Consider the following 288,358-nt stretch of genomic DNA (forward strand, 5'->3'; position numbering starts at 1 on the left):
GGAGGGAGAAGGTGACCAACCATTGCCTTATAAGCTCATGGATTACTTGATTGGTCCTATTGGTTAGAATTTTATCTTTAGGAATTACAATAAAGTATTTTGAACATTTAAATTGAGTGAAGAGCAAATGTAAATGATCAGAATCCTCAAACCAGATTTATTTTCATTTATCTCTAGGGAAAACCTAACACAATACAGATTTGTTTGGCTATTCACCTTAAGTTTTAGAGTGAAAGTTTCAATTTGCCACCTACCCTATTACAAAATGCAGATGCTGAATCTCTGTTTTACTTTTGTCTCCATTCCCTCTGCAATGATGCCTTTTGTCCTGAATAGAAGACACCAAGATGTATTCCTGACTCAGCGACGGTTTACCGACATTTTTAGACAAGCGCTTGTTTTGTATCACAGGAAGCTCCTTAGAAACTACCTGGAAGAGAGATGAGTCACTGTTTTGTCCTCTGTATCTTTTCCAAACAGCATATTTTAAAATAACAGCTTTATTGAGATATAATCCATATACTTTACAATTCACCCATTTAAAATCTATACTTTTGGACACTGAGTGATAGTGATGTGTCATGTAGGCTCATCAACTGTAACAAACATCCCACTCTGCTGGGGGATGTTGATAGTGGGGGATCTGGGCATGTGGGGGGAGGGTTATACGGGGTACTGAAGCGGGTACCTTCTGTGCAATTTGCTAGGAACCTAAAACTGCTTTTAAAAATAGGGTTAGTTAAAAAATAAATTAAATGTACACTTTAAAGACCTTTAGTCTACTGGCCAAGTGGGGCAACCGTCATCACAATGATTTTAGAACCTTATCATCACCCCCAAAAGAAACAGCATTCCTATTAGCAGTCACTCCCCACTGCTGGCAACCACTAACGTACTTCCTGTCTCTATGGATTTGCCTATTCTGGACATTTTGTTCAATGGAATCGTGCACTATGTGGTCTTTTGTGACGGGCTTATTTCACTTAGCATACTGCTCTCCAGGTTCAACCATACTGTAGCGTGTACCAGTACTTCCTTCCTTCCTATAGCCAAATAATATTGATTACATGCATACATATACCATATTTGATTTATCCTTTCATTGGTTCATGGACGGTTGGCTTGTTTCCACCTTTGGTTATTGTGTATAATGCTGCTCTGAACATTTGTATCCAAGTGTTTGTGTGGACATATGTCTTCATTTCTCTTGGGTTCACATATAAATTTTGACTTGATATAGACTGGACTTGCTTTTGAATTACCTGGGTAGATACTCTGAGTAGGTGAGCGGATGGGTGCCTGAGAAACGTGAGGAGAGGGAATCAAAGAAGAACATTAAAGAGTAAGTGGATGGGACTTAGTTCACTGATTTCCCAATTTCCAAATCCCTCTAAAATAATACCGCCTAATATCATAGCATCTTAGAATCATAACATTATGTGGGAAACGGAGAGCCCAGGAAAGTTAAATAACTTGCTCAATGATTGTTAAAGACCAAGCAGGACCCAGGGCCTATGGTTTACAGTTCTTCGGACACTGCTTTTTGTGTCACCTGCATCATGTCAGCATACTCCATGATCCAGGAGGTGTCTAATTCAAAAAATTTACCAAGGACCCTATTGAAAAAAAAATTTAGAATTGACTAAGATTGTCTTCATTTTACTGAGAAGAGACATTCAATCTCTCTGTTAATCAAAGATAATGCTCATGGAGGGCTTACCATGCACCAACTTAAGTGCTATGCCCGAGCTACCATATTATATTTGGAAAACAGCCCCATTTTACACATGAGGGAACTGAAGCTTAAAGATAAGAATTTAAACAATGTGATACATGATGAATAAGAAAGTTGAAGCCAGAAGCATCTCTCTCTACAAGACTTGGTTCTTAAGTGCACTGCTGTGCTGATAGAAATCAGGAAAACACACTCTGCCTCCTTTCCGAGTCCTCCCACTCCCAGCTGCTGTTTCATAGGTTATGAGTCTTAAACAACCTACGAACGGAACCTTTGTAAATTGGGAACGTCTTGTCCATAAATTTATAACTGCACTTAAGCAAAAATATGAAATCATTCCATTTCTAAATAAAATCACATATATGCTTCTCCAAAATTATCAACAGACGTGAAATGTTCTTCATCTAAAGCCAGATAGGCAAATGCTTTTTGAACTCAAGTGCAAACTTCAGTTAAATGTTAGTGACTTCTGGAATATTGTGTTCAGTATTCCCCAGATTATTGTGAAGCCTTGACCAGATTCGGGAGAAGATTGTAGCGATCTGTTTACAAACTTCTACTGGTGTGGGAATGGGGCACAAAAGACATGTTTTTGCCTTTCCTGAGTGTTTAAAAACTTCTCACATCAAATTACAGACAGCGGAACGTGTTTGTATGAGTTCATTCTAAATGTTAGTTTTCCATAGGTATGCCAACTTGTTTGTTTTTTCACTTTAAAAAATAAGAGTCTATTCGTGTTTTATTTAGGGTATGTTGTAGTTAAATAAAGAACAACAAGGAAATCAAGGGTAAATAAATATTATTGTAAGGGTAAATGTTATACTAAATTAAAATGCCTTCATAGAATAGTTGGATAACTTCTGTGATGATAAGAGTAACAACATCACTTTAGAGGAACATCTCTTTGGGCAAGTTGGGTAGCCAAAGAGAGTCTATGAACTAGTATAGTGACCATATTTTCTAAACCTAAATCAGAACAAACAATCCCATACTGTTGTTTTAAATGAATGACTACATTTAATGGTATAAAGATATTTTGCAAAGACATTAAAATTAAATAACATTTAAGGATGTATTCAATAAATCACATTTATATTAAAAGTGATATTTAAAAGATATACAAATATGTTATATTTGGGAACGGTCTTGGAAAGTGCAGGACTGTTGATTTAAATAGCAGGGAAAAAAATTCTGGAGCTGCTGCTCTCTGATGGCTTCAAAGAAAAGTCCTTCCACCTTGGCAGACACATCACCTCCCTGAAATTCATTCACCTCCTTTAGCTTCTGTCTGAAATCCATAAGTAGGAGATCAACTCTTCTGGTCAGCTAGAAACATACATTTCTCTCCAGAATGAGCTAATATTCTTAACAGCAAACTCAGGTTCTGAGAGTTCAGTTTCTAGAGATATAAGGATGCCACCTCCTATATTAGTTGTAATTTCAGGGTCATTCACATCAAAGTTCAAGGTTCTCACCCTTTCATACTCCTGAAATCTCCCCCTTCTAATCATTTGCTCACTCTCTAGGGGTGGCTTTCTTTTAGCTCTGGTTTTCATTTTCATTTTCGTTTTTCCTGGTGACCAGGCAATCTGTTACTTTCATGAATGGTCTAGGAATTCTCCAGTAGAGTATGAATTCCTCCAAATCCCAGCTCTATTGTCCTTGCTCATGACCTTTAGCCCCAGTTGAAGACTTTTTCCGTAGTCATCTGCGTTTAGCTTCAGGACACTGTGCCAAACGCAACAGGTCAAAGTCTTTTAACTTCGGCATCACTTGTCAGACCTACCCTGAATGACCATCTTTCTTTTTTTCCCACAATAAATATAAAAAGTGGGTGCCAGTACATTAACTAAGGTAAACCTCAAGGTAAACCAACCACCCTATTTAATGCTCACGAATAATGTTTCATTTTATCATGTTTTCTTGCCTCTTCCTACCCTGTTAGATGTTTGTGCTGAAAGGTTAAATCAAGCTTCTCCACTCCTGGATTTTTTTTCCTCCTATTCTTTGATCCTACATTGAAATCATAATGCTCGATTTGTGACGTCACTCTCAATCATTTCCAGATGGTTTCTCAGGCCGATCGGAAACAACGTGAGCCCAACGTACGTTCGTAAAAAAAGTAGACCTTCAAACAGGGAGATGGGTCAGAAAAAAAATAAAGAGTATAATAATAATGTTGAGGTTGCAAAACAACTATAGGTAAATTGCCTTTTATCTATATCTTAAAGTCTCTGATCAATTGTGCCAATGTATGAAAATTTGAACTCTGAAGAAGCTGGGCAGCTTTTTAAACCCAAACATCAAAAGCTTTGCTTTCGTTAGAAAATTTTACATCCATGATACTCTGAATGGATTTGAAATTCTCTAAAATGAGCTCTAATAATAACCTTTACAAGCAGAAAGGAAAAGAACAGTAGGTTATGTGGCTTCATGCTACCATTTTCTCTGGTACATTAGTTTTCCAAAGATGGCATTTTGGCTTGTACCAAATAAAAGGACAAAGGTTACCAAAGGCAAGCCTGGGGAAGCCGGAAGAGAGAACAGCTATTACAATGGAGGGGGAAATCCAAGCTGTCAGCTCGGAATGGATAGAAATAGCATGTGTGAAATTGACAAGCGGCAACAGCATGGCGCCTTATGAAGGGCCAGGAAATGAATTCTACCAGCATTCCTATTTACTGTATTAGAGCTGCAGTTCTGTGGTGGTTTATTTAAGATTCATAAAGAGAAATGTCTGGGTCTTTGATAGCTTTGGTAATATTTGGTTGTTGTTTAGAAAGGAATTTAAACAAATAAATACCAGGGTGAGAATGGTAGAAAAATGATACAGAAGAAAAAATAAAGAACAAAAATCATCCATCATCCAACCTCTCAAGAGGCATTGTTTTTGTTTTTTTATCTTTAAAGTCCAGTGTTGATTTTTGTCTTACTGCAGCTCCATGGGTTTTTTTTTTTTATATAACATCTTTATTGGAGTATAATTGCTTTACAGTGATGTGTTAGTATCGGCTTATAACAAAGTGAATCAGCTATACATATATATGTATCCCCATACCCCCTCCCTCTTGCGTCTCCCTCCAACTCTCCCTACCCCACCCCTGTAGGGGGACACAAAGCACGGAGCTGATCTCCCGGTGTTATGTCGCTGCTTCCCACTGCTATTTTACATTTGGTAGTGTGTTTATGTCACTGCTGCTCTCTCACTTCGCACCAGCTTACCCTTACCCGTCCCTGTGTCCTCAAGTCCATTCTCTGCATCTGTGTCTTCATTCCTGTCCTGCCCCTAGGTTCTTCAGAAACTTTTTCTTTTTTCTTTACGATTCCATATATCTGTGTTAGCATACGGTACTTGTATTTCTCTTTCTGACTTACTTTCACTCTGTATGACAGTCTCTAGGTCCATCCACCTCACTACAAATAACTCAATTTCATTTCTTTTTATGGCTGAGTAATATTCCATTGTATATATGTGCCACATCTTCTTTATCCACTCATCTATCGATGGACACCTAGGTTGCTTCTGTGTCCTGGCTATTGTAAATAGAGCTGCAATGAACATTGGGGTGCATGTGTCTTTTTGAATTATGGTTTTCTCAGGGTATATGCCCCGTAGTGGGATTGCTGGGTCATATGGTAGTTCTATTTTTAGTTTTTAAAGGAACCTCCATAATGTTCTCCGTAGTGGCTGTATCAATTTACATTCCCACCAACAGTGCAAGAGGGTTCCCTTTTCTCCACACCCTCTCCAGCATTTGTTGTTCGTAGATTTTCTGATGATGCCCATTCTAACAAGTGTGAGGTGATACCTCATTGTAGTTTTGATTTGCATTTCTCTACTGATTAGTGATATGGAGCATCCTTTCATGTGTTTGTTGGCAATCTGTATATCTTCTTTGGAGAAATGGCTATTTAGGTCTTCTGCCCATTTTTGGATTGGGTTGTTTGTTTTTTGATATTGAGCTGCATGAGCTGCTTGTATATTTTGGAGATTAATCCTTTGTCAGTTGCTTCGTTGGCAAATATTTTCTCCCATTTTGAGGGTTGTCTTTTCGTCTTGTAATGGTTTCCTTTGCTGTGCAAAAGCTTTTAAGTTTCATTAGGTCCCATTTGCTTGTTTTTGCTTTTATTTCCATTTCTCTAGGAGGTGGGTCCAAAAGGATCTTGCTGTGATTTATGTCATAGAGTGTTCTGCCTATGTTTTCCTCTGAGAGTTTTACAGTGTCTTGCCTTACATTTAGGTCTTTAATCCATTTTCAGTTTATTTTTGCCTATAGTGTTAGGGAGTGTTGTAATTTCATTTTTTCACATGTAGCTGTCCAGTTTTCCTAGCACCACTTATTGAAGAGGCTGTCTTTTCTCCATTGTATATTCTTGCCTCCTTTATCAAAGATAAAGTGACCATGTGTGTGTGGGTTTATCTCTGGGCTTTCTATCCTGTTCCATTGATCTATATTTCTGTTTTTGTGCCAGTACCATACTGTCTTGATTATTATAGCTTTGTAGTATAGTCTGAAATCAGGGTGCCTGATTCTTCCAGCTCTGTTTTTCTTTTTCAAGATTGCTTTGGCTATTCGGGGTCTTTTGTGTTTCCATACAAAGTGTGAAATTTTTTGTTCTAGTTCTGTGAAAAATGCCATTCGTAGTTTGATAGGGATTGCATTGAATCTGTAGATTGCTTTGGGTAGTATAGTTATTTTCACAATGTTGATTCTTCCAATCCAAGAACATGGTATATCTCTCCATCCGTTTGTATCATCTTTAATTTCTTTCATCAGTGTCTTATAGTTTTCTGCATACAGGTCATTTGTCTCCTTAGGTAGGTTAATTCCTAGGCATTTTATTCTTTTTGTTGCAATGGTAAATGGGAGTGTTTCCTTAATTTCTCTTTCAGATTTCTCATCATTAGTGTATAGGAATGCAAGAGATTTCTGTGCATTAATTTTGTATCCTGCTACTTTACCAGATTCATTGATTAGCTCCAGTAGTTTTCTGGTGGCATCTTTAGGATTCTCTATGTATAGTATCATGCCATCTGCAGACAGTGACAGTTTTACTTCTTCTTTCCTGATTTGGATTCCTTTTATTTCTGTTTTCTTCTCTGATTGCTGTGGCTAAAATTTCCAACACTGTGTTGAATAATAGTGGTGAGAGTGGGCAACCTTGTCTTATTCCTGATCTTAGTGGAAATGGTTTCAGTTTTTCACCTCTGAGAACGATGTTGGCTGTGGGTTCATCATATATGGCCTTTATTATGTTGAGGTAAGTTCCCTGCATGCCTACTTTCTGGAGAGTTTTTATCATAAATGGGTGTTGAATTTTGTCAAAAGCTTTTTCTGCATCTATTGAGATGATCACATGGTTTTTATTCTTCAGTTTGTTAATATGGTGTATCATATTGATTGATTTGCATATATTGAAGAAGCCTTGCATCCCTGGGATAAATCCCACTTGATCATGGTGTATGATCCTTTTAATGTGGTATTGGATTCTGTTTGCTAGTATTTTGTTGAGGATTTTTGCATCTATATTAATCAGTGATATTGGCCTGCAGTTTTCTTTTTTTGTGACATCTTTGTCTGGTTTTGGTATCAGGGTGGTGGTGGCCTCGTAGAATGAGTTTCGGAGTGTTCCTCCCTCTACTATATTTTGGAAGAGTTTGAGAAGGATAGGTGTTCGCTCTTCTCTAAATGTTTGTTAGAATTTGCCTGTGAATCCATCTGGTCCTGGGCTTTTGTTTGTTGGAAGATTTTTAATCACAGTTTCAATTTCAGTGCTTGTGATTGGTCTGTTCATATTTTCTATTTCTTCCTGGTTCAGTCTCAGAAGGTTGTGCTTTTCTAAGAATTTGTCCATTTCTTCCAGGTTGTCCATTTTATTGGCATAGAGTTGCTTGTAGTAGTCTCTTATGTTGCTTTGTATTTCTGTGGTGTCCACTGTAATTCTCCTTTTTCATTTCTAATTCTGTTGATTTGAGTCTTCTCCCTTTTTTTCTGAATGAGTCTGGCTAATGGTTTATCGGTTTTGTTTATCTTCTCAAAGAACCAGCTTTTAGTTTTATTGATATTTGCTATCGTTTCCTTCATTCTTTTTCATTTATTTCTGATCTGATCTTTACGATTTCTTTCCTTCTGCTAACTTTGGGGTTTTTTGGTTCTTCTTTCTCTGATTGCTTTAGGTGTAAGGTTAGGTTGTTTATTTGAGATTTTTCTTGTTTTCAAGAGTCATTGTTAACAACTGGGTATGTTTGCATCCTCTTACACACATTGTTTTACAAAGTTGAAGCCAACTTGTATATATAATTTTGATTTCTGCCTTTTTAGTTAAGATTATATCCTAAGTATTTTTCTATGTTATGAAAACGTCTTTATAACCACTGCTGTTAATGCTTATAGAACATTCTGTTGTACGAATACACAGTCCTTAATTTACTTAACTTGATTAATTCAACAACTCTTTCTCCGTTCCTTTCTCCTATTCCAATATATTTTCCACTGGACAACTAAGAATGAGCATTTAAAAAGTCAAACTTGATCTTGTTACTCTCCTTTTTAAATCATTCAACAACTTATCATTGCTCATAGAGAAGATCACTATCCTTAGCAGGCTCTTGGGGGTACGTTCTTGCCTCTACATCACTCTCACCTGGGGACTTCAAAATGTAGAATCTCTACCTCTTCCCAGAACTACTGAATCAGAATCTGCATTTTTACAAGATCTTGAGTGATTCCTATGCATATTAGGATTGGGAAGGGTTGGTCTTCATGATCTTGCTCTCCTGTCACTGTACTAGTCTCAGTGGGACCAGCCTCCCCAGGGCTCCCAGTGATCCAGCAGCAGAGATGTACCCTCAGTGCCTAACTCACTATGCCCTTTCCCCCATAGAGCCTTTGTGGGTGATACAGACTGAAGGTTTGTGTGCCCCAAGATTCATATGTTGAAGCCCTAAACCCCCCACCTCCGTGTGATGATATTTGGAGATGGGGCCTTTGGGAGATAATTAGGTGTAGATGAAGTCTTAAGGTTGGAACCCTCATGATTGGATTAGTGCTTTTATAAGAAGAGATAACAGAGAGCGTTCTCTCTCTCTCTCTCTCTCTCTCTCTCTCTCTCTCTCTCTCTCTCTCTCTCCCTCTCTCAGAAAACACAAAGAGAAGGAGGCCTTCTGGAAGCTAGGAAGAGAGCTCTCACCAGCACTTGACCATGCTGGCACTCTGATCTCAAACTTCCAGCCCTCCAACACTATAAGAAAATATATTTCTGTTGTTTAAACCACCCAGTCTATGGTATTGGTCTGTGGCAGCCTGAGCAGACTAAGACAACAGGTATACACTGTGCTCTCTGTCCAGAAACATCTTCTCATGACTCTTTACTAAAATAACTCCTTTCAGAGCCCAGTTAAAAGGTGAGGGGGTGAGGGGCAGGTCTAATATCCTGAACATATAAAGAACTCTTATAAATCAACAAAAAATGAAACAAATCAATTTTAAAATGAGCAAAGGACATGAACAGACATTTCTCCAAAGAAGATATACAGATGTCCAACAAATATATGGAAAGATGCTCAATGTCATAGTTATCGAGAAAATGCAAATCAAAACCACAATGACACACCACTTCACACCCACTAGGGTGGCTAGGATGGATAGATAGATAGATAGATAGATGTCAATATATAAATAGATAGATAGATAGATAGATAGATAGATAGATAGATAGATAGATAGATGCCAAGCATTGGTGAGAAATTGGAATGCTCATACATTGCTGACAAGAATATAAAATGGCGCAGCCACAGCAGAAAACCAGTTTGGTGGTTCCTCAATAAATTAAACACTGAATTGCCATACAACCCACTCCCCATTTCCACTCCCGAGAGACATAAAGACTTATGTCCACACAAAAACCTGTACACAAAAATTCAGGGCAGCATGAAGCATAATAACCAGAAGGTGGAAACAATACAAAGGTCCACCAATATATGAATAGATAAATGTGGTATATCCATACAATGCAATACCAATTGGCCATAAAAAGGAATATAGTACTGATACAGACTACAAAAGGATGAATCGTGAGAACATTATGTTAAGTAAAATAAGCCAAATATGAGAGACTGCTTACTTTATGATTCCATTTATGTGAAATATCCAGGGTAAGTAAATCCTTAGAGATAAGAAAGCAGATTGGTGATTGCTAGGGGCTGTGGAGAGGGGGCCATGGAGAGTGACTGCTTCATGGTATTTTGCTTCATGGGTGTGGGGTTACCATTTGGGGCGATAAGAATGTTCCAGACCTAGATGGTGATGCTGGTTGCAGAACATTATGAATGTAGTTAATGTCACTGTCGTGTACAATTTAAGATGGCTAAAATGAATTTTGTTATGAAGAGTATATACCAAAATAAATTTTTAAAGAAGAAAATAGGGAGAGGAAGAAGGAAAAGAAAAGAAACAAGCTGGGAGATAAATAAAAACAAAGAGTATAAAAACAAAGAGTTCAAGAAAAAGAGACCTAGATAAAAGAGGATTCCTTTAAAAATATTGCTTATTTTCCTGTGAAACCCAACCATCCTCGTTTTGTGGATGATATGTAACATTTGATTCTATTGGTAATCGGGTCTTCTTAAAATTTTCCTGGATTCTCCCATGTCAAACAGAAGTGCTTCTTCCAAACTTAGCCGCTGGGCACAGATCTGCTGTTTATATCCTTTCTCCCTCCCAAGCTTCAACTTTCCAGATGCGATGACCCAGCTGGTATTTTTAGTCCTCACTTCTCTCCTGAGCTCAGGGACGGGTATTTCCAGCTCTCAAACCATCATCTTATACTTAACATATTCATAATTCCACCCTGAATACATCCCCCGTCTCCTGCTTTTCTCTTGTACCCTTCTGTACACTTTTCTCCCGTACCCAATCCTCTGAATTTATAGAATCCAAAACCAAAGAGAAGTGAGCGAGTCACGACTCTGAAAGGTTACAGTCTTCTCTCACTCCGAATTTTCCTTCATCCGGGATCTCCCATTAGTCACGAAGTTGTGTTGACCTTTCCTTCAAATGGTCTTTGTATCCACCTGCACCTTCCATCCCCACTGCCAACCCCCAGATTCAGCTTTTCAGTACCTCTCGCCTCAATCCTGTGGCGACCTCCCGGCAGGTCTCTGCAAACCCATCCTGCACAGCAACTTAGGGAGCATGCCAGAATCCACAGAAAGTTTGCACAGAAAGGTTTTGGGAGATCATCAAATCTGTTGCACTAAGCAGGGAGAATGTGTGAGCTAGTCTGAACCTCCAGATCTGGTCTAGGTCCACGAAGAAAGCAATAGAGGATGAACTTTAAGATAATCATGGCCCCCCAGCCCCCGCCAGACTGTCAGCAGGGCCAGTCTTGTGCATGAAGGGACCAAACAGGGGTAGATGCTCTCACACGCTCTCCACGGGGATAGCAGAAGCACAACACTGTGTGGGGTTTGAAGAAATGCACAGCCCAGGTGCTGTCCTTCCTCCTCAGACCCGCTAGGTCTGCAACATCAGAACAGAGGAAATATGGGATTTGGCCAAAAGTGAAGGGTCCCAGGAATCTTTTTTTAAAAAATATATTTTTATCTATTTATTTTTTGGCTGCGTTGGGTCTTCCTTGCTGCGCGCGGGCTTTCTCTAGTTGCAGCGAGTGGGGGCTACTCTTCGTTGTGGTGCGTGGGCTTCTCATTGCGGTGGCTTCTCCTGTTGCGGAGCACGGGCTCTAGGCGTGCAGGCTTCAGTAGTTGTGGCACGTGGGCTCAGTAGTTGTGGCGCACAGGCTTAGTTGCTCCGTGGCATGTGGGATCTTCCCGGACTAGGGCTCGAACCCATGTCCCCTGCATTAGCAGGTGGATTCTTAACCACTGCGTCACCAGGGAAGTCCCGGGTCCCAGGATTATTTTGAGGGAACTTGGGAGCCACATTTTGATGGTATGTGGCTGCCTGGAGCAGGGTCCTGGAGGGCCACAGGGGTAACGGAAGACTTTAAGGTGGACCTTGGAGCCTTCCAACATCCCCATTTCACGGATGGCAGAACCGAACCCAAGAGCACACAGCAACCCATCCATGATGCTCAAACAATGGGTAGCAGAGCCAACATGGAACTAAGATGATCTGCCTCCCAAATTAGCATCACTTTCTTTCCTTTATGCCCAACAACAACCTCCCCTAAACAGGGTAGTACTCCTAATAGGGTAACGTGTGAAACCTATCACAGCAGCAACATTATTCACAGTTTTCTGCCTTCCACAAGCTCCACTCCTGCCAACCCCAAGGGTGAGACAGCTGGGGGCTGCCACACTTTTAATCTTATGATCCTCAGCGGGTGGGTACCATGGGCATCAACTGCCAACCGCACCGAAATGCCCGGACATGTAAGATCCATCCTGAGCTCGCTGTCTTAGCAAAGGAGACCACGATGTCCGGAGATCATTACATTAGTGCCTCCTTAAGTACGATCACAGAGGTACAAATGAAGTGGGAAAGCAGGAAAAAGAAAGGCATGATTGTCTCTGTCTGTGAGGGTAGAGAATATTTGCAGAAGTGACACCTGAGCAGGACTTTCCAGGATAAATAGAAGTGGTGCAGATAGATGGCAGGAAAGCGTGCGTGTTCTGGATACACAGCGGCGTTTTGACTTTGGACCTCGCTCCCAGCTGTTGGAGGCGGGCTTACTGGAGAACAGTGTTTGTTACTCTCATCGCAAGATCCTGTCCAGGAACCTGCTTCAGTCTGTACAAAGATCTCCAGTCATCTTCGTCCTGATCTGCTCTTTCTGGGTGAGTGTTTAAAATCAGGGAAGAGAGAAGAAAGCCTCTGGCTTGGCAACTACCACATATTAATTAGGCAAATGTCCACAGCTCTTCCAGATTCTGCAATGGTTTTCTGTTCTCCTGGCCTGAAACTTTTTTCTATCCATCGTCATGAACTGCTAAATCCAATCCAAGCCTCTGCACTATGACTGCATTCCCTCTACCTAGCTCAGACCTCTCTTTTGCCGTGATGCCTGACCTCTTGCCAATCCACCTGAATTCTGAACCTTCTCCAATCAGTGGTACTTCAAACTCTGATCGCTCTCTCTCCCCTTCCCTTTCCCTTCCTGTTTCTGCGTCATGACCCCACTCGCTAAGCCTCCCTCCCCATCTTGACTCTTCCCATACATCCTTTTCCTTGACTGCACGTGGCCTTGGTCTGCACTGAGCATCCACAAAGAGACCCCAAGTCAGACTATTGACAGTATCTCCAAATTTGATTACATTTATAGACCCGGAAGTACTCTAAAAGGATTGAAGAAAGATGTTTGTCGTTCAGCTTAAATGCGTGTCCTATTTCCAGCCTGTGCTCTCTGTTGTGTACTAAGAATTACTATTTTTGATATATCTTATAATCACAGTATGAAGGGCACAATTATATTGCATTATATATTTGTGGGTTACAAGCATAAAGTTTCAAATGTAAATGTATACCACACTTAATATATACCACAAGGCTGTATTAAGTTATAGCAGAATCACTTTTTAAAAAAATATGCTAGAAACTTCCCTCCAGCCTTATATTCTCCTAGACAACATTATCTCTAGCAAGGGTCTGCAGAACTTGGTCCCCCGAAGCCACTGCAGAGGTGAGGGTGAAAGAAGGGAGATGGGAGGGTACATTAATTTCCAAAGGTATATAGGAATTTGGGGGCTGCCTGGATGCTTACAAAATAAGTTTATTGCTAACACCAGCTTTAGATTAATTTGCATCTCTAAACTTCCTATAAATAATACAGAAAATACAGTGGGCAACTCACTTTGGATTCCTGGTGTCTGGAAACCCAAGAAAACATTTTTCCTGATGACACGATGCTATAAATGTGGTTATCTTTGAGGCAAGGAGCAGAGCCTAATTGATCTGCAGCTCGACTAAATCATGCAGTAGGGAGGAATCTCACTCCCTAGCTTAGTGAGAGGTCAATTCTAGGCACAGATTTTATTTGATGTCTTCCCAGCCCTCTTTCTGTCTTCTCTGCCATCCTTCCCACATCACCCTCCCATGCAAAGTCCAATATCCTCATCATGAGTTGGCAAATTTCTTCTCTGAAGAATTAAGGGCAGATGGGTTTTGTTTTTAAAACTACACCTATTGAACCAGATAAATCTCCATCAGAGGAATTTCAGATATGAGAGAAGTCAACAGGGTTAAGAGTTTTCTGTGAGGATCAGTTTCCCTAAACTTCCACTTTGTAGCTCTCAGGATACGTATAATTCCAAGGTTTTTGCAGTGATTCTCATGGCTATGTGAGTTGGGAGACTTTCAGGGCTAGAAGAAGCATCGGCTCCATTTTAGACCCCCAGTGTTCCTATGTTAAAGATTGTATAAGCCAATCCTCCCAGAAGACTGGGTTTCTGTGTTGAGTTTTATATTATACTGAGTTCATTTTAATGAGGCTCAAAACAGCTGAGATAGAGCCCTGATGAGTTTCCTTCCTTCCTCCCTTCCTTTCTTCCTTCCTTCCTTCTTTTCTTTCTTTCCTTTCTTTCTTTTTTCTTCCCTCCCTCGCTCCCTCCCCCTTCTCTTTTTCTCTTTCTTTCTTTCTTTCCTTTCTTTCCCTTGCAACCATGAGGAAAGTATCCTTACAATTTAGACTTGGTGTCTAATACTCATGATCACATAACACCATGCATAGCAGACAATGGTAGCCTTTAAGGCAATAATAAAACACTTTAAATTGTCCCTTTTAAAGGCTTCACTTTCCAGGGTAACAAAATACAAATACTTGATTGCCACCTCTGTTCTGAAAGATAATCAGAAGACCGGGCTTTGGTACCCTTCCCTCTGTTACCCTCCATCGCTGTGACATATGGAATGTTCTGCCAGTTGATGCCCTAGAGGGGCATTTCTCTAAAAACAAATTTCCTTTGAATTCAGGTCTTCCCATTTATTTAACTTTAAATCACCTCCTCAAAAACATGCCTTAAATTCATTCATGTGACTCTTCCCAGAAAATGTCTTATTAATGACTTTATCACCAAAGGTTAAAAAGTACCTTCCTAAACCTATTGACATACTTTGAAAATCAAGGCCCTGATATATTTTCTCTAGGAAGAACGTATTTTCTTATTTAGTCAATAAAGGAGCCTGAGATACATGAAGTATTTTACTCAGGAGATCTTTATAACCAATAAGAAGTCAATTTCCTAGGCAACTTAGCCAGCAAGGTAAGAAAAGTAGAAGATACCATATGATACCAAATTTTCTTTTTTAACATATTTTGACAAACCATTTAAAAAATATCTCTGGGGGGATTAAAAGCCATAGTTTTTTTTTTTTTTTTTTTTTTTTTTTTTTTTTTTTTTTTTTTAATGCTAGAACTCTTTACGTTTACCCCTTGGCTACTTCAAAATCTAATTTCTAATCCCATAATTGAGCTCACAGTGGTTTAAACTGTTATCAAACATCTTTAGGGGATTAGGACTCACTTCTGGTCCAAATGAAGCATTAGAAAAACATGCATGGGGTTGTCCTGAGAGAGTAATGCCTGTCAATTAAAATTCCCCTGGGATTAATTAAAAGAATTGGAAATGATGGATTAAGAATGGTATTTAATGACTGCCCTGGGGAAGTCATATTTTTTTTAAAAAATCAAATGCATGTGGCTATTAAGCCCTGCAAAAGATGTAGAGGCTTACAAAAATGAAAGACGGCCAAGGATCTGATATAGAGAATGCAGGTGTAAGTAGGTGCATGTACCTGCCTCACCGCTACTTAATATCATCTCCAATAGCACCTTCTGGGTCCTAAGTGCTCTGGTGTCCTTGCATTGGCTAGGTGCGGGAATGAGATCCTGCCAATCAAATGCCACACACAGATCATGCATTGTAGGAAAACCCTTCCTTAGGTGTTAAAAAACAAAATGCAACTGAGTACATTTTTAAGATCTTATTGGCTCTATTCAAGAATTCATGATTGGGCAGCACCCCATCTAGCAGATAAAAAGGAGCTCCAAGGAGCTGTACAAAATGAAGACTGATAGGAAGAAGGCAGCAGGAACAAGGAAGTTATATTAGACAGGAAAAGAAGGCTGGCTATTGCAAAGTCACTTTCCTTTAGGGCATGGCAGGGCTCTGTCAGGCAAAGCACCTCACTAGTGCTAATCAGGCGATTCCTGATTGGTTTAAGATTCCATTTCTGGGAGAGTCGAAACTAATTATGTCTTGGTTTGGTGATGTGGGGCTTAGCATAAGTGACTCCATTTTGGGCCTGTTGTCTGGTTTCTAACAGGGTTCACTTGTGTCTCTCATTTCAGAGCAAAAGTGGGGAGTTATTTCTCCAATTTGTTGAAAGCTTTCCTTCTGGAAGGTATTCTTATACTTCCTAAACACATATATAAACCTGAGTACAACTGGGCTTTAGCCAAGTGATAGACACTTTTGAAGAATGACCCTACCACCTTAAAAGTCTCAGAAATAGAAGTTAGAGAGTTGAAACAAGAACAAATTCGTTAGTGACATACACCCTGAAGGTCGGAGTTCAAATCCAGGATTTGCTTCTTACTGGATGTTTGACCTCAAGTAGAGCACTTTCTATTCCTAAACTTCAATACTCTTGTCTGTAAAATACAGATAATAATAGGATCTTCCTCAGCGGAGTATTGCGATGGTTAATTAAACTAGCCTGGGTGAATATATTAAAAAGCCTCGCTGATAGTGAGTGTTCCAAGACTATTAGGTATTATACGATTATGATGATAGAATTTAGAAGAAGCAACAGTCCTTTTCATGGGATAGGTCAGGGGGAGAAAAGGCCAGACTAAAGAGTAATATCTTTAAATAAAGAGGTTTATCAATGCTGGGAAAGTTCACTTTAGCAGGAGAAAATTTTTTTAATTTTTAAAATAAAATACAGAAAAAGTCCTTTCAGAGAATAGACTTTTTAAAAATTAATTATGTTTGTTTTAAAAATAAATTAAGAATCATGGTAATGAACCTCTAAAAGTGTACTATTTTATAGCTTCTGACTTGAATGTTGTCATTGATGACATTAGAGGCAACTAAACCATTAATTAGAAATCTTCACCAATGCAAAGCATAGAGGAAATAAACGACTTCATCTTTAGCATCTGACATATTCACACTTGAAATCAAAGCTTTTGTTAAATTAGACCAGAAAGAGCTATTTCGCATAAGGAAGAGTTAACACTGGCTTAGGGATGTCCTATTTTTAAAAAAGAGGTCTGTTGGAAAATACTTGATAAACCTGCCTTTAAAATCAGCAAAAATATTGTGACTGCACTTCTGACAGCCTTCCTAGGAAGCAACTGATGCGAAAGAAATTGTGATTGTCAAAATAATAAGCAAACGACAACTAGCAAGAGAAAAAGAAGCAGAGTTTTCTGTTTTATACAGTTGTGGTTTTTTGCGTATCCTGGTGTGTGATGACTAAGAAAAGACCAGCAAAAGGACAGGATAATAATGTCAATCTGTCAAATATCTTTCTAAAAGAATCTAACAAAATCCAAGCTTTTATTCAGCTTGCAGAAATTCCATTGGCCTATTAAGTAAGCAACCGAAGATGGCTGCTCATTTAACAAACTATATTTTATGGAAATGAACTTTTTTAAATCAACATCTGTTAGCTTCGGTTTCTTGACAAAGACTGTAACAGTAACAAGTGAGAGTCTGCAGCTGTTCTGCATCAATTACTCAGAAACTTTTACACAGGTACTTACTTCCCAGTAGCGTTGAGTACTAGAACCATATTACCTTCCTGAAAATGAGAAAGAAAAATATGTCAAGGGACTATATTCTGCTTCTGAACAGCTATGTATTCAGCAGGTTGGCTATAGACTCAGAAGTAAGGGCCTTCAAACTAACTACTTAATCTCCCCCCAAAAACTGAACTACGTCATTCAAGAAGCAGCATTTGTAAGTTCAACCAAGACAAGGAACCCCCAGCACTGGAAACTTATACTGAAAATCTGTTTTGTAAATGCACCGTACTAAATTCTAAAGAGAAGAGATGCAAAGATAAGACAGTTTTTGCTCTTGAAGAGTTTGTAATTTTAAAATGGATTGGCTTGTGAGCCCAAGAGAAGGAAACTCTCCCTCTTTTTTCTGTTTACTGACGAGTTATTTATTTATTTTATGGAATACTTGTGCCGTATGTATCCATTCTTCTGTGGTGTCCTGTTGTGGCATTCAGTGATTATTGTGGCATTTATTCCACCTGCTACCAAATCCCATGGCTTTAAGCACCCTAATGACTTAGAGAAGAAATACTGCAGAACTAAAGGCATTTTGTGCATCTGAATTCCCAGTAATTTCTCAAATTATCTAACGCCAATAATCATACTTACTCCAGTTGAAGAGAATTTTGGCAGCTTTGAATTTTCTTTCTCATAAAAGTGCATGACGCTGTTGAGAGCAAAAGAGGTGAGCTAATAGATTGAACCCTCGGGTTATTCCTTGCCCCACCAATGACTTAGGTGGTTGGCCTCACTTTCCTTATCTCTAAAATACAGGGATTCAATTTTATCTACTATTTCTTCCGAAAGCAAAATTCTGGTCTAGTCTCTGGACATGAGTGATGCCCATTCCTGCATCCAGTTTTCTTCCTTCATTCACACGATTTACCTTAACTGGGAAATAAACAATACACATGAAAGACAGTCGTGTGGCTCTTTAGGTCTCGGATATACACCCCATCTCAAATCTCCCAATCCTACCTCCAAGTGAGTCCAAGAAAACCTCAAGTTCCTCCAGCCAAAATTCATATTTTTCTCTTACCTGATATCTATACTTTCTAATATAATGTCTCATAAATTTAACTATCTGCTCAGATGAGGACCACTACCCAATGCCTGAAACACTGATTTCCACAAATATGGATTTCAAATAGGTTTTGACATTTTTTATTAGCCTATTTGCCCTGTTCTACTGAATCCAGTGTCTTTTATTAACTTACCCCATTTGTGGGTCACTGTTTTGTCCTCAGTGGTTCAGCACCCTCCCCTTTATCCTCCCCAAAGTATTTACAGTGCACAGCTACCTACCCCTTTTCAGCAAACGTAGGCTTGTGCTTCCTGGAGGAAACTCAACTTCAGTGATAAAACCATCCATCTGACATGAAAGTCATCACTGGCTCCAGTGTCACCTCCCCTATAGCTCTGCAGTCATTGACAACACGAACAAGCCTAATGCTTGTTGCGTACCATGTGACTTCATTTAACTGGCGATAATTTCCCCTCTCTTTCTGAGAATGATTTGGTTCAATGCGAATAAAGACAGTAAAGTGTAACTGAAGGAGAATAAGTGAATGTCCGTGTAGCCCTGAGTAATTTAGAAGTGCAGGATGTTCCAAATTATAAGACATATTGGGCATATACAGACACTTTACATGTTATGAATAGCAATGGGCTAATTATTACACATATTTCTAGCTTCAGGGTATTTAGAAGACATTTGCCGTTTGTTTTAAAAGAAAAAACCTACAGGGATGTTACCATGAAAGAAAAAAATTCATCTGGATAAGGAGCGCCCCAGATTCCCATATCCTATCAGATAAAACACTGGTGATCAGAACTTTTTTCTTTTCTAATACGTAGATTAAGATGACCTCAGAGCCAACCTCAGAAACTTATTTTAAGAGTAAAACATTTCAGCAGCAGAATTGGGGGAATCTGGATCTTAGTTATGTCAGAACAGGTGTTGGAAAAGCAGTGGTAGCCGAGGTTATACGAAGAGGAGAAATCTAAGGCTACCATTTTGACTTAACTCTTACCAAGATTAAACACAGCCCTAATGAAAGAATTGGCTTCCAAGCTGTCGGCATCATCTCAATTCTTATAGGGAATGGTTTACCTCTAAATAACACGAATTTAAAATTGAGTTGTGGGACTTCCCTGGCGGACCAGTGGTAAGACCCTGTGCTTCCACTGGATGGGGCAGGGGTTCGATCCCCGGCCAGGGAACTAACATCCCACATGCCGCGCAGCGTGGCCAAAAAAGTAACCATCAAATAGAGTTGTGTCCAAAGAAGCAAAGTCAGCACAAATTATGAGAGCCCTTGTCTTGCTAAGTTCTCACAGTTTCAAGCTTTTGCTGACGGCCCTCCCCCACTTTCCATGGGATTCTTCTGTAGTCACACTAACATTCGGGCACCCCAGCAGCATCACCTGCCCGTGGCCCTGGGGCACAGCGCCGCCTGTGACAGCCCGGATGCTGCAGATCCTGATTCCCTCCCTCCCCGCCAGGAGTCTGGAGCAGCAGGCTCACTCACCCTCCCTGAGTATTTGTTTACTGAGCCCAAGTTGGGATTCTTGGCCAACTGGCAGCACAAAAGGCAAAGAACCATGGTGTCTTAAGTGCATTAAATCTTTATATTAGCTCCCTGGCTTGGTAAACCTTTCTGCTGGCTTTGTTCTCTTTTTCCCAAGCATGACAAACAAGTGGTTTTTCTTTTTCACGTTAATGATTCTTTAGACAAAAAGGAGTTGTTCAGGGCTTTCTCCGAGGCTGATAGGTGTTTCTGTTTAATGAGGTTTTTATTATACTGTATTGGCTTCCCTGAAAAGAAATTACAAGCAGCAAAAAGCTGATAATAGAACAAGGCTGGAAGAAACAATAACCAAGAGGGGGGAAAAATTAGTGTGGCAGCAGATGCACGCGTTGTAGCTCAGAGATTAAACGCCACTTCCATTCTCCCTTGGCCACCATTGTACTAGTAATAATGTGGATGTGGGCACTTATGTGCCTGTTACATGTGTGCGAAAGATATGGGTATAGACATAGACCCAGCTAAACTGCCATCTGTGAAGGAAGAAGGGTGGTGAGCTCAGTCTAGACAAAGATGAGGGAAGCTCAGAGTAGGGGTTTACAAGGGCTGGTCGGTTACCATGGAAACTAATTGGCGCTAATAAGTAAAGGGACATTTTAACTGTGGGAACAGAATAGGAAGGGCTATTTTTCAATATCACCGTTACCTACAATTAATCTTTCATTTTAGGAGTGTCCCTAACTTAATTCCTGTGATGAAGCTATACCCTCTGCACACAGCCTCGCCCTGATCAACATGACATTCAAAAGCTGAATAGCATCTTTTAGAACGTGTCATATTTTAGGTTTCGATCTTTCAAGATAGAATCAATTTCACGTTTTTTTTTTTTCTTAAAAAATAAACTGTTTGCAGATGGCAAGGGGAAGGGAAGAGAGGTAATGGAAAATTCTTAACTTCTAAACTGACACTGCTGAGCACTGGAGCTGGTTACAGAGAGAAAGGGAGCCCGGATCTTATCCTGCAGCACCAGCTTCAGGTCTTTGTTTGAGTTGATTTTCCTTAACAAAAGCATGGCAGAACATCAACCCCAAAATGTGTCATTGTGGACTCATTTTAGAATACTTGTGAAAGGTAATGTTTACAGGCACCGCACAGGACAAGAATTAAGATCAAAGCGAACAGGCAAGATCTGTTGCTCCACTTGTATTTTTAATTTTCGAGCAAGTTTTAGGTAGCATAATAACTGAAGTTATCAGTAAAAGAGAAGTAGTGACTGAGATTTTAGGAAAAGATTGACAATTGAGAAGAGAAGAGAAATGTTTCTGTTAAAAAGCTCTTTCCACAATAGTGTGGATCAGAGCCAGGATCACTGGGGAAATGTCTCACAGAAGGTGTATTACCAGCACAGGGTTGGTAAAACGTGATTCAACACCTTTACAGTTTCTTAGGTTTTACTTTTGTTACTCAATTTACAGTTTAAGAAAAGGCAAACTACCTTAATAACGTCTCCAGGGTCTTCAAAATCTATGCAGTTGAGGTAATCCAGATTTCCAGACGTGGGTCTGGTTGGATTAACCAAAAGAAAAAAAAATTTTTTTAATGAAAAAATTGCTTTGCAATAATTGGCACTATTAAAAATTTTACCGTGCCCAAGGGAAATTTTAGCCCCATGGGGCCACTTGCCATTGTTGAATGTTCCAGTGTTGATTATGTATCTGGATTTCGCTGATTAGGAGGAATGGTTTAGTGAATCTACTGCATATTGTGAAACGGACACCTCATAATCACTTCTGGGAAGAAACTGAGCAAATGAATCAGGACTCCAACTTCCAATACTGTTTTTTTTTCCTTCTTCCCTACAGCCCAGTTATAGGAAAAATTAATTGTCTGAAAATAATGGTTCTCTAATCCTGTGCTTCAGAAAATTGTACCAGAAGTCATTTTTAAGTGTCTTAATACAATATCACACAAAAATTCCTGAAAAAAAAGTTAGTCAATTTTGCTAGATATTGAAATAATTCTCTTTGTGATATGGGCATTCTGAGTATTAGATATCTATTTGTAGTCTAGATTTTCATGCTTTAGGCAAGTTTAAAGGGTTTTTTCCCCCAGTGACCCCCCTCCCAGTCCAAAGAAATTCAAAAAGTGCAATATTTAAAATGTTGGCTTCCCACAGACGGTCAGGGAGTTGTTAATATTTCAAATTCCTGTTTTCTATTTCAGATTATCAAAATTCCTTAGAAGTCTGATGGCATTTTTTAAGTGGTAAGGTTTGAGGCAATTAATTTATTTCCAGATAGGTCTTTAAAAGTACAGTAACAAGTATAGCCATTTTCTCATTCAAATTGCTATCAAAGTCATTACTTCTATAAAACAGTTCAGACAACTCAAAAAAAAAAAAAAAAGTAAGTAAGAAATGCACAGAAGAAGGAGGTATTGAAATGGCCCCAAATTGAAAACATTTCAAAGCAAAATTGTTAACGAGCTGTGTGAGCTATATGGACATTATAAGTGCAATTAACTAGAAGCCAATAAAAATAATCAATGGCGAAGTGCAGCCCTCTGGTACCCAGCGCTTTTTGCAAAGAGATGTCTGTGAAGGCAGCGAGTGATTCAAAACGCCGCCTTTATCTATGGGAGCGCGTGCTCTATTACACGAGTAGAAACGAAAATGATTTTCATTGACTGTTTCTGAAGTTCAGCCCCTGACAAACCGTGAAGAGCTAGCTGTCTGTGGGGAGAGAGAAGTTTCTGCTCTTAGCTGTACTCCCCACCCGCTTCCTCCCAGGAATGCTGGAGACAGCCGCAATCTCATCACAGGAAGGTAGGAGTGTAGATTTCAAAATGTAGATGTCACATTTCAGTGCAAACAACTCCCACATGAACACTTTATCAGTATGTCAAGATGAATTTTGTATCTCCTGGGCGGGGCGTGGGGGGGGGATGGGCGCTCGCTGAGTAGACTGCGCTCCCTAGATTGGCAGGAAAAGATTTTTAGTGTTTCTTTGCCTCCTACGGAGGGTCCCCACGGGCCCCCGGGGGCGCACAAGGAGTTGTGAAAAGTACCGCACAACTGGCCACCGGCATAATTAATTCCCTCCACCTTCTCTCTAGCACCTCCCACGTCTTCTCTTTTTATAGCAGTTCTTTCTCTCGGAAAAATCTCAGGTTACTTCACTGGGAGTTCTCAGACCTCCAGTTTCAGCCCTGCCCTCAGCCTCCAGTCAGTGAGAGACACCCAGCCCCAGCAAATGGATTGGGCAGCCCGTCTTGACACACCACTGTGCTGAGTGCTTGAGGACGTGTTTCACCAGATGGCTGGGGTTAGCGTGTGTCATCACATTTGAGTGGGGATTAGGAGCAGGAAGGCTGCCTCGCCGGCGCTGTGTGGTCTCCTCCAAGCGAGAGTTGCAGGCACGAGAACTACTTGCTTGGAGAAGAAGAGGAGGAATTCGTTGTCTGCAGCCACAAGAAAAGCAGTTTTTTCAGGTAAAGTAAAAAACATTGAATGCGCCTCTCTCTCTCTCTCTCTCTCAACATACTTTTGAATGGAATGCTAGCACAGCACACTTGTCAAATCCAGTTGTTACTCTCCTGTCAATGCTGCTATTGTACCGCTGACAGATAACAGGGAACATAGCTTGGTGCTTGGCTGTCTTTGTAGAACTAACACTCCTCGAGCCTTGCTACGGAAGGTGTAGCTCAGAAAATGTCTTTGGAAGCCGTGTTGGTCCCCACCCTTTCATATCCTCGTTGCATACTCAAAACAGGAGCTCTAAATTGTTCCTAAAGGATGGGTAAGTCCAAGAATGCGTGTATCTTAGCTTTCAAAAATTAAAAGTCACTTTCAAACTGTTGCATTTTACTACCCAATTGATCAAGATTCTTTGAAGAGTCTATATTACTGAGTTGCTGGCAGAGACGGAAAAGCTTTCTTCCCGGATTTTTGCAATGTGGATCCTGTCTGATTTGTGATGGACCAAAGAAAGTGTTTCGAGAACAATTTGGAGATGGACTCTAAAGTTGGAAACTCCTTAAGAGAAGGGGCTGCCTTCGGAGCAGCTGAGGGAGCGTCTTGAAAACAAAAATGCTTAGAAATAGAAGGAAAGTGGAAAAGGAAGAAGTAGGAAAATGCTTTTGAACACGGCCCTTCTGCAGCTGCAGGGGAGCAGACGGAGGTAATTCATTTGCAGATCTCTTTGTGAAAGTTTTACAAGTCACTGAAAAGTAAAGGAGCATCTCTGCAATGGATCCTTAAAGTCCCTACATTTATGGGTTTTTAAACAGGCTCTCTGAAGTGTTAATTAAATGTAAATAGATTTTCTGGCTTGGTTCTAAACAAACGTTAAAAAAAAAAAAAAAAGTTTTAATGACAAATTAGTCCCTGGAAATGAATGGTCATCCGGTAACACAAAATGAGTTGTCATGTATCTGTGAGTAGCCATTCATTTAACCACTCTGACAAAAGCACCATGAAAATTAGATTGAACTGAACGTAGCAATGGGGTTTATATCTGATGCTTAATTTGTGGTATAACAAAGGCCTTTCAAGTTGATGCCCTATTTTTACAGGGATCAAAGACATAACATTTTCATTTTTCAAGTTTGTGATCCAGCAAGGTGAGTCCATGAGTTAACTTCTTTTGCACCCTGACAGACTTGCGCTCTCACGTCAGTGCTCACATACCTGTGGTGCTTAAAAATTCCTCTCCTGTTGGACTTCCACGTTGCATAGAGAAACCCAATGCTGTCCTCACCCTTGGCAGGTGAGAGAGTCTATGAATAATGCTGTACATAAGCTATTCTGAAAGAGGAGCTGTTTTGTAGGTTGAATAACAGGAATTGATGGCTAATGCTCTGTGATTTTTGTATTCAGCTGCAAAAAGATGCTTGAAAAATTACGTTTCAAGTTGCATTACGTACACTTTTGGCAACAAGAGAGTTGATTTTTTTAATCCTGTTTAAAAAAATTTTCTTTTTCATTATTGTTTATTAATCCTCTTTTTTAAAAATTAAGATTGCAAGAATTTATTATCGTATCTAGTTGTTATTCGGCGTGTTCTCTGAAATAGTCTCAGAAATCTTCTTCAATGAGAAAATATCCTCATAAATAACCAGGCAGTTATTACAACTGAGTAAGATCCGATTCCCAACATTACATAACCCAAACAGGACTAAGTTCATAAGCTGCAGTCTTCTGGAATTCCAGTCATTCCATTTTAGCTTTACAATGGAACCGGGGTTTAAAAAAATAAAGACAGAAAGGCAAACTAATATCTGGCACTGTGTCAGGATTAGGATTATAGGCACAGTCTGAAGCAGGTACAGTGCTGGCTACCAATGCCATTTTTCACGATAGCAGAGATATTTCAGGAGAAAGTAAAGTCCCTCCTCACCAAGGGGCTCTTCCTCCAGATCTGGCGTGATGGCATCTAACAAAGGCAAGTTCCTGTTTAGCCATGGGAGCCCCAACCCCCCTCCCCTGCCGCAAGCATATGTTGCTGATGTTGCAGACCGACCCCCAGGCTGCCTGCCCAGGATTTTGGCAATATGGGAGGACCCCCTCCACCGCTTCGAAAAGTCAACTGTCCGCAGGATTTAGGCAGGGTGAAAACAAGAAAGGAAGTGTTGAGAAATAATAAATTCACACCTTGAGAAGGCAACGTTGTGTGTTACTCCCCCTAACAAGGCTTAGGTAACCTGAAGTTACTTAACGAACCCGAAGGGTCTGTTTCAAGACACTGCCCGCAGGGCAATCCCAGTTTCTTGTCAAAGTCTAAATCCACTGTTCCAGATGCTAAACATTCAGAGGCATATTTATGGTGACTTCTACATACCTCAGTTTGACATTTGGTTTCGTCCTGACAGCACTTGTGCTGGTAACACATATGAAGTTCCCATCAGTATTCTAACAGCTGTGAAAGTGTTTGAGCGCCCTGGGTATCCCTCCCAGCGAGGTGAAAAATCACTGGGGGGTGGGGCTGAGGGAGCTCTGGACTCGCCCTGTGGCTGCATCCTGTGATCTAGGCACGCAGTAAGGTGACAAATCGCAGAGGCGAAAAGCAAATCTGAAAGCCTGAGCCATTAACTTACAAAACCCATTTGACAGTGGCGTGGAAAACTAAAATACATGAATGCAGATAATCACTGAACTCGTGGTATGTGATAAGCGGGAACCTTCATCAAAGAATTAAAAGGGCTCTACTCTTCTAAGGAAATTTATGTGGCTTCAGGCAGATTGCCGTGGTCATTTCCATTGTGATAGCAGAGACGAGTGGCACGTGTGACACTTTGCATCTACTGTCTTAATTATATACCCGTGTGGGGAAGGATAGGGGCTTGGTTCTTTTGTGTTTTCGATTTTAAATGGTTTATCCTTTAGGAATCCAGAAAGCAGGATTTCTAATACTGAGCACTGAGATCTCACCAACCGTTGCCAGGTGGATGAGGCCAGCCAATGGGTCAGGTCAGGACATCTGGTTCTTTTTTCCCTCTGCAGTATTTTTTGTGGGGAGAGCATGGAGTAAATTTAAGGGGATTAAAATGTTTAAGGAGCTGACTCTAAATAGATTTTTATTTTTAATCATCATTATTGACTTTAAAGAAAAAGGAGGCTCACGTACGAAATTAAGTCTATGGTCATATGGTGAATTTACCTTTCCTTTATGTTAGATCCATGGGCGGAAAAAGATATTTGAAAGAAGATATTTTATGGGAAAAGTTTGTCCTGAAATATGTTTCCTATTTAAAATATTTTCAATTCAATCTCAATATGCTGGGGAGGAGGGGTATTAGCCTGTTAGCTTTTTTTTCTCCCTAATATTCCCCTCACTCCCATAGCCAATCTGTCATCAGATTCTGTGAGTTCTCCCTTTAAAGCATCACCCACATCTGGCCCACAGCTACCGCTCCAGTGCAATGATCCAATCACATGGGGGTCATTACAGCAACCTCATAACGGGTCCTCTCGCCTCCACTTCCCTCCTGTCCACCAGTTGTGGGCTGAGCTTCCTAAAACACGGCTTCCATCAAAGCATTTCTCAGCTGAGAATTACCACATGGACCCTCACTGTCCACAGGATAAAGTTTGAATTTCTCAGTCCCACATGTTGGCCCTCTATTATTCAGCCCCAACTTGCCAACTGTATCTCCCACCAAATCCCTACAGCAGCAGAAGTCTACCCTTCCCTGTGGCTCAAGTGGCCAGCTCAATGTCCCCCACTTCCTGGTCTCTTCTCTTTTACCCCTAATTACTCTAGTTTTCTATCTTGTTGTCTGCAAAATGAGAGTTTATCATCATGTGAGATATTCCTTCTAGTTCTACGTTTATAAGCCTGTGTGTAGGACATCCTCATCACCTCTGTGTACTCATTCTTCAAAGCTTCCGCTTAAGTTCCACCTCCTCCAGGAAGCCTCCCCTGACTACATCTCCCAGTGATGTTTTCTTTCCATTGAGGCTATTGGCTATCTGTGGGTTGCATTGCAACACAATTACTTTGGTTTTTTTAGCCCTACTTTCTACTTTGCCTTTTTATCACTTGACTCCTCAGGTATGGTGAAGACTCCTAAGACAGGAACTGTCTTGGTCCACTTTTATGCCTTACTAGTAAATGGGTGTTGGCTAGCTCCCAGGGACATTCAAACATCCAAGGCACTTTCCTCTCTAGTTACCCCACTTTAGAGCCATTTACTGGCTCTAATAGTCTCCTCTTCATTCATAAGAGAAACGGAAAAAAAGAAACGATAAAACTTGATTGGTTGTATTAGGGGGCAGCTTAGGAAAAATGCCACTTGGGCAGAATGTGTGAAATGATTATCCAAAATTAAGCTTGAGTATTTTCTGAAAAATCCCCTCCCATTTCAGCTTTCTATAACCGTGGTAGGAATTACATCTATTAGCTGCCCCGCTATGGTGTGAAATTTCAAACATGATTTTGGAAGCAGGAGAATACAGTTTTGGGGTTCAGACAGACCTGTGTTCTAATCCAGGTACCCCCTCTGACGAGCTGCATGGCCTTGGACAGGTGACTTAACGGTTCAGCTCCCTCCCCTGTAAAATGAAGATAGGAATACTTACTTTGAGGATGTTAATGGAGAGAGAGAAAAACACAAAGCACCTAGCTCAGCACATGTGCAGTAAATGCGGGAGAGAGAAGGTGGGTCGATGCATATGCAGATACAGATCTAGGATGCATGACTGACGTTGATCATTCATTCTATCTGTTTATTTAAAGTGTGTCTTCTTTTAGCTTTTTTCTCTGCCACCAACGGCAGGGGGTGGAGGAGGGAGCAGGGGTAGAGAGATCGCCAGAGGAGCTGCTTTTGGCATTTAGGGACTTGGAGAGACTGAGTTAATGGACCTGTAGGGACAATGATGACAGTTGAATACCCTTTGCAGGGAGGAGGGAGTCCTGGGTCCTGCGTTAAAGGATAATAAAGAGCAGGCGCTGGGCCACAGGGCTAGGGGAACAAAGGGCCCGAACAGTGGACCCCAGCAGGGAGCTGAATTCACCAAAGGGTCATGTGCCCCTCTTCCTTCCTCCTGGCCCACTGTTCAGAAAGAAATAATAACGTGGCAAAACGTTGGAGAGAGTCAGGTCAAACTTCCAGAAGTAATTGGTAAAGCAAGATACCATTTAGACAAAACAAGGGGCTTGGACCTTTGCTGTCCTTCACCCTTAAACCAAAGTGAACAAAAAGCTGAAAGCAATCGTCTTGAGCTCCGGCCTGTTCCCCAACTCTGCACCCACCGTCAAACACTGAGCTGTCTGTCTGTACCCTGTCCCCAGAAGGGCAGCTGACCGAGAAATGATCTCACAAAGCATTAAGTGCCACCTAGCAAATAACATCCTTGGACACTGGTCATTCAGCTTCAGTTTTTCAGGATCTTGGGACAGATCAAAGGATATCCTTTCCAATCCTGATCATCTGGTCTGCACCTGCCCCAGACCAGGGAGAGGAAAGAGGCTGGAACTCCTCTAAATGAAGGGCAAGGCAATATATCTGGAGATGCCTCTCTCTTCCTAGCAAACATGACTATAGAACTTTCAAAGCGAAGCATTAACAGACGCGTGGCTTGACCTCATCTTTAGCTGTAGCAGATAAACTAGCTGCTCAAATATGGGATCCACGTACTACTGCACAATAGTGTGTTAAACCTTTGTTAATTAAAAAAAAAAAAATGTAGCTCTCCTCTTGACCTTCAAAGAGGTAAAACCTTTTCTTATATGCTCATCTCCTTTTTTACTACACAGCTAGAAATCTGTAGGAAACTGTTCCTGCATATTTGAAACTGTGAATCTAAGAAACTCGGCCATGCCTCTGTTCATTCACTGTAGTGGGTGAGGCTGATATTGAATGGCTATGCTGAATAAATGAGCAGACGCGTGTTTCTTGGTGCAAAGGTAGAGGCTCCCCAAATGAATCTACCAATTTCAGAAAATAATAAACAAATTCTCACACAAGAGAGTTAGAGGGCTGACAGTGGGGGCAGCGTTTGGGAACAGGTAAGAGCCCAGATGGCTCTGGTTGAACGTCAAATAAAGATTCGAAAGTTTACACGGATGATAAACTCATGAGCGAGACGGGACACTTGTGTAAGAGAAGAACCATAGTAAGCAGGGGACTTGTTTTATCCCATATCCAATCATGTTATAAAACTACAATAATTGAATTTTCTGTTTCAAAGCGATTGACTCTGAAATAGATGTTCATCTACCTTCACGTATTTTGGATTTTGTGTTATTCTCCTCGGTTTTGTTTTTGTTTTTTTTTTAAATTCTCCTCAGTTTTCATCTCTATTCTGTTGTTGGTTTTGTCCAAATCTTCAGCTCAGCTACAAAGTGTGGTTGCTAGAAAGAAGGTCTATTGCTACAATTAACTGAAACCCTGAACTAGGTTTTTTTTTATTACTTTGTTCTATGGTTTTTTCCCATCTGCAAATAGAGCTACTAATATATGCAGCTTTTCCACTTCATGGAATACGTAATAGGCCTGAAACAAGTTTATTTCAAGAACTCAGGAAAATCCTCCTGTATTCATTCACTTGATGGAGGCCCCAAATACACCAATCTAAGCATTTTCCCATTTTTCTGAGCAATAAGAGCACGTTCTTAATAAACAAAATGGAAATCTGATTACAGGGGTTTCTGTCTATTGTCCAGTTTTGTGGCATGGTGTTATAACTCACAGGCAACACCTGCTGTATTAACTTAAAATAAAACTGAAGGTTAGCCTATTTTGAGATAATAGCTATACCAGCGTCATGGGGGGAACAGATGAAATACATACAGAGTGGGCATTTATTGATAAGTTAATTTAGAAGTGTGCACCTGTGGATATTAGCCTCAAACCTCCTATCACTAATATGGCTTAGCATCAAAATCACCTTTCTATAACACATCCTCTGAATAGACTTCCTGCCAGTTTAAAGCCTCCCCCTTAACCTTCACCTGCCAATAATCAATCTTCCCCTGAGTAGAAGGTCCTAGTACACAGATGTGCTTGGCGTTGCATCCAGAAATGCTAGAAACTTCAGCTTTTAACTTTCATCTATAATAAGTGCATCCCCCGCAAAAAGAGGCCCCTACAAATCACATGTTCCTTTTTTTTTTTTTCCCCTTGAGAGCTTCACGCTGGCAAGAAAAAAGAAAATGTTCTGGATATAGCAAACGAATAAAAGCATGGGGTATGTAATATTTTTTATTTGAGACACCTAGAGGATTCACATGTGTTATCCCATTCTTTTCATATATGACATCTAAATTTCGTAAAAGAGATTTGAGGCATAGGATAGATAGGCTCAATATCGAACAGTTTAAATTACTTTTTGGCCGTTGATCTGATGTCTAAGGAAGAGCCATAGGTGCCTTCTAAATGGAGTCAAAAGGAAGAGGCTTAAGAAAGCTGCGTCAATGTGCTAATTCATTTAGTCCGTGTGTACTAAAGAACTGCCTGTGTATGTATTTCTATGCTAGTGCCGAGAGGAGTACAAAATAATATAGGACACCATCCTTGCCCTGAAGGAATCTCTAGTTTAGCTGTGAGCCGAAAATGCGCCCCCTACAAAAAAAATCATTCTAGTAGCAATGGAAGGAATTTTGTGGTTAAGTGTCAATTATTAATACTAATTAAAAGGGATGTCCACAGAGACCCCTACTGGGGGAGCTGGAACCAGAGCCGGGCAAGACTTTTCTCCACATCGTTAAGCAAATGAATCAGAGCTGTGATTCATCTCCATTCTTTACAAACTCCATGGGGACAATTCATTTACCCTCTTTTACTCAGTTTCCTTCGCTATAAAATGGGGATATGGTGATCACAGAGTGTGGTTTTCAAGGTCCAATGAGATAATAAAATTAAGCGCCCAGAAGTTAGGATTCAAACCGCTGTATCCTTTTTCCAAGATGGCAGAAAGAACCACTTGAGTTAAGGCTTGGAGTTAAACTGTGTATGTCATTTTCAAGCCAAGACATAGTATTTTTGAGTCAGAGGCTTCGTGTAGATACAGTGAAGAGAGGAATTTGGGAATACAGTGAAGAGAAGCACTCGGCAGAGGAGAGGGTGGAAAGGAAGGGCAAGAGGGAGGGAAGAGGGGTGATGGAGGAAGAGAGAGAAGATGAGAAAGGAGGAGGAGGAAGAGTATGGTTCTTGGTTGCCTCTCCTCTGTACTCGTTTCTATTTTAAGCATGTCATGTGAGCTAAATTAGGCCAGACTCTGGAGTGTGGTGACACATCAGGACATCAGGTAGACAGGTTGGATCTCATAGTTGAAATAGATGCCTTAGGAAGTTTAAGCAGTAGATTTTTCAGGAATGGGGAGAGAGGTAGAGAGAGAGAGAGAGAGAGAGAGAACACACAATTGGGAGAGTACCAGGAGTCCAAAAAAAGAAAAAAAGCGTTCCCCATTCTCATCAGTGACATTGGGAATGGGGAAAGGATGGGTGTAAGAAACATTGTGAAGAACCAAACGACCATATCAACAACTCGGTAATCGGTCAAACAGAGGACAAAGGAAAGACAAGTGACAGAGAAGACACTGAGGCTTCAAGCCCAGGTAGCCAGGGAATGGTGACACCACCTAAGGAAAACGGGGATGCTGGAAGTGGAATTTCATTCTGCAACACCATAAATACCCCAAGCTATGGTTGGGATACCTTTATAATGCAAACACAGGTATATATATGTGCATATAAATGTTTAGTGATATAATTTTAAACAGATAAAATCTAACTTGCTGATCATCAGTGGACATAAGACGTACACAACTGATGTTTTTTATGACATATTCCTCCTTAGATAAGAAGAATCTGTTCTCAGATTAAGAAAAGAGTTGACCCAGTAACTATTCTAGTGTTTTTAAACTTTAGGGTAGTGAGGGATTTTCGAGTCAAGAACAACAAACTACTTCTGCAAAATACTATAATTCTCTTCTTTCAACTAAGAAAATGTTGCTGAAGAGGGACATACAATCTAAAGAGTCTCGAGGCAAGAAGAGATGAAATACTTAAGTCCCTTCTGCTCAGAACTTTCAGCTTCTACCTTGGTTGACATCCTTTTGCAGAATGTATGAATGACAATTTACAAGTGATATTGACACTCCCTTTTTCACTAACTACAAAGACAAATCTTTCTCTTTTTTTTTTTTTTTTGCTGTACGCAGGCCTCTCACTGTCGTGGCCTCTGCTGTTGAGGAGCACAGGCTCCGGACGCGCAGGCTCAGCGGCCATGGCTCACGGGCCCAGCCGCTCCACGGCACGTGGGATCTTCCCGGACCGGGGCACGAACCCGTGTCCCCTGCATCGGCAGGCAGACTCTCAACCACTGCGCCACCAGGGAAGCCCTCTTCTTTAATATTGCTCCCTCTCTTTACTATTAGAAACAATAAGGTAGAAGTTGAGTTTTAAACCTCTGCATCTATGAAGCATAGCTTCAAGATGGTATATCTGATATATAGGTCTTCATTATATAGTCATAGCCAGAATAGTCAAGGATAATTGGAATAGAAAATTGCATTTTAGTCACTGAGAAATGTTAGGAAACTAGTCGAAAGTAAATTCACAGCTATACCAGGCAATTCTTTTGACAATGTGGAAAGCACTGTCTCATGCACCAGTTTTCTGGCTTAATTTTTTTCCTTCTTCTGCCCACATCACTGTCCCAGGGCTACATTTGAGCCAGCTGGATTCCATCCAGAAACAGATTCAAATAGACAATAGGCCAACTAGAATTCCCATCTTCCTTGATTAGATGCAAAATTGTAGAGCTGGGTGTCACTCTCACGCCAGCCACTCAGGAGTCTATGCTATCAATTAATTTCTCTTGAGAGCTGAACTGAGGTGATCGTGACAATTCCATTTTTAAGGACATGTAAAACTACAGCGAGACCAGAATTTTAAGGACAGTGCTAGATAGACCCGTCCCATCTGAATGAAAGTATCCACTATCTGCTGCATATCATAAATTAAAATGCCCTGTAAACTCCACAGTAAATCATACTGTTTTGGGGGGGGGGGCTGTTGTTTGTTTGTTGTCATGGGATTTGACTGTAAAAATTCATTGGCTCAAAATCACATTCTCATTTGTAGGACAATTTGCCAGTAAGATGAGAGGCTTTTTAAATCACTTAGAAGAAAGGGGAAATTATCACACATTCTGTCAAAGCTACCAGATATAATGTCGTGTAGTTTTCTTAAGTAATTAGAATTAAGGCTAGATTTCCCAGGAAAGGCACAGAAAATATCATAGAAGCACAGAATATTAGAGGTATACCTTAGAGATCATCTACGTAAAATCCCTCATTTTACATCTGAGGAAACTGAAGCCTGCCTAAGAATCCTAAAACTCATTCTTACCAGAGATAGTTCTATAGGCCAGGCTTTATCAAAAAGTACAAGGCAGGGCTTCCCTGGTGGCGCAGTGGTTGAGAGTCCGCCTGCCGATGCAGGGGACGCGGGTTCGTGCCCCGGTCCGGGAGGATCCCACGTGCCGCGGAGCGGCTGGGCCCGTGAGCCATGGCCGCTGGGCCTGCGCGTCCGGAGCCTGTGCTCCGCAGCGGGAGAGGCCACAGCAGTGAGAGGCCCGCATACCGCAAAAAAAAAAAAAAGTACAAGGCAGTAAAATTCTACCAGGATTAACCAGAGTTCACGCGTCAGTTGTACACTAGAACTAAGGAGAACATGGAGCTATGAACCCAGCTCTCCCACGGCCCATCCTGCTAGTGCCATGATGAAAAATCAGGGACTGCAGAGAATTCTTGGGCCTGGTACAAATACCAGCAAAAGCACTTACTGTTTAGATGTATTCTTTGCGGGAAAATCCATTCTACCAGAAATACCCAAGCACTGATTCGACAGTTTGTAGCTTTGTTATCGAGAGGCTTGTCTGTAAAGGCACTTTTTAACCTTTGCCAAAAGCATGTTACCCAGGCAATGATGACATATTTAACATCACTCCCTCAAAACATTTTCCCTTGGGCTTCCCTGGTGGCGCAGTGGTTGAGAATCCGCCTGCCGATGCAGGAGACACGGGTTCGTGCCCCGGTCCGGGAAGATCCCACGTGCCGCGGAGCGACTGGGCCCGTGAGCCGTGGCCGCTGAGCCTGCGCGTCCGGAGCCTGTGCTCCGCAACGGGAGAGGCCACGACTTTTCCCTTGAGTTAAATCATTGGAACTTGCAATCTTTGGGTAGGCAAAGCAAATATGTCATTTCTGCACACCAGAAAACTGAATCTGAGAGAGGATTCTAGAGAGCTAGTGAGTGATCAGTGTTAGAACTCATGGCTTCTAGCTCCTACTTCACTGCTTCACGCTTCAAGTGACTACAAATATATTACATTAGGGAAACCTGTTGCCTTACATCAGTTGGGCTGTCCCTCAGTGATGTCACCTCATTGAGAAAGAAACATTTAAATACGTCCCCGGGTACTGGACTTTTCCCAAGAGAAGTATAAGAGCCATATTCTTCACAGCTTTATAAATTATGTGAGTGTATATACCATTATATACCTACATAATTTATGTCTAAAACTGATCTATTTGTAAAGGAAGTAAAATTAATCATTGTTGGATTATGAATGTCTTTCATAACCATTAACTTAACATTTTTCATCTTGCACTATTGAGAATAACAATTTAATGATTCAAAATAAAAGATTAACTTAGAATCCTTAAGTGTGGCTTTGATTTTTTTGAAAGAACAGTTTTGTTTTCAAAACATGCCCTAGATTTCTTTTTGTTGTTATAAGTACCTAAAGAAAGCCATTATAATTTTCAGAGCAGTGAAAGAAATATGCCACAGGAAAAAAGAGTATTTGCATTCAGATTGTTAAGTTATTGGCTATATTTCAGTTCACTGGAGGGTGTGACTGGAGACCTGGTTATTATTATAAAGAAATCAGGCTTTACCAGTATTACATCTGCTGATGAAAGGGAGAATTCCATTGTCAATGTAGAGGTTATTTGGCGGAATAACTATCTGTTTTTCATATAGCTAAACGTTAATCACAGCGAGTGCTGGAAACGGATTCTATGAAAAATTATGTCTTTGGTCCTTAAGAATACTTTGTTCATACTATTTTCAACTAAGCCTATACATTGACCCCCTTCTATAAAACATGCCTTCCTATTTCTTATTTGTATCTCAACTGTTGTTTATAATGAAAATAAAGCAGGTCATTTTCACTACTCAGAGGGGGAAGGACCAGAAGAAAGAGAGCTGCACTCTTCCCAAACTCCTTACAGCTCTTTTGTCCTGCCTCTGAGCAGCAACTGCCCTTGAGTTTCTATGATTTTTTTTTCTCAAACACGCTCACAATCTCCACCAAAGAGACCACATAAAATGGCAAACTGTTAAAAATAAAAAAACAACACACAAGAAGAGGCAGGTCCTTCCAGAAGTAATATAACTCGAGAGCATCTTTCTCGTTTCCCTCGCTCATCACAGAGACTCCTAAGTTAGCTCAATCTTTAGCTTCTTACACATATTGAAAATGGACTTCCTTAGTTTGGCCTTCCTTAGTAATTCCTCTGATGTTTTATGAAATTTTATTTTTCCCAATTTATGAAACTTTTAATTTTATATAACAATGTATACTTTCCAAAGTGCTTTCCAACATTTCATTTGATTTTTACCACCCTGTGGAGCATGTCACCCAACTAAGTCCCTGTGTCATTGAAAGATATTTAGGGTTATAAGACCACGAGGTATGCAACTTTCATTGAATTCAAGGAAGAACAAACAAAATATATACAGGCAAACATACAGAAATACACAGAAAGAGAAAGTGAGTGACCAATTGATAAAAAGATTGGGGCAAACTATTAGCAATATATGGATCGGAGTAAATGGTCTGCAAGTGTCTTTTCTATTATTTGTGCAACTTTTCTGTAAGTTAGATGAATTCTCCAAACCTCAGATTTTTTCTTTGTAATTATTTTCAAATACAAACTTTTTTATCAAAGATAGAGAGACACGGGAGTTAAATAATTTGCATACGCTAATAGAGCTGATTAGAATCCAGGTCTTCTAGTTCTCCACACTTCCTCCAAACCTATAACCTATTCCTGTATAAACTGAAAAGTAATTTCCACTTAAAATATTTATAAACCACAATTACAATTTTTGCCAGTCATCAGTAATCAGTACCATAGCTCAGGGAAAACCCATAATTATTATTTAGCTATAACTTTTATTTATATATCATATTACCCATTTCAAATCATTTTTACAATCCTATTTTATGTGATCCTCATAACTCTTTGGATGAAGTAGATAGCACAGGCATTATTGGACCCATTTTACAGATTACGAAACAGGCTGTGGAGGTTACTTGTATCATTATTGTTCATAGCTATTAACTGGCAGTCATTTTCTGCAGCGAGACACTCAGGTACTAAAATTCCAGAACCGATACTCTTTCCAATTTATGCCCTTGACATTCCAATGCCTTTTATACTCTTAATGACCATGTCTAAAAATTCTAGGGCTCATGCTTTATTTAGTAATAGAAAAAAATAACATTCTCTTAAAGAACAAAACTAAATGACTGAAAAAGATGCCTGTGTTTTATTTACTAATATTATACATAATAACAGCTAAGGTTTATTGACTACCTACCTGCTGTGTGCAAGTAGGTGCTTTATATACATTATCTAATTTAATTTGTTCAACATCTCTATGACATGCAGTTCTCATGGTCCCCGTCATGCAAACAAGGAAACATGTCTGAGAGTCTGACTGACTTGACTGATGTGTAGAACTATAGGGGATAAGGCAGGACCTGGACCACTCTGAACTTCTACCATTAATTAAAGTGTCCTATTCCACATTTTCCCTTTTTTTCTTTAAGCTCAGTTGATATTTTAGCCAATTTCTTTTCCATATATTCAGTGATCTTTCAATTCTGCAATTGAGAGAATTCTTTCCAGGAACACAGTTTCTGTGGAAAAGCATATGTTTGAAAAAGCAAGTACCACATCCTATTTGTATCAGCAGCGACCCCTGGCACACATTAAGCATTCAGTAAATGTTTGTTAAGTGAATAAATGATGTTTGGAGTTCTCTAATAGAAAGCTTCTAAGATGTCATGATCTAAATACTTAAATACAAGACCTAAAAATTGAGTTGGTTCAATTTGCCAAACCTCGGCTTTACAGCAAAACACACAGTTTCAGGGCTTCCCTGGTGGCGCAGTGGTTGAGAATCTTCCTGCTAATGCAAGGGACACGGGTTCGAGCCTAGTCTGGGAAGATCCCACGTGCCGCGGAGCAACTAGGCCGGTGCGCCACAGCTACAGAGCCTGCGCGTCTGGAGCCTGTGCTCCGCAACAAGAGAGGCCGCGATAGTGAGAGGCCCGCACGATGCGATGAAGTGGCCCCCGATTGCCACAACTAGAGAAAGCCCTGGCACAGAAACGAAGACCCGATGCAGCCAAAAATAAAAATAAATAAATACATAAATTTAAAACATAGTTTCATAGCCAGGGGAAAAAAAAAATGTGAAGAAGAAACCAAATTTCACTTAAAAATTTTTTTAAGCCAGCTCTTGCAAACTTGAACTGCTCTGTCAATAATCTGACAGATTTCGACTGTCCGGATAATGTTTTCTGGATAATCTCCTGTCTCTATGACAACAGTCATACTCAGTCTTACTGCTGGGAGTCCATGATTTTTCCCTTTGATATAACCAGTCAGGATAAAAGGTGAACACAGCTGACTTACTATGTAAGGTGCCCTAGCAGGTGCCGGCTGACGGTGCAGGAAGGGGCCAGTCAGGGAAAACGTGAGGTCAAGGTAAGTGGCAGGATATACGGGATATACTTTTCCACCTCCTTTCTTCCAACCCACGATTCCAGCTGTCCCTCTTGTGGTTTCTTCCCACGCCAAAGTTTCCAATAATATTCACGTGTATCCATTTTTCCTCAAACAGGAATAGTTAGGTGAGCCAAGAGGACAACATTCTCCTACCTCTTTCCTGCTTTAGTAATATGACCTTGGTCCTACCCCGTGCATCGCCCCCGCAGCACACAGACACCTTGTTAAGTGCACAGCTTAACTTGACTGCAATGTCAGGGAATTTCAGGGTAAAAAGTGCATTCGTGGAAGTCAGTCACACGTCGGGTCTCAGGTTTCTCCGCTTGGCACCGGTTTATAGCATTAAAGCAATTCTTTTCAGGCCTTGCCCATGATCACCCCTCCTGCTGTTGCTCACCCTTGCCTCAGGCTTGGGCTCTTAATCTCTGGTTCTTCTTACTAATGCACTTGCCAGCCCCACACACGGGTACTTGCAGAATCTGCAGAACGAGGCTTTTTCCTGTCTTGGGCTCAGCACATCCTCTATCAGCATCCCTCCGAGACTTCAGCCCCTGCGGTCAGCTCTGTCCCCCACGCCTCTGCTTTCTCCTATCTTCTCTGCCCGGTCTGTGCTCCTAGGCTTTGCCCAGCCCCTCCTCTCTAGCATATATGTTTTGGTTTTGGGGGGTTTTTTTTTGCGGTACGCGGGCCTCTCACCATTGTGGCTTCTCCCTTTGCGGAGCACAGGCTCTGGACGTTCAGGCTCAGTGGCCATGGCTCACGGGCCCAGCCGCTCCGCGGCATGTGGGATCTTCCCGGACCGGGGCACGAACCCGTGTCCCCTGCATGGGTAGGCGGACTCTCAACCACTGCGCCACCAGGGAAGCCCTAGCATATATGTTTTTGCATTCGCCAGTTTTTCCTCCACCTGCTCACAAAAAGACTGGAGGGGGCAAACTGGATTCAGCATCACTAAATATCTCGGATGATATTCCCTCGGTTCATTTTTTTTCTATGTCTCTCTAATCCACTGTTTTCTAGCAAAAGCTTTCTTTGGATTTCTGACACCAACCCTAACAGCTTGAGTTGACCTGATGCCTGAAGTCACAACAATACCATTCAGGTTATTATTAATAATTATCAATCATTGTCTTTTTAAAGAGACCCTTACTGTTATATCTTTAAATCATTTAATATTTATATTTAAATACAGAAACCTAAGCAGCTGTTGCCAGGGTCACCGCTTAGTTCGTGCTCACTGAAGAAAGGAATGTTTTTTACTGACTCAGGGCAAGTAATACTGAACTAGTGATTAGGACACGAACACCCTAAAAGAGCCAGAAGAGGAGGGAGAAACTGAATGATACTGAGTACCGACCACATGCTAGACACTGCTATTCACTTTCTGACTTCATTATTCCTGTACTAGTCATTCTAGTTAGAAGAGAAGGACCTAGACTAAAAATTAAAAAAAAAAAAAAAAAACCACACCTGTAGAGCTAGGGTTTGGACCCAAGTCAGTCTGTCTTCAGAAATCAATGCTGATTTTTTTTTTTTCTCAAAAGAAAGTTCTACATAAATGCTAAACAGTAAAACCTCATCATTAATTACCTGAGGGAGTTTACATTTGCCTGCACTTTTACACCCTTTTTTTTTTTTTCTTTTTTTTTTGTTTTTGTTTTGTGGTACGCAGGCCTCTCACTGTTGTGGCCTCTCCCATTGCAGAGCACAGGCTCTGGACGCGCAGGCCCAGCAGCCATGGCTCACGGGCCCAGCCGCTGTGCGACATGTGGGATCTTCCCGGACCGGGGCACGAACCCGCGTTCCCTGCATCGGCAGGTGGATTCTCAACCACTGCGCCACCAGGGAAGCCCTACACCCTTTTTTTTCCAGACTAATTAAACTGCCAATGCCAGTAAAGTGCTTCTTCCCACAATTTACTAGGCTTTTTGGTAAAGGGCTAAATGAAGGTTTGCTATCAAGCTAGCCAGGCAGAGAAGACTGAGATTCCAATAAAAACTTGCTAACTGGTGTGCAACACCACGCCCATTAAGAGGGGAGCAACTCCTGCAGAATACAGACTGGTCTCTACATCGTTCATTAGGGGCTGGCTTAGACTTGTTCTGTTGGGTTGATGCCCAAGCCGGCCCTGAGAGGGTTCAACAAACCCCCCCTGGAAAACACTATGGTTATTTAGAATCTAGGGCATCAGGATGAACACGCTGTGTGGTGTTTTCCATGAGGCATTATTACTGTTGTTCCAAATTAGCGAGACATACGTGTGCTTACTTAATGCGTTTTCTTAAACGCGTGATGTACATGCCCTTGCTTCTTAAAGCATTTCCAGAAATCCTTAGGAAATATGAAAGGAATTTATCAAACGGACGTGTTATCTTTACCTTCAGCAGAATGTCAGACCACTTCTTGAAAGATCCTCTCCAAATTCTTCAGCTCAAACCAATTTTAACAAACTTGAATATACACACCATAATTAGGAAGCCAATTTATTCAGTTCATTTGCATTCGTCTAAATAATTTTTCCTGACAGATGACTTCCGTTCTAAGTACCAAGTACTTTTTAATCCTCGGCAGGTTATTGCTGAGGATAAATGATTTCACATTTCTCATAAAGATGCCAGTCATTAAGAATATTAACACGAATTCCTTCCCCTTGAGTAGAAAGGAGATGTCATTTTAGCAATGTTGCTGTGTCAGCCTTTCTATTGTCAAACACAACAAATGATGAGAAAATCAATTTACTCTTTAGAATTAGTCAAGTGAGGAATTCTTTGAAGTGGCCGTGCAGGGCTTTGCCTGGGCCCCGTAATCACATAAAAGCGAGTACTGTATATATGTTGGTAAAATGTTGTGAAATTGAATGAGGACTGTTTGCTGCCATAGACCTTCCAGACATAATCTATCTCTGAAAAAGAATTCCCCACTCCTAAAATAGAGGTTTGATGAGCACCAGATGTGGTTCAAATGAACCCTTGTCCAACTGAACTAAGAATATATTTTGATCTGTATGAGGCACAGTCCAGAGACAGGGGAAGTGATTCTAGCACAGCCTGTGTTGAGGTTGGTGGTGGAGTTTGAATGTATTTATTTACTCCATGAAGCTTCTCTCATAAGGCAAAATGCAAATGAGCTTTTAATGAATCCTTTCTAATAATTGGAGGATGTCATACTTGCTACTGATGAGACAGTTTACAGTTTTATTTTGTAATCTAAGATGTGTGGAAGAAAGCATTTCCACGGGTAGCCACACACTTTAGAAGGATCTGTGTCCTGGCAATGATTTGCAAGTTCCACAACTCAGTTTCTCCACCCATAAAGGTTAGATTAGATCATTGTTCAAAAATGACAAGCATTTAATATTTGGAAATGACTAAATAATGAAGTGCATGGATTCTATAGAAATGCTGAGGAGAAGAGAAGATTAATTTCAAGCCAAAATCTAGTACAAACACGACCTTCCTATTGTAAATCTCATGAACAGGGAAAGAAATTACATCGAAGGCTTTGTTTCTAGGGCTGAGAATATTGTACATTCGTATTGGGACGTTTCAGATGGAGAAAAACATCTGCTTATTATAATCTCTTGTCTGTGGAGATGCGAAAAATTCTTTCTGCTACATTGTTCTGAAAGAATGCTGTTAGTAAAGATTTAAATGACAGGCATGGCAGGGTCATCTTTTGATTCCTTTGCCTTTGGGCAGGACTACAGTTAAGCCATCTCAGGAAAGAGAATGATGCTGTCGCTCGCAAAAAAATCTCCAGGTGAGAATGGTAAAAATTAAAAAGAGCAGATGGGAAAGCTCAGGGGCCTTGAAATTAATAAAGGTCAGTTTATTAGGTCAGTTCCGGCTAATTTCAGTTAAAAGTCACTTCTATTTGCCAATAGCCTAATGCTTAGCAAAACTCCAAAGGATGTGATATTTGGCACTAGTTCTCTGAAAATTCCATTTCGTATTAGCATTAATGTCTGGTCATTGTTTTGTTCGCCTCCTCTTCACCCCGTGGGGGAGGGAGGGAGTCCTGCCTTAGAGTTCTGGGATGACCAAACACAGGACATCTGACTTGGGACACAGGGGGTCAAGAGCAGTTTACTAGTCACATACACTAATGAGGGAACAAGAAGGGGCTGGGGAGACACTATTTACAATGGCCAGGACATGGAAGCAACTTAAATGTCCATCTACAGAGGAACGGATAAAGAAGATGTGGCACATAGATACAATGGAATACTACTCAGCCATAAAAGGGAACGAAATAGTGCCATTTGCAGAAATGTGGATGGACCTAGAGATTGTCATACAGAGTCAAGTAAGCCTAAAAGAGAAAAACAAATATCGTATAATATCGCCTATATGTGGAATCTGGAAAAATGGTAGAGATGAACTTATCTGCAAAACAGAAATAGAGTCACAGATGTAGAGAACAAACTTATGGTTACCAAGGGCGGGGGTGGGTTGAACTGGGAGATTGGGGCTGACCTATACACACTACTATGTATAAAACAGATAACTAATGAGAACCTACTACGTAGCACAGGGAACTCTACTCAATGATCTGTGATGACCTACATGGGAAGGACATACAAAAAAGAGGGGGTACACGTATATGTCTGACGGATTCACTTTGCTGTTCAGCGAGAAACTAACACAACATTGTAAAGCAACTCCACTCCAATAAAAATTAGTTTAAAAAAAAAGAAGGAGCTGTGGGGAGCAGGCTCTGTAGTTCACAAGATGGTAAGTGGTACCCTGGTTCCCAGGGACGATGTGATTGGCCTCTTGCAATGACTGTGTGGGCTGGCAGGGAAGTGAAACCTATCAAGACGAGGACCAGGTGGAGTGATGATGCCCAGCTATCAGGGACCTAACCGGTGGGGGAGGCTTTCCCACTTCGGTGGGAGCATTGCAGGTAAAAGTAGGGGAACTCACAGCCCTTTGGGGCCCCGTGAGGCTCAAAGATGTCACAGGAGCATGTGAAATCCTAGACTTTACAAGCCATGCAAGCTATGAGGACTTATGGGAGACGGACTTCCCCTTGGCTATACTGACCCTTTAAGAGTAATGTCTTCGCCACACCTACACGTGTCTCCTGTGAAAAGAGTCACTTTTGATTGGACTGATAACCACGGGGGCATAAGCAGTTTTCTAGCAAGATTACGCTCAGGCCAAGGCTATATAATCATCTAGATGATTCATGCGGAAGTATCCTCTGCTACTTGCTTTGATTTGAATGAAAAGACGATGAGAGCCCTAAGTCATCCAGACAAATTACATATTTACTCCTCACTTGATCTTCATGTGCCACGAGGTGAATGTCCACTAATTTAGACTCCGGGCCAAAGAGACGATAAATGGTCTGTCGAGCCAAAATCAAGAGTATGCCTGCCTTCAGTTTTCAAGAAGAATACTGTCAGGAAACACAATCAGGTCAGACTTTCTCTCACTTTCCCTGCAATTTAACCACTGGGGAGATAAAGGACTCAGGGAGACCTGGGGTTCCAGGCAGAGCTTGGACATCTGAAGTTAATGCTGGGCCTGTTATAAAATCTTGGGCAAGGCATTTAATCTCTCTGAACCTCAAGCTGTATACCTTTTTTTTTTTTTTGCGGTACGCGGGCCTCTCACTGTTGTGGCCTCTCCCGTTGCGGAACACAGGCTCCGGACGCGCAGGCGCAGCGGCCATGGCTCACGGGCCCAGCCGCTCCGCGGCACGTGGGATCTTCCCGGACCGGGGCATGAACCCGCGTCCCCTGCATCGGCAGGCGGATTCTCAACCACTGCGCCACCAGGGAAGCCCTGTATACCTTTTTAATGAAGAATTTAAACTAGTTCTAGAGTTTCAAACTAATTTTTTCTTAGTAGCAAAACCCTTGTTTTCAACAAAGTCTAAAGTCACTCTATAAAACAGACGGAAATGAAGCTTCTTTGTTTGAATCCAGTGAATGGCCCCCAAGCCCAGCTGACTTGGTCTCCTCACATTTGCTCCTTCCCTATCCCCCCCCCCAACCCAAAATTCCTGAAGCACTTCCTTGGAAGTCTAGTGCTCCTTGGAACCCAGTCTGAAAAGTAGCAGATACGATTCTAAGGTTTCTTCCAGCTTTCAGCAGAATGGAAAAATCACAGGCAGACTTAGATTCAAATACTAGTTCTGTCACTTCCTAAGCTGTATGACCAGTTTTCCCCATCTGTAAAATGAAGATTTTTTTTTTTTTAATAGCTCTATTTTAGGACAATCGCTATGTTAAGAATGCATGTAGGGCTTCCTTGGTGGCGCAGTGGTTAAGAGTCCGCCTGCCGATGCAGGGGACGCGGGTTCGTGCCCCGGTCCGGGAGGATCCCACATGCCGCGGAGCAGCTGGGCCCGTGAGCCATGGCCGCTGAGCCTGCGCGTCCGGAGCCTGTGCTCCGCAACGGGAGAGGCCACAACAGTGAGAGGCCCGCGTACCACAAAAAAAAAAAAAAAAAAAGAATGCATGTAAAGCATCTAGCCAGTGCCTGACACCTAGCCCGGACTCACACGTGGTAGCGATAACAATGGTTACGGCCCTGACGTGAGCAGACAGAGAGATCTTACATGTGAACAACTGAATTGCAGTGAGACCACTGTCCTTCCTGAAGCCCGAACCTCAAGAACCGGAGGCCAAAATTCCTCTTTAGAACCTGAATCAGTTTTCATTGTTCCAAATTAGTGGAAGCAGGAAAATTCTTATTCACTGAACATTCTGTGTGCACGGGAGAGCATGTCGACACACCCCCAAGTCTCTTAAATGACATCACGGTCCATCCGACCACCACAGATGGCATTGACAGCACACTGCTTGCACCAGAGACTAACCGGGGAACGTCCTGAAGAGCGCTTGAACGCTTCGCCACAGAAACTCAACACCTGACAGCTCACGTTCTGTACTTCACCCCATATCATAAATCACCAGAGAGCTACTGTTCTCATGGCGAGCTGCTGTTGTGATAGTCTGCATGCTTTCCACAGTGGAGAAGTTCTCTCATAAAACACATCCCGAGGGCTTCCCTGGTGGCGCAGTGGTTGAGAATCCGCCTGCCGATGCAGGAGACGCGGGTTCGTGCCCCAGTCCGGGAGGATCCCACATGCCGCGGAGCAGCTAAGCCCGTGAGCCATGGCCGCAGAGCCTGTGCGTCCGGAGCCTGTGCTCCGCAACGGGAGAGGCCACAACAGTGAGAGGCCCGCATACCGCAAAAAAAAAAAAAAAAAAAAAAAAAAAAAAAAAAAAAAAACACATCCCGGAAGTCTGTGATTTCTAAAAATCTCACCTTTCGGGAACTTTTCTGGCCTTCTAGGAAGTAAGTTCCACTTCAGAGGTCTCCAATGTGCAGCCGCAGGAACTCAGTAGAGGCCAGAGTTCCTGGTACCCTCGTGAACACGTGTCCTAAAGGAATGTGACTCCAGGTTAGACATTCCTCTCCACTTTTTATAAAGCTTGCTTTCTTTTTTTTTTTTTTTTTTTACTTTATGAAAATTTCCAATACCCCAAAGTAGAGCCTATCACAAACCCTCCCGGGCCCACTGCACAGCTTCAAGAGCCCATCAACATGGGCTTTCACCTAAGCCCACGGAGGTTACATGGGGCCCCTCCACTCTAAGACTGATGGCCCAGGTGACATCACGTCAGCTGTCAGCTGAATTTTCGTCAACACTCAAGAAGTGCCTGTCCTAGGCCACCCCGGAGAACCACACAAGACCCCAGACTTACGAAACCAGACGCACATGAAGAATTACGGGCGGGGTCAGTGGGGAGAAAAGAAGGGAAATTGGGGAAATCTTGTGGGGAAGATGGGACTGAACTGTGCTTTGCAGGAAGTGGGAGTGAGGACATTCCAGGCTGAGGGGGGAGGATGTGAGGAAGGGTGGTAGGGGAAGGAACGGAAAGGCCTTCTTTAGACAATGATTCATCTTCTCATGAGCTGCAGTAGGTGAGGGGCTGTAGAATGGGAAGCGGGTAATTAGTGGGGTGACACGTGGAAGCCACAAATGCCAGGAGGCTGAAGCTCCTCACATGCTGGGCAGCAGGGCCAGGAACAGGGCAGGACAATAATAACCTAAGAAAACTGGAGGTGGCAGGATGGGGGAGGGAGGCTCGCAGGGAGGATGGGTGTTCAGAGTGAACCAGAACTTCCTCAGACCCAAGCTCTGGCCTAAAGAACAGTCTGGCTGGGTGTCTTGCTCCCACAGAGGGAAAAAAAAGCAGGGGCCCACGGAGATTGAAAATAGAGGTTGCACGTAGAGGGTTCGGCCCTGGCCCAGGCAACTCCCCGCAAAGAAACATCCGTGTTTACTAAGCACTTGGTCTCTGGAACGTCTGCCTCTCCAAATACCACATCTTCCTCATCCACTCCATCCCGCCACGGGCTGGCTACTGTGCCGGGTGCCGGGGAAGGGGGAGCCGGGACCGCAGCCTGGAAGCCCTGCCTCCCCCCCCCTTCCCCCCCACTCCCCCTCCCTCCGAGGAGCCTCCCCGCGTGGCCGGCCAGCTGCAGCTCAGTTTGTTTGCCGAGGTTTGCAGGCACATATGGAGTTGCCTTTTTTTTCCAGCCAGTTCAGCAGTGTCCCGAAATTCACCCCCAGTGTAACTTCTGCCTCTGCTCCTCCCCTTCTTGGAACTGCCTTTTGTTTGTCTGGCAGCCTTGGTTCTATGGTGGGGGCGTGGGGGGCGGTGTGATGATAATAATACGCGGGCTTATATAACCTTCTGCATCTCGCAAGCACTTCGCAGACTGGCCTTGTTGCATCCCCGGGCCCGTGTCAGGCTGGGCGGCTGGAGCGGCTAATAGGAAACCCCGAGCCGAGGCACCGAGACGGGGAGGGAGGGGAGAGGGGGTCAGAAGCCGGGCCTTCCCGGCCCTTTGCGCCCGGAGGTCAAGGGAGATAAGGAACAATGACTCTCGCCCCCAGGCGGAGGAAGGAAGCCCCGCTCCCACCTTATCTCTGCTCCTCCTCGAGCTCTCAGTTCCCAGAGCTTGTTCTCCAGAGAAGATTTTGAAGGCGACTTCTGTAAGTATGATGCTCTGCTTTTTCTTTCAAGAGGGAAACAAAGTTTTCTTACTGCTCTTGTCCATTTCGTGGTATTTTTTTTTTCGCGAGAATGGGTTCCCGCACTCAGACGCTGCCGTGATGGGAAGTGTGTTTCTGGCTAAAGTCCTCCACCCAGATTGGGCCCCTCCTCAAAGTAATAGGAGGGGAAAGAGGTTTCTGTTGATAATTCACTTATTAACAAAACAGCACCAAGAGGAAGTGCTGAAATTGCCCCTTTCCGCGTGTCCTGGTCCTGGTGGTGGCTGACTGTGTACTCCACTCACACACACATCTTGCCCTACAAAGGAGCCTTGGTTATTCACCTGGCTTGTTAGGCATCCAGAAAGGATGAACTTCCAGCTTCAATTTCTCTGCTTTCAGTGCTCACAATTTCAGGCAAATGTAGTTGTTGGAATTTTCTTTTCACACTATGAAATAAATCCCATTTTTTGGCGTAGGCTTAAAACTTGCGCTGGCTTGTGTAAACCCTGCAAAACACTGTAACTAGAGTGGACGTGTGAATTCTTACTAAGTTTTTCACTGCATAGCTGAAGGGTCTAAATATTAAAGGAACATGGGCAAAAACTTCTCAAGCACTGGCAAAACCCAAAGGTCTGTTATTGAACTATGTGTCTGTAAGGGATGCTGAATTAAGAGTATTTTTCTCAGGGGTGATGCTCATGGCTTTGAGAAATTGTCTTTCAACAAAAGATGAATTTAAAACTCTAGGATAAAACTAAGAGAGATACAATTTCTGAACATTTAGAAAGTATGATTTACTAAATGAATAAGCCAAGAAAATAAAGTTCTATTTTGGGTAGTTGTTCAATTTGCATTTATAAAACCATGATTGTAAGTTGGTGTACTATGAGATATAGAAAATTAGTCTTTGTTTCAGGGAGGAAAACTAAGAAATATAAATTGACAGTAATGTAGAAAAGCAAGGCCTCTCACTTTTAGTGCCGTTAAGTGCTATGATGAATCCATTGAGTTCGATTGCCTTTATGTTTAGATGGACATCTACGAAAACCACACATAATGTGTGTATACCTGTGTGTGTATGTGTGTATAAAAGAGCTCAGGATACCCAAATGTATGTATATATTTAATTAAATATACATATATGTATTTAATCATCCTGAACTCATATTTGTTGTAACTCTCCAGTGTTCAGTATCTTACATGATAGTGTAATACCCAAAATAGACCAAGTGGAAAGATTTCATATCGAATTTCAGAATGCAATAGAGCTATTTATTATTTATTCAACAAACATGGGAAACATTATAAAAGTAGGTCTATTTTTAAGATTCCCTTTAAATGACATTTCCACTTCAAATTCTCTGTGCCTTCCAAGAAAATCGAAGGCATAATTAAAGTTGAAAATAAGACTGGATTCTACTTGGTTTTCCCCCTTAATTTAAAAGTGAGCTGTCAATACTAAAATTCTATACTCTAGCTAATTTTGTTACAAAGATCAGCCACATAATCTCAACGTTAGCCTCAAAAGCATACTCAGTCATGGCAGAAAGAACACAAACTGTGATGGAATCTGGATTGGAGGCTTGGTTTTGCCATCACATGGTTATGTGACCAAGAGCAAGATCTTTCAGATTTTCAACCTCAGGTTTCACCTCTATAAAAGGAGACCAATACTACTTACCCCAAGGAGAGAACTATTGAAAGGACCAAAAGGAAATAATATATGTAAAGTATCTAGCACAGTGTCTGAAAATAGCAGTTTCATTCCATTTTAGGGCTTTTCCATTTACTCTCTTTTTTCATCTTTGATTCAGTGCCTTGGTTTTTTGAGCATTTACTGTGTATTGCATGCTGTGCTGAACACTAGTGATACCAAAATGGAGAAGGTTAATAATATCCTGCCCTGGAAGAGTTCCTAATCCAAGGAAACAGACCAAAACAACAGATTAATTTTCTTAACAGTATAACACCTGCAAAAAACAGAAGTGTGTTGTGATTAAGTGACAGAATTGAGGCCCGAGTAATGTTCCCCAGTGAAAGTCAAAGGAACTTTTACAAAGATGATATTGATTGGTGTGACTTTTAAAGGAACAGCAGGAGGTGCGGAGGGACATTTCAGAAGGGAAGAGCATTGGAGAGCAGACTATGGGAGAGAGCCAGGGGACGGGAACTGGTGTCAGTTGGTGCTGGAATGTTGAATCCAGGCAATCTGGAGATTTCGTCGGGGGTCCGATCATGGGTATTGTGGCACTTCACGCTGAGATGTTTGGACCCATTACTCTAGTAAAACTCAAACTCATGCTCATGGGTCTTTTTGGACCAGCTCGTGATCCAAAAAAAGTTTGTTTTATAGGTTCACATCCATATAAAAAGCTTGGGCTGAAATATGTCACCTACATCACTAAAACATTACTTGGTTCGATAGACTGTTTTGTTTATTTGGTTGATTTTGTTTGTAGCAAACCCATCTCAATGATGGAAGCGTTGCAGCACAAGCTCCTTACCTCCCCAGATCTGGCACTTTCAAGGTTACTCTTTTTTTTTTTTTTTTTTTTTCTTTTTTTGCAGTACGCGGGCCTCTCTCACTGTTGTGGCCTCTCCCACTGCAGAGCACAGGCTCTGGACGCGCAGGCTCAACGGCCATGGCTCACGGGCCCAGCGGCTCCGCGGCACGTGGGATCCTCCCGGACCGGGGCACGAACCCGCGTCCCCTGCATTGGCAGGCGGACTCTCAACCACTGCGCCACCAGGGAAGCCCTCAAGATTACTCTTGAGCCAATGGAGAGACAAGGAAGGACTTTGCTTGGGGTTGAGAAGGCGGAGACTAGATGTGATTTATGTTTTAGGAAGATTTTATGTAGATCATCTACTCTCCAGTGTGGAATGTAGGTTAGGCAAAGGCCTAGGGGGTGAAAATGCTATAAAACTAGGAGACCGATTAAAAGACTACTGTCGTAAACAAGTGAGAAGTGCTCAGGGTCTGAGCAGTGTAGGTGAACAACAGGGCACAGATTCCAGAGAGATTTAGAAGGTGGAACATTCTCAACTTGAGGACTGCATGAAGGAATGAAGTCAAAGGAAATGTCTATAATATTAGTTTTAAGCTTGGTCACCTGGGTTCCTATAATAGAATACCATAAAACAAGAAGAGGTACAGGTTCATAGAAAGAAATGGAGTTAGCTGGGGTAATGTTGGCTTGAGAGGTTAAACTACAACATTAAGTAAAATAAAAAGTCGGTTTGGGGGACTTCCCTGGCAGTCCAGTGGTTAAGACTCTGGGCTTCCAATGCAGGGGGCGTGGGTTCCGATCCCTGGTTGGGTAACTAAGATCCCACGTGCCGCATGGCGCAACCAGAAAATAAAAAAAAAAAAAGTTGGTTTTTGTTGAATCTTTTTTTTACATAGGTGGCATTGTTTTTGTTTGTTTGCCTGTTTTACAATGTTGTGTTAGTTTCAGGTGCACAGCAAAGTGATTCATATATATATATATATATATATATATATATATATATTCTTTTTCAGATTCTTTTCCATTATAGGTTATTACAAGATGCTGAGTATAGTTTCCTGCGCTAGTAGGTGCCTGTTGGTTACCTATTTTGTAGATAGTAGTGTGTATATGTTAATCCTAAACTCCTAATTTATCCCTCATCCACCCCTTTCCCCTTTGGTAACCATAAATTTGTTTTCTATGTCTGTGAGTCTGCTTCTGTTTCATAAATAATTTCATTTGTATCGTTGTTTTTAGAGTCCACATGATTTCGCTTATATGTGGCATCTAAAAAAAGATACAAATGATATTGCTTATATGTAAAAAGTGGCTTGTAAAAAGTATAAAATTGCCAGATTTATCTTAGAAGTTTAGAGAAGAAACATAAAAACCGGACTCTCCCCATTATGCTCAGTTCCCCCAAGAAATGTCAGTCTCTGGGCTCATGGGGCTCTGAGCTTTCACCTGGTATCCCCGCTGTTGAGTGGATTGTTTCCCATTCACTTTTCAACAGGAAGGCCATGTCCAGAGCAGTCTTGCCAATAACTTTGTATACCCTCAAAAAGAGAAATATGTATATCCTCTGAGCCTTCAGAAATGAGCGGAGACTGGGAAAAAGATCCGTGGGCAAGTAGAATACTTATTCATAAAGAACACATACTGGGCTTCCCTGGTGGCGCAGTGGTTGAGAATCCGCCTGCCGATGCAGGGGACACGGGTTCGTGCCCCGGTCTGGGAAGATCCCACATGCCGCGGAGCGGCTGGGCCCGTGAGCCATGGCCGCTGGGCCTGCGCGTCCGGAGCCTGTGCTCCGCAGGGGAGAGGCCACAACAGTGAGGCCCGCGTACCACACAAAAATTAAAAAAAAAAAAAAAAAAAAAAAAAAAAAAAAAAAAAAAAAGAACACATACTCATGAAGAGTTTATACTTATTCATCAAGAAGCAGCTCTTTCTTTAGCAGGGTTTTTTCACTTCCCTTGAAATGGGGGCCCACTCAGAGACTAGGGTAAAAGAGGAAACTTCTAAGACTAAAGCAAAGGAGATGATTTCTTACCTGGGCATGACATACCCCATAAACATTTCCTTCTTCTTCAGGCTGAGCAGGAAATTCTTCCCATTGACTTGAGTGGTGGGTAACTGGAAAGGAGAGGTATGTCACGTTTGTGAGTTTTTTGAAAGATACCAACGGGAAGAATTTTAACATTTAAAATGAATAGAAAACAATCTAATTAGCAGACAGGAAGCTGAGGTCTGATTACTTGATAACCTTAGTTTTCTTATACCCTTTCACATCTTCTATGGCAAAGCCTCTATCAGATTTCCTGGATTTCAGAGCTCTCAACCCCACCTGAACACTTCAGAGCAAATACCATTTATTACGAAAGGGGCTGAGCCCCAGCCTTCATGGCTGGTCTCACAAAGTCGTATAATATTTCCTCCTGGTAGGTAAACTGTATCAACACATTTAAAAGCAGATTTAAGAAACTCTTGTCACCTCTAAATATAGAGTTTTATCACTCATCAGAAAGATAGTATTTGATTATAATCTGAATTCCATTTGGCTTCTGATAGCTCACTTCAAATTCCCCAAACTTCAGAGATTTATCTTTGGTTTTTGAGATGATGAAGAGGTTTCTATTTTTGCTAAAAACGCTTCCACAATTAAAAAAAAAAAAAAAAAGAAAGAAAGAAGAGACCCAGAAAAGAACTGTTACTATCTCAGTTATACAAAATAATCACCAAATATATACTTTAGAATAGGATGAGCTTGTATCATGGGAAAGTTTATTCTTTAAAGAAGGAGTAAGATATATTGGAGGGAATTTCCATTAGCATGATTGAAAGGATGAGGAATATACTGAACTTCCGTATATGGTGCTGGCCATTCTACTTTTAGGTTACTCAAGCCATTTAAAGTCTTGGCATCCTAAGCAAGGGCTACAACTTCACGATCGTTTTGGGTTTGCTGGCATAATGACTGAGTCCAGGCTGGGTGCCGCCTGAGCCACTGTACTCTCCTATGCAGTGTTTGAAGAGAGCTGGGTGCAGCTTTTCTGTCCCCTAGACACCTGAGTCCAGAATATTGCTGAATGTTGCTTCGTTTCTGTGCTCTATGGAAAGCTGGAAGCTCCCCAACTTTCTCGGGTTTGGCTTCCTGTTCATATGTTTTCTGGTCTCACGTCACTGTGCGTGAAGTAATAGTCCCACATGCGTGCACCATCCACGAGGGCAAGATTTGTGTGGCTCGGTGTAAGCTTTCTAATGAGGACATTTTGGACCTTCCAGCAACTCCTTAGGGAAAGCAGTTTGGAACCGGTTATTACTTTCCACGGTAAAGGGAGCAGAGACAGAATGCATTTCTGCAACAGGACCAAAGCCACTTTTAGGAGACAATTAAAGGACAACTGCTTAAGAAAAAAACATTTCTTTTACACATCTATCTAAACGCATGTATGTGTTCAGTATAAAGAAATGCCTCCAATCCATAGTTTTAAAAGATCAGTTACTGTTTCAGCATTTCACTAACGATGAATGGTGCTAGTGTTTTCCACCGGGGACTGTTATTTTAATGACATTTCTCTGCAGCAAAATCTGATGAGTTCACAAAGTTTGAGAGCCAGGAAATGCAGCTCCGTTTCTGAACAACTGAGAAAGCCAGGAGAGCTCAGTTCAATCATCTACTTGCTTTCCAGCATGGATTCCTAAGTGCTAAGAGCAATAACACACTAATACAGAGAGAGAAGCCAAACCAAACTTTTAAAAGTGCAGCTCTTAAACCATCAGACTTAACTTCCCGACATATTATCAGCAGGTGAAATTCTGGCGCACCCCCACGCTTATTTGTGGCTTGTTGATGTGAAATTAATGGGCACATGTGCCAACATTTTATAGAATTTTAGAGCAGGAAGTGATTTTGGAGGTCTTCCAATCTTACCTTTTATTTTACGAACAGAGAAATTGAGACTCATGTGAGTTCACTCCAGACACACACACATATATACATCTGAGTCTTAGGCCGAGTCATTGCTTGCAGAAAATATGATAGGTCTGACTGAAAAAGGAAGGACAAAATGACCCAAAGCTGGGCCAGTGGTTTCCTGTTTCATTCAAGTTTCTGTGGCCCAGCTTTAGGGCTGTGGGCCGCTCATTTATTCTTGCTTCAGGGGTCGTTCAGGGTCTCAGATTACATACACTTGACCAAAACTTGAATAAACTCCCAGACAACCCACGTGTCAATTTTAGTGACTCAGATCCTGCCTACACTGCGATGCTCAACCAGTGCCAGGTGTTCTGGGGCCACATTGTGATTAGAGCACAAAATGTAGACAGAGCCCCAAGTGCATCTCTCACACTTCGGAATCTGAAAACCTGACCAGAGAGACGAGACCTTCCCCCGTCTAGGCAGCAGTGGAGACCCTCTCACTAAATGCTACATCGTGTAGCACAGATTTTAAGTGTTGTAAGTGTTCTAGAGAGAGAGAGAAATGAAAATTGAGGTGGTCAGCTGATCCCACAGGGGTGCTTAGAATTTTCATATGTGGAAGGGAATAAAGGTAAACTCTTTTAGCAGAAATGAAAGCGTGGAGAGGGTCTCGTGGCTCGGACGCCAAGGAAGCCAGGCCGATGGGTGCTCTCCAGCAGCACTTGTCAACCTGAGCAATGGACTTGAGCCCTGGTACTGATTTCCATCATTACCTACTAAGCCATTACTGAAATAAGCACCCCCCGCCAAAATTAGGTATAAATTACTTTAATTATATTTATATAACTATAAATCCACAATAATATAATTACACTTACATCATTGAAAATCCAAAACAGATTGCTAATTAAATATAAACAAAACCATAAACCAATGATATTCTGTTGGTTGGAATCAGATTAATTGGTTAAAATTAGTAATATTGGGGGTTTTTTGCCAAATGATGCTGTTTTGCTGAAACTAAAGAATAAATTTGTTTTAACCAGTGTTCACTAATGAAATTGTAAAAAAAAAAAAAAGAGAGAGAAATATTTTAATTAAAATTTTCCATTGCACATTTCATACTCTGACTATTTATAGTGAATTATTACAAGTTGGCACATATAAAGGCAGAAAGATCCAGGCAATCCATCTGCTGGTGTCGAGATTATGGAACTAAAAACCGTGGTGGTTCCGTCACCCTATCGCCGTACTCTCTCTTGGCAAATAAAACTTCATTCAGCACAGCAGGAGTATTTGACTCTCACAAGCGTACACTTATCAAGCAGGTATAAATACCTGCCTCTGTTCTTTCTTTAATAGCCTATAGCTCTAAATTATTGTGCTACTCTCCTGCACGTTATCATTTTAATGATGACAAAGCAAAGTCTCCATTTATAAAATGGATGAAAACCCTGGTCTCATTCCATGAAAATGTCTTTTGATTGCAAATTACTACTGCAAGGGAAGTTGTATCTTTATTACTGGCTTTAAAAAAAATTCAGTGCCAGTAATAATGATCACCCGTGTTTCTTGGCCACTTATGCTTCTAAATTTCTTACGTGGATGTTTGCATGTAATCCTCACGTCAACCCTATGGAATAGATAACGATTTTGAATCCTCATTTTTCAGAGGAGGATACTGAGGCATAGAGAAATGAAGTAACTCGGTCAAGGTCAAAATAGCCAATGGCTGCATGAGCTGCTTGTAAATCTTGGAGATTAATCCTTTTTCAGTTGCTTCATTTGCAACTATTTTCTCCCATTCTGAGGGTCGTCTTTTGGTCTTGTTTATGGTATCCTTTGCTGTGCAAAAGCTTTTAAGTTTCATTAGGTCCCGTTTGTTTATTTTTGTTTTTATTTCCATTTCTCTAGGAGGTGGGTCAAAAAGGATCTTGCTGTGATTTATGTTGTAGAGTGTTCTGCCTATGTTTTCCTCTAAGAGTTTGATAGTGTCTGGCCTTACATTTAGGTCTTTAATCCATTTTGAGTTTATTTTTGTGTATGGTGTTAGGGAGTGTTCTAATTTCATACTTTTACATGTAGCTGTCCAGTTTTCCCAGCACCACTTATTGAAGAGGCTGTCTTTTCTCCATTGTATATTCTTGCCTCCTTTATCAAACATAAGGTGACCATATGTGTGTGGGTTTATCTCTGGGCTTTCTATCCTGTTCCATTGATCTATATTTCTGTTTTTGTGCCAGTACCATACTGTCTTGATTACTGTGGCCTTGTAGTATAGTCTGAAGTCAGGGAGCCTGATTCCTCCAGCTCCATTTTTCGTTCTCAAGATTGCTTTGGCTATTCAGGGTCTTTTGTGTTTCCATACAAATTAGGAAATTTTTTGTTCTAGTTCTGTGAAAAAATGCCATTGGTAGTTTGATAGGGATTGCATTGAATCTGTCATACAGAGTGAAGTAAGTCAGAAAGAGAAAAACAAATACCGTATGCTAACGCATATATATGGAATCTAAGAAAAAAAAAAAAGGTCTTACCTAGGGGTAAGACAGGAATAAAGACACAGACCTACTAGAGAATGGACTTGAGGATATGGGGAGGGGGAAGGGTAAGCTGGGACAAAGTGAGAGAGTGGCATGGACATATATACACTACCAAACATAAAATAGATAGCTAGTGGGAAGCAGCCACATAGCACAGGGAGACGAGCTCGGTGCTTTGTGACCACCTAGAGGGGTGGGATAGGGAGGGTGGGAGGGCAGGAGATCCAAGAGGGAGGAGATATGGGGATATATGTATATGTATAGCTGATTCACTTTGTTATAAAGCAGAAACTAACACACCATTGTAAAGCAATTATACTCCAATAAAGATGTTAAAAATAAAATAGCCAATGGATTCTGTAGCCTGGAATTCCTGCTGCTCCCAGTAGTAGATTCCGAATAACAGAGAAAGGATGCTGTTGTTTGACAATAGGCTATAATCCAGCATGACCACAGCCAGATACTTGTAGCCTCACATTCAAATGTAAACTTTTACTCTGGAAGATCACAGGGTGCCGTGCATAATTGTAAACGTAAACATTTATATGTCTTCCCGTAACATATATAAAAAGTGGAGATCTGCATGATGCTTATAATGTTATCAGAGAATAGAAAAGTTCTTCTAGAACTCACCAACTTCCAGGATGAGAAGCACAGGGGCACGGTCAAAAGCTGACTGGGTTGGGTGTGTCAGATGACAGGGGGTGGCGGAAACGGGCAGAAGAGTTGATCTGCCAGGAACAGAAAGAGACGTGATAAGGGTAAGGGTGGCATGGGAAGAGTCCTGCAGCAGGCAGCCAGCTGCAGGGAGGTTCTACCACAACAGTCTCCCTAAGAGTGAAGCTTCCAGAACAGAGCAGAGGACCTGGGACTGTCCACATTTAACCTGAATCACCAGGGCCAATTCAGAACAAGAAGAGATTCCAGGTCTATTGTATTGAAATAATCTACACCCATTTACCTCTGAGAATATTCACTAGTGAAGAGGTAAGAGGGCTCCACATGAAATGTCTTAGTATGACACAGGCAAGAGAAATATTTTTTAATTGGGGTTGTGAAATTGTTTTCCTATTTTTCTAGCTTATGTCATATAGCTTGTATATCCTTATAAGATATAGCTACTATATGTCTTTCCTCTTCTAATTTATATATCATATCTGCATTTATATATAGCATGTATATGTTAAATGTGCTCTTCATGTCAGCAAGATTGCTTCATCAGATACTTAATGCATTAAAATGGGTGTTTCCTCTTATTCAAAGTATCGAAGTTGATTTTAGTCACTTACATATTTCAACTGTCATAACTGCAGAATAGAAACAAATTTAACCACTTGAAAATGCTTACTTTGCTACTTATCAAATAGTAGCTTGCAGTCACTTTAGAAGATTTCATGATTCTGCATGTTTTCCTTTAAAATAGGTTTTAGAACCTGAAATTAGACGTCATTCAACTTTCAAACTTGGAACATTTTGTAAACCTTTAAAAAGAAACTCTTCTTTATTGGCTTTACAAAATCCAGTTAGAGAATAATATGAAATGAATCTAATGGAAAGTCTCTCCCTTGATGAAGAGAAAGTCAAATGGAAATTTCTAGAAAAGGATTGAATGACCCACAGTACTTCAGAGTCTCTTGGAGTGATTTTAAGAATCACCCTCAGTCTGGGGGCTTCCCTGGCGGTGCAGGGGTTAAGACTTCGCCTTCCAATGCAGGGGGTGCAGGTTCAATCCCTGGTCAGGGAGCTAAGGTCCCACATGCTTCACGGCCAAAAAACCAAAACATAAAACAGAAGCAACATTGTAACAAATTCAATAAAGACATTAAAAATGGTCCACATTAAAAAAAAAAAAAAAACCTTAAAAAATAAGAGAAACTCAGTCTGGATGAAATTTGAAGAATGCTATTCCTAATGATGTCCTCCTTTGAAGGTGTGAAAGGGCAACATCTGAAAGATAAATCACTGATGAAATGCAACTGATGACACTTTTGCTTTCTTCCATCATAGGTGCTGACAGCCAACCACCATCATCTGAGGAAGGTGAATTTGGCAAATGACATGCAGATTCTCCAAGACAGAATAATTGCAGAAAATCTTCAAAGGTACTCATATCAAATATTGGTCTCGATTAATGAAACCAAGGCACTGATTAAACCCGGGTATTCCATGTCACTTGAAGAGGGGAATGTGTCACAGGTGGGGAATTATCAGAAACTCAGGAGTCAATAGCCCCACCCCTTCCTGTAGCGTTCGCCTCCTTCTTGGCTGAGAGAGCTGAAAGGCAGAGCCATTTCTTGAAATTCGTCTCCAGGAATGGCAAAAGAAGCATCTGAAGAATCATGTAACTTTATTAACATGTCACGAGATACTCAGGAAGCTCAGGGGAATTAGAGGGGTTGTTAATGGTAGGCCAGCTATGTGCGGTCATCCAAAGTTTCAGGCATGAAAACTACAGATGTCACCTGTCTTGTTCACAACTTGACCTCACAGTTTCTTGCCTTGGCCACATACACTGGTGCCGAGAGTGTCGTGGGACCCAGGGCAGGCCACGGAGACCCATCTCAGCAACACAACCTTGGCTGCAAAAACATCCCTAGGGGTGTTGGTTCATACGAGTTTATACCCCACACCATGAGTCTTTGCTCAGATGTCAACTTTGCAAGTTGTTTCCACCCTCATTGAAAACTAGCACCGTGGAAACTGTTGAGTTCCTCTTGGTTTTTGCAGCCCTTCAAAATCGTTGCCCTTTGCTTGACTTTCATTCTAAGTCTCGTGTTAGCCCAGGCTGACTTGGAATAAGTCCTTTAATCACCAAAAAGCTCATGAACCTCACACAAACAGAACAGAACAAAACAAAATCTTCACGTCTGACCTGAATTTCAGGTTTGTCTTTTGAGGGTGGATTTCTCCAGCTTCTCTTTCTAATACTTATGGAATTAAACATTTTGTCCTCATACTACAAATGGCAAGTGAAGAAAGGAAACGGCTGGAAACGGCTGGGAGCTTGGGGTTCATTCCTTGACACAAAATCATGAGCGCTGGCAGTTTTTCTCTAATTCTCAGAGCTTTGTTGGTAGGTGGTCTGGGATCTCACTAGTAAGGTATTGGATGCTGGTTATTCCCAAGCTAAATCAACACTAAGAGAAGACAAGTTGAAGTTTAGGTCTCCTTACTTCGAAACTCCAAACGGGAGAGAAAAATATCCCAAAACAAACTGAAAAAGATATCTGCTTAGGAATAAGTTCAATAAACAGTAGAACTGTGACTTCTTAAGACTGCTTCACCGTCTTGAGTCAGTTTGCCAGAACTTTTCCTTGTGACCTTCTAGTCCAGTGCATCAAGTTTTCTGTAAGAAAGAAACAGGTTGTCCTTGGGTATCATGTCATTCAAAATTAACTATAGAAGAGGCTGGAAACCCTTACTACTGGAGGACACCCTATATCTTCCCAAGAGGTCACTGAAGACCTGATTTCTTAAAGCATCTGTCTTAGTTTCTCTTGTGCTATGAAGAGGCCACTTTTCTGGGATGCCATGTTGTTTATTATCTGGTTACTAATCTTTCATGTCACACTTTTCTCCCTCTAATGAGTCATTTCACCACTTTAAGTATCGATATTATATCCTTTCGATTCTCAGCCTATCCTTATTATGAGAAAATAAAAATGTGTTTACTCTAATACTGGATGAAATCAGAATCACTTGCTCAAATTTAACATACAGGACACTTATTTCCTAAAAATCTGCGGGACCCCTGTTAGAGCTGGCTCCGGTCTGCTTTTTTTGTCTTTGGACTGGAAAATTCAGTGTCTGACCAGCTGCCAGTTTCAGAGATCTCTGCCCTTGCTCATCCATCATTTGAGCTGGACTAGATGGCTGGCTGAGCCCCTTCCCAGCGCTACAGCCGTATTCACATAGCCACAGTCCTCCCAGCTGGCAAACTTTGTAGAAAGAAATGAGTCCTTTCTGTGTGTGCTCAGACTGGCAGGTTTAGAAAATAGGACCAGGCTTCCCTGGTGGCGCGGTGGTTGAGAGTCCGCCTGCCAATGCAGGGGACGCGGGTTCGTGCCCCGGTCCGGGAAGATCCCACATGCCGCGGAGCGGCTGGGCCCGTGAGCCATGGCCGCTGAGCCTGCGCGTCCGGAGCCTATGCTCCGCAACGGGAGAGGCCACAACAGTGAGAGGCCCGCGTACCACAAAAAAAAAAAAAAGAAAATAGGACCATTTTAATGAGTCTTAGGGTTTCAAAATGCTGCCCTGTGCATTTTTGATTGCCTCTCTGCTCGTGTCATTGGGGTATAAAGTCCTTTCATTTAATATTTTTCCAGCTTTAAGAACTGCTTACCTGCAGTTCAGTGAACTTGGCATCACCTCCAAAATACATAACTCAAGAAACAGAACCAGGAGATGTTATATGCAAATCTCAGAAGCTGCCCAAGCGTCTCCTGGCTGTTCGATTGCCAGAAGATTCTCTCTTGTTCCAAGGAGAGATAGGTTGTATTCACGTATAATGACACCAAAAGGACAGTTAAACTTCACAGTTTGGGGGAGATTTTGAGAGCTCTTGTCAAAAATGTTCACACCTGTGGAACAGACCGTTATGTTTTGTGGAGCTTGGTTTTCAGCTTGAAATACACCTGCCAAAATCTGAATGGCCGCTATTGTAGCTCTGGACTCAAAAACCGCGCACTGTCAGACAAGGTTTGGTGCACGCAGATGGGATAACTTAGAACAGCGACTATGCTGTTTGTAAGGCAATTAAGACCTTTCCTAGCCCTGTTGATGCCTTTTGGAGATGGAAAATGTTATAAGCACGCCTTAACTGTGCCTCCCTGGGACTTTATTTTTATTACTTTAATTATTTAAGTTATACTCAATACCTTAATTTGAATTTAAATTTTTTTTTTAATTGTCCACAGACTGTAATAGTAAGCAACGTCTTTTCAAAGAATCAATTTCAGATGTGGACCCTAAAAACCACTAACATTATCCTCGTCTTGGTATCCAAGGACATGTAAAACTTAGTGCAGAGTATAAAGAGCTGAATTGGGGTGTGCTAAGAAGCAGACTCTTGTGACCTCTCTTAACATTTCTCATCAAAGAAGGCAATTTATTACACAGAATCCCAACGTCTGTTAAAATCATGTATTTGTTGTGAAAACAATATAATCGCTACCTAATAGGAACTTCTTTTAAAGTTAAAAAAACACACACCCTTAACCCAAGCCCATAAATCTTTTCTATTTGAAAACCTGCCAGGTGGAATCTTAGAAAATTCCTCCTATTTGACTATTTTTGACCTACAAAGGCAGTAATTTTATATGGTACTACCTAATAGTTTACATATTTGGAACCTTGGAGAACAGACAATTTTATTGGGATGTTTTTTCTCCTACCTTTCTATCAAAACGGTTTCCAGTTTCTGTCTTCATCGTTCATAGTTTGAATTCGTGTAGCATCTTCCGTTCCATGGATGTGGGATAGAAGTTGATTTTGCTTTTTCCTTATAAAAGCAGATACTCAAAACACCACAGTCAGTGCCTTTCTTCACCCAGCGATTCGATTTGGTTGCATTCTCCTGCTGGTTTTTAAACTAGGGTCTTCTCCTGCCATCTTTCCATCCGTCTGAAATGAAATACTTTCACATGTGAGTCTCACAGTATGAACCTAAGGGATAAAGCAAGTGTTGGTTCATACGAGTATACAAATGTGCACACATGTTATGTACATGGTTAAATGGATCTGTTTAGACAATACCTCCTCCAAGCCAGTGAGTTTGTGTTTAAAGAAAACCCAGCTCCAGTGGGACGAGAAACATTGTGCCTGTCAGGCGGGCCGTCTTCAACTGGCTGCTCTCCATTCCCAGCTGACTGAGACCCATCCCAGCAGATGACCCTCTCCGTCGCTCTGGCTGCCATCAGAACAACGCTTTGTCTCATGTAGCCAAGAAGCAAACTCCAGCAGTGCTGACGGACCAGAGGAAAAGCCTTTGCTCTTGCCCTAAGGAAACATTCAGGCAGGAAGTTCAGAAGAAAATAGCAATGCCCTTGGGCGATGAGGAATAGGGAATGGGAGGGGAGAAGCAGTTTAATTATGATGGGGGGGGGGACAGTCACAAGTGGAGATGGAGAAAAAGAATGGGGTTGATGTCATTCTTTACTGGGACATTCACTGAAATGAAATCAGGGCACACACAATGGTCTTGTTCTCTGCCCAGACCCGTGTGTTACAAGGGATTACTTTGTGGTCATGCTTCTTAGGAGGGGTCTAAGGACCCTGCTTACATTAAGATATCCCCCAAGACATCTTGAAGACAGATAGGAAGGGCAGAATCATTTCATCCCGTGCTGAAAAATGGCCCACGCTAGGTTCACAACATTTTTTAAGATCACTGAGCCACAGTTGAGGACAGAGTGTTCGGATTCTTACAACACAGTGAATTTTAAGAAGCAGAGTGTAAGTACACAACTTGGTGTCAGGCCAGATATCTTAAACTGGTGCCTCTTTGGTAGGGTAATTTTGAAGGGTGTTCTGAAGCTAAGACAGAATCTATTTCTCCGTAGAAAGTTGGCACTTCCTGAAAAGAAATACTGCCTTGTACCACGTTAAGACATTTATAGGACTGATTCATTCTGCTTACAGAGGAAGCATTTGATCTGTGTCGATCTCAAGTGCCTAGTGCCACTGGTGGCAGGGAGATACATTCAATTTTAGATTCCTTCTCTCACTAGTGTCCTGATTTAACCTCGTTCATCTGCTTAGATTTCACAAGAGGGCGTCACAATTACAAATGAAGGTTAGATTTTCTAAGAAGTTATCCCTGGAATAATTACGTGGTAGAGTCAGATCCTGTTATTAAGATTCTGTTGTATTGCATTAATAGGTCTTAAAACAAATAAGTCATTGACTGAGGTCTTTTTTGGGGGGATATTTTTGCTGCATATTTGTAGTAGAACTGAAACATTGCAGCCTTTTTACACTGGCATCTGTGGTTTAGAGAATTTGTAAAACTAAATGACCAATTTTGGTAAACCAACCACCGGTCTTCGGGTGCACATATGTATTTAGGGACAAGGTCTTTCTCTCTCTTGTAGAATATACAAAGATGTAAAAGTAAAATTGGATTACAGTGGGAATTCATATTTGTCTTATGATTTTGCTCTGGTGACTAGAGAATCTTGTGTGGTGAGCGTGTAAGGAGGTGGTGATGTATATGCCACAAAAGTGTTTTGAAGCTGCTGTGGACTGTGGCTATCAACATGGAAAGAGGCACCTTTTGAAGGAGTCCTAATTTGGGCAGATTCTAACGTGAACTGCAGTGATTTCTGCTTCCCCGCTTTTTAAGTGGAAGGTAGTTAGTCTATAGGACCTTTGAGAATAATTATTTTAAAATAATCAAAATATTTCCAAACAAATGGTCAGCACCATCAGAAGTTCCCAAGTTTTCAGGACAGTGTTTAATTTTCTTTTCTGTTTATTTTCTAGTCGTCTTTAAAAGAACTCTTGAGTCCATTATTGATAGCCAGTTGCCAATGGCAGCTAAAATACAAGTGTTTAAGCAAATCCACTATTTACTAAGCAAGTAGATCAGGCATGGCTTCTTACAGTGGATTTACCATAAAAGTAATTTTAAAATTATTTGCTTTTACAGTTTTCCCAAGAAAAGGTTGGGTGCATTTTCTACATTAAAATGTATTTGGTTATTATGTGAAGTAAGAATGCTCCAGCACGTTAAATGCATCCTACAATATTCATAGGAGTCTGGTCCGGCCAGACATGATGATACTCAGCAATGGACAGTGGTCATGAGAGAACTCACAGCCTTTCAGCGCATCAGTGCTGTGCTGCACGGGTTATAGATATTCAGAATACCTCTCCCGATGATAAGTATATCAAAATATCACTAGTCACAAAATTCTGCTGTCCAAAGAACCCTGCATTGAGAGTTGATTCTAATTATAGGTATTTTGTTTACTATGTAATTTTCTACACAATTAGCATATATTCATCCCCCATCGCTCACTGGGCTGTTACAAATAGAAGATAAAGGATGTAAAAGTACCTTTGGAGGGAGCAGGTGTTTAGAGCCGCTCAAACACAACCTATTGTTATTATACTATGAAAAGGCTAAGGGGGCTTCCCTGGTGGCGCAGTGGTTGAGAATCCGCCTGCCGATGCAGGGGACACGGGTTCGTGCCCTGGTCCGGGAGGATCCCACATGCCGCGGAGCAACTAAGTCCGTGAGCCATGGCCACCAGGCCTGCGCGTCCGGAGCCTGTGCTCCGCAACGGGAGAGGCCACAACAGTGAGAGGCCCGCATACCGCAAAAAAAAAAAAAAAAAAAAAAAAAAAGAAAAGGCTAAGGTATTGCGTGGTAATCATTAGTTCCCATCAGACTGTGCTATTCCCAGCACCTTATTTCTCCCTCATTATTCTTTTAGTTTTATTTCTCTGCCAGTAAACTAATCGCAATGTGTATTTTTGATAGCTGGCAAAAATTCAAAAATGCTTGGCAGAGATGGAAGGCTGTAGAATCACTTGGATTATAACTATGTAGTCAGTGCATTTTTTAAGAAAAGCTTCAAAATGAAATACCTTTACTGGTTGAAGCATTAAAAATAAGAGTGGAAAAAAAATAGCTCCTGCTGTATTATACGCTCGTAGTTGTTGGAATTCAGGTTAATGATTGATTCCAAGTAATCTTTATGATTAGAAAAAAGATGTGTACGATCAACTCACCGGGGAGAGGGGCTCTTGCTTTCAAGATCTTGTTGATTGGCTCCTCTTTGCACTCACATGGATCAAGAAATTGCCATCACCTGCATATCCCCCAGACAGAGGCCAGAGAGGAAAAATGACACCCTTCTGCCCTCTGTCAGTGCTTGTCACAAGACTGCCTTTCTCTTAGGGAAATATTTAATTGTCTGGTTGTTTCTTCCACCCCTAAGCATCGATTTATTATAGAGGAATTTCTTTCAAATGTCAGATACAGTAGCAGCTTCGTAGTTTGTAAGGGCTGAAACGTTGCTTCTGGGTGAAAGGAGAGGAATGTAATTTACATTTCTGGTTTGGAAGTCCATCTTAGTGTAAAGAACTTTCTCTCTAGCTATGGAAATATTAAGACAGAGTTTGTGTGGTATGACTGGGTATATATGTATGTATGAATAACTGTTCCAGTGACAATCAACTCCTAAATGTGACACAATAATTTGAACTATCGAAACATTGATTTTTTTTTCTTCCGGGCTCCTGTTGAGACAGTAAGACCATGCATCACCTACCTGGTAATCACTAGGCTGAGCTATCGGCCTTTACGGGTGTCTGAAAATGTACACAGTGATGTGTGTTAGAGTCACGTGAAAAGAGCCTTTGGGAGAAGTTTGAGCGTTATCACCAGCAAAGGTGATCTTCTCTTCTTAAAATAGAAAACTCTCTTTTTCTAGTTTATAGTGGTGCAAGAGAGAAGTGTAGAGTCGTGGTTAGAAGCACAGATTTGGGAGCCAGACTTTTGGGTTTGAGTCTCTGCTATGCCGTTGTTTAACTGTGTAGCTTAATTTCTTTGTGTCTCAGTGTCCTAATCTGAAAAATGGGGGCCAGTAATAATACTGACTCTGTTTCGCTGTTTAGAGAATTAGATGACTCCATATGCATAAAGGGCTTCGAACAATGCCTCACACTCAGTGAAGTACCTTGTGCGAGTGAACTATTACTATTATTTGTGAAAATTTTTTAAATCCAGAAATGCACAAAGTAGATGAGTTCCCATAACGTGAGTCAAATCATAACTCCATACACTTAAATACACCACACACACACACACAGGCACTATATAGAAACCAGTCACGGGCCACAGAGCCCACCTTGTGGAAATCGGTGCTTATCAGAAGTAGCACATGTACTTATGCCTCACAAATAATACCAAAAATAATACCTTATGCTTACACACCTAAAATCTACATTGGTTCACTTGTAACAGTTGTTGAGAAAGTCAAATGACACGGTGAATGGCAAAGTGCTTTGGGAGTATATTATGAGCATCCATATGGAAAACTTGTTTTAAACCAGTGTTTAATATTTTAATTTCTGATTTCCCTTTCGACTTGCTTGGCCTTAGCCTCAGCTTTTTCCCCCAGCCAACCATGATTTGGCATATATTAACAAATAAAAACTAATTATTACTAAAATCCCATACACAGATTCTCCATTTGGAGGCTCTAATGATTCAGTGGGCTGGGATTCTGATCCTCAAATAGGCTGGATACTTCTCTGATGTAGACCCTGCCTCAGTGCAGCTCCACAGGGCTGGACGCAGAGAGCCACAAAAGTGTAAGATGGATTTGCCTCAGGAAAACTTTCTCAATCCTCTGTAAATTATACAGTTGATGATTTTTTTTATAACTATCACCATTTAAATGTCAAAGCTTTAGGTTGACAACTGTACTGTATCCTGCTTTTCTGTTTGTGCCATTAATAATATTCCCTTGTTGAAAGGAGAGAAAAAAAAAAAATCCTTAGAGAATGACAAAGAGCGGTTTCCTCAATATTTGGGAGAGTTTTCACACAATGGAGAGCACTCATTCTGCCTGTATTTTATACTTCAGAAAAAAATTTTTATATAAAATTCAAAATTCTAACTGCATATTGAATGTTGCTGCAGGATCTTAAAATAATAAACTTGACATTTGGTTTTTCCACTTCTTCTCCACCATTAAGTATATAGGGGTGCCAAGAGTGGGCAAGTCCCCGCAACACCGAAGAAGGAGTAGAAAAGTGCTTTGTGAGCGAGTATTGTTCGTGCCATCTTCACTGTCTCCCAAGTGAAAATTAAAGGTGATCATTATCATGGCATCAACAGCAGTGCAGTGGCTGCCCATGGTGTGCAGAACCAAGTCTGAACCTTTTTAAGGCCCCCCCCCCCCGAGGACCACTGGTGTGAGGGAAGATATGTCCATGGAGATAGTCCACCATTTCCGACCTCGTGGGCATAGCTTTTTGATCCTCTTGGTGCCTTTCAGTAAAGTGTGGAAAAGAGCATTTAGCTCATAACGTTATTGTGAGGGACTCAGAGAGAAGGTGTGTGGAAAGCACCAGCCCCAGGGCCACGCAAATAGCATGAATCTGAGAAGCCTGGGGACTTCATACTTTAATTATCGTTCATATTATTGAAATTTTGTTTGTACTGTACTGTCATTTACCTGTCTCTGCCTCACATTGGAGTGTGTGCTTTTTGAGACTGGAATACTATCATCTTTCCATTTCTTATGCATTTAGCACAGCACTTTGCATACAGTTGAGTGTATAATAAATGCTCATTTTTTAATATAAAAAACAAAGTTGCAAACTTCTGGTTATATTGAGCTTTGTGAATTACCCAAAAGAGGCAGCCGTGCTTTGGCCTGGGCCAGTTCCTAGTAGTAAATTTTTAAATTCATTTTTCAATTTTACTTCTATTTGCTTAAGTATTTGAATATTTAAAAGACTCCTATGCAAGTAGACCCAGAATTAAATATCAAGGAGGAGCCTGTGACCTAAATCTGTAGAGTTCAGTGAGAGATACCAGGCACATACAGAGTTGTAATGAAAGGCAGGGACCCCGTGCAATAATGAATGAATAATCCCCAAAGCTCTTCGCCATACATCAATGTCTTTTAAAAGTAGCTTGTTACAAGGGATCACTCTGAAGGACCATAACCCTTTGGACACAGGAACAGAGACAGATGCAAGCCTCATGGTCCAGCCATTCATGGCTGAAAAATAACAAGATGGAGACAGCAGGAAAACCACATTGGTGGTCAGATGCCTGAAACAAGGTGATTTTATGTGAACAAAGCCCCGTGACTCCCATGAGGCAAAAAGGCAGAGCCCCGACACCACGTGGTGTTTGATCAGCAGCGGTCGCTGGGCCAGGGGACGGCCCACCCGTGCACTAGTTACAGTCAAGTCTTCCTGTCCGACTGCCCTCATTTCAGCCATATTCCTACAAAGAGACGGAAAGGATTCCAGCAAACACTAACATTTGAGAAACAAATAGTAACACACACTCTTGATAAGTTTTCTAGGAAGGGGTTCTAAAATGTATTTTTGTTGTTGTCTATAAAGATATTGAAAGGGTGACAGTATAAGGGGAAGTTTCAGGAGGCCTGGACTTTGTCCCAGCTGCATATCTAACTGGCTGTGTGATCTCGGGCAAGGCACTTAATCTTTCTGGGCCTCTGTTTCCTCATCTGTGATATGATATAGGTGTTCACTTCCAGTTCTGAGATTACATGACCAGATTCTACAAGATTATGCCTTTACTGTATCCTATCAAGGATTGGATCACTACTCAGATGAGAATTGTACCTCTTATCTGAGGTTTGTCAGGAAAATGGTGCAATAAGAATACAGGATGAAAACATAAGTGACTTTGACTTTTTTCCTTTACTCAGGCTGACCCTAGATTTTCTCAAGCACTGAGATGGAACGTTCGTTGATATGGTTGTTTGTAAATACAGGCAGATCCCTGGTTACAAAGAGACAATAGTAAATAAAGATGATCATTTATAAACCAGCCTACCGGTGGTTTGGTCTATATTATACTATTATCCAGTAACATTATTATTGATGCCATATTTTTTACAGATCTATTAAAGGACAAAGGCCTTAGCAGGCCTGCTTAGAAATCTAAGCAAGAAGTTTAAAATTTTGGTAGGAAAAAGGCATTTCATGTGACAGGCTGTAATGCTAGAAATCCATCTTTCATTTATGCTTATCATCCCCTAACTGCTTCCCCAGCCCTTGCAAAAAGAGTAAAGATTCCTCCTTCTCTTGTGAACCAACGCTGATGAAATAAATATTCAGGCCTGAAATTCTAATGATACATAAATTTCAGAACCAGGAAGCAAAGGATTTAGAAGAGATGAAAAGGCTTGAGGGAGGGAAAGAAGATGGGGTTTCACCATGAGGCACTTAAAAGGTAGGTCTATGGATGGGGCAAAATGAACATAAGGGCCATTGATGGAAGAAGCCTAGTGAGAGAGTTGAGGATTTGAGAGCCTGGGGGGCTTTAAACAGTAAGTACTGGTGTAAAATTAATTGTAAGGCATGAATAGAAAATAAGAGAAGAAAATATTTAGTGAATAAGAAGCCAGTGGACAACAAAGAGGGAATAGAAAAGAACTTCTCTATATTTTCATTCTACGCTTTCATTGTCTACTTCTGCTTCCACGCCTTCTCATCACCACATATTCCAATCATCTTGACACTTGATGAGAGGATAGTGGGGTTGATGAATACTCCGAGTGGATGTGCAGAAGGAAGGAGAAAAATATATGCAGAAATTGATCAAGGAAAATTACGTATTTGAAATTTATCATAGGCTTACATTTGTGTATTTCTGTTATGGCGTTTATCATGCTTTTGATGAGTTGAGCTTTTTGGATCTGTGGGTTTACATTTTTTAACACATTTGGAAATTTTTCAAGTATTTCTTCATGTACAGAGGTCCCCCTCTTTGTACCATAGTCCAGAAAAGCGTCTCTAGTGGGACATACTTCACTTGTGTCCCTTCTCTCACAGATCACCGCCTGTTGTCCAGTGTTTGAGATGGTTGCTTCATAGACTTGGTTTTCTGGCTGTTTACAGCAGCAGGATTAGTGTGATACCAGTTGCTCCATCTTGCCTGGAAATAGGAGTCCCAACATATTTGTATTCAGACTTTGGTTTTTGTGTTTTTTCTTTTCTCCTTACTAGTCAATAAGACCTTTCAAGGCAGTAAGAGGGCTAACATAGAGTTAGCCCATAGCAGGCGCAGTAAATACTACTGAATGAAAGAATGAATGGCTATTGTTAAACTGATCCACAATATTTAGGGTCTCTGTATTTAGTTGAGACATTGATGTAAATATATAAGTGCTTCTGTAACATGTGCTTTTTTAAACAATAGAGAAAGATCTATCAAACTGAGTTCATATAAGCGAGAGATCCATGCTAGGGTAAACTAGTCTTACATTAAGATTACTTAAGGTTCCTTATAGCTGTGACATGCCAGTATCCAGAAATAGGAATCACACGTTTTCAGGTACCTATAGGACACTCATGACAAGTTATTCTAGAATTAGAATTAGTGGTGGCTGTTTTTAACATTTATGAAGTTGGCAAATGCAGTTATGTACCTTCAGGGATTTCTGCCTCTAAGTATATACCAGGATTATAAATATCCAGACTATAGTTTCATTTACCTTAGTCTCTGATGGCCATGGACTGTGATGGCTTTTCATTTACATAGCAAGATACATTGAGTTGCTCTTTCAGATGTCTATCTAGCTTTCTTTCTGTGATCAAAAATAGACTTATAAATTAAGAATTACAGTCAACTGCACAAATTGTGCAGAAAAGAAGTCCTGCATTTTCTTGTTAAAGATTTCTCTCTGAAACCTTAATACAACACCTGTACAAGCGGTTGTATATAAGAAATACCTGTATCTGGAAGAATATAGGATTTGTGGAAGTCTTTTAAAAATCTATGATGCTTAAAATCTCTGGACATGGGAAATTTCCTATAATTAGAATACTTTTACCTACCTATTTAAAGGGTCCCTAAAATTCAGAATTATTCCAGTCCTAAACACACACACACACACACACACACACACACACACACTCATGTGTACAAACCACATTACTGATAAATTATTCCTACTCTATAGGTCAACTCAGTGTTCATACAATATTGCTGTTATCAAAACCATAGCCTTTTAATACTTAATCACATTTGATCCACGGGATTCTTAAAATTTCCTTTTGTTTCTTTTTGACTATATCTCTGGTTCCTTTCAATGACAGGCAGCAGCTTTGTAGGCCCAGGAACTCAGTTGTGAATGCAACGTTGGTTCATTCTTCCAGTTACCTTTGGCAACTCACCTTTTCATCTTGATGCTTTTATTATACAACCTACCAGATGGAAATAATAATTTGATCTCCACATGAGTGTGAAGGAGCCCTGAAATTCTAATATAAGATAACAAAAGCTGGTTCATTGTTGAGGGAATTTGTTTCAAAATAACGATCGTACTTGTTTAAAGCCTGAGTGAGATGACGTTTACAGAGCAGTGATTTACGTTTGTGGTTGCAGAACTGTTCAGAACTGAAGGTTTTCTTTCAGTTTGTTTTTCTCCAACATTCCCTCCCCCCTTGATTTACATTCCCCAGTTAAGAATTTAAAGTGAACCTTTGCCAAAGCCTCAGGTTCCACCTGGTTTGGGGTTGAAACCACATAAAGCCACTGAATTTTGCATAGTTTCCATTTGAAATGATGTATCAGCTTAGTTTCTCTTTCCCTGTGAGCCAGGCTTACAGGAAACTTGGCCAGGCTTTCGATGAACCTGCTCTGAGTTTTGATTTTATGTCAGACCCTAAAATGCGGCCACTCACCTAGTTCCGTCTTCCAAAAAGCTCTTATTATAATGTCCCCAGAGTGTGTCCTAGCAGCTGAGGCACAGTTATACCTTGTTTTAGTATAAGGTGAGGGAGAATTTCTCAGCTACTTGGAACCCATTCGACCTGGGAAACCAGTCAGACTCCATAACAGAGGCTCTTACTGTCAGGCATAACACTTTAGGGAAAGAATTTCTTTTGAAGTCTCAGAAAAAGGGTTTTCAAATAAATAGCTCAGTGAGACCAGGTTAATTCACTTTTTCTTTTGTTCCTTCCTTCACTTATGCATCATTTAATTCTCGGTGAGCGAAGTATTGAGAGCCTGACATTTGTGGATCTTACGTTTTAGTGGCAGAAGACAGAAAATAAAACAAAACATAATACATAGGTCAAATATATATAGTGTATTAGAAAGCAGTGAGTACTATGAAATAAAAGAGAAGTCGAGAAAAAATTAGAAATCAGTGTAGGTTGCAATGTTAAGGAGGGTTCAAAAGGAAAGTGTCATTGAGATGTAAGATTGGAACAAGACTTGAAAGTAGTGAGGAAGTAGCAACCGGATATCTTGAGGAAGAGAATTCCAGACAGAGAGAAGAGCTACAGCAAAGTCCCAAGATCCGTACACATTAGAGGAACCACAGTGAGACCATGATGATGAAAATAGAATGAGGAGACGGAACAGTGGTAGAAAATGAGGTCAAATCGGTCACAATAGACCAGCACCTCACCTGTGAACCATGAGAAGGCTTTCGGCTATTTCCCTGGATGAGAGGGAAGCCATTGCAGGATTTTGTACAAAAGGATAGTACATTCTCATTTCTATTTTAAAAGCCTCTCTGTATCTGTCATGTTGAAGTAGACTACAGATGGCAAAGGTAAGGAGAGACTGATTACAAGGCTACTGAAAGAGAGAAGAGTGCTTCCGATTTGGTGATAGTGGAAGTAGTAGAAAGTAGTCAGATGCTAGCTATCTTGGAAGCCAGAGTTAACAGTATTGCCTGACTCACTGAATGTGGTATTGGGAGGGGTGGGGAAGAAAAGAATCAAGGATGCTTCAAAAGTTTTGGCCAAAGCCACCGAAAGGATAGAGTTGTCATTAATTGAAATCAGAAAGGCTACAGTTGGAAGGGTTCTGGGGAGGAAGATCAGGAGTTCAGTTTTGGAAATCAAGTTCAAAGTGTCTGTTAGACCTCCACGTGGAGGTATCATTGAGTCAGCAGGTGGTTGGGTTTATGAGTCTGTATTTGGGGATAGAGGTTTGCATTTGGAAGTCATTCGCGTCATATCAGCAGAGATGTGAGTACAGACAGAGGAAAGAAGAAAAGACTAGCCTCTGCCTCTGTGGTACTCCAACATTAAGAGGTCAAAGAGAAGAGGACAGATTAACAGAAGATAACGAGGAGGACCCCAGTGAAATGGGAAAAGAAGAAGGGTAGAGGAGTTTCTGGTTTCCTAGAAACTGAATGAAGACAGTGTTTCAGGGAGGAGAGTCGATAATTATGCATGGCAGGTCCAGCACGATGAGGATTGAGAACTGATCGTTGGATTGATCTCTTTGGCGGTCCTTGGTGCCAAGTCTGAGAGCAACTTTGGTGAAGTAGAGGGAGAGAAAGCCTGATTGTAGTAGGCGTAAGAGAGAATGGGAGAAGCAAAACTAAGACAGAAATGTGGCAACACTCCCAAGGACTTTGCTGCAAGCGGAGCAAAGGAATGTGGGGCAGCAGTCGATGAGAGACAAGAAGGTTTTTAAAAGATGGAAGAAATCACAGCATGTTTTTATGCTTATGGGAAAGATGTAATTTGGGGAGGAAGAGTGATGGATCCGAACAAAAGAGGGTAGCGTTGCTGGCGCTAAGATTTTTTGAAGAGGAGAGAAGAAGTAGAAGCTAAGTACGCAGGTGTAGAACTGGCTTCAGACAGTGAGAGCACAGATGATTCATCGACTCGAATAGATGAGAAAGCAGGATATTGGGGTGCAGAGGCTGGTAGGTGAGCAACTCGGGGACTGGGGCGGGGGGAAGCCTGTGCAAGTTCTCTTCCAGTTGCTCCCATTTCTTGAGTGAAGTTCGAACTGAGGTGATCTGCTCAAGTGAAGGAGGAGGAGTGCTGAGGGTGTGAGGAGCGGGGAGGTGACGGGAAGGGCATCTCAGAGAATGGAAGAGCACCTGGACAAGGGAGAGCAAGTGTGGTTGCCTGGCTGCACTTGGGACTGTTCAGGGCGACACGTTCTTTTTCTAGGCATGTTTATTTGCACAGGTACAAATGAGGACTAGGCAGGGAGCTGGATTTCACCAGGGTTCTGGTGCGCCAAGCAAGGACGGTGAAGTGATGGAGAAGGAAGTGGGAGGAGAGTATTTGCAAAGTCTCATGATAATGACTGTGTAAAATGACCTTGACCTAGTTAGGAGGGGTTGAGGATGTCAAGGGAGGAAGGGCTGGTCAAAGAGTGGTTGGATCAAAGGACTGAAAAACCCCTCTGGGTCGAGAATTGCTGGGGTTGGCATCGTGGAAAGACAGGACACGTCCGAGGGCAGGAGGCATGAAACTGAGGTGACAGGAAGGTGACAGTACTAGCCCGGTACTGCTAAGGGCTGGGGATTGACTAGATCGGCCCCGGGAGTAGCTGGGGTAGAGGAGAGGTGGTCCAGAAAGGTAGAGGCTATGGAGCTGGTAAGCTCCCATCACGATCTTTGAAATTTCCAAGAATTCAGACAGTGTCATAGTGGGAGGGTGAGAGTGGAGCAGAAGCTAAAATCACTTGGAAATGAGGAGGAATGTCCTGGGGTCAATCTATGGAAGTAGTAGGCTATGTAATCTAATACCACGAGCTGAAACTTTTCATGTGATGAGAAATAAGAAAGCACACAAACTTAAGGAGGAAGAGGGGGAGAGAGGTGCGGGCAAGCTGGCAGGTGAGCTGGCCGACTTTAAGGAAGATTTTAACATAACAGTCAGAAGATACACCCAAATTTGCATTCAGTTCTCCAGAATTATATTATTCAGAGAAAGCATAGTTACCCGTGAACCTGGATAAATTATTACATTTCATAAAAAGTGACATCTTGCCACAATGAAGTTTTTCCCTTTCCCCTGCCAGAAACCATCAAGATGGCCCATAACGTGCTGCTTCTTGATTTACAGTGAAATAAACAAGGAAGTCCTTAGAAAGGTGTCAAACAATAGAAACACAGAAGAAGGAATCCAATTTAAGCATAGATGGCCTAGGCTTGCTTTCTGGCAATAATAAACCAAGTATCTTTGCTGGGAGAAAGAGCTGAAATCTCTGAAGGGCGGTGAATAGTGGTTTATATGTACAGCGGTGGCTTTATTACCCCTTTTTATGGTTTTGCATCTTCTCCTTACTTTAACAGAAGATCATTCAGATGTGAATTTATTTTGATAACATCTATACGATTTTATACCTGTAAAAGTAATAGTGTTTATCCTGGTGATGGCTCAGGGGAGATGATCAAATTTTTATATTTTCATCATTGAGCCATATTCCATTCTCGAAGCCATAGGCATATTTGAAAAAAATTTCCTGGAAGTCAGGAAAGGCACCTTGGTCAGATTCTGTACAAATCTGAGCCCACAGATACTCAGAAAGTGCTCAGTGGGACGAAGTCACTTGACTGTTAATCCCGTTGTACATCCCATCTTGTAGTGGAAACAAATCCTGGGTTTTTTTGGAGCGGAATCAAGAAAGATGGCCAGGTAGAAGTTCCCTGGAGTAATTTTCCTTTTTGTATTTATGAGTCATGTCTTTGCCTGTGGTGAGTCAGGGCAAGGATGACACCAGGTGACTTGTCTTAAAAATCAGTAAAGTAGAAGAAACCTTCCTTGCACTCTTCTAGGAAATCAGGTAGGGAGAAAGAAATATTCATATGGGGAAAGAACGTTAAGTAGAGGGTTTTTAATAAATTAGGATCTGGCTTATACTTTACTGTAAATAGCAATTATAAATTGCAGTGAGTTTCCCAGGCGGCTGATACTATGTGAAGAGGATTTTGTGGACTTCCCTTGAAATGGCAGATCTCAATTATTCATTCATTTGATAAATGTCAATGCATACCTTACATGTGCAGGATATTGTGAGGATGTGATGCTGGGTGTGAGCCGTGGGCTCTGTTCTCAGAAGCTTACATTCTAAGATGACCCTAAGACTGCCTGGTGTGAGCTGAAGCTCCCTGCCAGTTGTGATTGCGAGAAACTGCATCTTTACAGGGGTAATGAGTGGTCTTTAGCTCTTGGTACATATATCTTAAAACTCGTCAGTGGCTGATAACTCCAGCTCTATTGTTTGTTAGAATACAGTTCAGAAAAATGATTAGAAGTTAATAATGTAAGCAGCAAGGTTGAACTGTAGAGAACAGGGAACTACATTCAATATCCTGTGATAAACCATAATGGGAAAAAATATGAAAAAGAATATATGTATATAAAGCTGAATCACTTTGCTGTACAGCAGAAATTAATACGATGTAAATTATCTATACTTCAATAAAATAAATTTTCAAAAAGGAAGTTAATAATGAAGATTGGCCAGATCCTCCCAAGAACTGGAAAGTCTGAAGTACAAATTGCTAACACAGCCAAATGCCAGACTTCTGTCCACACTCGCCAGCTCAAGCATGGTCGGGACCGTGGCACGAAATATTTCCGTCACTTTTTCATCAACTAGGTGTTCTGAGTGCAACGGAATCCCTTTCCTCGTATTCCAAGTGCAGACAACATCCAGAGAGAGAACTCTCCTTCGATAGCCTTTAAACAGAAAGGGCTTCTTCCTCCCTGAGCTGTTGGCCGTGTTTTCATGCAAAGAAGAATTTAAACTTATGGACTTTTGTTCCCAAGGATCAACCTGTCTTTTCTTAAATTTTATTTTATTAGTCAGTCTGTTAAAATGATGTTTTTATTAGTCAATATTTTTAAATGCTTGTGTTTCAAAATACTTGTTTGCTGAAGCTTATAGAGCGAGGTTATGTGAGTTCCACTCAAGTTATGGGATATGCTTCATGAGAAAGATAGAAAAAAAAAATCAAAATAACCATCTCTTGTAAGTGTCTGAAAGATAGGAATAATCCAAAAGTACTTTAAACACTCTAGAGATACAAACAATAAAATGTCGGTGCGAATGGTTCTTGTTTGGCTTCAGCTGGCAGCTTGAGTGAGGATGGTCTTGAGAGCTCTCGTCGCAGCGTGCAAACAGGGGAAACAACCCGCTAGCCAGCAGATTGTTCTATAGAAGGGCTTGCAGTAGGAACCAAAATACTACAAAAACCTTACAATAGCCATGTCACTGGGGGCAAGTGAAAAGACGAGGCGAATGACCAGCAGAGCAAGAGAAAAGAACCGCAGGTCAGAAGGACAAAGGGCTCTGCGGAAAGGGCCAAAGGTGTCATTCCAGATGCCCCAGCCAGAGGATGGCCGGTGTCAGCAGGAGATTCCCGGGCAGCTTAGGGATTAGGCAGGCACAGCGTTTGGGTTTACTTAAAACACCAGTTACGCAGAAACCAGAATTGCAGGTGTCTCCAAAGGATGTATTTTTCCACATGTCCCTAAGTAAATAGAGGATAGACAGAAAGCTGGATAGATAGATTAAATGAAAAATAAACAACCATTGTCCATACAGATTTAAAGGCTTAAAAATGAATGAGATTCTCATCGTGTGGTGCCTATCCATATAGTGCGGACACGTGTGTGTGCGCGCGCGCGCGTGTGTGTGTGTGTATTTTTCTTTCTCTAGAATTGCAGGAAAAATGCATGATGAAAATGATGCTTGGATAACAAAATCCGTATCTGTTTCACTGGGGTGGAGCAGAGAGAGAGACAAAGATGAGGGAGATGAGAAAGAGGGAATGTGTAAGTAGTTTGATTCCCTACGCCGTCCACACCCCCAAGATAATGCAGTACACTACAAGAAGGCTAGGTTTGCTCAATAATTTAAGCCAAACAATAAAATGTGATCTATCCACCAGTTTCTTGCTTTCCCAGTAACTCTTTTGATGTCCAAGCCCACAGTCTCTATCTTCTTCTAATCCCTTTCAGTCTTCTTGCCCTTTGCCCCACGTGACCTTTGGCACGTTGCCTCCTAACCTTAAAAAGGAGGAGTTCAGAGTTTCCGGGAGATTTTGATGAAACCACCTGCTGTCTTCCTCTACTCTTTCCCCCACCACTGAATTCAAATAGAATTGGCAGACTGTATAAATATGCTAATTTTCTGAGCCACCCTAAATCCCCAAATCAACAATCCCTGTGAGATGGGACAGTTGTCATGATTGGTTGGATTTGATTTCCTAATTCTCCCACCACTACTCAAATAGGAAAAAGAATGAAAAATCTTATAGACAGGAGCAAATTCTAATTTCTTCCCTCATACAGAAAAAATCAGTGAAAAAGTTAGATCTGATTCTCAAAAGATGGGTCAGTTTAGGATTGTGCTTTGAGATTGAGGCAACTCTTGATGTTATTTCCTTGCAGTACTTGGTTTTCTTTAATTATATACTGGTAAACCCTGCCTAGAAAACTGGAATATTTGGTTACCTAAAATTTTCTTTGACGAATCCAACGTTCAGATATACAACTCTTAGAAGACAGAGTCATATCAATGTCACCTGAGGTAGGGTGTCATTTAGGTCTGGGGGTAGGGATGAGATGAGATCACCACGCATTTTAAGTTGCGAAAAGAAACTGGTAACAAAAATGGTAACTTAAAGGGAGCTTACTGTATACTAGCTGTTGTCCTAAGAACGTCACATATATTAGGTTATTTAACCCTCAAAATATCCATCAGGTGGGTACTATTACATCATCTTTATTGAGGAGGAAGCTTCAGTCCAGAAAGTTTTAACTTGTGCAAGTTCTCTTAGCTAGCACACGGCAGAGCCCAAATCAAAACCCAGCTTAGGGCTTCCCTGTGGTTGGGAGTCCGCCTGCCGATGCAGGGGACACGGGTTCGTGCCCTGGTCCGGGAGGATCCCACGTGCTGCGGAGCGGCTGGGCCCGTGAGCCATGGCCGCTGAGCCTGCGCGTCCGGAGCCTGTGCTCCGCAACGGGAGAGGCCACAGCGGTGAGAGGCCCGCGTACCGCAAAAAGAAAAAAAGAAAAAAATGTTCACTGCCATGGCGAGTATCACTCCTACCACCACTACTAAAAGTACATGGGATTTTTGATACTTTAGCTTGGTACTTGTACTTACAAAGTAGACACTCAAGAATAGTTGTTGAGGGGCTTCCCTGGTGGCACAGTGGTTGGGAGTCCGCTCGCGCCCCGGTCCGGGAGGATCCCGCGTGCCACGGAGCGGCTGGGCCCGTGAGCCGTGGCCGCTGCGCCTGCGCGTCGGGTGGGCCCCGTGAGCCATGGCCGCTGCGCCTGCGCGTCCGGAGCCTGTGCTCCGCAGCGGGAGAGGCCACAACAGTAAGAGGCCCGCGTACCGAAAACAAACAAACAAACAAAAAAACCCAGCTTGTCAGTCCGCAAACTCATGCTTGTTATAAACCACTGTGATCGATCAGAAAAGAGTGCTCGTACATAAGAAAGGGAAAAAGAAGTAAGGATCTTATGAAAAAGCCATTAGAAAATCCCTTTGAACCATCACTGATAGAGCTGCTAAACTTTCAGGACACCTGTACTCCTTATTCTCATGAATTATGAACAGTTAACACTCTCACTACGAAACTGAAAGGTGACTTCAGTCACTCATGAAATCAATCTTCTTTAGAATCCTATTATATTAGTTATCTATTGTTGCATTTAATATGACCCTGAATGTTTGTCGCTTAACACAACAATCACCATTTATTATCTCATGTAATTTCTGGGGGTTAGGAACTTGTGGGAAGTTCTGGTTCAGAGTCATTCGTGACATTGCAGTCCAAGACCTTACCCAGGCCTGCAGTCACCTGAGGGATTGACTGGGGTCAGAGGGGCCTCTTCTAAGCTGGCGCACTTACATGGCTGGCACATGGGTGCTGGCCGTTAACAGGAGGTTTCAGTTCCTTGCCAAGTGGACCTCTCTCCATGGAGCTGCTTGAGTGTCCTCACAACATCGCGGCCTGCTTTCCCCAGAGCACGTGATCTAAGACAACGAAGCAGAGCAGCGATGATTTCCATGACCTGGAGGTCATGCTCCATCATATCTGCAATATGCTGTTAGTTACCTGGGTCAGCCCTACTAAGTTATGCAAAGGTGGCAACCAGGGGCTGAGAATCATGGCGGAGTGTGTTGGAGGCTGGCTGCCACCCATTATCAGGTTATTAATGATACCATTTGGTGTTCATTTATTCGGCTTCAGTGCAAGACCAACAGAGAGATGAAATAAAAGCAGTAAATACATTCAAAGAGTTATGAATGCAGCAGGCAATCTGCCCTCCGTCTGTCCCAGGAAAACTGGAGTTTGAGGAATCTTGCTGGACTAGCAACTGGTCATCCTTTTGCCCTACTGCTGACATCAAGTGTAGGACTGTGTCAGAATATAAGGCTCATCAAGACACTCAGCCATCAAGCACCTTGAGCAGACAGGAAGAGTAGGCATGTTCAGGTCTACTCTCCATATTCATTCATTTATTTGACAAATATTTATTGGATACCTATCCATGGCCAGAACTACAGTCTATGCAGAATCTGAGACATAGTGAACCACTGGGAAGGCTCAGTCTGTTATTCTTAGAGATTCTTTGCTAAAATAAGCCTTAGAGATCATTCAATATCTCCACCACCCCTTTTTACAAATGAGAAAATTGAAGTCTCCAGAAAACCAAAACTTGCTTATTAACACATGGTTATGCTATTCTGCCCTGACTTCTCATTCATGAAATCACAGTCAAAACAACCATGATTCATCTGGTTACTTGAGTGGAGGAAAAACTATGAAATCCATGGAGAACCTCTCAAAACAACTGCCCAAATTGTTTTTCATTTTTTATTTCATCATTTAGGAAATCTCTCTGTTGGTCTTGCCCTGAAGCAGAAAAACAAACCCCAGTCACCCAACAGTACCATTAATAAACGGATAGTGTGCAGCAGCCAGTCTTCAGCAGAGACCTGAAACTGTCTGTACCTCTGTCTAGGGTTCAGTCAAGGGTCATAGGTTGTTTATGGACATGTAGTCTGGTTGCTTTATATTAGAAAGAGGAAGATCTAACTAACCCTCAATACTGGCATTGACCCACACCTAAATTAACACTTTCTATGCCTTTGGACCACATATCAAATCAGACAACTGTCCTTTCCAAAGTGCTTGGAGCTATTGGTATCCTGCATAAGGAAGTTTTGAGAAGGGGTGGAGTGAGAAAAAGGGAAAGGACATGCTGAGGGCCTCCTGTGTGCCAGGAGGATGCTAGCATTTCTGTGCTCTTGCCAGCTCTTTCATCCCCACAAGAACGGTAGGAGGTAACAGGTGTGATTCTTATTTCACTTTACAAAAGAAAAAACTAAGAAAAGGTAAGTAATTTGCCCATGGAAGCTCAGGGAGCAAGAAGCAGATTTGGGACTTAAATTCAGATCTCCCTGAGCCTGGGTTCTTACTCACCACGCTGTCCAAGTACCACTTGAAGCTAACTTCTCGACGACCAGGCCTAGCTCACTTCCATGCTCTCCTTAGACTGTCCATGTTGCTTTATAAGTGTTGATCTTTAAAAGGCTATTTTATCTTCAGGTTTGCATATATGTATGAATGAAGAGCTTCCAGAAAGATAGGTATCTCCTTAATAATCGTATTCCTTTTTCATTTCCCTTTTCCCCACCAGCAGGGCACTGTGCCCACAGTAAACTCCCAAGGTAGTTTTTGTTCTCACTGCAGATTTTCAGCCAAGCCGCCACCAGCCTCCTCTGTCTCCATCCCAGCCCACTGAGTGTTCCCTTCTACTGGTGGAGAAAAAAGTGATTTCTCATTTTTTAAGATCATGTTATTTTCCCCCCAAACTTGTGTAGATTATAACCCCTGAAAAAGTCTTTCTTAGTCAATACATTTGGCTGCTTTGGAGTTGTGATTACAGTAATTAATAGGGAAGCTGAAAAGGCAATTGTATTGTGACTGAGAGGTCCCTACTGGGACTCTAGTAAGAGTAACATCATCTTAGAAGTATTTTCTATCCTGGAATCATTTTTTAAATGTAGACACTTTATAATACTTTTTATTTCTTTTTCTCTTTCTTTGTAATTCCCAAGAAGGCTTTTTTCTTTGTTTCTGCTTATGTGTTGCCTCCACAGCTTAGGGCCACCATAGGCAAGAGAGGCAAATAAGCTGATTAAATACACCACCACCCTCTTTGGAGGGAATGCTTTGCTACCAAGTTCAGGAATTCCCATCCTTAATGGCAGTCTCAGCTGAAGACCTGAGACTCATTTGGCCCCTGATGACGTACAGTAGGATAAGTTTTAGCTTTACTGATACTCCAAGAGGAACACAAGTTAGGGGATAGGAAGCAAGAGTATTTTAAATGCAGTCACCACTCTCCAGAATAAGAACATTGAGACACAAGCCCTTAGATGAAGCAACGTAGCCATTTAGATGATGAAATTGTTCTCCACGTCATCATAGAACCTCAAACTTTATACCTTTTATTTAAAAGTCTTTTTTTTTTTTTTTGCCCAAGGGTCTTGCAAGGAAACGAGTCATTCTATGTCTTAAACTAAGTGTTTCAAAACAGACCCATGAGAAAGCTTTAAGCTTCATTGAACCTTAATGGAATTTTCAATTTTTAGGGAGAAAAAAATATTCAATTCTTAAAGAACAAAACAAAACCAAAACACTGGACAGCAATATGAATAGAATAGATGCATTAGCATTGTGGAAAACAGGTCACTAGCTCCTTTTTTTCCAAAACAGCAGATACTTCCCTGCTACTATTAACTGTTAGAAAAGTCAGCTCATACACAGAAAGGAACTAGTGCTTTCACTACCCTCTGAAAGAAGAGAATGCATTGTATGGTCTTTAAATGCATTCTACAGTAAGAAAATGGAAAAAGAATGCAATAGGAGAGTGGGCGATTACCCGCTTGACCCTTAGATATCATAGATTTATTGCTAATTAGAATAATTGTGAATACAAATAAAATTTCGATGTGAATATTGATTAATCTGAATGTACTAATATAGGAAAATCACAGATTAGAACTTTGACTGACCAAGTGATTAAGAACAATTATTTGACTCTTACTGTTTCTAATAGTCTTCTGTGTGCTTGCTTTTATGCAAAAGCTGTTAAAAAACCTTATCACAGATACCTACAATCCCAGTGAGGCCAGGGTCGTATTGGGCTGTGGAGAGTGGTAAAACCTAACTCTAAAAACCCGTGGGCCATTTGTTCCAAAACCAAACAAGTTGGAAAGAATGTGGTTATTTTTACCCCTAATCTGGCACTATTGTGATATTAAAGTCAAAGGCTGGTTGTGAATAGCTGCAAACTCCATAAACAAAGTTGAAAGGCAAACAACGGACCAAGAGAAATATTTGCAAGTTTCACTTGTAAAGTCGACAATTTTTCCCAGCTTAAGGGAGTTTTATTCTTAGTGGTAATGATAATGACAAAAGCCATGACATGGAATGGAAATGATAAGGAAGCTATCCAGTGGTTTAGGAAGATCTTCTGTTAATGACTTTAGTGAGAGCTACATGATCCAAGTTCACCTTGAGACTGAATATACTTGATAAGGTACGTTTCACATTATTGACCGCTTAGGTTCACTTACTTTGCAGTTCATGCAGGAAGTAGCTACTAATTAAATAGGCAATCTCCAAGGGCCAAATGCAAATGGAAAAATTCAGGAAGCATTAACACATGCTTTGTTTAAATGTCTGTAATATCATATTACATCTTTAGAGGCAAACGGATCTTTGAGAAACTCCTAAATTAAGAGATACACAATGGCTTTTCGCTGAATCGTACATGGTCAGTTTTCGTGCTAAATCGTGCGTGGTCAGCAGTAAGTAACATGGGTGACTTACTGTTAACTCAGTTTTTAAGGGAATTCTTTGTATGCCATAAGAAATAAGAATCTAGTGCACTTGGAGATACCAGCTGTGAAGAATAGGGATATATTTCTAGAAGCATCACCAGTCATTTGAGGTTTTGTAATACATAAGAACAATTGCCAGAAAAGCAGGAATATTACATTCCTTTTACTTATATCTGTTTTATTACCAGTTCAACCTTCAACTTTGATGAAATCAGCTTGATCTTCCATATGTCATGGACTGCATTTCCTTGACAAATGAATGGATTCTATTTGAGACTTCAGACTTCAGAGAAATGAGACAAGATAGTAGTACTCACAGGCAATTTGAGGAGGTTGGCGAGATTACAAATTTCCCAGTCCTGTGAAATGAATGGTACATTGATACAATCAATGTCATACATATTTAACAAGAACTGTATCTTTAAATTGTCCTAAACACAAAAGTCACCATTCATAATTAATTCTTAAGCGAAAAAATTTTAAATAATTCAGATAGGAATGTGCTGATTGGAAGTGAAATAATAGTAGGATTCATAAGGGTGGTTTGAATCATAAAAGCAAGCTGTTTTTTAAGTCACAGTTTTACATTTTGTGTGTGTGTGTGTATGTAATTTAGAATACTTTGGGTTGAAATAGAAAAAGAATCAGCTCAAATTGGTTTAGGCAACAAGAGTGTTTTGGCTTATAAATGATAATTCCAGGGACCACTGCTCATTGCAGCTGGAGCTGTACTGGAGCTCAGTTAAAGTCTCCTACTCTTTTTCCTTCCATTCCTCTCTTGGCTCTGCCTGCTGCAGAAAGCTCTGTGTTTAGACATGTGTATGCCCTCATGTTTACAATGTGGCTGCTGCCACTCCAACCTTTCATCCTCACAGTCTTAAGTCAGTGGATGACAGTGCTCAGCTCAAACAACATGGCTTCTGAAGTGAGTCTCACCACCTCTGAATGACTTGGCTTTGGCCAACGCTTAGTCTTTGAAGCAATCACTCTTGCTGAGGAGAGGGAAAAAGAATGCATTCCATAATGGGGGAGGGGCGGGAGGTGTGAATATTCCTAAAAGTCCATGGGATACTAAAGGGGGAGAAATGATTCCCCCAAAGCCAAAAATCAGAGCCATTTACAAAAATAGAGGGCAGTTGCTGGATGCGAAAAAGGCAAATAGCCCCTCTGGCGCCATGACATAGGAAGTAAAGCTCTAGCCTTATATACTTCTAATATAAAATCCGTGAAACTGGCTTAGATAAGATGAAGGTTCCAATTGGTAAACCACATGCCAACCGTCAGAGAACAACGCAACCACCCTTGTGCAAGGCGAACCCACGAGAGCCCTGTCTGCCATCACTAGCACCCCACACTTGATGGTGAAAATCACCTAGATGCTGGAAACCTCCATCGATGGGACTTGACAATGATTTTTTATACTATTTATGCCCAGGTGTTTTGCACACATCATCTCTCCTCCGTCTGATCCTTCTGGTTTTGTTTGGTGTTGAGCACAAGCAGCTTGTTTGTGGGAGCCACGAAGCCCCACGCCTGTGCTTTCGTGCATACATTCATCTTGCAGCTCATAAGAAGGCATCGTCTAGTTCCGATTCAAACGGTGTTTAGAGGATCAGAAAGTGAGTGTTGTTCCCTTTCATCAGATGTGCTACAGAAATTCATTTTTTCCATACTTTGTATAAACTCCATGATCCCGAGTGTCACTTGCAACTTAAATTAAAAGTAGTGGATGTCTGGAAACAACCTAAATGCCCATTTACAGGTAAGTTGATAAAGAAGACGTGATACATGTATAAATGGAATATTATTCAGCCATGAAAAAAGAATAAAATAATGCCATTTGCAGCAACATGGATGGACCTAGAGATTATCATACTAAGTGAAGTAAGTCAGACAGAGAAAGACAAATATATGATACCACTTACATGTAGGAATCTAAAATATGACACAAGTGAACTTATCTATGAAACAGAAACAGACTGACAGACGTAGAGAACAGACTTGTGGTTGCCAAGGAGAGGAGAGTGGGGGAGGGAAGGACTGGGAGTTTGGGATTAGCAGATGCAAACTAGTATACATGGGATGGATAAACAACAAGGTCCTACTGCATAGCAGAGGGAAATATACTCAATGTCCTGTGATAAACCATAATGGAAAAGAATATGAAAAAGAATGTATATACATGTATAACTGAATGACTTTGCTGTACAGCAGAAGTTAACACATTATAAATCAACTATACTTCAATAAAGTAAATTTTGTAAAAAACAGCTGATGTCCTGCCATTACTACGACATATCAGAGGACATTCAGACTCTCTTTGCAGCCTGTTGTTTATGTTTAAAAATGTCTGTGGTAAGCAGGACACCCCACTACTCAGCACATCTGGCTGGGGACGGTGGCAGACGGGAACCCGTCAGCCACATTCTCCAGGCTAAAGTGGGTTGCATTTTAAGATAATCATTTGGCAAACAAAATTACTAAGGATGGAGCCCCAGATCCCAGACACTGGAAGATATTTCCTTCTCCTAGGGGTGCTTGGTTTGTTGATTCACTAGATAAGAGCCTATTCATTTAGAGCAGTGTGGCGGATGTATTGTCCAATTTTTATGCCAGTATTTCAGAAGAAAAAGCTACAGAAACACAGGGTGGAAAGCGCCAGGAAGTCTGGTGAGATGGTAGAAAACCGTGTTCCTGCCCAACGTGGCTCTCCGGACTAGCCGTGTAACGTTGGAAAATCTGTTTAACCTGTCTGTACCTCAGTTCCTTCAGCTGAAATGGAGAAAATAGTCCTGCCTCCTGGGCTGCTACTGCACTGTTCTTGGCACCTACTGTGGGCTCAATCAATGTGAGCTTTTATTCTTAGCATCTCTGACTCACATTGGGCACATCTGTAAGAGCACCTGTGCCCTTGGGAGAGAGCGAAGCTGAGCTGGAACTTTCAGAGCATCCTCTCCTTTTCCCTCTGCAGGTGGAAGGAGATTAGCTCATGAACCAGGTGCAAATACCCAGACTTCTGGGCATGCCCGACAGCACATGGTACGCAGGGTGGTGCTTTGGAGGTTTGTTGAATGAATGCTGGCACTCTGGCTGCAAATTCCTTCTCAGCCCCTGAGGTTATCAATCACTTGGTAGTTTCATACATCTCTTCTTAATAACCTCAACCCATGTCCTATTTATGGATTTGTGTTGCCAGAAACTATGATTAAATATATATGATTCTGTTAAGAGATTTTCTTGATACAGCTTCTGGTCTCCAAGAGTATACCATATTATATAGATATAAAAATTCTGGGCTTCCCTGGTGGCGCAGTGGTTGAGAGTCCACCTGCCGATGCAGGGGACGCGGGTTCGTGCCCCGGTCTGGGAGGATCCCACGTGCCATGGAGCTGCTGGGCCCATGAGCCATGGCCGCTGAGCCTGTGTGTCCGGAGCCTGTGCTCCACAACGGGAGAGGCCACAACAGTGAGAGGACCGCGTACCACAAAAAAAAAAAAAAAAAAAAAAATTCTTAGCTCTGCTCTCAGCATGGGTGTGGGCATCTTAGGGGTACCTCAGAAATGTGACTCATTCAAGAAGAGTCTTCCTCATACTAAGCTGCTCCATGACAGTCAAATCATGTGCTTCCCATTTTTCCCATAAAGAGCAAAGCAGCTTCCAGAAATGCTTCATGTCTGCCATCATGTCTATGCTTTTTCTCTGACTTCACTTAGTATGATAATCTCTGAGTCCATCCATGTTGCTGCAAATGGCATTATTTCATTCTTTTTTATGGCTGAGTAATATTCCATTGTATATATGGACCACATCTTCTTTATCCACTCCTCTGTCAATGGACATTAGGTTGCTTCCATGTCTTGGCTGTTGCAAATAGTGCTGCTGTGAACATTGGGGTGCATGTATCTTTTCGAATTAGAGTTTTTGTCTTTTCTGAATATAAGCTGGGGGCTGTCCAGTGTGATATCTGTCCAACCTTTAGAAAGTTGACAGTCGCCAACACGTTCTGGATCTGTATTATACCCAGCATTGGATATAACTCTCCATTTGAGAGCAGGGCTCTTCTCTCATTCACCCGTCATCTCCAATCATGCTTTATCCAGGAGCTCTCCAAGACTACTGAATTAAGTATGCGTGGTGATTAAAGTAAACAGCAGTGAGCAAGAAATGACTGGTAGTTTTAGTGCTTAGTCAACTATCTAGGAAAGAATATGGAAAATGGCAAAGCAGGGGTGCTCCTGTGGAACTCAACTCCAAACCCAGTCTTCCCTGACTTTGCTTATCTGATACCCTCAATCAGCCCGACACACAAGAACAAGAAGGAATCTAATAAGCCTATGAAGTGCCCATACCCAGACGTTTGTCTGTGCGTCAAACCCACCCACGTACTGCGCTTGAGAGAGACTCCCATGTCTTCACTCTTACTTTAAACGCACATATAAAAATCCATCTCTTCAGCATCTCCCTAGTGTGTTAGCAGAGGGCAGGTGGAGTTGTGAGAGGTAAATACCCTTATAATAACTAGAAGTGATAATGGATAGTGACGGAGGTAAAACAACGCCGTGAAAAATATTCATAAGGAATTCCAAACGGTATCAGTCCCGTGTCTGTGTTATGTGTTACTCAGACAGCTTTCCATATCCCAGTATCCCACGGAAAAGGTCTGAATTATAGCTGAAAGCAGCATTTACGTTAACGATGATGGCCCAGAGCCATAAAACAAAACAAAACAGTGACATCATTCCCAGTATTTTTTGAAGACTAGGAAATATGTGATTAATATTTTTTTTTTAGTATTCCTATTTTTTTAAATCTATTTATTTTATTTATTTATTTTTGGCTGCGTTGGGTCTTCGTTGATGCGCACGGGCTTTCTCTAGTTGCGGCGAGCGGCGGCTACTCTTTGCTGCGGTGCGCGCGCTTCTCATTGCGGTGGCTTCTCTTGTTGCACAGCACGGGCTCTAGGCGCCCGGGCTTCAGGAGTTGTGGTTCGCGGGCTCTAGTGCGCAGGCTCAGTAGTTGTGGCGCAGGGGCTTAGTTGCTCCGCGGCATGTGGGATCTTCCCGGACCAGGGCTCGAACCCGCGTCCCCTGCATCGGCAGGCGGAGTCTTAACCGCTGCGCCACCAGGGAAGCCCCCCGGAAGCCCCCCGGAAGCCCCCCGGAAGCCCCCCGGTGATTAATTTCTGAAAGTGCACGCCATAGAGTAAGTTGTGACCCCAGGCATTGCCTTCCCTCCCCCACCGGAAATGTGACCAGAGTTCAGCGTCCCCGCCCACTGCCCGGGACTTGTAGAGCCTCCCAGGGAGCAAAACCTACTCCCACCCCACCCTGGGCTCCACTGCATGTATTGCTTTGGCCAAAGGCAGGTAAGCAGGTGCGCCAGATGCCGTGTGGAAGCAGATGACTTTGAGTGGCATTCCTGAGTTCCAGCAGCTCTCCCGCCCCTGGTGTCTGTCATGAGAATGGCGTGTCTTGCATCAGGGCTGCTGCCTCGGCCTGAGGGCTGGAGTGGGAAAACTCAGAGAGCCACCACCACGGCAGCCTCCATGTGACACAGGGAAACATACCCCATCCTTTGTTGTTACAAGCCTCTGAGTTTTGGGAGTTTTTTTGCAAACTCAGTGTGCTTTAAAATGGTTCCTGTTTGTTTGTTTGTTTCTTTGTTTGAAGCTCCTGCCCTTAAATAATCAAAGTAAGGTTTCATGGAAATTTACATATTTGGAGACCCTTCCCCGCACTGCGATAGATAACTGAGGTATTACTATGAATAACCTCAGTTAAAATTGCACTTGAGGAGATGGTGGAAAAACAGCCACAAGCAGCCATGTGCAATATATGAACGACATTGTCCCCTCCTCCACCTGGCAGGTCGGGGACGGCTTCTGCGGGCCGGGGAACAAGGCCCGCTGAGGAGAGGGTGGTCTCAGTGGATGGAGTCTCCATGGACTGGTGATCCTGAGGATGATGTCATGAGGGTGTGGGTTAAGGACAGCTGGCAGCCACCTGCCTTCCTTTTAGAAAATTTCAGGGCTTGGGGGTGTGGATCTCTGGGATCACAGGCACAAAGCAGAAAGTCAAGTCCGATCTTCTTTCCATCTCGGGAAAGTAAAGCCCTCCGGCGCTAACTCAGAGCCTGAGAATGACCAGCTTCATGACTATGCACAAATTATTTCACCTTCTGCCTCAGCACCCAAGATTAATTAGTCATTGCAAGTTGTCTCGCAACTACACAATGCTAAATACAAATGGAGGACACCCCCGAATTCATGGAGCTGTGACTCGTGGTCTTGAATATTCATGTTCAACCACGCCAGTCCACTCTCTCGCCCAGCAACAACCCTTTGTTTTACTGAGCTCTGAGGGGTCCCCTTCTGTTTGGAAGGTGAAAGGGGACCTGAACGTGGTGTGTGGCTACAATATCAATGCCCTGTCGCGTGCTCCTGGGGGAGATGCTCTAAGGCGCGTTGACAGCTGCCTGGAAACATCAGCAACAACTGACACCCATTTTTGCCCCCAGATTCTCCCTGTTGATTTGGCAGGTTCAGAATTCACTAGGCCTCCAAGATCTTTTCAAGTGAAAATGCACTTCAGGAGAAAATACTACAAAAACAGAACAGTTGGGAACAAAGTTTCTGGTGGGAGGTAGCCCCAGTTCTACGCCTTGCTGTGTAATCTTGGACAGATTCCTTAACTTCTCTGAATCTCAGTTTCCTCATTAAAAAAAAAAAAAAAAAGCAATAGTAGTGCCTGCTTCATTGGTACATGGTGGGGCTAAAGGGAGCTGATGACGAGTTTGGTACATGGGACGTGTTCAATGCATATTAGCAAAAATTGTTACTTCTGGATAAAAGGTAAAGTCTGATCCACATGCTGGAAATCGTAGAAGGTTGGAGACTCAGGAAAGCAAAAGGAAAGAGGGAGTGGTGAAGAACTTTAGGTGGTCAAGGAGCATATGGGGGTAGTAGAAGAATGTCAGGAATGAAGGAGAAATCAACAGTAAAATGAAGGGGTGAGGGGGAAGGCCACAAATTCAAGACATGCCACTTCTGAGAAGTGCCTGGGTCCGCGCAGCCATCACATGGTGCTGGACTGTAGGTCCTGAAGTTGGGCAACTGGAAAACCCGGACTCCAGAATTCCTGCCCCTTCTCGACCAGGACGACTCAGTCTTCTGAGAAGTGTCTGCTTCAGGAATTAAAGATGCGCACAGTAGGTTGGAAGGTTGCAAACTTGACCTTTGCTCTGTTTACACCCAGTGTTCTAGTTCTGGGAAGTTCAGTCCTACTTTTCCAGGTTACTTTTGTGCTTCCTCTTGCTCAGTGGGAGAAGGAGAATTCAGCTCAGGGTTTCCCAGAGCACCTAACGTGTCACGCATCGTGGTGGGTTGAGATCTTCTGCGATCATACTGTGTCATTTAGTCAGTTTGTTGTTTTACTGCATCTGTATTTGTCTGCCAGTGTCTCAAAGAGGAGGCGATGGATGAGGGTAAAAGACCCAGAGTGGGCGATTGGCAGAGACAGCTGGACGGAATTAGCAAACTGAGGATTGGCTTCCTCAAAACAAAAGCAGTAACTCACTGTGGTGCCTTCATCTCTAGTAATAATTTACCTAAAGGTGGAAAACAAATTTTGGTGCTGGCAAACCTACCTTACTACATGAGAGATGTTTAATAAATGTAACAAATTTTGGCATTGCACAGGGCCACTGTCAGACTTTGCTAGTTCATGTATTCAAGGATTTGTGGAAGCTAGTTTCTTCACACATGGAAAGAGAATATATAGAAAGGGATATTAGAGAGAGTCATTTGAAAGCTGCTCTGAAGAACACTTCTGGATGTTTGCTCTCCAGCAGAAAACTCTTTCAGTTCCTAGTGAGTATGTTGGAATGCTTGCCTTCTCGGCAACTCTGCAAAAGATGATCTCACAGGACGGTCCTATCAGCTATGAAATAATTGGCAATCTCAAGTGTCCCATTTTGTGAATTATCAGCTGTCTCTGCCAGTGCAAAGGCCTGAGAGATCAACCCTCGTGAAAAGACTTGAAGCACCTGCCCCAGGCTTGGTTCCATCTACCTTTCCTTTTGCCAAAGCTAGTCGGTTGATAGCTCTACCCTGGACCAGTACTAAAAGCAGCAGCATCTCCTAGGAATTTGTTAGAACTGCAATTTCTTAGGCCCTACCCCTGAATCAGGAACTCTGGAATAATTAACAAGACCTCCAGTGATTATAATGAACCACTGCTCTACCTTAGGATTTAAGTACTTGAGCTTTTGGGGCCTTTGTTTAATAGCAAAATGGTTGTTCTTCTCTTGCATGACTCTTTTAAAGTATCCAGGGACTTCCCTGGTGGTCCAGTGGTTAAGAATCCATCTTGCAGTGCAGGGGATGCTGGTTTGATCCCTGGTCAGGGAACTAAGATGCCACATGCCCCAGGGCAAATAAGCCCACACGCCGCAACTACTGAACCTGTGCACTCTGGATCCCACGCGCCACATCTAGAGAGAAGCCTGCATGCTGCAAAGAAGAGACCGCACACCACAACTAAAGATCCTGTGTGCCACAACGAAGACCTGATGCAGCCCCCCCAAATAAATATTTTAAAAATAATAATAAAATTTAAAAATTAAGTATCCAGTATGCTGCAACTGGGAGCTAAATGTGTTAAAGAAAATGTTTCTTCTTAGAAGGAAAGCTTCCTCAAAATCTAGAGAGAAATCAATGACTAAATTGTAAAGGAATGAAAAATATCTAGTCCTTGGATTAGGACTCTTAGCCTGGTTCTTCATCTTCTTGTCTGGCTTTATTCTCCAATAAAACTGATTAACAAGTTACTTATGCATATTTTGGGAGATATTTGAGTTGAATTTAGTCCAAACAGGAAAGTAGTGTTACATAAGGAAATTTTTCTTAGTGAACTTGGAAAGCATTGATTAGTAGCCTAGTAGTCAGAATTCCTTTGAGCCAGATGGACATTAAATATACTGGCTTCCTATCTGTGTAACTACAGCTTTGAGGGATCTATTGATCCACTACTTAACAAGCCAGTGGCCCAATTCAAAATAACCGCTTCCGCTGCTCTCCCACAATGTACCACATCAGTATATTTTTTAAGAGGAAAAGATTCAGGAGTTAGATGGAAACAATCTTCAAATATTTAAATCATTTGTTATTGAGAAGAAAATAGAATTATTTTGTGTGGCTCAGTAGAATAGAGCATGATTAAACACTTAGAAGAGAAGAGGACAGATTTTTGTTCAATAAAGTGGAGAATTTTTTCACCTGTTTAGCTACCCAAAACTAAACAGGTTTCCTAACGAGGTCTGTGTTACCTAGACAGGGGCATTTTTCATTGATGGTCTAGAGAAGTTTTCTTCATTAGTTAAAAGTTAATCTAGTTGAACTTTAAGATCCCTCATCTTAGTGCATTCAGGCTGCTATAACAGAAACACCACAGACTGGGCGGCTTAAATAGCAAACATTTATTTCTCATTGTTCTGAAAGCTGGAAGTCCAAGATTAAGGTGCTAGTGGATTGGGTATCTGGCAAGAGCCCACTACCTGGTTCATAGATGACCATCTTCTCAGCGTCTTCATATGGTAGAAGGTGGGTGGGAGAGCTCTCGATGGCCCCTTTTATCAGGGTACTAATCCCATTCATGAGGGCTCCACCCTCATGACCTAATCACCTCCCAAAGACCCCACCTCCTAATACCATCACACTGGGGGTTAGGATTTCAACATATGAATGGGGAAGGAGGGGGACATAAACATTTACTCCGTAACACCTTCAAACTCAAAGATGCTGTAACATATTTTCAAGACTGCCTCCTTCACATTAGCTCTCTAGAGTGGAGGTTGCTTCTCTCCTTTGTCATATATGATCTGTTCTGCGAAGCCACGTTCCAATGAGGAACAGCAGACTTTCTGTGGCAGGGTGTTGCCGTTGGCTCATTTCGCAAACCTGTTCACGATCATGTACATGTTTCCCTTGTTTGCGTTTCAAGGATGCAAAGCTGTAGGTAGGAGATCCTGAAATGGAGGGACCAGAAGCATATCAAATCTAATCCTTTGTATTTTCATCCACAATTGAAACTAAATACAATCAAGACATAGAAAAAGGATCAGGAAAACTAAACACATCCTCCAGAGATCCGCCAGGACTGGAAGTCTTGGTAAGCTTCAGAGGCAGCCAGATTTACCTAATAATCCAGTTCTACTAATGATGACAACTAGTATTTTGAAGCTGTCACGCTGCTATATGACACATCTTGATCCTGTTTCACCAGAGCGAGCCAGAAGAATGATATCCTGGAGATTCACAACTTTATAAGGAATTGTCTAAACAATCTAAGCTCCTCACTCTTTAGAGTTATAAATACATGCTGTGCTTTGCTAATCTATCCAGCAGTGAAAACTGTTTTAGCTTCTCCTCCACTTTTATTTGCAAAGTTTGTACATTGATACAAGCCCAATTCATATAACAGGGGAGCGTTCTTTATTTTTTTCCTTAATTAAGTAAACATCATGTACCTTTGTATGGATAATGTTTTAGTAAGCTTACAAATAAAATCGAAAATTGCTTTCTTCTTGAAGACTCAAGTATTAAAACCAGCCCCACTGTGTTGTATTATCATCTCTAATATCGCATCCGACTTTAATAAGCCTCTTTTTTGCGGCACACATGTGCTTAAGACTTCATGGAAACCAAATCGGTGGAGAGAAGGGATTACTTTAGATTACTTTGAAATATGCATTGTTTGAAATGGCCTCTGGTGACCAGCTTTCATGAATGGCTGATTTTACTTGTGGGACACATCATCTGGTTTAATTATATTAGCTCCTTTGTGTGACAAGTGCTGGTCTTGTGTGTGCTGAGAAATGAAGGTTTCAAACAAAGTCGAGTAGTTAGAAAATAAATTCTGGAAATGGAGCACCATTGGGTGTTTGTAGTATAGATGGTTAGATGAGATTTAAGGACTTGGCCAGCTGTAAACATCTATTTATAAAGATACTCTAGTGACAGTAAACATACATTTGCCCCAAATGTCCATAGACATAGATTATAATCTGAGCCTTTTCAGGAAGATTATTTTACAGATATGACAGATAATTGTTTATGGTGATAATATAGCTCTTAAAATTTTCCCTCTATAAATTCTTCTACTTAAAACTTCATAAAGTTCACTCTTTTGTAACTAGAGTAAAATGTGAGTTTTCATTAGCTAAAATATTTCCCAGCTTCTGTCCAGACAAAAAGCTAAGACAGAAGGCATATTTTAAGTTTCAAGTTACTACAGGCCTTTTATACAAGTACTGTGATTTGAATCAGTGGTAGTGAATTTATGGTTTTAAAAATGTCCTACTGTGTCTCTTCAGGTGCTATTCACCTGAAGACTGTGATAAATACTCCTATGTCCAAATACTGTTTTGAGGGTAAGCTGATGAATTTGATTGGACAAGAATGTCATAAATCAGATGGATGTCAATAAAAATGGGAGACAGTTTATCTTTGTTGTATGCATTGTGTGCTTTGTGGCTAAAATTAATACATTAATTTTCCTAGAGAGCCCTGCTAGCTACTCAGTTTGTTCTACTATAATGATATTTTCCACAATTGCAGGCCTGAATTTCACTTGAAAGTTAAGTAGCGTTGCTTTTTTTTACTTGATAAAGGTACAGCTATGCTTGGTAATCACTGGGAGGTAAGTATACAGCTGAAGGAAAGGTGACAATCTGAAGATAATACAGGGATTTAGGTACATATAAAGCACATGTTGAAGATGATTTTGTCATTAAAAGGCTTGGAATGATATATTTAGCCAATAACACAAAAAACCTCAAACCAGCATTTCCCAGTACAACTTGTGAAGGAAGTATTTTTGAAATAATACATGAACGAATCTGAATTTTAGGGTTTCCTTAAAAATGGGTCTCTGAGCAAAGGAGTTGACTTAAATATGGATGTTTGATTTTCTTTAAAGGTTCTCCTGTAAATAATACATTTTGGAAGAAAAAATTTAAAAACAGAGCTATTCCCCATAATTTGTCCCTAAATCTTGAGCTAAGAACTAGAATTTGTTGTCCTTTGAAATGGACATTTGTTTTTCACACTGTGTTCCCAGACCTTCCTTTCTTGGTCATGACTCCGTGTGAGGCCAGCAGGATCCCTCAGAAGGAACTCGCGTCTCCATTCTTCTGTATTTAAACCCTTAGAAAATGTTTAAGAGCATTATATTGGTAGCGAGCTTTATAGCAAAGAAAGTAAGCCAGTGGGAACTCTCTTTGTGGCTTAATTTTTAAAGCTAAGTCAGGTGTTCTTTTTTCCTGGCGTAGATGTTATCTACAAGAAAATATTTTGAGAAGTGCTTTTGAAATCTAAATGTAGCACCTACCTGTATTTTTAAAAATATTTTCTTCAACTTAAATGTATCACAAGAACTGTGGAACTTTTTTTTTTTTTTTTTTGGTTTATACATGATTTTTATTTTATTTTTATTTATTTATTTTTTTTAAACATCTTTATTGGAGTATAACTGTTTTACAATAGTGTGTTAGTTTTTCCTTTACAACAAAGTGAATCAGTTATACCTATACATATGTTCCCATATCTCTTCCCTCTTGCGTCACCCTCTCTCCCACTGTGGAACTTTAAAATAAATTCATACTGTGCCAGATTATGTATATCAGGGAAACAAACTAAAATGAAACATGTCCCCCAAATTCCCAAAGCTGTTAAAAGGTGCACTTTTTGTACCTAGGAATGGTAGAACTTTAAGCTACGAAGATTATGTTTCTTCATTACTTAAACATGTATCTGCATGTGTGAATATATTTATACATGTATCTTAAGTATGTGCATGTACATGCATGCACGTGTGCGTGTGCAGGCATCTAGTGAGAAAAAAAGATAAATAAATAGGGTACTGATGAAACTTGATGTTTGTGGTAGACAGCAGTGTTCAGCACATTTCAGCTGTGCCATCAATTTCCAGCCCTCTTGCAGTGGGATGGGGTCATGTGACTAGTTACAGCCAATGAAATATTAGAAGTGATCTGAGTCACTTCCAGGTTGAAGCCATGAAAAGCTCTCCTTCAAGATTCTCCTGTTTTTTTCTTCCTCGGCTTCTTGGTCCAGCTATTGCAGCAACACAACAACTGTGCCCCCATCAGCCCGCATCCATGCATGACCGGGCAGAGCAAAGCTCCCGTCACTCTGTGTGTGACTTGTAGTGTGTGTTAAGTCATTGATATTTGGGGTTTTTTTCTTGTTGTTATTGCAACGAACTATTTCTGCTGACTTATGCAATACCTCCAGATACTTCAATACAGATAAGCTATAAATATATGAAACCAAAGGCAAATTTAATGTAATAAATCATATACCATAAGGAGTAGCTAAGATGCCTAAGACCACATTTGGGGTTCTTTTTATCAATATGCTCTTCTTGCACTAGACCCAAACTGAAGTTTCCAATGCCCCACTTTTTAAAGTTCAGCAGTCTTTTTGTTCCATTATCTTGGAGCTCATTGCCACGATCAAAACTTGTGACCATTATCAGACCCTTTGGACACTCTGTAGCATCTGCTTCAGGAATATCAGGTCCTTCTGGGGTTTTTTTCATAATTCTTAGGTCATTTTGGTTTACTTTGTTTTGCTCATTTCGATTTGAAAGAAGCTGGACACATCTCAGTCTTGGACCCTTTGCATTCTCCAAAATGCTCTTGGTGAGCTTGTTGTTATGTGGTTTTAGTTCCTACCTTTGTGGGGTAGCTCTCAAAAGTACATTTCTTGCTGTAACCCCTCACTTCGTTCTTATCACTGCTTACCTCTTTCTGTCTATTCTGTTCCTCCAGGAGAAGACAGAGGGAAAGCCTGGGAAATTTACTTATTTCTATTTTTGTCATGCAACAGATCATGGGAAAAAAATCCAACTTAAACATAAATAAAATAAAAAATAAAATCTGTCCCTCTCCCTCACCGTACCCCAGGGATAACCAATGCTAACAATTTTGTGAATAGATGACTTTTCAAGGTTCCTTCCAATGTCAGGATTTACAGTGTTGGGGGGAGAAAACGGAAAGGGAAAAAAGGGAAGAAAAGCAAACATTGTTCAAGGAGGATCTCATCATTTAGCCAAGGATTTCCCCAAAGGTGCTCCAGGTCAGAGATGCACACTTTTCAGCTGTCGTTGGTGACTGGAAGAGATTTATTTTTCGAGGGGTATAAAAATGTTACCGCACCAGAAGGAGACTGTTGTCTATCTTCTTTGCTTGGAGTTGTAATAAATTAGGTCGGGAAACAGGCTTTCTTGGGATTAACAGTAGATGAACTTTGCCAGCTATGGGATTTTTAAAAGAAGCAATTAGCTCCTTCATGGTTTCACATATATCATAAAGAAGCTAGCACATCCTGAAGGCTTCCTCTAAAGAAAAAAAGTGATATATGCGAAACTTGAAAGTCAAAATTAAAGGAAAAGGGCCATGTAAACTGACCCTAGGAAATGTGAGAAGTATGTCGATTGGCGTTGGGGGGGTGGGACGGGGGAGGGTAGATACCACCTTCTTGCCGGTATAATCCTATTTTGCTTCACTCTAACGATAAACTAAGTGTGTTCTGGCTAAATTCAGCTTTGAATAATTGCATGCTGCTGGCCTAATCTCCCCCACTGCTGTGATTGGTTATGGTGTCCTTTTCTTTTTCTCTGTCTTCACTCTGGAGTGGCATTGCTTTGTACTAGAAACAATTCCATTGCCCCATCCCTGAGAGGTTGATTTCTGTGCTGAGTGGTTTGTTGTGAACCTGTCTCTCACATACTTTAGACTTGTGGGCATTTATTTATAAAGTTCTGTGTTATCCTCAGATTAAAACACACACACACACACACACACACACAGAATGTCATCACTCATTAGATTTGCAGGCATTTAGAACTTAGGACAGTTTCAAGGCTTTAAGGGGAAAAAAAATGAATTAAGTTTGTGACTAGGGCCAAATCTGTAGCCTTAGAGGTGAAAGGCCGGGCTTCACTACGGAACCAAATATACTCTAGGCCGGTAATTCTCAAGTTCTTTGGGCTTGGAATCCCTTTATATTATTGAAATTGTGCTTTTATCCTTTTATATTATTAAGCTTGTGTTTATGGGGATTTTAGCTATTGATACTTAGAAATTCAAGCTGAGAATTTTTTAAAGTGTTAATTAAAAACAATAAATCTATATGTTAAATGATATATAATATTTTATGAAAAATAACTATATTTTCCAAACCAAAAAAATATTGGTGGCTAAAGTGGCATGTTTTACATTTTTGCAAATCTAATATTTATCTGAATAAAAGAGAACTGGATTCTTATATCTGCTTCTGCATTCCATCTGTTGAAATATATTGTTTTGGTTGAGGTATAGGAATAAAGTTCAGCCTCACATGGATAAATAGTTGGAAAAGAAGTATTTCAAGAGCTTTCTTCAGATACTTGTAGATCTTCTTTGATACTATACCAAAACTTGACAAGTGGTGATTCCTAAAGGTTAGTTGTAGTAAGAAATCTGAAACCATATCAATGAACTTTTCCTACTCTGTTACATTAAAATACAATGGTCATCTTGCACTCTGAATGAATGAATTTTTTTTACACATGTATGATTTTGTAACATTGTATTTGGTCATTTGGGAAACATTGGTTCATTGAATTATGCAAATAGTCTAAGTGTTGACACATTTCATTTTACAGTACCATAAAATAACATTCATTAATATCAACGTCAGTGTCATCAGAAAGGTTTTACATATTGGAAAGATGCCAAGCTCACAGTGGCAGATACAAGTTTTCCAAATTTCTGCTTTTGACTTGAAAGTTAGATTTCTGTCATTGGCAACAAACACGACAAATACCATCGGTTGCTTTCCTTGAAATGACAGTCTTATTTCATTCACGACTTGAGAAAACGTCTGCCAAAAATCCAAGTCCAAGCAATTCTTTCAACTAAAAATAGCATTTGAGCAAAAACAGCGAAAAAAGATGTGTCTAGTTCACCTGGCAGCTCAGTCCCACGAGTGCTTTCCCTCAACAAGCATCACACCTCCACAGGCTGCGAAGGGTTTTATGTGTCCCTTCTCTCTCATAAAACAGAAAACTTAAAAGAAAAGATGTGCACTCAAGGGTCAAGGTTTAATCAAGTTAATCATTTTACTGCTTCATCTTGAGTGAAACTGTTTTTTTTTTAACTATATGTGATGCTCCCTTCATTCATACAAAAGCAGCATTACCCACCATTGCTCTTAGATCATCAGTGCAAATGTCAACGAAGTGAAAAAGGGAAATAAAGTGTCAGTATTCTTCAAAATAGTTCTGGTCTTGTGGACTCCACCCACAAGGATCTCAGGGTCCCCCCCAAAGTCCCAGATTACACCTTGACAACCACAGTGGTGGACAAGCATATGGCCTCCATCCCCTTTACCTCGGCACCAGCTGCTCAGACAAAGGGAGGCTTATTGAAGACAGAGACCCCCCCCACACTTAAACCTACTGGAGCAGCGAGGGCTTTGATTTACTGTGGGGTTTTGCTGAACAAGCATATGTGAACTAGACTTTCTGTCCAGTTGGCTTGAAGGCTTCCCAGCCTTTTCTTTCTTTTACATGTGACTTGAAACTTTTAATGTCACATTTATAGTTGGCTTGACTGCCCCAAACAAAGTGCTGTAAACTTTCCCCACCAATTGGCCATAGCTACAATTGGTGTTTTCACTTTAGAGCTTGAAGAATAGGCATTTTGTGTTCTGGTCCTGATTCGTGAATACAGCAACCGTTCCTCAAGCTCACTTTCCATGTGTGAGAAAAACCTCTTTTGCCATTTCTCCCATTTTCAACTGTTTCTCAAGACAAGTTGTTAGTCTCTAAGGACACTTGTCGTCTGACACAAAGTATCCAATTCAAACATTGCATCCTTGTCTCCTTTGTTGAGGTCTGTATTTTGTCTGTCAGGTTTTTTTTTCTTCTTTTCCTTCTGGAGCTGGAAACCAGGCAGTGAGAGGATGACAGGTTCTAAAAGGTCATTTTTGAATAAAGAATTGTCTGTGTGCACTTTTCTTCAGAGTTGTGTGTTTTAGTAAAGGGAGCAGTCCTTCTGGCCAGACCTGTATGAAAGTTTCATTTTCTTTACCACTCAATTTCTCGGCTTTTACATATGAATCCCCTGAATCGATAATAAATTGTGGCAGAAAAAATAAATGTAGGTCTCTTCTGCACCTTTAACCTTCCAGAAAGAAAAGTTACTTTATAGGTAAAACGTGTATCTTCTCTGCTGTCCCTTTTCTTTATTAGGAAATGATTTTCAATGTAGTTTATACAAGGTACCATTAAGGCTAATTCTCTTTTTCCTAAAGGAAGAAGTAAAGTAAATACGGTAAAGAAAAGAATAACCCAGAACACTGATTGGGTTCCAGGGAATGTTATCAGCATCTCAATAGTCAAGAATTTTCAGTTGCATGTGTGATTGATTATTTAATCCAAGCGCTGCTGTTCACTCCATACAGTGAGTCTGACTGTTTTCTGGGTCACCATTGTCAGCAGAGGTTAGTTTAAACCGTAGCGGATGCAAGAAACCCTTCTGACTCTCTCTTCACACAACGTTGCCAGCTTTGAGAGGTGGGCAAAGTTTTGCTACGTCAAAGACCAACCCCCTAAGAAATTTCTGTATTTAACTCTTAGGTTAATGCACGCTCTGTGGGAGAAGGCCATTGTTTCACTCGTTTCTTTTGCTTTCCCATCCTTTCATGCTTGTATCAGTTTTCTCATGATTTAAAACAAATGCCCAGAAACCCAACAGTCAGGGCAGAACAATTGCGGGCTTTCAGTGTTCAGCAGGCACTGCCATCACTGAAATAACCCCGAGTTATTACCAAACAAAAAACAAAACCACACGCCAAACCGTACGTATTGACTTTCTCATGCCACAGGATCAATTGGAGGTGGCTTGCTTTTTGCTCTGCAGATCATGTGGTCAGGACTGCCTCGCTGCAGACACTGGATTTTTGTTTTAAAACCTAGTTCTTACTGAGTCCTTCTCTCTCTCCCTCCTTTCTTCCCCCTCCCAAAGAATAATTACAGGCTGCAAAGTGAAAAGCATTAGAACTGTTTACAAAACAGCTCATAAAGTTTAAAATAATAGGGGCGTGTGTGTTTGTGTAAAACACAATAATGTGTATGGCAGGGGGGAACGGTCCACCGTCTTTCTTCATTCTTCTTTCGCTGCCCCGTGTCACCCTTCAGAATTTAAGGCGCGGAAGGGAACGATGGAGTCCCTTTCCTTCTGCTTTGCAGCCATCACACTTCATTCGTGATGCTTACTTATCTGATACCCGTTTATTGTTGAGCATCAAAATACAGACCCTCAGGTGTGTGGGGACAGAGTGGCTGCTGCAGCGGGCTGCTATCTAATTAATTTTAGGGCAGTCGAAATTCCCATACAGATGCTGCCTCATGACATTCAAGAGAAAGATGGTGTTTTTTTGTTTTTTTTTTTTTAACGAGCCTTTTGCTATCTTTCGGAAGTCCAAGAGAACAGCTTTCAGCAGGTTAGCGTTCTAAAGTGAAAGGCGCATTTTTCCAGCCCTTTCCAAAGTCTCCTCCTGTGCAGATTTGCAAAGATTTCACGGTGCTCCCCTCCAGATTTGATTTGATTTGATTTTTTTTAAGGTGGAAGGGTCTCCTCTAACCTCCAGCCTCAGAGCCCCATCAGTCATGTTGCTTTGCAGGTTGAGATCTGCTGCGGCAAAGCCAAACCTCGGTGCTAGCGGCGCTGCACCGACTCTGGACTGTAGTGAAGCTGGTGCCGACAGGGCTCTGTCCCCTTAGGCGCCGATGCGCTGGGGACCAGCCCAGGCGGGAGGAAGCATCCCTTCCCCCCCGGTGATTGATGGAGGACAGTTAGGAGTTTTTCGGAGGCTGGGAAAGATTGCCCTCCCAGCCACTTACTATGAAGTCTTTGTCAGCAGAAAGAACTCTCCTGGGCCGTGAGTGACATCATGCAGATGACAAATGACAGCTTTGCATTTCATTCTGCTTGATAAGTACTCAATGTCGTGCGCAGGTGACTTAACGCTGCCCAGACGCAAGCACTCCAGTGCACTGTGGTTTCACAGGCCCTGCTGGCTCTTCCTTATCAGTCATTTGTTTTCCTGGGGATGTTTAAAGTACTGTTAAAGTGTGAGCAGGGATGATACCCAGATCACCGTATTTATGGTTATGAAATGAAGGTGTTATTCATGTCATTTGTTAGCAGTTCTGAATGCTGTTTCCTTCTGTTTCTCCCTTTTGGAGTACAGATTTTAAAAATTATATCAATATATATATGTATAGATATGATTTATATGTTACATTTATATTTATTATACCTATATATAAATGTAACATATAAATCATATCTATACGTATATATTCATGCTGTTTCAAGAGACTATTTCAGACCACAAATCTGTGTCAAAAATCCTTGACTGACGTTTCCTTTTGTATTTTTTCTCCCCCTTCCAGGACCCCATCTGCAGATGTCCTGAATACCTCCGAGTATCGCAATTGAGTATTCAACCAGGATACCTAATTCAAGGTATTAGCTCTTGTCAGAAAGCTTTTCACATCTGAGCTCTGCGTTGGAAATTCTATTTTGGCAATGAATTTTGAAATGGGCAAAGTTGGAATGAGAATAAAGGACAAAAGTGAATTTGCAAAATAATCCAGCGCTTCAAAAAGCGACCTGACGCCTGGTCGAGTTTGCTGCTCCTGACTGATGGGCAGCCCTTTCTCTGCGGGTTTATGTTCCAATTCTCACTGAGGCGTAGTCCTTTTTCCGCAACTATGTTTGGGGTTTGGATTTCATTTTCGTCTCTCCCTCTCCCTTTCTCTCTGACTGCCCAGATCTGCGGGAACCAGGAGACAGACGTTTTGTCCGTTTAGCGACATTGGAGCAAAGCACAATGAAGCGTTCTTGCTGTGCTCTGGTTTTGGCTGTCCTGGGCACACAGCTGCTGGGGAGCCTCGGTTCAACCATCAGATCCCCGAGGTTCAGAGGCCGGATACAGCAGGAGCGAAAAAACATCCGAGCCAACATCATTCTTGTCCTCACGGATGACCAGGACGTGGAGTTGGGTGAGACACGGGGTCTTTGCACTTGTTGGTCTCGTTCGCTCAAAGGATTGGCTGGCTTGCGTGATCAGTAACAGTCAGTTAACTTTGGGGGGGTGGGCACATAATGGTAGTGTCTGAACCAACAACCTAGGTTATAAAATGTACTCGTATTAACGATAAAGCCCTTGGTTTGTGTTTCACCTTGACTCTTCTGATCTTAAGGTTTTTGAAGCTGGGGGTGGGGTGGGAGGACGGGAGGACGGCAGGCGAGAGCAAACACGAAACTGTAGAAGTCAACGGTTGGACTGTGCGCCTTGGAAAACTCTTGGTCCAGAACGTTTCAAAATATGTGGGCAAATTTGTTTCAAAGAGTATGAGATTATGACTGTAATTCTCTGCAATGCATGTGAACATAGGTGGACACAAAAAGAACTTGTCGATGGTCGTTATTATTAAGGCGATTCCTTTATTCACCGCTTGTGATTGTTGGGGAATTGAAAGTTCCAATATTCTGCACATCCTCCTGGTAGTAATTCACTGCTACCACCTTAGACAGGAGGCTTTTCTGAAGATTTCGCTCACCTGGGTCAATTCTAGAGCACTTAGAAAGCCTGCCAACATCTGGTGTTTCAGCTTAGCTTCCGTATCACCTGATTTGGTTTCTCACCTTCTCACTTTCTTTAATGGCCCAGCCCTATGGTCTTGCTCATAAGCTTAGGGTCTTCTTCTAGGGTACCTAGGACAAATGAAAAGCTTGCCCTTACAAGGTGTCACCACCACTCATTTCCATTCCTTGCTCTCGGGAATCGCTCAGCAAGGCTTATCCATCGCGCTGAACTTGACCATCTCTAGTAGCTTTTAGACTTCCTGCTGTGCTAACAGCACCCTGGGCTTCTTTCCAGAGCTCCTCTGGCTAGGGTCTTTGAGGATAAACCCCTCCAGGCTGGAATTTGATCCACAGGGGTAGGGACTTTGATTTCCAATTGGAAACCAAACCCTGGAATCCCAAAAAGTTAACTCTTTGGGTTCAGCTGGAAACAAAGGCACTGAAAGCCAGCAGAGGTGATGACTGTTGGAGGTGACTTGCAGAGTCTGTTGTCTCTCGCTTAATTGCTTATTTTTAAATTTTTATTATTTGGTTGCGCCGGTTCTTAGTTGCGGCTGGCGGGCTCCTTAGTTGTGGCACGCGAACTCTTAGTTGCGGCACGCATGTGGGATCTAGTTCCCTGAGCGGGGATTGAACCCGGGGCCCCTGCATTGGGAGCGTAGAGTCTCAACCACTGCGCCACCAGGGAAGTCCCTCTCACTTAATTGCTTAAGCAAGACCATGGATTTCCAGGCGTCGCGTCAAAATGAAAAGTCTTGCAGGTATGACTTTAGTATGTATGTGGCTGGTGGTTTAAGTTTTCATTCACCTACAGGGCAAGTAAAGTGAAGACCTTTGAATTCACCTCCCTTAACATCTCTCACATCCATCCTTTTCAATGAAGCCATTCTCTTCTCTCCCAGTTTTTCCCTAACTGGTTGCTCACGTGACCCACCTGTGCCCTCTAGTCTTGGCCCCTCCTACCTATTCTTCATTTCCTGCAAGTATCTGATCAGGTCTCTGCTGCTTAAAACCCTCCACCGGGTTCCTTTACCAAGAGGATTCAGCCCCTCCCCTCTGCAGGCTGATGAGCGCTGGGCGACTGTCCCTACCTATTTCTGTAAGGCTATTTTCCTTTCCCTCACCTTTGCTCTGTGCTTCATGGAAACAACTTACACTTCCCTGAAGGTATCTGGTGGTTTCATCTCCCTCACCGATATTTCATGCCTTTGTACATCTCATCCCCTCTGCCCTTTCCCCATTTTTCCACCTGGCGAAGCCCTACCTATTCTTCGTGACCCAGTCCAGATGCCTTCCCCTCGGGGGGTCTTCGTTTACCAAAAAAAAGATCCTGCTGTCCAGCAGGGTGGAGGGAACTTTCCTTTGCACCACCTTGGACCTGCCTCCAGCATATGACCCTTAATCCACCATGTGCTTCCATACCTGTCTCTTCCAGTTAACCGAGAGCAACTAGAGGACAGGGCAGTGTTTTATCTATGTTGCAGTCCTGATGCTGGGGCTGTGCTGGGAATCTAGTAGGTGCTCAGTAAACTGGAAATGGACCCACAGGGGCCTGAAAAGGCTAACACGATTCCCAGAAATGAATGCAAGTATCCGTCATGATCTACTTCTTCAATATACAACCCTTGTCTTTAAAATAAATTAAGGCATTGTTTGATCAGTGTATTTTTAAGAGTTCACAATTTCATCCTTATCCTATAGTTCATTAATTCATTCGGTAAATATTTATTAACAGTTGTTACACACTGGCTTCTGGTGGAAGCACATGGATATAATGGTGAAGAGCCGTAGGCCAGGTTCAATCAACCCAGCTCTTTCCTACATGTTTGCCTTGCCTTTACTTCCTTCCTTGATCTCCTACCCAGATACCAGGTTAAGTATTCACTCATTTAATCATGACAGTCGCTCTATGAAGTGGTTACTATTACTCTCTTCAGTTTATACTTAAGATAAATGAGGCTTAGAGAAGTCGCATAGGCTGTGATGAGCTAGGAAATGGTAAACTCGGGACCTGTATTAGGGCTGGGTCTCCACAGCTACACATTTAACCATGATTCCTTCCCTCAATCCGTCCTTCAACAAATATTTATTGAGCCCTTCCTAAAACAACCTGTAAATCCATGGTCACGCCCTAGGTTCTGAGATCACAGCTAAGATGGGTCTTGTTATCCCACTGGCAGAACAAGTTGATGATGAAATCACTGTGAACCACGGATAAAAATTTAGAGAAGACTTCTTTTCTCAGCAGAAAAATTATGCTCTTGGTAGTGGGTACAGTTTGATGGAGACTTTTGCCTGGTCTATTGTAATGCTCTCATAATCTTTCTTGACACTTAACTACTCTAGACTTTAGTTGACTTTTGTGTTTTTTTGACCATCTTAACCAATTTTTTTTTTTTTTTTTTTTTTTTGGCTACGTTCCGTCTTCGTTGCTACGCGCAGGCTTCCTGTAGTTGCGGCAAGTGGGGGCTACTCTTCGTTATGGTGCGCAGGCTTCTCATTGCAGTGGCTTCTCTCGTTGCGGAGCACAGGTTCTAGGCGCACAGGCTTCAGTAGTTGCAGCATGCGGGCTCAGTAGTTGTGGCGCACGGGCTTAGTTGTTCCACGGCATGTGGGGTCTTCATGGACCAGGGGTCGAACTCATTTCCTCTGCATTGGCAGGCGGATTCTCAACCACTGCACCACCAGGGAAGTCCTCATCTTAACCATTTTTAAGTGTATAATTCAATAGTGTTAAGTACATTCACATTGTTGTGCAACCAACCTCCAAAACTCTTTTCATTCTGTAAAATTAAAACTCTATACCTATTAAACAGTAACTCCCTAAACCCCCAGCCCTTGGCAACCACCATTCTACTTTCTGTCTCTATGAACTTGACTGCTCTGCGTACTTCATATAAGTGGAATCATACAGTATTTGTCTTTTTGTGACTGGCTTATTTCACTTAGCATAATGTCCTTCCTCACTGTTCATCTGTGTTGTAGCATATCTCAGAATTTCCTTCCTTTTGAAGGTTAAATAATATTCCATTATATGTATATCCACCCTATGTTTATCCATTGATCTCTTGTTAGACATTAGTGTTGCTTCTGCTTTTTGATTATTGTGAATAATGCTACTGTGAACATAGGTGTATAAATGTCTCTTTGAGACGCTGCTTTCAATTCTTTGGGGGTATATACCCAGAAATGGAGTTGCTAGATCATTCGATAATTCTATTTTTAATTTTTTGAGGAACTGCAATACTGTTTTCACAGCAACTGCACCCTTGTCCATTGCCACCAATAGTACATAAGGGTTGCAGTTTCTCCACACTTTTGACAATATTTGCTGTTTGCTGGTTTTTTGATAATAGCCATCCTAATGGGTGTGAGATGTTCTCTAATTGTGGTTTTGACATGGTTTGTCTTGGTCTGATTTTTTTACTTACATGTGATTATGTTTGCCAAATATTGAATAAATCTTCACCTAAGCAAAACTTTTGCACCTGTAACACCGCAGGCATTTTTGGCGTCTGTGCCTCCAGAAGGATATAACAGACTTAGAAAAGGCTTAGGAAAACAACTGCAAAAATTGTAATAGAATACTTTTCTTCTGGGGAAAGAATAAAACAATTGTATCTCTTTGTCGGGAAAGACAAAGGCTAAGAAGGATTGTGATCCAAGTTTATGAAACAAGCTGGGAAGGAAAGCTCTTATGAGGTAGGACTGGGGCCCCTCCCTCAACTTTGAGGACAAATAAAGTAAACTAGTCCTTTGTGAAAGGAGTGAAACACATGAGGAATTTACTAATAAAAGTGCTAGGACCTTATATGTGAATAACACTTTATCTTTTTCCGAAGAACATTTATTCTCATTATTGTATTTTCTTGTCACTCCACCCAAGTTGGGTGGGTAGGACAAAGATCATTATCCCAGGAGAACACTTGACCCATGGAAAGATTAAGTAATTTAACCAATGGTCCCTGTACTTCTGGATTTGCTTTTTCCACAACTTGAGAAGTGGTTCAGTTATGCCTCTACCTGTAAATAGTTCAGGTTTTTAGGCAAAGTTAATTGGTGGAGATTTACACCTTTTTCAAAAAAATTGAAGTATAGTTAATTTACAATATTCTGTTAGTTTCAGCTGTATAGCAGAGTGATTCCGTTATACATAGGCATATATCTATTATTTTCAGAATCTTTTCCCTTATAGGTTATTACAAAATATTGAGTATAGTTCCCTGTGCTATACAGTAGGTCCTTGTTGGTTATCTATTTTATATATAGTAGTGTGCATATGTTAATCCCAAACTCCTAATTTATCCCTCTGCTTCCTTTCCTCTTTGGTAACCATGTTTGTTTTCTATGTCTGTGAGTCCATTTCTGTTTTGTAAGTAAGATCATTTGTATCATATTTGAGATTACACATATAAATGATACCATGATATTTGTCTTTCTCTGTCTGATTTACTTCACTTAGTATGATAATCTCTAGGTCCATCCATGTTGCTGCAAATGGCATTGTTTCATTCTTTTTTATGACTGAGTATATTCCATTGTATATATATGTACCACATCTTCTTTTTTAAAAATAATGTATGATTGATTTTATTTTATTTATTTTTTGTTTTTGGCCTCGCCACACGGCTCGTGGGATCTTAGTTCCCCAACCAGAGACTGAACCTGCGCCCTTCACAGTGAAAGCGTGGAGTCCTAACCACTGGACTGCCAGGGAATTCCCAGTACCACATCTTTTTTTTTTTTTTTTTTTCGGTATGTGGGCCTCTCCCTGTTATGGACTCTCCCGTTGCGGAGCACAGGCTCCGGACACGCAGGCTCAGCGGCCATGGCTCATGGGCCCAGCCGCTCCGCGGCACGCGGGATCCTCCCGGACCGGGGCACGAACCCGCGTCTCCTGCATCGGCAGGTGGACCCTCAACCACTGCGCCACCAGGGAAGCCCTACCACATCTTCTTAATTCAGTTGTCTGTTGATGGGCACTTAGGTTGCTTCCACGTCCCGGCTATTGTAAATAAAGCTGCTATGAACATTGGGGTACATGTATATTTTCGAATTATGGGGTTTTTTTAAACTAGAAAAACACAAATGGACATGATTAACGTGAAGTTTGGGGTGATGGTTACCATCTGGGGAAAGAGTGGTAACCAAGAACAGCAGCAGTATCCATATTTCATTTTAAAATTTAAAATATATATATATCTGAAGCAACTATGATCAAATGTTAAGCTTTGACAAAGCTAGGAGACATGTTATTTATTCTACTTTTCCCTGAACTTGAAATAGTTTACACATCAGAAAGAAGAAAATCAGAAATGCTGTGGGACTCCCCTAACTTTCTGAGACTAGAGTCAAAGAGATTAGGCTCTAAATCTTTTCCCAATGGTCCCTGGGTGCCACTCTGAGAAACAAATAATGAGCGGATCAGACCATTGATTGATCTGGCTCAATGTGGCACTTCTTAAATTCTTAGGAAATTGGACTGGTGCTAACAGCTCAGTAACGCTGACCCAAAGGAGAATTAAGAAATCTTAAATACATGGAAACACCTTGTCTAAAGCAGAGGTCACAAATGGGATCTACAGTCCAGAGCTAGCCCACAGATGTGTTTTGCTTGACCGGCACGCTTCTTAAAATCAAGGCAACATTTTTAAAAAATCAGGTGATTTTACATAAAAAGGAAAAAAAATCCAGATTCCGACTTTCCTTGAAAGTTCAGAAGAATGAGGGCTTACATTCGCACGAGGCAGCCATCAGTTAAATGCTTGAAGGGGAGTCAAAGCTGCCCCCATCAGGTGGGCGTGTCCTCCTGAGACCCTCACGGTCCGCATCACTCTCCACTGCTCCCCAACACTTAGGCCAAAAGGAGCACTTGCTATTTGCCATCATGCCCATCCTGCTGATTTTCTTACCGTCAGGGGGAAGTTCTGTACACCCACATCTCTATCAAATGTAGAAAACTGGAAAGACGAAAGCTCTGTGATTTTTCTTGTACCTGCCTACCTTCTCTGTCTAGCCTGTAGGCATTTTTACTTCCATTCCCCCAAAAAACTAGTCTCCACTTTTAATGGCCTTTAGCTCTTTAGGGGAAAATATAATGAGTCCTAGTGACCTAGAAACATGCCAGACAGATTTATTATCTGCTTCTTGGTCCCTTCTTCCCCCAACTTGTTTTCCCTCCTCTGGTTTAGCTGAAACATGTTTTTTTCTTTCCTACCAATTTCATAGTGTGGGTAGAAAAAGGTATACTGTGTGATCATGTTATCTTTTTAACGCTTTCAGAATTAAAAATTTCAATAGACCAATAAAGTCTTTTTTTCTTTTTTTGCGGTACGCGGGCCTCTCACTGTTGTGGCCTCTCCCGTTGCGGAGCACAGGCTCCGGACGCGCAGGCTCAGCGGCCATGGCTCACGGACCCAGCCGCTCTGCGGCACGTGGGATCTTCCCGGACCGGGGCACGAACCCGTGTCCCCCGCATCGGCAGGCGGACTCTCAACCAGTGCGCCACCCGGGAAGCCCTAAAGCCATTTTTAATATGGGAAATATCACTGTTTAAGGTTCCATACTTAACTGTTGGCATCGGAAAATAGCAGGGATGTGCTTTAGCACAGGCCATTTATATATTTCAATCATTAACCTTACCCCATCATAAAACAATGGCATCTAGAAACAATCCTGCACATTTAATGAGTTCTGTTTGCTTGTCATTATCACTCATCAAACCATGAATTGTTGCAGTTCGCACGGAGGTGTGTCGCTCTATGAAGCCAGGTGTGTATGAATGCCACATATCTGGGACTTCCATAAAGGATGATGACGACAAAATTTATTATTGAATTTCTGGTTTTGTGAGTTTTTCTGGACATGATGAAGAGCCTCGATGAAAATGTTAATGTTTGATAGTATGAAATATTGAATAATCAAATGCTAAGGTATTTGAATCAAGAAAGGCAAAGCTTTGTTGTAAAATTTAACATGTACGTGAAGTAATCCAGGCTCTCTGTGTGATTTTGGTAAAGTCATTCCGATTAGGGGGACATTTTCTCCCTCCTGACCTTTTTTCACGCATGTGATTTGGGAATAAATGAGTTGAAGCCTGTAGAATGATTTAAATTCCTGGCTATGGCTCTGTCTAGTCCCAGTAACCTAGCACACACCCCCTCAAAGGACCATTTGTGGAGCCTTGTTTTTTGTTTTTTGTTTTTTTTGCGGTACGCGGGCCTCTCACCGCTGCGGCCCTTCCCGCCGCGGAGCGCAGGCTCCGGACGCGCAGGCCCAGCGGCCATGGCTCACGGGCCCAGCCGCTCCGCGGCACGTGGGATCCTCCCGGACCGGGGCACGAACCCGTGTCCCCCCGCATCGGCAGGCAGGCTCCCAACCACTGCGCCACCAGGGAAGCCCTGGAGCCTTGATTTTTAACTCCACCAGAATTGCAAACCTGGCGGATCTTGCAGGATTCCCAAAGACTGCCACTTCTCCTGTCTCAGTCGCCGCTGAGCTAGCAGCATCCTGGTCCGCAGCCGGTTGCTGTCCGAGCATCCCCAACCCTGCAAGAGCGAATAGCAGATGTCCCCAGTCCCAACCTGGATCTCTGGTGTTGGGACAGCTTTTCTTGGCAGCCCCAAGATTCAGCTGTGGCCCGGACCTTCCCTGTCCTCAAGCCGGCCCAGTCAGCAGTGACCCCGTGCCAGCTACTGGACTTAATTATGGTCACTTCATAACATCCCTGGCAGGCTTCCACCTCACAGGACAATTTTAAATGATAATGAAGTCAGCCTTCTTGCTTAAGGGGGGCGTGGGGAACTGTGTGATGGGTGGAGGGGGAACTGATGTCTCTAAGCCAGCATTCACATTTTATGTCTCGAAGCCTAGACAAAGCAGTTGACCTCTGTCTTAGTCCGTGAGGACTGCTCTGACCAAATACCATAGACTGGGTGGCTTAGTGACTTATAAACAACAGATGTTTATCAGGTAATTATTTCTCACAGCTCTGGAGGCTGAAAAGTCCAAGATCAAGGCTCCAGGAGATTCGGTGTGTGGTGAGGACCCACTTCCTGGTGCATAGGTGGCTGGTTTGTCACTGTGTCCTCACAAGGAGAAAGGGCCAAGGGAACCCTCGGTGGCCCCTTTTATGAGGGGCTGATCCCATTCATGAGGGCTCCACCCTCATGATCGAATCGCCTCCCAAAGCCCCACCTCCTAATACCATCACCTTGGGTGTTAGGTTTCAACCTATACGTTTTGGAAGGACATGAAAGTTCAGTCTCTGGAAACCTCCGTATTCTTACCTTAGCTTTGGAATTCAGATGTGATTACAGACAGGGAGATGGGAAAGGCAAGGGTAAAGGAGGCATGTTGGGGCTGAGGTGATCACAAAGTAAAATCGCAGCTCATGCCGTTTGCTCAACAGCCCTGCTAACGAGCCCAGGGGGCTTTTATTAGCTCCATTTTACAGCCGAGAAACGAAACCAAACGAGGGTAAAGGGCTTGTTCAAGCTCATCTGTGACAAACACCCAGATGTTTCCCCCCAGCTCCAAATCCAGGGCTCTTTCTCTTCTCGTGCCCTCCCTCCTAAGTCCTGCTTTGGGGACCTCGTGAGCATTCTTTAGCCTTAAGCTTCACGTCATTCCTATGAAATAATTGTTCTGATAACTAAGAATCAACACGCTTTGCATTTTAGGCACCAAAGGCCTGAAACCCAAAGAAGTGGGGAGCTCCAGCTCAAAACTGAGTCCTTCCAGCTCTAGGACGAGACATGGTTCCGTCCACTGCTCCCAAGCTGGAAATGCCTGTTTTATGCAGAATAGTGTCTGGTAGTTTCCCGGTGAAAAACCAACGGTGCAGTCATAGTGGCTGTAGAAACAGCACGAGGCAGCATTGTTGGCTGACATTAATCATCGCACAGCCATAAAAGAGAAGGAGCTTTTTGCTTACCTTGTTGGAGTGCGGTGGTGCAGCAGAGGGAAGAGGTGTGATTCCCGTGCTCCGTCATCTGTGTCTACGCAGGGAATCCGAGATCAGAGGCAGCATCGCTTCAGCCCCTAAGAGGGCAGGAGACAGGCTTTAGTGTCTATTAGTATCTCCCCTAAGAGGCCGGATGAAGCAAGATATGAGATTACAGAAAATGAGACATATCCTGACTCCAAGCAGACATCATTTCTGCGTCAGTCTTGAGAACGTCGTTGTCACAGCCGGGACTCAGCCTAGATGCATCTTAAGGTCGCTGAGCAGACTGTCCGCCTTTGCATCTGGGCTCCGCTGCGTAGGGTCTGTGTGGCCCTAGGCACGTTGTTTAACCCTTTTGCTCCTCAGCTTTATCATCCTTGGTGTGAGAATAGTAAATAATAGCACCCTCTATGGAAGGCTATTGTCAGGGTTAAATGAGTGGCTCCACGGAAAGCACTTAGAAGTGGGAGTAAAGTAGAAAATCCGTGAGAGTAAAAGTATGAAATCAGTGCTTCCTCTTCCTCTCTGCTCACCTTACAGCCTTGGAAGCGGTCTGAGCCACTTAGATCACTTAAAATGAGGCACCCGCGAAAGTCCCTTCCAGCCCGAGGCTTCCCTGGTTCGCTGTCAGGCCTCGAATAGTTCTCCAAGAGTGGGGAGGGGCCGTGCCAGCATCCTCAGGGAGCTCGTTAGAAATGCAAATTCTCTGGTCCTTCCCCCGCTCTTCCTAAATCAGCATCTCAGGGTGGACCCAGAAGTCTAGGATTTAACATGTGCTCCAGGTGATTTTTAACGTCGGAGAAGCATCGTCTCAGAACCTTCTCCTCACTGAGAAACGTGAAGCCACGATCAGGAACCTCACATTCGGGACCCCCGCCCGTGGCGCTACCGTGGTCACAGTACCTGCAGGGGCCACATGTCTTCATCGTTCCCTTTGACGTGTGGGCCGGTTGGAAGCAGCGCATCTGGAGGGATTTTTTTAGTTCCTCGGTGCAACCAGCTCAGTCAGTGAAGAAAAGAGAGATACTTAGAATGAGAGGAGAGTCCCGGCTGGGGCAATTATGATGCAAGGGACTGAGTTTTAGTCCCCAGTTTGTAGATTATTTGACCTTAGATCGGATTTTCACCTCCCGTCCTGTGCTGCGGTCCAAATAAGTCTGTAAACGGGAGGTTGCAGCTTTGTGATTCGGGACCTTGGAGGATGGCCTCCAGCTGCAGTTTTTTTGTTTTTTTTTTTAAATTTGAGTCCAGCTAGGCTCAGGCTCATAAGGGAACTCTGAGAAGTCCTTCTTTGACACGAAAAGACTATTAGGCAATAAAAATTGGTCAACAGTGTTTGCTGAGTTTTCCCAAAATTCAAGCTATTACCGTAAATAATCACTGCAGTTTTCTAAAGCGGAAAGGGTGATAAGGGAATGGACTTTGGCATCAACCTCGAACTCTCTCCCCACTCCTGCATCTCATTTCATGTATTTTCTCCAGGCTCTTTCCCCCTGTGTGATCAACCAACACACATATAAAACACAACGTTTCTAAAATGCATTTCTTTGATCTTCTATAGGGCATATTTCTTGTTACTTACTTCTTGAGTAACAGTGAAACCATTACTTTTCCAGTTTTCTTCCCAGGCTGAAAACTGTGAGTCAACTCACAGCCTTCTGATGCATTACATCTCTTGGGTCTGCTTCTTAAGAGTCCTCCTATTTTAAAGGCACAACCCGGTTCAAGTTCTTATCATCCCATGGCTGGGTGGGTTCAGCAAGCTTTTGGCCATACCCTTGATGGACCAGCCTATTCCCCACCTACCCCGCCATGCACATACTTCCATTGCCATGGCAACACCTCTCAAAGACTTCTTTCTTATCATGTCCTTCATGCCTTTGACAAAGAACTTGCTCTGCCGTCATTTTGTCTATTCTGTCAAATCCAAATATCTCTGCCCAGCCTCCAAGCTATTGGCTAGGTCTGCTGCCCATTTCCTCAAGAGAAGTCTTCATATTCGTTTTCATTCCAGAAAATCCACATGCCATTTTCATCACTCCACTTAACTTCTTCCCACCTCCAGTGCACCGTGCATACCACCTTCCCCGTGCTACCCATGATACACTTCGCCCATCCCACGTTTTTCTCCCTCCTTTCCTTCCATTTGTCCTCATCTCCTGCGGCAGAGCTCTTATTAAACATTGCCTCCGGTCCCTGCTGTCTTTATATGTCCTGCTACTGCTACAGCCACACTCACACCTACCTTGCTTTGCAGATATCCCTAAGCAATTTTCATATGTAAATCCTCATCTGGATAGTTTACTGCTGAAGATCAGAGGCAGCAGAGAATTCTCCATTTCTTTTGTTAATGCTACACTTTGGGGGGATCAGTCCAGAGAGTTGAGGTCAATAGAATGAAAGCTCAGCATGAAGTGGGTCCTCACTACATGCTATCCACCGATGGCAAAAAGGTTGCTTGATCCTCTGAATACAACCAGGGGAGAAAAAGCAGTTAGGAATCCTCCTAACTGAAGCATATTTTAGGGATCTCTAAGGAGACCCAATTAGAAACCATCTTTTCTGTTTTCATGTGAATGGTAAGAGCTCGTATGTGAAAAAAAAATCAGGCTAACTGTGGTTTTTGGATGGCTGCACGCTTCTCTTCTGCTCTGAGTGCTTGCCTGGTTTGCATTACGATTTCCTTCCTTGTTGGAAAGCGACATAGACTTTCTCCCTTTCTTTGGAAGAAGTAGGACCTGTTGGAAATGTGAGGCTCCAGGACTGAAATGCAATGGCCTTGGCTGTAGTGCTCTGTAGTGCATTTCTTGACAGGTCCTGAAAAGACTATTGAATTCTGGCCTGAGCTTTTTTTTTTCTGCAGTATTTGGATGGGTTTCAGCTTCCATGTTTGGCTGGATAATCGAAATAGTTTTTTTTTTTCTTCCTCAGCAATCGTATGTACAATATCACCCTTTACAGTTCAAATGGCATACTTTACTACTATGCAGATACGTTTGAATGCAATAGAATCATAGCTCTTTCACAAACAGACAACCCATCTTTTAAAATGACGTAGAAACAGGTGAAAATACAAACTGGTCGTACTCTCCTGGTAGAAAAACTGGCAGGTATGTGGTGAGTTTGCTAGAGGATACCAGCTTACATTGAAGATCTTTTTAAAATTAAACACAGGCATTTTGCAAACCAAAACTACAATGAGGTATCACCTCACACCGGTCAGAATGGTCATCATCAAAAAAATCTACAAACAATAAATGCTGGAGAAGGTGTGGAGAAAAGGGAACCCTCTTGCACTGTTGGTGGAAATGTAAATTGATACAGCCACTATGGAGAAGAGTATGGAGGTTCCTTAAAAAACTAAAAATAGAACTACCATATGATCCAGCAATCCCACTACTGGGCATATACCCTGAGAAAACCATAATTCAAAAAGACACATGTGGGCTTACCTGGTGGCACAGTGGTTGAGAGTCCGCCTGCCGATGCAGGGGACACGGGTTCGTGCCCTGGTCTGGGAAGATCCCACATGCCGCGGAGCAGCTGGGCCCGTGAGCCATGGCCGCTGAGCCTGCGTGTCCGGAGCCTGTGCTCCGCAACGGGAGAGGCTACAACAGTGAGAGGCCCGCGTACAGAAAAAAAAAAAAAAAGAGACACATGTATCCCAATGGTCATTGCAGCACTATTTACAATACAATAGCCAGGACATGGAAGCAACCTAAATGTCCGTCAACAGATGAACGGATAAAGAAGATGTGGCACATACATACAGTGGAGTATTATTCAGCCACAAAAAGGAACAAAACTGAGTCATTTGTAGAGACGTGGAAGGACCTAGAGTCTGTCATACAGAGTGAAGTTAGTCAGAAAGAGAAAAACAAATATCATATATTAACACATATATGTGGAATCTAGAAAAATGGTACAGATGAACCAATTTGCAGCACAGGAACAGAGACACAGGCATAGGAAACAGATGTGTGGACACAGGGAGGAAGGAGGGTGGCATGAACTGGGAGGTTCTGATCCACATATATACACTACCATGTGTAAAATAGCTAGCTAGTGGAAACCTGCTGTACAGCACAGGGAACTCTACTCAATGATCCATGGTGACCTACACAGGTGGGAGCGGGGGCTGGGAGGGAGGCCAAGAGGGAGGGGATACATGTATACGTATAGTTGATTCACTTCGTTGTACAGCAGAAACTGACACAGCATTGTAAAGCAACTATACCCCAGTTAAAAAAAACAAAAAAACAAAAAACAGGCATTTTGGAAGGACTTTTCCTTAATTGGAAAATTTCTCCCCTGTTTTATTTCATACGATTGAAACATTCTATCTCGTCATCTCTGCAGTGTCTGTGGCATGGTGCGAGTGTGGCAGGCCAGGAGTTTTGATGCTCTGTTTTGATGCTCTCTGATAATCTTCAAAGGGCTGCTGGCCTTGGAATCTGCTCCGTCTCTAAAATTCTAGCTTTAGTGATCAGATAAACCTGCTTTTCTTTTCTTTTTTTTTTTTTATGAAGGAGGCGAGGAGCTGAAATGTGTTTTTATTCTGCAAAAATACTAGAGATCGCAGAATCCCAAATGTTGCATTTGGTTCTAGAAATGAGAAGCTCCTCAAATGATAGACCCCTTCAAGCTAAGGAAGAGAAGTTAACAAGTCAGGGGGAACAGAGCCCCTGAGTGGCGCGGCATGGGTGGGTGATCGTGCAGTGCTGTCTGTTAACAATGCTGGCATTGTGCCTTCCAGGGTCCCTGCAAGTCATGAACAAAACCAGAAAGATTATGGAGCGTGAGGGGGCCACCTTCACCAACGCCTTCGTGACGACGCCCATGTGCTGCCCCTCCCGCTCCTCCATGCTCACGGGCAAGTACGTTCACAACCACAACATCTACACCAACAACGAGAACTGCTCTTCCCCCTCCTGGCAGGCCGTGCATGAGCCGCGGACTTTTGCTGTCTATCTGAACAGCACCGGCTACAGAACAGGTAAAGGGGGAGCTTTCGAGCCCGTGAACCTCTGGAAGATACACTGTATGGTGAAGCGTATGGCGTTCCAATCGGTCCCTAAGTGGAAGGAGCTGAGGCTAGTCTCTCTCAGCATCCTCCCCGTCCCTTACTTTTCCCTCTGATGAACGTCCCAGAGAGAGGGCCCTTAGAGAAAAGTCAGTGAGTCTCAGCAGACACGTTCAGAAAGTGTTGTCCCCATCAGAGCAACCGGCAATTGGAATTTTCCAGGAGAACCTGCAACCGAAGTGTTTTCATCCCGTGAACGTGCTTACCTCAACCTTCCAAATCTCCAGGCATCCCAGCGCAGCTTGAGGCTTGTCTTAATTGTTGGCAAATTCTTGCCGATTGGGTGAGAAATCATCAAGCGCTTTGAAATTGCTTAGCACCTACCCCAGGATCTGGGACACAATAGATTATCAAAATGATTTACTGAATTCGTACGTAACTGAAAGAAATCACCCAATGAGGTGTACCTTATTAATTCATCTATTTATTTACTCATAATTAATAGGATTGGGAGTTTCTTTAGCTTAGTTTTGGCGACTTTTAGATCTCAAGTATTCGCCCCCATCTCCCAGGAAAGGAGGGCATCCCAATTGCTACGTCTTCTATCACTGTTTCACCTCCATAGATGAGCAGTTTGGTTAGTTGGTCTTTTGCAAACTGGGGACCTCCTTCCAGAGAGGTCATGAACATGATACCAGTCTAAGAAAGAAGCAAGGCTCCTTCCTGTCAGGTTGCCCCCAGAGCCTTTATTCTCCTAGCATTTATATGCTCTCCTGGGGTTTTCTGAGCATTTCTTTATGAAAAGAAACAAAGATATTGATTGAGGGGCTGTAATGAAAAATAATTTTTGCAGAACCAACTAAGACGTATTCATAAGAATTAAGGGTGTCGTAATTGAAGCTTGTTGAAAAAGATTTTCAGGTCTGCAGATTCTCTATTCTGAAGATTTAAAAGGAAAGGATATCAGATAAACGTATTCTCTCAAATCTCTTTTAAAAATGAAATTAATCTTTTCCACTGGACTTAGGAAATATGTGGCTGTCTGCTTCTTTACAGAGCGCCTTGTGGGCACTTAATACTTGTTATTTATGGATGAAAATATTGATTGTGGATATGATAGCACTCTCATCCATAGGCATTCGAGAGCTCCACTCACAGAAGAAACTCCTCCCATGAGCCTCAAGGGTGTTTGCTTATGCTTCAGAAAGAAACTAGGTTACTCAGAGTGCCTTATCCTGAGTGTGTTTTCCCACATAAGTGATTTAAGTTTATAGCACCTTTCACCTGCGAGCTCTAAAGCAATTTGCAAATCTATCAAACATCCCTGTAGGGTTCATAAACAGCAAATGTACTTAGCTCCATTTTATAACTGATGTGGAGATTTCAAATACTGTGTGAGCAGCTCAGAAGCAAAATCAGAAATGGTCCCCTGATGCCTGAGTCCTGATTTTGACCACCGAATTGTGTTTCATTTGCGAGAAGCATTGTATGAAATCAGTGCCTTTCAACTCCCAGGCTCCCTTATAATTTAATTCCTAGTAGCAGACATAGAGAGGGAGAGAGAGAGTTGGAACCTAGGGAATTAAAACTCTCACTGTATCCAGACCGGTGTGGACGGTGTTCATCCTAGGAAATGGAGATGCTGGTGACACAGAGAACCCTGCCCAGAACTTAGAACTGTCGATTAGGACTTGCTAATTCATTTCAGCGCTAAATCAAGAAAGGGCAAAAAGAAGATAATAAGTTCTGGAGAGATAGTGAACAACAGTGTGGCTATAGTTGACAGTATCATATCGTATACTTGAAATTTGCTAAACGGCTAGATCTTGGGTGTTCTCACCACAAAGAAAAAACTGGAAACTAGCAAAGATGTGAAGTGATGGATATGTTGATTGGCTTGGCAGTGGTTAATATTTCACAATGTCTAAGTATAGCGGACCATCAGGCTGTAAACCTTACCATTTTTTTTTAAAGTTTTTTTATTATTTATTTATTTTTGGCTGCATCAGGTCTTAGCTCCGGTTCGCAGTCTTCTCTCTAGTTGTGACGCGCAGGCTCCAGGGTGTGTGGGCTCTGTAGTTGTGGCGCCCGGGTTCCAGAGCACGAGGGCTCTGTCGTTTGCGGCACGCAGGCTCTCTGGTTGAGGCGCGTGAGCTCAGTAGTTGTGGCGCGCGGGCTTAGATGCTCCACAGCATGTGGGATCTTAGTTCCCCGACCAGGGATCAAACCCACGTCCCCTACAGTGGAAGGTGGATTCTTTGCCCCTGGACCACCAGGGAAGTCCCACCTTACAATTTTTTTTTTTAGTTTTGTTTTAACATCTTTATTGGAGTATAATTGCTTACAATTTTTGATTGTCAATTATATCTCAATAAAGCTGGGCAGTGGGGAAGAAAGGGGGAAAAAAGGGAAATGGATATTTGATGCTTGCTTCCTCTGTACCAGGCACTTTAAGTTTTCTCACCTAATTCTTCCGGAAACTTTGAAAGGATTTGCCCATATTGCCAGTGAAGAAACAGAAGCTCAGGAGGGTTTATCTGAGGTCACAAGCTAGTCCGTGACAGACTGAATCCAGCACACCTGACTCCAACATCTTTCCTCTTTCTTTATTTCTTTATCTTATTTCTTTACATATATTTCTATCATGCTTCATTCCGAAGTGCCTGGCAGAGACACATCAAACATAAGATACAGAGCCATAAGGACACTGTCTAATGGAAATGAAGGGTAGAACCAGTTAAAATCAAGGCAAAGGTTAATATGCAAACTGCAGGCATACCACGGAGTTGTAGAGAAAGGCTGTATATTTGGAACTAACTTCCAGATGGCAAAAGCAAAAATGGAAATGCCATCCATTACACAGCTCTCTGGGTCACCAAGAAAAAGCAAATCTGTTGCTTCGAAGAAGTGGAGTGTCCTCTGGTACTTGTTTCAATTATCCTATGCCGTGTCCACCCTACAAGAGCTTGAATGAAACTCAGAGATAATTTAGTTTGTCAATTCCTTTGTTCTCAGACGAACAAATTTAGACCTGCCAGATTAAGGTGACTTGCTGAAGTGACACATCGGATGTTCTAACAGGAAGAGTAGGCAACAGCAGTTGGGTCTTCAGGCCTCTTTCCAGTATGCTACCCCAACCTTACGGGTTAGGTCTAGGATGAAGCTGCAGACCATCAGGCTTTCCCGGGGACAATTGTCATTCCTTCGGTGCAGCCCAGTAGGCCTGCTTCAATCAGCTGTCCTCTTCAGGGAGAGGAGATTTGCTCCTGGAAACTAACTCAGATTCTGACGCCAACCTTCTTCCCAGGGGTCTAGACACTTAGGTAATAATGGAATTTATAGTGAGTCATCCTGTAAAGTAAAAGGAATTCTTTAAGGGAAACAGGACTTTTCCAAACACTTAGGACTCATCCGAACACTTAGCTATGAATAGAAAACGGATGATATACACTCAGGAAAATAAATTTTGATGTGCCCGTTAGTAAATCAGAGAAATTAAAAATTGGAAGACTAAAATGGCAGTGATAATGAGCTACATAATTTAAATTCATCTTTGATGGGAAAATATTGACATGTCTCCGACGATTAGGAGGGAAAGATGTCTCTGTGGCATTAATTATCGATCCAACCAGGGACAGAGACCCATTTGAAAATCCACAGATAAGCACATCAGGATGACAGACATCTTAGGAAGTTAAGAGAATCGGTGAGGAGGTATTAAACCAGCATATTTATGAGCCACTAAACTAGTTGGGGAGGTGGGAGGAGCCAATATATAAAGATTTTAATGTTTTCCTAACAATGAATACGTTATTTGGAACATTTAGCTGAGAACCTAAGGAAGATAATGACGGAAACTGAACTATGTATTATACATAAATATCCATCTAGAGAAAAGCACAAAGCAGCAATCAGTTTTATGAAGAACAACTCAGAGAAGACAAATTACTAAGAGGTTTATTTTGGGAAGCATCCAGAATACATGGATTTAAATGAATTGAATTGATCCAATATTGTATTTACCATTATGTGACATGATTTTTCTTTTTCAGAACCAAGGCATATTTTTGGACTGGCTGTAACTTAAATTTTTCTAACTTTACTCATGGAAAATATGACTCTACAACAGCTTAAATGTTTAAGAAGGGAAAATACAGTAACGTGTCTATTGCATTTTCTGTTCTAAGTATAGTGGGAACGATACTGGATTATCTATCATAAAAAGGAAAGTTCTGCCTGACTATCTGCTCAAAAAAGTTTTAGTTTAAATTTCTTGTGAGGGTATAGACATGAATGTAAAACCTGGCATAAATTTTAAGGTAAGAGTAATAATCCATGGGTTTTTTTTAACATCTTTATTGGAGTATAATTGCTTTACAATGATGTGTTAGTTTCTGCTGTATAACAAAGTCAATCAGCTATACGTATACATATATCCCCATATCCCCTCCCTGTTGCACCTCCCTCCCACCCTCCTTATCCCACCCCTCTACGTGGACACAAAGCACCGAGCTGATCTCCCTGTGCTATGCGGCTGCTTCCCACTAGCTATCCATTTTACATTTGGTAGTATATAATAATCCATATCTGAGAGGTAGCATCAAGTGTTAGAAAAACCCCTGAACCGAATGGTGGAGAACTGGAGTCACATCCTTACTCTGCCTTAACCTTGTTTTGAGAACTTGTCCAGCCCAGTTTTCCGACCTATATAATGCAGAGATTTTTCTCCTGTCCAAAACTATTATATATTGTAATTTTACTATAATCACTGTAATCATATTAATTCCTTTAAAAATGGTAGTGTTCAAATTATAGTCATAATACAGGATATGTAAAATCACATGTGAATTAAATTTTAGTCATACTAATTATTCTTCATATCACTGGGGTGAAAGGGCCAATATTTAATAGAGACCTGCAATTAAAATTTTTGGAGAGAATTCTTTTTGTAACAAAACAACGTAGACAGATTAATCAATTTTCTAGTTTTGTGTCTTTTTACATTACAAAATTTATTTAGTTACTTATAGCAAGTATATTGATTCTCTAATATGAGATGTTTTCAAATGTAGAGTTCTCTAAAAGTAAGACAAAGTAATATTCGTATTTTTATGAATTATAGTATTATCGATTTTTGATAAGTACACAAACATAAGATATAGCATACCATAGTATGCTATTTATTGAGCCACACTATGCTTAGAACTATACTAGACATTGGTGTATGAAGATATATAAAGTAAGATTCCTGTCTTTGCTACACTTACAATCCAGTTGGGGAAGCCAGGCTCATGTGTACGAGGTCACCTAAGAGTAGATCATAATTTTAACTTGGTTCAAAATTATGTACATTTTTAGTTACTATCAGCGAAGTCCTGCCCTCCCAAATCTAATAATACATGGAGTAAAAGCTCAATTAGTATATCATTTGTTATATTCAATAAGATTTGACTTCCCTACAGCATCAGAAATCTTTTTGTCTGTGTGGGTACTATTGCCGACCTAAAAATAAATGCTTTTGCCTCAAATGGCTCAAGGGAATTTTTCTAAGTATTATGTAACAGGTAGTCCTGGACAGAAGTAGCATGGCCTGAAGTCAACAATCATTATACTCAGGTCTTTCTGATCTTTCTCCCTGTCACCCAACAACCCCCTGCCACCTTCTTAAACAGCTGTGAAGGGAAGTGTTTAAGGGCCCAGAGAAAAGGATGCTACAGAAGGAGGGGTAGGTGGTGTGGTAGTGACATATTCACAGAGTAGTTAAGTTGGGTTGAATTGCCAGCGCCAAAGGATAGAAAAACTGCAAACCACACCCAATATAATGGCAATACGGGCGAGAAAACGTAGTTCATCTTAGGGAGGGAGAAAGAGATTTAATACATCTGGAGGAAAATAATTAGAAGCCCAGATAATCATTTGCAGAGCACTGCCAGGAAGCGTAATGTTGAAAGAGGCCAGGGGTGATTACAAATGAGCCTGAGTCTTAGGAGGCAACAGGAAAGGCCGAGTAACTTGAAGCTGACGACGCTGGGTGCTGCCTCATGACGCACGAGGTCCCCGGTCTCTCTTGGAACCAGTGTGCCGGGTGAGGCAACATCTGGAATAGTGAATACATTTTTTACACGCCATTAACACAAAGACACCGAAAACCTGGAGGGGGTTCTAAAGCACATAACAAGGACTATTAAGAGACTTTAAGGAATAGTTTATAAGGGGAGGATTAAGAGAAAGGGCAATAGCCATGGCAATGGGTAGAAAACAGTTCTAAATCATCTAACGCGTAAAACAATGAGGGAAGGGCAGGAATGACTTGTTATGGCTTCCCTGAGAGGAAAACAACAAACAAAAAGCAGAGAACCAAAACTAAAAGTAGCAGGAAAAAAAAAAAAAAATATATGGAACCTCTCAAGCAGTGTTTTCAGATGCACAAGTGCAGAGCTCTAGAACAGGATTTCCTTGCATTGCAGGAGGGTAAATTATTAAAATCAGAGCACAGATCATTGAAAGGCTAATGATCACAGCCGTGGTCATCATGATACTGTCAGTGGCAGCATTTTAAAAGGCCTTGTTATGTGCCAGGTACTGTTTTCAGTGCTTTACATATGTATTCATTCTTTTTAATCCTCACAACATCTCATACCACTATTGTTATCATCTTCATGTTTTTCCAGAAGGGGAATTGGAGGCAGACAGAGGTTAAGTAACTTGCCTCTGGCCGTATAGCTAACAAACAAACAGAGCCAGGATTTGAACCCAGGCAAGCTGGCTCCAGGTTTTATATTGCAAACCACTAGGATCTTTTACAGAAGGAGAGAAAAGTGGGGGAAACCCCTGGGGATGAGGAGCAGGCCAGGGGAAAGAGCTGGGCTTGAGGTTATTAAGTGAAAGGCTTCTGGAAACAGTCCCGTTCTGAAGTCATGCTGCTGGGGTGTGGCTTTGGTCCGCAGCCTGTGACTCTTAAATCACGTTGCCTTTTGTCGGAAAGGAAAATCGTCTTGTGGTTCGGTGGGAAAAGGTGGTTCGTCTCTGAAGACGAGAACCCCTCCTTAGAAGAATTTCTACTGCTTGGAGCCAGCTCAGAGGGAAAGCCTCAGTCATAGCTGAGGGACCCTGGTAGAATCCTCAAGCAGTGGGTGTTCGGCTAATTGACCACCTGATTGCAGATTCAACATATAAACAGTCATTCAACAAATAAACAAACATTGCTGTGTTTCTCAGACTTGAGTCAGCTCTTCAAAGAAAGTAAATCCAATGGGAAGTGTCAACTTAGTTCTAACTCTGAAGCTCTCCTCTGTGAAAATATTTAGACCAAATCAGCTTTTTTTAAAAAAAAAATCATAGCTCAATTGAAAACACAACATTTAACAAGTCCAGAACAGGTACCATCCCCAGAAGACATGGGGCTCCATGAAGCCCCGTTCAAGAAACAAAAATTCATGCAGCCCCTAGACTACATGCAAGGATGAGGGGAGGGAGGTCCACAGATGAGGTCAAGGCAGTGTTTTCCCTCAAAACCCTTACAGTTTAAGGGAGATTAGGCTCCTACGTGAACATAACTATACCACAGGGAAGAAAGGGAAGACAGCTTCAGAGCCACAGAAATAAAGTGCTGTGGGATCGGGGCAAAGACTGGAATTGAAATGGCTTCTGCTCTGGGCTGATTCATACAGAGGGTGGCAGAGAGAGTAGCACAGGCAAAGGTGGAGAGGTGGAAACCAAAGCAAGTAGAGGCAACACGGAGAGAGGGGCGATTCACAGAGACGTGAGAGATGGGGTTGGAAAGAGAGGGATATTTTCCAGAGGCAAGGAAGGGCTTGGATGGCAAGCTGTCAAACTCAATGTGATTCTGCAGGCGAGGGGGGCCATCCAAGATCATGAGAAGGTAATGTGACCCGAGCTGGTCTTCAGGAAGCTGGCGGTGAGAATGGAAAGACCCTGGAGCCTGCATAGGAAAGCCCGTCAGGAGACCGTGCGCCCCCATGAGGGGTGTCAAGTAATCAGGAAAGAGGGACAGATCCCAGAGCTCCGAGCCCACCGTTGCATAGTGGCCTTTCTTGGGTGTGACCGTGCCAGAGTTACAAATGTGAAGTCCTTCCAGTGGCCTTTTCAACGAGCAGTGGAGTTTTTGTGGCACATATACCTCTATTTTACTATAATTCTATGAACATTAGTCGTCTAGGTTGTAACTCCATGTTGCTAGGATTTTTGATAAACACATTTGCAAAATACACACAATGCAAACACCGATGACATAAAATACATGTGACATAAAACCCCTGACCACGTCTCATATAAACGGAGTTTACTGCGGTTCCTTGGCTGGGAAAACATGTACTGTCCTGATAGGCAAAAACAAAGACAAGTTTTTCAATAGCGTTTTTGTAATTCGCAGCTCTCAAACAGTTAGAAAACTTATTTTATCACAAAGACAACTTTCAGTATTCCAAATTTCATACTGGCTACTTCTCTGATTGTTATATCAACTTAACAAAAAGGTACGTTCTGCTTTTATCACTTGCACTCGGAGTATCATGATCATGATGGCGATTTTACCGAACTATATCCATGTACTTGGGCACTACTTTTATTTTATTCAAAAGGAAAATGCGTATGTGTCACCTTGCTAAATGATCAAAGTATTACATGAATGTTATTCTGGCATCCACTGTTACCAGGTTAACTTTTGTTTCACTGCCTTTTTTTCAAGTCATAATTTCATGTTGATGCATTTAGTTATGCTTAATCATTTCATATGAGAAAATAATCCTTTTTTCCCATTGCAGCCTTTTTTGGAAAATACCTCAATGAATATAATGGCAGCTACATCCCTCCTGGGTGGCGAGAATGGCTTGGATTAATCAAGAATTCTCGTTTCTATAATTACACTGTTTGTCGCAACGGCATCAAAGAAAAGCATGGATTTGATTATGCGAAGGTAATTTTCAGGCACTTTTACACTGCATCAATTTACTTTGTGCATAATGGGGGAAAGCCATTTTCAGTGTGTTAGCCCGTACACTAGATTGGCTTTCTACATTCTCACAGTATTAGAATGAGAAATTTTAAGGTAATTTTAAACTCCAGGCAAGAAAAAGGCTCTCAAGGAGCACTGACTTTGAATAGTGATTTTTTCCCCCCCATTACGATGAAAGGCAATCAGCCTTTGATGAAAGTATTATCAGAAAAATCATAGATGACTCCACTCTGTCTCGGGATAATTTTTGGTTTTTTCCTCCTCTAGAGGACTTATCCACATAATCATATGTTCATCTCATGCTGTTTTGCTTTTCACTGGGGTGAAAGTATATTCTGTCTGTGGCTTCCAATATAGATGTAAGAATAACAGCAGACAAGTGCAATAATCGAAAGTTGAGCTTGCTTTTACTCCTGTCTGATCACACTTTGATATTGACAAGGACACCTGCCCCATGGCAGCTAGAGTCCACAAAAGTCTGTAAGGCTGTCAATCCTAGGATTTCCAAATCAGTTCATAGAAACTGAAATGGACATGCCCCACAGTTCAATCCTAGGATTTCCAAATCAGGTCATAGAAAATCAAATGGACATGTCCCATGGTTCTCTAACAAATGGATTCCAGAGTAGACTTTGTAAAAGTCACACAGGTTTTGTGATTGCCAACTTAAAATAAAACTATTTCCAGATCGCAAGAGTGGAGGGGAAAAGAAAATATCTTTGAATTTAGCCTGCTAATTAGCCTAAAATGCCTTCTTCCCTCCTAGCCATATCCATCTCTTCCTCATTTATCTAAAAGACGCCGAGAATCTGCTCTATCTAGCACAGGTCACTATGAAACAGCTATTGGTAGAAGTCAGGAAGAGGAGACTTGATCTAACTTTGGCACGTTGTTGCCTGTCCACATGGCCTGATTTGAGCACAGGGGACTTGGGGTGAGGGTGTCTGTCTCACTCTTTCATACCCTTCAGAAAACAGCGCATGCAAATGAATGCGTATTAGCAATTCACAAACATTGCTAATAGGTTTCCAAACTCATCAAAGTGGAGAGCTGGCAGGGACCTTGGAGGCAGATTTGAGCGTTGTCCTACCAAGTGCACTAATTGTCACTGCTCATTTTTTATCTGTGGGGATGCCTTGTCATGCTTCTGTGCAAGCTATTAACCTTTCTTTCCCTGTTGTCCGAAGGAGAGCAAAGTAATCAAGATTCCTTCCAAAGACTAAATCAGCGTAACTTGCCCGCCATCACAGCTGATTAAGTGTCAAAGACAACTGTGTCAAAAAGAATGTGTATCTTTTTTTAGGGAGGAAAGGAATGAAACAGACACTCCCATGGATGAAGGTGTTAGCCTGTGGACTTGTCCTAACAATGACATGTGACACAGATTTGGTCGCTTGGGCACTGCTTTTGCAGCTGTTCTGGTCCTTGAATCTGCATGTGATTAGTCATGCCTGGAGGCCTCTGACGGTGCACATTGCTTAGACACTTTCTGAATAAACTTTATCCTGGAGTTCCAGGCCAGTGATAACACACTTAGAGGAAGCAGGCGTTTTTTAAGTTTCCATTTTTTCTTTTTTATTCCATTTCTTCCCCCTCTTCTCCTTACTGCATTGCATCAGCCCCTTGGACTGCCAGTTTAAGTCATTTTATTAGCAAGTCAGGCTCTAATCCCAACAGCTGGGTAATTTTAGTTGTGCAATTAACAGTGTAATCTGCAGGAAATCAACTGCTGCCCATACTGAGTGTTTCAAATAAATTAACTGATCAAATGTTGCCACTTTTCCCTGTGCACCCAGATTTGGGCCACGACTTTCATTCGCATTTATTATGCAGTTCTCACAGGTGAATTTTTAATTTAAGGAAAAGATCTTTTCTTTTGTTTGTGCATTTATGCATGTGTGTGTATGCCTGTGTGTGTCTGTGTGTGTGTGTGTGTTCTGCAACTGTGAATTTGTAGCGGGCGTGGATGTTTCCTGCCCTTGAAGTAATTAAATTTTTTTTTTTTGTCAAAGAATTACATCAGCGAAACCTGAGAATGAAATATGTATCCGGTGTTTCATGGGCTGGAGCACTTGTGTTGCCAGATCTGACCATTATCTTGGGCAAATGGGACTTGACCCTTTTTTTTCTTTGCTAATTCCTAAATTGCACATTATTTTCAAAAAAAAAAAGGTTTGTGCACGTTACCACTTTAGCAAACCTAGAAGGTAACTGGCAGCTGATTTCCTGTCTCTCCGGAAGATGCTTTGCTCCCTTGGGAAGTAGTTTCCCTTACTGCTTAAGATCTTACCTCCTCGTTCAGTGAGTTGCTTCTGAGGGAACGCAGTATTCAAATGTGATCTGATGAATGTCACCTTTTGTAATTTTTGTTTTGTGTCAAATGTATGTTTCAGGACTACTTCACAGACTTAATCACTAACGAGAGCATTAATTACTTCAAAATGTCTAAGAGAATGTATCCCCATAGGCCCGTTTTGATGGTGATCAGCCACGCGGCACCCCACGGCCCCGAGGACTCAGCCCCACAGTTTTCAAAACTGTACCCCAATGCTTCCCAACACATGTGAGTAATAACCTCAGCTCCGGGACCTGCTGAACGCGGGCCCCTCCTTTGCTCCTCATCTCGCTCCTCCCCTGCACCCCGTTTCCTTCCACGCGGCATCTCCACGAGACAGAAACACCGGCTTCTGCCCCCGAGACCGCGGAACAGGAAGACCCTGAGCTCAAGGGCTTGTCGAGGTGCTTTGATTAGGAATCACATCAACATTTGTAAGCGGCGAAACGAAAAGAAAGAGAGGCACACGGGGTGAATGGGGGGCGATTCTGATCAAGGGTTTCCTTCAGTTGTCTTAAATAATGTTCACAAACGTGATCTAATAATAATAATGATCAAGCAGTGTGTTTCTCAGAGCAGCTGGGTGGCAACCCCTGGTCTGGTTATAACAACCTGGGTGGATTTCCTGGGCATGGACTGTTGCAGCTTTGCCGCAGATGTGCAATTAGCATTGCTACAGAGGCAGCTGGAGTGGGCTTGCCGGAGAGGCCTTCTCAGGTCATGGCTTTCAAATAACCTGATGTTTCTTTTTAAGAGGAGGGGGTGGGGAGGCACAGGGGAGAGGGCTGATGGCATACAGGGACAGGACAGGGAGCAGAGAGCTGTAATGTGCTGATCATTCTCAGTAGCCAAAGTCGATGCTTAGGCAGCAAAGGACGTGATTTTCATTTTCGCTCTGTCCTCACACTTTCTTCTTATCCATTGCAATAATGCACAGTCTTCTCCGCAGAGCAGCTGGCTCTGTGTCTGCTGAAAGTTTGACCACCAGAGAGGTAGACAACAGGGTACTGATGTGTTTCCTTCATCACTAAACCTCCGGAATACATTCTTCATCTGTTTGTGCTTAAATATCATCCCTTTTCATCCACACTGATTTTCTAGCTATAATCCCAGACAGAAAAAATATATATATATACATAGATTAAATGTACTTCCTTACGAAAAGAGGTAAGTAACTACAGAAGGCATTCTAGTTGCTGGTCAAGACATATCCCTGGAAACCTTTTTCTTTTTATTCTTATTTTTTAATCTTATTATAACTAATAAACTGCTGGCTCCTGGTCAGTGGTACTTAGATCCTCTCTATCGTATCAAGTGACTTAGACAGAAAGAAAGACGAGAACTGACAATACGTATGAAGCCAGGGTGGGTGCCCTACTGAACATGCCCAGGAACTTGGAGGGTGAAAGTGTTTTGATGCATAAAATATTGTCGACAAAGAAGGTTGCCCCAGCATCTGGTCTGGATGAGCCTTTGTGCTTTGGAATCAACCCTGTGGATGGATATACAAGCCTCTGAAAACCTACCCTACATATAACTATGCAACTAAATTCATGAATGAAGCCCATGAGTGGTGAGTGGCTCTCCATTACCAATCACTTGCACATTTAGTAACCAGCTGGTTCAGTGAGAGAAAAAAGGGTTTTGCAGGCTTCTTCCATGCCCTGGGACCCACCTTTCTCTTTTCTTTTGAGTCAGAAATCTCTCCCTTTGTTGCCTTAGCAGAATCTCAGCCTAAGGTGATTTTCCACAACTGTAAACTTCACTGATGTTTTCCCGAGTTTGAGGACAAGGGGTTGACAAAATGTGTTTTATGGCTCCTTAGAAGTCAGCCTGCCTTTGAAGCTTCAGGGCAAGGTCCTGAGCCTACAGGAAAATCAGCCACAGGTCAAGAGGTTCTGACAGCTCAGCAGCATGCACAGACAGCAGAGCAGGACCAGAGGAATCTGCAGAGTTCTTGGGGCCTCCACAATAGCTATTTAAAAAAAAAAAAAAAAGCATCTCTGATAACAGCAATTTAAAATTCTATTAGTTCCACGAATATTTATGGAGCACCACCTGTGCCGTTGTACAACATAGTGGGGATATAGGCACAAGGAAGACACAATTGCTAACCCTGGAGACCCAATGAACTAGGACAGAGGTTGGCACAGAGGGGCCAAATCCAACTTGCCACCAGTTTTTATAAATAAAGTTTTATTGAAACACAGCCATGCTCATACAGTTAGGTATTGTCTATGGCTGCTTTTGCAATACAACAGTGGAGTTGCATAGTTGCCGCAGATACCGTATGGCCTACAGTACATAAACTATTTACTGTATAATTCTTTACAGATAAGTTTGTCCTGGTCCCCTGCTCTAGGGGGTAGTGTCCAGATAGCCTTATCAGCAGCAGGCCCAGAAGTAAGTACTAGAGCAGGGATCCCAGGGGCTGTGGAAGTTGGGAGGAGGAAGCGCGCACATCTTTTAGAGGAACCAGGAAAACTTCAGGGCCCAGGAGGCATTCAAAATGGGCTGCAAAGGATAGGCAAAATTTCTGCAGCTGATACGCAGAGATTGGGTAGATATTTCAGGAGGAGAATATGGCGTGGAAAAGTAGTCGCCATGTAAATGAGGCCATCTAAGATGTGACCTAGGAAAGCAGTAAGGGGTAAAGCTAGAAAGAGAAATTCACAGAATATTGAGAATTTGTGTAATTTGTATGTAACTATAAGCAGAGAGTCCCTGGAGGCCATTTAGTAAAGGTAGAATGACATCATATGTGACTTGATCATTTTCCCCTGCAAAGTTTCCATTATTCCTTTTTAATTCAAATGAACCACCTGTGTGCCTGAGTAGTGATTCTATAAAGTGAAATCTGCACATGGCAGAGTGAAAAGTTCTCAGGCCTTGGAGCCAAACAAGCGTGGGTTCCTGTCTCAGCTCTCCTCACTGAGACCGTGGGCCGTTTCTTTAAGCTCTCAGAACCTGCATTGTCTCACCTGTAAAATGGGGGTAATAACTAGCACCTTGGCGCCGTGTCATGAATGACAGTTCAAAGAGGCCCCACCTTGGGCCTGGGACACAGAAGCCACTTCACAGATGCTAATTCTCATTGATCCTTTCTGTTAAGACAAACCATAAAAATCTGTTCTTTTTTTTTTGGTTCTTTGGATCTTTCTTGACCTACAAAAAGTGCTGCTTCGTTTGGTTCAACTTAACTGTTCTGGGAAAGCAGCTAGAGAAAGGACGAGTTGATACTTGTCCGTCGTGACTTGACAGGTCTGTCGACTAGCTAAGACCCACATTGATGAGGCTCTCACACCTGGCTATTCTAAAATCACAGACAGGAGAAGCACCAGCCCGGGCTGTGTTATCTTTGCCAGGTGCAAAACGTGCTATAGGCAAGTGCCAGTTTGGAGACCACTCTTAGCCGTAGAAAAAGAAAATTCACACAGTGGGTTGAGCGATTCAGCTTCGGTTTGCTGCTGAGCTTGGGGCTTTGTGCACCTAGAATGGGGAGATCCGCTGTGTCTCCTGCAGACTTTAGAAGCCTTGAATTCGGGGCATCTTTGTTGTAAAAGTCTCCCCGGCTGCTGCTGGAGGAAAGGGCTGGAGAGAGTCCGTGTGTGTCTCTTGTCATTGTGAGTGACTGCCCAGGTTCACAGTTCAGTCCGCACACAAAAGGGGTGAGACAAATTGAAGACAAGCTTTCCATTGTGGTGCCCGGAGCTCCTGAATGGCTGGTTTCCTTAGCGAGAACAAGGGCAAGGCATTCAAGCAAAGGGACGGGAGAAGTTAAGCGCTTTGCAGAGATATTCGGCGGGCCCTAGGAAAACAGAACGAGAAGCTGCAGGCTCTCCCCTTTCGGCGGGGGCTGCAAGCCATGTGAACGCTTTCCTCGAGGTCACCTTCCTTGGTGGTCAAGCATTATCCAGATGCCTTTCATCCGCCTTGCGTTAGAGCTATCTGACCCCCTCCGCCTGCAGCGAATGTATCAGGTTTCCATGGTGTTCGCCGTTCCGACAAAGGAAGGAAGCCAGTCCAATAGTGAGGCTAGAGGTTATGCCAGCCAGCTAAGCATGAGAACAGATTACAGACGGACGGAAGACACTGTTTGATCAGACAGTGGCTCAGCCACTCCTGGCCTCTGAGAGTTCTGAGGGAGCCTCCGTCATGATAATACCTATAATCCCGTTACCATAGAGCCCTTTACTATGGCTGCGACCCTACTGCACTTCCCAGCAAATTCTCTCCCCCGTATCCTCACAGTAATGCTATAGCCTCATCCTCACTTGGCATCGCTTTTCTCTCCTGGCCTCAGTGATGTGATAATATGCGCCTGTGGACAAAAGCCTTTATGAGAAGGGAGAGTCCATTTATCTTCCCGATGATTCTAGGAGGAGCTCAGACTCCCTGAATACTTTCCTACCAACTGTGCATCTATGAATGTAAACATTTTTTTTTCCAATTCAACAGTTCTTTCTTTCCGTCCCTGGAAATGTGTATGACTGTACACACACGCGCACACACACACAGAGGTTCATGTGAAATCTAAAATTTCAGTAGAACAATCCACATCCACTAAGTTGCAGGAATTGTTCTGACGGTGGAGTTTGGGGTGGACATGGCTTGTCAAAGGGAAAACGACGTCTGCGTAAGCCTCAGAACGGTTTTTGAAACACCTTGGTTACCTAAAGTTGGAAGGAAATGTCTTGCCTTAAAAAGAATTTGCACGTTCTCCCTCATGTCTTCCACAGATACATAAAAGGATATGCTTTCGAAGATGAGAGAGTTTTAAATCCTCCATAAACATTTGTGATTGGGGCAGAATTCATTGCTCCCTTTCCTATATTCCCACTCTCTTCTCTCTCTGTTTACTACATATCCCATCGCACTGGCTGTTTACCCAGATCCCCTAAGTGCAATCGCACAAGTCCAGGGGGCCGTATTCACACTCAGTATCACGTGAATGGTGCCCCGCTGCTAGGCATGGTCGCTCTTTCCCAAAGGCGGGACCCAGCGGTCCATCTCTACCTCTCGTTGTCTGGTGAGCACAGCTCCTCTTGCTCTAGTTGTACAATACCTTTTTGTTTAGCAAATGAGTAAACATATTAACCCCACCAACTAGCTTTGCCCAGGTACCATAAGTAGATAGGGACAAAACTGGAGCCCGGACTCGACTCTCTTGGACCCTAGATCTTTCCACTACACCGGCCTTGTTCAGTACCCATTGCAGTCACAATTAGTGGGAGAAGAGTTCCCTATGTGTGTCTTTGCCCAGTTAGAATTGGAGTTCACGGCATCATTGGAAGACTCTTTAAATCAGTTTTATGATATGATATGCCTTTTTATTTTAAAGTTTTATGATGTATCTATAATCAAGATCATTTGGTATTATCCTGCATGTGTTCAAATATTACCCACCTAGAGACATTTGAACTCACATGGGGAAGCTCTCCAAGAAGTCAATTAAATTAAATAAGTTTCATTTTAGTGAAAGCTGAGATGGTGTGGCCTGGGAGATTAAGTCTGGAATTTCCAATTTAATGCTTTGAGTGTGTGCATCTTAAATTTGTACAACTAACTTATTCTGGGAATCAAGACCTATTTTCAGTTAGTGATGATCCTTCTACCAATAAGGATATTAAGAGTTAGAATTTTTGTTGTTGTATGAGACTAAATAGCAAATGAAGAAAACACATGTTCAAATACAAAATGCTCGAAATATGTTTATTTTCTCTGGAGTGACAGCACAGAACATCAGTGGTACAAATGAACTGCTAAGTTCTTTGCACTTTCCCGCAAATGGGTTTAATATTTGACATGTGCATTTCTTGAAACTATTTCTGTGCTAGTAAGAATTATTCTCCCTAAACAACTACCCATCAAATAGAAAGAGGACATGATTGATTTTCAGAATTCTTATCCCTGTTATGTCAATAAGCAATACTAGCAGGAAAACCAAACCCCGGGGAGAATTGGCATTGATGGCAAAGGTTGAACGTACAAGGCCAGTAGTCGGAGCAGTCTGCGAGCTCGTAATAACTCCAGACAAACAATGACTAGAGAAAAGCAATGTGCGGGGAAGCCTTGCTGGGCAAAGCTCACGTTTTTAAGTATTGGAATAATCTGTTGAGGGTTACAGGTGCCTTGCTGAAAGTTAGGAGGTCTGGAGAGCACAGTTCTGGGCCAATCATGTATCTGAACAAACAACAGACCAGGCACATGTGACTGTAACTCTGACAGATTTTCATTTTTTGAGGTTTTTTTTTTTAAAAGAAAGCACCAGAAACTCAAAAATGACAAGTTGGTCCTTTGTCCTCTCCGTTTTCAAGCAAAACAGCCAGTGTTATCTACCTTTTTGAGGATGCCTTCAGTGTGCCCTGGAGGGTCAGACTTGATTCTGTATTTGCAACAAACGTAGACACACAGCAGCTGGTGAGAGGCGTCTGAATGGGAAACAGAAGCAGCTAATACTTTTTTTAAAATTTATTTTTTATTTATTTATTTTTGGCTGCACTGGGTCTTCGTTGCTGCCCGCGGGCTTTCTCTAGTTGCGGCGAGCGGGGGCTACTCTTCACTGCGGTGCGCGGGCTTCTCATTGCGGTGGCTTCTCTTGTTGTGGAGCTCGGGCTCTAGGCGTGTGGGCTTCAGTAGTTGTAGTACACGGGCTCAGTAGTTGCAGCTCGCGGGCTCTAGAGCACAGGCTCAGTAGTTGTGGCGCGTGGGCTTAGTTGCTCCGTGGCACGTGGGATCTTCCCGGACCAGGGCTCGAACCCGTGTCCCCTGCATTGGCAGGCAGATTCTTAACCACTGCACCACGAGGGAAGCCCGCAGCTAATATTTTAAACGAGGATGAAGGCTAATGATTTCAGGACTTACTTTTTATAGAGAGAAATGTATGGATCAGTGCTTTTAATGATGGGGATTTTGAGGTGCTTGTTGGGGACGGCAGTTCAGTGTGACATCATGGAGGGAGCAGGGGTCCCAGCATGTTCTTTCGGGGCCACCTCCATACGTTTTACTATCTCATTTGTAAAGTGGGAGTAAGATGTCCTGCCTTCTCCGGGCTGCCACAGCAAGCAGGTGAGCTGTGATGCGATAAGCTCTCTCCCAGCTACCTGTAAGTGTGGGTGTGATGTGGTCACAGCATTTGTCCTCTGGAGTCACTGACACCTCTTCGAAGTCTCACAAGAACTCTTTGAAATCCTTGCTCCCCTTATAGAGATGAGGAAACAGAGGCCTAGAGAAAAAAGTTGCTCTAGATCACACACTAGTAAGTAACAGGACTGGGATGAGAATTCAGGTCTGATTCCAAAACATTCTGGAACAATTGGATATGTGGTTTTTCCACTGTTCCCTAAAACAGTTACTTGCTTCTCTGTGGCTCGTGTGCCAGCCAACAGCTCCAGGCTCTGTCTGAATAATTGTAAGTCAATTCTTAGGGCGGCAAGCCTTCGTTACCCTGGGGAGAAGAAGGCTGCATCTTCCAGGAATTTGGCAAACCCCAGCAGGAGGCAACCACAGGTCTTTGACAAAAGATCACTTTTCAACACAACGCTGTCAGTTCCAGCGACGCCCAACCTTCCACCTGCAGGTCCCTGAACAGCTGCTGTTCTGTGCGAAGCAGTGGCAGCCTGTCTTCCTTTAAATGGCAAATGCTTATCCCCCCTCCCCCCCTTCTGAGATCCCACCTGGGATCTCATCCCCAGAGCACAGGGGGCTCATCTCCCACATCCAGAAATTAAGAAAAACGGGAGATGGGGGAAGGACAGCTTTGACAGCGGACCTGAACTCTCCCTTTTAATATAAGCCAGATTGAACATATGTCATTCTGTAAATCCGGGAGTCCAATTTGAGGCTTGTAATTTGCTGCAACCTTCCCTGTTCCTCAAAGCGAGGTGGATGGAAGCCTGCCAAGCACTTGAAGGTAAACGGTGGAGGACATGATTGGCCCGCTGTGAGCCTGCCTTTGGGTTCTCTGTTGTAATTTTTATTTGTGTTGAGTTTTTGTGGTTTAAAAAAAGTCAACTAGATTTATTTTAAAATTAAGGCAAACCAACATCAAAGGTAGTAAGAGGAGCTGATCAGGTATTGTGAAGAAACCCCGTGTAATCTTTTATAGCCGTATTGTTTTTCAGGGCACGTATCAGTAAGTGGTGGGGGACCTTTCGTGACCGGCTTGCTCTATTTCTCTGACCTCACACCACCCCCATGGATGAAAGTCTCTTTCTCCCCAGATTTAGAAGCCCCCCTCTCTCCACCTCCTCTTCTGTCTCTTAATCTAATCCTGCTTGTAAGGCGACACGCTGCATGAGTAATAAGAAACATGGGCTGGGCTTCCCTGGTGGCGCAGTGGTTGAGAATCCGCCTGCTGATGCAGGGGTCACGGGTTCGTGCCCTGGTCCGGGAGGATCCCACGTGCCGCGGAGCGGCTAGGCCCGTGAGCCATGGCCGCTGGGCCTGCGCGTCCGGAGCCTGTGCTCCGCAACGGGAGAGGCCACAGCAGTGAGAGGCCCGCATACCACAAAAAAAAAAAAAAAAGAAAGAAACATGGGCTTAAGTCCCTTCCTACTGCCCAGGCCCCTGAGATCCAAGAGTCAGATTTGGCCCATGGTGCAATTTTAGATACGAAGAACGCTTTCGGGCCCAAACTGGGACCATTCGGTTCATGAGGTGTCTACTTGGTAAGGAGACGAAAGTTAACGTTGAAAGTTTCTCTTACAAAGGATGGCAAGTGTTATCTGAACGTTTGTTTTTTAATGCCATGAGATTTTTTCCAACCCATACCCTTATATAGAATGCATTTTTTTATTGGCTCATGTAGGAAACTCAGGTACCTCTTCTGCTCTGGGCACTTTAAAGTGATAGATAGATAGATAGATAGATAGATAGATAGATAGATAGATAGATAGATAGATAGATAAGTATAGATAGAGGGGATAGAGATAGATAATAGATAGATAGATAGATAGATAGATAGATAGATAGATAGATAGATAGATAGACAGATTTGTTGTTCCTCAAAACAACTTTTTATTAGAGATGCTCTTATCCCCATTTACAGGTGAGCAAATCGAGCTGCAAGTGCTTTTCCCACCCTACATATCTGTCTCTTTAAAGGGGAGTTAACTTGCACTTCTGAGTGTAACTTGCACACTTGTAGGGACAGCGTCCCCTGCGTTCAGTGTTACATTGGCATTTGAGCTGTGGCATTTCTGCTGGTTAGCCCGCACCCTTACAGATCATCAGGGTAACTTTTTGCACCGGGGAGACCAATGGTACCAAAACAGCATTTTCAAATATTAAGAGAGAGGTGCTGCGAATCCACTGGCAGAAGAAAATGTATAGTCACAGGTGGCATTTATAGAGCCTTGTGTTCATGGAAACACCCCTGTGTACAATCATGCATCTCAGAAACTTGCAAGTTCCCCCATGCGAAATTCCCTCCGTGACAGAACCACTGGAACACGGTCGAGGCTCCTGGACTCACCAGGCTCACGGCGACTGATTGTTTCTCTAGTTTTATAATAAATGATGCCACAGGGTCTCCTTCAGTCGTCATTATCCACCATCTTTCGCTGATCGGATCCTCCCCAGAACAGAGACTGGTAATCAGATTTCTCGATCAACATAGACCGTTGCTTATTCTGTGAGACTGGCTATTTGCACAGTTGTGGTTCATATGAAGAGTAATCTCAGATGCAGGAAACCCCCTCCTCATTCTACTTTATTTTCATTTTGTTAAAGCGAATGGGCTTTGGAACCAAGTCCTGGTTCTATTACCCGATCATTTTATTAACCTGAGAAAGTTATTTATCTTTGCTAAGCCTTCGTTTTCTCAGCTGTAAAGTAGGAATGATACACCTATATCCCAGAAGAGCTGAGCTAATTAAATGAGTCGATGTGAATAAAACACTTAGCATGATACCTGACATGTGGTAAATACTCGCTAAGTTTTTAATATTAAACAACGCTTATATGCTTATTGGCTAAGGAAAAGGTTCAAGTACATTATAGTCTGGCGGAGAGGTCAAATGAAAAACAGACATTTCTCACTGTGAGAATTGTTCTAGCATAGATATGTTCTTTGGGAGTGTGAGGTAGCAGCATCTAATGGTCCAGGGAGTTGGGGAACACTTCAAAGAGAAGGTGACGTGCTTTGTGCGGCCCCAAAGGAAAGTATGGACACCTCTTGGATCTCTGCAATAGATTAAATGTAGGCTTGAACCACCTGTCCTAGAACAACAGAACCCACTTCCCTATAGTTAACAAAAAATTATGCCCTGCACCTATATTGATTTGTCTATAATGAATAGCTCTATTGGTAAGCATGTATATTGCCACAGACTTGGTTATAATTCCAGCAAATCCAATTAAATTAATGGTATCTGTATACAAGGTTAGGAATGAGAAAAATTCATAGAGACTAGATATGTAAGTAATCCATAAAATACCCTAGTAAATTCAAGAGAAGAAAATGTATTGAAATTTTGATCCTCATTATTGCACCTAACATATTAGTGACTATATTTCATAGCCTAATTAGCAATACAATTTTTCGAGTTAATATCACCATAAGAACATTCCCTTCTACATTACCGAGTTTTATCTGTAGATTTGTAACGTGACCACAATCACGTTGATTTGTTTTGACACATTTTAGTCAAAGGACCCAAAGGAACTTGCACTAATTAGATTTTTAGCTGCCAGTGTTGGTCTTATAAGTTTGAATCCATATACCTTCAGAGGACTTGTGCTCTTTGGGGTGGTGCAGACTTCAGATCTCTATATAAACACAGAGATGTATGGGAGAAAAAGATACTTTAGCAGTGTCTAAATTATCTTTCCTAAATTGTTATTTCACAGCCTTTAACTTGAGATATGTCTCTAAATGGCTAGAAAGCGTATATAGTAAGACTCCTTTCTGGATATTTGCAGAACTCCTAGTTATAACTATGCACCAAATATGGACAAACACTGGATAATGCAGTACACGGGACCCATGCTGCCCATCCACATGGAATTTACAAACGTTCTACATCGCAAACGGCTTCAGACTTTGATGTCAGTGGATGATTCTGTGGAAAGGGTAAGCACACGAACTTGCCTCAGTGACAGGTTTTGGTCCAGCTCCCCTTATGTAGACCCATTCTTGCCAATCCTGTTTTTGTAGTTGTTGTTGTTTTTCATTTTAAGAGAGAGAGTGTGTGTGTGTGTATTCAGTTAATTTATCATTGCTCCCTTATCTCGTCCCCTTTCTATTACCTCTCCGTGCTTGGTTCTTGTGGAGCCAGTAGCAAAGAGGAGATGCAAATCAAGACATCATAAATCAAGGGCTATAGCCACAAATACCTTCCAGAATTAAGCAAATAATGTAAATAGCTAAATCAGATCCAGTATGAGGCAATAGGGAATGGCGGGGCTTGTGGCGAACTTGAAATTAAGTGCCCCCATCTAAAGCAAGGAGCTGGATCAGGCTCCTTCAACTAATTTTTGACGTGTAAGAATGTGGATCCAGTGTCAAGTCCTCTGGCTTCTAAAAGAAGCCAGAGATACAAAAATTTTATTTGAAATTTCCTGAATTTTAAAACATAAGCCAAACAAGACATGCCTGAAGGCTGGATCTAGCTGGATCAGGCTCAGAAGTAGCCTGTTTTTAACCCTTGATAGCTAGATATGAGTGATGATACTCAAATTTGCTTTTAAATGCATTTTTCAAAGTAAAACCTTAAAGTTTGGTGGTGGAGGTTGTTTCGTGGGGTGTTTTTTTTCCAAATAGGCAAACAAAACCTTTAAACAGAAAGTACCAGACTCACGAAAGTTACCTAGTATACAAAATCAACTGTGTTATTGGACTTTTTCCCTCCAGGAGTGCAGGCAACTGGAAAATGTGGGTAATGTACATGTTTGTTGCCCTTATTAAAGCAACTCTTCTAAAAATAATGGAAAAAAGTTTTGGGTGAAATCATGGCAGCACTGTTGTCATCTTATGCCATCACAATTGCTTCTGACTGGTGTCTGTGCTGTGTTTCAGCTGTATAATATGCTTGTGGAAACGGGGGAGCTGGAGAACACTTACATCATCTACACTGCTGACCACGGTTACCATATCGGGCAGTTTGGACTGGTCAAGGGGAAATCCATGCCATATGACTTTGATATCCGTGTGCCTTTCTTTATTCGTGGTCCAAGTGTAGAGCCAGGATCGATGTACGTATTTCTCTGTTTCCAGCATTCAGCTGTCATAGCTCATGTACGTCTGAGATAATTCAATTACCAATCTCAGGCTCTGGTTTCCTTTCATCCAAACAAAAAGGGTGCATGTAGGTCGGTAATTTAGGAGACAAAAACCTCCTCCCTGCTCAACCCCTCCCCCACCTCTGCCACATGTTAAATTAACTAAAGTATACTCTTTCAAGAGAAAGGAAAAATAACTGTATCAGTGATTAATTCTCTCAAATTTACCAGAATGCACGAGGCTGTGCACACAGACACAGAATGTGATCTTTAGGAACATCATCCTTACCTTCTTTGAATCTTTTTAAAAAAATAACCAGTCCTGGGCTTCCCTGGTGGCGCAGTGGTTGAGAGTCCGCCTGCCGATGCGGGGGACGCGGGTTCGTGCCCCGGTCTGGGAAGATCCCACGTGCCGTGGAGCGGCTGGGCCCGTGAGCCGTGGCCGCTGCGCCTGCACGTCCGGAGCCTGTGCTCCGCAACGGGAGAGGCCACAACGGTGAGAGGCCCGCGTACAGAAAAAAGAAAAAAAAAAAAAAAATTCTACCAAAAATAAGCAGTCCTTCCTCTTGTTTTTTATTTTTTAATTATTACTAAAGAATTTTTTAAAGAAAATTAAATTTAAAGAATAAAGTTTAAAGAAATTTTAAGTAAAGAAACCTGAAGGACTAGAATTCCATTTCTGTCACCTTAAGCAATTCTCTGCATCACTTTGTATCTAGATATTCCCATCGTAAAATGGGTTTCATATGCCCTACCGATGATCAGAATGTTTTGTGTAACTGTTAGTAGATCTATAGCAGGTGCTGGCCATTCAAAAGCATCTGTGAAAAACTTCTGATATTATTATGGAAGCAATAGGCAATATTCAAATGGAGGCAACTCAACCACTTAAATAAATGTGTTTTTAATCATTAAAAAAATGTTTTGTGTACATGAAACAATGATGGAAAGAGTGAAAGAAAAGAGTGCAAGTAGAATTCAAAAGCTGGAATGATCCTTAAAGACCATCCAGCCTGGACCCCTGATTTCACAATGAAGACTCTCCACAGACAGGATACGTGCCTATCTCAGAGTCCCCGATCGTGGAGGTGGCAGCCTTGGGGCCCAGATCCCAGATATTCTGAGTCTCACCTATGAGTCTTATCCGCTGCCGCATTCCACTGCATCCTGGGGAGGAGGGGATGGCAGTAAGAAGGACTTCTTTGGAGAATGTTGTCATGTCTCTCCAGATCATTGGAGACCCCTGGGGAAGTGTCAGATCTAGAGTGAGAAGGCTTTATGTTTGCAAGACTAGGTAGCATGGATTGGATTCAAGTATAAAAACCTTGTGTCCTTTTTCAGAAGGTCGATTTCGAAGTCCTAGTTCAACAGAGGAGTGGTGGACTATCGGGTTTCAGAAGAAAATACACAGGTTACAAAAGCCAAATATCAGGCCACAGCTTGTCTGGCAGCGTGGCCAGAGTTCAGGGGTGCAGGCATCTCTCCAGCCCTGTGACGCCCAGTTCATCCTTCTCTCGGCCCTGGTTGCTGACCGCTCAGGCACCTCCCAGATGCAGCCACCATCCCTTGGGGACCAGATGAGAGGCTGAGAAGCAGTGAAGGCCAGGGAGCCCTGGGATGGAGAAAACAGCCCTGGTGGCACCCTCCACTGGTGCTGGGTCTGGGGCGTGACCATCTGTCCCTTTGCAGAGTACCACAGATTGTTCTAAACATTGACCTGGCCCCTACCATCCTGGACATTGCTGGGCTCGACGCACCTCCTGACATAGACGGCAAGTCTGTCCTCAAACTCCTGGACCAGGAAAAGCCAGGTAACAGGTGCGTCAGTTTTCTTCCCCTGAGCCAGCCCCGAGCACGTCGGCTCCCAGAGCTGGGCAGCAGCTGGCAGAAGTAGAGGCAAAATGCCCCTTGCACCCAAGGGTCACCCAGAGCTGAGACTTTCCTGGCTGTTTGTGAATAGCGTATTACTGGGGGTGCAGTCCTGGCGTCCTGGTCTGCGGGAAGTGAGAGGTGTTGCTTTAAATACACTGTTAGCACAGACCCGTTTGGAAAAAATGTCCAAGTGCCAACAGTAAATATTATTATTTTGCTTTCAGGTTTCGAACAAACAAGAAGGCCAAAATTTGGCGTGATACATTCCTTGTGGAAAGAGGGTAATTATTGGTTCCTGGGGTGCTTCTGGGCACCAGTCCTAGTGGGCAGCTCTCCCTGCTGGGAATGTTTTTCCCCTTATTTTGGTTTACTAAGCGTGCAGATTTCGTAAACTTAGTCATAAGACTGAACGTTTGCGACTCATCCTTCCCTGGCCAGCAGAGTAATGGTTGTTGCATCAGAATTGCAAAGATGGAGCACAGCCCTTACGTGGCTATGGATCGACAGTTGCATATCTCCAGCTCGCTTCCTAATTGGGCCAGTCAACTGACTTCCTCAACCTTCTTTCCCAGCTTCTGCCTGACACCCTTTTCCTTCTTCTCCTTATGCGCCTTTACTAGTTTTGACTAGACAAATATATGAGATTGTAACTGTTCCTGAGTCACTTCTGGGTTTGCCCTTTTGATTTATAACACCCAGTGTCTTTGTTTTCCTCCATACTTACACTGAGCGAGAGAAAAGCATTTCTATCATTGCTTTTTAACAAAAAAAAGAACTTTGAGCCTGGAAAGCTAAACGTTTCTGCCCAGAGTTTTGAAATGAATGATTTTGGAGAAAATGACTCTTCCTCCCCTGACCTCTCGTCCTCATAGTTCCCAGCTTGTAATTTTTTGCAAAGGACTCGTGAAATGTGGGGTTCCTGTGGTTTTACCCTTGAGACCAATTTCTTGCTGTCTGGAGCATGTGGAGTCATGTGACAGGGAAGGAAAAAGAACAGGCAGGTCTCAGAGAAGGTCATTTCAGATCCCTTCTCACATAAGAATCTTTTCCCTCTCTGCCAAAGGAAATTTCTACGTAAGAAGGAAGAATCCAACAAGAATATCCAACAGTCAAATCACTTGCCCAAATATGAGAGGGTCAAAGAACTGTGCCAGCAGGCCAGGTACCAGACAGCCTGTGAACAACCTGAGCAGGTGAGTGACACAGCTCTTCTGCACCATAACTCACATGCTAATTCTAACATAAAATATTTTCAACATGTCCAATAATGTACATTTATGTGTAAAGAATTTCTCCATGGCAGTCATGGAGTGCTCACTGTGACATCTTTCCCGAGACTGAGCAGTGTCTAACTGGTCCAAGCTGGGCCTCCTCATCACTGCTTGGGCTTCCTCCAATTAAAAAAGATGGTGCCCTCAGAGAGCGACTTCCAAATATCCACCCAGTTGGCCAGCATCCGTTCAAGATATCAGACATATGAAATGGAGAGTCCAGTTAGAAAGATCAGAGACTGGTTCCATCTGAGGAGAAAGCTCCATGCCTGGGGCCCCTCCTAACTGGTCATCAGGAAGGGTCGAGAGGCAGCTTAATCAAGGTCTTGGGTAGATGGCTATGTATAAAATAGATAACTAGTGAGAGCCTACTGTAGAGCACAGGGAACTCTACTCAATACTCTGTGGTGACCTAGATGGGAAGGAAATCCAAAAAAGAGGGGATATATGTATACATGTAGCTGATTCACTTTGCTGCACAGCAGAATCTAACACAACATTGCAAAGCAATTATACTCCAGTAAAAATTAATTTTAAAAAAGAGATCTTGGGTAGGTGCTGAGCCTCTGGACAGTGAATCACCCCAAGAGATTGGGTCTCCCCACGCTAAGATCAGATGTCATCTAACCCAAAGAGGCAGACAGAGTCTGTGACCAAGGTTGAAGAATGAAAAGAGAAACCATATTCTGTTTGATTATTGTTTCTACCTGTGCTCACAAAATTTCTGACATCAAATATTTCATTAGAATGAATCCTCTTCACTAATAGAAATGTTACCAGGAAGTTCAGGGCTACCCAGAACACCAACTATTACCAATAAGAACTAAAGAATTACCGTGTGATGAATTAACACAGACCTGTTTTTAAGGAAAGTGAGAACATAGGAACACAAGTTATTATAAGCACTGTTGATGGAAATCTATGCTAGCTGGGAGAAGTACACTATGTCATGATGAGAGGGACTGAATTTCTGCCTAAGTCATTGCAATTTAGAACAAAATTGGAGGAAAGAGAAAAATAACATTTATCGAGCATTTGTCTTACGTAAGACACTGCACCGCGAGTTTTATACACATTAGCTCAATTTAATCTTCACATCCGTTGAGTGAAGAAGGCCTATTAGACATCCTCACTTGACAATCCGGGGATCCATAAGTTTCCTGATTCTAAAACTCCGGCCACTTGCTGCTTTCCAAGGTAAATTTCATTAACAAGGTAAAGAGGAGTTCAATTCTTCTGTGAGTCTTTTTTTTTTTTTTTAATTTATCTGACCTCTAAATAACTAGCCAACACCAGTCCAAGGTATCAGACACATGAAATAAATAGCCCCGTTATTATTGAAACGGCCTCACTCATTATACTCTATTTATACGGCATCTAGTGTATTGAATACATGTTCATAGTGAACTACTTGACCCTCATATGCTCTGAATTTTCTCATGCCTTTTCATACACAGGAATCCCTTTGAAGTGGAAAAAGGTGAGGAGGGAGGGCTCTTGAAGGAAGGGATAAAACCAGGCCTTCATGGCACTCTGGTAAGTCAGTTTTCAAGTGCTTAGTGGAGAAGCTTAGACCTATTCATTATATTTCAATTTGAAGTCTTCAAATCCTTCTTATGGAAGCTCTAAGTATTATTATGATTAAAATCTCAGAATTGTTTGGTAGCTCTAAAATGATTTTTATGAGCCAGCCTCAATAGACTAATTTTACTTCTATTCAGGAGTTGGAAATGTTCAGTGTTAAATATATCTCAAGCACATTGGTGATCTTGTTACTATTTCAGCCCTCTAAGTGGAGAGATTTACAACCTTTGAGAATAAGATACATGGCCTACCTTTCAGTATACAGTTTTGCAAACCTATCCATATGGCTTGCGCTGAAATTGTAATATATACCCTCAAGGGCAAATGCAGTATAAACTAGATTATTGGCACAAGCTCTTTACTCATGTGCTGAATGCCAACTATGTTAAAAACTTCACTTTGCTTTTTTTTTTTTTTTTTTTTTCGATATGCGGGCCTCTCACTGTTGTGGCCTGTCCCGTTGCGGAGCATGGGCTCCAGACGCACAGGCTCAGCGGCCATGGCTCACAGGCCCAGCCGCTCCACAGCATGTGGGATCTTCCCGGACCGGGTCACGAACCCATGTCCCCTGCATCGGCAGGCGGATTCTCAACCACTGCGCCACCAGGGAAGCCTATCACTTTGCTTTTTTATATTAATAGTTTTCTAAACTTGTTTTGCCCCCATGAAATGCTTTAATATTTGGCTCCCTGGAATTTTCTTCTGCTGCTTTAATTCTACGTTAATCAGTCTGAATTTGGATTCTATCACATAAATATATGAGAACTTCTCAAAGAACATTCTCTTTGAGAAGTGCCTGAATTAATGGAGCAAAGAATTAGACTCGGCCCAATGGTGATTTCTTTCTATAGGTGGTGCTCAAACCATAGCTTTAGAATCTGAGAACTGAGAAAATTTTGAGCCTCTTCAAGGTACTTATGAAATCTGTAGGTCTAACTTGACATAGCTGTATTCTGTAAATCTTTATATGTTGGCCTTTTGCTCTTTTATCTGGCTCCACTTTGAAGATTATCTTTTTAGTTACAAAATCACTGACTTTTAGAAGAAAAGAAAAAACGTCCAGAATAATGAGATTGTTCAGGAACAAGGCAACAGCTAAGGCTAGAGCTAAGTTGCTTGGGTTTTCTTCCCTCGACATGGGTTTCACACATGGCTTATGCCCTGCTTCTCTTCCTCTAACCAAAGGTAACTGCCTTCCTTCAAAGGCAACACCATCTTGTTTTTGGTTTGACCCTCTATGTGGTGTAGAGGAAAAATCAGCACCATTAGCCCCCTTCCCTTCACTCCTAATCCCCAAAGAAACAGTGCACCGACCCCCACCAGACCCCCGTGCCTGGTCACTGAAGGATGGTTTGGTGTCAACCTGGATACAGGAAGTGTAATAAATAGGAAAGAAGAATGTGAAGTTCAAAGGTTTGGGTTAGAATATTGACATCCACTACCTTTCGGGTGCGTGTTCTTGGACAAAAAGCTTAATTTCTCCTGAGTCTTGGGTTTTCTAGCTCAAGAAAGAAACCTGATCTCTGTCTTTGGAGGAGGAGGTGATATCATATATGTAAAGCGCTAGATGAGCTGTAAAGCATGTGCAAGTGTTGGATGTTGGGTGTTACTATTGTTCCAGGCCATCTTACCTGTCGTTTTCATTCCTATGAAGCCAACAGGCAGTTAAAATGGGCCAGGATCCCAGACAGTTGGCATCACTTCTCCACCACGTGCACAAAACAACCAGCAGGGACTAATTAAGACAGCACGGACATATGTGTTTGCATTACTTCCATGTTCCTGAATTAATACGAGGCCGAATGTGAATTCCCACCACCCTCTCAGCTGGCGTTGCACCCCCAAGCGTATTTATGTACACACTACACACACATACACACACACACGCATGCATGCATGTATGCACACATGCACCCACTCATGTACAAACTCAACTTCTGTCTGAAGACTTTGGCTCAACAGAGAACATAGATCAGTGATGCTCAGTTCTGTCTGCACATCAGAATCACCTGGGGAGCTTTTGCAAATACTGATGTACAGCCTCGCTGCAGACCAGTCAGATGAACATGTCTGCAGGTGAGGCCAAGGCATCTGTATTTTTTAGCAAAGTTACAAACCACAGACCTGGAATCTGAGAATGTCAAAGTTGGAGGGAGGCTTAGAAATCTTCTAGTCAAATGATATTCTTTTCCTAATTTAGATCCAGAAAACTTAAGCCACAAACCCAGTGTCAAAACCTGCATCTCTTCACTTCATGTTCAATCTTTTCTTGCCCAGAACATGCTGCCTCTGCAAAAATATAAGACGGTAGATTTTTCTCTTTGAAATTGTAAATGGCATTTGCTACTCTGAAGCCCTCACAGCATCTTGGGTAGCAGTTCTCAACCGTGACCTCACATTAGAATCACTTACGCGGCTTTGGAAATGCCCATGTTCGAATCCCAACCCAGACGCATTAAATCAGAATCTCTGAGGATGGGACCCAGGTGGCAGTGGGTTGTTTTTTTTTCAAGCTCTTGGGTGATTCCTATGAGGAGGCAAGATAGGGAACCATTCATGTTGGGTGAGCATGATTGGGTTTTTTTTTCCTCTTCCAGGTACAGATATTGACTCCTTAAATAGGAGTTACATAAATGAGAAATTCCTGGGCATTCCATTTTGAAGTACATTTTATATATTCTCCGTCATTTAAGAGGAAAAAGCAACTTGTTTTCTTTTTACAAAGCAAATGTCATGTCCTTTTGTAAAGTTGTTGAATTCCAGCATCTTTGTGATTTAATTTGCCTTTCTACTATTGTATCAATACAAAATACAAAAATCTGTTGAAATTCTAAAAGGACCCCAACATCAAGCAAAGGAAATTAGAATGTAGCATGTTGAGTGAAAGCTGGTTTAGCTCCAGTATCTATGTCGTCATCCCGAAATTATCTCTCTGACCAGAGATCCCTGAGACCTCTTGTGACCAGCTACAGAGCAGGAATAAAAAGACATTTGCCAGTAAGTTCTGGCTAGAATTGTTAGTGTGCCAGAAAGTGGGCTGCCTGTTTCCAGAAACCCACTGGGCCCTAGTTAAGGTCACAGGATGTCTTGTCACCATGCGCTGACCCACCTGCCCCTGCCCTGGCTCTCCTGGTTCCAGAGAAGCTGGCCAGAAAGATTGAGCCCCCAGTGCCTTGCTCTGGCTGAACTCTCATTTGCACAGGAGCCCAGTGTGGAAGGCAAGCCTCCTCCTCCCTTCAGCCTGCACGGAAGGGTGAGTCTGAACAGTTGGACATCTACCTAGATGCTTGGCTTCTTTGCATTTTTCAAAATACAAATCGCAGGGTTAAACATCAAACTGTATTTAATAATGTTCCAAACAAGTCAGAAACAGACAAACGTTAAGGACAGACACTTGCTCCAACCACGTAATGTGGCCCCCACCTTATTTAATTTTTACTCTCATTTCCCAATACGCCTGCCCTGCCTCGTAAACGTAACACTCTCACCTGCATGTAGCTTGTCACCTCTGTCTTCCCAAGTGCCATTCCCTCAACCGAGGCCCACCCGCAGCCTCACACTCTGCCCCGAGCCACTCTCCTTTCGTATCGGTGTCCTCATCCCTTGGATTGCATCCTGGGTCCACTGCTTGCTTGGTATGTGACTGTGGGCAAGTTGCTTAACCTAACTCTGCCTCGGTTTCTTCATCTGTATAATGGGCGCAATAATAGTACCTGCCTCCGGGAGTTACTGAAAAGATTGTAGGAGTTAAATATATCAAGCAACTGGAGTAGTCCTTGGCACATAGCAAGCGCTCGGCAAATACTAGCTGTTGATTGTTAGTCAAGGTCACTTCACCAGTTTTACTTTCCCTCATTTGCAAGAACCATACTTCTTCCAGCATTCCAACACTGACTTTTACAAATGGTTATTCACATTAAAATCTAAAGGAGGAAACAGTTTCTCTCTCTTCTGCTTTTCCCTCTCCCCTTTCCCCTGCCCAATCCCATCTTACCCCATCTCAGAGAAAGCAGGAGATAAATCTCCTCAGCACAAGCAACTCTATTTCACATTTGTGAGAAAGTTTGACAATCGCTTGAGTTAGTAGCAATTTGAACAAGGATGCTTATGTGGTCTTATATTCCCCAGTGTTGAGGTGAAAATTCTTTTTTTAATTGAAGCATAATTGACGTATAACATTATATTAGTTTCAGGTGTACAACTTAATGATTCGATATTTGCATATATTGTGACGCGATCGCCACACTAAATCTAGTTACCATCCATCACCGCACAGTTAAAATTTTGTTTTACTTTTTTTTTTAATTGTGGTAAAAGTCACATAATATAAAACATACTATTTTAACCATATTTAACTGTACGGTTCAGTGTCACTAAGTACATTCACATTGTTGTACAACTCTCACCATCATCCATCACCCGAATTTTTCACCTTCCTAAACTGAAACTCTGTCCCCATTAAACACTAACTCCCCATTCCCCCTCCAGACCTCCCCCATGCCCTGGCCCCTGGCATCTACCAATGTACTTTCTGACTATGAATTTGACTATTCTAGGTACCTCGTATAAGTGGAATCAAACAGTACTTGTCTGCACCTAATGTATATTGGAATACATTTTTAAAAATTTATTTTATTTATTGTTGGCTGTACAGGGTCTTTGTTGGCTGTGCAGGCTTTCTGTAGTTGCAGCGAGCAGGGGCTGCTCTTCGTTGCGGTGCGCAGACTTCTTGTTGCAGTGGCTTCTCTTGTTGCAGAGCAGGGGCTCTAGGCATGCGGGCTTCAGTAGTTATGGCATGCGGGCTCAGTAGTTGTGGCTTGCGGGCTCTAGAGCGCAGGCTCAGTAGTTGTGGCGCACGGGCCTAGTTGCTCCACGGCATGTGGGATCTTCCCAGACCAGGGCTCGAACCCGTGTCCCTTGCATTGGCAGGCGGATTCTTAACCACTGCGCCACCAGGGAAGCCCCTGGAATTCATTTTTAAGGTTAACTTAATATATGTCCTGCAAACAGATGGTACCTTCTTTTTTCTTCCCCCTGTGCTATACAGTAGGCCCTCACCAGCCATCTCCTTCATACATAGTAGCGTACATAAGTCAATCCCAAATATTTTTTCCTTGTGATGAGAACTTTTAAGATTTATTCTCTTAGCAACTTTTAAATGTGCGATAGAGTGTTACGAACTGTCGTCACCGTGCTGTGCATTACACTCCCAGGGACATATTTCGCTTATTACTGGAAATTTGTACCTTTTGACCCCCTTCACCCTAGATGAACATTCTAAACACATGTCCACATGCAAGTTACTGCTTTCCATGATGTTGGCACTGGCTTAAAGGATAAGCAGGTTATCAGAAAATTACTGTATTGTGGTTGCATCTCAGAGAATATGATTTGACCCGAATTAGGACCAAATCCATGTAGTAAGACGTATAATATTAGAAAACTAATGTGCGTGTGTGCATGTGTGTAAAATCAAGCTATCATTCATTGCAGTGTATCTTCGAGCAAGTTGTAGCCAAAGTTTTTTCTTCCTCATGAAAATGGGTACAAGTAGGTCTAAATAAGAATACAGAACATTCTTAATCAATCTGAGAAATATATACAGTTCAGAACGTAGAAACTATAATGATCCTCTAGTGGTCATTTCAGGAAAGGGAGGTAACCAAAGTTCTACCACCGTCTCTTACTATGCTGAGCATTTTACATGGAACATTTTACACCTGAAAACTCTTCTAAAAAATAGATATTATGCCCGTGGTGAATGTGAGTTTCAGACAGGAAAGTAACTCGACCAAAGTCGCACAGTTAGGAGGGTGGCAAGTCTGCGTTCCAACCAAGATCTGTGTGATTCAAAGCTCGCAGTCTCCCCACTAAATACTAATTACTATATTTAAGACAGTTTACAGCCAGGGAACAGTAACGTGCCCAAGGACTGGGCAGCCTTTTTAAAGGTCACTTATAATAGCTCTGCTCCGGATTCATGTGCTGCATCTTCTCCTCAGAGCTCTGAAAATCCTCAGCAATTTATTCTCATGACATATCCCTAAAGCCAGGAGGAGCAAGTATTATTTTACCAGATGTGGAATCTGGAAGAACAAAGAGATTCTGCAGTTTGCTCAAGGCCATAGAGTGAGCAGCAAAGGAAAATTAAAATTGAGGTCTTCAGATCCCTAACCCAATACTTATCTCCATTAAAAATGGCTACCTCTCATCAAGTTTACATTAGATCAAATTCTTTTTTTTTTTTTGCGGTACGCGGGCCTCTCACCGTTATGGCCTCTCCCGTCGCGGAGCACAGGCTCCGGACGCGCAGGCTCAGTAGTTGTGGCGCACGGGCCCAGCCGCTCCGCGGCACGTGGGATCTTCCCGGACCGGGGCACGAACCCGCGTCCCCCGCATCGGCAGGCGGACTCTCAACCACTGCGCCACCAGGGAAGCCCTAGATCAAATTCTTTAAATAATAAACTGTGTGTAACAAGAAGAATAAGAATAATAGCAGCTACCTTTGTTGATTGCCTGCCATGTGCTAGGTTCGTCCTATGTGTTAACTCTAGTGCTCACGACCGAGCTGAAACTTAAGATTGTGTAGCTGAGTTGCCCCAGGCCCCACAGCAATGTGATAAAGCTGGTATTCAAATCCAGGCTTTTCTGGCTTGAAAGTCCAGACTTTTCCACTAAGCCACATCAATGTGGGTATGAAATACCACTCCCACGTCCCAGGCAGAATATAGGTGATATTCACTGCTACAAAACCCTAGTCCAATAAATGAATTACGGTAGCACTTTAGGTTATTGTGAACATTAAATGAATAAATCTTTACATAAAGCACTCTACACCAGTACCTGATATCGAGTGAGAGTTTAATAGGTGATGATAATGTGACATTTCTCATTAGGTTGGATTCCACCCAAAGAGCTGCACACATGATTCCTTGAACCAAAATAGCCAACTTTCTCTTCTTCATCAGGTGTGACGCACCTTAAGTTACATGTAATCCATCAAAAACACGAAGACATAATTATTAAAGGGAGTGATTCAATGCTGAGCTAACTTCAGGGAACGATTCAGGAGTAAGAGACTTGGTCCTGGCCCTTCATCCCAAGTTTCAGTGTAGCTGGAAAGGCTACAATGAAATAATAATAACTTTGGAATTATTGAAATAGTTTTAGCGAGCGCCTCGCCCGCAGGAGCTGTACAGAAATATTTGCGGAATAAACGTGCGCTAACTTACCAGCACAGACTCATATGTCAGAGAGGCAGGAGGAGCACTGAGGTGGTGTCCCAGAAAGCAGAAAAGGAATTTGCAGGCAGGAGTGAGCGGTTGCAGAAGATGGACAAAACTGGATCCTGACCATTAACTGATTTACCGACAAAGTCCAAAAACATGGGTGAAAGCGAGGCAGCGTGCCATCTGTATTTCGGGAGGGCGCTGACTTAACCAAGCTCGTTTCTGAAGCTGATTCCATGTCGCATTAGCCTCGCCTGAGCTCAGGCTCTCATCTGACTCTTCAATGCAAAGTCAGCTCGTTATTTGGAGCCTGTAAATGGCTTGCAGCGTGTTTCAGAGCAATTCTTTTTTTTTTTAACATCTTTATTGGAGTATAATTGTTTTACAATAGTGTGTTAGTTTTCCCTCTACAACAAACTAAATCAGTTATACATACACACATGCCAGAGCAATTCTTTTAAAACGTCTCTTTCTCCGCCTCCCTCTATAAACTCTCTAAATAAGATGACCATTTAGTTGCTACTATTTCCGGGTTTGACTGCTCAGCCAAAAAAGACTGTCATGATATCGGACACTAAGGTGACTGTGGCCGGCGTGTGGTAATTGCATTTCATTAAAATTCCTAGTATGCTTGCCGCTGACAAGGTTTTCAAAGCCTCTAGATAATTTATCTAATAGGGTCTATGACTTGTTCAGAGAGTCCACGGTATAGAAAATGATCGGCTTTTTTGTCGGCGGCTCCTGTTTCATACAAGACTGTGTGCGGGTATATGTATGCATGTGGTGTTTGTGGGTATATGTGAGTGTGCGTGTGGGTACATGTGCGTGCATATATGTATGTCTGTTTGAGTTTGTATGATACATCATCCATGCCAAGGACCGTGCCAGACCTTACGTGTGGTTAAATTCAACTCTTCAGGAAAGAAACACGCTTTCTCTTCATGTCTATCCCATAGGAAAATCAACAAGGAATTTGGCTAATGGGAAAATGCAGGTTGTAATCCAAATAGGTTAAGTCACTAAAAATGTTGCCTATATTTTTGTGTTCTATAGGAATCTACTTGTCCCTTCAGCTCTTACAGGGCAAAAAAAAAAAAAAGAAAAAATTTTATTGCATTGTGGTTATAAAACTAAGGAAGGTTTTCAGTGTAGTTGTATGCTTTAAAAATTAGTACGTGTACTCAACTTGATATAAATTGGAACACAAAAAGACATAAGACCATCATTTTTCAAGAATAAAGTTAACCACATTTTTTTGTCTAGTAGAAAATAGAGCACTTCTTAAGCTTCTGCTTGGCTGTGAGTTGTAAATCCACCGATGCCTTCTTTTGCTACTACAGACATTAAGTAGTCAACTCTTGGTTTTTGAATGCTTGCGGTAGCATTTCAGGAGGATGGATATGTCTTAAACCATTTGGATTTAAGACAGATATAGATACTCAAGCACCACTGATTCCCAAACTTTTTGGAGCTATGAAATGTTATTTATTTTAGCGACACTTTGCACAAGCAAGAATTCTGAATGACATTTAATTATTTCTTAATGGAGTTGTACATGAGTCTCAGAGAACTCTTTTGAGAATTTCATGGCACCTCCTCAAGCTGATTGGACATATCTAGGAGTGCTGTGAACCCCGGCCTGGAAAACACTGGTCTCCATGTTAAAAAAAACTGCATGGGGGCTTCCCTGGTGGCGCAGTGGTTGAGAGTCTGCCTGCCGATGCAGGGGACACGGGTTCGTGTCCCGGTCCGGGAAGATCCCACATGCCGCGGAGCAGCTGGGCCCGTGAGCCGTGGCCGCTGAGCCTGCGCATCCGGAGCCTGTGCTCCGCAAGGGGAGAGGCCACCACAGTGAGAGGCCCGCGTACCGCAAAAAAAAAAAAAAAAAAACTGCATGGAACCAGCTACATGCAGTTTTCAGCTAAGAGTGTATGAAGACTAAGCCTGTCGCCTGTCAACTAACTGTTACAGTTAGAGTTAGGCTTAGGAGAGGGAGTGAGGAAAACTGGTTACTCTTCAACAAAGCACAGTCCTGTCAGTGTAGATGAGCTGAAAGTGTCCATCTGTTCAACTGGAGTCATTTTCTGACCTGGTTACAACAGTACATTTCGAGACACAAATTTCTTTTCGTAGTCACACTCTAAACTACACACGCCTCGCAAAGACTCATCCGTGTGAGCTCCTTACACCTAAATATATCCCTTCTGCCCTCCTTGTGGGATCCAGCTGCAAAGAAGTCCAGTAACCAGCTGTGAATCTAAAGCAGTGGTTCTTAACCCATCTGCACATTAGAATCACCAGGGGAGCTTTGGAAAAATCTCAGTGTCCAATCAGGTGTGAGAACCACCGATCAGATGTAACTCCCGCATGGCTTATCGATTTGAATTCACATTTTTTTGTGTTTTTTTTTTTTTTTTAGTTAAATCATCCCTAATTTAGTTAGTCTAGTCCTTAGATTTCTCTTGCCTCCTTATCTTTTCATGGCTTTGTAGATAGGTAGTCCGTGGCCTTCTCTTTTGAGCCCCTGCTCCTCTGGATGGAGATGCAAACATTCAAGACATTCTGGCCAAGCCACTAAAGAAGGTTGTAACCTGGTGTATCTTGAAGTAATTTCATTCCATAGCACGAAGAGTGTATAGAGGTTAAAGTGAAATTATAGTCCAAGTTCTGTATACTGGGGATTTGGGAACTCTGTGGTAGAAGCACAAAGGCAGCTGTGATCATTCAACACCTACTGAAGGCATATGACTCTGTTACGGGAAAACAAACTGAGACTCAGCATCGTGGTCCATCGTGCAGGGCTGTATACTATTTTGTACACAAGTGTCATTTTTCTGCTAACCAAGCCATCTGGGACCCTTGGCCAAACTTTACCTTGCATTAGGACACTTTGAAATCAACTTGTTCCCCAACGATACAGGTACAACAAGGGGATATATGAGATCATTTTCCATGGTGCCTGAAGGAACATCTTTTATCTAACATTGAACTGGCCAAAAAGTTCGTTTGGGTCTTTCCATAAGATGTTACAGAAAAACCCAAACTTCTTGGCCAACCCAATAATTTTTCATTTACTTTAATATATATTTGAAAATACATAACTGGCACAACAAACGCATAGCTTGACAAGTCTTATTGCTTTGGCCACAGTTTAGAAATGTGTCTGTTTAAAGAAAAGAAGTATCAATAAAAATTGTACACAGGTGACACTCATAGATGGAAGGGGAAAAAAAGACACAAGTTTGATAATACTACGCTGTAGCATGTTGTAACAAACACGATCAACTTAACAAAGAAGTCATTGTTCTTCCTATTTGCCAGATTAACATTTTAGGGAGGGAGAAAAGGGAAAATGAAAAGTAAAAGGAAGGCTAGTAGATCTTTAAGTCATTTCTAGAGGATCACATTGAAATAACCCCCAGGCAAAGCGCTGTTATTGCAGCCAGGTTTGATACTCACAAAACAGGGTGGGGGACACGGAGACCGGATCCTGGGGCATACTCATCCGGAATTTAGCCCGCAAGCTCCGCGGCTGTCTTGAGAGAAAGCTCGAACCAGGCCCAGCTCCTCATGCGTGTCTCTGAGGAGGGGAACCTTGCCTCTTTAGGGAGCAGCTGTTCTGCTGGCTGTGCGCTGTTTGTAGAAGGATAAGAAAAAGCACAGAGAAAGCCTGGCACATCCGCTAATGTCTGGGCTGTATGAACTTTGCCTTGCCCCGCGATGGACTCAGATTAAACTCACCTCTGTCTTCCTCATGTGCCACACTTCCCGGGCTCGCATTCGAAAATTCAAGGACAGAGAACAAAGCAGCCACGTTTGTTTTTCCAGAAAAAGAAGGGCCTGGTGAAAACAGCCCTGACAGCTGTGCTCTGTGGCTTGGTGAGTTAAGTAAGGGCTTTCACGTGTTTCATTCAAGACTCTGTTTAGTCTGGATGCTGAGGATTTATGTATCAATTTTTGGCTCTGGTGTCATTGAGGTAGCTCTGATTTCCCGCGATTTTGTGGTCATCTGTATTTGCCTGCAGTGAAGAAAATACCTAAGAGAACAGGAGTCAAGGTTTCCCAGGGTCACTTGAAAGCTGGCCTTTTGTCCTTGGCTCTTTTTAATGGTGTCGCCAGGGTTCTCAAAACAAAAGCAGCAGTCCTTAATCAGGAACACCTGACTCGGGATGGGTAACTTGCTCTCACGTTGGCTTTTGCAGAAGTGGCGGTGTGTCGAGGACGCGTCCGGCAAGCTTCGGATTCACAAGTGCAAGGGGTCTGGTGACCTGCTTGCTGTCCGGCACAGCACGAGGCCCCTCTTCTCTCACAGCTTCCACGACAAGGACAAAGAATGCAATTGTGGAGATGCCGGTAATCGGGCCAGCAGAAGCCAGAGAAAGAGTCAGAGGCAGTACCTAAGGAACCAGGGGACCCCGAGTAAGTCATTCACCGTAACCCTCTCAGTGGCAGGCCAAGGCCTTTGGGAATGGATGTTAGGGACACAAAAACGTCTTGATCCGTCTACATGTTATATATTATCAATGCACAGGTTTGAGGCTAAAAGCAAATAATAGTTCTGCTTACAACATGAAGGCTGAGGTCATTTGAAATTTTGCTTTGTGAATATTAAGCTTAGGATGAAAATACATTCAGTAAAAGCATCAGACACAAAGCATATGCACACTTGAAAAAGAAAGAAAATAAAAGTCCGAGGTTTCAGTGCTTGTGCATTTAACTAGTAGGAGAAGCATAAATGCTTTTTTAAACGGCGTATCTGTTTTAGGAGAATCTATGTTTCTAACTCCTCCTATTGACTGGCAGGGTCAAACTAGTCGAGTTCAGCATGAGAAGCACTGCCTAGCATTTTCTTTATAAAAACTCTTATCAGGCAGCTATCAGATTCCTGTGAAGCGGCGCCTTCCATAAAAGAGTGAGAGTCTAGTGCCATCTAGTGGCTTAATGTGAAAAGTGACTTATTTCTATGATAACGCCTTTCTTTTTGTTTGTTTTTTTTGTTGTTTTGCGGTTCGCGGGCCTCTCACTGTTGTGGCCTCTCCCGTTGCGCGGAGCACAGGCTCCGGACGCGCAGGCGGAGCGGCCATGGCTCACGGGCCCAGCTGCTCCGCGGCACGTGGGATCCTCCCGGACCGGGGCACGAACCCGCGTCCCCTGCATCGGCAGGCGGACTCCCAACCACTGCGCCACCAGGGAAACCCTCTGATAGATTTTTTTTTAATGTGAGGATTTATTGTCATAATTCCTGTCTTTCATGATTGTGCATTAGAGATAAGGACGACGGGAATAATACATAGCAAAACTCATTCTAGTCATTACTATTATTAATAGTTTTCTTATTAAAAGCTAATTATAGTCATTACTATTACTAATAGTTTTATCCAAACTGCCTTGTAGTTTCACTTTGAAAACTTGATGTAGAAGTTCACAGCCTACCCTAAGGGGAAAGGGTCTTAGAGATCCCCTAGATCTACCCCCTCACTTGAGGGACGAAAGGCCTGAGACCCAGAGAAACACACCATCCGGCACTCCGCTCTGCACTTGCAAACAGGACCAGAGCCTGCCTCTCGCAGTGGGGATTCCCGTGGGCCGGCCACTGCACCGTGATTTGCCCTCAGCAATGCAGCGCGTGCTGCCTGCCCCTTCCCAAAACGCTCACCAAGCCCGGCGAGCATTTTCTTCCCTCCTACACTGCACGTGGCCGTCCGTGTTAACCTGTCTGCCCTTATTTCCAGAGTACAAGCCCAGATTTGTCCATACCCGGCAGACACGCTCCTTGTCGGTCGAATTTGAAGGCAAAATATATGACATAAACCTGGAAGAAGAAGAACTGCAAGTCCTGCGACCGCGAAACATCGCCAAGCGTCATGGTGAAGGTCGCCAGGGGCCCAGAGGCCGCCAGGCCACCGGCGGCCGCGATGGGGACGCGATGCTGGCCGACAGCGGCAATGCCGTGGGCCTGCCCGCCACCGTCCGAGTGACGCACAAGTAGGAAGGCTTTGTGTTCACGGGGGCCGAGTTCAGAGTTCAGAGTTCATCCCTCCATATCATAACGATTTTGCCCCTTTACAAAAAGCGGTATCACTCAGCAGTACGGTGTTCCTAGAGCTGGCCGGTGCGATTACATACCTGGGGGTGAAGGAAGCAACAAGGAGTCCAAACGGTCTAGATTTGGACGTTTGCTTTGGGTCGGTTTCACGTGGAGGCCGATCCGCTGGGCATTTAGCCAGAGCGATGCTGTCACATCTTGACTCAGCAGGAGTGGAGCTCTGCCCTGAAGCAGTTACCTTTGTGGAGTCTAGAAAGCACGTGGAAACCAGTACCGGCACCGGAAAGGCTCTCGGTGCTGCGTGGGCGCTGCGGCTCAGAGCAGTTACAGTGTTAGGCTCTCAGAAATGAAACACGGCCCAAGGGAGGACTCTGGGTCCCGGAGAAGCTTCCAGAAAGATGGCGTGGGTTGAGGATGGATGTGAGATGCAGAAACACCTGACCTCTCCAGATCCCAGAGAGTCACGGAGATGGGGAGGGAGGTGATTCCCCCCCCCCCGGCTTTAACTGACTACCCTGGTTCTTCAGTTCCTTCCAAAATCTGTGTGCTCTCTCGATAGAGAAATCTTTTCTTTCTGAATGTATTAGCAAGATCTTTGTTTGCTCTTTCATCGCGTCACTTTAGAGAGGTGGGGTGCTGTGAGCCCTGGCAGGATTTTTATCTCTGGGACGGGTCTCCTGCAGTGGTTATGGTTAGATGCTAAAAGATTTATTAGAGCCGGGTTTGTTTCTCATTCAGTGTTGATTTGCTCCCGCATCCCACCTGCCTGTCCATCCCTGGGGCTGCTTCTCTGCTTCAGACTTCATGGGACACCTCAGGCGGGCTCTTTGTAACAAAACGAGTGGCATAAGTAACCACCTTCTATCTCTGTATTCCTTCAAATCAACCATTTCTGTTACAACTGTGAGAACGTTTTTTTTCCTACAGTGTTTGGTGGGGGCTTTCAAAAACGGAGTTTTGCGGGGGGGGGGGGTGATATTTGTTCATGGGGACGTGAATATTGAATGCTGCCTTGATCTTTGCGATGACGTCTCTCTGCTAGCATCCTCTGTCCTCACCAGTAGCCAGGAAACATTCCCACTTATCCTTGTCTGTAGCTCAGCTCCAGGTAACCGTTTGCATGCCAATTAAGCAGTTAGAGCAGCGGTCCCGAAGCTTTTGGGCACCAGGAACCGGGTTTCACGGAAGACAGTTTTTCTACATGGGCGGGGAGGGAGCAGGGGATGTGCTAGGCGGTAACGCTAGCGACGCCGCGCACCTCCTGCTGTGCCACCCGGTTCCTAACAGACCGTGGACCACTACTAGTCCATGGCCTGGGGGTTGGGGACCTCTGGTGTAGAGGATAATGAAGTTCCCGTGGCTATTTTTAATGCTTTTTAATTTTAGAGTAGAAACCTCTTTCTAATGCTGTTGGCTTGGTTTTTGCAGATGCTTTATTCTCCCAAATGATACAATCCATTGTGAGAGAGAACTTTATCAATCAGCCAGAGCCTGGAAAGACCACAAGGCGTACATTGATAAAGAGGTGAGGCATGGCCATGGAATTGGAAGGTTTATTCCAAAAGCACACTCCACGTGCCAGCCCTGCTGTGTACACTCAGCTTTTTTTATAATTGTGTCAAGAGTAGAAGAACAGGCTGCTTCTGCTTCTGCAGTGATACAGCGATAGTCCTGACTGAAAACAAAATAGAAGGTGAAAAGAGCATGACCTCTGGAAATCTCTGTGAGCAAAACGATTCAATTATAAAAGAGCCAGCTGTTAATGTTTATGATAACACGTCGGTTGGAATAGAGAGGTAGACATATTCTATGCCCAGCGTGTTTCCAAATTAATTATCGCCTCAGATGAATAGCTGTAATTGTGGAACACGGAAAATAGGGTGGAAAGAAAGATGCTTTGTATAGAAAATGTTGAGCTTAAAAACGCCACTGTTGACATGCGTGTTTTCCAGATTGAGGCTTTGCAAGATAAAATTAAGAATTTAAGAGAGGTGAGAGGACATCTAAAGAGAAGGAAACCTGAGGAGTGTGGCTGCAATAAACAGAGGTGTGTGTGTGTGTCCATCCATGGTCTCGTTTTCACACAAGCTGCAGTATGTGGAAGCTTAATAAATTGATATCATATATATCATATATTGTAATGATCTAAACCATTTATGGCAAATTAAACATGTCATAAACCTAAGCAGAAGCTTAAAAAAAAAAAGTCCCGTTAACTTGAGATTGTTACATACAACAAAATAACTGCCTACCTTGTATTTTGCTTCCATTTTATAAATCAACTGTTTGATCAAAGGCACGATTATGAAGACTCACTTTTCAAACTTCTTGCCTGCAGCTATTACAACAAAGAGAAAGGTGTGAAAAAGCAAGAGAAATTAAAGAGCCACCTTCACCCATTCAAGTAAGTAACCGTTTGCCACATTTGCTGGGAGTGAAGGCCTTTTTGCGGGGTCTTTCTGAAAGGCTGCTGGGACTCCTGTGTTCCAAGTGGTGCTGCTTAAGAAAAGTAGATGCAACTGGGAGGGCATTAGCTCAAGAAGTTGGAAACAAGCCCACGTCTTGCCAAGGGACCATGGCAACCGATATTTTTGGAATCCCAGGAGGGGGCATCATTTGAAGTTCTGCTCTAATTGCGTGTGTGCTCTCTGCTGGTGTATCGGCTGGTATCTAGATTGTACTCCATGCACTGCTTTCTGTGGACAGTGATTAGGAGATGTGGACTCGCTGAATTAGGTCCGTGTGTTCTGCAGAGCAGCGTGCCATTGTGTTGAATTCTGTAAGTTGGAAGAAAAAGACATCTTTTTAAAATAATCGTAAAATTTGCGCATCAAGGGAATTTAATAGTTGAGCCTCAACAAAATTTGAGCCCTTCGTGGAAAGATCAAGATAATTTAAAAAAAATTTTTTAAATTCTTTCCAAGCCTATTTTGTAGGATTTGTCCAGAGAATTTTAGAAACCTAATTCAAGTCATCTAATCTGACCAATCATTGACTTCATGGCTGATAGATACTGGGCCACCAGGAAGTTAAGCCACTTGCCCAAAGGGCATGGCCAACAGAATCTGCTGATTCCCATTGACATTTATTTCCATCAATGTTTGCATGTCAGTAAGGAAGAAAACGTCAATCCCGTTAAGACTCAGTAAAATTCTAAGAGCGTTGTCACTTCATGAGTTTGTCTTCAATATTGGCTGCTTATATTTTGTGTTTCGAGGCCCTCTGAAAAAGTAAGGCCATCTTTTATTGTGTGTCTACTATCTTGTGCCTAAATATGTGTGTGCGACTCGTAGCAACAATCCTATTTTTACTTGAGAAAGTGCTTTCTGATCATTAAAAAGTCCCTTATATTGGAATAGAGAAGCCGCTCAAGAAGTAGACAGCAAACTGCAGCTTTTCAAGGAGAACCGCAGGAGGAAGAAAGAGAGGAAGAAGAAACGACAGCGGAAGGGTGAGGAGTGCAGCCTTCCTGGCCTCACCTGCTTCACGCATGACAACAGCCACTGGCAGACGGCGCCGTTCTGGAACCGTGAGTTGCCCCATCTGACCGCCACTTCCTGCCACCATCCCGACAGCCAGTGGCTCGCGCGCAGTTACTTAGACGAGGGATTCCGCTGCTTGAAACCAGGAATCAAGAAAGATTCTAGATTAAAGCATCATATCATTGTCTACACTGACAACTAGAATCATTTTGCCCCAAATTACGTTTTTCTTTAGAAATTTGTATTGTGACATTTTGTTTGAAAATGCCCAGCTCTCCGTGGGTTTTTCTCCTGATGATACTTCACAGAGTACCCAGCCCCTGGCAGACTTCTGGCCCAGCAGGACTGCTTTGTCCCTAAGTAACTAAATGAATGGATGAACGATTTTGTCCCAAATCTATCTCATTTCTGCTTTATTTCAAGTGCATGGAGACTTGCCCTCGAAGTCCAGGTCCATGTTTCTCAAACTGGGATTTGGAGACTCCCAGGAAACCAGGGACCATTCTTGGGGAGACCTAGGGCCTATTTGTGATCATTTTTGTTTTTCCTTCCGTTTGGGTGCATCTTGATTTCAGGGTCGATGTTTACATACTCGAGGCTGAGTGAACTCTTAAAGGCCTAGCTTTAACTTCGAATGTGGGCATCTGAGGGTCACAGAGCTTGCTGGGGACCTGTTCTCCATCAGGCTCTGGGCCGAGCTCGGGAGACACACGGTGAGCGAGACATACCTCCTTCTCTGCCCTCAAGACACTTATGTTCCAAAAGCGGGTAGTAAATGAAATCAATAAAATAATTACAAGTTGTAATAATGCTGTGAAGGAAACAGTGATCAAAGTTTTTAAAAGGGACCGTTTTAGAGAGGGTAAGGAGGGCTTCCCTGGTGGCGCAGTGGTTGAGAGTCCGCCTGCCGATGCAGGGGACACGGGTTCGTGTCCCGGTCCGGGAAGATCCCACGTGCCGCGGAGCGGCTGGGCCCGTGAGCCGTGGCCGCTGAGCCTGCGCGTCCGGAGCCTGTGCTCCACGATGGGCGAGGCCACAACAGTGAGAGGCCCCTGTACCACAAAAAAAAAAGAGAGGGTAAGGATAAAGGGCCTTTCTGAAGAGGTGAAATTGTAGAGGGAGTAACAGGATTTTTCCCTTTTTAAAAAAAATTAAAGCAACCATAAATAGGAGTTCCGATAATTTCCTTCCCGTTCTCCACTCAGTCACCCTGTTTAGAGACAGTGCCCCCACAGAGCTAAGGGGACAGCAAACGAAAGAGCCTGAAATTTCACCTTTGCCTTCAGCCTATAATCACCCTCCTAGGTTGCCATTGTTTTTTTTGCATCTTCACCCAATCTCACAGCAAATTTGTATAGAGAGGGGGTGATATGTAGTTGTTTTTAATGTCTACACACACAGTATTTGCAAGAAAGAAAACGTGAACTTTAAAATGTAAAGATAAGGAAATGCTGGAATGGCTGGGCTCCTGGGTTTTCTCATTCTTTTCGTTTTGTTTTTCTTTCTTACCAACAGTGGGCTCTTTCTGCGCTTGCACGAGTTCTAACAATAACACCTACTGGTGTTTGCGGACAGTTAATGACACGCACAATTTTCTTTTCTGTGAGTTCGCCACTGGCTTTTTGGAGTATTTTGATATGAATACTGATCCTTATCAGGTAAGTCAATATGTTTTCATTTTTTGAAGCTCATTGAAAATGGAATAAGCAGAACGTGAGCTTAAAGATACTGTCCTGGCCGCTTCATCCACAGCTCACAAATACCGTGCACACAATAGAACGGGGCGTTTTGAATCAGCTACACATGCAGCTGATGGAACTCAGGAGCTGTCAAGGGTATAAGCAGTGCAACCCAAGACCTAAGGGCCTAGAAGTTGGTAAGGAAAAAAAAATTTTTTTGTCCCATAGTACCTGGAAAATTCTTTCTGTTGTCAAGTTTTCTGCCTTTGAAACATATAGTTGGGGATTGAAGACATAGAAACGTCTAGTTTGGGATCCTTACAGGCAATTCCAAACATATTTTGTTCTCTAATTTAGCTCTGGGTGCACTAATGAAAAATTTAATACCCCCAAAGATTTGGTGAGTGTTTCATTCCATCTCTCCCAAAGATCCACTCTCTTAGTAAACCTCAATTCTTGATGGAAGCATCCACTGGAAAATGGGATGAAAGCAATTGGGGGTTTATTTGTTATGGATGTCAACAGTCATAAGGGATGAAAGCAATTGGAGGTTTATTTGTTATGGATGTCAACAGTCATAAGATATACTCTAGGTCAACCAGGATATCCTTTTTTTTTTTTTTAAGAGAATTGGGATGGAAACACACAATGCCCTATTTCTGCTTCTCAGAGTTTGGAACTCCCGCAGTTGGATCCCTGCCCGTGACACATTGAATTAGATTTCTTCTGCAAGTCTTTCCCATTTGAAACTAGAGATGTTTGAGCAAAACGTTGTCTTGAGATCTGAAAGTATAAGAGGGCCTGTATGGAATCAGCCAGATGTTCCCTCCCTGGTCTGCAATGTTAAACTCATTTCTCTTTTGGCTCATGGAGATTACAGTTCTTTTCAGTGTCCATCCCAGCTTTTTCCTGGTTAATGAGAATACTTATTTTCTCATAATTCCTGTGGAAATGTAAATATCAGCTGTCCATAGGAGGAAGAAGAAAGAGCTGAGGCTGGCCAAGGACACAGCATGCCAACCCCAAAAGGGTGAAGAGCTAGACCCAAAGACAGTGGGGGGCAATTTGCAAAAACCCTCTGTTGGGCAGCTGAGTTTTCTCAGTGCCCTTAAGGGCCTGTGTCTCTGTGGGTCCCCTGAAGAACCAGCAGTAAAATTAAGCAGGTCCCCAGGCCATGAGCCTTGATGGGGGACGGGGCAGTGGCGCATCCTGAAATGATCTGCGTCATCACCTGTCATTTCCACCATTATAGGGTCCTCACGGCATATCAAGCTGCGAGTCCCAGAGGAAATTCTAAATCCTGTGGGCGGTCCCATCACAGCTGTCAGTCACCACCCCTCAGTTAAAACCTTTTTGGAATTCATTGCCAGCCAGAAGAATCCAGCCAGGTCTTTTGGTCACTGACTCCACTCAGCTTAAATCTTTTCAGATATCCTTCTTATCTGTTGACCTTTTCCTCAAATTTTACCCCCAAAAGAGCCCCCTAAGGCCTGGAAATTGAAACAAGTATTAGGGGCACTAGAAATATTACACCCAGATATTTCTCGCCTGAAGAACATAGCACTCCTACTGGTAATGACATAGCAGCTCCGCTTAGTGAAACCTGATAGAGTCTCTAAGTGGTGACCGACACGCCAGGCGGAGCCTCTTGTTACCGTTACGCTTCAAGTAGTCCTGTCCACCTTCTAGACGCTTCCTGAGGGAGATGATTATTGGCCCTTTTTTCCAAGTGTTTTGTCTAAAATAACCAAAAGTTAACTATTCCTGAGACTTACATGGACTTTGGGAAGTACCGTTTTATCACTTTGAAATGGGCTTTCCTATCTCACCCTCACCCATTTTTCATGTGAAGTCCGATACGTTTTATTTTAAACCTTTATATTTATAGCTTTCCACCCTCATTTTGAACCGGTCTAATAGAAAAGCTCTGTTGGACTCCGGCACTGTCTGTATTTCACACGATGTATTTCTTTCTAGGGTTTAGATGTTGTGCATAGAACATGACATAGTGGGTGGTTTTATGAGTTGTAAAACTAACATAAATTACTCTTATATTTTCCTCTTTCAGGAAATAAAGATGGAGGAAGCTATGACCTGCACAGGTATTCACACTTTTTTATTCTCCCCGGCAGCTTCTTTCCCAGTCCTTGCACGATCCAGCCAATTTAACTCATGTCTGTTTCTCACCTTGTCGCCCAGAGCGTAGCTTGGGGTGCATGCACGTTCTAACAGCTTTCTCCACCGTCCCGTGTCACTGGGGACAGAGCTGTCATTTTGCTTTTAAGTCAACTCATTGTCACAACAAGACGTCTCTCAGAGCATTCACTCAGTCCCGTGCCTGATTGCTTGTTGGATGGTGCTTTTAAGCACGGAATGATGTGAAGAGGGGGAAAACAGACCCCTTCGGGAGCCCTGGGGAGAAGGGGGAGAAGGGGGAGAACTTTTTCCTGGTGGTGCTTACACGTTGATTCGGTGGAGAGGCTTCACAGAAATGAGGTAGAGATTTTATGAACTGTGAAGTCAAAATCACGAAAGGAGTCACAGGAGTTGTAAGAGCACGCTAGAGCTGAAGTTGGAGCCAAGAGAAGGCGTTTCCTTGTTCTCAGTCCTTAATTAACTTCGGTGGTGAAAGCAGCGGTGATGGGGTTCCGAAGCTTTGCAGGGTGGCGGTGAGGCAATAGGAAGCGTGGGAGTCGGGGTCAGGGTATCTGGAATCAAGACTCGCAGAAAGGCCTCAGCGCAGCCTGGAGACAAGAGTGCCTGACACGTGAAAGCTCGATGAGCCCGGTCCTCGGATCCCCTCCAGCCCCCCCCCCCCCCCCCCCCGTCCATCGCGCCTACCTCCCTGTGCTCCGGGGTCGGGGAGGGGTACCCAGAACGCCTGGCGGCCGTGTCAGCCCTTGCACGGAAACTTCTACTCCAAGCTCAGACTTCAAGCAGGTCTGTCAGAGACGTGCCGTGGGGGGCAGGAGGGGTCTGTCCTTAGCACCTGACTGGGGGGAAACTGAGGCACGGATGAGTCACCACCGCCTTAGTTCACGAATCCTCTTGGGAGGAACACTTTCATCAAAGGAACATGGACCTCACTGGTGTCACCCATCTTGGTACCGTCTCAAAGAAATAGAATAATATCGCCTGTCCAGGGCACCCTGGTGGCCCCCCCGCCTCTCCTCCAGCCTCCTGAGCTGTGATCTCAGGTTCCTCCTTTCAGAGGGCAGTTCATTGGTCCCACGAGACGCTGAATGATGGTGGCGAAGGTGTAAGCAAACAAACAAGACAAAGAAAGCTGGACTTTTGAGGCTCCTTGATAACGGTCTCTCTATCTCTTCTTTTTCTCTCTCCTCTCGTCTTCTTTCCATTCCTCATCTGCCTCCACACCCCTGCCCGCGTACCCCACACCAGCACACTAAGACAGAGCAGGACGGCCCCCTCTTACGCGGGTCTCCCCCAGGCTCTGGGCTGACGAGGTGACATCTCACACACCAGGACTGATGTGCCTGCTTCTCGGGGGTCCCGTTAAGACATTTCTGAAGTGGGGCAATTTAAGTGGACCTCACACTAGAGACTGACTGTACAGTTATTTTATGATGCACTCAATTCTACAGCTGCGGGATTTTCCGTCTGGCCCTCTTTTATTTCTGTCATGACAGAGGTAAAAGGGTATTAGCAGGTTATTTAAGACACAAGTCTGGTGAGAGCTGAGGAAGAGAGTTCTTCTTCACCAAGCCATCCTTGGACAGCTTTGAGATGAAGAATGGCCAACAGTACTCCAGTCATGAATAAAGGGCAGGCATCTGGGACTCCCCCCGACCCTGATCTTTGTTACCACCGTCACTAAACGGGGCCAGATCCATCATTTCTGGGGTCGTCGGGGCAAACCCTTGGTAGCTTTAGTTGTCGAGGGCATGGCGTCCCTTCCCTGGTAATGTGACGAGTGAAAGTGTGTGTGCAGCGTAGCCTCGTGTTACCCGTTTTGTTTTGTTTTTTCCCTTCTCAATTCCTTACCGATGGACGAATCTAAGGATCCTTTTTAACTCAGAATGACTGGCATTTTCAGACTCCACCATTTCATAATCCATGAGGCAAACTACCTTGCAGCTGCTATCCACATCGTAGGCAGGAAATGATGAAACAGGAGGGCATCGACCCGTCAGACCTGGGCTCTCACGGGACACCCAAAGGCAGTGCTTGATGTGGCCTCCTCTGTCCATTGCACCCTGTTGGATTGAAAAGCAACAGATGTGGAAAGGCCGCAAAAACTGCCGTCCCAGTTTCCCAGTCCACAGCCCTCCCGGGACGGCACCGCTAAAGGGTTTTTGGAAGCTTCGATTCTTTAAGATTTGTATTTATTTATTTATTTATTTTAGAAAACTAATGAAAATGCATTTTGAATCACGCAATTTGATTACAAAAGCCTTTGAGAAAAATGAGAACAATCACACCTGAAGACTTTGGAATTTGAAAATTCAAGAATATTTTAGAACATGTACTTTGTGCAAGATTTTTTTTTTTTTAACATCTTTATTGGAGTATAACTGTTTTACAATAGTGTGTTAGTTTTTCCTTTACAACAAACTGAATCACTTATACATATACATATGTTCCCATATCTCTTCCCTCTTGCATCACCCTCTCTCCCACCCTCCCTATCCCACCCCTCTAGGTGGTCACAAAGCACAGAGGTGAACTCCCTGTGCTATGCAGCAGCTTCCCACTAGCTATCTAATTTACATTTGAAAGTGTATATATGTCCCTGCCACTCTCTCACTTCGTCACAGCCCACCCTTCCCCCTCCCCATATCCTCAAGTCCATGCTTGAGTAAGTCTGTGTTTTATTCCCGTCCTACCACTGATCTCTTCATGACATTTTTTTCCCTTAGAGTCCATATATATCTGTTAGCATACGGTATTTGTTTTTCTCCTTCTGGCTTACTTCACTCTGTATGACAGACTCCAGGTCCATCCACCTCATTTGTGCAAGATTGACTACAGAAGAGTTTGTAAACTGCCTTCAGCTTTGTGAATTTTTGAAAATTAATCCTTAGGCTTATTTAGAAGGCCTTTTAAAAGCCAGTCTGTTCCCTGTTCAATTTCCTTTTTTTTTTTTAATTTTATTTTGGCGTGGGAGGTCCGTGAGGCAGGGCAGCTGAAATGCTTTGCTTATTCCCAGTGGCCATCTTCCCGGTGTGGACAAGCCCAGAGTAGGGGCACAGCTCAGTAGAGTGGCCTCCATTCTACCCAGGAAATAATTGCTGGCTTGGGTTGAAAGTAATAAGTTCTGTGTTGCAAAATAGAATGGGATCCGCAGGTTGATGGGGTGTTTATTTTTCCCATTGCCTGTGAAAGCTGATGCGTCTGCCCTTTGATGAGCTGCTGGCAGCCACGGTCACTTCTTGGCAGCCTAAGGCTGGCATGGCTGCTTCCTGCCCCTTTTGTCCCACGCCCTGCAGGCCAGCAGGCCACATCATGCCCACCCTCAGCGACCATGCTTCTGTCCACATTGCTTTTGCTTGTTTGTTTTTAACAAATGAAAAGTCGACTTTTTATTGAAGTATAGCTGGTTTACAATGCTGTGTTAGTTTCTGGTGTACAGCAGAGTGTTTCAGTTTTATACATGTATATACATAAACATATATTCTTTTTCAGATTCTTTTCCCATATAGGTTATTACAGAATATTAAGTAGAGTCCCCTGTGCTACACAGTAGGTCCTGTTGATGATCTATTTTATATATAGTAGTGTGTTTCTGTTAATGCCATACTCCTAATTTATCCCTCCCCTCCATCTTTCCCGTTTGGTAACCATAAGTTTGTTTTCTATGTCTGTGAGTCTGTCCCTGTTTTGTATCTTTTGTATCTTGTTTAGATTTCACATATAAGTGATATCTTATGGTATTTGACTTTCTCTGTCTGACTTACTTCACTTCGTATGATCATCTCTAGGTCCATCCATGTTGCTGCAGATGGCATCATTTCATTCTTTTTCATGGCTGAGTAGTATTCCATTGTATCTATGTGCCACATCTTCTTTATCCACTCCTCTGTCGATGGACATTTAGGTTGCTTCCATGTCTTGGCTACTGTAAATAGTGCTGCTGTGAACACGGGGGTGCGTGTATTTTTTCGAATTAGAGTTTTCTCCGAATATATGCCCAGGAGTGGGATCACTGGATCCTTTCGTTTTTAAGGAACCGCTTTTGCTTGTTTGGATTCATTTGCCCCCGTGGCAACAGTGCGTTCCTTGTAGACAGTTATGGGTGGCACAGCTGTGTGTGAAAGGCTGCACAGTACTGTGGTTAGAGCACAGACACTGAAGCCAGCCTGCCTTGGGTTCAAATCCCAGCCGCACGAGTCAGAAGGTGAGAACAGAGCCTGACGTATCGCAAGCGCCAATGATGATGGGTATTATTAGTAAGGTGTACTATGGAGGCACAAAACATTCACATGAAGAAAGCGTGTGTGAAAGGGGGTAATGAGGGATAAAAGAATGCTGCTGTATTTTATAAGAAACACAAAAAGATATTTCTCAACACCGACACCATCTCCATCACCACTCACTGGCAGCTCAGAGTTCAGCACACAAATGCATTTTCCGAACCATCCGAACCTCTTGAGATCAGAAAGGAAAAACAGCCTTCACTGCACTGCTCTGTGTTGTCTTAAGGAAGCTGCCCCTGGGTCTCTTCTCACAGTCACATCTCAGGGCTCCGTTTTCTTTTCAAGCTGCCTCGCTAGCACTGTTGGACTTCTCTGTTTAAGGCACTAGACCAAGTGGGTCAAAGCGAGGGTTTGGAGTTCAAGGGGCTGGAGGTGAGGTCGGCTTCCTAAGACGAAGAGGGGACCTGTGTCAGGGCTGTTAAGGGTGTGGGTCAGGACCAGGACCACTGGGTGCTGCTGTGCAGTTTGCACCCTGAAAAGAAGTGTGCCGTGGAGGGACAGGTAGGCACTGAAATCCAGTTTCCATGATCCCCAGTGGATTAAGTCATTTGTTAAATGCTGCGGTACACAGAGAGCAATTTCAGAATTGCCAAATAACACTACTGCAAAAACGAACCTGCTGTCTGGGGTTCAATGTATTTTTCAATTGTTTCTCTTTTGACGAACAGAAAACAGTGCTATGTTCAAAGTTATCTGGGCTTGTTCTGTGCCACGCCCTCTTTTATTGTGGTTATGTTATTCATTTGAAAGAAAGTAAGGTTTGTTTATTTGTTTGTATTCCATTTTAGGTTCTTTTTATCTTCATCATTATTCATTTGATTTTGGTTTTTAGTACGTAATGCCTTCACCTAGCTCCAAAGTCAAAACTGCAAAAAGCATAATGTATTCAACTGCTCTTTTATGTATTATTCAGTTATTTTCATATTTTACAATTACAAATAGTACTGCAATAAAGGGCCTTGTGCAAGTATAATTTCATGTTGTTGAGAATATCTTCAGAGTAAATTCCTAGTCATGAATTGGTGGGATTACTGTATCAACAGGTAAATGCATATGTGGATGTATTAAATATTGCCAGATTCTCTTCCATAAGGGTTACATTCCCATCATTGATGTATGACAGTGTTTGCTTTTGACAGCTGTCAAGCTTTTTAATTTTTTTCCAATCGAATAAGAAAGAAAGGGTATCTCAGTATGGTTTTAATTTGTATTGCTCTTATTATGAGCAGAGTTGAACATATTTTTGAAGGTTCAAAGGACATTTTACATATTTTGTATATTATCTGGTTATGTCTTTGACCATTTTTCTGTCTGAGTTCTGAAAGAATTATCAGGAAGAATTCTTTATTTTTTATTGAAGTATAGTTGATATACAATATTATGTAAGTTACAGGTGTACATTATAGTGATTCACAATTTTTAAAGGTTATACTCCATTTATAGTTATTATAAAGTATTAGCTATTGGGAAGAATTTATATCTTTATGATGCTGAGTCTTCTATCCAAGAGCAAAAGACATCTTTCCATCTGGCTAAGTATACTTACGGGTCTTTCAGGAACTTTTAAAAGTATTTTCTTAAAGGTTTTGCACATTCTTATTAAGTTTATTTGTAAGTACTTTATCTTCTTTGTTATTATTGTAAATAGGGTTTTCCTCCATCATGAAAACCTCTACTTGATTATTGTTTGTGTATATGAGGGCTGTTGGTTTCTGTATATTAACTTTACGTCCTGCTACCTTTTAAATTTTTTTTTTTGAGTTAACTTTGTCATGGATTTTCTTGGATTTTCCAGATACACTACCATACATTTGCAAGTAGAGACAGCTTTGCTTCTTTTCCCACTTTTGTGTCTCTGATTGATTTATCTAATTGGATGAACTAATGCTTTCAGTACAATGTGACCTTGTCCCTGTTCTTAATGAAGACTTTCAGGATTTTCCCATGAAGTGAGAAGCATGTTTAGGACAGGTATTTACATTTTTGTTATGTTAGGGAAATAGCCATCAATTCTTTTTTTAGTGTTTTTATCAATAACGAGCGTTGAATTTGTCAAAAGCCTTTTCAGCATCTATGGAGATACACAGATCATTTTTCTCTTTAGGTCTATTAATATGGTATATTGTATTAATAGACTTGCTAAGAATGAACCAACTTTCCATTTCTGGAATAAATTGCAGTAGGTCATCATGTGTTATTTTCTTAATATAATATTGAATTCTCTCCACTAATCTTTGAGATTTTTGCATCATCTTAATAAATGATTTCAGTCTGAAATTGTCTTTCTGTTTATGCTAGCATTCTCTTTTTAGGTATTGTACTGGTTTCCTATTCCTCTTATAACTTATTACCCCAGTGCCCTAAAGCAACACAGATTTATTCTCTGACATTTCTCGAAGTCAGAAGTCTGATATGGGTTTTACTGGGCTAAAATCGAGGTATCAGCTGGTCTACATTCCTTCTGGGGCCTCTAGGGAAGAATCCATTTCCTTGCTTTTTCCAGCTTCTAGAAGCTGCCTGCATTCCTTGTTCATGGCCCTTTCCTCCATCTTTAAAGCTGAAAATGTAGCGTCTTCAAATCTCAATAGCTACCTCTACCTCACCCCCGCCAACATACACAACCCTTTGCTTCCGAGGTCACATTTTCTCTGACTCTCCTGCCTCCCTTTTTTCTAAAAAGGACCTTTGGGATTACATCGGCCCCACCTGGCTGCTCCAGGATAAACCCCCAGTCTCAAAATCCATAACTTAATTCGCATCTGCAAAGTCCACTTTGCCATGTAAGGCAACATACCCAGTTTCCAGGGATTAGGATGTGGGCAGCTTTGCGGGGGTGAGTCCACTATCCTGCCTACCACAGCTAACAATGTTATACTTGCTTGGTAAAAAGTTTGAAAGTTTCCTTTGATCTTCTATGCTCTGGAACAGATTGTAGAGCATTGAGATTCTCTTTTCCTTGAAGGTTCAGTAAAATTCTCCTGTGAAATCATAGAGACCTGGTGCTTCTTTGTAGTGTAATTCTTACAAGACTGATAGAAATTTCCTATAGTAGTTCTTATAAAGTTATATAAAGGTTATAAACCTTTCTTTAACTTCTTTGGAAATTGTTCTCTCTAAGCTTTCTATCTCTATTGGGTCAATTTCAATAAAATGTATTTTCCTAGACAATTATGTGTTTCATCTAGGTTTTCCAATCTGTTCACTTTAATGTCTGCAACATAGTTGCTTGTGTTTTAAATTTTGTATATTTCTTTTTTCTTTTTTTTTTTTTTTTTTTTGCGGTACGCGGGCCTCTCACTGTTGTGGCCTCTCCCGTTGCGGAGCACTGGCTCCGGACGCACAGGCTCAGCGGCCATGGCTCACGGGCCCAGCCGCTCCGCGGCACGTGGGATCCTCCCGGACCGGGGCACGAACCCGCGTCCCCTGCATCGGCAGGCGGATTCTCAACCACTGCACCACCAGGGAAACCATAAATTTTGTGTATTTCAATGATTATTTCTCCCTTGTCATTTTCTATTTTGTATATTTGAAATTTCTCCCCTTTTTCTTAATTAGGTACGCTAATGACTATCTGTTTTGATCCTTTTTTTGTTAAAGAAACAGGATTTTGATTTATTAATTAGATATGTCATTTTTTTCTGTTCTCTACCTCATTAATTTTGGTTTACTTCTGGATCTGATAAGTGTGTTAAATGCTCACCATCAATCCTTTTGCTGAAGTTTCCCCAGTGATTTCTTGGTTGAATGAAACGCATTCTCTAGGAGACTGCTCAAGATGAGCTGATGTGTGCAGTATTCTCTGCACCCTTACATGTTTGAAGCTGTTTTTCTGTAGCCTTGACTGAATATACGATCCTTGGTTCCTACTTTCATTTCTGATTTATGGTGACTTTTACATCCTTGGATGCTTGATTGAGAAGATTCAATTTACTTAGCAGTGTTACGTTGTGGTTTTCTTTACGCTTTATTTTGGCAGGGGCATTTTCATAAGATGGTAGACTTTTTATTCTTATTTTCTATTTTCTCTTATCATAATATTGTTTATATTTAGACTGCTTCTATTAATTTCATGGACTTCAAGTATTTACAAGATGTCTAGTTTAAGAAGATCCTTTTCTGTGTAACCAAATATACTTTCTTTTTACTTTTTTACTTTCTTATTATTGTGGGGATGGGGTTGTAAGAGGTTGTGTGTCCTCGAATTTCTTTGTTTCTCTCTTTTTCTTGCAGGACCTGAAATTTCTCCCCTTTGGCTTCCTTTTTCCTTTATCGCCAGTTTCCAAAGGCCGCTTCTCTCTTCCTTTGTATCCTTTTCTCCCTGAAATGATGCCTTTCAAGACTGCCACCTCGATTCATATGCCCTTCTAGGTCTTTTCCTCATTGTCAGTACCGCGATTTACCAAGACTCTATACAGTGTTTTATACTTCAGGTTGACATTCTTTCCAGCAATGGTTTCAAATCCATTTTTGACTTCATTCTCTCTTTCTTCTTTTCTCTTGTATACAGTCTTCCCAGGGCTGGTGCCCAAAGTGTGACATACAGCTCTACTGGGATTTGGTATTAACTGTTTTTTCACTTACAGGTAATTTGAAGATTCTAGAATTCTCTATCTTCTGGTTATACTGAGGGTGTGGGTTTTGTATAGTTTTACTCACTCTTCCTGCTAATCCGTATTGCTTTGTGGGTAGTTCATTGCATTCTTGGGCGCACCTAGAGAAAAGCGGTTGTTTTCTGCAGAACTATAGTCATCTTAGTGATGTAGAAAAATCTGAGAGAGAGAAAGCTGGTGTGTTCTTTGCATGCTGTGAAAAACCACTCAATGATTGATTTTTCTAAAGGATAAAACTTTTAGGGCAAAAAAGCAATCAAAGAAATAGATCCATTTACTTTGAAGAGTTTAACTGCATTCAAATGTGTTTTTATACTGAGTGTCAGGGAATATAAAATAAAACTATCTTACTAAGCGTTGCCTATTACATTGAATTACTTTGAAATTCGTCGTTCATCCAGCAGCCCGATAAGTAGTAAAGGTTTTATCACGCAACTATTGCCACATGTGGCAGATGAAGGACCAAGACTCAGAGAGACTCACTCACGTGATTTCCTGATTGCCCAGGGGACTTGAGTAGAGCCAGGAGTAAAACATAAGCCCCCTGACCAGTAATACCAGTGTATTTCCAGTACCAACCAAGCCTGGTCATAGAAGTTCCCGCTCGTTCGATCTTCTTCCCAAATTTCATGATCGTTCAGTCACTTTTGTAACCTTAGGCCCCTCCTTGACAACAAATTACTAGGGAAACATACTTCTTAGTGTTTTATTTCAAATTGACTTGTACCACAAAAACCATGCAAGTTATTTAGCCAATAAGTCGGAACCATTTTCTCCACTAAGGGTCCACCGTCATCTCTTTTCACAGAGGACAGTTATGGGACGGATGGGAAGGTTAGTCGGCCCGGTCTCGCTGCAGACGTCAACTGGCAAAAGGCCTGGAGGATCGATACAGTGTGAGTAGAAGCATCTACGACGACAGACTGAACTATAGACTTAGTCTGCTTGACTGGACCCAATTACTTGAAGGCTGCAGATAGAGTATTTGCACTGTTGAACAGTCACCATGAGCAAAAAGAAAGCAAATAAGACTACAAGTGCTCGAAGTGATGGGTTCCTGGCTGTGTCTGCTGAGCCCCCGGCACCAGCAGAGTCAGATGAAGACCCGAGGCGTAGGGTTGGGGAAGCACCTCCTTTGACCTTGCCGGCTGACCTTCCCGCCCTGCGTCCCCACCGACCAACATCCAGCCCAGAGAGTAAACCTGCGTGGAAAAACGACATGCCCGAAGTTAACCGTTTGAATTCTGAACACTGGAGAAATCATAAAACTGACAAGTGGATGGGGCACGAAGACATCAATCTTCTTGAAACTGATTTCAGCGGCGACGCACGACGACGGAGCTGGTGCAGCGCGGGCCCCGGCGCCAGAAGGGACTTCCCCGGGATGGTTCTCCAAGAGAAGATGCTTCTGCAGGTCGGCTGCATCTTACCACGCATCCTGATGTTGACTCCATTCATCGGGATCAAAGCGCCCACCAGTAGGAGCAGCCTATTTCCTCCTGCAGCCAAGAGAGGATGTCAGACCAGGTGGAGAAGAATCACAAGAAGAGGAACTTACAAGGGCCTGGAAGGCAGTGCCTCCTTTCCACTCTCCTCTGATTAGATGCCATGTTACCTTACCCTAAACACAGTATTTTTTTTTTTTTTTTTTTTTTTTGCTGTACGCAGGCCTCTTACTGTTATGGCCTCTCCCGTTGCGAAGCACAGGCTCCGGACGCGCAGGCTCAGTGGCCATGGCTCAGGGGCCCAGCCGCTCCGCGGCATGTGGGATCTTCCCAGACCGGGGCACGAACCTGTGTCCGCTGCATCGGCAAGCGGACTCCCAACCACTGCGCCACCAGGGAAGTCCCGTAAACACAGTATTTTTTTTTAACTTAGTAAACTAATAAAGGCAATCGTGGCAACCGACATTCCACACTCCCCCGGGGCCACCCGCGCAGCAGAAGTCAGTGCGCGTGCGAGCGGTACGCGCCCAGGGCCTCTGTTCTAAGTCGCTATTTGTCAAGAGTAGAAAGACAGGTGGATTTGTGGGGTTTTGTTTGTTCGGGGGCTACTGAAACAGTATTATCTTTCGAAAGTTGTAGGGACATGAGTATATAAATGTTATCCAACCAAGATGGCTAGAATTGTGCCTTTCTGAGTTTTCTGAAACTTGACATCCTCGGTGAAATTTCAGTCCGTTTTCCACGGCCTGCGAAGTGTGGTTTTGATTCATTTTTTAACCACTGGAATTTTTCAAGGCCATCGTTTTTAGCTCAGTGATTTTGCACTTTGAGATCGGAATGCCGTGTCTATTTGGTTAGTCTTTTTTTTTTTTTTTTCCAGACTTGTCAGTCTCACTGCCTGCTCTCAGTGTGACAAAGGAAAATGGGCCCCCAAGGGTGACACACAGTATGGATCACATATTGTTCAACCTACGCTTTTGCCAGAAAATAATGCATGTGTTTTACTTCTGCTTGCTAAAAGTGATTAGCAGAAAGGCATGGCTAAGGATGTTGGCAGTAAAAATAAATAAACAAAACAAAGATCGCCTGCTTACTCTGTGCCTAGCTTCAAAGTGCTCATCATATGCTTAAAATTGCTAAATTTTTATTATTTTCTTAACTGCATAAAAGGACTGAAGACTTATTTTTTCCTCTTTGTTTTGTTTTCTTGACTTGGCTAAAAGCTTAAGTGTTAAGAAAATATAACTAGTTATGAATTTATATAAGGAATTCTTTCCAGTAAAACAAACTCATGAATGTTTCATAATTTAAATGCACCGTATGTGTTGTGTGATGATTTTTCAGGCCTTCACCAGGTTCTGATTTTTTAAAAGCGTAATTCAAAACACAGAATTTTGAAATTCTGTGTTCTTGAAAATATTCTTGTCGTGTATTAGATGTTTAAATACCAGCAAAAGGATTATTACCTCATTGAAAGTTACCAGTATCCTAGCCAACTTCCCAAGAAGGTTTTTTTTTTAGTTTAACAGTCATTTTTGTTTCATTTTTAGATAATTCAAACGCGTAGGTAAATTATGTTTCCTTTACGTGTTTAAGGTGAACTCTTTTAAAGAAAATTTAATATGTTATAGTTGAAGCTTTTGATAACTTTAAGTCTTTATCATAGACTCTGTACATATGTTCAAATTAACTAGCTCTTTATCAGATGTGCGTGTCACCGGCTGAATGACAGATGAAACATATTTATGGTCATGAATGATGTGCTTTGTAAAGAGGCTTCAAGTTATTAGGAAGCATACTGTGTTTTTAATCTTGTGTAATATTCTGTGATACTTTTATAGAACAATTCTGGCTTCAGGAAAGTCTAGAAGCACTATTTCTTGAAATAAAAGGTGTTTAAACTTTACCTGTTTCAGCGAAATGAACTTAACCAAGTTTCTGTGGTACACTCATTCCTTGCAGGTAAACTGGAGTCCTGATCTCAATGTACCAATAATACATGATTAAACATTAGCCTTCCTTGTAAAATTGATCCAAAGTCAGTGGGTTATATAGAACACTCTCAGATTAATGATTTCCACACGGATTTGCCTGATTGCTATCCGGTGGGATGTGGCAGAGGCCACCTGGGGGCCGCTTCCCGGGCAGACATCCGGGCGGCTGCGCAGGGCCAGCGCTGGGTTAATTTCTCTACTGTCGCCATCTTGAAATACTCAATCGTTTTTGAACACGGGACCCCACGTCTCCGTTTTTCACTGAACCCGCAAATCATGTAGCCAGTCCTGGGCAGCAAAAATGTAGTTTTTCAAAAGCAAGAGGACAGGACCCCCGACCCCCTCCGAAGGAAGTTTGGGTTCTTTGGGGACCATGAATTTCGGTGGAGACCTCGCCACCTTCCAAAACCTCAAGTTCCATGCACTTCCCTTCTGCTTCAGATCTCCTGTGGAGCTTTGTCCCCCTTCAGACAGAGACGCTAACAATCTGTGAACTGTCCAGAGCTCAGAAGGTTAATAATAAAGGAAAAAAGCAAAGGACTTCGGGATCGCCAGTTCCATCCTTGGATAATTAAGGAAAACATCCGTATTAGTTTGGTAGGGCTGCCATAACAGAGTACCACAGATTGGGTGGCTTAAACAACAGAAGTTTATTTTCTCACATTTCTGGAGGAAGTCCAAGGCCAAGCTATCAGCAGGTTTGGTTTCTCGAGAGGCCTCTCTCCTTGGCCGGCAGAGGGCCACTTTCTCCTGTGTCCTCACATGGCCTTTTTCTCTGTGCATACCCATCTCGAGGGTCTCTTCTGATAAAAACACTAGGACCTCGTTTAACTTTACCTCTTTAAAGGTCCTCTCTCCAGATAGAGTCCCACAGGGGAGTAGGGCTTCAGTATATGAATTTCGAGGGGACACAGTTCAGTCCATAACAGCACAGTTTCATCGAGAGAAGAATCCCAGATAATAGTATTGTCCGAAGACACATCTCTGTGCCTCCCGCCTTGTTCCTTTCCTATAAAATGTGACTAGGCCAAATGCTGCTATCCTGGAGGGAATTCCATTGTAGTTCAATAACTATTCCTGGAGGAGCTACTCTGTGTAAAGGGCACGAGACAGACTATTTCAGATCTCGAAGGGCCCTTGGAGACTGGCTGGCCACTGGGTCTCATTGGATCCCTGAGGAAGCTGATGCCCTGAAGGGCTGAGCTGATTCCCATCTGTGCATAATAAGAGAAAGATTTAGCAGAGGTGAGAGGGCCAGTGCTCTCCGCTTTCTCTATTCCAAGACCCATGGGCGCACGTGCGCACGCACACACACACACACACACACACGCACACACCCCAAATTAGTGAAAAGAGAGGCCACAGTGGGACCCCATTTGGTAACAAATAGTGGAAAGAACAACGGACATGAAATTAGACAAGACTAACTTCACTGCAAACTCTAGTTTTTCCTATCTGTGTGAGCTTGGAAAAGTTACATAACCTCTCAAACACAGCTTCTCTGACTATAAAATAAGAGGTTTGAATCAAGGATGGCAAATACATAGCATATGTGCTCCTTTTCCCAAAATGTGCCCAGGGAGGACAGTGCTAACTCTTCGGGACAATTCTCCATTAAGCCAGAGCATTTGTATCCTTAGAATCCTCAGTGCAGCCAGCTACTATCAACACTGCTGAACTGGTGTTGGCAAGACAAAACCTATTTGCCTATGCAAATTAGATCATCTCTGAGGCTCCTCCCAGCCTTCCTTTTTTTAAAAAAATCCTGGAAATTCCCTGGCAGTCCAGTGGTTAGGACTCAATGCTTTCACTGCTGTGGCCCAGATTCAATCCCTGGTTGGGGAACTAAGATACCACCAAAAAAATTAAAAAATAAAAATTCTTGTGATGGTAGTATCTGCAGGGAATTTTGGTTAAGAGAGAGGGAATGAATACTTCACACTTTCACACTCCCACCCCAAGCCAGACATACCTACACATGTTAACCTTCTAAAAAAGATTTTTAAATGCTTCTTTTATAGGATTTGCTTTAGAGCTGATTTGATCTCAGGTATAAGAAGGTCCTCAATCCCCCTAAATTAGTCCAGTGCTGCTTGAGATTTTCAAAATTTATTTTCATAGAAAAGAAAGATTTTTGATGGATAATTAAAATACCTAAGGAAGTTAATACCTCAGTATGGGCCACCACCCCGGTTCATTAAGGCCTCATGACTTCCTTTTCTCTTTTTGTAAATCAACTCAAATGAAAAATTTATTTTTTCATAGAATAAAAATATTATTTTTCACAAAAATAAAAAATTATTTTAAAAATTTGTTGTAAATGTTACAAACTTACAAAGTTAACACACAGGGTTGACTTTTCTAATCTTCAAATCCTCTGGTATTTTATCATCTTCACAAAAGTGGCTTTCAGTGTCCCTTTCCCTTATACTAACAACAGTGACCTGTTGTGCTCTTCCTTGAAGGGGCAGGGTGGGTAATGTCAGCAAAAGCCTCTTCCTTGCCTCTCCTCCTCTCCCCCTCCCTGCTTTCCTGTTTCCCCTCCCCTCCCTACTTCTTCGCCACTTTTCTTTCTGTTTAACCCCATTCTTTCCTCCCTCCCTCCTTTATACCCTAGTGTTTATTAGGCCTCTGTGACTTCCTGTAGAGGCTGCAGCAAAAGCTAGAAGAGCTGCCCAAGCCCCTCTCCCACCTCCTGCCCCTCTGTCTCTAACACATCCATACTCAGTGCCATGGCTCAGATCTCAGCCTTCTATTCAGGAATCTCCAGTGACTTTTGTCCCCTCCAGAAGCTTCTTCCTTCCATCCACCCACTTGTTCCCCTCTCCACCAACCTCTCACTACCAGCTTCCCCTGGATAAGTACCACCTTCCCAGGTCTCAATTTTTCTCTAACTTTTCATCTACCCTCCTGGGCCATAACCCCATTCCCCACCTTAATCTCATCCATCTTTCATTCCCCTACCGTTTCAAATTTTACCTTTTCCTTCCATGTAAACTTTCCTGGACATAATATCTTGTCCATTTTACACTCTCCTCCAGGTAAGAAAACACTGCTGTTATACCAAGTCTGGGGCCAAGGGAGTGAGAAGAATTGGCCACATTTAAAACCTTGCTTCTGGGCTTCCCTGGTGGCGCAGTGGTTGAGAGTCCGCCTGCCGATGCAGGGGACACGGGTTCGTGCCCCGGTCCGGGAAGATCCCACATGCCGCGGAGCAGCTGGGCCCGTGAGCCATGGCCGCTGAGCCTGCGCGTCCGGAGCCTGTGCTCCGCGATGGGAGAGGCCACAACAGTGAGAGGCCCGCATACCGCAAAAAACAAACAAACAAACAAACAAAAAAAACTCACTCCTGGGCTTCCCTGGTGGCGCAGTGGTTGAGAATCCGCCTGCCGATGCAGGGGACACGGGTTCGTGCCCCCGTCCGAGAGGATCCCACGTGCCGCGGAGCGGCTGGGCCCATGAGCCATGGCCGCTGCGCCTGCGCGTCCGGAGCCTGCGCTCCGCAAAGGGAGAGGCCACAACAGTGAGAGGCCCGCGTACCGCAAAAAAAAACCCAAAAAAACCTTGCTCCTTCCCCCATTTCTTTTTTTAATAAATTTTTCAATTTTTTAAGATAAATTTATTTATTTTTTGGTTGCTTTGGGTCTTCGCTGCTGCGCGCAGGCTTTCTCTAGTTGTGGCGAGCGGGGGCTACTCTTCGTTGCGGTGCACGGGCTTCTCATTGCGGTAGCTTCCCTTGTTGTGGAACACAGGCTCTAGGCGTGTGGACTTCAGTAGTTGTGGCACGCGGGCTCAGTAGTTACGGCTCGCGGGCTCAGTAGTTACGGCTCGCGGGCTCTAGAACACAGGCTCAGTAGCTGTGGCGCACGGGCTTAGTTGCTCCACGGCATGTGGGATCTTCCCGGACCAGGGCTCGAACCCGAGTCTCCTGCATTGGCAGTCGGATTCTTAACCACTGCACCACCAGGCAAGTCCCTTTAATAAATTTTTATTGGAGTATAGTTGATTTGCAGTGTTGTGTTAATTTCAGTGGTACAGCACAGTGAATCAGTTACGCTTATACATGTATCCACTCTTTTTTAGATTCTTTTCCCATATAGGTTCCTTCCCCCATTTCTGACCAAGAAACTTACCTATTGTGCCTACTGTTCATGCTGGTCTAGACAACTCACCTTCCTCCAAGTTGTGTGGTGGACTTTGGGGACGACCCCAGCCTAATGCTTTGGGCTGATAGCGAGCCTGTTGCTGTACGAAGTAAGCAGAGAGAATGACTTTCAAAAATTAGATTGCTCCTGTTGGGACGAGGATGTCCCTGCTCCCTGGTGTTAGGGAAAGCACTGCAGAGGGTTGGGGGACAAGGAAACGACAGATGTTGAGGGTTTTTTGCGCTCAGCGTCGCTTCACTTTTCGGCTGGCAAAAGGAAGTGGTGAGTGAAGGTATCTACCTTCTGTTCTGAGTTTCTAGCCCCAGCCCAGGTAGGCATCCCAGGACTCCAGAATCTGCATCCTGGCCGCCGCAAACCTCTTCCCCCACGTTACCTCACCTCCTAGCCTCAACAGCACAGGTGACCCAGAGCTAGAGTGGACACAACCACTAAAAGGTCTCATCCGAAGAGGAGATGTCATCCACCGTACAACCCTGATAGGTATCACCAGGAGCTCCTAAATCAAACTCAGGAACTGAAAGGGCCGAGAGATTACAGCCTGTGTTTTCCATAATGACCATTAGGTGTCACTCTAGTGCAACTAAAGACCTCTTTGCTGGGCGCCAGGACCTGGGCCCTTGGCAAAGCTGCCATTTACATTGATTTCTAAAGTAGCAGCACTATCGTTTCAACAAGAGAACATCTAGAACTTGATCCATGGCAAGTTTTCGCTCTTTCTTCAGTGCCTAGGGTCTTAGCCATTCCAGCGGGCCAAAGAACAGTTTAGCTTTCCACTGATTTATATTGGTATTACGAGTTGGAATTGCATCAAACGTTGACGTTTAAATTCAAGAGTGAGCACCGAATATTGCTCTCCTTGCTTTCCAATGACTCCGTGCAATTAAAAATGTTTTTTGGCTCCCCTACACTGAAGCAACAGAGGCCATCTCTGCCTAGCTGACAATTTTTAAAAGAAACTGGATGCTTTACAACAGCTCTTAAAATGCTGAGGTTTTACCGAGTCTGGGGCTAAAGCAAGGAAGATGAGTGGCCACATTCATAACCTTTCTGTTCTGTTCATTTCTTAAAGAGAAACCGTTTTCTCATGTGTCCATTTCAAAGGGCACAACATCCAGAATGGCTCTGCCTCTCCCTTGAAAGTGTGCCATATTGAAGAGATTCAAGAGAATCCTTTTGCTTAAATTGCACACATAATTGAAGAGAAGATGGTAGACTTGGGCAGGGATTACTATTTGCTTTTTACATAAATGGCTCCCTTGTTAAATGCACGAAGCCATGGAGGAAAAGAAAGCTTTACCCAGAAGTCAGCACAGAAGCACACACTCCCTCCAATTATCCACGTATCTTGGGCCACTGTGACCTTTTAGTTTAGGTGTGCAAGGGAGTGATGGAGTGAGAAATGGAAATCAATTGCCCTGCTTTCCGTCTATAGAGTGCTCGAAGCTGGCTTCTAAACATAACCCTTTGCACCTCAGTCCATGAGTCGTGCTGTTATTTCCATGGCTCTTTCAGCTCCTCCCGCCTCCTGCTCAAAAGTTTTAGATGCCAGTGTACTTAGAAAACTGCTGGCCGTCAGACAAGACCTCAAAATCCAGTGCTTTTTCTCCGTGGTTGGGGTCTGACTGCAGAGACTTTCCCTCGGTTTACCGATTTTATCCTTAACTTATCGCGATCAGCAGTGTGGCAAAGACGCATACCCATCAAATGCCCACTATCTGCTCCCCGGACACTTCCAGGATCCCAGCAGTTAGGCAGGAACAAGGCACTAGTTCAGACTAATGCAGTCTGACATGTGTCACTTCCGGGCTGAGAAAGAGAAAAGGACTTTTGCTTTTCCCTGGGCTCTTCGCCTCAGCAACCAAAACCAACCCTGAAAGTTCCAAATGGGGCAACTTCCAAGTTGAGGGAGTCTCGTCTGTCTGGGTCCCTGAGGGACTCTGCGGAACAGACCCGCATGGAAATGTCCCGTAAATGAGAAATGAACTTTTGTGCTATGAGGCCACTGAGATTTGGGGGTTGGCATGTTACTTAAGCAACACTTAGCCTATCCTAACACCAACCATATTCAAGGCATATAGTTCTGTAAGGCCCAATTCTGTTTGAACTTAAATAGATAAGTGGTGAAATATTTAAATTATTCTCTTTGCTAACTCAATGGAAAATGCGCTACTGCAGACTTCTGAAACTATAGTCTTAATAGTTCCCACGTGGGACACTTGGCTTCAAGGCAGTTATCAGTTACGGAAGGGGTGCATGACTGCCATTTTCCAGAGTAAGTTGAGGCCCGTTTTATCCCATCAAACCCCCGTGTCTTTATAGTGGGAGAAAACACTGACATCATTACTTCTTCGTCTCTTCAAACAACAAAAATTGCTAAGAGACAAACTGATTTCAATCCAACACACTTTATTCCTTTTTTTTACTTTTTTTCTGAATTTTCAATGATCAAGTATTCAAGATGTTATAAACCAAGGTTTATTAGTACATTGACAATAGATTTCGTGAAACACAGGAATTATACATCTTTTACATTACCCTAAGAGGTCTCCAAATAAATATTCATTTTAAAGAGCACAAAATCAAACTCCTTTATGCAACAACTCAAAACAGCCTTTTATCTCAAGCACACCCCTACACACAAAAACACACACGCTGAACACACACTCCACTAGGATCCTAATGCCAGTTTATTTGACACTGTATTACATTTCCTTTAACTAAAGAGTTAGAGGCTGACCTGCCTGTTTCATGTTTCTAAATTAATATTTGGGGTAGAGGTATGTATTTTAAGAAAAATGCCCACTATAATACCTTACCAATTATCCTTATTTTTCATTTCTACGTACAAACTTTAAACTTGTTTTGTTCACCCCTTTGGTTTAATATGTCCCTGCAATTACTTTAGTTTTCAATAATATCTTCTCCTTCAGTTTTAATATGTAACAGTAGAATACCAGAAAAAGACAACACCTTCAAAACCTCAATATTAAAAACACCTTACATGGGTGTAAGGTTTTTTTGGAGAAGAAATAAGAAAAGATTATCTGAAATATATTTTCCCCTCTCTCTGAAATTCTTTGTAGCATCTGATTATTCTTGCTTAAATAAATATCAGAAGCGCTGAGTTTTCCGTAGAAAAGTACCGCCCCGTACACTCTTCGTGTTTGCAGCGTAAAGTTCATGGATTAACTGTAGTAACGAGAGTAATGAGCGCTTGTTTTCTGAGAAGTTCTTCAGCTTTCCAGAAGCAAAGCACATGCTGCCCCTTATCAGTGAAATACCGTGAATTCAGTGGTGCATCGTTGCGGTGAGCATGCATCATCAGATACTTTTAGCACCGAGGCATTTCTTTTTTAATGTTGCAAAAGCAAATACCCAGGGAGGGTTTTCGTCATATCTGACCCTTCCAAGGGCTGAGTAAAAACGAAGCGCTTAAAATAACCTCTTCAAACGTACACAGATCTGATTCCTATGTGGCAAGAAGTCTGGGACAGATACCAGCAGCATCCTGGAAGGTAAGGAAAGGAGAGAAGACAAAAGATAAAGTGCGCGAGGCCACGAACTTTGCCTTCCCAGCCACGGCACCCCCTTCCGTTCCATGAAAGAGGAAATGCAGATACGTGTGTGTAAAGGATCTCTACCAGTCTGTATAACAGAATCAGCAAAACTGCAGTCTAGGCAATTCTGGGATTATGCAGTATTTTGATGTCTATCTGCTAACTTAGACTACTCAGTACGCACCTATATATCAATAGTTATGTTGGTATTTCTGTGCCACTTAGGATGTTTTAAGTACACACAACATCACAGCGTATATAACTGGCTACCACCCCAGGCTTGGCCTCTCCTGCTGCTCCGGGGCACAGCTAGAGAATCTCTGCAAATGCTTCAGGTCCATTCAAACTATGCAGCTTCTCTTCCCTTTGGTGCACTTGTAGTTGATACAAAACAGGCTTCAAAAAGAAACTCTCTGGCTCCAAGTCCACCAAACAATGCAAGCTGGAAATGCCGACTAAGGGAGAAGTGTCTTGGTGGTTGGGAAAAAGGTAGGGCTGCCATTACCTTCTGCAGGTAAGCTGACATTTCTAGGCACATGCTCCTGTTTTTCCCTCCAGCTACTAATGGTAACGATCAGGAATAATCCGGTTGTGGTTTGGTTTATAACATACAACACTTTGTATCTGTTCACTTAACATGTAACACTTTGTATGTGTCCATTTAAAACTTTTATGAAGAAACTTAAAAGCTAGAGTCACTTTAAAAAACTAATATAGGGCTTCCCTGGTGGCGCAGTGGTTGAGAGTCCGCCTGCCGATGCAGGGGACACGGGTTCGCGCCCCGGTCCGGGAAGATCCCACGTGCCGCGGAGCGGCTGGGCCCGTGAGCCATGGCCGCTGAGCCTGCGCCTCCGGAGCCTGTGCTCCGCAATGGGAGAGGCCACAACAGTGAGAGGCCCGCGTACCACAAAAAACAAACAAAAAAAACCAAACAAACAAACAAAAAAACTAATATAAATGTGAACATTCTGAAAGAGGAGGAAAAAAAAAAAGTATACACTTGAAATCCCCAAAACTCAGATTCAACAAATCTGAACCACCTTTCCTCATTATGATTCATTTCAGAAACTCTACTGAGACTAAATGTTAACATTAAAATTGGATTTGTTCTATATTAAATAGGAACTATAAATAAATACTTGAGGTATATTAGGACAAACAATTGTGAATATAAGACTTAGGTAAATAAATGTAAATTTCCCTTGAAAATCAAAACATTAAATTTTGATGTTTCCTACAGATTTTTTTTTTCTGTTTTACACAAGGAAATGATAATTACTCTTCAGAAACAGTAACACATCAAAAAATGAAATGCTTCACCTCACTATCTTATAGTCACATCTTACCTATGTTAACCAAAACTACTGTACAGCATTAGGTAGTATAAGAAGTGCACAGTAGAGAATATGTGTCTGAACCCTGACTTGGCCACTATGTACAATCCTAAACAAATCACGTTAACTCTCTGAGCCTCAGTTTTCATGATCTGTTTAAAAAAAAAGAAAAACAATAAAAATAGTTATCTTGCAAAGTTATGAAGAGGATTTGAATGCATGATGTATATTAAGTGCTTGACAAGATGCTCTGCCAATCTTCTACATTCAACAAATGCTAATTTGTTTCCTCTCTGCTGTTCCTTTCTTTCCCCTGTCCTAGTTCTGAATGACTTTTGACTGTTTTCAAGAGTTACATTCACCTACAAAGGATATGGATTTCAAGCTACAGAAAATAACCAAAATAATGTGTACTAACTGCCCACTCCACCCCCCTGGGGTTTCTAAATTAATAGGCTAGACTCAAGGATATTATATTTGCATATTAAAGTCAAATAATACATTAATCTATAGAGTTTTTAAAAGAAGAAGGTGACCTTTCCAAAAACTAAGTAATTAGAAGCCTAAGCTAACGGAGAGTGGCAATTAAACTTTTAACAGGAGTGGTGACTCTATGTAACACGACCAATTTATTATCAAGCATATAAGGACCTCATATATATATACAATTCAATGGTGTCATCTATCAAGCAGTCACTTCAGTTGACTGTGTAATAGTCCAATGAGGCCACCAGAACCCAAAGCATTCTGGGGACAACTCTTATTTGGTACATATTCCAAAACGTCAGTCCCCCAAGATTTTTACTACTTATTCTACATTCACCAACATATACCTGCTATTTATAAATACCAGATACTTGAGGAAGTACAATATTAACATTGTGGTGTACAGTTCAGGCCAATGTCTTTGAATTATGGCCTAATCAACCCAAAGGATTTCATAGATTGGCAGATGGTAATTGGGTAAAATGGTGCCTGAGAGGGAAATGGTGCTCAGTCAGTGATGGCTGAACTGGATGACTGTTCATGGTAGAGAAGGGGGAGGGGACCTCTAATTATACCTGATGAGTCCATCATTTCAGATCATAGATTTCTAAGAGTAGCTCCTTTTCAAAATGTGCTACTAAGAAGAGAGAAATTATAAGAGTGTTGGAACACACAATCTTAGCTACAAAAAAAAAAAAAAAAAAAAAAAAGTGCCAATCCCACTAAAATTCTCTCAGTGCGGTTTCTTAACCATCAGAGGAAAATTAAGAAAATACCTATTCCCAATCTACATATCTTTAGCTCCAACACAAAAGGAAACTTCCTCTTCTAGAGGATTAAAGAGGGCTTCGCTGGTGGCGCAGTGGTTGAGAATCTGCCTGCCGATGCAGGGGACTCAGGTTCGTGCCCCGGTCCGGGAAGATCCCACGTGCCGCGGAGCGGCTGGGCCCGTGAGCCATGGCCGCTGAGCCTGCGCGTCCGGAGCCTGTGCTCCGCAACGGGAGAGGCCACGACAGTGAGAGGCCCGCGTACCACAAAAAATAATAATAATAAGTAAAGGATTAAAGATCTCCCACAAAGTGTAAAGGGGATCGCTAAGCCCCCAGAGCAGACATGAAGATAATCAGCAAAGTTCTCTGAAGACCTTCGGACTACACCAAGCTGACCAAAGTTTGACAGACACGGTGTAATTACAGGCAGCAGTGCTTCTTATGACTTAGCCAAACCAGTCTGCCCCAAGGGAAGTCCTTGTCACCTGGGACCACTGACTCCACCCCTTGTAGACATTATTTAGTCTAACAATGAGAACCCTCTCCGTAAACTGCATGCAACCAAGAGAACTATTTGACAATGACATTCCTAGGTAGAGAAGAAAACAACCTTGAACCCAGGAGTATTCACACAAGTCCACCTGTGCTGCCATGGATGGAGGGCAAACAGCCAGAATCATGGGCCGGTCTCATCCCTTCTGTGGAAGGCTGTACATCAGCCAAGGAAACCATTTCCCAAACTAGCCTTACAGAAGCACAGGCTCATTGGCAGAAACCGTCCACAATCGTACTGATATTTGTATATTATAGTGCCTCCTAAGTCTGAGTTGTCATGATTCTTTTTCTGAGCAGCCAGATTCCATGAGTTAACTTGCCATCAGTCCACAGGGCCATCAGGAGGCGTCTACCTTAAGGACCGCATAGAAAACATTCTTAATCAAAGTGATGTGCTGGGAGATACTGAAACAAATGATGGATGTTAAATACCAAGGGCATTTAGGAACAGAAAAAATCCTCTCTCAGAGTCACTTCAGGAAGGTTACAGTAGAAAGGAATTAAATGGAGGCGTAAAATGATTCAGATAAGGTAGGATTCAGTATGACAGACCAGTTTATTTTACATAATTTTTAACCATTACTTGGGATCATAACCTAAATCCAGCTCACAGGTCTCCCTCCTCCTGTGTTCAAGGAGATCTTCCTGATTAAATGACTTCACTTCAGAGTGACTGCAGCAATTTTCTGCACATAAAAAAAGAAAGCTACACATGGGCTAGTGTTTCCAGGTATACAACTAAAATGGTCAGATGAGACTCAATCTCACTTCTCTGTGGGATTTCTTTTTCCAACTATTTTGAGTGTCAAGGTTACAATCCTCAACAACCCTTATGGGGGCCCTTAAAAGCTAAAAGAGGGCTTCCCTGGTGGCGCAGTGGTTGAGAATCCGCCTGCCGATGCAGGGCACGCGGGTTCGTGCCCCGGTCCGGGAAGATCCCACATGCCGCGGAGCAACTAAGTCCATGCACCACAACTACTGAGCCTGCGTTCTAGAGCCCGCGAGCCACAACTACTGAGCCTGTGCGCTGCAACTACTGAAGCCCGTGTGCCAAGAGCCTGTGCTCCGTAACAAGAGAAGCCACCACAATGAGAAGCCTGTGCACCTCAACGAAGAGTAGCCCCTGCTCGCTGCAACTAGAGAGAGCCCGCGCGCAGCAACGAAGACCCAACACAGTCAAAAATAAATAAATAAATTTATAAAAAAAAAAAAACTAAAAGAATTTCTGCAGCAATTTTCTTTGGATGAGAAAGCCATCAGTTTCTTTCCTTATTATGCATCTCAGATGACAGTTTCTAGCCATATTGTTTAGCACACGAGTGTTAAAGCCCCTTATGAAAGAAACCTGAAGTTGATATTCACGCTCTCAGGTTCATGATTCAGCAGCTTCTTTAACTCTTTTATGGTGGGGCAGATAGACTAAAAGAGAATGTGTCTTATGAAACGAAGTAGCTGTTCCCTTTTTCACGCTACGCTTATGGTTCCTTTGAAGCATTTGAAAAGTTCTACCCGATTTTTAGCTCTGCTATGGCTTACAATACTATTAACAGTACTTTAGGGAAAGTTTAGCTTCCTAATTTCAGAACCGTATCTGTTTTAGTCTCTGACACCAAAAGTAACAGGCTGCACTTACAGTTTCCCAATCAAATTGCATAGTTGAGGCAAATTCATTTGTGCTTTGTAGCAGGACTCACAGTAGGTGTTCAAATCTAAAGACTTTGCTTTGTAAACGCAAAATCATGGTCAAGCTCACCCTTGTTCAGAGGCGCTAATGATATGCGCCGCCATCACAGTTCCCATGATTTTGTTAATCATGCACCCAGCCTTATACCATATTGGAGAATGAGCATCAAAGTTAACAACTCAGGGGCTCCCCTGGTGGCGCAGTGGTTGAGAGTCCGCCTGCCGATGCAGGGGACGCGGGTTCGTGCCCCGGTCCAGGAAGATCCCACGTGCCGCGGAGCGGCTGGGCCCGTGAGCCATGGCCGCTGCTGCGCGTCCGGAGTCTGTGCTCCGCGGCGGGAGAGGCCACAACAGGGAGAGGCCCGCGTACCGCCAAAAAAAAAAAAAAAAAAAAAAATTAACAACTCAGAAATGGTAACAACTCTGTCTAAACTCCTCCTTCTTGGAGAGAAGAGGGGAAAGGCTCAGTCTTGTTGAGGTATCCAGCCCTCAATCAACAGTGGCTGTGTATACTGAGTTTTGTTGGTTTGAGGATTGTGTCTTTAGAGGTTAAAAAAAGAAAGAAAGAAAAGAAGGCACGGGTGTTTCTCAAGTCACCGTATGCAACTCAACCAACAAAAGTCTTCCATTTTCAAGCTTCAGAAGGGAGGCTACATGGCAGCAGGGCTTTCTTCCAGCCCCTGGTCTGGGGAGGAACTTATTGCTTCTAGGAAGGGCCCCGGATAGGTCTGTGCTGTGTACTGGATCCCTTTCTGCAGACCAGTCTCTTCGTGGAATTCTCCCTGGGTGCTGAAAGCTGGGCAAGATCTAGTCCGGACAGACTTCTCGGCACTGTCGCTGGGGCCCACCGTCTCACTCACAGTGCTCAGAGGGAATTCTCTCCACCTCTGCCTCTGGACTTCTTCCTCCTTGTACTTAATGGAGTACCAGGCCAAAAAAATAAAAATGAAGCCAACAAATTTGAGGCCGGCTGCCAAACCAAAATAGACAAAACGAAACGATGTGACATTGTACTCCCAGCAAGAGCCCTGCACGCCACACTCCTGTCGCCAGAGCATGCAGGTGGTGTCGATGACTGCTCCAAAGTAGATCGGAGTAGGAATGTATGCTAGAGTTGTCGGAAAAAGAAAAAGAAAAACAGTTAGCACATCTTGTAAGAGGAGACAGATCTGCAAATTCACAGGATGCTTGTTTGCTCTAAAAACCAGTTGAAGGGAGTGGTTCTCTCGTGCTACTTGATTTTTTGTAAATATATATCACATCTTGTCATGATATTCTTATCATAGAAATGTTCACTAAATTGTAAATACTTTAAATCGTCTAGTTTGGAACTCAGTCAGAATGTGTTTTGGTTTTTAGGCATTTTATGATATTTATTTTATAATTTATTATTATTTATTATAGCTGACATATGACGATATAAAATGTCTAAAAAGCATTAACACATCTTTAGACATAAAAATTTCTATTGATCAAAATGCAATTAGGGAGGGGAGCTCCCTGGCGGTCCAGTGGTTAGGACTCAGTGCTTTCACTGCCGTAACCCCAGAGTTCAATCCCTGGTGCTGCACCTAAGATCCCACAAGCCTCTCTGCCCAGCCGAGAAAAAAAAAACAACAAAATGCAATGAGGGAATCCTTTTAAATTTAAAAAATCAGATTTTGAAAAAAAAAAAAAAATCAGATTTTGTTATGAAGTACACAACTGGCCATATTAGAACCCTTTATGAGCCACAAAAATTCAGTACACTTAGTTCTTGTGGGTTGGATTCTAGCCTTGGATGCAGGAAGAGTATAAAGCAAGCACTGTGCCCTGTAAGTCGGAAACCACATCAAATGGCTCTTGGAGTATGGAAATAAATAAGGCATAATATTCATCTTTACAGCTTATGCAGCACCTGTGATGAGTAGCAGCTTCATTGTTTGGGCTGTGATGTAGACATTTCTTTACTCCCATAAGGAAAAATGTCTACCCAAGTAGAGCTCCTTCATCACATGCTACTCCCTTTGCTGAAATGTGTCTCCACTCCCAACGTGTTCTCCTTGCAAATATCTACTCCCCCTTTAAATTCCTGACTCATTCAGATGCTACCATATTACCATTGCATTTTGTGTACACCTCCATTTTGTCCACTATCACCCAGTATTTAAACTATTTGTAAGTCTGTCACCCATAAGCTCCTCGATGGCAGGGACCATGTCTTTTATTCTTCACATCCCAAGGGCCTATCAGGACAGCCCATGGATCCTCAATAAGAGTTTATAAAAGGAAGTGATGAATGGAAGGAAAGGAAGAGGAAAAGAGAGAAGGGAGGACGGGAAGGACGAGGGGAAGAAGGGAGAGAGGACAGGTGGGCTAATAGCCCAGGAGGCTGCGAGTGGTACATTTTTATCTTTTGGCTGCACCGCACGGCATGTGGGATCTTAATTCCCTGACCAGGGATCGAACCCGAGCCCTCTGCATTGGCAGCACGGGGTCTTAACCACTGGACCACCAGGGAAGTCCCCCAAGTGATACATTTTTAAAGACGCTGTATTCATTTCAAAGGGGATATGGTCACTACAACTGAAATGTAACATTATTGGGCTGGGCAAAATAGATGAAGGGGATTCAGAGGTACAAAACTTAAATCATAAATAAGTCACAGGGATGTAATACACAGCATAAGGAATACGGTCAATAATACAGTAATAACGTTGTATGGGGATAGATGGTTACTGGCCTTATCATCGTGATCACGTCGTAATGTTTGCAAATGTCAAATTGTTAAGTAGTACACTGGAAACTAACATAATATTGTACATCAACTATGTTTCACTTTTTAAAAATGTAACATCATTGAAATACCTGAAACTCTCCTCTTGCTTTGGCCTTTGGGGAAATGGAAAGTGGCTGGTTGGCCTCACTATACTTTTTCATAATCAGTGGAACTTAAGGTCAGGTTGAATTAAATAATAAATGCCTGATATGTTTGTTCTCCCTCCACTAATTCCTTATGCTGTGGTGTGCATCTCTTGACTTATTCCGCATCCATATGAAATCACCCAAGCCCCTGGCATCAGAGACAGGCCAAGCAAAAAGGAGGAACTACTTTTTTCTTTTCTTATTCAACTACCCCTTTGCTAAACAAATTTCCTTCTTTGAAAATAACTTTTTTTGTTTTCAATGAGAAGCATAAGGCAAACTTCTTAACTAAATCAAAGAATGTCAGTAGTTCCTTGAACCAGCAATCTTTGGAAAACGGTGCTTTCAAAGTATTAATATTACCAAAAAAATAAACCGCCCAGGGAGTTCTCTGGCGGTCCAGTGGTTAGGACTAGGCGCTTTCACTGTCATGGCGGGGGTTCGATCCCTGGTCGGGGAACTAAGATCCCGAAAGCCGTGTGGCACGGCGCCCCCTCCGCAAAATAAGTAAAATTAAAAGCTGATATTAAAAAATAATAATAATAATAAGCCACCTAATTCAAAGCAACCAGAAGCCTTTGGTGCCCACTGACAAGTCCTCACTCTAAGTCTGGGCCATCAAGCACAACATGAGACAAAATGAGGATTTCAGAGAGTATCCATGTTGTCAGGGCCAGATGATTTTTTTTTTTTTTTTTTTGCGGTATGCGGGCCTCTCACTGTTGTGGCCTCTCCCGTTGCAGAGCACAGGCTCCGGACGCACAGGCCTAGCGGCCATGGCTCACGGGCTTAGTTGCTCCGCGGCACGTGGGATCTTCCCGGACCAGGGCACGAACCCGTGTCTCCTGCATCGGCAGGCGGATTCTCAACCACTGCGCCACCAGGGAAGCCCAGGGCCAGATGATTTTTAAGTGTTTAAAATGTTTCATCCTTCAAGATTGAAATAAGCAACTTGAATCAAAAAAGTAATTTTTTGTGCTGTGGACAATGATACTGATTACTGGGGAAAATAACAGCTGAAGAAGATGACAGACTGCCACTTAAGAAAGAAAAAATACGCCTGACGATGAGGAAGTCATATAAAAATACATTGAAATCCATCAAGGGAATGGGCCACTTCACACGCTGTTTCCCAGTCACTGTCCCAAGACATCACAAGTGATGCAGTGTTTGTAAAAATCAGAAGGCTATTCTTCACGTCCAAATAAACTCTGGGACTTACCCCATTGACACAGCGCTAACGAGCTTCTTTTGTTAATAAGTAAAACGTAGTCCTTATGTATCAGTTTGGAAAACTTTCTCTTTTTCGTTTTTAGAATGTTTAATTTCTTTTCCTCAGGAGACTTGATCGGTATACTCTTTACCCAGCCCAATAAAATGACTGGAAAGAAGTAAGGGATGGAAGTTTTCACACACACACACACACAAAATGAGCGCCAATTCCCATCACTTTCATGTTACAAAGGCACAAAAGGGACAAAAACATCAGGAGCATAAGCCCGTAACAATTGCTTGGTTCAAGATTTCTTACTCTACAAAACTCTGGGGAATTTAGCCCAAGTTTATGTTCACAGTGAAAGAGAAACTGATCTAAAGTCAGTTTTGTTTTCTTTCATCGATGACAGAATTGGTCAGCTTTTAGTCCAAGTCGGGAAATGAGGAAGTTGTGCCTGACACTAACCTGTAAAATCCTAGCTGCTAGGAATGGTAACAAATGACTTGACTTGCCATTTTTAAAGGACAGTGGAAATTTGCCACCTACAAAGAGGAACAAAGAGGCACTCTTGGAAATACAGGAACATACCAAGGGTTCGCAATAAAACAAACTGCATTCCCAGGGCAAAAGGTCTCTCTTCATCTTCTACGGACCTACGAAGAAGGTAAAGAAAGAAATGTTTTAGAATAATGGCCTGAAGAAAATGAACGTCAAATCAAGCTTGCTTAGCTGCAGAGCCAGGGACCAAACATGCTGGGCCAAACTATGGAATTCGCTAGAATTTACTAACAATAGCAGAACAAGACTGCTTATGGCTAAATCACCGAACAAAGGTCTCCCCAGTGAGACTGCAAAGAAACTCCGATTAACTCTACTTTTTGTGTAAATAACGGTGGAAGGACAGACAAAGGTTCAGAGCTGAAGGTATAGAAGGGGAAGGTACAGAAGTGGCTCTGAGTTTGCAAAATCAATTCTGTTAATATATATATATATATATATATATATATATATATATATATATATGTAGCATTTTATCCTAACTATTGCATTCTTTTTCTCTGTTTGCCTGCACTTTCCAGAATGGCAGGTGTGTACACTGAACATGACTCCTGTAATTTCTCAAGTATAGAGAAAAAAGTTTTTTAAAAAAAATGGTCCCAAAATGTGTAGGAAACAAGTCAAAAGTTAGAAAAAGAATGAACCCTTCCCAGTCACCTCACATTTTCTTCTTTTCCTAAAACTTATGCTCCAAGTAATTCCCACATGGCAGGAAGACTGGAGTCTATTGATTTTGTAATTAGTAAAGATTAAAGGGCTCCTTTTCTCAAGTTTTGGGTTAGAAGCCAACTGGTGATCTGCCATGTTTGAACATTATAAAATGGCAGCCCTTCTCTGGGTCATTTAACATCTCTTGTAGAATTAAAGTTCAAAGTATTAGATTATTAATGATTCACACTTTTTCATGACGAAGTACTTTATCCTTTCTATCCCATACACATAGGGTTCTCAGTATATAATGTAAAATTCCCAAGGACCAGCATGTCTGTCATCTTTTCCCCTAATTTCTTTATTTTCTCATAGCAATTTCCCCAGTGTGGAACACATTTTTGTTACTCCATAAGTATCTGCTGATGGAGGAACTGAGTGAGTAAACCATTGGGACCAATGGGACTTTCGTGTGCTGTTATCTGTCAAGGAATGCATCGGCTGAACATCGTCTAACTCAGCATCCCATAGAAGGGAAGCCAGAATATGCAGAACAAGCATGGGGGCAGCCCAACTGCCCTGCTGAGAATGACACCTCAGCAGATGCATCCCACCAGCTGCCCAGCCTTGTGGGGTACTGAGGAACCAGGGAGGACATAAAAGGGAGAAGAGAGACTGACACCCCTCACTCCCTCATCACCCTGCGTCCCAGCCCCCCTAAAGCTGCTGCGGGCGTGCTTTTGTTTCTTCACCACGCTGTCCCCTTCCTTCCTTGGTCCACTGCAGTCTTTACTGCAAATACCAAAACTCTGATCCGAATGTGCTGGTATCAGCATTTTAAATAGGGCTTCCATTAAGGTAACTTTCACATTCTCTCTTAGAAGCCAAAAAACACGAACAGGATATGTAACACAGCAAAGAAAGCACAGCATGAACAACTTAATAAATACGTTTCCAGGTCTGCCCTTTCCTTGATTCGATGTCAAAATTTTATGACAGTGAAATGAATTAAAGCAGCGTTTGGAACTGCAAGACCAGCAGCAAAATGGCACTGATCCTGGAGTATTCACCATCTACAAGGTTGGAGATAATATTCTTCACTATGTGCACAATTTAGCAACTTCCCCAAATGACTTGCCGCCTCCTCTAGGGCCAGGTTTCTTGTAGCTATAACGGTCACGGCTTTCAGTTCCTGCACACTTGAACCTTTTAGGGTAGAGACTTCAGGGACCAAAGGCACCCAAAATAAGTTTCCCTGAGCTATAGGGAGAGAACGCATCTGCATAAAGAAAGTTCGGAAGTATAAAATGTTACCATCTTCCTTTCCTTTCCCGACATGGGAAAACTCCCTTTTCTCTCAAGTTCACCAGGTCAATGTCTGGGCACTTTCCTGCACAATCTCACTTTGCTTTCCTCTCTGTTTTACCACATCAGCCCCAAGTCTGGACCAGGAATTCTGGTAACTCTGAGTGTATAACCCACCCTAGACGTTGAATGCTGTCCTCACCTGAGAGTTACTATGATGGCTGATGGCTGGGCACATGCTGTGATGAAGGTCACTATGAACAGAAAAGCTAAGAACGGAATGAGGGTGTTACAGCTCCGTTTACACTTCCCAGACACAGCGTAGCCGTTCTCATTGAGATACGTTTTGACAATAACCACGCGGAGCTGGCTGCGCTGCCCCACTGTGGGAGGCGTGATCACTTGGCGGCTTTGGACACAGGTGCACTCTGTGTAATTCCGTATCTACGTGATAACAAAGATCAGTTGTATGCTATAAGCAAAATTCAGCAGAGGAATAGTCAGACAAAGTTAAAATGCTCTCAAATCGCTCTAGCATTTAAAAATACGCAGAATATTTCATTGAAAATATCTTCTGGGAGTTCCCTGGTTGCCTAGTGGTTAGGATGGCAGGCTTTCACTGCCATGGCCCGGGTTCAACCCCCGGTTGGGAAATTGAGATCCCACAAGCCTCACAGAGCGGCCAAAAAAAAAAAAGAAAAGAAAGAAAAGAAATTATCTTCCTCGTTTTAACAGTTAGGATCCAAAGAGTGCATCTAACAACATCAAAATCTGCTGGTCAAGATTGTTTAAACCTAAACTTTGATAAGAAGCTTTCAACATTCAATTCTATACCATTCACATTCCATGTGCTCATTCGGGGTCATAATCATACGCTGTTTCCATGGCTGTTTAATTCTTGGGCTCTCCAATTAAAGAAACCCTTCGAAAACAGGAACTAAGCCTTATTTTTATTTGTGCTCACCGGAGTACCTAGCATAACCCTGAACACAGTGTAGGACCTAAAGTAAATATCTGTTAAATAAATACAGAGAATTCATAATGCCACCGTGATGACTTCAGCGTCTATAATAGTGAACATATCATTGGCTGTTTCATTTGAAACCAGCTAATGCAAGGGACTAAAAACGTGTTTCAAACAAAACAGCCAATTAACCTTTCCCGCCTATTATGCTGCTTTTACTGAATGGACATCAGATGAATTCACTGTCATTGTGACCTCTTGACCACCTAGAGAAGCAGGAGGAACAAATACAAAGATGGGCCACTGTTTGGCTACCTGTGCTCCAAGGACTGTGGGCCGCTTTGTAAGAATGATGGCTGGCCCGGGGATATGATCCGCAAGGAGCCCATGTTTTCCCCACTCCCCTGAAGAGAGTTTTGAAGCCTCAGGTTATTGTTTATCTTGGCAAATGACCAGATGTCTGGACCAGAGTAAGGTCCAGAAAGCCTGACGTTATCTCCTTCCACCCCCTTCTTTTTGCACTCCCAGGAAAGACAGTCCAGAAATGGAACTAGATTCCATAAAATAGGACATGAGGTCACCTGTGTGCATGACCTCCTTAGGCATACTTACGTCCACATTTATTGCCAAGGGTAAGGTTGGTCAAAGTTGCTATCGATTTTTAATTATGCAATGCTCTTGGTCTTCTTTATCAATTGAGTTTTTAGTGTGTTGCTTGGTTAACCCTACAATGTGTAGCAAGACATCTTTGCATATTTCTGAGTTATACTTTCCAATAACTAGACTAGAAGACAAGCTGTATACATGGCTGCTTAAATAATCCATGCCTCTGTTGTTAGAAAAGTATGTATCAATTTTTCAAATTGTGATAAGACAGAGACACTTCACGCTTATGCGCTACTTATACGCTTGTGTTGTCAATTTTCAGCATGATATCAAGTGAGTGTAATAAAGTTATTTTTAAAGTTAAAAAAAAAAATGAGCACGCTGTACCAGAGGACTCACTTACTCCCAGGGAAGAACTTAGCCACTGAGAAGAATAGATCTCATTGTCCCTTTCAATTCAGTCACACCCTGGAGCTCACCAATTACATAACTGCGGGCCAGCAAAAAGAATCTCAATTTATCACTATAGTTTAAAACTCAGAAATCAAATACGACATCCCCAAAACAGGCAGTCAGCAGTATAATCCCATATCGCCTGCACAGAACAAGCAAATGCACTTTAACCTTTTAATGAAAGCAGGCTCCTACAATCTCTTCTTATGCAAAGAATGAAACAAGGCTCAATAAAGAACTGAGTAGACTATGAAAACCTTGTCCCACAGTATTACAGACTATTTATAATTCACGGGGAAGGGAATTCTCAAAATAGCCTATTCTTGAACTGACAGAAATATCTTTACTCTGAAAGTTTTTTTAAAAAGTCTGAACTAATAGTCTATGAAAAATGGCCATTGCCCATCTACAGGCTCTGATCAGGGGAGGTGCTCTCCTATTCTCTTCTATCAGCACCAAATGTGGTCGTCTTGACCTTCAAGTCCATCACAAGGGCCCTGTCAGGGTAACAAAGGAGAAAGCTAGCACTCAACCTTATCAAATTTCACTGGGTTCACAGAATGTAAGCAGGGGAGTGCTGATGTGGAATCAGATCACTATACACAAATGCTCCAATCATCCCTGGAAAAAAAAAAATGATAGAGTATTGCATAATTTTCTTTCCTCTGGGTGTTTGACAGAAGGTATTTTGTAGATTATTTGAAGTTTCTTGAAAAGGGAGACTGAAGCCTTGTGTTTGCATATGAAATCTAACAACAGTACAGGAACTCATGAAATATACTCACCCCGGTGCTCATGTTACCACTATTAACACAGCCAGCCAGACAAGGGTTAAAGTATGTAATTCCATCCGATCCACAGACTGGCTCATACTCGTGTATTTTACAACCACAATTCACATTGCAGCTTCCTGTCAGATTCCTATGAGGCATGGTCAGAGAAGGTCTAAGAAAAAAGAAGAAGTAGACCATGAGTGACATTTGCTAAAATAAAACTCATAGGACAGTTCTTGATGTTCAGTCATGTGTCCGTTTTAGAGAAGATATTCCCATAAAATCAAAGCCATGGTACCTTGACGTAGCACCCTAGATAATTATTTTTATGACTTTAAAACAAAACATACAGAAAAATGTTTCAATTTTCTGGTCCTACAGATTCAGTACGACGTTCGTATCAAATTATTTATCACACCTCGATTCTATCCTCCATCTTGGAGATACGGATCTGAGCTCAGACGTTCTAACCTTCATATAACTAAACTACTCACTATAGACACTTGGCTCTATGTCTTAACAAATTGGATCCTCGATTTCTTTAACTGTAAAATGGAAGAAATACTCTTCTGTGCCAAACTAATAATATCATGAGGAGGATATTAACATGGAATCCATCAATCAGAGTCATCGACATAAGGTCTTTGACCAAAAACTTTAATTATTCTGGAATAAATTATCAAAGAAAGACATGGGACTCTAGAAAATCAGAAGGAGGTGATTTTTCAAAGACCATCCGGAATCACATCACTGGTTTGATTCAGATGACCAGAGAAGAACCATTAAACTCTCCTCTTCCCTCAAGAATGCCCAGATGTGGATTTACAGGCAAACGTGATGGGTTCTGTTTTCTCATGAGATCATGATGTCTGATTCAAAGAAGTGATACAATATTTTAAACTCTAATAAAATCAGTTCAGGCAAGAAATATAAAAGGAGGAAAAGGGACTTCCCTGGCAGTCCAGGGGTTAGGACTCTGCACTTCCAATGCAGGGAGTACGGGTTTGATCCCTGGTTGGGGAACTAAGATCCCACATGCCTCGTGGCCAAAAATCCAAAACATAAAACAGAAGTGATATTGTAACAAATTCAATAGAGACTTTAAAAATGGTCCACATCAAAAAAATCTAAAAAAGGCGGGGAGGGCAGGCAAGTAAGGATATAGGGCCTGAGAAAGAGATGTAAGGAAATGGCTATGGAAAGACAGAGGCAGGCAGGTACCCAGAGGGAATCATGGAAGGATGAAAGGGGCCCTGAGTGCTCACATCCAATGACCTCCTTCCTTTGCTTTCATGACCACCATTTTTAGGTGTCACTGATGACGTACCCTTCCTAAAGCCACATGAACTGGCAATAGCAGATCCTTCACTCACCTGTCCAACTATCCATCCTCCCTCCATTCAGCAGATATTTTGGAATGTCTCTTATGTTCCAGGACTTACCTTTAATGACTATGTTGAGTAACCACTCACCCAGTAGCCTAGTCCATCCCAACCATATGTATTAATCCATAAACATAAAGTGTTGTTTGTTCAAAGGCTTTTCTCCTGTGTCCTCTGTCACACGCTGATAACTGAGTCATCGAATTTTAATGGAAGGAACAAGGTCACAGCAATATTTAAACCTTACCAAGAAAGACTTCCAAAGAGGCAAAAGGAAAATAAACTCTATTCTTCATTCATATCCCTCCACAGAAGAAATTGTCACAAGACTCTCATAATTATTATATTCACCAACTCTTAGAATCATACCATTCGGTAGTTAGAGAAAGCCCGCGCACAGCAATGAAGACCCAATGCAGCCAAATAAATAAATAAATCGAATATAACTTTAAAATGTGATTCGGCACCAGTAGTTCTCACAGGGGCAGCAATTTCAGCAATGTCAGGGGACATTTTTGTCACAACTAAAGGGACGCTACTGGCATCTAGTGGGTAGAGGCCAGGGCTCCTTCTAAAAGTCCAACAATACACAGAACAGCCCCTCCCCAGGATAAGGAATTAACTGACCCAAATCTCAATATACTAAGTCTGAGAAACCCTGTTCTAGACCTATTTCCACATTCCAAGGATGATGAAATGGACATCTAAGGAAGCCAAATGATTCATTATGAGGCTGATCGGTGCTATTTTTTAAAAACATTTATTTATTTATTTATTTTTGGCTGTGTTGGGTCTTAGTTGCAGCCTGCAGGCTCTTTAGTTGTGGCGCGCAGGCTTAGTGGCCCCGCTGCATGTGGGATCTTTGTTCCCCAACCAAGGATTGAACCCACACCCCCTGCGTTGGAAGGCGGATTCTCAACCACTGGACCACCAGGGAAGTCCCGATTAGTGCTATTTTAATTGATATCACATGAAGAGGATTCTGTGTGAATTACTATTATCTTCACTAGTTCTTCAAGAACCAAACTGCAAGCTATGACCAAATAAAAGGGATTTATATGCCTGCATGCTTAGTCACTAAAAATGACACGCTTCAAATCCATACAACAGGGTTTTTACTATGCATATTTAAAAGTTACAAGGAATTTCCTATTAACAGCATGCTTCGTATTCATTTATGACAGCCACTTTTTCAAATGCCTCTCCTTTATGGGTATGTCCACTCAAGAGAAAGGAATCTAAAGAGAATGTCAACAGATGCTCAGAAAACACATCAATGACAGGAAGGCAAAAGCTTTCCTAAGTTCTGGAAACAAAGGTACAGTCCCAGGTCACCCTTGGGTATGCTTGCTTTTCTCAGGAGATCATGGTGTCTGATACAAAGAAATGATACAACGTGGAAAGCTCTAAGAAAATCAAAACAAGCAACAAATATAAATAGCAGTGAAAAGAAAGAGGCATTCATGGAAAATGTCATTCAGGAAAAAGGCCATAGTGGCACACACACAAAAAAAGATGCTGACACAGTTAATCCTTTACACTGTGCTGATTTTTAAAAAATTATTTTTAAGAATAATAATGTCTTGTTTGAATATCACTCACACTCCAGAAGACAGACTGGATTCGAATAATAGTGCAAGTGTTTAAATCTGAGTCACTCCAAGCAACTTCTCATTAGCCTGAGCTAAGACCATCATGGGAGTACAAAATTTACAAGGACTGTAGTATACCACACTCATCCTTGTACAAAGGGACAATACATCACCTTTCTAATAAATGAAAACATTACTGACAAGTTAGCCTTGCAAACAAGAGGCTCATGTTAACTCAGTGTCCGTGTAAGTGTTCTTTCCATGACAGGAACAATGACTCACTAACAAATGCCTTATAACTACATGGACCAAGATGTAAACCTAGGTCACACATGACATTTTACTATAAAAACATGGAATTATAGAATTAGAGAGATGGGAGGAGTCTCTGAGGTTAACTAGTACAACTTACTGATTTTCAAGCCTAGGAAACTATGAAAGGTATAATGACATGCCCCACAATCATTGAGGCTTTAAGAAAACCAGCCATGGGGAGACCAAAATGAATGGAAAAGGGAAGAAGAGCAAGCTTGCTGCCTAATCTTCATTAAATCAATTGCTTAAGGATCAATGTTTATTTAAAGTAACATACAACAATAAAACAGATTGAGGTTTAACATAAGTAAAAATCTCTACCATGGAGCCATTACAGCTGGGTATGTAAGGATACAGTTGCTCTCAAATCACACACATATTCTCGCACACACACACACACACACACACACACAAAATTGTGTCACATCACCCCACCCCAAAACCTAAAGAACGCTTGGACTTCCCCACCTGACACACTTCTACTGCTTTCCACAAATCAAAGAGGAGCCCCTTAACCTTCTTCCTGCTTCCTGTTAATTTTCTCCTTACTAAGAGATATGACAAATAGGGATCCATACATCTTATATTCAAGCCACATGGATTAAAAGAATATGACCCATGCAACAAAAACCTTTCAGGCAAAATATATTAATCAACTAAAAAATGGTATATTTCTCATAATTTCTTAAATTTTTATCAATTTATCTCAGTCTTTAAGGAGACTTCAATTAGAATGTTTCTTTTCAATTCTGCTTAAATTCTTGGCTTTATATTAAAGCCCTTCCTTGGCCAGATATAGCTGTGCAACTTCGGGTTTATAAATAATACTACTATCATCATCATCATTATCATTTAGAACTAACATTTTCATAGTCCTAATTTTACTCCAGGACTTGTACACTGAGATCTCTGTAGAAGTTACCTCATGCATTCCTCATGAGAATGAAAATTATTATGACTGTGTCTCCAACTTTCAGATAATGAAACTGAATATCTGAGAAGATAAGATAGGTACTGTTAAAGTTCACAGAACTAGTAAGAATCAGGGAGGGATTTAAACCCAGTTATCTCTGTCTCCATAGTGTGTACCCTTAAACCCTACAGCAGCGGACCTGCTTTGTGTAATTCATTGGCCATGGTTTTCGAGTCTTCTGTGTGCTCATCCTGCTCAGCACGGCCACAAATAAAAAACTAGGATAAAAAATAAAAAGAGTGGGTTCAATTCCATATCTACAATTCACCAGTGCCATGAACAAATCTAGAGAGACTTCGCTTGTGTTGTAAAACAGAGACCAGGATATCTGTATTGCAGGGTGGATGGGAGGATTAGATAAGTAAATGGATACCCAGCGCCCAGCGAGTTCCTAGCACATAACAGGCACGAAGATACTGATGTGTCTTCTTTATCTACACAGGGCAGAAGCAGGAAGGAATAAAAGTAACACAGTCACAAACACAAAGAGCCCAAAAGGCCTTCATGATGATTTTCTTTGCAAAAAGGAAGATGTCATTTTCTTATTTCCTCATATGGAGAACAGTCAGAAAACTAGAGGAGGGTCCAGTTGCGGGCCTACCATTTAGAAGCTGTATGACCTTAACAGCCTAATAGTCAATGGCTGTCAACACCCCTCCTGCCTACATGAGCGGAGAGAAGCATGATCAACACAGGGGAGTATGTCATAACTCATGGGATAGCTTAGGGTTCCCCGGGACTGTACTCATGGAAGTTACGGTTACTGCATCCAATCATTCTCTTTATCGTTAAAGCTTCCTTTAGCTTTGTAGTCAACAAATTCAAACCAGATATAACTTGAAATTTACATATAATAACCTACAACTTATACAAACCGTCTCTTTAAATCCAGAATCATTTTTAAGAAAATGATGTGTCCCTTGAACGACGTCTTGAAATGCCTTTATTTATTTTTAAAGTAATACATATTCATTGTAGAAAATTTGGAAAATACAAAAGGACTAAAAAGTCAAATTAAACTCACACAGTAATACTACAATCCAGGAATATCCAGCATTATGCTTTTAGTATATTTACTTCCCTTTGCTCTTTTTTCAATATGCATATAAATGAATGTTAATAACATATTGTTATCAAGATTTCACAGAGTGTTCTAAATTCTGTTTTGCCTGCTAACATTATATGATGAACATTTTCTATTGACTATGTGAATATGACGTTATGAGTGGCAAACTTGGCCCCAAGTTTAATAATATAGGTTCAAGGCTTACTGTGTTTAAACAGATATTATATAGTTTTACAGAGTTCCTGTAATTTGTTTAGATCTCAGTTACAAAACTTAAAACTCACTGGAAAGAAAATTTGCTTATATTTTATATCCCCTCGATACTCCTTAAAAAGGAAGTAAAGCAAATTTTGTTTGTATCTCCCAAATAGAGCCAAAAATAGATCAAATCATATACTTACAGCTAGAAATGAACTGTAAGCCTATTAATAAAAGTAGCCAAGATAATCCAGAAACACACATATCTAAGATCCTTTAAGTAAACTACTTTTTCTAAACTTTTCAGGAATTGCCTTTAAAATTAGTAATACCTATAATAAATAAAAGATCTTGAATGGCACCAAAGAAATTAAATAGGAAAAAAAAAACATTCAGAAGGTTAAGTTGTCTGTGAAACACAGAAGAGAGGAATGGTTTAATTAGAGAAATTAGGAATGATCTGGCTAGAAATGCTAGTCACTCAAAGGCTGGTAGTAGAATACTATCTAAATACTGGCAGGATGGCAAGTTCAGGAGTGGTGACAAAGATGATGAAATGTACCTTTGGTGAGTTGCAGCAAAGGTCTGAATTAACAGACAATATTTATGTCTCAGTACCTTGGGACAATAAAACTATATTGAGAGAAGTAACTTGAGAAGAATACCCCAACCCCTGAGATTTTGGACCTGTGGACTGGTGGATCACAGTCATTGCCGAAAATGCTCTCAGAAAACTGAGCAGATGCATCTTCGTCATGTCATAGCTCAAGAAATCATCCCTGGAAAAGTTCTGACCCAGTAACTCAAGTCTCCAAATCAGAAGATGATATAATGGATTTTAGTTTAAGTTCAAAGAGATGACACTTGATGAATGAAAGATAATAAAGCTAGAATTATTAAATGATTTATCAAGACAGTACTGTTGAAAAATTCTGTACATGGACATCAGATTTAATCCCATTTGAAAAAATTATTTGAAGGTAAAGAGCAAACAACTCACATTATACAATGTGTTTATATGAAGTATTGCTTAAGCTACAGTTTTCACTGGCTCCTTTGTCAACAAAATGATTAGGACATATTTCACCTGTGTGAAATACAGTTCAGCAGACACAGAGGGGAAGCAAAACACATTTCTTAATTGAAACTGCAGGGAAATTGTGGATGCTAGGAGAATCAAATCTGAATTTTTTTTCTTTAATTTTTTCATATTGTGGTTAGAACACTTAACATGAGATCTACTCTCTTAACAAAATTTCAAGTGTACAGTACAGTATTGTTGACTACAGGCCCAAAGTTGTACAGCAGATGTCTAGAGCTTAGTCACCTTTTTTGTTGTTACTGTTTTATTTTGTTTTAGAAAAATAAAGATTTATTTTGAAGGGAAGTGAATAAATCTTTAATCTAATCTATACTGAGTGACCAAACCAAGTTAATATTACTGTTTAAATTGCCTAAGGATCAAAGTTTGGCACAATTGTCAATGTTTGCCTACCTCATAAAGACACCTCCCTCTAAATTCAGAAGATAAAGGAAACTGGAGATCTGACATATTGTGGGGTGGGAAGGGCTGTCCAAGGCCATTTAGTGAAGTGGACACGCCTCCTTTCTTGTTCATCTTGCTTTATTAAAACGTTGTTTCCATTGATTAGTCACTCCATGTTTCCCCCTTCCCCCAGACCCAGGCAACCACCATTCTGCTCTTTGATTCTATGAATTTAACTATTTTAGATACTTCATATAAGAGAAATCATCCAGTATTTGTCTTTCTGTGACTGTTTTCTTTCACTTAGCATAATGTCTTCAAGGTCCATCCATTTCGTCGCATATTACAGAATTTCTTTTTTAAGGCTGAATCTTATTCCATTATATGTATATATGACATTTTCTTTATCCTTTCAGCCGCTTATGGACCTTTAGACTGTCTCCATATCTTGGCCATCAAATCTGAATTTTCTAAGGGAACCACTAATAACACATCAGGTTCATTCTACAAAAAAACTGTGACTCCATTTTGGCTCAATAGGAAAAGTTCATCTTTCTAAAACATCCCAACCCCATCCCGGGCACTTAGGTGTCTCTTGAGCACTCGATGCTAATTCAGAGACGGGTTAGTCATTAACTCCTTTAATGTCAGAAAATTCACCACGCTGGTGAACCTGGAGCTTCTCACACACACTTTAATAAATGGAATTGGCTTATATATTGTGCTTTCTTCTTTGTGTTTCTTTTCTTCTTTCAGGACAGTTTAATAATTAAAAACATTACATTCAAAATCAGAGAAACCTGGGTTCCAGTCCTAGCTCTATCATTTTCTAGCTGTGTGACTTTAAGCAAGTTATATGATCCCTCTGAATTTCTTTCTCCTCATATTTAAAATGAGAAAAATAACATTAAATAGTTATTTAACAATTGCTTATTACTGTGGGTTTTATTCCATTTTATCCTCTCTATAATTATAAGAGATCGAGACTATTATTAGCCCATCTTAACGATGAGGAAATTGAGGCACAGAGAGGTTAAGGAATTTGCCAAGTACCTTATTCAATCTTCACAGCAATTCAACACGATCAATACTGTCAGTATCCTTACCCTAAAGGCGTAGAAACCAAGCACAGAAAGATTAACTAATTTGCCCAAACTCACACAGCTAGAAACTGGCAAGGTCAAATATTAGTGCACTATTGAAAGAAATGGATGCATTCTCTATAGCTTTCTGAGTAAGGAGGTGGTGTGTGCACTTAGATGTGTGCTTATATAAAATACAAAATGTATAACAGCACCTCAGTGTAATACTCAGAAAGGATACAAACTCTAAAATAGATAATCTGGGTTTCATTCAGTTCCACTCGTTATTAACTGATGACTTTGGGCAAATCATTTACTCTCTAACCTTAGTTTCTTTAACTGAAATATGTGGTTGATAACACATACAGTGGGGTGATGTTAATAACACATACAGTGGAGTGATGTTGTAAGCAGTATATATAAAAGATATACATGAGTGCCAATCAGCATACCTGAGCCAAACAGGTGTCTAACAAAGGCTCCTTTCTTCACTGCCACCCCGTTCATCTCTCTCTTTATCAGCTTTAAAGGAGAAAAATCCTACATGCAAGGCTCAAAATCATGCAGAACTACCATTTTTACTAGGCAGGCCAACCATGTACTGATGAGCAGGCTGTGCACTGCACAAGAGCACCCAGCCAAGGGAGCAAGGAGAGGCTGAAATGTAGTCCATACCCTGCTTGGAGAAAGGGTCCCATTATTCTTCACACAAAGGTAACCGCTACTGTAAAAGTGTCAAACCTGTGCAGCTGTACCACCCAAAAGTGTTTATACTAATTCAATTTTAACTCTCTTCCTAGAAGTATTTGGGGAGCTAGAGGAATTCTCCAAGGAAACTGGGTTTTTCTTTTGTTAGTTTATAAACTTCGATGAAGTCAGGCTGCAAATATTAGAATGAATGGATCCTTGCAGCAGTCTCTGGCACTGCTAATCAACTTTTCTTTGTTGAATACAACTAAATGAGAAGAAATGTACCATAAGTCATGGATTTACATAACTACAATGTTCATTTACATCAAGTTCTTACTCGTTTCAGCATCACTATATAAGTAATGTCCCAATGCAGAGGTGGATGCCAGACATTCATTGATCTTTTAAAAAGGAAAAAAAATTTGCTTTGCATGATCTAGAAAGGAAGGGAGTAAAGCCAAGAAACTAACTTTTTTCAACACATACTAACTGTTAGATTCTGTGCTGGGAAATATCAAAAACCTTGCCTTACATAATCCTCAAAATCAAAGCTACAAATATTTGTTTATAATATTTAAACACTTCAAACTGGAGATTGAGGATGGAGGAAGGAGACACTGACTTAATTTTCTACCCTTCTGCATTATTTTAATTCTTTCAACCACATGTGTTTTACTTTAATTATGCTTGTAACCAGGTATGATTGACATTATTGCCATTTTATATATGAGGAAACCAAGAGTTAACAATATTAGATAATTTTTTACAAGGTCACATAGCTAGAAAATGATGGCACTATTACTTGCCTTTGAAAATACTACTATCTTTGAGGGGAGAGGGAAGAAAAATTCAAGGAATTCTTACTTGGGACCTCTTTTTTCTCAGTAATAAGGAATACAAGTTTGTCCGACAAGAAAAACAAGCTAGGGTAAGATTAAAAAAACTTGAAGAAAGGAATTTTTTTTTTAATGGACCAATATGAGGCATAGGAAAGGAAGCTGACTAGGGCCAAGTAAATGGATTGCTCAGCAAAGATGAGGGCCTGCTAAGATTGGAACTCATCAATTTGTAATGGAGCAAATCAGCACAATTATATAATTTTTTCCCAGTAGTGCTAGGGAGTCCAGAATCAGTTGATTCAGGATTGGCAAGACTGATGTGGTCTTAAGCAAAAGCTTTAGAAGTCTTGAGGGGACTTGCAGTTTAAAAGCAGGTAAGACATGGAGTCTGCCTTCCACCCCTTCTGAGAAGGCACTTGAAATAAAAGTGAGTATAATGAAAATGAACCGAGCTGGCAAAGAGAAATGGAAAGAGCGACACCAAACTCCATGAAAATAAAAGTGGACAGGCAAAGGTGCATGTGAAATGAGCAGATGCCACCTTGGAGAAGAGCCAGCCTGCCCCATGGAACCTCTACACGACTCTGAATCCAAATCCAGCAGGTGCAACAGGGAGCAAAAGTGACTGCAAAGCTGAAAACAATGTGACTCACTGGAGACCTAAGGGAGAGAAGACTGTATCAGTGGGCCCTTCCACTCTCATACCCACCCCCTCCATCCCCAATTCAGAACCCCAAAATTCATCAGAAAGCTCTTCGAAGGAAATCAGAACAAAATTTAAAAGGTGAGCTTCTACCTTAGATGTTGACAAGTCAGGATAAAACTCCCTCGTTCTTGTGTGTGGTGGGGGGTGAGTGGGGGAGAGGGACACATAACCTGACAGATGCTAAACTGAGTCTTGTCAACCTGTAAAACCCAGAGTAAATGAATAGAAAAATTGAGATTTCAAATAAAATGATAAAATGTAAGACATAGAAACGAAGTAAAAAAATAAATAAATAACTGAATTATATGCGCAGAGAGATCTGAGAAGATATTACTCCTGTTCAAACAACAGCAGGACATTATGAAAAGGGAACACTCAGAATGTAAAAGAAAAAATTATTTTCAAAATTTAAAATTTACATAAAGAATAAAAAAGTAGGTTTGGAAAAATCTCTCATAGCAAAGAAAATATGAAATATGAGAAAACAAGTTAAACATACAGGTAAGGAGTCTGTAAGTTCCAACATCTGAAAAACAGGCGTCCTGGAGAACATAGGGAAAATGAAGTGGAGAACGAGTAAAGATATAGTAGAAGAAAATCTCCCTGAGGTTAAAAGAAAAAAAAGGACATATGTGTTAGATTAAAAGTGTCTAATACAATGAATGAACAAAGCCCTGGGCCAAGACATTCATGCATCTGTCCATTCATTCATCAACAAACTTTGTTGTAGATGGCGGGGCTGCAACTATTATGTAGGCAGCTATAGTAACTGTTCTCAAGGAGCTCATATTTTAGAGACAAAAGACAAGAGCAAAGCAAGTAAACAAGACAATTTCAGATAATGGCACGTGCTACAAGGAAACTGAAGAGGTGATGTAATGAAAAACGAGGGGAGAGTGGGCTCCCTTATATTGGGCAGAGAGGGAAAGTCTCTCTGAGAAAGTGACATTGGAAGAGTCCAGCCAAGACAAAATCAGAGGGTAAAGCATTCCTTATGGAATTTCAGAACACCTTGAATAAAAAATATCCTCAAAACTTCCAAATAAAGTTGATAATGGAGAAATGAGAACTCAGACTGAAATTAAATTTCATTTAAGTATCTGCAACATTAAACACTAAATGACAAAGCAATGGTTTCCAAGTTCTCAGAAAAACAAATGTTTAAACTATAATTCTATACCCACTCCAACTATCATTTAAATGTGAAAGAAGAATAAAGACATTTTAATACACTTATGATTTCAGACAGCTTTTCTTTCCATGAACCATTCCCTAGGAAGTTATCCAAGGATTTTTTCTGGCAAAATGAGGAGTTAACAAATAAATAACTACACAGACAAAACCTAGCGGATACAATTGAGATCTATGAAAGGAAGTTCCAGGATATAAGTTATGCAAAAGAGCAACCAATCCAATTGAAGCAAAATTATGGAGAGTTTCAGAAAAAAAGGATTCAATAAAACAGAAAGTATAATGAGAACTTAAATATATATATGGACAAGATAAACACCAGTAGTAGGAGAAAGAACAGGCCTTTGGAACTCAAGGACAAACACCACAAGAAAGTCGTGGTCCAAATAGGATACAATTTTAAGCAGGTTCCCTTCCCCACCCTACTTAGTAGATGACTACTTCTTCTTCCACCCCCCTCTATTTTCTGGAGAAAATGAACCAAAGGCTCTGGACTTAAGAGCACCACATGATAGAGACCTTTGGCAAGATGCTAGGATGATGACAGAGGAATTTGGTAAAAGTTTGCAAAATGAACAGTAACACCCTAGCCTCTTCCACCCTACTCCCAGCTCTAGAATGCCAGCAGCTAGGCTTACAACCCTGAAACCACCGCAACACAGCCCAAGCCAAGAGATAGGAGCATCCTTCTCTTGAGGAACTGAAGCACCTCAAAGGTAAGACCTCAGGTTCTGACACTGAGCACCCCAATGAAAATGCCAGCTGTCCCCCTGCAATTACCCTACAGTGAGATCCACTAAATGACAAGCCATAATGAGATATAAAATAGTTTATAAAGAATAAGTAGAGAATCAATGAAGGAGAGATAGGAGAAAAAAACTGTGGAGAGAAAATAACAACAATTACATTTTTTAAAAAATTTAAAATGGAAACAAAAGACATGGTCTCCAGACATTAAAAGTTCATCAAGTGCTCAGAGGAAAAAAAAAAAAGTGTATTGTGGTGAAATTTGGGAATACTGGGAATATAAATGGAAACTCCCAGGAAGGAAAAGTAGGGCACATACAAAGGATTGGGAAAAAGAAAGGCCAGAATTCCCATAAGAGCATCAAAAATTAGACAAAAACGGAGTGAAAGCTTTAAATTTTTTAGTGAAAATGATTCATCCAGTCCAAAGTTCTTAACCCAGCCAATTTGGCAATCGAATGTAATTGTTAAAAAAAAAAAAAAAGAGGCTATTTCATGAAAAATCTCCAAAAAAAAAGGTAACAGCCTTGACAGCCTTCCTGTAGCTACTGGAGGATGTGCTCTAACAAAGTGGGGGAGGAAGCCAAAAAAAGAGGCATCCACAGAACCCAGAAAATGAAGGATCAGTACAGAGAGAGGCAAATGAGATTCCTGGGGCAACAGCGGGGCAGCAGGCCCAGAGGGCTCCCATACAGATGACTCCAAGGGGTGCGGAAATGGAATCCTGTATTCATCGGATGGGTGAAAAGTCCTATTGAGATTTCTTGAGCCCTTAGAGGATATTGGAAGGCAGAAGCAGACTCAAAGAAAACAAAGGAAATGAAAATAAGGCAGTGATTTAATTCCAGGAAAATCACTGCTGTACAAAGGAGGAAATCTAATCACGATACAGTACTTGTGCCTCAGCTGCTAACAATACTGTCATAATCATACCATGAAAATATCAGAAAAGGATTTGAGCACAACTTGTGAAGCAAATGCTAGACTCCTCATTTACTAAGACAAGAAGTCATAAATAATGTTTTCATTTGGTTAATTTATACAGTATGCTTTAAAAATATAGAGGTAAACACCAGAAGAGATAGCTAAAAAGGATTTTAAATTATTGCCCCTGGGAAGCAGGGTCAGGAGACTGCTGGTTTTTTCTTGCTAGCTTTTAATATTCTATTTATGTTTTCCAATTGTAGTAAAAATAATTTGATAGAAATTGTTCTTAATGGATTAGTGATGAGTAATAACAATAGCTAGCTATCACTGAGCACTTACTGTGTGCCAGGAGAGCTGTGAGCTTTACGCATGTTTCTTGTGTAATCCTTGCCTGTGATCTTTAGGTCAATAGACTAAACGTTTGGGTCCATGAAAAATTCACATGTTGAAAGCTAACCCCAAACATGATGGTATTTGGAGTTTGGGGCCTTTGGGAGGTGACTGGGTCATGAGGGTGAAGCCCTTATGAATGGGATTAGTGCCCTTACAAAAAGGATCCTAGGGAGATGCCTCACCCCCACCATATGAGGACACAGCCAGAGACAGCCATTTATGATCCAAAAAGCAGGTCCTCACAAGACACCGAATCTGCTAGCACCTTGATCTTGGACTTCCCAGCCTCCGGAATTGTGAGAAATAAACTTCTGTTGTTTCTAAGCCATCTAGTCTACGGTGCTCGCTTACAGCAGCCTGAACGGATTTATAGACTGATACGTGTCAGCCATACCTCAGTTTTGCCCTCTGTAAAATCAGAATAATAATAGTACCTACCTGATTAGGCCTGTTATGAGGATTAATGAGTTAATATACGTAAAGCATTTAGAAGAATGCTTGGCATGCAGTAGTGTTAATATAAGGGTTAGCTACGCTTTGAACATCATCATCATTATTATTATTATTATTGTGACAGACAGTTTCCAACCCAGGTTGTTACATTAAAAAAAAAAGCTCAGAAAAGAATGTATAGGGACTTCCCTGGTGGCACAGTGGTTAAGAATCCACCTGCCATTGCAGGGAACAAGGGTTTGAGCCCTGGTCCAGGAAGATCCCACATGCCGCGGAGCAGCTAAGCCTGCGAGCCACAACTACTGAAGCCCGCGTGCCTAGAGCCTGTGCTCCACAACAAGAGAAGCCACCACAATGAGAAGCCCGTGCAGCGCCACGAAGAGTAGCCCCTGCTCGCCGCAACTAGAGAAAGCCCGCACACAGCAAAGAAGACCCAACACAGCCATAAATAAATAAATAAAAAAGAAAAGAATGTATAGAATGCTACCTTTGGGATATAAAACAGAAAACACTGAAAATACACCTACATAGTTTCTTGTCTAAGGAACATCCTTGGAAGGATACACAAGAGATGAATTAAAGTGGTTCCCTGGTTTGTCTTTGGGGAGAAGTGGGGTGGAGGCCTTGGGCCACACTGTATCTTCACTGAACTTTGTTTTGAAACTATGTGAATGTATTACCTATTCAAAACATTACATTAAAAAAAAAAGAACAGTTTTCATTAAGCCAACTAGCATTTCCTCCTCATGTACTGTAACCCAAATGCCATGGGAGATGCTGCGAGGGTCAAAAGGGACACAGACAACGGAGAGACGGAGGCCTCTGCCCAAGAGGGTGCAGCTCTACCAGGACAGAAACGCAGGCGTAGCGAGCCCGGCATGGAGGCAGGGGAGCAAGCCGAACCCTGGGATCCAAACACCGCAGAGCTTCGCACTTCAGTCATGACCATGATGAGAGGAGACGCCTCTTCCAAGATACTTACCCTGTTGTATACGGGATGTTTATGCCACCTAGATTGATACTTTCACATCCAACAATAAACAGGGTTGAAAAGCATAGTAAAGACACACCACTGCAGATCATCGCTAGCTTTGCAGATTCTCTTGCACCAAGTTTCAATTTTTTTATGATGTAGCCTCCAAGGACAATTCCAACACCGGCACTGGGGACAATGATGACGCCTGGAGAGAAGAAGGGAAGGACGGGATTAATTTGAAGTCATGCATACTATTATTTGTTGTCTAATTATTCTGTTTCTACTTACTTATTAGTCCTAAGGGAAAGAATTTTAAAAACACTATAATCAATAAACCTTTAATGTTTGTGATTTTATAGTACAGCTTATTTTCAACACAAACAGCCAACAAAGGACTCATATCCAGAATGTGCAAAAACTTACAAAGCCATAACATAAAGACAAGCAACCTATTAGAAAGTGAGCAAAACTTAAATGGGCCTTCACCAAGGAGGAAATTCAGCTGACCCATTAACTCCTCAAGGTGTTCAGCCTCCTTACTAAGAGAGAAACACCAATTAAAGCCACAATGAAATACTACTCCATGCCAACCGTGTCAGTAAAAATGTTAAAGTCTGACAATACCACATATTGGCAAAGATACAGAGCAATGGGCGCCCTCTACAAGGCTGGTGGGATGTAAATTGTGACAGACACTTTGAAAGACAGTTTAGCATTATCTGGTAGAGTTGAAGATATAGACACCCTGTGACAGGCAATTCCATTCCTGGATCTATACCCTGAAGAAACTCATGCACATGGAGACCAAAAGAAGTGTACAAGACATCTGAAGCACCATAACAGCCCCAAACTGGAAATAAACCAAACATCCATTAATAGATACATTACATGCAGTAAATTCATATAATGAAATGCTGCTATACAATAATAAAAATGTGGACACATAATCACATACAAACACAATGTTGAAGAAAGGAAGTAAAACACAACAGAAAACATGATCTGACTCTATAAAGTTCAAAAACAGGTAAAACTAAATGATTTGTTTAGAAGTGAATATATAGGTAGTGCAAGTATGAAGAAAAGCCAAGAAGTAAAAATTGCCATAAAAGCCAAGATAGTAGGGGGATGGGCGAGACCCGGAAAGGATACAGGGGCCTCCTGGAGGACTGAAAATACTCCTTTTCATGACCTGGGCAGTGGTTACACAAGTGTTCACTTGATGATTCTTCGTTATCTCTAAGGTTTTTTTGTGAAGTATAGTTGATTTACAATGTTGTGTTAGTTTCAGGTGTATAGCAAAGTGATTCAGTTATATATATATGTATATATATTCTTTTTCATATTCTCTTCCGTTTTTGTTTATTACTGGATTTTTAATATAGTTCCCTGTGCTATACAATAGGACCTTGTTGTTTATCTACTTTATATATAGTAGTGTGTATATGTTAATCCCAAACTCCTAATTTATCCCTTCCCCGCCCTTTCCCCTTTGGTAACCATATGTTTCTTTTTTTTTTTTTTTTTTTTGCGGGCCTCTCACTGTTGTGGCCTCTCCCATTGCGGAGCACAGGCTCCGGACGCGCAGGCTCAGCGGCCACGGCTCACGGGCCCAGCCGCTCAGCGGCACGTGGGATCCTCCCGGACCGGGGCACGAACCCGCGTCCCCTGCATCGGCAGGCGGATTCTCAACCACTGCGCCACCAGGGAAGCCCCATATGTTTCTTTTTTATGTGTGTAAGTCTGTTTCTGTTTTGTACATAAGTTCTTTTGTATTTTATACACACACACACACACACACACACACACACACATACATATATATATATTTTGGCCATGCCACGTGGCATGTGGGATCTTAGTTCCCTGACCAGCAATCGAACCCATGCTCCCTGCAGTGAGAGTGTGAAGTCCTAACCACTGGACCACCAGTGAATTCCCTGTATCATATTTTAGATTCTACATACAAGTGATCTAAGTTTTGATTAATGCACTTCTGTGTGCATTATATTTCACAGTAAAAAGAAAAAGCTAAAAAAATTAGTCATATCGCCTGCCCCACGAACCTTACAATCTAAAAGAGAAATAAACAAAACAAATTAGGGTATAATAAGATACTTACACAAAGGGCAGGGAGAATACAGGAAAAGAAGCACCTGAGTCTTCCCTGGGAGAAATCAGGGAGGACATCACAGAAGTGGCAGTATTTGAGCTGACATTTGACAGATGAGACAGAGTCTGTCCAAAGTGCCAGCACAGAGAAAATATCCTGCACAAAGGAAATATATGCAAAGGGGCAAACGATAACGGAATTGAGGATTCAGAGGAGTCCAAGCTATGGGAGTGTGGAAGTGCAAGCTACTGGGGTGTGGCGGGACATGGGCAAGAGATGTACAGCGAGCGAGAGACCATGAAGGATCACGGAGAGGAGCCCAGGCTGTACCTCTGGGCAATGGGAGGCCACCAAGGTCCAGGTGAGTCACAGCCAGGCTCCACACCGACAGCGCAGCCAACAAGCTGAGGAGGGGACAGGGACACCCGGAAGGTGGCAGGGATCCAGAAAATGAGGAGGAAAGGACCGGGGGAGGGCAGCTCTCGAACCCCACGGTAGACACACCACGTGTGAAGGACCCGGCAGACAATCAGGGAGATACGCCTCACACGGTGGTCCCTGCCCCACGAGCCCAGGAAGAGCTGGTCTGGGACATCCATAACAGGTGGTAGAATTCATGGCATAGAAGGGATGTTCCAAGAAGACTGAGCAAAGTCCGAAGAGCAGAGGAAGATGAAACCTGAAAGGAGATCTTGGCAAGAGCACTGTTAAGGGTGTTGTGAAGGTGGAAGCCAGGCTGCAACAGGTGAAACGGCCAGTCGTGGAGATTTAGAGGCTGGAATTCAGACTCTTTCTAGAACTCAGACTATAAAAGGAAAAGGGGGTATGGGTCTAGAGTTAGAGGGGAGCCAAGGCGGAGCTGGAGCCTGGGGAGTTTTGTTTGTTTGCTGATATACGGAGGGGACTTAAGCATATTTTTATTTTGGCCACACCCTGTGGCTTGCGGGGATCTTAGTTCCCCGACCAGGGATTGAACCTGGCCCCTGGCAGTGAAAGCACCGAGTCCTAACCACTGGACCTCCAGGGAATTCCTTTAAGCATATTTATATGCTCACCAAGAGACCAAAAAGGAATGGGAGATTGAATGGGGAGGAAGAGGGTTATTTAATGTCAAGGCAAGATCCTTAGAAGTCAGGAGAATATAGAATTAGTAGCACAGATGATGAGATTAGCCCCGGAGAGAAAGAGCGAGAACCCTGCATCTGGGCCGGGAATCAGACTTGGGAGCAGGGGGCGGGGGGATAAATCAATGCGTAGGCGGCAGCTCCTCGAATGGTAGTTTTTCTGTTCTGTTGTTGTTGTTATTTTGGAAACTTCATGCAATACACGATGGACTAGAACACTTGAAAAGCACAAAGAAATATGAAAGACCAAAAACCCACAACTTACATTCTGGCATATTTCACCCCAGTCTTTTTTCTATGCTTTATTTTTTCCCCCTCAAGAATTGATAACATGTGTAGATTCTTTATATGTATATGTGTGTGTGTATATATATATATATATATATATATATGTACGTATACATATAGCTTTGGTTTGGGAAGAGATACGGAGAACTTTAAATATAGCCAAAGGTTGGAATAACCATTGTAGGAAAGTGAAGAGCGGGCTAAATTAGAACATGCACACGGCTTTGCAAATGGAGAGGACGGTGGGTCCAGGTGCTATGAGAGTCCAGAAGTCTGCAGCTGCATCAGTGAGCGTGCTTGGATGGCTCGCTCCTCCTGTGTGTTCCACAGCCCACGTCAAGGAGCAAAGAGGGAGGGTTAGATTAATCTAAAGTCTGAGCTTTGCCTGGGTTGGCAGGCAAAAAAAAAAAAAAGTGTTTATCTTGTAATCCTCACCATGGTCCTGACTTTATAAAACCAGTAATGGCTCTTTTACAGATGAGGAAGTGACCAGCCCAATAGTACACACAGGGCAGGGAGAGCCAGAATGAAAACAGGTCTCTGGCTCCCAGCCCAGGGCACTCTCCACAGCACCACAGCTGCCGCTTAGAACCAGCAGGTACTGGAAGCTTTTGGGTCAGTTGACCAGAACTGTGGGCTTAGATGAGCTGGTTATTAAATTATCGTCCTCATTAAAGAATAGTACACATTCTATCGACATGACTAAATAGGCAAAGCTTTACCTTCAGAGTGAAATGATCCATTAATAAAATTCCTATTTCAACTGAGCGATTTCTATATCGATATCATGGATACGATGCTAGACCCTGGGAGAGCAACCAAACAAATCTCCACGTTCACAGCTGAGTCCTAATTTAAAAGCAGTATAGGGCTTCCCTGATGGCACAGTGGTTAAGAATCTGCCTGCCAATGCAGGGGACACGGGTTCGAGCCCTGGTCTGGGAAGATCCCACATGCCACGGGAGCAACTAAGCCCGTGCGCCACAACTACTGAGCCTGTGCTCTAGAGCCCGTGAGCCACAACTAGCGAGCCCCTGTGCTGCAACTAATGAAGCCCACGCGTCTAGAGCCCATGCTCCGCAACAAGAGAAGCCACCACAATGAGAAGCCCGCTCACCTCAACGAAGAGTAGCCCCCGCACTGCAGGAAGAGAAAAGCCCGCGCGGAGCAACAAAGACCCAACACAGCCGGAAAAAAAAAAAAAAAAAAAAAAAAAAAAAGGCACTATAATTTATTTGACTCTGCATCCCAACTAGTATTCAACTCTTAACAACAAAAAATGTGTCATTAGCATGAGGTCTCGTCAGAGTGAAGGTCTGTTAAAATTTCCTCCTGATGTCCCCCTGTCCTCTAAATCTCACTGCACTACCGAAACAGAAAGACTGACTATGCCTTCAGGGGAATCTGTACAACGTTCAGATCTCCAGCTTGAGCGGGAGACCCAAATGTCTTGGTGTGGGAGTTTTAGGGGAATGGAGCGAGTAGGGAAAATCTGGTGCCGAGTGTGCGCTGCGGTGACGCAGGGGGAGACAATACAGCCTTCTCACCCCTCCGCCAAGCCCCTCCTCCGGAACCCCGCTTTAGCGGTTTGGAGTTAGCTGGCCGGGAGCACGAAGGGACTGGGGCTCAGCTTCTCCTCCCGCCTCCGGCGGCCACCTAGGCCTCCCCAACTTCACCACTGCCTTCTGGGGAGAGGGAAGTGAGGATAGAAGATGGGCGGATCCAGCCCCTTCCCAGCCGCTGCCAGACACCTGTTACCCTCGAGTTTCTGTTCCTCGCGCCCTCTAGTGGCCAAGCCGCGGGGAGGGCGGGGTCAAGAGGGTGGAGAAAAGGCATCAGCTGGGTGGGGCCCACGGACGCCTGTAGAACAGCAGAGGAAGGCGGACAGCGCAGCGGGGAGAGATGGGAGTACCTGGACCAAGCCCAGGGGCCCTGCCTAAGGCACAGGCGGGAGAGGATGGAGGCCATGCGACTGCAGATGTCTGAGACAATTCCAGGCAAGAGTGTGGGCCATGAAGATTCCAAGTTCGAATCTCAGCTCTGCCACCTACAAGCTGTCCGTCCTCAGGCAAGTTCCTGACATTCCGGACCTCAGATTTTTCTGTAAAATATGGATAGGAGTAGTTTCTTCCTCATAGATTGTTACGATTAAATGGGTTAAGATATAGGAAGTGCTTGAAACAGTGCCTAGCCCACAGTATATACCCAATAAATGTTGGCAGTTGACACAAGTATCTGCCTGCTATTAATGAGTTTAACATTTGAGCAAATAAATATATTGGAATTATAATCAGGCAAATTTTCATATGCTATTTAATCTATAGAACTGAATTTCAAACACTACTCAGGGGGCTTCCCTGGTGGTGCAGTGGTTGGGAGTCCACCTGCCAATGCAGGGGACACAGGTTCGAGCCCTGGTCCAGGAGGATCCCACATGCTGTGGAGCAACTAAGCCCGTACGCCACAACTGAGACTGCGCTCTAGAGCCCATAAGCCACAACTACTGAGCCCGTGTGCCACAACTACTGAGCCTGCAATCTACAGCCCGTGCTCCGCAACAAGAGAAGCCACCGCAATGAGAAGCCCACGCACGGCAAGGAAGAGTAGCCCCTGCTCGCCGCAACTAGAGAAAGCCCATGCAAAGCAACGATGACCCAATGCAGCCAAAAAAGTAATAATAAATAAAATAAAATAAATTTTTAAAGAAAAGCATTAAAAAATCTTACTGTATGTTATATGGCAAATTTTTTTTAATTTAATAAAATAAAATAAAATACTACTCATAATTGTCCAACATAAACCTGTATGTGTTCTTCAATATATAAACCTTTGTTTGATATTTAGCTACTATGTCCTCTCAAACACATAAACCTCTGTTAGCTTTTGAGCTACTGTGTGTATATCTCTGAATCTAAAGAAGTCATCGCTGCATAAATATTGACCAGAGGACCCTGCTTCGTTCATAAAAGGTCTGTGCACATCCTACTGCTTTCCAGTAGGAAATCTTTTATCTACTTACTTATCTAAGCAGATTGACATGTTAATTGTCCTACTTCCTTTCTTTCCCTTATTTCAAGCATGATCCCCTAGCATTCAATGTTGAAGTTTTTGCTCTGGGTCACAATATTGCTTACCCTTATAAAGTGCGGCTGGATCGAGTCAAAAGGTCTTTATGAAAAACGATATTCGGTGAATTACCAAATGTTAAAGCTACTGATGAAATTTTTCCTCTTCACTCCAATTTTGTCAATATGCAGACATTATCTATTTTGTAAATAGACACATAAAATACGCCTAAACCTAATGCATCATTTGGAACACAGGAAAACCTTGAACTGGAAGACAGGAGGACAAAATTAGGTGACCCACTCAACAAGAGTGTTTCAGGTTCAGGGAACTGCAATCGTGCTATTGCTATTGTGAAGAATCACAACCTGCTTTTGCAGGACCCAGTGCTCACACTCATCATAAGACCTGCCACCATCTACTGGGTTTACTTCTCTCTTTCCTGCTAGAGTGGAAGGTTCCTGTGCATGGTAGGGACTATGTCTTTATTATCTTCATACCCTTCTAGCATTTACCAAGGCCTGGTGAATGTATGGATGAATAATTTTGTCATTTAGAATTTATTACATAAAATCCTCAAATGACATTCATTTTTGTTTTCAATGATTCCTTGAAATAGGCCATATCTTGTTTTACAAAGAGGAGATCTAAGATCTCATTTGGAATTAAAATAACTGGCTAAAGTCAGTTTAAAACTGGCATGCACGAAATATCTAGATGGACACCTAAAAAATCTCACTGTTATCAAAATTGACTTGGGCGTTATTAGCAAAAGCTTAACTGCCAAGCCAGCACAGGTGACAAAGCGTGGGAGTCAGTAGCCCTCTGATACCTCTTTTCTGTGGTGAGATCACAATGGTGCAGAATGTCCTACTGTGGTGAATTAAGTTAGTACAGACAGATCCTCAGAATCTTAGATGCCCTCATGCTCTTTTCTCTAAATTCTCTGACCCTTTCTGGGTATTCCACATCCAAAGTTTTCTTTAGGTAAGTTGAAAAGTAAATGGTTTGCAAACCTAAGACTATGAATCAATACAGACTATCACTGTAAGCCATTTTGGCTTCCAGGTTGTGCCATTGTCTTTGGGGAAGGCAGCGGGGAGGGAAGGGGAGAAGAAAGCGCGGTGAGCACCTAGAAAAGAAGGAAGTACAATTCGTTCTCATGTCCACCCTCTCTCTCTCTTTCACTCTCTCCCACCTTTCTCTTCCTTTCTGTACACATATACAACACACACACACACACACACACACACACACACACACACACACACACACTGATGTTAGCTATATGCCAAAAACTGTGATAACTGTTGTATGGATAGTAGTATCTCATCTAATTCTCCAAATTGTATGCATTTTGAATTGCTCTGAAATCAGAATGTGTCTGACATTCAATAGGTTCTCTACCTTGTGTCATTGTCTAATTAGAAGCATTTTTCTTTCATAGTAACTCAAAATCATGGAGCATCTTACAATGAATGGTGTCTTAGGTTGGAAAGAATACAGAAGTTTCTTTCCACATCCCAGGTGAGGAAACATCTAGTGAGTGATAGATCAGGGTAATAAACTCAAATTTATTTAACTTTTCCAAATACTATGTTTCTAATCTTAGGATACAAAATAAATGTTTTCCTATCACCCAAGCCTAAATATTTTACCCCTTTAAGCTTCCACTTTCCCTTGCAAATATCTTCTTACAGGAAATAAATAACAATTATTGTCAGAGGGGAATAGAAGAAGAGAATATTTTTCAAGTTCGAACCTTGAAGCTAGCAAATTTTAAATGGTCTGAGAATACACAGCACAGTAAGTATACATTTTCACAAACTGCTCATAAATCCACAAAGTATCACAAAACCACAATATTTCATATTTCTCTTTCTCTTTCATATATCTCACTATCACCCTTGTAAAAAAATCTCAGAAATCCCTTCACCAACTATGAACGAGGTCCATCATTAGAATTTAATTTATGGTGCCATTTTTATAATTCGGTGACTGTTTTAAGACAGAGACCAGACTATTTCTTTTGATCCATAATATTTCATAGCATAACATCAAGTCAAATTGTAAAGGATGCCCTGTTCGATTGGAATTAGGATGAACAGTCCATGTATGTTGACCTGAACAGCATGTGTCACTCAAAGCTACCGGGCACCTGGAGAGAAGCCTATAGGTTGAGTGGCAGGATTTATAAAGGTTCATTTTTTTAATTTTTTTTTGGCCACACCACGTGGCATGTGAGATCTTAGCTCCCAGACCAGGGATCGAACCCATGCCCCCTGCAGTGGAAGCACGGCGTCTTAACCACTGCACTGTCAGGGAGGTCCCAATATCAGGGTTCTTTTAGCAATTCTCCTTAGGCAGATAGGCTGTCACGGTGGCCAGCCTCGCACAAGGCTGCTGCAGACGGCCGGTCTGCCTCTACCACTTCAGTCAGAGCACACAGCGCCAGCAGCAGACCTCTCTGGCCACAGCTTCCTCTGTTGAGGACCCCGTGATGAACACAGTGAGGTTCAGATGGGACCCCCTGCAGCTCAGCAACAGAGCCTGCTCTGAAACATCTTGCATGACCTTGCTGAAATGATTAATAAAGGTTTTCCAAGGAATTACACCCCTCTGAAAACCTAGTAGCCTCCATCACTTCAGCCTGGAGATATCAAAATCAAGCTCACACTGAACCTCCACCAGGGTAAATGGGTCTCATTCAGCCACAGTAACACTCTCTGCAACTCTGCCAACACAGAGAAATGCCGTGCAGCACTGGAGAAATATGAGAACCCCAGTCTCAGGGATTCAAGGTCTTGGGAGCACTGAGGAAAAGGTAATAAAAAGGTACATTCAACAGAGAAAACAAGTCCACTTTTCATTTCAGGGTTCTGCAAAGCTCTGGCTGAAATAATACATAAAATCAAATGGCAAGCTGGGTCGTGAAAGGGATTCAAAAATCAAATCAAATGACTATTTTATCCTGTATGGCTTAAAAACCTAAAAGGGTTTTCTGCATCCAGGCAATAAAACCACAAAGGGCAAAAATAACTTGAAATGATGAAATGCAAAATATCAAAGTGTTTCCTTCTGTTTTTCACTGGCTCTGGGAAACTTAAGGTGAAACAGCAAAAGCTTTAAACAAATTATTGCAAGAGAAGGGGGGGATTTTGTAGAGGCAATCTTACAGAAGACGAACAGGATCTTATTAACCTTTTCAGTTATCAAAAGAAGCCTCAAAGGAAGACCTTAGTGTTAAGTTACTAGACTCATTTTCCGTTCAGAGAAGCAAAGCCTACAGATGTGGGCCGGTGCCAAAGACAAAACCCTCTTTGGAGGCCCTATGGGGGAGATCCATTTTCCCTCAGCACTTTTCAACGTCTCCCCTTTCCATTGTTGTCCAAATCCAGCAGCTCTTGAGCCTTCCCATCGAGAGAGTTGATGGTCATTATGCTCAAGAATAGCTGAGCTACAAAACCTGGCAAAGCTATCCTTCCCCTGGGAGAAGTAAGCAGATTTTTCTTTCTTTTTTTTTTTTTTTTCTTTTTGGCTGAGTTGGGTCTTCGTTGCTGCACGCGGGCTTTCTCTAGTTGCAGTGTGCGGGGGCTACTCTTGGTTGCCGTGCGCGGGCTTCTCATTGCGGTGGCTTCTCTTGTTGCGGAGCACAGGCTCTAGAGTGCAGGCTCAGTAGTTGTAGCACGCGGGCTCAGTAGTTGTGGCGCACGGGCTTAGTTGCTCCGCGGCATGTGGGATCTTCCCGGACCAGGGATCGAACCCTTGTCCCCTGCATTGGCAGGCAGATTCTTAACCTCTGAGCCACCAGGAAAATCCAAGCAGATTTTTCAAACTCTATTTATCCAAAACAATTTTTGAGACAAACTTCTACACACCTAACCATACTTGTTAGAGTGCTTTTGCCCCACTATGGCCAAGCGAAAATTTGGCTCATTAAAAACCATGTTAGGGCTTCCCTGGTGGCGCAGTGGTTGAGAGTCCTCCTGCCGATGCAGGGGATACGGGTTCGTGCCCCGGTCCGGGAAGATCCCACATGCCGCGGAGCGGCTGGGCCCGTGAGCCATGGCCACTGCGCCTGCGCGTCCGGAGCCTGTGCTCCGCAACGGGAGAGGCCACAGCAGTGAGAGGCCCGCGTACCGCAAAAAATAAAAAAAATTTTAAAAATAGATGTTAATTCTGCCAAATGAATAAGGAGGACAAGAGCGGCCATTTAATAAAGATCGCCAACTCACTAAATGCTCTGTTTATTCTTTCTTTTTTTTTATTGACAGCTTCGTTGAGCTATAAGTCACATACCATACAATTCACCTACTTTTAAGTGTACCATTCAATGTTTTTTAGTATATTCACAGAGATATGCAACCATCACCACAATCAGTTTCGGGATATTTTCATGACCCTAGAAGGAAACCCTGTACCCATTAGCTATCAAGCTCATCTCTTCCTACGCCCCTTCCTCAGCCCCAGACAACCACTAATTTACTTTCAGTCTCTACAGATTTGCTTATTCTAGATGCTTCATATAAATGGAGTCGTAAAATATGTCTGGCTTCTATCACTTAGCATAATGTTTTCAACACTCATCCACGCTGTGGCACGTGTCAGTACTTCATTCCTATTTACGGCCAAACAATAATCCATTGTCCTAAGAGACTACATTTGACTTATCCATTCATCAGTTGATGGACATCTGATGTGTTTCTATTTTTGGCTATTAGAATAATGTTGCTCTGAACATTCACGTACAAGTTTTTATGTGGACATATGTTTTCATTTCTCTTGGACATATGCCTAGAGATGGAATTTCTGGATCATATAGTAATTCTATGCTTGAGGAAATGCCAAACTGCTTTCCAATACAGCTGCATCACTTGACGTTCCTACTGTCTGTGTGTGAGGTTCCAATTGCTCCACATCCTCCCCAGCATCTGTTATTTCCACAAATAATATTTGATCACAGCCATCCAAGCGGGTGTACAGTGGTATCTCATTAGGATTTTGATTTGTATTTCCCTGATAACTAATAAGATTGCGCATCTGTTCATGTGGCCATTTGTACATCTTCTTTGCAGAAATATCAATTCAGATCCTTTGCCCATTTTTTTAATGGGGTTATTTTTCTTTTTATTATTGAATTTTAAAAATTCTTCATGGGCTTCCCTGGTGGCGCAGGGGTTGAGAGTCCGCCTGCCGATGCAGGGGACCCAGGTTCGTGTCCCGGTCCGGGAAGATCCCACATGCCACGGAGCAGCTGTGCCCGTGAGCCATGGCCGCTAAGCCTGCGCGTCCGGAGCCTGTGCTCCGCAACGGGAGAGGCCACGACAGTGAGAGGCCCGCGTACCGCAAAAAAAAAAAAAAAAAAAAAAAAAAAATTCTTCATGTAAGGTACAAATAGGACCCAAATTCCATGTCTCCTACCTCTCTTGCATTGAGGCCTCTCCATCAGCTTCACCTACAGCTTCTGCGGAGGTTTGCAACAAGCAGCTGATGGGAAGGAGAAAACCCCAGGCCTGGTCCATGGACGGGTAAACTCAATGTATCTGTGCAAGTTGAAAATGGACTTTTACACTACAGCCCATTCAGGGGTGGCTCCAAGAGAAAGGGGGGAACAGAGTGGAGAAATATGAATATTTTCAAATCTTGAATTTATACAAATATTACTAATTCAAGTTAACATTATAGGAGTTTTACTTAACTCCTTTCACTTCTTAATACTAACTGTATGGATGCATAATTTACATGCAATAAAATTCACTTGTTTTAGGTATACAACTGTGTAACTCACATCCAACACCCTAAAACGTTCCCTCATGCTCCTCTGCCACTGGTCCCATCTCTTGACCCTTAACCTCTGGCAACTACTGATCTGCTTTCTGTCACTTTAGTTTTGCTTTTTGTAGAAGTTTATATAAATGGTATATGATATATAGTCTTTTTTGTTTGACCTCTTAGCATAATGTTTTTGAGATTCATCCGTACTTTTGCATATGTTAATATTACATTCATTTTTACTGCTGAATTAGTATGGATACACCACAATTTGTTTGTCCACTCACCAGCTGATGGACATTTGGATTGTTTTCAGCTTGGGGCTATTGTGAATAAAGCAGCCATAAACATTCCAAAAAAAGAATTCCTCATGTAGAATATAAATTCTATATAAGGGATACAAGTCCCTTATCAGATATGTGTTTTGCAAATATCTTCTCCCATCCTGTGGGTTGTTTTTTAACTTTGTTGGTGGTGTCCTTTGATGTATAAAAGTTTTTATTTTATTTTATTTTTTTTTTGCGGTACGCGGGCCTCTCACTGTTGTGGCCTCTCCCGTTGCAGAGCACAGGCTCCGGACGCGCAGGCTCAGCGGCCATGGCTCACGGGTCCAGCCGCTCCACGGCACGTGGGATCCTCCCGGACCGGGGCACGAACCCCTGTCCCCTGCATTGGCAGGCGGACTCTCAACCACCGCGCCACCAGGGAAGCCCTAAAAGTTTTTACTTTTGATAAGATCCAATTTATCTATTTTTTCTTTGGTTGCATTATCTGATTCAAGGTCACAAAGATTTATGCTTGTTTACTTCTAAGAGTGTTATAATTTTAGGTCTTACATTAAGATCTTTGCTCCATTTTGAGTTCATTTATATATATATGGTGTGAGGTGGAGGTCCAACTACATTCTTTTGCATGTGGCTATCCAGTTACCCCAGTACCATTTTTTGAAAAGATTATTCTTTCCTCATTGAATGGTCTTGACATCCTTGTTGAGAATTGGTTGACTATAGATGTATGGGTTTAATTGGACTCTCAATTCTATTCCATTGATGTTTATGTCTACTTTAAGTAGGTATCATACTGTCTTGATTACTGTTGCTTTTTATTAAGTCTTGAAATCAAGAAGTCTAGGTGCTCCAACTTTGGTCTTTGTCAGGATTGTTTTGGCTATTCTAGGTCACTTGCATTTCTAAATGAATTTTAGGATCAGCTTGTCAGTTTATTCCAAGAAGCCACCTGGAATTTTGACAGGGATTTGTTGAATCTATCTGGTGAGTATGGCCATCTTAGTAACATTGTGTTCCAATTCAAGAACATGAGATGTCTTTCTATTTATTTAGGTCTTCTTTAATTTTTAAACAATATTTTGTGGGTTTCAGAATATAAGTTTTGCATTTCTTTTGTTAAATCTATTAAGTATTTCATTCTTTCATGCTGGTGTAAATGCAATTGTTTCCTAAATTTCTTTTTTGTTCATTGCTAGTGTATAGAAATAAAATTGATGTTTGCGTACGGGCGTACCTTGTTTTATTGCACTTGGTAAATACTGTATTTTTTACAAATTGAAGGTTTGTGGCAATCTTGAGTCAAGTAAGTTTACCAGTGCCATTTTTCCAACAGCATTTGCTCACTTTGTGTCTCTCTGCATCACATTTTGGTAATTCTTGCAACATTTCAAGCCCTCCTCTAGCAAAAAGATTATGACTCGCTGAAAGCTCAGATGATGGTTAGCATTTTTTAGCAATAAAATATTTTTAATTAAGGTATGTACATTGTTTTTTAGACATAATCCTATTGTACACTTAATAGACTCCAGTAAACATAATTTTTATATGCACTGAGAAACAGAAACAAAATTGTGTGCCTTGCTTTATTGCAATATTTGCTTAATTGCAGAACCTAACCCACAATATCTCCAAGGTATTTCTGTATTAATCTTGTATCTTGCAATCTCACTAAACTGATTTACTAGTTCTAATAATTTTTTTAGTGCACTCCTTAGGATTTTCTTTATACAAGGTTGCATAATCTATGAATAGAGATAGTTTTACGTCTTTCTTTCCAATCTGGATGTCTTTTATTTCATTCTCTTGCCCTACTTTCCTGGCTAGAATCTCCAGTGCAATGATGAATAGAAGTGCCAAAAGCAGACATCCTTGTCTTGTTCCTGATCTTAAGAGGAAAGCATCCAATCTTTCATCACTAAGTATGATGTGGATTTTTTGTAGACGCCCTTTACTGCATTGTTTTTAAATCTCCAATCATTTAAATAGTAGTCGAGCTAAAATTCATTTTTGTGTTATTTACAAATATGTTAGGTATAACTTTCAGAAAGCTCATAAAAATATATAATTTTTAAAACATATATTTAATTTAACAGAAAACATTTACTGAGTATCTACTCTGTCTTGGCTCTGTTCTAGACTCTGAAGGTACTTAGTGAATAAAGCTGACAAAAAACCCTGCCCTCACTGAGTTTACAATCTACTTGGGGAAAAGAGACAGTAAACAATAAACCAATAACTAAGTAAACTGTACTGAATGTTAGAAGGTAAAAAAGCACCACAGAGAAAAATGTTCAGCCTAGCAAGGAAAATCAGGAGTTCTGGGAGAGGAGTTGCATTTTTAAATGGGGTATACTGGGTAGGGTCTCACTGACAAGGGACCATTTGAGCAAAAACTTGGAGGAAACGAAGTACAGCATGCATAGAAAATAAATAATCCCCCAATTACACACCGTTTTCATCTATTCTTTAAAATAAGTTTACTGAGAGCCAAGATTATTAAAGGTCAGAACATTTTATAACTAGAAGAAAATTCAAAAATTAAACTAACTTTCTTGCTGAATGAGATAGCTTAAGTCAGAAATACTAAGAACTTTGGACAAAGCAGGGACAGTTGAGATGGAAATCTTAACCAGTATGCTATACATACTGCACTTTTTAAATAAAGATGTTTTGTTTCCAATGACATGCATAATTCCACAGGTAATGAAATCCACAAAATAAGTTTTATGAATGGAAACATAATCTAGTAATCTAATGGTCTGAGTATCTTTGGAGAACACCAAACCTACTGTTTATGAGAACTTAGGTTTCAGAAATCCATTAATTAATCACTTTATAAAAATAGCCATTGGGTTGAAAGCAAGAGAAAAGAAACAGATGACATGGTCCTTGTGTGCCTTCCTAACGCAATAACAAGCCCCATCAACCGATGCGTCTCTAAATCTCTCAGCAAAATAGTCTCTTTCCCTCATTGTTCAGACCTTATCTACTCTTAGTGTTGAAGAATAAAAGCACACATTTTCAAATAAAACTTCTTTGGAAAACAACAATAGATCTTCAAAAGCTAAAAGAATAAGAAAATGCAATAAATATTTTAAATTTCACCCCAAATGATACAAGTGAACCAGCAAATGAAAAAAAAATACAGTGTAGCAACAATCAATGCAATGTACCTCCCAACTAATAGCCACTGGCTCCTTTCCCAGTATGATGGTCACTGGCTCACTTTCAAGCCCAGATATTACACTAGGGGGCGCTCCACCAGGTTCAAAGGTAGCCCTGTATCTTTTCACATTTTTCTTTTCACCAAAATGAAAGATATGCAAGGCACATGCCAAATGCAGCGTTTTTTTACTCAAAGCTGGAGAGGAGTAGCTGACATCTCAAACAACTGGGTTGGAACTGAAAGCAACCATTAAAGACGGGGAAGTGGACAGAACAAAAACAAGAAGGCAATTTAACAGGTGCGACTCAAGTTTCAGCCTGTTAAAGCAGGAAAGAACGCTGTGTTTTAGTATTTACTAGCATGTGTTTTAGAGCAGCGGTCTCCAACCTTTCTGGCACCAGGGACCAGTTTCGTGGAAGACAATTTTTCCACAGATGAGGGGTGGTGGGGGGATGTTTTCAGGACAATTCAAGTGCATTACATTTATTGTGCACTTTATTTCTATTATTATTACATTGTAACATATAATGAAATAATTGTACAACTCACCACAATGCTGACAGGAGGCGGAGCTCAGGCGGTAATGGAAGCAACGGGGAGCGGCTGTAAATACAGATGAAACTTCGCTCGCTCGCCCGCGGCTCACCTCCTGCTGTACGGCCTGGTTCCTAACAGGTCACAGACTGGTACCGGTCCGCGGCCTGGGGGTTGGGGATCCCTGTTTTAGAGTTTACTAACATTTTCACAGTTATTCCCACATAATATGAAATTAATGGTTTGGGGTTTTTATTTGTCTGTTATCATAGAACCACAGAATTTGGGAGTTTACTCCAGAGCTTACTACCTATTCCCTGATGATGACCCTTCCTTCCTGAAGGTTATGACCCTAAGATGGTCTGGGAGCACATACCATTGGGCAAAATTCTACCGGGCAGATATTTTATATTAACACAAAATTTCTACTGACACCTTATTCCGAGATTCTTGGGACTCTGATCTAAAAACAAATAAAGACTTATCTACTATTAGCTGTCACCTCTAAAAATGCACCTGATGCTTTTACAATACTTGAGGCAACTGTAAGTTTGTGTCCTTAATTATCTTAAACAGGCCCCCTAAAAATCTTCAATGAATGTGTAGAATGCTTTGCCCAGCAAAGTTAATACCAATGACTCTGTTCAAATAAATAAAAGTTAAGTACAAATTGACAGTTTGCTAATATATATACAATATATATATATATATATATATATATATATATATATCTGTAACTACAACTATCAACCTATTGATTACATGAATAACTAACTCTGAGAACAAGGCTGAAATAAGAACAATAACAAAAAACATGTAATATCACAAATACAGATGTGCTATGGAAAAATCTTATCAAAGGATGTGGACAATTACACAGCTACTCCAAGTCTGAATGATTCCACCAAGTTCAACTGCATTTCCAAAAGGGTTTGGTATTTACATAGAATATATTTCAAACAAATTTAAGGAAGATATGGCAAAATAATATTGAACTACTCTATACAAAACAATTATACACAAATCGTTCCTTGCACAGGTAAGAGAAGTATGCACCTATAATGTTTTTAAATATCCGCTTTAATCAAAAAACCAACAGAAATTATATTCATCTTTATTGCAAATAGAAACATAAGAAAAATTTCAATACGATGACTTTCTTTTTGACCATGCCACGTGGCTTACGGGGTCTTAGTTCCCTGGACCAGGGATTGAACCCGGGCTCACAGCAGTGAAAGGGCCGGGTCCTAACCAATGAACTGCCAGGGAACTCTCTCAATACGATGACTTGAAAAAAAATTAACCGTTAGCCTGAAATCTAATCAGTCAAACAGAAACAAATGCAAATAACCCCATGTTCCACCTTCTAGCCAATGGAAAGATGCCACAATGAGAAGTTGAACCTGACAGCAAAACAAATTTTCTGTGGTCCATCATGAGATGGTTCAGGTTACAAGAGGGCATCACTTCAACTTCTAATAATGTCTAAGCACGTTTCATTATTTAGTTGAAAAGAGTAAGGTATTTCCTGCCTGTGTGGTGTAACTATATCGTGGCCATACTTAAGAGCCAAGATATTCATTAGGTCTGGACATGATTTCTACGAGTTAACAGCATCTCTGAGGAAATGAGAAATGGTGACATGAGCTGGGAGTCAGCACAGTTTGTCTCCAGCCCGTTTGCCACTACCTGTGAGGCCATGAATTCTTCAGTTAGTGCCTATACCTTTATTTACCTATCAACAAAATGGACAATATTATACTCCAGCCCCTACTTTCCTCGCTTCCTCATCTCTTTCAATAATAATCCTGGTTCTCCTGTCCTATTATGGAGAATGGAATATTTGATGAATAGAGATGAAAGCCAGGGTCATTCTCATTAATAATTAATACTTATGTTGCTCTTTACACTTAATAAGTCATTTTTAAACTTTTTAAAACTTCAACAGCCCTGTAAAATGGCTATGATTACACCATTTCACAACTAGCAAGACTGAGACCAGAGAAATTAGTTAACTCACCCAAGGTGGCAAATAAATGGGCAGAGGTTGAACCCAGACCTGATGACTCCAAAATTCATCACCTTTCTCGTATAAGATGTTGACTCACTACAAAGCAGATAGGGATCACCTCACTTTAGTAGGGTAGGAACCTGCTAAAACAAGACCATGCTCAATAAAAAGGTCCTGAGTTCTTAAAAGGAGAGACTGAATCATCAAGCTACCTTACTCTTTGATAGTCCCTCCAAAAAAAGCAAAAAGTGTGGCAGTTCAACCTCAGTTCCATCACACGCACCAAAGGAGAAAAAATATCAATACATCTGTAAATGAAATTTAAAGTGCCAGGGAAAGGTATTACATATATCCAGAGTAAGATGGTAAGACACTAACTAACTTGCATGCCTAGAAAAAGAAGTTGCTCACAAAAATCAGAGGATTTTGTGAGGTTGGGGGTGGGGTAGGGGAGACAGGGGATAGTTGAGCTTTGGTGAAAGCTTGTCTAATCCAAACCCTCGTTCCCAAGATGAGACTGAGGGCCAGAGAGGTTAATGTTTACCTTCAGTCATTCATCAGATCCACTGGGTGTATCTTGGATGTGATTTAACCAAGGACGTGATGCACTTGTTAGCGGAAATGCTTTTACATTTGCTCCTGACACTTCATTCTTTCCCCTGGGTTTTCAGTCCTCTAGAAAAGCTCCCTAATCTTTCTCAGGTCAACTTTTATACAAAAATGAATCCTGCTCTGTGAACAGAATATAGTATTTTTTGATAACTAAAGCTCTTAAGGGAGCTCTGAACCTCACTGATCATCAAGGGGCAATGAATGTAGATGTAGGAATCTGGAGAAAACTGATCTGAATGTCCTCTGAGCCCAGAAAATCCCTTATAAGTAATGTTTGTCTTCATATGTGTGTGTGTTTGTGCACGCATGCATGCACTCGTGCGCGGGCACACGGAAAAGGAACCCCAGACGTAAGGACTCTGCTATTAATCATCAAAGATAGGTGAAACGAAAACATTTCATCTAACTGAGAGATCTGATCAACTGACGTTTCACTGCACTATGCTCAAACATGAAAATTAAAACACTTAAAATGTACTTCTCCCTCCTAAGAGTAGTGAAAAAATAGACTTATCTGAGGTTGAAAAATAAAGGAGAATAAATAAATCAGAGATACAAAGATTTATCCCTATCTCAACACTGATTCAACTGAAGTCAGTTTCACATACAATGTGTTTCACTCTTAAAGCAATTGCACTGTTATCATTTATATTAATTACATCTCCAAGCCTCCATCAGTTCAGATGAAATAATCCTTCAGCCTTCATGTTAATATCAGGTCTCTTGCCTTCTCTTGCATTTTTCCCACTACCTTTAGCCATTTTTCTCTCTTCTTACTCTTCGAGTCAATTTCTCCCAGGTAATCTTTCCAATGAATGTTTCCACATATCCTAAGTCCTAGCTTCATTCTTTTGCCTTAGATTCATTTTCATGAGAGTATCTCATAAAGTGAGCACTGCAGTTATTACTAGAAGCTACTTTCCAGGCACTGTGCTAAGCACGCCATCTACATCCCCTCATTTAATCATCACAACCTTTTTCCTAAAAGTTAAGGAACTTGTCCAAGGACACAGGCAGCCCACTGGGGTCACTATACTGTAAGGTCCTTGAGGATGGGATCCCTCTGTGTTCTCATCATGGTTTTTCCAGCACCTGGCACAGTGCCAGGCCCATAGAAGAAGCTTTACAAACATTTGTGCATGGATGGCCAATGGATGGATGGATGGATGAAGAGAAAGAGCAGGAGTTTCAACAAGATCTGCCTCCCTCCAAACCTGTACTATATGTCTTACCCAATACATTAAAAGTTGGGGGCTTCCCTGGTGGCGCAGTGGTTGGGAGTCCGCCTGCCGATGCAGCGGACGTGGGTTCGTGTCCCGGTCCGGGAAGATCCCACATGCCGCGGAAGGGCTGGGCCCGTGAGCCACGGCCGCTGGGCCTGCGCGTCCGGAGCCTGTGCTCCGCGACAGGAGAGGCCACAAGAATGAGAGGCCCGCGTACCCCACCCCCTCAAAAAAAAAAGTTGGAGGGGAAAGAATTAGTGCAATAAAAATTCTAAACTATAAGCAGCTTCTCTGTGCACCAGCTCAATCTATATATTGTGGACCTGTATTATGGGCTGCTTTGGTGTAGAGCTTACAAAAATTGCTCTGTACACCTTGGCTTTAGCTACTCTACGCTGGAGAGAGTAGGGCCTCCACTGCAGTACTGTGGGGAGGACTGAAAATGATGCACAGACAGCCCCCCTCTCTGTCACTGTGCCCAGCCAAGAGTGGGATCTAACAAAGGTCCCAGGCTTCTACCATCACAGCACAGGCTCATACTGAAGGAAAGACTCCAAGTTTATTTGGATTCCCAAAAGCTCTACAGATTTTTCGAAGGGTTTTCACAAAGATTCTCTCTGTTGATCTTTGTAACAATTTGCTAAACCTTGGCAGGGGTAGTGGGTAAGGGCTGAGTATTATACGACAAACGTAGTCATGAGCTCTCAGTCTCCCTCGCCTGGCTGGAATTAGCTTCTTTGCCTGGATAGAGGCAAACTGAGAGAACTGTGTGCCAGTGAAAGACATGAGCAAGGCCTCTGATGCTGCTACAGTGCAGGACAGAGTGTAGAGTATGTCACCTTTGGGGTAAGAGAAGGGGAAATACGAATATAACATACTGATGCATATTTATTTATTGCGTACATAATACCCATATTTACTTACATATTCAAATAGAAACAAAAGAGGGAAGAACAAAGAAAATGCTCCCTGTAGAGGAAGAGAGAGAATCGGAGCAAACCAGGATGAAAGCAAGGCTTCTCTGAATGTCCTTTGTTTTATGGTTTTGACTTTCAAATCATATAAATGTCTTACATAATTTAAAAAAACAAATTTAACTTAAAAATAGAAAAATAGTGGGAGGGAGGGAGACGCAAGAGGGAAGAGATATGGGAACATATGTATAAGTATAACTGATTCACTTTGTTGTAAAGCAGAAACTAACACACCATTGTAAAGCAATTATACTCCAATAAAGACGTTAAAATAAAAATAAAGAAAAAAAAAGTAATCCCTAAAAACTGAAAACAAATTAAAGCAAATAAATCTCCACAGCATGTCGGGTTGTGGGCATAACCAAACAGAGAAGAATTATTTCAAATAACTAGGTCACAGTATTTTGCAAATCCCTAAGGGACAGCCTATGCACAGAAAGAACCACAAAGCTGTCTAAAACTGCATTTCATATTTCATAGTTAGTAATAACACTGATAGTTGGTTTGAAGCCATTATACATACACACACACACTTGGATACAGTAATTATGTAGAAGTTATTAGGAAGAAAGATTTTCAGTATTAGAGTAAAGAGATACAGTATCAAAGAAGTTAAGTAATAACCTGCAATCTTACATTTGAAGTGGAAATCTCAACATAACTTCATGATTTGTTTGCCTCTTTTTATTGAAAACAAAAAGGCCTAGAAACAATGACAATCTTGTAGCAACGAGCACACCCAGTGCCCAGATGGTGATCTCCAAAGATCACTTTCCTCTAAAAGGAACCAAGACTCCTTGGAGAAGTGTGACTGATCCCAGGTCTAGGGCAGGAAACCATAAAACCTACTGAGGTCATTCCAAATGTTACAGACGCTAGCTGGAAGGGGCTCCCAGTGGCCAAAGACTGAACAACTGGAGCATCAAAAAGAATAATGATTGCAGTAGATTAAAGTACATCAAACATATAAAAAGCCATGTGGGGCTTCCCTGGTGGCGCAGTGGTTGAGAATCCGCCTGCGGATGCAGGGGACGCGGGTTTGTGCCCCGGTCCAGGAAGATCCCACGTGCCGCGGAGCGGCTGGACCCGTGAGCCATGGCCGCTGAGCCTGCGCGTCCGGAGCCTGTGCTCCGCAACGGGAGAGGCCACAACAGTGAGAGGCCCGCGTACCACAAAAAAAAAAAAAATCCATGTGTTCATCATATATTTTTTTAATTTACTGGTCACTATACCAATTTGCTAGAACAAAATTTTTTACTCTGATAATTGGTAAATAAAGAGAAAGAATCACAAAAGAAATAATGGTTTGGAGAACTGGCCAAACAGGAGGCTGGTCATTTGGGAAACTGACTTAGTGCAATTCAAAGAGAGAGACAGATGGGGAGACAGAGAGACAGAGAGACAGAGACAGAGAGAGATGGATTGATGATGCACTATGTTGTGAACTTTCCTTCCCAACACCTCCTGCCTATCTGCTGCCCTAGAAGATTTCTTCCACTTTACTCCTATGATCGGGACTAAAATAGTCACTCCTTACAATTTCATTTGAATGTATCACTTCTCTTAACAGGTGAGATTTAGCAAAATGCCTTCGAATACCACTCTAAATTAGACTAATACAATGTTTGTTTTAAATCAGAAAATCTAACAAAACTCTTTAATGGGGATTTAAATTTAACAGTCTTACAACATGAAAAGGGGGAAACCAATTTGTATTGAGCACCTATGACTATATACCAAATGTTTTAAGATATTATTATCTCATTTAACTTTTGTCAGTAGCCCTATGAGAGGATCATTCACATTTTACAAATGAGAAACTGAGAGAGAGTGGCTAAGGGACTTGGCTAAAATCATGCATTTAGGGGCTTCCCTGGTGGCGCAGTGGTTGAGAGTCCGCCTGCCGATGCAGGGGACGCAGGTTCGTGTCCCGGTCCGGGAAGATCCCACATGCCGCGGAGCAACTAAGCCCGTGAGCCGTGGCCGCTGAGCCTGCGCGTCCGGAGCCTGTGCTCCGCAATGGGAGAGGCCGCAACAGTGAGAGGCCCGCGTACCGCAAAAAATAAAATTAAAAAAACTAAACCTCTCTGGACCTTTGTTTCCTCATCTGGAAAATGGGCATAATCAATAACACCTACTGCATAGGCATTAATTACATGTATTAAATGATGTTTCACGTATAAAAATGCTTAGCATCTTCTACTTAGCAAACACTCAACAAATATTATGTCATTTTATTACCATCACTATTATTACAGAGGTTTTATTCTCAGACCTGTTCAAGATGCAGGACTTCAAATGTAAGGTGATGTCACCATCATCATAAATAATTTTATTTCCTAGAATACATGATTAAGTTATATTTTTCAATTTATACCACTGTACCTATTGAAGTTAGGTAAGCTCTGGAACAAATCATTATTTACTACTTCATTTGATCCTGACAACAACACTGACACAGAGAGAGGGGAGATATTATCCTCATCAGATGATAAAGTTCAGTTTTAGCTTAAGTTCAGGGAGTTAAGTGACCTGCCCAAAGTCACAGAGTTGGTGACCAGCAGGGCAGGGTTCATGACCGCTCCATCCAACTCCTTCTGCAGGGCTTTTCCCGCTATTTCAGGCTTTTCCAAAATATCAACTTCATAATATTTCATTTCATTCAATAAATGTGACCCCAAGTGAGTCAGCAGAAAGACCATAAACAGAGAGGGTGCAACGTGACCACGGATCCACTGTTGCACAGAAACGAACACCAGTGGGCTGAAGGTGCTTCAGTGTCACACTCATGAGTGTCACCACGTCCCCTCAGGGCACAGGGGCCCCCAGCCACGCCTGGAAGCATTCATCTCTCCACCGCCGCCCAGCCCACCTCCCACCTGCTTGCCTTTAGAGCCTTTAGAGCCCTCGCATGTCTGTCCGAGGAAGCTTTTTGGGGGCCGGGGGTGGGGCTGGGGGCGCTGGCTGGAGCCAGAACAAGCCTCAGCCTTCCCTGCTTTTTGCCTTTGTTCAAGCTGGTCCTGCACAGAGAGCAAATGCCTTTCCTCCAAACTCCAAACGGTCCAATTCTGCTTCTCCTTAAAAGCCTGGTTAAAAGCCATTTCCGCCATGACATGCAGCTCAACACCGCCACGCCGCCAGCCAAAATAATCTCTGTAGCCCACAGCTTCCATTCATTTATTTAAACTGCTTTTTCTAAACTTATTTTGTAAGCTGTCTCTCTCCTTTTAGATTTGTAGGCAACTTAAGGTCCAGGTTTCAACCTTTATATCTGCCCCGCCCCGTGTTTACCCGCCTACACACGCACACACACACACACACACACACAGCACGCACACACAGCACACACAAAACACACAACACACACAACATACACACACACACACCCCACACATGACACACAACACACAACACACACACAATACACACTACACACACACATACACACAACACACACACGGCACATACCACACACACACCACACACACCCACACACCACACACACACGGCACAGCACCGTGCCGGGAGTCGGTATTCAATGGCTATGAGAGAGGGCGAGTGAGCAAAGGCCCATCTTTGATACATGTACGGAGCTTCATCTCTACCATATAACACAACACAAGCAAACTGCTATGGAGGGTCAGGTAATTTTGTTAAACGAAGAAAGAACTTTAACTCAAAAGCTGTGTCAGAGGAGAAATTTAAACTATTTTAAAATTCATCTTCAGATACATTTCTTAGTCCTCCATGTCACCTATGTGCATGGAACGGGGTTTAAATACAAAAGATTGAATTAAATAAGTCCCTAAAAAATACAAATCTCTGCTTAGAGAGTAAGAAGGATTCAACTGATACAAATTCAAAAAATCAGGTTTTTAAAAGTACGTTTTAAAAAAAAGTTTTAAAAAAAGTTTTTAAAAGTTTTTAAAAAGTAAGTTTTAAAAAGAAGTATCATCCCTGTTTAATCTTACTGTAATATGACAGGCTACCCTCTACTCTTAATCAATCTGAGTATCTCTTGCCTATTATTATTTGTTCTCTGTCTGGAAAGGAAGGAAAAAGTACGTGAGCTGGAAACGAAAGGTCTTTTATCAAAACACCGAAGACCACCAAACACTGTATAAATTGCATTGGCAATGATCAAAAACAAAAAGAGCTGCTGATGACAAAACCAGAATGGCACTGGCACTGTGTGATACTGCTTCTTTTTAACCCGGATGTTGGAACGCGAGATGAACAAATTCCGTGATTTTGTTTTCTTCAATCGTTTACCCTCTTCACCAAGGAGGCCACACTCAGTGGCCACTGCCTTGACCACATCCCGGTGGAACCTCTGCGGCCAAAGACCCCAGGTCCACAGAAAGTTGTCTATCTAGCCTCTGCCTCAACCAGTAATTAAGAGATGGCCTTGGGCAATATGGGTTCAATACGCATCAGTTCCTACCCAGCTCAACATTGGACCACAGCCTGGTAACTCTCGAGGTCCAAATGGTGCATCTGGAGGGAAACTAGATAATCCAGAAGGCTCTGCTCCCCAGCCTGGCTGGAACAGGGACACGCAGGCTGGACTAGCAGTGATTCCTGACATGTGTCCTGAAGAACACTATTCATGAGAAAGAATGCCTTAAAGAAAGCAGATTTCATGGTCAAATATATTTGGGAGAGACCTGTACTTTGAACTTTCCTTTGGGAGTTTTCACAATGCACACTGGTATATTAAGGGTTATGAAAAGTCCAGCAGCAAAGGACTCTGTAATATTTTGTTTAACTCAGGAAGCCCCAAATTTATTTGACTATGAACCTTCTTTCCAGTAACACCTCTAATATTGAAACTTAGTGTGGGAAATACTGAGACCACATTTGACTGTTACATGGCTTCAGATCTAACAACAAGACAACTCGTGGTTTCCCTGTCCAAGAACTGTTGCTCAATAAAGGTTAGTGTAAGAATTAAACAAAAAAATGGGATGTTCAGGGTTTCTGACAACCAAATTAAAATGTAATCTGTAAAGTTTACCTTACCATAAGCCAAACATATATTATTTAAAACCAACAGGAAAAAAAAAACAGATTTATAGGTGACAATTACAATGTCCATAGCAGTATACTCTTAATAAAAAGATTTGCTATCATGGACCCACAACCCAATATGTATGTCTTTTTATGGGCAAAATGAAATAAAGAACAAAATGATTACCCAAATAGTTCAACTTCTCTTTCTATACAATAATATAATTTTGTCTGCTGATTTTCAGATAATCCAAGCTTGCTGGGTTTGAATGTGGATGTGGAAGAGGAAAGTGGGAGCCGGCCATTGCAGAGGCTCTTGTAATTCTCCACTTAACTGCTTAAATATACTTTATTAATAAATTGAGCCTTAGGTAGATACAGTCATTTGACCATCTTTGAAATCACTAAGGAAACATCCAGGATATTACATGGTATAATACACTGAAAATCCCAATATCTGAGAATTCATGTTCCCACATTTCTGAGCACCCAATTTACTATGGAAAAAAAAAAAGATTTGAGCACAAAGTATTATGGGTCTATGTACCAACATAAAACATCATCTAAAACAAAATTCATAGATTGCCTTTCTAACTTCAAGCACCTCCAGTAATGCAATTAAAACCTGTTCACATTTATGAATGGAAAAATCCATGAAAATGATCTATATTTCAGATCATCAGTTTTTTAAAATTTAACACTTTCAGACTCATGTCAGACCATGAAAAGATTTATTCAGATTTAAGTTTGCCCATTTCATTCTTTTGAACTGAGAACTGTAAAAACACAAATATGCAAAGTTCTCCCTTTTCCAAAACACAGTTGGTGAAAATGTTACACTTTAGTACAATCTGAATTGAAGAGAAAACATTCAAAGACTTCCTCCTCCTAAAATCTGAGGTGGGGGAAGGTTGCTGTTCATGAACTTGAATTTAACACCTTGATGTTAGAACGAACTTTCTCTTTACTCATTGCATTTTAGTTTAGTGGTCAAAAATGATCATGGTTTCAAGGAGTTCTAACGGCAGTGCCTTACCAGTGTAGATGCTGGCATTGGAAGCTGGAATACCAAACTGTGACTCGATGAACTTGGGAATGAAGGTAATGAAAGCAGTTACAATGGCACTCTCAGCTGTGTATGACAAACTCACAAAAAGGAATGTCATGTTGCTTAAGATCCTGACAGCTGCTCTTGGTAGGTCTATAAAATGACAAAAATGACAAATGAATGTTATAAACAAGGGATGGAGAAGAAAAGAAAATTGAATTGCTTTTGAAATGAACTGGAAATAGCCATTCAGCAATATAGGAAAAATTGATGACTGATTAGAACTCATCCCCTTTATTTATTAAATAGATTTGGGGTTTTTTTTAGTTTTTCAACTAGGATAAGGAAATTTAATAAAGAATCTAAAAACATACCCATACACAAATATCCTTATAAGAAATACCCCCAACCTATGACTCCTGTTTCAAAAACTGCTTAAAATGAATGATTTGCATTTTTTATTGACTGAAATAATGGTATTCTTTGTTAAGACCCTGAAGTCTACTAAATGTATAAACTACCTGTAATATAGTCCTAAATTATAGTTTCCACTTCACCCAACTAACACTTCCCTGAGTAGGCGCACTTCTGAGATGCCAGCTCTCTGGCCTGACACCCACAGCAGAGGAATTGGTACATGATACGGGACAACTGTTCTTCCAGCCTCAGTATGAAACAGGAAATAATACAGCTAAAAAGGCACAAGGGATAAGGCCACCAGGTCAGACACTCCCAGAGACTTTGGATTGGAGAACAAACAGAAATGATCTCCAAAGGAGCAAGATAGCCCAGAGGTACGGGCTACGTACCTATCCAGCCACCTCTCAAGGAAGAGAGAAAAGTCTCATTTTTGAATCTAGGCATTTATTTCACAGAACTTGCCATATATATGCTTCAAGATGTATGTGCATTTTCATTACAGCATTATTTATAAGAGAAAAAATTTAGGGGAAAAAAATAAATGTCCATCAATGGGAAACGTTTACATAAATTATGGCACAGCCATGTAATGAAATACTATGTAGTAGTTAAAAATGAAATGGAGCTTTATGTACTAGCATAAAAGGAACTCCAAGAAATATTTTTGTTAATGAATAAAGCAAGCTGCTGCAAAAATATATATATGCCTGTGTGCATAAATATATATATATAATATTTAGGTAAAAAACAAACTAAAACAATGGATTTATATATGGTAGAAGGTATACATTTCAATATATATAATGCCAAGAAATGCTGTGAATGGGAGTAAGATTGGGAAAGAGAAATTTAAAAAGATTCTCGTGTATATACTTTTGTACAGTTTGCATGTTTGTAATGTGAATTAACTCACGTGTGTGATCTTTACATACCTTCGTGGAAAAGGTAAGCTTCATTACTTTTGACATGTACAGTCTCTCGGTTATCAGAACAGTTACCCCCTTATGCTACAACAGGGTCTTTCTTATGTCTGTGCTATTAACTGTATCCCCCACAAGTCTGATCGGCAGATGTCAAGCTCATCCATTGAGTCTCGAGATTAATCCCCTCCTGGAGGAAGCTGTCACAGCCCCTCCAGACAGATGAAGTACTCCTTCTCCGTGCTCCCACCACACGCTGTTCCTGTCCATAATGCTCATCCGTTCTTTTGTAGCTGCACATGTTTTTTCCCATTTGCTTCTTTCAAGAGAATGTAAATGCCATGAAGGCAGGACCTTGGTATATCTTTGTATGCCCAGCTCCTGGCACAGATCTGGCATTCAGTGGGCACCCCCAAAATATTCCTGGAATGTATTTATTTATTAACATTTTTTATTACATCACAGCAATAATTTGTACTAAAACAATATCCATATACTTATGAGAAAATGAAGGCTGTTCCAAAGATGCCTGATTTCCTCCTGGGGAGAGAGTTAGGTATTAAGGAAGCATATGTCATAAAATTAAGCGTAGTCCATTTGGTGCTGGACTTACCAAAAGCACAGAAAAATGTGAAGGACCAAATAGATCACCTTTTTTAAAGTGGGGCTCTTTAAAGCTAAAGAATCCTAAAGGGATGTAGATAAGATTATAAACTAAAAAGCCCATTAAAAGAAAAACTAAAATGTGAACAAAAGAACAAGGAGGAGATATACAACATTGGCTTTATCCAGCCTATCTGCGAGAGAAATAATTTGTATGCTTGAATTTTTCAGATAACTGGGCGATTGCCTTTTTAAGAGATAAAGGGCTTCCCTGGTGGCGCAGTGGGTGAGAGCCCGCCTGCCGATGCAGGGGACGCGGGTTCGTGCCCCGGTCCGGGAGGATCCCGCGTGCCGCGGAGCGGCTGGGCCCGTGAGCCGTGGCCACTGAGCCTGTGCGTCCGGAGCCTGTGCTCCGCAATGGGAGAGGCCACGGCAGTGAGAGGCCCGCGTACCACAAAAAAATAAAATAAAATAAACACCTTTTTTGGGCTTCCCTGGTGGCGCAGTGGTTGAGAATCCGCCTGCCGATGCAGGGGACACGGGTTCGTGCCCCGGTCCGGGAAGATCCCACATGCCGCAGAGCGGCTGGACCCGTGAGCCATGGCCGCTGAGCCTGCGCGTCCGGAGCCTGTGCTCCGCAACGGGAGAGGCCACAACAGTGAGAGGCCCGCGTATCACAAAAAAAATAAATAAATAAAAATAAACACCTTTTTAAAAATAATTTTTTGAGGTGAAGTTCACATAACATAAATTTAACTATTTTAAAGTCAACAATTCAGTGACATTTAGTACATTCACAATGGTATGCAATCAGCATCTCCGTCCAGTTTCGAAATACACTTTTTTATTATAAAAAAATTAATCATTTATGTTCGGGGATGAGGTTGGAATTCACCTTTATTTTATTTTTTATATTTTTAAATACTTTCTAAATTTTCAACCATGAACATGCATTGCTTTTATATTCCACCTCCCCCCGCAAAAAAAACCTTCAAATTTCAAAGTATGCAGCAGTATGTCATCCTCCTAGAGAAGTCTTCCCTGACTCAGGCCACTAACTTAGGAATTCCTTCCTCCTTTTTCTTCAACTTCCTCAGAAGGTATATACCTCCATTTTAAGACTTACATTTTATTATGCTTATTTTCCTTTCTGGCTCTCTTTGAGGCAAGGACTGTAACTTTTCATATATGTATCCTGAATTCTTCATCCTGTGGTAGTTGCTTAATAAAGATATTTGTGAAAGAGGAAAAGAAGCAAAGAAAGAGAAATTTTCTTAAGATAGACATTGCCAGCCATCTATCTCAATAATTAGAATGATACTTGGGAACCAGTCTAGTCCTTTCCTGAACGTCTTAGGTAATGCCAATTTCTTAAATCAAAGTAAAATTTGAGGGAAATATCAACTGAACAAGCAAAGAAAGGTGGCTTAAGTGAACTAAGTCAAACCAGGCACAGAATTCCCATTGGGCAAAGACAAGGAGACCATGGGTAAAAATGGAAACACCAGAGTTGGGGGTCATTGTTATGTAGAATGTGGAGATCTTTATAAAATAACATGATGCCAACATACAGGGCTGAACCTAAGCCTCAGCCTCAAGGGCTTGGGAAAGGCCCTCCAGAGGATGGGGAGAGGGAAAGTGCTGGAAAGAAAGGTAGTGGAAGCTCCATATAATAATTATAGTGGAATCGGGCCAGGTAAGAGTGTACCTCTGGCTGCAACACAGAAGCTTCTTTTTTCCCATAAGCTTTATGTTAATCACTTTTTCCCTATATTTTATAATGCTTTGACATCTTAAAAAGCTTGCTGGCTGGGGACAGACTAGACTACCAGTGCTTAGATATAGCAAGGGCTCAGCTAGGAGCACATCTTTTATATGGAAACCAACCAATCCTGAGTTTATATGATCAGCCACCTTGTTATTTAACTCTCACATGCCAAGCCAGTATTTCCCCTGCCCTAAACCACCCAGACAACTAGAAACCAACCCTACAGCCCAGAGCCTGCTGGAATCACTCAGACTAGCCAGTGGTAAGCTGTTTACTCTGTCTTGCCTTGTTTTTCCCATGGAAACCCCAATAAGGGCTCTGGCCTTGGCTTTCCCCTCACTCCTGTCTTTTGTTTCCTGACCAGTACCTGGTGCTTCCCCTTTGGCCCCATATGGCATGGTGTGTCCCCTTCTCTTGGGAAATGTAAGTAATAAATTCTTCTTTCAATGGCATTGACTTCTCCATACCATCACTCAGTCACCTCCATAAATTAAAATCCTGGAATCGCTTTCTTTAACATCTCTCCACGAAATTTCCTTTACCTCCAATCTTTTAGTTCTTACTATTTATATACTTTTAAGCCTTCAGATGCATCAAAATGCTGTGGAAACATACCATCACCATGCAGTGAAAACCTCAATAACCTCCTTTGTGGCATGTAAATCTTGCACCCTCCTGTATATCTCATGGACTTGTAGCAGATACAACTTTACGATGCCTATTACGAAGGAGCATCAAACTATTTTTAGTCATGCCTTCCTGTAAAAGCAAAACCAAAGTCGCTCTTCGTATGTAACATGGACAACACAGGACCCCAAGTGTCCCCATTTCCTTTGGAACTAATGATGTCCCTGGGTTCCCCAATCACAAGTCCCCACTAAAGCATTCCAGTTTCTTCCCCCACCCCACAGCATACTGACAAGTGGCATTCCCTGTTTGCCAATAAAAGAGAAGAAGGAACTGGATGACCCTGGCATCCCACAGTCACCGCTGGGTGAGCACAGAGGGCTCCTGAGCCACTTACCTGCCAACAGTGGGCAGAAACGGTGGCCACTGGGGCCCAAAATACATTATTCATGGTTACTGGCCACAGTACAATCTTGCTTGCTTAAATCTAATGAGTATTTATATATATTTCTAAGTAGATACTACTCTGATGAGTAGTAGTCGCACAGTTAATTTGCACTGAGTATTTGAAAAGTGTTTTCTTTTTTAGGAATTCTTTGCCATTCCTGCTACCATCTACAATTTGCCTCTTAAGCTGAAGGTACAACAAATAAATGTAAAAGAGAAATGAAACAAACAAATAGATATAGAGAAAATGAGATGAATGGATAAAGAAGATGTGGCATATGTTTACAATGGAACACTACTCAGCCATGAAAAAGAATGAGATTCTGCCATTTGCAACAACATGGATGGACCTAGAGGGTATTATTCTTTTTTTTTTTTTTTTTTGGCAGTACACAGGCCTCTCACTGCTGTGGCCTCTTCCCGTTGTGGAGCACAGGCTCCGGACGCGCAGGCTCAGCGGCCATGGCTCACGGGCCCAGCCGCTCCGCGGCATGTGGGATCCTCCCGGACCGGGGCACGAACCCGCGTCCCCTGCATCGGCGGGCGGACTCTCAACCACTGTGCCACTAGAGAAGCCCTAGAGGGTATTATTCTTAGTAGAATAAGTCAGACAGAGAAAGACAAATACTCTGTAATCACTTATATGTGGAATCTAAAGAGTAAAACAAAACAATGCGTATAGCAAAACAGAAGCAGACTCACAGATACAGAGAACAAACCACTGGTTACCAGTGGGAATAGGAAAAGGGGCAGGGGCAAAATAGGTATATGGGATTAAGAGATACAAACTACTGTGTTTAAAATAAATAAGCAACAAGGGTATATTATGCAGCACAGGGAAATATAGCTATTATTTTGTAATAACTTTAAATGGAGTATAATCTGTAAAGATACTGAATCACTATATCGCACACACAAAACTAATGTAATATTGTACATCAACTATATCAATACTTCAATTAAAAAAAGAAAAATAAATTCATCATATTTCCTTGAAAAAAAAGAAATAGAGGAGATGTAAATAGAGCAGAACATCAAAGCCAGAGAAAATAATTAAATATTTCTATGAGACTCTTCCTGGGCTTCAAATCTGACCCTCAGTTTCCTGGCCACCAAAGCAGAAAGCTGTATAATCATCATTAGCAGAAACATTCTAATTGCCTTGTGGAAAAGGAAGCTTTTCTTAACTATGTTCTAGAGCAGTGATTCTCACAGTGTTGTCCTTAACCATCAGCCTCTGGATCACCTGGGAACTTGTTAAAATGCATATCCTCAGGGCTTCCCTGGTGGCACAGTGGTTGAGAGTCCGCCTGCCGATGCGGGGGACGCGGGTTCGTGCCCTGGTCCGGGAGGATCCCGCGTGCCGCGGAGCGACTAAGCCCGTGAGCCATGGCCGCTGGGCCTGCGCGTCCGGAGCCTGTGCTCCGCGACGGGAGAGGCCACGACAGTGAGAGGCCCGCGTACCGCAAAAAAAAGAAAAAAATGCATATCCTCAGGCCACACCTCAGGCTTCCTGAATCAGACACTCTGGGCTGGGGTCCAGCACTCTGGGTTTCAGAAGCCCCCGTGGTGCTTCCTAGGTAGGCTAAGTGTGAGAACTCTGTTCTCCAGAAATAGGGTTTTATATAAAGGACACTGAGCAATGCTCTTAGGGCGAATATGGGGAATTCAAGCAACAGTTTTCAACAGAAGATGCAAACCTAGGGCTAAAGTGCAATTCAGCAAAAGAGCAAAGGCAGAACACAAGAGGCTAAGATGGCATGTCCCAGGCATGTGGCTTCTGGTGATCTCTCTTTGCTGAGTCAAGTATTGCCTCTAACATATTCCATGCTACACTAGGTTTCAAAACACCTAGCCAAGAGCCGCATGCAATGGTTCTTTTTTCTTAGGCAACTCAAATTCAGAATTTATTCCCTCCACCCCTCTATTCCTCTCTCCATCATCTGAGGTTGAAACCCTGAAACCGACTTTGGTACCTCCCTCCCCATCATTCCCATAGCAGTTGCCACATTCTCTAAACACAACCTCTTCCTTCCCTCCTCATCATTCAATAATTCATTTTTCAAATATTTATTGAGCATCTACTAGATGGTGGCAATTTATCAAGGAGCATCATGGACAAAAATTCCTTGCCTTCCTGGAGCTTACTTTCTCAATACGGAGACTACAAATAAGATAAGTAAAATACATAGTATACTACATAGTGATGAGTGCTAAGGAGAAAACTAAAGGAGAGAAAGAGGTAAGCTTTGGAGAGGAAGGTAGAAATTTTTAAATATGGTGGCCAAGAAAGGCCTCATTGAGAAGGGACCATTTGAGTAATACCCTGAAGGAAGTGAGAGGGTGTGGGAGAGAGCATTCCCCATATGGGAATGGCAAGTGCAAAGGCCCTGAGGTGAGAGTGTGCTGGCGGCTTTGAGGACCAGCGATGAGCCCAATGTGGTTGAAGTAGAATGAACAAATGGGATTGCAAGAAGGATATGGGGGCAGGCAGGTAACCAGGGGTTAGACTGGGAGACCACAGAAGCTTTAAGCAGAGGAGTGGCATTTCAACAGGATCCTTCTGGCTGCAGAGTTGAAAGCAACTGAAAGGGGACAGGGAGGGAATTCACTGGCGGTCCAGTGGTTAGGGCTCTGCGTTTCCATTGCAGGGGGCATGGGTTAGATCCTGGTCAGGGAGCTAAGATACCATCCCGGCATGGCCAAAAAAAAAAAAACCAATTTAGCATGCTACTGCCCTTTCCATCTGTACTAAGCAAAAACCATCATCACCTCTCTCGGGCTCTGTCAGTAGCTTTCTAGCTGGGCGCCCTCCTTCCATTCCACTCCCTTCCGTCCCTAATCTACCTAATGGAGTGCTTGCCAAAGGCTGCTCAAACCTCCCCACTGCCCATTTGGGCCAAACTCAGTTAAGGTTAGAACTCTCTACGCACAATATGGTCCCACCTTACCCTCCCAGGCTTCCACCGTGCACATCCAACACACCAACCACAATACACTCGCTCAGCATTTTCAAATACATCACCCAGTCTGACCTTCTTGCCTTTGCTTTCTCTGACTGGAATACCCACACCATCCCACCTCCACCTAGTGACGTTCTCCCGGTCTTCCAAGGTCCATCACAAATCCCACCTCCTCCATGAAACCTTTCCTCATCCCTCAACTAGATGTTCCCCCATCAGCCTCTGACGCACCATCTTCCTTTTTGGCCATTAGCATATTTCCATCTGTACTTGTCCTGCCTCCCTCAATGGACTATAAGCTCTCTGAGGGCAAACCATGGCTCACTCATCCTCCGATCTGCCACAGCTTGGAGTACAGCAGCTTCTACAGAGTGAATAGTCATTGAATTAAATGATGACAACATCACCCTCTAGTGATCAATACTCTATAACTTCCAACAGCCTCTTTCAATCAGTGCATCACCTCAGAGTAGCTATTTTACTTAGGATGATAAATATATTCTACTTGAACACAAACAAAAGTCTAGCAGAGAAAGTCTGTTATACTTTATGCTGATTAATAATGCCAAGTAATGAAACTTAAAAGGTTAAAAGTGGACACAAAAATAAACATTTTCTTACGATTAACTGCTACCCAAAGCTTTCTATTTAGGAAAATACCCAGTTAAAGTTAGAAGACTTTTAAAATGCTGGACCTTAAACCTCAGGAAAATTGATCCACTTAAATATTTTAACTGTTTATTTTTATGGGTAGCATAAAATATTGAAGCAATCAATGCTAATCTCTTTATGGGAAGGTGATGCAGACACACTAAAAATTCTACTTTCTCCTTTGTGGTGTTTTAAAACAGTCTCATTCCTGCATAATTTATAATAAGAATCTAGAAACACTGAGTCAGATTTTCCCAATGTCTATCATTAAAATGTGGAGGCAGAGGGTAGAGAGTGTAGTGTATTTTCTTCTTGCATTCTCTGCAATAAAACTTCTCAAAGAGCACCGTTCTGTATGGCCTAAATCATTTTTGTTTTTAGGAACTACAAAATACTAACTTGGCCACCTTTCCACCTTCTCTTTGAAGAAGCTAATATTGCTGTACAGATTTCAAATATAAAATAAAGGCTAAAAGGAGCCTTACTCCAAAACACAGGACAAGGAAAAAGAAGATCTGGGAATCAAACTCAGATTTAACTCAAAATGGAATCTTAGCAACCACTCTTTCATTCAAGACCTAAATAATGAATCTCAGCTTTGTAATACAAATTATGTCAGTGATGAAATGATTCCCAGAGATTTAACTGATCTTTTTGAAAATCAGATTAAGTTTTAGACTGCCATTTCCTATAGGTGAAGGTATTAGAAACCAAAATGTGCAAGATATATATGAATTAATTTTAAATATTATATTTGAACATTATTCCAATGTCATCAAGATCACTTGAATAATTTTCAGCAAAACATTTTCACTTTATATTCCCATTTAAACAGGATTCCTTTCTAACAAAAGAAAGTGTCTCTGGAAGTTCCAGGTCTAGATGCAATTAGAGAATCCAGTGCAAGGAGAAGTAATAAAATAAGCCAGATCTGCGTCCTAATCAGGAAGGTTCACTGCCGAAGTAAGATCAGTCATCATAATTAAGGCATAGAGTGAAAAAGTTGAGAATTTATCAGAAATACTGACAAGAAAACCAGAATGAAAATGGATTTTAAAAACCAACTACCGGGCTTCCCTGGTGGCGCAGCGGTTGAGAGTCCACCTGCCGATGCAGGGGACGCGGGTTCGTGCCCCGGTCCGGGAAGATCCCACATGTCGCAGAGCGGCTGGGCCCGTGAGCCATGGCCGCTGAGCCTGTGAGTCCGGAGCCTGTGCTCCGCAACGGGAGAGGTCACAGCAGTGAGAGGCCCGCGTACCCCAAAAAAAAAAAAAAAAAAAAAAAAAAAAAGCCAACTACCCATCACTGTCAAAAGACTCCTCTTATTCTTTCCTCTAAAAGAAAATATCCTGAGCCATCAAATTGAACATAGAAAAGATGAAGAAGAACAATCCTTAGCCGTACAAGAAGACATCCAATAAAATAGTACATAGATTCAATTCTGAAAAATAATTTTAAAATCCCATGATGGCTTTTACCACTTTAGAACCTGCCTGCCTAAGTGAGCTTTCCCCCAAAAGCAGGAGTTGAGTTAAGGATTCAAGGTCAAACAGTTTATTGGGGAGATTCAGGAAGCACTGGATGGCAGTGTGGATGTGATGCAGAGGAAGAAAGGGTGGCTTATAAAGGATCTAGAAACATACCTCAGGATCGTCTCACCCATGAGGGGATGGAGCTGGAATGTTTATCAGCCATTGGTTAAGATGGCTTTAGGGGTGGGAGGCCAGGGTGTTAATTCTTTGGCACTTGAAGTCTGCAGGAGTCAAGCACCTTCCCAGCCTACAGAGAAGACCTTCAAGCAAAAGAAGACCCACAGACCTTCAGGAGGTCCCCCACCTTGACAATGGGAAGGTCCCACAGTACAGACGGGGCACTGAAAGCACTGTTCACACTGGCTCCTCCAAGGACTTCATTCCCATCAACGGGTGTATCCGCTGTTGGTATTTCATATCAGTCTTCTCTCTCCCTTTTCTCTACTATCCAACAGAGCATATATTCTACATTCGAGCCATCTACCTCTAAGCTATAAAATATACCATTTTAGCTTAGCCTTTATTTCCCCCCTTGAGTCTACTTGATAGTCTCTGTAAATTAAAACTCTTAGTCTATTCCTATGTTGTAAATTTTTCAACATCAACTTTGCTCTCGACTGGGTTGTTTAAAAAAAAAAAAAAAAGTCACTCCCTTGGTAGTATTATGGTCCATCATGCATCCACGAAAAATGATGGACTGGTCCACAGGGTAAGAGCTACCATCCAGAGAATCTTTTATGTTATGAGAGCAGAAGAGGTAATTTTGGCAGTTCCAAAAGTACACATTGTCCCAAAATAATGAGGAGGGAGCGGGGAAGGCAAATCTAAAACTTAACTGGGAAGAAGCATCTCCAATGAAATGTCACTTCACTGCTTTGAACAAATATAGTCTTTAAAAATAGTCCAATCTAACCATTCTTAGGCTGCAGGGACAGTTCCATAATATATTCGTAACTTCCTTCTAGGCCTGAAAGGTTCCTCTTTGCCTTTACTGTGTACATATGTTAAAATGAGATGATAGGGGCTTCCCTGGTGGCGCAGTGGTTGAGAATCCGCCTGCCGATGCAGGGGACGCGGGTTCGTGCCCCGGTCCGGGAAGATCCCACGTGCCGCGGAGCGGCTGGGCCCGTGAGCCATGGCCGCTGCGCCTGCGCGTCCGGAGCCTGTGCTCCGCAACGGGAGAGGCCCCAACAGTGAGAGGCCCGCGTACCGAAAAAAAATAAAAAAATAAAAATAAAATGAGCTGATAATGTGCGTAGGTACATTTACCCTAAAACAACGTTAACTGATGTAAGCACTTGACAAATATTATGCTTCGTAAGTTAGAAAAATCAATTCAGAGAATTCAAGAAATAAGCAGGAACTAATGGGAATGTAGCATTATAGGTTTCTTGGAATAAAGGGATTTATTGCCATTCAACAGAGGTATTGAATATGGAACAAAAATGGCTTGGTTAAGATTAGGTTGTTTAGATTTGAGATTGCCTAATCTGGCTCTAATAAAGTCATTATTTTTAAGAGAGAGAAAGATGAAAAATTAGACCAGTACACATCACTGGAACTCTCTGGACGTTTTTATGCTGGGTTTGGAGACCCATCCCCTGGTTGCCCTTCTCCATGGCCACTTTCAAGATCTGACAGAGCCACTGTGGAACAAGATGCTTTCCTAGGGGTACGTTTTATATTTATGTAAGTAAGGATCAGGCCACACTATCAAACGCGTGGTCCCCTGAGACAAACCATCCATTGCATACTGCAATAATTATTTTAAAAACCAGACATCTCTAATTACAGTATGAAGTCTTCACCTTTAGCACCTAAATCAGTGCTTCTCAAACTATCTGTGACGAAGGACTATTTTTAAATGATTATTTCTAGTCTATTGTTACTGATACTTTTGCAAGATACATTAAAGATGAATTACTCGAAAATGAAATATTTAAAACATACAAAATTTAAGCCCAATTTATTATTGTTGTTATTAGATTCAACAGACACATAATTACTCTGTCAAATTTTTTTTTTTAAGTTTCTCAACATTTACTCTCAATTTCAGCCCATAGTCTGCCACAGACCAGTAACTGCTGGTGGGCAGCAGCGGCCGGGGACCACACTTTGAGTAGCACTGATCGGAAGCTCCATGCACGTATTTATTCAAAAGATATACTTTACCTCTGACATCCTTTCCAAATCCTATAGAAGAAACTTTTTTGTCCACTTCTTCACAATTGTTTGGTTTCTCCTTCATAACGTCATCGTCACCAGCAACATCAGCAGAGTATTTTTTCTTTCTCTTTTTCTTGTGTCGAGGAGGAAGCTTTTTTGGAAAAGTAAACATTGGGAATATCACAAGAAACATTGCAATGGCACAAAGGAGGAATCCACTCCACCTAAAAAATTGGGAAATGTGAATAGCATTTATGGCTTTGGTATTATGAGTGTGAACAAATTAGCAAAGTAGAAGTTTGTGGTGATAAATTTCCCCAGAGAAAACTTTTTACCTTCATCAAGTGTACAGCAGTAAGAAGTCAGACAACCTAAGAAAATATAGTAGGGAATCCTCCCTTTCTGCGGTATAAATGAGAAATCTACCCAGTAATTACGCTAGTATTATAATGACTATTACAATCAGCAGCCTGACTAGAATTTCATCCAATTCAAGTATTTTTGAGCACATATATGCTAGTTCTGCTAATTAAAATTGTTAGTCCTACTACAGTGTGCATCTAATAGCTCATAAATTTAAGAGAAAAATAACATAGAGTCTATAGCATGCTTTCTGGACCAATATGGACACTTTTTTCTTAGAAGAAAACCATTAATATGTGGTATGAAATGTATTTCACATTGCGGACGGCATTCAAATATTTTTCTGCAAGCACTTAAGAATGTATTAACCCTTCTTAGCTGGTCTTCCCAAACTTAACCAAGTATGAGCGGAGCTGAAGACATTTACACTCAATCTTTGCCTTCAAGAACTTACAATCTGCTTGTAAGCGAGCTAAAGATATAAGAAATGATCCCAAGCAATTCCAAGAAATGCAAGAATGTCCACAATTGTTAGATCATGTGGTATAGAAGATGAATGTTATAAAAATTCAGAAGGGAAGTCAATGTGTCAGACACAAAATTACTCTGTCAAAATTTTTTTTTAAGTTTCTCAACATTTACTCTCAATTTCAGCCCATATTCTGCCACAGACCAGTAACTGCTGGTGGGCAGCAGTGGCCGGGGACCACACTTTGAGTAGCACTGATCTGGAACTTGAGAAGTGGGACTTGAGCTATGTAGAATTCTGTCTTTAGACTCATCTGAGGTTGCCACGCTGAGGAAACTAGGAAGCAAATACAGAGTAGATCTCTAATTCTAGTCCTGTATTAGAACATGTGTTAAAGGCCTTGGGCTTCTTGCCTGCATAATTCCCCAAGGGCAAGTTTTCAGTCCCCTTTCAACCTTTTTTTTACCAAATAGAGGTCCCTGGTCCTGCTTAACAGGGTCACTAACTTTCCAGCTAGGATTCCTCAACTCCAAACTCTGTCCTCAAAGTTTCCAAGTTCATAAACGCTCCGATTCTGGCCTCTGTATCAATACTTTCCCATCCATTTTTATCAGAACGCAAACAGCATTCTAAGCATTCATGTTGAATATAACCCAGTAAGAATATAGACCAACTGCAAAGTGAAAATTCATTTTTAGGAAATAAGTGTTTCTATTAAAATGCTGTTATCGGCTGCTAAAGGTCACAGCTTAACTGAGAGAATGATTCCTAGAACCATCATTAATAATCCAGTGTGCTACTTTCAAAGATACTTAACTTTATATCCAATTAAGATATTAAAGCAATCAGAAAAAGTTTTCATTTTTAGAAGACTGCTCAGGGCAGACTTCCAGTAATCTCAATGATTCAGTATTTAATCACGAACCCAGTGCCTAACACAGGTTAGGTACTCAAAAAATTTCCTAAATAAATAAATTGAATGAGATAGGTGTTTTAAAAACAGAGCCATCTGTCTGCAGGGACATACTATGATAATATCTGGCCCTTCTTGTACTTGGCTGCGTACGAGGACTTTACTAACACAGCCCTGCCTTTATCTTTCTTGAATTTCTTTCTGCAAACTCTGCATTCAAGTCCCCTGAACCCCTGAGTTTCCTGGACCTCTCATGCTCTCTCCAGAAGAGGGCAGGCAGCAGACTATAAGAGGGGCAGTACTTGAGCTGTGCCTTCGGACTGACCTGGGTTTGTTGTTTTTTTATTATTATTTTATGTTTTTTGCGGTACGCGGGCCTCTCACTGTTGCAGCCTCTCCCGTTGCGGAGCACAGGCTCCGGACGCGCAGGCTCGGCGGCCATGGCTCACGGGCCCAGCCGCTCCGCGGCACGTGGGATCTTCCCGGACCGGGGCACGAACCCGTGTCCTCTGCATCGGCAGGCGGACTCTCAACCACTGCGCCACCAGGGAAGCCCCTGACCTGGGTTTTTATCCTGTCTTTCCCACTTACTAGCTCTAAGATCCTGGGGAAATTAGTTTGCTTTTCTGAACAGGCTTTCTCATCTGAAAGGGAAGTAATAATAACTTTTGTGGGGTGGGGGGTCATCAAAATTAATAAGACAATGTATAAGACCTAATAAAATGCCTGCCGCCAAAGCAACAATAAATTCATGGTAGCTAGTTTTGTTTTTTATGTAGATCTGCACTCAGGGTTCCCACCTCCACCCAGAGCCATTGACTTAAAATTATATGCAAACATCAAAGATACACTCAGAGTACCCCAAAGGGAGAAGATAACAGAAGAAGGGAAAGAATTATAGTGAATAGACAAAAAAATTAAAAAATGTTTAGGGACATTTCTAAGCAGAGCAAATTGGTCTCCGGTAACATGGAAGTTAACACGTGATATAATGGTGGTGCTAAACAGGACCTGGGGAAAAGCTAAGTAAGGCAAGGAAGTGTCCATTAGATGTTGGAAAAAGACACATCAGTAAGAGCTAAAATTGAAAAGCCAGGGCTCCTGACTCCCTTTCATGAACCATTACTCAGAGACTATTCATGAAGGGAGGACAGTAAAGTACCTTGACTAAAACCTCCACCCTGGACTCAATTTCTTGTCCAGGTCCCACTGACTCTGAGACTTTGGGCAAGGTGTTCAAGTCGCTGATCATCAACATCCTCATCTGCAAAATGGGCACACTCTTAGTGACTACATGTGGTTGTTATAAGGCTTCAATGAAAATGTTGGTAAAGCTCTTAGAATAATGCTTGATACACAGCACCCGACTGATATTAGCATTATTCACTCATTCCTTCCTTCCCCCTTCCAGCATATATTTACCAAATAACCTATCATTGCCACTAGGCACCACAGAAACTAACATTGTATCAAATAACTCTGTCTTTGTTCAATGTAGAAGTCTGTTACAAACAGAGCTACTCAATAAACAAAATTCATTTTCAAAGAGACCCCCCCTAGTATACATTTCTACATTGACAACTTTTATCATTTGTAGAATACTGAGCCATTAAAATGAATAAAACTACTTGAACATTGATTAAATTCAAAGGACTGAATAATAGCTCACACACATTATGTAGGAAGAACTGCTTAGAGATACACATACATAGACTCATTTATTCCTCACAACAAGCCTATCAAGTAGGTGCTGCAACTATTTCCATTTCATGGATTAAAACAACCCCCGGGGGCTCAGGGAAGTTAAGTAACTTCCCCAAGGTCACACAGTTACTAGGTGGCAGACTGGGATTTAAAACCAGGGGAGTGTGGCTTCAGGGTCTGCACTCAATTGTTCCACTGTGCTACCAACTGGGTTAATGTCTACAAGAAAACTTTTAGAAAACAGCATAAAGCACTTGTAATCTTAAAACTCCTGCTTCCTTGCCCTCTCCTTGCCCCTGAGCTGTCCTCCTTGCCTTTCTCCTTCCGGATGTTCCCTTATTGCCATGTTCTTCTCATGGAAATCTATACAGAACACAGATTATACATGGGATGTTCATAGATATATTTTAACAATCTAGTTTTCTGAGAACTTTAAAAAAAATCTTTACTCTGAATTATTTCAGAACTGCAAAGAAAACAGTAGAGGCCAAAAATTTCACTATTGATCAAGAACTTTAAATTCCTGTGTCATTCCCCTACAGCTGACAAGGGAACACTCCCTTTTGCATGATTGGAAAATTCTACCAGGCCAGGCTCATCTAGATCTTAGCACTTCCACCTTCAAAGAGTATTTACTTATAAAAATAACAGGTGTTCTATAATTTAATTAATATTTATTAACTGCTTAGAAAATAGTGTTAAACATTATTCTCACACAGCTCAAGTTATGAGGTTACTAACTTATAATGAAACACAGAGAGAACACAAGTAGTCTAAGAAACTCTTTAGAAAGTAATTACTTGACACTATTTTCTAATGAATGCAATTCTCTGTTCTAAAATGAAAATTTCTTATCAGTGTATGCCTATTACCAATCCACGTTTAATGAATTTGGGATGCCGATACTTTGAGCGAGTGCTTGCAATCGTGAAGACATAACTCGTCATGTTCAAGTTGAGAATTGGGAAGAATTCAAATGCAGCCCTTGGAGATACGGATAAGTAACCTATCAGGCAAAGTCGGAGTTCTCATTCTAAATCCCAAACTTACTTATTTAGCAAGACAATTACAGGCTAGCAAGTGAGAGAGTGGCTACATCTCCAGCACACCCAAGGAAAGGAACTGTTACCGAGTGAAAAGATTCACTAAGCGTGGGACAGTGGAAACGCAGGGCTAGAGTCCTGGGCAGTGGAGAAGGACAAAGCAGAAACACAACTATAATAAGGAAGTGGGAGAAAATATTTTTTTAAAGGCACAGAAAAGATAATGAAAGCTGTGATTAAAGTACACAGGAAAGTTCCGACACAGCCGCGTTCCCCTTTTCCTTCACTCTGCTATGAAGAAAACAGCCATCTCGGGGCTTCCCTGGTGGCGCAGTGGTTAAGAGTCCACCTCCCAATGCAGGGGACACAGGTTCGAGCCCTGGTCTGGGAAGATCCCACATGCCATGGAGCAACTAAGCCCGTGTACCGCAACTACTGAGTCTGTGCTCTAGAGCCCACAAGCCACAACTACTGAAGCCCACGTGCCACAACTACTGAAGCCCGCGCGCCTAGAGCCTGTGCTCCGTGACAAGAGAAGCCACCGCAATGAGAAGCCCACACACCACACAAAGAGTGGCCCCCACTCGCCGCAACTAGAGAAAGCCCGTGTGCAGCAACAATGCAGCCAAAAATAAAATAAAATAAATTAAAAAAAAAAAAAAGAAAGAAAACAGCCATCTCAAACCTAAAGAGCGTGGATTAAACTGATGTTCCCGACTCCTCTGGGTTAGTTTCCCATTGCTGTTATAACAAATCACCACAGGCGGCATGGCTTAAGACAACACAAATGTATCATCTTAGAGTTCTGGAGGTCAGAAGTAAAAACTGGGTTGGCGGGACTGCATTCCTTCTGGAGTCTCCAGGGGAAAACCTGGCTCCTTGCTTTTCCTAGCTTCTGCAATCCACCTGCATTCCTTGGTTCATGGTCCCTCCCTCCATCTTTTTTTTTTTTTTTTTTTTTGTGATACGCGGGTCTCTCACTGTTGTGGCCTCTCCCTTCGCGGAGCACAGGCTCCGGACGCGCAGGCTCAGTGGCCATGGCTCACGGGCCCAGCCGCTCCGTGGCACGTGGGATATTCCCGGACCGGGGCACGAACCCGCGTCCCCTGCATCGGCAGGCGGACTCTCAACCCCTGCGCCACCAGTGAAGCCCTCTCCCTCCATCTTTGAGGCACATCAATCACTCCAACCTCTGCTCCAATCATCAAGTCTCCTTCTCTTACTCTGACCCTCCTGCTTCTCTCTTTCCCTTGTGAGGACCCTTGTCATTATACTGGACCCACTCGGATCATCCAGGATAATCTCCCCATCTCAAGAGCCTACACTTATTCACATCAGCAAAATCCCTTCTGCCATGTGAAGGTAACACATTCATAGGTTCTGGGGATTAGGACAAGGATATCTTCGGGGATTATTATCTTGCCTGCCAACCCCTCCTAGGTGACGTTTAGCTATTTTTCATCTTCCCATTGGGGAAATTCTTATTTTAACTACAAGGGGACTATGACTCTATCATAATACCAAGTGAAATGAAACATTTAATAAACGATTCTTACCAGTTTCCAATGAAACGAGGGTCATCCTGATTAAGGTGAACGGGACTTCTGGGATCAACGTAAAAACCAATAAGAAGTCCACCTAATAAATATCCCACTGCAGGACCAAGTGCTCCCATGACATACATGATGGCTGAGAAGACAGAAGGGGAAATGTGAAATATAACATCGTGTCATTTGTTTCAGTAGTTGTCTAATTTCAGTCATACCATGCATATGTCACAGTTAAATCCAGTTAACAACTTCCAAAAACAGAGAACTTTAGAGATCCTGTCTATGTTGACATTTGGGTTTCAAACCATGTCCTTTACTCAACCGTTGCCTGTTGTCCTCTTAGAACATCACAACTTCTTTGGTTACTTCTGAAAGTACAGACCTGGGCTAGTTATTAAGGCAGTCACTAGATAACCAAGAGAGGCTAACAGGTAGCCTCAAGATAAGAAAAGAGAAAGAAGTAGATGTCCCTCATCCCAGCTAGAAGATTCTAATGGGTTGAGGGAACTCGAGGCCAGTTTTGCCATGAAGCTGGATTCAGCACCCTCAAAGCACTAATATCTTCAAATCACCACTTGAGAATCAAAGAAGACCTCACAGTGTGTTTGGTTTATTGTTAAACGAGGAATATTACTTAAAGGTTAATAAATCTCCTTAAATGGCATGAGTGAGACAGTCCAAATGGAAAGCACTAATGTACAGCTGAATTTGAAAAAATTTTAAAGCACATGTCCAAAGGGAGAGGGGTGTTTACTGTCAGTAGAGCAGAAAGGTTGTCATTCTGTCCAAAAAAATGTGGCCATCAAAATGGGCTTATAGGAAAAAAGACAACAACAGATGCACTGTCATTTCTTTATATTGCTTTCCCTGCTGCGATTGAAATTTTTAAAATAAATAACATATTGCCCATTTGTAAATTTTGAGGTAGAATAGGAAATTCCTTGAAAGTCATAGAAAAATCTAGCTGCACTCCAAACACGTTTCCCCCTGTTGAAACTCAGTTATTTGGGGACAAATCAATAAACACTTCTAAGATACCCTTGTGTGCAAGGCATGATAAACTCAGGTGATACATGCTTCTCATTTCTGTTGCTTTCGTGCATTTTAACCAAAGAATAAATGAGTCATTTGTCATATCCTTTAAATAGTACCTATTTACCAGAAAGCAAATTTGGACTAGTCAGAATCCCTTCGCCTGACTTTATCAGCTGCACCTAAATAAACAGTAAATAACCTTATACTTCCTGTAACTTATAACTACAGACAGTAATTTAACACCTGCTCACACTTTCCTCACCATTTCAAAAGAGAAAAGTACGGTGTTTATTTATCTTACAGAATCATAGGATTGTAACAATAAGACATTAGGTTCTTCGACTTCTCCATCTGTGTTTGGAAATGAAGAACCGAGGCATAGCAGCAAGTAACTGGCATTCTTCTGGACGCATGCTTTTAATAAAACAAAATTTGAATTTTGATAAATATCTTGTTAACTAACCTCTCCGTTTATAGCCTAAAACAGAACTCAAGAATAGAAAGTATTTTTTCAGTCTCAGGTATTCCCATAAGCACATGAAGATAAAATATATGCTTAGACCTCTAGGCAAACCAGCATCATTTACAATTCAAAACTGTAATGAGGACAAAATGTGACACAAATCATCTCCCCAAAATTGTTCTTCTGGCGTGAAAGAGACTGTCTTACAAACACAGATGGAGGAAAAGGTATTTCCGCCATACTCTTTATGCCTGGGTCACTCGCGTGCAACATGCTGAAGTGCCAAGAAGCCAGAAGCCACGTGCAGGAGGTGTGCTGGCAGGACGGCTCACTCAGCCGGTGAATGGAAAACCACTGAAATCACGTGCACCAAGAAACCTGAACTGCTTTGTGAACTATAGATCAAGCTTTTTAAAATTCACCTAAAGAATAGGAAAAATTCATTTTTATTATATAGCAAACAATGTTAGGTCCAATGGAATCACTCTCATTAACAGAAATACGTCTAGGTACATCTATATAACTATACTACAGGTTATACTATATAATACAGTACAATAACTATGCTGAATACGTAAATATATGTTTATATATTTATGAATATATATCATACATATATGTATATATAATAACTTACTACTATAGTCCCATTTAGTAAATAAGTCACTCTAGCCACTGAGTTAACATTTGTTCATTCATTAACTAGTGGCACTTATTCAGAGCTTTTTAGAGGAGCAAATTGTCAAAGCAAACCACTAACTCTCTCAGTCAAAAATTCCCAATCAGGGGCTTCCCTGGTGGTGCAGTGTTTGAGAATCTGCCTGCCAATGCAGGGGACATGGGTTCGAGCCCTGGCCTGGGAAGGTCCCACATGCCACGGAGCAACTAGGTCCCTGAGCCACAGCTACTGTGCCTGCGCGTCTGGAGCTTGTGCTCCGCAAGAAGAGAGGCCACGACAGTGAGAGGCCCACGCACTGCAATGAAAGGTGGCCCCCACTCACCGCAACTAGAGAAAGCCCTCGCATAGAAACGAAGACCCAACACAGCCAAAAATAAATAAATAAATAAAAATACAAAAATAAAAAAATTCCCAATCAGGACTGGAGGACATGGGGTGGGGGGGGGAGGGTAAGCTGGGACGAAGTGAGAGAGTGGCATGGACGTATATACACACTACCAAATGTAAAATAGACAGCTAGTGAGAAGCAGCCGCATAGCACAGGGACATCAGCTCGGTGCTTTGTGACCACCTAGAGGGGTGGGATAGGGAGGGTGGGCGGGAGACGCAAGACGGAGGAGATATGGGGATATGGAGTTCAAGGGCAGCACGAGTTGGTCTGCTACCATTTCAACCCTAAAACCTACTGTCTGTGCTCGGGCCCCACGCTGACTGATTCAGAACAGGCCTGGGCAGAGCCAGCTCCCTTCCTCTGCGGCTCCCAGGGTGCGCCCCAGGCCTTTCTATCCCCCTGAATCCCACCCATTCTTCAAGGTTTAACCCCGTCTGGCACCGACCATCCTCCCCTGAGCGATCTCTCTCCTCAAGATCCCTGTAACAATATATGGTCTCTCCCAGTGGCCTCCACAATTCTTCTCACACATCCCTACCAGCAAGAGGCTTTGAAGCATGTACCCCCAGCGTACTTTTCAGTAAAATACTGTGTATGCACCATTAGTCTCTGTCTCACAGCTCGAATCTACATTGGTAAATCCTCTTGGTTCTACCATCAAATCAGGTCCAAATACGCCGCTCCGTACCTCCACCCTGGCCCAAGCCACCATCGTCGCTCACCTGGAAAATTGCTTGAGACCTTCCAGCTGGTCTCTGTGCTCCTGTCCTTACTTCCCTCCAAAGTATTTTCAACACAGCAACCTTACTGATCCTCTAGAAACACGAGCCAGATCACATCGCTTCTCGGCTCACACCCACCAAGGTCTCCCCATTCCACTCCCAGGAAAAAAGCCCAAGTCCTTTCACGTGGCTGCAGGGACCCTCGCCCCACCCCTTGGTCTCCATCCCCCAGCTATTCAATGGGCTGCAGGTGTACTGACCTCCTCATCTTCTTCATCCTTCCTGACACGTTCCCACGTTAGTACTTGCTCTGTGCGTGGCGGGCAGGGGTGCCTTGCCCAGAGACAGCCACATGGTTCATTCCCTGCGTCCCTCCAGGTAATTACTCTGTCCCTTCTCACCGAGACCTCCCTCGGCCATGTCATCTAAAAAGTTACAACCCTTTCCCCCATCCTTCCCGTCGTTTCTCTGATTCATGTTTCTCCTCAGCATGTATCACCACCTAACACACTTTATCTCTCCTTGGTTCATCTCGTTGATCCCCTGTTCTCCCCGACCAGACCGTAAGCTCCACGAGATCGGGGGCGCCTGACGGAGGGGTTCACTGCTGTGTCCCCCGTACCCAGCAGTATAGGCGGCCTCACCCACACTCACTCCCATTATTCATTACTTCCATCACCACCACGGAGTCTGCACCGTCTATGGCCAGTAACAACAGCTGTCAGTGACAAACTCTTCCTCAGTGTCTATCATCCCTTGGAACACTAGCTAATGACGTAGATGTCAATCCATATTTCATATAGTGAACTTGGTAATTTCATGGTTTTTGACTGTGTCTCATCAGATGTGATTATACCATCAATGGGTTTTTTTCTCATGATGAGGAGCTTGTACTGAGAAGACAGGCTGTTCGATGAGCTAACAATAGAAACATAAATACAAGTTCCAGTCTTTTCTTCCTGCCCTCTCTGTGGATGGTCTCACACACCTCCCCTTTGAGAGAACGCTGGACCATTCCATTCTTTTTTTTTTAACATCTTTATTGGCGTATAATTGCTTTACAATGGTGTGTTAGTTTCTGCTTTACAACAAAGTGAATCAGCTATACATATACATATGTTCCCATCTCTCTTCCCTCTTGCGTCTCCCTCCCACCCTCCCTATCCCACCCCTCTAGGTGGTCACAAAGCACCGAGCTGATCTCCCTGTGGAGCTGATCTCCCTGTGCTATGCGGCTGCTTCCCGCTAGCCGTCTATTTTACATTTGGTAGTGTATATGTGTCCATGCCACTCTGTCACTTCGTCCCAGCTTACCCTTCCCCCTCCCCGTGTCCTCAAGTCCATTCTCTACATCTGTGTCTTTATTCCTGTCCTGCCCCTAGGTTCTTCAGAACCATTTTCTGTTTGTTTGTTTTGCATTTTATCTTTTTAAAAACACTTTTCATCCGGGTTTTATTTTTTAATTAACTTTCAAGTTTTTCTTTTAAATCATTGATTACCTTCTAGTTCTCATACCTTAAGTAAGTTTACTTACTTCTGTAGCTTTATTTTTATTAGGCTAATTTTTTTATTTTTAAAAATTTGTTTAATTTCAAACCTTAAATCTTGTTAAACTCCTGAATTTGAACTTTGTATTTGGCGGTTTCTCTTTCTTTTTTTAAATCCTTCTGACAAGATCTTCTTTTAACAGTCTTTGTTTATCTTAGTCTTCTCTTACATTTTGCTTATGTTGTGACCAGTTTTAGCAGTAGCTTGTTAGAAGCTGGGCTGGGCCTCGTATCACATCTGGACCCACCTCGCCACTGTCTCTGTGGTCCTGTCCCAGCTGTCCTGCATGGTTCCTCCGGCCAGTTAGGGATGGCAGCCTGAGCGACTCAGGGTTAATTCCGCCCTGGGCTCAAGGCTCGCTTTGCACACGGCTTATTTGATTAGCTGGACCCTATGATTGTTGTCTCGAATTATCCAGTAATGAGAACATTCAAGTTCTAAATCCAAGGTCTCCGATGAATAAGCACTAACAGTAAGACAAGCCAGGCCCACAGAGTGAAAAAAACAAGCCAGAGGGCACCTCGTTCAGTTCCGCCTGCCCTGGGGAGGGTCCTATGGGTTAATCTACCTTCCCAGTGGCTCCCTGAGAGAAGAAGCGCAATGCACCCTGCGACGCCAGCCTGCACCTGTTCCTCCCCTGCAGTCGGACACCTCCGTTTCTCCATTTCTGGCAGAGTTGAAAGGCCCTCCTTCCTCATCATCACAAAAGCCCAACTTGGCTACAAAATTATCTCAGATAAGGTTGTTCCGTGAGATCAGCTGCAACCCAGGCAGCAGCTCTCTGAAGTCTACGGAATCTGTGTTGGGAAACTCAACCTGCCCGTCGTCGGAGAGCAGGCAATTTTCTCTGCCCTTCTAGGTTCTTCTAGCTGGTCTAAGAATTCAACTGACATGAATCAGATTAACAGGAGAAAAATCACACAAAAGTTTAATAACATGTATACATGGGAGAGACTCAGGAAAACTCAACTCACCAAAATGGCCAAAGCCATTATGCCAAGGCCAAAGCCTTAAACACCAAGTTCAGCTAAAGACAAAAGAGGATGTTGGGGGTAGTGGTTTGGGACCTCAAAGGGGAGGAAGGCAATTGCACATGGAGATGGAAAGGCAAAGATTTGGTAAATGAATGCTTGCTGGGCCAGGCAGAGACTCCGGGACACAGAGAGGAATTTTAACAAACAGACTTTGCTAGGTTCCTCCCTGTCCACACACCTAGTGCCTCCATGGTTATCTACAGTGATAGCTCCCTTCCTGGAACAGGTCCTCTATCGACACTTCTATGCACTTAGGGGGAAGGTCAAATGTTCTTCCCGAGTCTTTTGGGCCTTGATTATTTTCAGCTCGAAATAATCTCACTCCAGAGAGATACTGGGGTGGTAAGTTTCCCTCCCCTACACCCTAAATCCCAAGAAAAGACGCCAGAACTCCTCGCAGTGGTCAGTCAGGCATCCATGAGCCTCACTGGACCTGGGAAACTGAGGGGCCCAATCAAAACCAGCAAAGATCCCAGTATCACAGAGGGCTCCGCCGTCACCTCCTTCCTGGCCTCATACCCCAAATGGTTGGGCGGCGCTCCACATCGCGGGGTCACAGGTCACTCACTCGGCCATGCACTCTGTGATGCCAGGCCCTGGGACAAGGAGGGGGCATTGCAAAGGTGAATAAGAGGGGTGCGTGGTCCCCCAGAAAGAAACATGGAAAACCAACTATGATTCAGGGCTCAGGGATGAAATACAACCAACACCAACGACGCGCTGTGGACCACAGGGGAAGAACAATGTGTTGCAACGGTTGAGGAGAGAGGACAGAGAGAGCTTCATGGAAAAGAGGGCTCCTGACCTAAGCCTGCAAGGACAGGAGACAGGACGCCAGCGGCTGAGGGGTTCGCGTGGCACAGGCGTGGGGATTTGGAAGCGTTCGACGTGCTCGGGGAACTGCGGGTGACCTCACACCCGGGGGGGAGGCAGAGAAGAGAGACCATCACCGCCGCTGTCCCCGTCCCCCCGGGGGCCTCGGCACCCAGCTGTGTGCAGGCCGCCGGTCCGCTGCTCTGAGACAGTGAGGGTGGACAGCAGCATCTCACTGGCTTCCCCCCCACCCCCGCATTCAGCATCCTTAAGAAGTGATCTTTCTGTTGTTGAGGAGCAAGTTACTTCCACTGTGCAGTGGAGGGCAGGCCTTCTAGAAAGGGAAATCAGGGCCCTGGTCCTGGGCCTCCTGAGCACTTGTTTCTCTCCTCCCAGTCCCCTCCCCTCACCCTCTCCCTCCCACACGAGTCGTTGAAACTCATCCGGGAGGGAGTCCAGGGTACCATGTCATGCCACCTCATCCCTGCTGTCCCCAGCTCTTGGGAGTGTTAAACGATTCTCCTTCTCACGCATTCTCCTCATTTATGGGCAGAATTCACTGAAAGAACCACTACCCTCAACTGGGACGGGAAGGGGGGGGGGACATCTTTTCTTCCCACCTGTTCAGTTTCCATGCTCCCTTCTTTCAAAAAAAGCCATTCCGCTGTCCTTTGGGACCGTCCATCTCCTCACCGCACAGTCCTGACGGCCTGTCAGTTGTGGAGCCCTGTCCTTCCTTGGTGGTTGGTTCATCAGTGGACAGGGGGCAAACCCAGGCCAATCAATCAGATGCTCTTCTTCTCCGTGGAATATGTTCCCCCAGGTCCCCATGTGGCTCGTGCCCCTACTCCTTCCTGATCGCTGCTCAAATGTCACCCCTTAGAGTAGCCAACGCTCACCCCATATCTAACAGGACACCCCGTTCCCCACCCTCACCCCGTCTGATCACCCGACCCTGCTGGAGTTCTCACTGTGGCACACGGTCACCGTACAACAGGACGCCTGGGAGCTGGGGGGGGGGGGGGGGGGAGCTGCTCCTTACCTGTCTCTCCCACTGGAATGTCAGTTCCGCGAGAACAAGTTCCCTTTCCCATGAAGTGCTGGGTTAGACAGACGTCCTTCCCGTGCTTTACCGTCACAGAGCACTGGCCCTCACCCCACCCCACTCCAGGCCTGACCCTTACCTCTGCCAGGCCCTCCGTGGGCCACCACCCTCCCCTGCTGGGCTTCCCAAATCCTCAGAGCCTCTTTGTAACTGGCCTGGATTTGCCATACCCTCATTTGAACTTGACCTTTAATGGACCAGCCCCTGCATCCGTGTTGCTCTCCACCTCCCACTACTCATTCATTCATCCTTCTCTATCCATCACTTCCCAATGTCCCCTCTGGGGCAGGACCTACTTTCTCAGTGACCCACATGGCGGTGCATGCCGCTAGGAACTGATGCTGACAGGGGTTTAGGTTACAAGTAAAATTCAGGCTCAAGGGGCTTCCCTGGTGGCGCAGTGGTTGAGAATCCGCCTGCCGATGCAGGGGATACGGGTTCGTGCCCCGGTCCGGGAAGATCCCACATGCCGCGGAGCGGCTGGGCCCGTGAGCCATGGCCGCTGAGCCTGCGCGTCCGGAGCCTGTGCCCCGCAACGGGAGAGGCCACAACAGTGAGAGGCCCGCGTACCACAAAAAAAAAAAAAAAAAAAAAAAAAATTCAGTCTCAGGACCTGGGCTCACACCCAGGATGCTCCCACAGAGAAACGTTTTGCATACTTGCCTAAGGTCCTCAAATGACCACCAAACCCATCTGGGACATAGTGATAGGAGGTCGCCTTCTTGAATATATTTGGTAGCACAGCTACTATACACAACGAGAGGACATGAAAAGCAAGCCACACTTCGCTGCAATACAGCAGCAGTCACACCAACTGACACTCAACTTGCGCAGCTTCTTGAAAATTAGCCAAGGAACTTCATAGCACCAGGGCGCCAGGTTGAAGGAAAATATTCCCTCACTCATGCCTTCCACTCACAAGCACAGGCAGATAAGAGACCTCTGATCTCGGTTATTTTGAGCAGCCACTTTTTTTTTCTTTTAAGTGATTCAGTTATTTTGACACAGGCCTGACAGCAAAAAAAAAGAGCTGCCACAGCAGTCAGGGAAGAGTCTATCACTTTGCTAAAACATTCAGAGAGCATCTTAGGTCACAGATGAGAAGATGAGGGAGATGGCTTTAAGTAGATTCCGAGCGTTTTTTCCTCTCTACCGTAGCAAACCATAGTTGGTTGACACTCACCATCTTTCCTTAGAAATACTTTCAAAGTCATTTGTAGTCTAAAAGGAAACACACAAGTACATATGGAAACAGCCAGCTGCACTTAATTCATACCTGGGGCATGGTGGCGGGGAGGGTAATGTGCTGTGGCTTTAAAACATCAAATTGGCCACCTGTGAGTGACCACTGTCTATAAATTTAATCTAGTCCTCAGGAAGGACCACAAGGATAGCTACCGTGAAAGCATGAAAAACAATTAAGTCAAGAATGTTTTCATTGTAATTTGGGGGCAAAAAGACAGTTTTATTAGAAATCGACTCACAGGCATAGAAATTAAACTTATGGTTACCAAGGGGGAGGGGGGGAGGGATAAATTAGGAGTTTGGGATTAAAATACACACGCTACTATATATAAAATAGATAACCAACAAGGACCTACTGTATAGCACAGGGAACTCTACTCAATATTTTGTAATAACCTATAAGGGAAAAGAATCTGAAAAAAATGTGTATATATATATATATATATATTTATATATCTGAATCACTCTGCTGTACACCTGAAACACAACATTGTAAATCAACTACACTTCAATTTTTAAAAAACCACAATGAGATACCACTAAACTCCTATTCAAATGGTTAAAATTAAAAAGATAATTATACCAAGTACTGGTGAGGATGTCAAGCAATTAGAACTCTCATGCACTGCAGAGGTGAAACATAAAATGTACAGACACTTTGGAAAACAGTCTGGTAGTGTCTTAAGGAGTTAGATATATAACTACCCTATGATTCAAGCATTTCACTCCTAGGTATTTTCACAAGAGATATGAAAACATGCGTCCATACGAAGGGTTACATATAAATATTCAGAGCAGCTCTATCTGTAGGAGCCAAGAACCAGAAACAATAAAAACGTCCATCAAGAGGTGAGCAGATAAACTAATTGTAGTGTATTCATACAATGGAATACTATTTAGCAATACAAAGAAATGAATTATTGATACACACTAAAACATGGATAAATCTCAAAATAAATACGCTCAGTGAAAGAAAGTAGACATTAAAAAGTCCATACTGTATAATTCAACTTATAAAATTCTAGAAAATGCAAACTAATCTAAAGTGATTAAAAAAAACCAGTCTGTGGTGATGCGGGGGAGGGGGCCAAGCAGAAGGGAGGGATTACAGAGAAACTCAAGGAAGCTTTAGGCAATGTTGCATAGTCCTGCAGTCTTGATTGTGGTGACGGTTTCACGGGTACATATATATGTCAAAGCTTATCAAATTATGTATTTTAATTATGTGCAGCTTATGTCAGCTTCACCTCAGGGGAAGAAAAGACATTTTTCTAAAAGTGGGTTCTGGTGATGGTTGTGCAATTCTATAAAATTACTAAAAATCGTTGGATTATATTCTTCAACTGGGTAAACTTTATGGTATGTAAATTATGAGTCAGGAAGTCATTAAAAAGACTAGAAGGAAACACACCATGTTTTGAAAGTTGTTAGCTGAGGGTGATGAAATTACAATGGGATTTTTTTCTTGTTTTCTTTATAACGTTCCGTATTTTCAGGTTTTTCTAATTGAATACAAATTTTAATAAGCAAAAAAATTTTTCAGACATACCTTCTGGAATTAGTACTTTTATCTCTTTCAGCTACTAATAATCAGCTAACAAATGTATCATCTTTGTGTAAATTTATAAAAAATATATTTTTTTAAACTTGAAGGAAGCCTACACGGGATAATGGACTTTTTTGTTGTTCTTATATCTACGGCACCGCCTACGGGGCACCAGACACATAGTGAGCGCTCAGCGCATACCTGATGGATGAGAACACAGTATCTGTAAAGCAATTCTCCATTTTTTTTATGATCGATCTGCCCAATACTTCATGATGGCTTCTCCCAGGCTAAATTATTATAATAATTAGGGACGGGCAAACTACCAGCCAAATCCGGTAAATGAAGTTTTATTGGAACCCAGCCATATGCACTCATTTATACATTGTGTGTAACTACTTTCAACCGCAGCAGCAGAATTGAGTAGTTGCTACACAGACCGTATGGCCCTCAGAGTAAAATCTTTACTATTCAGCCCTTTATAGAAAAAGTTTGCCTGGGAAAGTGCGAGGTACAAACTATCGGGTATAAGATAGGCTACAAGGATGTATTTTACAACACGGGGGATACAGCCAATATTTTGTAATAACCGTAAATGGAGTGTAACCTTTAAAAATTGTTTAAAAAATAAAAATTAGGCTTCCCTGGTGGCGCAGTGGTTGAGAGTCCGCCTGCCGATGCAGGGGACACGGGTTCGTGCCCCGGTCTGGGAAGATCCCACGTGCCGCGGAGCGGCTGGGCCCGTGAGCCATGGCCGCTGCGCCTGCGCGTCCGGAGCCTGTGCTCCGCAACGGGAGAGGCCACAGCAGTGAGAGAGAGGCCCGCGTACCGCAAAAAAAAAAAATTAAATTTAAAAAATAAAAATTATTTTTAAATTCTTAAAATTAAAAAAAAGGTTGGCAACCCTTGTAATAAATAATGACGGTCACTTATTGCATATTTACCGTCAACTAAATGTCTGCACACATTATTTTGTTTCTTAATGTTCACCTCTAAGGGAGTTATAATCATCTAAGCTATGGATATAAATCACAGAGGTTTGGGTGAGATGTTGTTTAAAGGCATATCTGGAAAAGCCACTTTTCTATAAATGTGCCATTTTTAATCAGTTATCTATGTAGAGTATTATGGCGAGCTGCGTCTGACCAGCAGAATAACAGTCGCCACACGCTAGATTCTTCTCGTATCACACTTTATTGGAGTACAGCTTGGTTGAGGAAAGATGGAAGGAAGACGCCGCAGCCGTAACGGCAGCTGCCTATATAAGATTCGGGATACTGTGCAAGTCTCTGATTGGTTCATATCGAAGGCATAATTACACGTCGCCTTCGGACTGGTTACTGCTCTAAAACCTTGTTAGCATATCTCAACGCATGCGCACTGGCTACAGGATGGATGACTCAGCTTTTTCTACCCTGCTTTGCGGCAACGCTTTGCCGCGCCCCACAGAGTATAAATGTAAAAGTAAGGAATATTTGTATAAAAGATAAATTCATTTGTAAAGTCCATCTTTCCAAAGTTGGCAATTTCTCGAAGATTTGATTTCTAAGAGTATAAACCCCACATACTATTTTAGTTGAACTATAATTCACTGTGAAGTAGAATCACTATCTTCCAGAAACTACACTAGGCACTTTACATCTTCTGTGCCACTCAACACTAACAACTTCATGGAGGAAAAAAATATATTTTCGTTCTCAATTTACAGATGAGAAAGCTGAGTCCCTGAGCAGTTAAGATCAGCAATTAGTAAGTAAGAGAGCCAAAATCACAACTTGGCTCTATCTGAAACCAAAGCCTATCTTCTCTCCATTTGTGGACACATGTCTCCAAAATACAAAAAAGCAAGAGCTTAATTATAAGTATATAGGGGAATTCCCTGGCAGTCCAATGGTTAGGACTCCATATGCTTTCACTGCCAAGGGCGCAGGTTCAATCCCTGGTTAGGAAACTAGGATCCCATAAGCCACATGGTGTGGCCAAAAAAAAAGTTATTAAAAACAAAGAGAGAGAATTGTATAGTTCTCTACTGCCGAGGAAATTAAACCTATTAGAGCTGAAAATCCCCAAATATTTTTGGAACTGTTAGTAGCAGGAGTTTTAGAAGCATTCTAAATAAAATAGAAGCTCGCTATTTAGATTTCCGTCTCCAGTTTCATCCCTAATTGGCTGCCATAAGGATGGCGGAGAAACCTACATTATCTGAAAAATACATTCCAAATATGTTGTATGACATTTACTTCAATGTTACGGTGAAGACTCAGAAGAGCACACCAACTGTTAACCGCAGATTAAATTTACCTCCTGGGAAGGATGTCACTGCCAAGAAACACCTTCCAGGTAAACAGCCATAGGTATGACACAACTCCTGTTTGCTTTCCAGGCACTCAAAGAAGCATGATTCTCCCAGGAAAGATCCAAGTCTAGAGCAACGCTTAGACATAAGAGAATCATCTCATGTGCAAATGTCCCTGCGGTCACTGGCATCCTCGCGGCCATCCACTGGATTTTATAGACATTCGAGTGATATACTTTCCAGGACAGCTTTCATGTTACCCTCCCACCACCCCATCAATCCACAGAAATTAGTTCTATCACAGTAGGTGCTTCCGGTAGGGCTCACTATAAAACTTATTCTTGTATTTAGAGAAGCGTTCAAAGTCTACAGTCACTGACGGGAGAACTATTACCAAAAGGTAACATTGGGCACTTATGATATGTAAGATACCGTGCTAAACGCCTTTATATGTATTTTCTCACTTCAACTTCACAGCAGCCTTATGAGGTATGTACTGTTGTCCTAATTTAAGGCATTCTCCTTTGTAATCACCTCACTGATGAAGGGATAGAATAAATTCAACCCAATTAAAAACAGATAATCCCTGACTCTTTGTTATCTAACAATAATGAAGATCATTTATCAATACAAGCACTTTTACTAAGTTACTATACTCGCCACCACGGATTTGTCCTGATCTCTTCCCTGCTAATGTGGCCAGACTCCCACAGAGGCACTTGACGCGTGAAATCAGAAGAGCCTTAAGTCATTTCAATTCATGGCATCTAGCACTACGACACACATCAACCACCTCTTCTTATGAAGAGTAACTTTATTCTTTCTCACTTCTGATACATTTCTGATCAATCGAAATTCCGACCTATACATGCCCTAAATTGACAACACCTTTTTTCCCCCACTGGAAGTTGCGACGGTTAATTTTATATGTCAACTTGATTGGGTAAGGGATGCCCAGACAACTGGTAAAACTATTTCTGGGTGCGCCTGTGAGGGTGTTTTTAGAAGATTAGCATTTGCGTCAATAGACTGAGATCCACCCTCACCAAAGTGTGTGGGTATCATCCGATCCTATGAGGGCCCAGATAGGACAAAAAGGTGGAGGCAGGGCAAATTCTCTCTCTTCTTGAGCTGGGATGTCCACCTTCCCTTGTCCTCAGACATCAGAGCTCTCAATTCTCATGCCTTCAGACTCCGGAACTCACACCAGCAGCCCCTCAATCCTCAGGCTTTTGGACTTGAACTGAAGGTCACCCCCAGCTTTCCTGGTTCTCCAGCTTGCAGATGGCAGACTGTGGGACTTCTCAGCCTCTATAGCCACATGAGCCAATTCCTACAGAAATCTCCTCGTATAAATATATAACTCCTATTCTGTTTCTCTGGAGAAGCCTAACATAGATTTGCTTCAAATAGCTAACTTTTTCTTTATGTCATATGATTATCATAATTAAGCGGTATCCAGCCACGGACCTGAAAGAAGCTATTAGCTTCACAGGCAGACCTAGTCATCAGCATCTGCGTCTGCTTTCGCACAACTGTAATTAATCAAGGTTGTCTTTGTTAGCTAATAACATGAACTCAGCTCCGGGATCCCTCAGCCAAAACCCTTGAGGCTGGATGTGCCTTGGAATGAAGACTTGTTCACATTTTACAAAAGTAAAGGGTGAGGGATGCTGTATATTATGCAGCTCCCCCAGCAGAGTCTGGAACGGTGCTCCAAAATCAGCCGCGCTATTGTTTCTGCAACGATGAACGAACGAATGAACGAAGTCACACTAAGTGTGACTTCAAAACTAGCCACTATCAGATCAGGCCTGGTTTTGCCATGGAGTAAGTTGCAAAACTAACTTTTACATTTCAAAGTAGCAGTAGAAAATGTTTGAAATTATTATGAGAATCGGCATCTGAGAATAGGTGTCAGGCACCAGCTATGCACCATCCTTCTAGAGTGTGTTACTCGACCCATTAAAGAACACTTCCCAAAATTCGGATCAAACCCAATATTGGCATTAGCCCTTTATTTGATTGGATTTCTCCTTTTGAATATTACTTCCACCTCTCTTTGATGATAAGATTTCAGTATCATTAGAGATCTACATAGCAAGTCAAGAGGTAGATTTAAAAGAAAAAAAAAATCACAAAATTTCAAGTTATTTCAGGGGATTCAGACAGCCACAGGATCAACCCTTAGGTTATTCACTAGCTCTGCTCCTTTGACCAAAATTATATGTTAATGATCATCCCCTTAAGGCAGCTTTGCTTCTTTTTTTTTTTTTTTTTGCGGTACGCGGGCCTCTCACTGCTGTGGCCTCTCCCGTTGCGGAGCACAGGCTCCGGATGCGCAGGCTCAGCGGCCATGGCTCACGGGCCCAGCCGCTCCGCGGCATGTAGGGATCTTCCCGGACCGGGGCACGAACCCGTGTCCCCCGCATCGGCAGGCGGACTCTCAACCACTGCGCCACCAGGGAAGCCCAGCTTTGCTTCTTTTGGTGAATTTCTGTATGATCATCCCATAATTCTGAAATTTGTGTTTATTCTATCACTAGTAGGAAAAACACAGTTTAAAAAAATAAAAGGAGGTGAAAAAGCTCAAAGTGTTCATACTGAATTGGAGAGTAATTTGCTGAGTCCAAAACGAGCATACAGACACCAGGGCAAATCTCATTACCTGTCCTAGGTCATGGTCACAATAAGCAGCTTAAGCGATCCAGTCTTCCTCACTGTCTACTCCACATTGACCCTAGTAATTTGGATTAGTCCTCATCCAAACCCTGCCAGCTCAGCTTGAAAAATGCTGGCCTACATTATATCTTTGGGGATTTTTTATAAACATGATACTCAAAGAGTCACAAACATCGTAATGTATGACACTACCGTGAGGGTGGCAGTAACTCCTTATACCTCCCATGAACAGTTCACGCTAACAACCCTCGTATAAAATGATTACATGTGTAATTACCATTTTTAATGTGCATTTAGTTCAAACCATGAATCAGACACTATAACAATATAATGTATGACCATCTTATTCCTTAAATAAGATGCTTTCCTACTGTGCATCTTAATTACAGAACAAGGGAAGCATTCCAAGTAAAATCATAGTGTTAGTATGATCTAAAATTATCTTCCCACAAATACGAAAGTTTTTGCTGTAGCAAATATCTTAGCTTGGATTCCCCCAGAAGCAGAGCCTAAGACAAGGATTTGAGTCCAAGTAGCTTAGCATGATTCTGGAATACGTAGATACTGAGTTTAGGGAAACCGCACACAGTGCTGACTCATCTAAATACCATCAGACCCTGAAAAACCCTCAAACGTATATATTAATTTGTACACACATAATAATCGATTTTATTTCTCTCTCTGTGTGTGTGTGTGCGTGTGTGTGTGTGTGTGTTTTCCAGCCCCCAAGAAACACGTTTGTTTTCAAGCAGTAGAAATTGGCTGTGCCTCTCAGCCAATAACTGGGGTGAAGATGTCTGCACACAGTTCTTGGCTTCCTTTTTCTCCATTTCTTTGTGAACAATTTTGACCCCTGTTGTCCAAAAAATATATATACAAGTAATAGTGCTGGACATGTGAGCCAAACAAACCTAGGAGGGGAATAAGCCTGGAGATGGAAGAGCAAGTACCTGTAAGTTTTATGTTCGTTGAGAGTCATCAAGGACATGGTCAAGGACACAGAGGGTGAAGGTCAGAGGCACGTGGCATCAGTGAAGGAAGCCCTTTGATATTCTGAGGGCATCATAAACAGAACTGCAGCCCAGGAAGATGCATCCACAACTGAGAGAGGTGAACTGGGAAGAATAAGGCCAGAGGCAGTCACGACCCCAGGGGACTTGAAGGGAACTGAAAGCTGTTGCCCAGACTGCCATTACATGACATAATTCCTTTCAAATGTTAATCACATCTTTCCAAAAAAAAAAAAAAAGGATAAAGAGCAAAAGGTTGGGATTTCCCTGTTGCACTGGCCTCAGATGGTCCAGAGCTGGGGCTTCCTATTCTTGCCCCATGTGCAGTCTCCACACTCCAGAGGTTCTGTGATCACAGCCGCTTGCTCTCTCATTCCTTGCTTGCTAGGAAGAGCCAGCCTTGGGTGTTCTGGGGTAAGTTTCAGGAAGCACAGACTGGAGGCAAGGACATGCATATAGCCAGCCAGCATTATCTGCAGGAAGGGAAATGTAAGATCTCTGCCAAACCCGGATGGCAGCAGTCACCATAAAAGGGGCAGGTGCTGTAAATCCAATACATGGACATACTGAGTCAGGAGATATATTAGTCCGCTCAGGCTGCTGTTGCAAAATACCAGACTGGGTGGCTTAAACAACAGACATTTTCTCAAAGTTATGGAGACTAGAAGTCCGAGATCAAGGTGCTGGCGAAGTTGGTTTCTGGTGAGACCTCTCTTCCTGGCTTGCAGATGGCCACTTTCTCACTGTGTCTTCACATGGCCTTTCCACCATGCATGTGCAGGGAGAGAGAGCTCTGGTGTCACTTCCTCTTCTTACTAGCCTTCTTCCTCACTAGCCTTAATTATTCCTGTAAAGTCCCCATCTCCAAATACAGTCACTGGCGACTAGGACTTCAACATAAATTTTGGGGGGGACACACTTCAGTCCGTAACAGGAAGTGAGAGCCTTTTTAAAAAAATCATTATATTGGTTTTTTAAATAAATTTATTTATTTATTTTGGCTGCATTGGGTCTTCGTTGCTGCGCACGGGCTTTCTCTAGTTGCAGTGAGCTGGGGCTACTCTTCCCTGCAGTGCACGGGCTTCTCATTGCGGCGGCTTCTCTTTGTTGCGGAGCATGGGCTCTAGGTGCGCAGGCTTCAGTAGCTGTGGCGCACAGGCTTCAGTAGTTGTGGCTCGCAGGCTCAGTAGTTGTGGTGCACGGGCTCAGTTGCTCCGCAGCATATGGGATCTTCCCGGACCACGGCTCGAACCCGTGTACCCTGCATTGGCAAGTGGATTCTTAACCACTGCGCCACCAGGGAAGTCCCCATTATATTTTGAAATTACCGTCATTAAAAATTGTGCTGTTTGTTCACTAGAAGAAAAATATTAAAGTCATGACAAAGATTCAATACATTAAAAAATATCTGCGATGTAATTTTCCCCTCCTTCCTAGTCTGCACTGCTGCTCTGCGGCCTCTCATTGGGCACACGTTCAGTGTTCACTACATGCCAGGTACTTGGCCTCATGGAAGATGATGGAAACAATAACCTCCCGCAAAGACACAAACAACCCAATCAAAAAATGGGCAGAAGATCTAAACAGATATTTCTCCAAGGAAGACATACTGATGGCCAAAAAGCATATGAAAAGATACTCAACATCACTAATTATCAGAAAAATGCAAATCAAAACTACAATGAGGTATCACCTCACACCGGTCAGAATGGCCATCATCAAAAAGTCTACAGACAATAAATGCTGGAGAGGGTGTGGAATGTACTGTCGGTGGGGATGTAAATTGGTACAACCATTATGGAGAACAGTATGGAGGTTCCTTAAAAAACTAAAAACAGAACTGCCATGTGATCCAACAATCCCACTCCTGGGCATATACCCTGAGAAAACCATAATTCGAAAAGATACATGCACCCCAATGTTCACTGCAGCACTATTTACAATAGCCAAGACAGGGAAACAACCCAAATGTCCATTGACAGAGGAATGGATAAAGAAGATGTGGTACATATATACAATGGAATATTACTTAGCCATAAAAAAGAACAAAATAAGGCCATTTGCAGCAACATGGATGGACCTAGAGATTGTCATACTGAGTGAAGTCAGACAGAGAAAGACAAATATCACATGATATCACTCATATGTGGAATCTAATTTTTAAAATGATACAAACGAACTTATTTACAAAAGAGAAACAGACTCACAGACATAGAAAACAAACTTATGGTTACCAAAGGGGAAATGTCGGGGGGAGGGATAAATCAGGAGCTTGGGATGAACATATACACACTACTATATATAAAATAGATAATCAACAAGGACCTACTGTAGAGCACAGGGAACTCTACTCAGTGCTCTGTGGTGACCTAAATGGGAAGGGAATCCAAGGAAGAGGGGATATATGTATACATGTGGCTGATTCACTTTGCTGTACAGCAGAAACTAACACAACATTGTAAAGCAACTATACTCCAGTAAAAAAAAGACAAATGCATAAAAAATTATAAATCTATGTTAAAGGGTATATAATAAATAAAATATGTAACTTGATACATCAATGAAATAATGTTGGGGGCAGAGCTAAAAAGTATCAATTTAATGGCTTTCTCTAATAAGTGAGTTAGAGAAGCTTCACTTTGGGAAACAGTCAAGCTAATATTGATCTGACCATCAAAAGAAGCTCACACTATCAGGATAAACAACATTATAAATAGTAAAGTTAAAAATAAAGTAAAATTCTGTCTTTTCTTTTTCTAAAAAAAAGGAAGCCTTTTTATTCTTACATCTATTTTTATCAAATATTAAAAATATATGAATTCATCAATCAATATCCCATAGATCACCCATCTTCTGCAGGACACTGGTGCTAAAAAATGTAAACACCCTCAGAAACACTACAATTTATTTAGAGAGAGGAGGGAAGCGCATGAAATGTTAAAAGGCGTTCAGACAAGAAAAGCACTAGCCAGTGATTAACTGCCAAATGAACAGAGCTACTGCAGTTTACAAAAGCAAAAATGTGAACATTTTGGACAGGGATATATTTAAGCAAGATATTCAAGGATGAGTAAAATTTGGACATCAAGGGGGCAGGAGAGCAAAGGCATTCATGTACAAGAATATGGTAGGAAAAGTCCATAAATAAGGTTAACGGGTGGAATATTTGGGAGAGCAGAGAAAAAGCAAATGTGGAGAGCCTTCAGTATCAAGCTAGGAAATTGGATTTTATCCTCAGTGATGAGGAATCTGAGGAGCTCCTGAAAGTTCCAGCAAAGGATGATACAATCAAAGTGGTATATTAAGAACATGAGTCTAGCGTGGATGGACCTAGAGAGTGTCATACAGAGTGAAGTAGGTCAGAAAGAGAAAAACAGATATCGTATATTAACACAGATAGGCGGAATCTAGAAAAATGGCATAGATGACCTTAATTGCCAAGCAGAAATAGTGACACAGATGTCGAGAACAAATTATGGGTATCAAGGGGGAAGGGGGGGGTGGAAGGAATCGGGAGTTTGGGATTGACATATACATACTATTGATACTATATATAAAATAGACAACTGATAGGAACATACTGTATAGCACAGGGAACTCTATTTAATGTACTGTGGTGTCCTAAATGGAGGGAATATATGTATATGTGATTCATTTTGCTGGGCAGTAGAAGCTAACAAAACATTGTAAAGCAACTATACTCCAATAAAAATTAATTTTTTTTAAAAAAGAACATTAGTCTAGTGTCACTGTACAGGGATTGAAAGAAACCTGTAGACAAGAAAACCCAATAGCCCAGGCATGAAGTGGTAAGGATTTGAACAAAGCTGGGCAATGGACAGTAGTGTGAGAGGGATTTAGGAGAAAGAGAATTTATAAGACTTGGAAAGTTACAAGAAACAAAGAGACTCACTGATTTCCAAAACATATGGCCAAGAGATGGAGAGAATCATTAACAAAATTTAAAAATCAAGGTGGAAAGCTGGTTTCAGAGCAGATAAAACCCAACAGAAATATTAAACAGATCACCAGATGGTGAGGCAAAAACAGCAATCATAGGATTTAGTGTGGATACTGGCATATATTCTTTTGGAAAATAATCACGGTAAATTCGGTATTCTTAAATAGCTTCTTTTTCTGATTATAAGGCAACTCAAGTTCAGAACAAACACACTTGATACCCAAAAAAAGAACCCCCAAAATAAAAATCAATCAGAATCCTGCTACCCAGAGATGACTACTCTAACACTGTATCTATCCTTTCAGTATTTTTTTTGTTTTTTGCGGTACGCGGGCCTGTCACTGCTGTGGCCTCTCCCGTTGAGGAGCACAGGCTCCGGACGCGCAGGCGCAGCGGCCATGGCTCACGGGCCCAGCCGCTCCGCGGCACGTGGGATCTTCCCGGACCGGGGCACGAACCAGTGTCCCCTGCATCGGCAGGCGGACTCTCAACCACTGCGCCACCAGGGAAGCCCTTTATATACATTTCTTATTTTCCTTACCAACTTTTTATGATGTAGAGCTGTACATTCTCCGACAGATTTTATTTTAGTTACTAATCTGGGAAGTGTATTCATTTGCAAGCAAAAAATAATATAACTGGTGGTATTTGACGAATATATGTATACGTGTCTCCCAATATTTTTATTTTGCCTTACTTAGCTGACACAAACTCAGAAAGAAGTGGGAAAAAAAAAAAAAAAGATGAAACCAAGAGCCATTTCCCCAAAATGACTTCAGGGTCATTAGAAAGCAGATAGTGCAGCACCCTCATTTTATTTTATTTTATTTCTAAATATTTATTTGTTTGTGCTGGGTCTTAGTTGCAGCTCGCCAGCTCCTTAGTTGTGGCACACGAACTCTTAGTTGCAGCATGCATGTGGGATCTAGTTCCCTGACTAGGGATTGAACCCAGGCCCCCTGCATTGGGAGTGCAGTCTTAACCACTGCACCACCAGGGAAGTCCCAGCCCCCTCATTTTAAGAGAAGAAACTAAGACCCACAGAATTTGGGCGATGTGCCCAGGCCCTCCACTAACAATGTGCTAGAGTCAAGTCTCACATCCAGGGTTCCCCTCCAAACTCCTTTCCAGCACCCCAGGTAGCCCCAAGCTTCAGGATTTTGGACAAGTCATTTCATTTCTCTGGTCCTTGGTTTCCTTAGCTGGAAAATGAGGGGAGACAGATTCACTAGAACAAGATTTCCCAAATGGGTTTCAAAGAAGACCAGCCTCTGAGATGACTGTGGAGTTAAAAGTTTTCTTGGTCATCCAAGTTTGAGAGAGACTAGGCCTTAGTCCTCTCCTGGAAATTTCTAATGGATATCGGCAGAGTGAAGGCTTTAAGAAATTCTTCAATAAAGAAAAACGTTCAGGGGGCCTTCCCTGGTGGTCCAGTGGTTAAGCCTCTGTGCTTCCACTGCAGGGGGCCCAGGTTCGATCCCTGGCCAGGGAACTAGGATCCCACATGCCACAAGGTGTGGCCAAAAATTTTTTAAAAACACGCACACAACAAAAAACAAAAAACAGGGGGCTTCCCTGCTGGCGCAGTGGTTGAGAATCCGCCTGCCGATGCAGGGGACGCGGGTTCGTGCCCCGGTCCAGGAGGATCCCACACGCCGTGGAGCAGCTGGGCCCATGAGCCATGGCCGCTGAGCCTGCGCGTCCGGAGCCTCTGCTCCGCAACGGTAGAGGCCACAACAGTGAGAGGCCCACGTACCGCAAAAAAAAAAAAAAATCCAAAATACATTTAATGGCAGTGTTTCCCAAACTTATTTGATAACACAAAGGTTCTTGTGCATGACTCTGGTTTGCTCCCTCTCCTCCAGTAAGATGAGCCCCAAAGACCCCAACCCCTTCCGGCCTCAGGCCTTCAGATCTGCTGCACCTGTGCCTGGAGGGCTTGTCTCCCCAGAGCTCGTCCCCGGCCTCCACGCTCCTGCGATGTCCTGCGTGTTGTTCCTCGTCACATCCCTTATCGCTGCCTAGACTTACATGATGTACCGTCAGCCTCCTGCACTAGAAGAGAGGCTTCCGGAGAGCAGGAGCTGGTCTTGGGAATCGCTCAGCACCTACAACACTGTCTGAGAAGAGGAGGAATGCGGTAGATAGTTCTAGAATGGATAAACTAACGAACCAATGAGCAAAGCCCACGAAAAGAGTTTTCTATAGACTAAGAGGAATTGTTACCAGACCAGGCATCGGCAACATCCAGACGCTTGACAGAAATTCTCAGGCCCCACCCTGGACTCACGGAACCAGTCCTACGAGGTGTGGAGGGCTGTGGGTGTCCAGAGTGGACAGCAATCTGGGTTTGAGCAAGCTTTCCAGATGATGCTGGTGTCCACTAAAGTTTGAGAACCACTGGGCTAGAATATCTTTAAGTGAAATTCAACCCCTGAAATTCTAGAATTCTATTAAGTTGTGAGCAATTCTCTTACAGTGCTTTGAGCATTTTACAAGGGAATAAACTAATTTCTCACGTTTCCTGAGAGTCTTAGAATCATCACATATGGTAACATACTGGCTTTTCCCTCCAATAGAAATAAAGCCCTAATTAACACACAATGTCCCACTGAGAATTAATCAGTTTAACAGCTACCCCCCAACACACTTGAGGGTCATATGATCATCTGTTATAACAGAAAAGCCAGTTACCCTAGAACAACTAAAGCCCTAACAAAGGTTGAGTTCTTCCTCCAAAATAAGAAATATTCATACACACACACACTCACACACACACACAATCCATATACACACAAAGAAAGACTTTATAAATTATGAATTAATCCCTTGATTATATTCCCGATGATAATGCAGAAAACTCAATTAATTGTAATATTGAAAAAGACTCCAGAGGATAATTTATAGGCTCTCATTTTTATCTGTTTTCACTTCTCATTAACCGAAAATGGACAGTGGAGTAATTTTTGATAAAGTTTTACTGGAAGATGCCAAAACAAGTAAGCATTATTGAATGCAAAAATGTCAGGGGTATAAACATCATTTACAAGTCACAACGCCTTCTAAGCCTCCACAATCTGGCCCAAACACGCTGTCACGCTCACCCAGGAAGACGCTTGCTTCCTGCCAAACTGACAGACTTGCAAGCTCCACACCATGCTTTCCACACTTCCTCGTCTTTCCTGTTTGCATCGTACCCCTCTCAGCCTTTTTTGCCCAGCCCCGTCCTGCCCCTCACTCAGGTGGACCCCTCTGCAAACCGTGTCTGCAAATCCAGGTCAAAAGCCTGAGCCGCAATGCATCACGCCATTCTCACCTGATGTGAGTGCTTCGTCTCCTCTTATGGTTAGTTTCAAAGAAAGAGGATGGGATGTACACATTTCAGCACGCTCGCTCACCCATTCTCCTCCTGGACCTGCCGTATGGAACCTTTGGCTTGTCTCTTGGTTTCAGCACCCAAAGCTCCAGCTAAGAGGCTGTCCCTACAGCTCTCAAGGGATTTTACCAGCCAGGTGAGTCCCACCCTCACCTCCTCTCCTCCCCTCCCTGTGGGGGAGAGAAGTAAGACAGGGAGAGATCTGAGGGAGTCGCCAGGAAGGAGCCCTGACACGCAGGAACCTTGACTCTAGGGAAAGGAGGTAGTTATGAGAGAGCACCCTCCTTGTGAAGTAGGTAGGAGACCGAGGTAGCCACTACGTCTGGCCTGGTATATGTGAGTTTTTTACTTCCAAGACATTAGAATCCTCAAGAGAGGATGGAGGGTAAAACCAGGCCTGAAAGCAAGACATTCTTGTTAGGATCTAAAATCAATACCTTAGAAATCAGTCAGGTTTACAGCTTCTTGTATTTTGTGAGTTTATTTTCCTGTTGTTCTCAGGATTTGTGGAAGCCTTTTACAAGCTGCAGCCTCTTTCAGTATGCCCATAAAAACAAAAGAAGGGGGTTGTCTGTTCCATAGCGACCAGCACATCAAACAGGCCACCCAGCCCACACCTATACCTTGGGATGAGTATGGAAATGATGCAGAAACAAAAGTGAGACAGCCCTGGGGGAAGATGAGCGGTCAGGTCAGAGTCCTACTGGTAAGTTACTCACCCCACCTGAAGGTCCTCCTACCAGAGAAACCTTGAAGTTTGTGAGTTCTCCTTCGTTAAAGGAGAGGGTAAGCCCTGACAGTCACACAGGGCTTTATAAAGATAAATCCACTTAGAGACCATGTGTTAACTCCTCACCAAAGAATGACCTCATCATTCAGGCTGGGTGGTCCTAAAGGCGGCAATCCCTGGGCACAAAAGATGACTTGAGTTCATACTCCCAGACAACTAAGCATCGCTATTCAGGACAAGCTGTGTCCTAAAAGATTATTTGTCATTTGTCACACCACATGAGCCCCTAAACTACTGGACCGCAAGCAACCAATCTTTTAAAAGTATAACTTGGGGCTTCCCTGGTGGCGCAGGGGTTGGGTGTCCGCCTGCCGATGCGGGGGACGCGGGTTCGTGCCCCGGTCCGGGAAGATCCCACGTGACGCGGAGCGGCTGGGCCCGTGAGCCATGGCCGCTGAGCCTGCGCGTCCGTGCTCCGCAACGGGAGAGGCCACAACAGTGAGAGGCCCCCGCACCTCAAAAAAAAATATATATATATATATATATAGCTTGGACCACAGGAGGATTTCTGAAATAAACAAATTTTTGAAAAAGCCTCTCATGGGTAAATGCCAGTGGCAACTCTGTTCTCAAATAAACTGTTACTGGCTTTCCTGAAAATCCCCAGAGACAGAAAAAAAGAGGAAGGAGCTCCTGGTTCCTTTTCCCCAAGACTCAAATTGAGCTTTGCTAGACCTCAGGATCGCAGCACAAAAGCTAGTACTAGTTCCATATTTAAAACCACTCAATTATACACACACACACACATATATATTCATATATATATATATGTTATCTTAAAACTAGGCAGAGGGGGAAAGTACAATGAATTTTGCTGGGAGGGAATCTCAACCTTTACTTCAACTGGAATTCCCAGTATGTTTCCCATAATAGGTATAAAGTGACAAAAAGCATTCAGATTTCCAAAACAACCCACAACAATCTACTCAACATACTACATTATGCATCAGAATCCCAATACATGCACAGAAGCAGACCTCCCTCCTCAATAGCACTCAGAGGTTTCCCCCCAAATAACACACGTGCTGGGAAATGGGCACCAGCTCCGAAACAGTGTTGGGGAGGCCTATGGCCCGATATCACAGAAGTTTCAGAAATGAAGATTGAGGTAAGAAGCTACATATGGCGGATGGCAAGCAAGATACAAGAAGACCAAGCCACAGTCATTCCTTTGAAAGGCAATCAGTTCTGTCTAGAGTTTCTCGGGGAGAATAGTTTCCAACCCTGACAGACCAACAGGATCATCTGGGAAATTTTTAAAAGGAACAGATTCTAGGGTCTGACCAGAGTTCTACTAAATCAGACCCTGAGGGAATTCCCTGGTGGTCCAGTGGTTAGGACTCAGTGCTTTCACCGCTGGGGCACAGGTTCAATCCCTGGTCGGGGAACTAAGATCCCACAAGCCTTGTGGCGAGGAAAAAAAAAAAAAAATTAGACCCTGAGAGGTGGGTCCAGGAATCTGCATTTTTAAGGATGCGTCTCTGATAATAACGATGTTCAGACATGTTTAAGAATCCTATTCTGGGGTTTTGATACTAGAATGATGGACTGATGTCACATTTTACATGTCACAGTTTTCAAATATCCTTTAAGCCTTAGTTTCCTCTTATGGATTTTGATTTCTATTTAAGTACCTCCTCAGCAAATGCAATACCATGTGGTTTCCTCTATTTTTAGCACTTACCATGATTTTTAATTACTTTTTGGTTACTTGGTTATTATTTGTCTTCTCCCCTAGACTAAGCCCTGTGAAAGCAGTTCTGTT

The 288,358-nt window shown here is 42.2% G+C and overlaps 2 protein-coding genes and 1 long non-coding RNA gene across 12 annotated transcripts in view; 1 reads left to right on the top strand and 2 right to left on the bottom strand.

Annotated features, from left to right (window-relative positions):
* The first annotated feature begins 23,006 nt into the window (after positions 1–23,006).
* SULF1 (sulfatase 1) lies at positions 23,007–179,448 on the top strand. Of its 8 annotated transcripts, none has more exons than XM_067018040.1 (23): positions 23,007–23,499; positions 58,306–58,400; positions 103,189–103,261; positions 103,570–103,800; positions 118,090–118,329; positions 127,140–127,291; positions 129,724–129,893; positions 140,589–140,739; positions 141,685–141,860; positions 143,577–143,705; positions 143,984–144,040; positions 144,823–144,952; positions 158,046–158,262; positions 159,576–159,828; positions 161,318–161,414; positions 161,842–161,936; positions 162,228–162,293; positions 163,249–163,418; positions 164,887–165,029; positions 165,124–165,247; positions 167,119–167,152; positions 175,995–176,070; positions 176,906–179,448. In XM_067018040.1, the coding sequence occupies exons 4-22, from the start codon at positions 103,629–103,631 to the stop codon at positions 176,050–176,052; spliced, it is 2,634 nt and encodes an 877-aa protein (XP_066874141.1). In that variant the 5' UTR covers positions 23,007–23,499; positions 58,306–58,400; positions 103,189–103,261; positions 103,570–103,628; the 3' UTR covers positions 176,053–176,070; positions 176,906–179,448. The 8 variants fall into 8 exon arrangements, with proteins under 8 accessions (XP_066874141.1, XP_066874144.1, XP_058898680.2 ...); XM_067018039.1 differs by lacking the exon at positions 23,007–23,499 and adding an exon at positions 46,829–47,341; XM_067018043.1 differs by lacking the exon at positions 175,995–176,070 and having other exon boundaries at positions 23,182–23,499.
* Positions 51,890–57,692, bottom strand: LOC136792946 (uncharacterized). The gene is made up of 3 exons (XR_010837590.1): positions 57,647–57,692; positions 56,932–57,029; positions 51,890–51,972 (listed from the first exon to the last, which is right to left on the bottom strand). It is a non-coding gene; the product is annotated as an uncharacterized lncRNA (long non-coding RNA).
* A 6,672-nt stretch (positions 179,449–186,120) lies between the features above and the next one.
* SLCO5A1 (solute carrier organic anion transporter family member 5A1) overlaps positions 186,121–288,358 on the bottom strand; it is a 125,052-nt gene continuing 22,814 nt past the window's right edge. Inside the window, exons 3-11 of one of the 3 annotated variants that reach the window (XM_067017347.1) lie at positions 261,904–262,036; positions 255,862–256,079; positions 243,747–243,911; positions 216,537–216,735; positions 201,527–201,686; positions 198,921–199,162; positions 196,796–196,860; positions 192,948–193,195; positions 186,121–187,210 (exon numbers count right to left, since the gene is read on the bottom strand). In XM_067017347.1, coding sequence (XP_066873448.1) covers positions 187,172–187,210; positions 192,948–193,195; positions 196,796–196,860; positions 198,921–199,162; positions 201,527–201,686; positions 216,537–216,735; positions 243,747–243,911; positions 255,862–256,079; positions 261,904–262,036 — 1,469 coding nt within the window. In that variant the 3' untranslated portion in view covers positions 186,121–187,171. Of the gene's footprint in view, positions 187,211–192,482; positions 193,196–196,795; positions 196,861–198,920; positions 199,163–201,526; positions 201,687–216,536; positions 216,736–243,746; positions 243,912–255,861; positions 256,080–261,903; positions 262,037–288,358 lie in introns of those variants that run through there. The other 2 variants (XM_067017346.1, XM_059042699.2) reach the window with 2 other exon arrangements.

Source organism: Kogia breviceps, chromosome 17 (assembly GCF_026419965.1).
Source record: "Kogia breviceps isolate mKogBre1 chromosome 17, mKogBre1 haplotype 1, whole genome shotgun sequence".
NCBI classification, from domain to species: Eukaryota; Metazoa; Chordata; class Mammalia; order Artiodactyla; family Physeteridae; genus Kogia; species Kogia breviceps.

Excerpts from the sequence above, each read along its gene's own strand:
- SULF1 (XM_059042697.2), top strand. The coding sequence starts at position 103,629 with ATGAAGCGTTCTTGCTGTGCTCTGGTTTTGGCTGTCCTGGGCACACAG. Across the intron at positions 143,706-143,983 it reads CAGGAAAAGCCAGGTAACAG|GTTTCGAACAAACAAGAAGG; the intron begins GTGCGTCAGTTT and ends TTTTGCTTTCAG. Across the intron at positions 159,829-161,317 it reads ACCGTCCGAGTGACGCACAA|ATGCTTTATTCTCCCAAATG; the intron begins GTAGGAAGGCTT and ends TGGTTTTTGCAG.